Consider the following 288358-nt stretch of genomic DNA (forward strand, 5'->3'; position numbering starts at 1 on the left):
TGTGGTGACTGGCTGCCAAGACCCCCCCCCCCTGTTGGAACTTTATTTTGGGATACCAGTTTGACAGTATCCTGCTGCTGCGCGCTGTCTTGCGTGGCTTTGTTGCTGGCAGCAAGTTAGCGTGAGAAGTGGATGTGCCTAAGCAGGGGCGGAGTTGGGGAGTTTGTTTGTTTTTCTTATAGTAATGTCCAACCTGTTCACAATTTCAGTTGTCAACACAAGTAACAATGAGGGGAGATGCCCTCATGATACGGCATGCACTTCCAGGCTTGGGAAAGGAGGGATGAGAGAGGTTGCCTCGGTCTGGCCTCTGGTGGGGCCCAGTTGGGCCATTAACATCTTATGCCAGAGGGTATAAAAGGTTTAGCTTGGAATGTGAGGGACCTCAATGACAGGTAAAATACACTGGCCAGGAAATGGAGGAGTTACAGTATAGGCTCCACATATTGTGCATATGCCTGGGAAATTTTGAACTGGATAGCGCTGTCAGTTCCCCTAAACGTTTTGCAAATTAAGATGGATGATGAGGGCAGAATGGCACTTATACAAGTTTTCATCGAGGGCAGAGAAGTGTGCATAATCAACACTTAACCATGATTTCACCACCTTTTTCCATTGATTATACTCTAGGCTTGGTCCTTACAGAGGAAGCACCTGGATATGGGGCGTAGATTTTAACTTCACCTTGGACCCCGCCCTGGATAGGTCAGACAAATGTTTCCAAAACCAGCCCCACCTGCTAAAGCACTGAATACCCTCTTGGGAGCTTTCCAGCTGACAAACATCTGTCGGGTACTACATGGGGAAGCCCGGGACTGCTCTCACTATTCTGCACCACATTCAGTACACACCCAACTCGACTATGTGTTCGCAAAACATCAGAGAGTTTACGGAAGCCACATTCATGGCTTGTGTCCTGTCTGATCCGGCCTCACTTCTCATCACATAGCAGAATGTGCCGCCCAGGCTGCCGATTCCAACCTGGAAACTGAGGGATAAAGCACTACAGGATGAGATATTCAGGGAACATATGCGAGAGACGATAAAGCAGTACTTTGAGAACAACACCTGCAGTGTACCTGCTGCAAGCACACTATGGGAGGCATTCAAAACCATAGTCAGAGGGGAGGCTATGAGTAAAATGGGCAGCCTACAAAAGAATATAGTGGTCGACTAGTGCAGAGCAGAATGAGAGCTGGAAGAAGCAGAACTGGAAAACATGAGCGGGGAGGCTGCGATCCAAGACTTGCCAGTGTTAAGACAGCAAACTGGGAAAGATTAGGAAGGTTCAACTACACTAAATATACTGAAAAGCTACATGAAGGAGGAGATAGACATGGCAAACTGCTGGCCTGGCTTTGTCAGAGTGATGCGTATAATTGGATACTCCCGGATTTTTTGATATCGGGGGGGTGACACTATCGAATGGGAGACTGATATGTCGAGAGGAGAGAGGAGAGAGATAGGTCAACTACCCCTTCTTTTTGTCCCTAAATTGCAACAGGTCAGAAAAAAGACAATCTGAGAAATTCACAAATTGTTATGACCCCCACTCTTTTATAGAAAAAATATCATCTTCATTTATTTTACTGCATTTTATGCAACATTAAAAACTTTCAAAACAATCTATTAATATACACCTAATTACATATATTACTCAACTTGTGCACTCGCACTTACACTCTACTGGTGTCTGTGCACCATAGTATTGGCAACAGGTGCCACAGGAGAAAGAAGGAAGAGATCCAACCACAAATATACAAAACGAAAAAGGGAATACAGTCTGAAATACTGTTCATCTGGGCTGTTACTCTGCTTATTCAAGGTGGACTAAGCCTCCACTGCAAAAAAGTACACCTTAGCGAATAAATTCGACCCCTCGTGATGTTTAAAGTAGATTCAAAGGAAACTGGTAACAGTTTCCACAATTCTAGCCGACATATGTTTTGGCCAACAGTCCTCCTACAGTTCACCCTCATGGTGCTGTATGGTCTGGTTAGTTAAGGCCGTCTTCAGGACAACAAGATCATTTCATATGTAATATATACTTCCCCAGTTTCACAGTTGATTACAAAAGAATCAGTATTAGACTAGGATTGCTTCGGGACATGAAGAAAAATTGGGTGCCGTCTGGCTGCTCATTCGGTATTGGTTTAGACTGAAATCATCATTTTTTCATGCCTTTAAATTGGCAGATCAGGATCGATGATGTTGGAATTATTTAGTCGTGCCGCCCTCTGTATTTAACAGTCGGGATTATTTCTTGTCTAATTGTTAATAGTCGATGTAATTTACCATCCCAGAGTTGTTATCTCAAGTTCTTTTACTGCTCGCGGACGCGGTCAGAGCACCGTCAGAGTGATACCAAGCGAGAAATTATTTGCTCCATCAAAGATGAATGAGGGGTCACCCAGAGAACACAAGGTGGAATCAATAGCACCTTCATCGGTATTCAGAAGAAGCCCCCATCCAAGACTCCGACATTGAAGAAGCGTTGTCCGTGATTAAAATGCCCCATCGAAGTAAAGGAGCTGAGGAAGAACTTGATGCCCGATCACAGTGGAGGAGCTACAGGTGGTAATTAGAACATTGCCTGCAGGCAAAACCCCTAGGGTGGATGGTCTACCAAGCAAATTCTACAAGGAATTTGCAGGGAAATTATCCCTGAAGCTTTGACAGATGCTGCTGGAGGCAGACGAGGTAGGCATGCTCCCCTTGAGCCTGAGGGAATCTAATAGTAATTATACCCATACTAAAGCCAAATAAACCCCATATGGAGTGCAGCTCCTATATACCCCTGTCCATGGTAAATCAGGATAGCAAAATACTCACTGTGCTACTGGCGAATAGACTGAAGGGAGTAATCGGAGGTCTGATAGAGCAAGACCAAACTGGCTACGTTCCAGGAGGAACACCTCCTGGAATTTGCAGCGTCTGCACCACATTATTGATCGGACCAGATCCATGAAGGAACTTCATGCAGTGGCATCATTAGACGCCATGAAAGCGTTTGATTCGGTCAGATGGGACTGGCTGTATGCCACTCTTCAACGTTTTTTGGCATTGGACAGGGATAACTGACGTGGGTTAAATTGGTATATTCGGCTCCCAGGGCCAAACTCAAGATGGGCCGCCATATATCGGAAGGATGGGAACTGGACAAGGGCACCAGGAAAGGGTGCTCTTTTTCTCCAATGCTTTTTATTCTTGTGTTGGAACAGTGTTCCTTAGAAATGCATACGCAGAAGCAGGTATAGGACTAGACGGAGTGACGCGTGTGGTCTCCATGTATGCTAAATATATTGTGCCTGTTTCCATTAGCAGGACTGGGGCAGTGGGGCGGAACAGCTTCCAACACTGGAATTAAGATGGTCTGTTGATACTCTAAGATATCGGGCATAGACGTCCATCACAATATCAGAACAGAGCTCAAACACAATATGCAAAGCGCCTTGGACGGGCTATCAAAATCACTAGACTTTTGGGTCTGGTTGCACTTGTCGATAATGGGCAGAGTTGCCCTTCTAAAGATGGTGGTCCTCCCTCGGTTACTATTCTGTTTGATACACGTTCCATATAACATCCCCAACATTTCTTTCGGGAATTAGACTGTAGAGGAGGTCTCAAGCACAATTCGCACTCCAAACGTCCATTTTGAAGTACCAGGAACGTTCACGCCGAAACATGTGATGTATGATGAGCAAATAAACCAGCAGAGAGCTGCAGTTGGGCTCTGTCCAGTACCTATTAGAATAACAGCACCTATTGAAGTACCAACACCTAAGAAAACCAGGACAGTGAGGTACCCATTGAGAAAACCATATCGACAAATGAGACAGAATGGTGATTGTCAAAATGCAATACCTGAAGAAGCCAAAAAAGTACTAAAGGAAGACAAATGATGACATCATAGTAACCCAGATTCACTCACATATAGAAGATATGACAAGCTGTGAATGATGAAAAGAGACGAAACACCATGGATAAATGACATCCTGAATTTAAAGTGAAATAATCGATGTCAAATGTCAGAAACGTATGCCATGAACGTGATGAGGATATGCAGCCAGTCAAAATGTGTACATATGCAAGGAACCGCAAGAAGCAAGAATTCATAAGGCTTGCTTAAGCTTAGTAGTAAGATAGATTGCGGCAAGCGCCGCCTATACATATCAACCTCAAAGGAGCACTTTATACAAGTGTACTTCCACTATGCAGAAGAGCAGAATCAACCAAAGGTTATTAAAGGTCTCAAGAGGAGAGCCTCGCAGCAAGCAAATCAAGAATTAAAGACAGAAAGAAACTCAGACAAAGGCAAGTCATGCCAGCTGAAATAGACCCACAGTGGATACAATTAATGAGGAGGAGAACAGAGTATCCTATTCTGAAAGGTCAAGATAAGCCACAGATGGCAGATGGCTGGCAAAATTAAATCAAATACACAAATTGCATGGAGAATAAGACAATTTCACGGTGTCAAAATCCTGTGACCGAGCAAGCAGAAGGGATGAAACTTTCACACCTACGCATGGACTTGTGCCAAGCCCAGACGCCTTAACTTTTCCAGACCAAGAAGCAGTCTCGAGGCCAAAATACAAAGAAATATTTGACACATGACCACTGAAGTGATGACTGATTGTTGCAATAATTGGAGGGAGGCTGGGGGTGCAGACGAACTCCCTGCACCTGGCCGGCCATTCCGCACGCTGCCAGGCTAGTGGAAAAGTATGAGTGAGGTTGATGCCAACCCAATCACAGTGGACCAAGTTATCTAGGGTCCTATTGTTAGCAGAACCAATGAAACATCATACTTTTAGTGAAGTCTACAAGTACCCATTTTGAAGGAAGGGCTTAGATACCCCGCCCCACCTGACACTGCTTATCCAATCCCCTCACTTCGTTACCATATACAGATATAGCACCTATATTAAAGTTACCTTCCTAGAACCAATAGAATTGCATGTCAGATTTTAAGCGTTACGCGTCAGCGATGACGAGATTTTAGTATAAATGATGTGTTTTTTATGAAATTAATTGGCGTTGAAGCAAGAAGGAAGATCATAAACTCCCCTTTTTTTGTACTTGTCATTAAACGGACTCCCTTTGCCAAACTATCGAGTTGTCATTTTTTGATTTGATGCAAGAGTATTAATCTGCATCCCCATCCATTACGAGGGTAATCTGCATCCCCATCCTGCTAACGATCCTAAAGTGCTGTTGGGGCACCCCCAGCTCTATGGGCTGGCTGGGGTCCTACTGCACAAGACACTATCCTTAGGGGTTTCCTGTGGAAGGGAGGCAGGCACAGGATCGCTTTCAGCACACTTCAAATGACTCACAAGGCTGGAAGGGTAAAAGTGCCACAGTTTGAATTGTACTTTTTACCCGGACAGCTGCAGTTTGTAGTTGGCTGGCTGGCAGATGAAACATTGTTATACATTACACTTTTAAAACTTACCGTATCGAGTATCCACAGGTACTGGGATGGCGATGGCATTATCACTGTGGGATATCTGCTCCATGAAGGGAGATTGGCTGAATTTGAGACACTCGTTGAGCAATTTGACCTACATAACGGGCAATTCCTGTTAGATATAACATGATACGGACACTAGAACAAAAGTTGTGTCTAGACTCATTGAGCTGCTCCTGAGCAGTTGGGGTTCTTCAGACCTGGGAGTGCGGAATAAATGGGAGACAGACCTGGGAAGGCCTTTCTTGGATATGCAATTGACTACAGTAATGCTATATCCGAGGCAGGTCTCCAGAAATGCCATGCTAAAACTCATGCAGTTATATGTGACTCATAGAGCATATATGATGCTGTAAAGACTGGAGGGTGGTATCTGTACTTCTACCCTCTATATGGCAGAGTAGAAGCACAGAACACCCCAGCCAAGATTCTCTGTAGGGTAGCTATGGACAAGCAATCAAGGCTTAAGCTCTCAGAAGGTGATGCAGGCTGGTTCTTAAGTACAGTGTAATCCCCAAACCCCTACAAAGGAATGTCCACACACTATGTTATGTGATAACACAGTTCTTTATATAAATAAGGTTCAGAATATCTACACAATCAATAACACACCTTGTGCTTTGGCAATACTAATATAATAAATATGTACAATGTCTTTGTAGTACCACAGTTAACTCTTGACTCCTATAAAATGCACCAACTGCTGACAGTTTCAATGGTATACAAATTAAATAGTGAAGGGAATCAACAATAGACATAGGGAGGAAGAAAGGTTGGGTTAAACAATTGCAGAATACTGGGTCCCTACCACCAGACACAGTACTTTATGAGGATCCCCCACCTTGGCAACCTGTAAATAAAGTGTATCAACCAATCCCAGTCCATATATGTTTAAAATAGTCTTGCTTCCTTCTAAAAATGTTCCACTACCCCAATGTACCTGAGTTTAGCAGAGTTCTTCGATGGGTCGTCAAGGGATCCCTCTTGAGTGGACTCCCTTTAAGGCAGGTGCAACGGGCCATCGAGATTCCTTGAAGAAAAGTTGAACAATGTCGTCAAGGCAGCAGCTTCGGCCTTTGCGATGTTCTTCAATGATCGATCATAGACGTCCTTCGCAGATGAGGTGTGCGGTGCCCTTTGATGGCGGGAGTTTGTTGGCACAAAAAGTACTTGATGAAGAACGTAGGCCTGGCAGCAGGCGTTGGGGGTCGACATTGGCGTTGATGATTTGGACTCGCCCACAGCTGGCTTTCAGATATTCGTTGGCGTCTTTGTGGACTTCGGGTGGTGGGAAACCCACGGGCAGATTCTCCTCAGTTCGTCGACGACCTCGACTTTCTCCAGCGGGACAAACCGGTCAACGGTGATGGCAAGGGAGTCCTTAATGTCAAAGTGTCTCAGGGAATGGAACGTTGCGGGTCCGGTCGACAAGGTTACAAAGGTCCACCGAACCTTGATCGACGGTAATGGTCGTCAACGGCCTCCACGTCTTGGTGCTTATTTCAGTGTTTCCCGGCAGACCCCGTCTCCGGTCGACAGCTGTTTCGGACTGACTTCCTGGGCACCTTGATGAAGATCAGCTTCTAAACGATGTCCCCTCGTAGTTCCGGGAGAGGTCTCCTAAACAAGTCCTCTCTAGGATCAGTTCTTGACAGACACAGCAGCTTTCAGATTGGCAAAGGAAAGCAGCAGCAAGTCTTCTTCTTCCAGTGGGCCTCAAGGATAAGCAGCTTCAAGTTTCAACTTCAGCTTCTGACCAATTCTGGTAAGTGAGAGGTCCCCAGATATACTGTTCTGTCTCTCATTCACACTGCTGAACCAAGCTCAGGCAGCCAATCATTCAGAAGGGCATTCATGCATGCAGCATCCAATCAGGCTCAGAGTGCATTCAGGCCATTCACTTCCACACAGACACCCATAACAAGGAATTTGGATTGGGACAAGCACCCAGCCTTTCAGCACACCACACTGCATTCATGTCAGCTTATGGGAGGGCTGTCGCATTCTTTGTGTCACACACACACACAGATACCCGACACCCATAACATGAAGTGTATATTGGTCATACTTCATTCACACAGGTGGTGGTGTTGCTTTTATTTTTAACACTAGATTTGTATCTACTGTGATGCCTCTGTCAGTAAAATACAAAATTGAGGCACTTTTGGTGCGCAAGGTTGTCTCTGCCTCTAGGACTCTACATTTTCTGGTTGTTTATCGCCCCCCAGGTTCTGACCCTACTTTTACTGAAATGTTTACTGACCTTGTAACTTCAGTTCAGCTTCAATACACTAATTTGATTGTTGCTTGTGATTTTAACTCTAGGTGTAATGACCATTCTGACCATGCTGCTGCCAAGTTCATTGTTGCTATGGATTTATCATTGGTGCAACATGTTACTGAGCCCACTCATATCCTGGGCAATCGCCAGGATTTGGTGTTTACAAAGTATAATACGGTTGTAGTCTCTTCTGCCCATAAGATCATCTGGTCTGATCATTTTGTTACTCCTTTTGTTTATGATTTTATTGATTGCCCTCCCATATCCTGTAATCAGAAAGTGAGGAAGCGCAACTGGATCTTGGTTGTTCCTTCTCTTTTGGCAGCCCATATCAATGAGCGCTGCCTGGTGGTTCTTTGCCTGGATCTCTGTTCTCTCTACAAGATATTTACCTCTGTGGCGAATTTACTGGCTCCTCTTATTAATATTCGGGTACGTGGTCGGCCTTCTGAATCCTGGTTTAAGGATGATCTTAAACTTCTTCGTCTTAAACTCAGGCAAACGGAACAGAAATTGTACTCTTCCTACTCTCCTGGTGATAGGGCTGTATTCTGTGCCATTAGCTCCAGTTATCATCTTGCCATTAAACAGGATAAACAATAGTTCTTTATCTATCAAATTGAGAATTCCATTAATCAGCCCAACAAATTGGTCAAGGTTGTCCGTTCTCTGTCTGCTAAGGTGTCTCCTGCTGATTCTACTCCACCTTCCCAAGAGCTTTGTGATTCACTTGCTGATTTCTCTGTTTTTAAAATAGTTGATATTCGTGATCATATTTCGTCTGTTCGTAACCCTAGTAAGGGGATTCCTTCTACGTCATCTGCTCATGCCCTGTTATCTGGGCCCTTGCCTGAGTCTGTCACTCTTTGGGACTCCTTTCCTTCCTTTTCTGATGGTGATATTATTTCGGAGGTGGAGAGAATGAAATCGGCTACACCTACTGATGGCATCTCACTGAAAATAGTAAAAGCGATTTTGTCTCTGATTATCTCTAATGTTACCATTGCTATTAATCATTCCTGTTCTACAAGGACTATTCCTACCGCACTTAAATGTGCTACAGTGATTCCTTTGCCCAAGAAACCTTCTCTTGATCCTTTGGTTCCTGCCAATTTTCATCTAATATCGCTTCTCCCGTTCTTTATGAAGCTGTTGGAATCACTGGTTGCCCGTTTGATTCGACAGTTCTGTGAAGATACGTCTTTGTTTGATGCCTTTCAGTTGGGATTTAGACCTGGTGAGGTACCGAGATTGTCCTGTTCTCGGTGCTGGATGATCTGACGCTGATTTCAGATCAGGGTGGAGTGGTGGCACTGATCCTGTTGGATCTTTCCGCCGCTTTTGATACTGTTGACCACTCCATCCTGATCAGCCGTCTCTCTGCTGCTGGGGTCTCTGGTCCTGTTCTCTCATGATTTCATTCCTTTCTTTCTGACCAACTGCAGCTGCAATCTCTGCAGCCTTTTCTTTCTGCTGTTTCTGCATTGGTGTGTGGGGTTCCTCAGGGTTCTGCTCTTTCTCCCACCCTGTTCAATATTTACATCGAGCCTCTGGTCGCTCTTATCTGCTCCCATGGCTTCAGGTGCTACTCTTATGCCGATGATACTCAGATTTTAGTTCGGCTGGACCTTCTCCATCTTGCCCATGCCACTCAGCTGAGAGATTGCCTGCAGGCCGTGGGGAGCTGGATAAGCGACAATTGACTTAAACTGAATGGGGATAAGTCTGAGGTCATGGTTTGTCAGCTCTGTTCCTGTCATGTCTCCCTGGACCACGTGTTTGTGGCCTTCCTCCTTTGGTTCTTTTCCTGCTGCTGTCCCTATTTTTAAGAATCTTGATGTTAAACTGTCTGCCTCTCTGTCTATGTCTTCTCAGATCAGCTCAGTCTGTCGGGCTGGTCATTTTCAGCTGAAGATCCTTAGAAAGTTATTGGAGTTTATTTCTTCTCATATTCGCTCTCTGTTGGATGCAGCCCTTTGTCCTTAGCCAGATTAATTATTGTGATTTCTTTTATCTTGCGCAACCTGACTATCTGGTACAATGTCTTCAAATTTTACAGAATTCAGCTACCCTGCTTGCTACCGGCTCCTCCTTCAGGGTTCACATCTCCCCGGTTCTGAGTGCTCTGCATTGGCTGCCAGTTGTCAAACAAGTACACTTTAAATCTATGTGTCTTGCGCACAGGGCCTTTCACGGGGTAGGACCTGAGTATTTGCAGCTGAAGTTCTGGCCTTATGTCCCCATTCATTTGTTGCATTCTAAGGATCGCCTCCTTCTCGCTGTGGCTAGATTTCATCATGTCAGAATTGGCGGCAGCTCATTTTCTGTGAGGGCTGCCATGCTGTGGAAAGCTCTGCCTATTGCGCTTCACTCTACGTCTGCTCACTTGCAATTCAAGGGCCTTAAAAACTTTACTCTTCTAATTTTTCTGGTCAACTATAGTACCATGTTCAGTCTATTAGTGCCAGGTTGCATTTTGGTGTCAGTTGTGCTGTACTTGGGTACAAAATGGATAACATAACTTAACAAATGTTCCTTTCGTTTCCTATATTCATCTGTCACCTCTCCTCTCACATCTCTCACTGTCTCTCATCCAACAGACACTAGAAGGTACTTTATTGTCTTATGTTTAATACTTCAAAAACCAAAGTAATTTTATGTATTTAATTGTTTTTTATTAAAGCGCCTTATTGCAAGCACAATAAGCATCTGTGGGGTGCATTTAAGGCCATAAGCAGTAATCTCCTTCAACCGAAAAAACACATTTAAACAGTGCCACAGAAATGGTTGTGCTTTTGTCTTCCTGGCACACGTGTGGTGAGCATTGAACACTGCCACCCAAAAGAATGGCTCTGCCTCTGTTTTACTTTCATTTGAATCATAAGAAAATTACCTGCATTCAGAATGGCACTACATTTGCTGTTCTGTCACCTGAATGTTAAAGTTGCGCACAGCATTCAAGACGGCCCTGCATTTGTTCTTCTTTCATATAAAACACCACAAAGTTATGTGTTCCATTGAAACATAGCCCTCCATGCTTATTCCATATGAATGTCAAAAAGTTAGGCAATACATCCCAAGAACTGCATCGTCTGGCTGATAATTCCATGAGGGGCAAGGAGTTCTACATTTCACGAGACCCTTATTTTGTTTCCCTTTGATGTGAACCGTCATGAGCAAATTATTGCAAAAGAAAGAAATAGCATGGCTTTTTCTCTTTTCCGTGTCAATATCAAAGAAATCCTGTGCAGTCTCCCTTTATGTTTATGAACCAACACAACATGCAAAACCCCCCCAAAAGACTTACTAAAAAAACAATCCCGTGGTCTGCAGAAACGCATTTGCAACTTGAAATGAACATCTTGCAAATGTGTGAATCTGGTCTTTGGAAAATAAGGAAAAATGTTGTTTAAAAGTCAATGTCAAATCACAGCTATTTGGTTGCACAGAGATATCATTTAATATGTGGGTGGGAGTTTGGCTACATAATGTACATTATATATGTCCCCATAAAGTTTGCTTACCTTGGAAAAGTCTCAGAAACCAGTATAACTGTTTTTTTTTTTGGCTCAGGCACAGAATTCAATGGCAGGCCCTGCCGCCCATGGAAAAGTCGCATCCAAAAACGAACCGGCCCACAATGGCATGTGAAGTGGCCGAGAGTGTGAGGATTCACTGCCCTGCTAGACTAGCAGGCAGTCCTCAAAGAAGGAACAAAGGAAGCCAGTATGGCCTGTGCGTGACTGAGAGGTGCGATTTCCTCCAGCACCCACTCTGAAGGGGGAACTGTCAAACTTCAAAGGGCATCATAAAAGTCCTCTGTTGCAAGCCAAGCCAGGCGGAGACAGTTGCTTTGGGGGTCTGCAGCACCACCCACACATCTGACAAATCCTCCCCATTGACATTAAAGGACTTCTGTATTTTAAGAAATGTTTACCAGCACCCTGAATAAGTCGAAATTTGGTATTATGCTAGTTGTCCATTTGATTTTTAGATGAACGTAAAGAGACCAAGTACATTTTCTAGCACCTGCTGAACTGAAATGGCCATGAAAGACGCATTTCGGGTTGAATTATAAATGGGACAGATATGAAACTAGGTGGATATATGCAAAATGCAGTTAGGAATATGTGTAGTCATTGACAGAATTTTAAGTATTATGCATTTCATAAAAAGGGCAAAAATGTGCCAAAGGGCAATGCAACCTTGCACAGAGAGACGGCGATCAGATTGTCTAATTCCCTGTGACCTATTGAATCCACATATCTAATTTGTATGGCAGTGGATAGTATAAGTTTGAAGTTTTGATCTATAAATAATATTTGTTAAAAAGTAGAATTGAGAGACAAAGAAAGGTCATAAATGCAACCACACAAATGATGTAATTTCCCCTGAACCAATCAGCCCAGTGGGAGGAGAGAGGACTGGTAGGCTGTCCTATCCCTGGATAGGGGTAATTGCAGAGTACTTCCCCCCAAATTGTAAATTAGGTGATGCTATTTTGGATATATAAGGGAGAGACAGAGAAACACAAGGGATTCTGATTCAGAACCAGATCCAGACATCCATCCAGGCAGATCCATCCATCCATCCAGATCCAGGCACACTTAAGAATCCAGAGAGAAAGGAGAGGAGGCAGCTGACCCCGTCCATGAGAGTGCAGTGACCAGACCTTGCCTAGCTGACCCCATCTAGGAGAGCGCAGTGGCCAGACCTTGCCTAGTTGTCCAGAATCCCACTCAGGAGAGCCCAGTGACCAGATCCCTTGGCATCACTGTCCAGAGTGACCAGATCCCTTGGCCTAGATGATCAGAGTGACCAGAGACATTGCTGGCTTTCCAGAATCCCAGACTCAAGCTTACATTGTAAGTAACACATAACCCCAGTACCCAAACTGCACATCCCGCTCTTTTGAATCTTGCATCCCATTTGAAAAATCACATTCAAAGTCCCAAATTGCCAGTATGATCCATTCCCCTTTCCATAGAAGAATCTGTATTAGCCTGTGTCTGTAGCATGTTCCTTTTATAGTTCTTTTCATTATCTGTTGTAAGTCCTTAGTACCATTTTGAAGTAAATTAAGTAATTACCCTATAAGGAAATACACAGTGCAACCTGGTTAAAATTCAGAATTAACCCCCTTGCGTTCAGTGTCTTTCTTTAAATAACTATAGACATTAAAATATAGCCTAAATAGAATTAGTCTCTGTGTAGAAAAAAACAATTTGCCCGTATATTGTGTCCCTCCATACGAATTCCGATTTGCATCTGCCCTATAGAAAAACCCAAATGGTAGTCCCATTGCCCAACTGTTTGATTTTGCTTTATTTTTCATTGAACCATAAAATTAATACATTCAAATTGATACACACTGGCCTGGTTCCTCGTCTACTGTGACACAGGGTGTTACTGAAGGTGGGAGTGAGACAGGTTGGGGGCCTACTCAAATAAAGTACTAGTGGTTTATTAGAGATAAAAAGCGTGTTTATTGTGCGCCACATTCATTGTCAGTGGAAGGACTCCCCGGCTTGAGTGTGCCGTGTTATTAAACCATTACACTTCACAGCACAACGTGATGGCATTTTATCTGTTGATGAAGCACAACAGTTTGATGCTTCAATCCTAATTTAGAAGGTAAAGAGGGGCCTGGAGTGGGAGGGATTGAGGAATGCATGTTGAGGGTATGATTGGAAGGTGGGGCGAGGGCTGGATTGGGGGAAATGCATTTTGGGATATGTCTGCAAATGTGTGGGGGCCGGTGTGTGAAGGCTGAGGAATGCATGGTGATGGTAGGTTTGTAATCTTGGGAGGGGTGGTAGGTTAGGTGGGCGGCCATGAGTGGGTGAGGTGGAAGGGGGTGGTGCAGCCTAGGGGTAATGGGTGTGGAAGCCTGGTTGGAGCAAAGGGGGAGGAGAGATACTGGGGGACTGTGAGTAGTGAACAGTTGCTAACCTATAATTAGACATGCATCGAAAATGATTTGCCTCCCATTATCCACCATAGCTTCACTTTCCCTATTCCTCCCCCTGCCCTAGCTAAAGGCCTGCAGACTCTGGGTCACCTTTCATACCAAGCATAACCTAACCTCCTTGACATTTGGTAAAACCATCACTTTCTGACTTAGGGCACTTCTAAAACCCTTATCCCAACCCCTGTATGACACAGCCTCATCTATTCTTTCAGCCTGCTCCCTGACCTCCCTCCCTACACTTTGCTACTCACAGCATTTCCTGTTCTTCCCCTAGTGATGCTCACCGACTCCACACAGGATGGCCTGCACTACAGATCTCTTTTCATATTTCTCCTCCTGGTCTTTAAATCTGTCTTTGAACTAGCCACTCCTTAGCTTGCTATTTCTATCTTCCACTAAACATCTTACTACTCAAATCACACCAGGCAATCGCTCTGTTCCTTGTCTTCCATGCGCTGCATCTCGCTTTGGCTCCTTTATTCCCCTCACGCCCACTTTGTGCAGAAATAACTTTCCATGTATATAAACATATTGCTACTGCCCTTTTCTTCAAATTGATTGTTAAACACTATCTCCTGTCCCTGGGAAGTGTCAATACCTGTGCCCTCCAAATCATCCCACTACATTGATCGTCTCTTCCTCCCAGCTGTAATCACTGTAAATAGTTGTACAAAATGCACCGTAAACACTGTAAATATTTGTACATGCTCAGAGCTAGAAATTGAACATGTACTCTGGGATCTCTGCTCTTATCACTTTTCACAACGCTCGCCCTACCAAAAAAGTCAGTAAATCTCAAGACATATATACAAATTTGGACAGCTTGGCAACAGCATGTAAGGTGTTGGATTTTTCAGCATGGAGCTCATAGGGTAAACATTCAGGCCAGATTCTCAAAATGTGTTCTGGTGCATGCGAGGAGATGCCTTGAATTACATGGGTTCTCCCGTCTACAGGGCCTGGCATCCCAGCCTCCATTTCATCTACCAGCCCATCCTTCCCTGCTTCTCAGTCCAGCTTTATCCCAGGAATCAGTTAATCATCTCCAGCTGACGACCTAGTGGTTGAATTAAGGGGACTGTTTGCACGGGGCATCCCAGACAGATGTAGCCTCCATGATTCAGAGGTCTATGCGTCCTTTCACTCTAGCCTCATAGATACATCATTGGGTCTCCTTAAAGTGTGGTGTTTGGACAGAAAATATCAACAAATCTCGATTGACCTGTGGGAGGTTCTTCAGTTTCACAGTTATGGCTTTACACAGAGTACCGCCATTCACATGTTTTAATCCCAGTGGGTTGCTATCCAGGCCTTTGAAGAACCAGTGGTATCTTTGGCAGACTTGGGTTACTTCTTCAAATGCCTCTTTCAAAGCTTGGGACGCCAATGGCCTCCTACCAGATTTTTCCTAGCTACCTGGGAGCTCATTCTTGTTCTATGCCAACTGCAGAGAATGCCATTTGAACCCCTTGTAGACGTGGATTTCAGGTTCCTTTTCTAGAAGGGTTTTCTCCTGTTAACTTTTACTTCAACTAGGCATATAGGTGAACTGGAGGCTCTCCTGGTAAAGGAGTCCTACATCCCATTCACCTCTGAGATGATTATTCTTCAGATAGATCCATTCTTCGTGCCTTAAATTGCTTCCTCTTTCCATCAGAACAAGGACATTGTCTTAACAACATTTTTTCCTTCTCCACAAATCCCAGAGGTGGAGGGTCTACATACCCTTCATCTGGTCAGGACTCTCCGTAATAATGTGGATCACAGTGAGTCCTTTCTACAGTCTGGCCCGCGGTTCATCGTATATGGTAGTTCCCCCAAGGGAAAGACATTGGCTCCCTCCACCCTCAGCAAATGGGTACAGTTGGCCATTATGACTGCTTACTCAGGGGCAGATGTTCCACTCCCGCTCCTCCTTCTGGGCCTTTCTGTGAGAGGGTTTGCTGCTTTGTTGCCCGGATAACAGGGTGTTTCCCTTGGGGACATCTTCAATGCTTACACTTTCACCACTCTGCATACTTTTATGAGACATTACTGCTTGTCCTTGGGTGGTGACCTGTGTACGGACATTAAACACCCTTGACATTTAGTCTTCTGTTTCACTTGTCTTTTGTTCAACGAAGGCAGTTGGAGCAGGAGTACTGCTTGCTACATCTTCTATCTGTGTGGTCTGTAACAAGGAGGGTGTGCTAAGGGTAATGTCCGGATTATGAATGTTAATCTTCAGTACCCCAGTCCTCCTGACTCGTCATAGTACTTACATCTTGTCACCCTTTCCTGGTTCTACCTGGGGCTGCCCTTAGCCTTGAAAACACAGGTGGATTGTCACGGTTTATTGAACGGTCACTCTCAACTCAGGGAGTTCCCCCTCAATCAAGGTGTTGCACAACAAAATGCTTAGCAGATTCAAACTTGGTAAGGTTTCCAACCTGTATAAAACCACTCCGCTTGTACCCGCTGTGTCACTAATAAGCCAGGAACCAGGCCAGTGAATAGAAATAATAATATATTTTTATTTACATTTACACAATTAATAATAGCTTCACCACAAACACCAGCCAACAACTCTGTAGCACAAAACAATAATCAAATATGGAATGTATTTGCATTTATAGACTGACATGCATTTCCTAATAAACTTTCAATTGCAACACCAACACAGATTGAATTTCGAATCAGAGCACACGTGGGATCTCTCTGCACATTAACACATAGGGAAACTTTTAAAAAACACAGCCATAGGCTTATCTATCACAATACTCTTTCCTCTCAGCACCCCTCCCCCAGGCATCAGTTATGTGACGCCTTTGGTTTGAAGGCAAGGTACAGGGAGTGGGAATATATTCGAATTTTGTTTCGCTTTTATTTTAAAATTTAAGGTTTGGGAAAATGTATTTTGTAATACACGTTCAATGAAATGCAGGGCTTTGGGATTCTGGTTTTGAAATAAAAGGGAACATTTGTTTTGGAACACCTTACATTCAAAGGAAATGCAGGGATTTTGGGGATTCTTATTTTGAAATCAAAGACACCCCTCTTCTGTGAGGAAACCAGGGGTTACAGGAAAATAGGGTCACCCAATTATTTTATCGGCTATAGTAGCTACAACACAGAGAATGAGATTTGTTCATTTCAAATGTTAACGAGAATCATCTTTTCTCTAGGGTAATTAATAGCATTAATTTAGAAAAAATATGTTAAGGGTCTACACAGTTTTGCGCCTCTCACCCACAATTAATGGAAAGGAATAGGGCAGCTAGTTCCCCACACAATGGATAGTTTAGGGAGATATCGTCTTACTTTAGAGATCTCTGTTCTTAGCTCAGGAGGCTAGCCAGAATTAGGACCCTCTTTTGGTAACAGGTAGGCAGCTCGCTCCTGAGGCCTCTCTCAGATAAGGCTCCCAGTTTTCCAAGCAGAAGTCACCAGCAAATGTCTAGGGGTTCCCTTTTTTCTCTCTCTGTCCTTTTGTCCTTCTATCGTTCTCTCTCTCTCTCTCTCTCTCTCTCTCTCTCTCTCTCTCTCTGTCTCTCTCTCTCTCTCTCTCTCTCTCTATTTCTCTCTCTCTCTTGGATTTGCTCTCTCTATCTACTGTTTTGGTCATCCTTTTGGTCTTCCGTGGTTCTCCCTTTGTAAATAGGAAACTGCTATTATATAGTACTCATGACACACCCACATTATGAATATTCCCACGCTTTGGTTTGGACATTCATTTTCCTTTCCCTCCCTACAATCTGGCCCCAGCCAATAGGGAAATGGGTTTAGGAGGTCTGGATTATGGATAATGAGGGGAGGAGAGAAATGCATCATTTCAAAAGGACCTTTGAGTTACATTTTTGTTTTCTCAGAAAGTCACCACATGCCAACTTTCTGCATTTTTCAGATAACTAACACAAAGTATATATTTTTGGATTCTACAATTTATGACAGATCGGGACACCAATTTGATTATGGAACGACCTTCCAGAGGGATCCTTAATGTTGTGCCATTTATTCATGAGATGAAATAGTTATTAACATCAAACTTCACAAAACACACATTCATTTAACTTTCTATCAGCTCCACAAGTCTTGGATTTCTCTGATTTATAAGAGTGTCCCAAACCTATTTTCATCTCTAACTCAAATTACACACATTGCATTTTGTCAATATTTACATAGAACTGACAGACTTTTGGAGATCTACGAAATGAGTCCCGAATGAGCACATTACGATGCACGGTTCTCCTATTACTAATGAAAATTACTCCCATATTAGTTGAATGGCAAGACATTATTATAGAAGCCTCCAGTTTCACATTCAGATCACCCCCTAACTGTTTTATTTTCTCCAAAGTCACATGACTTGGACATCTGTTTATACGCAGTCTTTGAAGTTCCATTAGGATTCTGTGAGAGGCAGTTCATTGGGGTCATGGCTGCCTTATCTGACCCTTCCATAATTTTGATCTAAAAACTGTTGAAATTTTGGGGATTTAACTGAAACAGACCTGTTTTTCTGGTGGGCCTCAACCAAAATTCCCTGAGGTCAGAAATCCAGTTAAACAGCCCGGCAGTTTAGTGAGGGAAGCTGCGGCAGCAAGCTATATGGATAATTCTGAGAAAAATAGCATTTTAACTTGAAACTATTTGTTTTACATGAAACATTTTACATTGCCTCTGCGCCTTTTGTCCATGTGTAAGATATTTCTTTAATATAACAGTTGAAAAGACATAGTCCCTACTGTGTTGTTCACACATATGCCGCAGTTTAAACTGGAAACCAATGTCTGTTTTAAAACTCCAAATAAGCTTTTCCATTTAATGTCAGTTTCTTTGTTGGACAGTAAGTGTTTTTATTTGTGTCAATGAAATGTCACTTTGCTTCACTAAGATTTCCAGATCACAGGGCCTCATTACAGGCCTGGCGGTAACTGTGCCTGTAAAACCAGCAGTTTGCTGTCAGACCCGTAATGAATTACCGGCACCTGTCTTCCCGTGGCACCGGGCTATTCGGAGTCTGGCGGCCGGGAAGTCTGGCACCGGTAATTTTGTAATTCCCCATTCCCTTTGAGTCCCATAGTTAATAACGGTGCCGGTGCTTCCGTGAAACTCGGCGGGCGGGTTCTGTTCCGCCTGTCAGATCTGGTCATGGCGGTCGGAACGGCACCCACCCGCAGAGTCATACTGTGCTGGTCCGGAAACACCAGTGTTTCCGGACCAGCACAGTTGTAATGAGGCCCACAGTCTTGTATTGCATAATTTCAATGTAACATACTGCTATGCTTCTTTCTCAGCCAAATTGTGCCTTTTCCCATTCTATGGAGTCAAGATTTGCAGCAACACATGTCTTTTGGAATGCCTTGGGCACATTCAGCAGTTTTCAGTTTTAAGGCACACTCTCCTTCAGCTGAAAGCCTTTCCATTTTGGTAAAGTTCAGGGGGCCTATTTTCGTTCATTCACTAGGCCTCATGATATGATATGATGATAGGTTATTTATAACGCGCTTAATACCCATAGGTTTCTAAGTGCGGACCCGGGGATCGAAACTGTGTTCCTCCGTGTCGTCTGAGCTATCCTCCCAAGACCATGTTGGAAGACAACATTTTGAACTGCCCTTCATGTTCCAGTGGGTCTCGCCCATCAGCTAGCTTTACTCTCACAATAGGGGCCTTGCATGGCCTTTACATTTCTGTCACTCTGGGGCTGAATTGGCACCCCACAGGATTATGAGGAGGGGTTTATTTCCCCTGTTGGTGCCAGGCATTCCTCATCTGACCCGCACCAAACTAATTTTCACATCACTGCTCCTCCTGCACCAGCGCTCACCACATCAAACCACCACACTACACACGGGCCTGAACACAACCACAATGCAGAATTCGGAAATATAATGAATATATGAATACATTTTTATATAAATAGATAACGAATATAAATACATCCAAAACCTCTTCAACACTGCAGCTCACTATGGTGAATTTTGATGGTTTCCTCTCAAGGGTGCCAACACCATGGCGATCAGGCGGTTCATTTGCTCCTTAGTTGTCTTCGAACATGAAAGTTAATGTCAGCCACTGTGTAAGTGTATAGGGTTTCTCATTACAGTTTTTTCTGGACTCTTTTCCAAATCTTAGGGTTTGGGGGATGGGTATATGCCCCCTTTGCGATTCAGGTATGGAAACAGTTACTAATTTCCTTTTTATTTGTGTAAAATTGAAAGATCTGAGAAGACAATACCTAAAACCGTTAATTAGGGAGGCCAGTTTACGATCCACCACTGAAGCAATGAAATTCTGTACAGATTCAACTGCATGGTATATTGTATTCGCAGTAGCCTGTTATGCTCATCGGGCCTGGTTACTTAGAATGAAAAATATTTGGAGAGAGGAAGGAGGATGGAAGTAAATAAAACCTTTGTCCGTATGTTGGTTGAGAATTGTGCTGGTTGTTCATCTGTTATGCAATTATTAGAGGCTGTGTGCTAGCTCCCCACTTGCTATGGACTGGTAAAGCTTTGCTCCATTTTAACCTGTTTTATCTGTTTAGATTTTTATAAGGGATGAGTTTCTGGAATAGATTTAATGTCAAATTATTGTTTTCTTTTACCCTTTTATGTTTTGAGAATGAAACATGTCTTTGCAAGTGTATTTTTAATGTGTTTGGTACTTTATAGTTTTATACCAAATAAAGTATTTAAATGAAATGAAACTTGTACAAATCATGCAGAAATCAGCGGGGGATAGGACTCGGGTATCTGTGGCCTTTCCAAAATTTCCAACATCTGGTGCAGGCAAGGAGACTGTCAATGCCCCGTCACAGAGCGGGCAAACCCTCGGTGGGTACTTCTCACTCTTTGCCCGTCTACCTCAGGGGCATCATGATGACAAAAATGTTCTTGCCTCTGACTGTTTCTACGATGCGTCATTTCATGCACTAACCGAAATGAGACTATTAGAGGAAGGGACTCATCCTACAGTAGCGCACACATTATAGAGATATTGGAAGTACTCAAATAAAACGCCTTGGCCCTGATTTTTACTGCATCTGCACATTCTGACTAGTCTACCAATTGCAAAACACGTGTTCTCTCAATTCGCACCCTCACTCCTGATGCTGTGAAATCGGTGCAAATCATCAAATTGTGCCCAGTCTTGCTATACCATCAAAATGTCACAGTCCAGTGGTTTAGATGGGAGAGGAGCATAAGGAAGGCATGTAATTGCGAGCAACATTACAGCAGTGACTCCTGACATTGCACATCCTTCCGTTGTAAATATTTTCAGTGCATGTGTCTTATATACCATATATAGCCATCGTGTGCACGCAGTGAAAGGCCGGCCCCCTAGGAGTTAGTCCATTCAGGCAGTGACTGAGTGCTGAGGTGAATTAGAGTGGCAGAAAAAAGTTAACCAACCAGTCCGGGTCTTCACATGGACAATACCTCTGGCTCAGTACGAGAACACAAGATGTTTTGCAGGAAGGAGTTAGCTACATAATGTCACAAAAAGCTTTCGGTAGCTGTTACCCAAGCCATCTTCCTATGCATGGCAGTCCTAATTGGCTACAACCCTCTGTCTTTGTTGGCGTTGCTTGTCTACAAGCAGAACTCTCTTGAAATTGTTGATGAAAAGACATTTGTTTCTGTTTGATCTCATGACCGTCTATTATTTGCTCAGCAAATCAACCAAGAGAAACGTACACAATTTATGAGAACCAGCCTAGTCTTTAAATATTAGCAAAGTACATACTGAACACTTAACTCCTTCTCAAAGAGAGCTGCAGAGCAAACAAAATGTCCGACCGTATAATCATTACACACAAGGGACAACAATGTGCTAACCTGAGATGCAGCTGACATGATCTGAGGTCCTCAATGTGGCTAAATTAATGCAGCTGCTAGAAACAGCTCAAACTGAGAATGAGGAGGAAAAGATAGAGAAGGAACTTGACTTGTGGTTCCCCTCAAATTTCCACAGGTACATTTGGATGATTGAAGGGGACAGAGGACAAGTCATGCTTTGATCTCCCTGTGAGATTTATGTTAATGTTAATGTTAAAGGACATTTGTACCGTGCACTATCACCACCGGAGTGGCCCCCTGGCGCTCTGGCGGCTGTGAAAGAGGAGGGGAAGTTGAGTTAGTGGGAGGAAGCAGGAAAAGTGCAACAAAGCATTATCAAAGTAGAAAAAGCCTAAAAATCCTTCCTGCACCTGAATCCTACAGAAGACGTTGAATATTGAGTTGTAACTCCTAAGGAAAATGCATTCCCAAGCACAAGCTCAAATGTAGGAAGCTTTATGGAGGGCTATATAGGTTAGGGATAAGAGATGGGGTCTCTGGCTGGGCACAGTTCATCGAACCGTGCAGTAGGAGATTTCTGGGAGTTAATGCTGATGTCTTAAGAGATGGCCATGTGTCTCATCCCCTCAATGTTTGACACCCACAATTTTCCAATTTATTTATGCCTGGAGCCCGACATTGGTAACTTACGCATTCAACAATGTTTGTACCACGCAACCTGCCTAGTGACCACTCTTTTCTAGCAGCAGTCGGATATAATGACTTCCGGGTAGCTCGTGTTAACATTCTGTGTCTACACCTTATTACTGTAGATGTGAATTTCCCAGAAGAAGGGTTTGGCCAACAGTTATAGCACAATTTCCATCCTTTAATGTACACAATATACTGTCATCATTGTTGCCCCTATAGAATGAGCTGTAAACTCTAGAAAACCTAAGAATCAAAATCATCAATCAGCTTTTTATGGAATGGGGGACACTACACCAAAAAGGGTTTCTCTGAAGAATTTACTATGGCATTGGGTTTCAATCCATTATGAACTTTAATATTTAGGGACTGATTCTTGAAGACTTTTTTATTTCCAAAATTCAGGGAATGCAATATCTGGAGTTTGCTCCATTGTGCACTAGGCAATATTCACAAAAACAAGTTGTGTGTAAGTAACAACAATCCTTAAAATCAGTAATAAAGGTATTTATTTATAATATTTTACAGTTTCAGTGTTGGAAATATCCATATTTAGACTGAGAGTGAATGGAAAATGCTTGTCAGATCTTCAAAATGGGTCGCCTCTCAGAACATTCAAATATACAGTTGCAGGGATCAAAATAAAGATTGGATAAGCATGAGCTAGAAGCAGCTCCTGGGTATCCAGCATTAACCAGTGATCAGGTGCTACCACTGGGGAATGCAGAACTATTACTTAGCTTTCCACAAATCTAACTTCCACATAAGATGCCAACATATCATTTTTTCCTTTATTTAATATCACCCCCTAAATGTCATATAGCTGTCCTAATGTTTATTTATAGATTGTCCCAAATGCACAGAGTTAAATACACAAAGGTGTGTTTGTTCGGCATCATTTAGCATGGGGACCCAAAAGTAGCTCCTGGTAGCTGTTGGTGTCAAACTAACCAGGCTCTGCTAGAGTACACGCAGGAGCTAAATAGCTCCCAGCTCCCCTCAGTTTTTAACCCTGCACTTGATCTCACAACACTTGCCTGCTGGGTACAGGATGTGGACATTGGACTCAAGCGGGTATCCCCACTGCTAATCAGGGGGCTTCTCTACATCACACTGCGACAAACCACTCAGAGAGCGGTTTCAGAGGTTACACTTGCCTAGCGACACCAGGACTTACATGTCACCTTTTGCAGAAGAACTGAAACAAGTGCATCTCAGGTGCGATGAAACAATGAAGGAGACAAGTACATGTCACTCAGGATAAGACACCTCCACTGTGATAGTAAAAGGTGTCCCTCACTGCTAGAATAAACCAAGTGCATGTTACAAAGGAGGGACCACCTGCTCTGCAATGCTGGAAGGTAGCACTCAATCCAAGTGTGAAACACCTGCACCTCAGGCAGGATAGGACAACACTAATGAAATGTGACCAACACTTCTGAAATGTGACCAACACTTTGGCCCAGAGAGAAAGGTTTCACACAACTGACTGCACAGTTTACTGCGGTACTGAAAGGTTTTACCCACTGCAGGACTGACTGGAACTCCCAGGAGAAGCCACCACCACTTCAATACTAAAATATCCCCTTCATTACAGAACCGAGAGAAGTGACTCGCACCCAGGAAATGACACGAGTGCATTTCACACAGAGACCCCACCAGGGGAGTTGCTAGGTCTGGAAAAGACCTGGGGCTAAGCTGATGTCGGAACTGTTGGGACTGGGGGCTAGCTAGTCTTTTGGCTGTAGCTCCTGAGATTCTATCTGGGGCTACAACCAAAAGATCACTGGCTATAGCCCCCTGAGCCCCCCCCCCAGCAACGCCCCTGGACCCCACTGCAGAAAGGTAGCTTGCACCACAGAACTGAAACTAGTGCACCTCCTACAGGCCACCATCACAGCAATACTGAAATGTGACCCTCACTGCTGGACTGAAGCAGGTCCACCTCGCATAGACAGTAGCACAGTCCCATTTAGCCATTACTGGAGGTATGCACGAGTGCGCCTGATATAGGACAGGATACAACCACCTCAAACCTGAAATATGTCACGCGCTACAGGACATAACCAAGTGCACCACCCACAGGACTGCACCCCAAAAAAAGCCACACTAATACCAGTTTTGTGTTATACTAATTTGTGTTACATAACACAATGCCCATATAGCAGAATGTGACCTTGGCTGCAGGACTGAAACACTTGCACCTCACACTGGAAGGAGCACAAACACTGCAACGGTAGAGGCTGGACCTCGGCTACACTACTGAGAGGTGATCCCCACTGCAGGACTGAGATGCCGCCACCACTGCAGCGTTTAAACTGACTATCAGTGCAGGACTTACAAAAGTGGGCCTCACACAAGGCGGGACACCAGCGCTGAAAGACTGCAAGGCTGAAACAGGAACACCAACATAGGACAGCAAACTCTAATATGTAAAGAGGCCCTCTCTGCATTACTGACAGTAGCACAAATGCAGCTCAGGCAGGACCCTACCACTGCAACACAGAAATGTCACCATTGTTGCCCCTATAATAGAAGCAGCCCTTCAAACCTGCCAGTGTCACTCAACGCAGGGCCAACATGTGTACATATTTTAGAGGAAAACACACTACAACACTGAACACTGCCTCTCCCTGCAGGATGGATACAAGCGCTTCTTCCATAGAATCCTACATCTGCAAAGTTACCAACACTGCGATACTAAAACTACAGCACTGCATGGGATACAGAACCCTACTGCTGCAAAGCTGAAAGGTGCAGCTCAGTTCAAGACCAAAATAAGTGCAGCTCACTTGCAGTTGTAGCCGATGGCTCAAATGGGGCCCTGCTAAAAGGGGCTGCATGCTTGTCCTATATGGGAAACCCTAGAAATAAAGACAGGCAGTGTTTAATAAAATACTTATCCAGCCCCATGCTAAATGCTGAAAAGAGAAAAGGAAAAGAACACAGAACTCCCCTGCCCAAGAATGGGCCAGGCAGAGGAGGAACCTAGGAAGTTTGAAATAGTGACAGGTAGAAGCAAGAAGAAAAGCAGAGGAGGGGAAAGACAAAAGATAAACCCGATGGGGGGCCACGGCCTCAAGCGGCCCCCCATGGCACCGAGCTGCATGAGGGCGGTGACCCAGCTTGATAACCGTGGGCCCAAGCTTGTGCCAAGAGAAACCTCAATACCCACAGGGCGGTGGTGCCAGTCGGCCCAACAGAGGCCAGACCGGATGGGCCCATTAAGATCAAGGAAGCTCACAGGTCTCCCTCCTTTGAAAAGTGACTAACGTCCTTCCATACTACTCCGGTTAATAATATTATCTAAGACCAGGGCCATCTTAAGCACTTTTGGGGCCTTGGGCACGGACAACATTGGGGTTCCTCCACCAAACCAAAGGAATAAAGTGATCAAGAATATCTGCCCCCTACCCCCGCAATCACAACCCATAGGTTGATATGCTACTTCACAGCATTAAAAATAAGGATGTTTACTCCCTTTAAGTCCCCTTACCCTCTTCATTCTTGCTCTAATCAGACTGATAAACAAGTACCGTTTGATGGCCAACATTATCAGTCTACGAAGAGGTTACTTCTAGTCTAGCATAGATACAGGAGACTTTTTAACAATAGAATCCAGGAAGGTACACAGCCTGTAGTATTAATGCAGGACTGTATGTAAGCCAGAATAGACCGATAACTCACATTTGTTGCCTTACAAATTGTAAACGTGCTCAAGCATGGATAGAGCAGACCAATTGGTAGGAAGGAGAAATCTACACACGCCATAGTATGGATAGTGGATGCAGATTAGAAGCTACCAGGAAGGTGTCAGTATGCAGAAAGACAGACTGAGATTGTAAGCGAGACATGGTTTCCAAATAGTGTTGCCATTAGAGATCAAAAGAATAAAGTGACTGTGGTGTGCAATATATCAATGCTCACTATTATAGTGGAAGCAACACTATAGCCAGTGTAACCATGAGGGAGACTGTTTTCCTTCTCAGGGTATGATCTTCAAATCTCTCTGAAGGGCTGACAATGGTTGAGGGAGTGGCAATGTCGAGAGGCTAGGCAATACAAGATTAAATTAGATGCCCAGCATTACTCAAACTGGTTAAGGGGTGAATCTGGGATTTGTGCCAACTCTGCAATTTCTGCATTTGAACACTTTCATAACCAGTTTTTACCATGAACAAAAATAATGTAATTTTATAAAACTGACTTGGAAAGTGCACACAGCGCATTACCAAACATGACAATTTAAAAAAACAAAATATTATAGAAGGGTGTAGCACAGAATGATTCTAGCTTCACTCTCTCCATTATCAAGAGACGTATATAAGGGCATGCATACCAATCAATGTGATTTAACAGATTTAATGTGTGTTGGTCTTTTGTATTTTAAAGCTTTAAATACTTCCAAAACACTGGCTTGTCAAATTGTCATTTATACACGTGCAGAAAAACCTTTGAGGTTTACAAAAATGCAAAGCGTTTTTTTCTGTCAAACGAGCAGACTATAAAATATGCTTGCCCGAGTCCTTCACTATCTAGTCCGCTCCCTTCTGTCTACCACCCCTTCCACTCAAATGGCCTACATAAGAAGAAAGATCAAGTTAATGGGCTAAACGATGCCACCAGCATGCGAGGAGGCAAACTTCACAGAAGACAGTACAATAATGTACGAGATGTAAGATGATTGATCAGGATCACTTTAGTGTCTGCTGGCAAAGCCAGGATACAAGCATGAATGCTTTGGTTCCAAATTCTGATACTTATTCATCTCTTGGACTACCAGTTTATGCTAGGTTTTACAACAAGCCATCTGAACAAACCAATTTCTAGACCTTCATCATAAGGATGACATGCTTGTGTTCATAGCAATCCCTATCTGGTGCAGGTATATTGCTGATAATAGCACATGTTGTCTTGCAAGACCAAGTACATATGCAGGCAGGTTTATAAACTTCAGACATAGGAAAGGCTCAGCCAGCCTTACAGTAATGTGCTATTCGAATCTTGCATAGGAACACATATCACTGCAATGAGTACTTAAACACAGAGCTAACTTCATAACCATTCTGGCACTCAATTTACGAGTATGCATTTCAAATTTGGCTATTGCACATGATCAACATAATTCCTACAGGAAGGAACGAATGCTACAGGAGTTGTGCCGCAAGGAACACACAAACTATATATACCACAGTGAACACAGAATGCATTACATGATGAATTGATCGAGGCAGAATGTACTTGCCAAAACTGACAGGCAATAGGTCTAGAGCCTCAGCACCATGCATTACAATAGTCTGATGTGTGCTATTTAAGCCTGGTGAACAAAGGAATCTTACTTCTTTAGATCAGGCAGCCTTGTAGGGCCCCCTCCAAGGTGGGGGCCCTGGGCAAGTGCCTCTTTTGCCCTCCCATAAAAACGTCTCTGTCTAAGACGTGACCTTTGAGCTTTCAAAAAGAATGCAAAGGCCACTGCACATAGTGCTCACACGTGGTGCTGGGCTGCCATCTAGACCCAAGGGTTAAAGAATATGTGCAACAGTGGAAACCTCGTAAACACGTTCTCCGCTCTCGTTCACAAATCGCTGGTGCGACAGGAACGCACCTTTTCCTCATCCAAAGAGGAACTTAATGGAGAAATGGTTCTGAAATATGTAGTGGAGATGCGTGAAGCTTTGTAAAAGGGTTAACTTGCATTGAAAGCACTTGCTCATCAAACTTGCCTATAAACATGGAGGGTCCCATTCCCTGTAAAATATCTCTTTGGGTTGATCATCTGCTGCAGATAATGCTTTTTCCTGGTAATCCTCCATGTCTATGGCTGTACGGCTCCTCCTGTCTTCTTTCTTTGGTGATTATTGAAGCCTCTGCGGCTATAGAAATAGAAAGGGGTCTCTTTCTTTCTGGATGAGATAGGGGCAAAGGGCTTTATTACCTCCTCACCCATCTTCCCCGTTACAGTCCTTAGGAAATGAGAGCATCTGACACTGGCACCTACTGCTACTCATAAATCAGCATACAAGAAGTAACTTTCTCTATTGCATGTTTTAGCCCGAATTCCCTTGTTATAATTAATGTACTTTCTGTCTGTAGACCAGAGGTCTGGTCTTCAAACTGTGGGGCTGGTCCACCTATGGGGGCCCAAAGGATGCCCAGGGGCGAACAAGGCTCTTCAAAAAGGGATTACAGTGAGTGATTAAAATAGGAAATATAGCAGATATGGCATCTGCGGGTGGGGGTGGGGCCAGAAAATATATTTTTACTCAAGGGAGATCAGCATAAAAAGTCTGAATGCCATTGATGTAGACGAAGTTGCCTGGATCCTGAGTCTGTGTTTTTGTCTTTCTCACTATGTCAGGTATTTTATTTGTATTTATTTTATTTGTGTTGCGTTCCTGGCCCTGGGGCATCTGGGCACATGTCTAACATAGGTACATAGCATTGCATAGGGAAAGAGTCTGTGTGTTTGCCAGCCCATCGCAGCACCACGTGAGCATGAATTTAGCGTGATTGTGCTTATGCTTGGGACCGTGATAGGTGACATGTGGGCAGGCTGTCTCGTATTCCATGTATATGTTTCTTCTTCTGTCAATGAATGCGGAAACGGCTGGGCAGGTGGGCAGTTTAGTGATTACGTTTCTCCCCTTGGCAGCAGTAACTGCGTGGCGGGCCCTCTGTATCTGGGGCTACTCTGCGTTGGCCTGAGCCGCGATGCTATCTGGTTAGGGGATTGCAGCCATTCACTCTCTCTAGCACTTTGTCTTATCTGACAATTGCCGACTTTAATCGAGACGTGAGAGCGCTGTCATCGTATTGGCTCAACTTCAGAGCTGTGTCATGTTAGCGTAGAGTGGCCTCTGGAATGTATGTGATCAAGTACCCCCTAACATACATTATAAGGATGTTCCAAATCAAAGAGGAGTTCCGTCACCAAATAGAGTTCCTTTATAAGGTCACAGAACTCCAAGGAGACTTGCAATATCCTTTTAAGTACAATAGGGAGTATAGTATTCCTTATAATACATGGCCACGCCCCTTCATCCACTTTAACATCTGCCATTTTCCTTCATTTATTGTACAAGATGTTTTCATTTGCTGATCCATATAATCAATACAACATCTTTGAACTTTAAAAACCTAACATGCAGCCTGAAGGGTGTTGCAGAAAAATGGTTTAAGCAGCTAAAAAAACTGCATGAAAAACGTTTTAATGTTTTATTTTAAAATTCTCACGTGTTAAACTTCGGCTGTGAACAAATTAAACATTCTACCATAAGCAGTTCCTTGTCAATTAATGACTATAAAGTAACACAGAATACTACTTTACAGGCAAAGCATTTGAAAAGCGTTACGGCTTTAAGTGCAGCAGTGACAGCTAGAATTCTGCTCTGCCTGCTCAAGCAGCAGGCATTGTGATGGTCACAACGGAAGTGTAATATCCAATTACAGCGCAGTTGTGATGTCATTCTTTCATTTCAGGTCAGCTGTGATGTCACAACCAGCCTGTAATAAGAACATTATTTCCAGTTCTTAATACAGATATTGCAGGCTGTCATGTATTCTAAGATGATATAGGAAAGAGCACCGCAAGTAGGAGATGATCCATTCCGGTGATGCAGGGCCCGTTCGGGAAGAGGTCCGGGACCTTCCACCTCCTTCCGATGTGACTTCCTCAAGCTTAATCTAACCACCCTTGAGGAAGATCGCATCCTGCAACCTGCAACTAATTGGAGTGGAGGTTTGTCACCCTCACAGACCAGTCCTCTGCCCTGGTACTTGCATTTGAGACTGACACTGTTAATGAACCAGATGCTCTTGTGAACGGGGTGGTATGTGCAAGGGGAAGAATTGACGACAGCCCTCCAGAATATCCGAGTGAACCGTAGGTTCCTGTTCTGGAAGATGACATCTTTGAGAAGCGATACGACTCCATGGACCATGAAATCCTGCATCTTGATGAAGAGGTTAAGGATTTGCTCTTTAAATAGCTGAATGATGTGGCTAAACTGGCCCTAACTTGTGAAATGTTACCATGTAGATGACTTTGCCCTATAACCTTTTGGCTCAAAGGTTTTTCCCTTCGGAAGACACCTCTTCCCAGGATCCAGCTGACAAGAAAGTGGAAGTAGTCATTAAATGATGCCTTTTCAGCTATGAATTCTTTAAATAGAGCAGGGAGGTATACAGCTTTCATGGTGGAGCCAATGATCAGGGGTTTTGGTCATCTCTATGATGTAGTATAACCACATAGTTCGGTAATCCTATCCCGGCCATGATGGACCAGGCCAGACTTTTCTTACCTTTGATAGTGTTTGTTCCCAACTGGATAAAGTCCTGGAAGAACAGGTCTGTCACACCATTTGGGAGGCTTTGGTCTCAGCGTTATGCTGATTAGTCCCAGATGTTGGTCAATATCAAGGCGGGTCTGGCGATGATTGGAGAGGGGCAGCCTGTCTTGGGACGGTCCAGTACTGGATGCAGGACATCTGTATGTGCCTAAACAGCAATTAGGTAGAGGTCCTGCTTCTTAACATTTACAGACGTGCTGCCCTTTCATTGGCTCATCATCTTGACTTAGCACCAATTCCAGTGAAGTCAGACATCTGGGTGTCATTTTCAACAGTCGGCTATCCTTTTCTTCTCCGTTTGAGGCAGTGATTACATCTGCTCATTTTCCTGTTTACTACCAGCAGGGGCAGTATTCTACTAGGTTTGCAGCTCCATACTGTATTGCTCAGGTAGTGGTTATGTCCAGGATCCAATGCATTAAGTACCTTTAGTTGGGAATAGAAAAAAAACTAGTGGCTAAACTAGAAGCTGTTAAAAACTGGGCTATGCACCCCATTTTCTGCTTGAGGAAGATGCTCATATCACGCATGTCTTGGAGCCCTAGGATTGTTGAACATGGAGATTTAGATTCAGGCTAGCTAGGGCACTCGCCATCATTCGGATTGGGGTTTTCGCTAATTATTTGATAGACCTGAGTATCGTCCCACTTTCCTAGTTCTTTGTGCCAGCTCTCTTTCACTGTTGTCATTAAGTAAGCCTCAAGGAGTTCACATTGGTGGAAATTCCTTTAATAATCTTGGCTGGCATCCTTGGCACACTCTTCCAGTTTAGACTCGATATTGTAAATCTTTGGATGTTTTCAATGTGAAGTGACATTGTTTGTGTTATGTTATGTTATCGACACTTGTAAAGTGCATCGGTCACCCAAAGGCATCATGCCGCAATACCCTAAGCAATGTACCCACTGGCTGAGTACCCACAAGAATCTAAAAATGAAATGTTTTCAAGGCCGCTAGAAAGAAAAATAGAATTAAATAGCACGCAGATGAAGAGGAAGAGAATTCCAAGCCCGTCCCGCAGCCACCGAGAAAGCACGGCCTCTGAACCGAGAGAGCCTACAGCTAGGAACTTAGAAAGTCAAAGAATCTGGGAGCGCAGTGCTCTCAGGGCAACATAAAGGCAAAACTTCACCTGAAGGTATTCTGCCCCTTTTTTGTAAAAGGGTCTGTGTACCAAGCACAGAGACTTAAACCTCACATGTTGCTCAACAGGGAACCAGTGGAGTTGCCGAAGAATGGGAGTCACATTGGCGCCATGGCGGGGGCGAAGAGCCGTTCTAGCAGCCATGTCTTGCCGCAGCTGGAGACAGTGGAGCATTGCAGTGCAGCCAAATAAAGCGCATTACAATAATCATTTCCACTGATTACCACAGAGGAGACTACAGAGGCTTGAAATGTAACCAAAATAAAAGGCAAAACCTTGTGTAGTGTCCACAGCTTGAAATGACCCTTTTGACAAATGGCTGACACCTGATCCGACATGGATAAAGAAAACATAATCTTGATGCCTAGGTCTTTGCCCGATAAAATAGGTGTAGGAAAAGGGCCCAAACTAGCGGGTCAGAACTCTGATGTCCAGAACAAAGAAGGATTAGAGGTACCAACCACCAGCACCTCTGTCTTCTCCCCATTCATTTTAAGCCAGTTTATGGCCATCCATCCACCCACGGCCTCCAAGCAATTCCTCAGCCGAACCGCTGTATCAGGCTGAGACAGATCAAGCTGCAGAATAATCTGTGTGTCGTCAGCGTAGGAGTAGCACAGGAAACCATGTGCATGGATGATGCCAAGAAGCGACTGGATGTTAATGTTGAACATAGTGGGAGACAACGAGGAGCCCTGAGTTACTCCACATGGCAGAGGTACAGGTTGGAACTGAAAAGGTGGCAGAGAAACAGATTGTGAGCATCCCGCCAAAAAAGAAGCAAACCAGGCCAAAACCTGACCAGATAAGCCAGGGGAAGAGAGGCGGGAGACCAGTGTGGGGTGGTCCACGGTGTCAAATGCCACCAAAGGTTCTAATAGAATAAGGGCACCCCGCCCCCGGTTCACTAACCACTGCAAATCATCAACTACTGACACCAAGACAGATTCAGTAGCTCGGCCTGGGTGAAAACCAGATTGACAGGAATTGAAGAAGGTCGATAGTTCAAGAAAAGAGCCTAGAAGAGTAGAGACCAGAGACTTGAGTAGTTTCAAAAGAAATGGGAGCAGGGAAATAGGATGGAAGTTAGTAAGGATCAATGGATCCAAAGATGTTTTTTTTAAGAAGGGGGTTTATAAGGGCATGTTTTAGATCATCAGGGATAACCCATGATGAAAGTGATTTGTTGACTGCCTTGCCCAACCACGGGATGATTACACTTGACACATCTTTCAATATAGAAAGAGGGATAGGGTCAGAGGGTGATGCCGATTTTAGCCTTTTAATAGCAGCTAAAATGTCCTGAGCGATAAAGTGGGAGTTTTTGCTCAAAAGGTCAACAAGTGAAGTCTAGTTATTTGCCTTGGTTGGCTTTGATTATTTGCAATGTTATCTGTTTGTATTTTAGCATTTTATGTTCAGCAACCTTCAAGCTGGTTTCGTACTGGTGTAATGTTGCAATTAATACATTATTTTATAGCTACTACTATTGTATTTGACATTTGGTGGTTGTTGCTTACCCAGAATGGAGGACTTATTAGAAATGTCTGCGTAAAACTGAAAGATCATTTTATTTATTTGTAATTATTGTATATTTATAAGGCGCCTATACACAAGTGCTTCAAGGTGCCACAAGGCAAATAAATAGGGTGGAGGAACAAGGAGATAAAAAACTATACGGTTTCTATTAGGCCTTGTGACATTTGGATCGTCAAGGGGTGACAGCTATCACTGTCAATGGTGGCTCCAGGGGTGGACAGAAATAAACACCGAAGGTCCCTTGCTGCTGTTTATCAAAGTCAGTATGGTTAAATTATTCAAAAAAAGTACCAAACTCTGGTATCATACACTTTAGTGGAATTCTCTGAAAACAAAAAGGGCAAGTTTCTAGAAAATTATTTGAAATGTTTATTTCTTAAACAGAAAAATCCTAATAACACAAAAATTGTAATAACAAAGAAGTGTGACAAAAATTAAAACACTCAGAATTATAATTCACAGTAGGAAATTTGATTTAGTTTAAAGAACAAAAAACAATCATTTATTCTTTTTGAAAACTGAGAAAAAAAAAAAAATTAATAAGTTGTTCCTTTTATAAGATCACAAAAAACGAAATAAAGAAGGAATGGAGTACTAGTGGAGGAAGAATGTGTAAACAGTTCTTAAGGTAAAAAAAAAATATTCTTCCTTTTCTTCACAGAGCAACAGTGTCCACTCTAAATCTAACTCCAATATTCCTTATGACAGGTCTGCCTACGTGTAGGTGTCAAAAAAATGTTTCAAAAAAATTCAAAATTGACATCATCACAACAACGTTTCGGCTGAAATGCCGCCTGTCTGGCCTTAATTTCTTTGCATAGTTGAAAGTTGCCTTCCTCAGGGCGAAAGAACCTCACAACAGTTTAACCCTGTGGGGAAGCAGACATGAAAGAAAATGAAATTAAATTTAAAAGCATGATGAGAGCGAACTCCAAAATTTAAGTAAAATTGCCCTTGTTGTTTAAAAGAGAATGAATCAAGAAAACAATTACCTGAATTTTACGGGCTGTGGGTAAGTTAGAAATACAGGCGTGAAAAAGGGCTCAAGGGCCCAAGACAGTAATGCCTGAAAAGCGGAACCAATAGGACCCTTGGTGTAACTGCATCGAGTTAGGACTCACATTGGAGAAAACAACAACTGAAATGGAAAGAGGAACTTATCAGAAGAAATTTATTTGAAAAAAGGGAACAAATTAAAAATTTTCGAAATCAGCAGGGGATTGGAAAGGTATATACTCACATATGGATTAAATCCTGTAGCTCAATAGCATGCACAGATGAAAGGTGCAATCTGTGGAGTATAGAGTGCGATGAGCACGTGCTTCGAGTAACCTAGTGTGGTCCCTTGTCACTGGCATAAATGGTGTACAGCCTCTGAGTGAAAAAAATAATAATAATATATACACAGAGGAGACCCCGAAGCTTAGAGGAATGGACGAATGTATGCAATGAACACTAAACGTGTTTAAAAAAATGAACACTAAACGTGTTTACAAAAAGGAAAACCGCAAGTGACTGCGTCTTACCTATGTCGGCTTGACCAGAATAGAATAAAATAAAATGCAGACGAACGAGGGGAACAGCCATTCTTGGACACCTCTCGCGACTATCTGCACAGCGAGCATGAATGCTCATATAACCTAAAGGGGGGGGCCGCGGGAAAACAAACTCGCCATTTCATTGGGCCTCAAGCCGAAGTGTGTGAATAGGCTGAGAGCTGCCCCGCCTACATGTCACTCACTTGGCTGAATACAAGAGAGCGCCATGACGACGGCCTCTGTAACATCAACTGAGAAAGCCGGCCCCAGCGTGGAGCACTGCCGCGCCGAAACGCAGACAGAAGCCCGCAAAGGAAACGCCCGATTGGGGAGCAGGACACATCACGCTGGAAGAAGGCAGCCACCCGCGAGACAAAACCCAGGCGCATGTCAACCGAAAAGACACCCAGCCACAAACGTCCGAAAGCGCGAAGGGAACGCAAGACAGTAAGTATTTTCGAAAGCTGCAAAGCACTGTCGTTCCACAGGTGTGGCTGGACATACTTGAGCTGAGTCCAGTCAGAAAGAAAAAGAGTGATAAATCAAGGAACGGATCAATTAATGTGACATTTGAGAACAAAAAAGGGGGGCAAAAAGGCGCTGAAAGAGAGGGAAGCCCAAACATGTTAGATTGGACTGAAATCCTCATTGAGTCCATTAATGTGGGTAGAGAGACGATGGATCCAGCGAGCCTCCTTCTGTAGGAGGCAGTGGGTTGTGTTGGGCATATTTTTTACCACATCCAGAATCCACCATAATATGTCATTAGCGGAGTGCTGTAGCTCAATGTAGTGACTTACTAGAGGTGCAGTAAGTATTTTGCACCTAATTCTCGATCGATGTTCAGATATTCTAATATGCACCGGTCGGGAAGTTTGACCAACATACCGAAGGCCACACGGACATTGAATACAGTATACCACGTGTGTGGTTTTACAGTTTGTCATAGTAGTGAATGTCCATGTTTTTGGCCCAATTTTAAACTCCTTCATTTTCCTGGTAAATTGACAGACAGAGCAAGATCCACAAGGGAAATGCCCTGTGGTAGTCCTCAGATCCCAGAGTCCTATTCTAGGGGCGGCTTTCTTAAGGGAAGAATGCACAAGTTTGTCAGGAATATTGCTACCCCTCTTGAAAGCGAAGCGGGGAGGAGGTGTGTCTGGCAAATTTATTTTGACAATGGGCCAGTATTTCGAGATGAGTTTTTTGATCTCGAAGGTCTGAGGCCCATGGGTCAATACACATGTCAACTGTGGATTGTTCTTATCCAGTACTAAATTGGGATTTTGTTTGGGCGTGAGCAAATTGTCACGGTCAGTAAAACGGGCCCTTTTGTACGCTTGTGTAATTAATCGTTTAGGATAACCTCTATCTCTAAGGAGCTTATCTGCTTGTTCATAAAAATCAGATAACTCGGAACAGTTTCGCCGAATCCGGAGAAACTGACCATAGGGTAGATTATCCCTAATATGTCGAGGGTGATTACTGGAGTAATGTAGAAGAGTGTTCCGGGCTGTAGTTTTACGGAAAAGCGAACACTTCAATTTTCCAAATTCATCTTTAATTATTAAGTCTAGAAAGGGAATCTGGATATTGCTAGACTCTATGGTGAACTTGATATTGGGATCAACATTATTCAACCAATTAAAAAAGAGTGTTAGCTCGGCTTTGGTGCCTGTCCAAATAAATATGATGTCATCAATATATCTCTTCCATTTGGTTATAGAATAGCGGAAGGGATTGGTGGAAGATAGAATGTAACGAGTTTCAAATTTGAACATAAAAAGAATCGCTAAGCTCGGCGCAAATGCAGCCCCCATAGCGGTACCCTTTACTTGTAAGAAAAACTGGCCATTGAATTCAAAATAATTTTTGTTGAGAGCTATGGCCAAAAGTTCCAAGATGAAATTGTGTGGAACGCGATCCTGGCGATCATATTCCTGGAGAACTTCTCGCATGCATTCCATCGCTTGATCTTGTGGAATGCTGGTATAAAGGGATTGGATATCCATTGTCACCAGTAGTTGGGTAGTGTTATCAAATTCAAGATTTTCAAAAATAGTGATAGTGTCAGTCGTATCTCTGAGGTATGTCTCAGTTCTTACGCTAATAGGTTTCAGAAATACGTCAATGAATTTGCACAGTGGTTCTAAAATCGAACCACAGCCTGAAACTATTGGTCTTCCGGGTGGATTTGCCTGATTTTTGTGTATCTTGGGTAAAGAATACATAGTCGGGATACGGTTTTGACTGGTAATAAGAAATTTAGATTCTTTTTCCGTAATCCATTTGCGATCTAAAGCAAATTGTACTACGCTTTCAATTTCCGTACGAATGTCTCGGGTGGGATCCTTCCTGAGTTTCTTGTAGCTGACATCATCTTGTAATAACGTGTCCATCATGTTGATATATTGAGCCTTAGACATAACTACAATTCCCCCTCCCTTGTCTGCAGGTTTTATGACGATGGAGGGGTTATTGGATAATTCAGTGAGAGCAGAGTTTTCTAATTTGGAGAGATTATGTCTAAGAGATTTCTGTTTTGTGTTGCTTTTAAGTTTGTCTAAATCTCGAAGGACACATTTTTCAAAGGTCAAAATTTCTTTTGTGACTTCATTATCTTGAGGCTTGAAAATTGAAGGGGCTCGTAAGCCGGTATCTAATTCCTGCTCATTACCTCCATGTTCATTAAAAAAAACTTTGAGGCGCAATGTTCTGAGGAACCGGCGAACCTCAAGTTCTGTTTCAAACCAGTCCGTTTTTTGTGAAGGCACAAATGAAAGCCCTTTCGAGAGAACTTTAATCTGAGGAAATGTAAGATCAATTTTAGCAAGATTAAAAATAGGTATGTCGCTTTGTTCAGCTACTTGTGCGGACGGCGCCGTCCGCGAAATTGGCGGCACGGTTGTTGATACGGGGGAAACCATGGTTGCCCCCAAAAAGGCCCTCCGGGGCCACCTCTGCCTAAAAAAGGCTGCAGGGGTAAAAAAGGTTGTTGGGATGGGTGATTTCCAAAAGCTTGTGGTAATTGCCGGTCTTGTCTGGCCTGGCCGTCAGAGCTACTACTGCTAGAATTTGAAAATGACACCCACCTACGTCTGCCTTTATTTCGTGATTGGGAGGTTGACTGTGTTTTGGCGGCTTCAATGTATTCGTCTGTAATGTATGGGAATATTTTATCCACTTTAAATTCCTGTATGTCAAACTGAAGTTTTTTTGTTTTCTTGCTTAGAAAAGTCAACTTAAAGTCGTCAAAGAGTTTATTAGTTTTCACTAATTGTTCACGAGCGTTAGAAATAGTGATGTTTTCTAAAAAGAATTTCTCTTCCTTTTCAAGCTCCTTCTGTATTTCGGCCCCAAGACGCTGGGCAGTTGTTATGGTGAGGACCATGAGGTCCCTACTGCATTTAATGGCAATGTGGCTAAAGGTGGTAGTGTATTCTTTGTCTGTTTGTCCAGGGGTGGACAGGACTTGTGAGGGCTGCCACCCCTCCAGGCTTGTCATGGAGGGGGCCCAAAGGCAGTGCTAGCAGGGCGGGTGCTAGGGTAGACAGGACGAGGGGGACCTGGTGTCTTATAATATTCATAAGGGACTAGGCTACTAATCACAGCAAGCAGACGGGGGCATTAGCAGGGGAGGGGGAAGGAAGTAGAGTAGAGCAGGGTCTTGAGCAGCTTCCGGGACTTAAGTGTGCTTAAGGAGATCCGTCTCGATTCTGAGAGAGGCATTGAGGCCATTCCAGAGGGAGGCTCCTGCCAAAGATAGAGATGTATCCCCCACTCTCTGCCTGGAGAAACATTGGATCTTTACAGAGTTGGAGCTAGAGAATCGAAGAGCTCTAACTGGGAGGTATTTAGGGGGAGAAAGTTGGATATAGAAGGGTCCCAGGCCCCAGAGAAAGTTGTGGATGAGGCAGAGGGTATTTCATTTGATCCTTGCAGCCACCTGGAGACAGTGGTGGGATATTAGGGCTGGAGAGATGTGGCCCCTGGGCTTGGGGCCAAGGATAAGTCTTGTTTGCATGGCTTGTCAGTGGTAAATCCACTGAGATACCACTGAACGGAATTACTGCTACCGGCACTTGGTCCAGCGATATTACTGCTGGATTACAAATGGCGGTAGCTGTTGTTAGTCCCTATTAATTGGAGTCCGTAGGACTCCATGGGGATTTCAGCAGTATCACCGCTGGCGGTAATACCACCGATTTGGCCAAATTTAGGCAATAAGATGCAAGAATTACCACCAGCTTTATGCTAGTGGTTTTTCATCCACCTTAGCCCCAAACCCGTAGTAGGGCGGTGCAGCAATGCAGCGGTATATAGTATAAGTGCCATATTACTAGCCATTTTTATTGCACCTCCCAACTCGTAATGAGGCCCTGTCTTTTTGGCAGTCTATTTCAACAGCATCCCTGTCACTTTCCATGACCAATGGGCTGTTACAAATACAGAACCACCTATTCAGTGGTAAAGATGGTAAAGCCAGGCATAATGGTCTATGGGTTATCCTAACACTTCTTTTTAACGCTTTGGGCGATGTTGTTCTGTAGGTTTAGTGGGGGGCAAGGAATGGATGTGCCATTTCTGCTTGTTATTCACACTCACTGATGTAATTTGGGGGGGGACAAGGGGTTGCAGCTGCGTCCCCTGGTCACTCCCCCTGTGACCCCTGCCACTACCTCTGTGACCACTGCTGAAGGAGTGCAGAGGCAGGGCTCCTGCGCGCAAGCACAGAAACCAGGAAGCGCTCTGTGCTTCCAGGTTTCTGTTCTTGTGTGCAGGATCAGAGAGGTCTTCAGAAGCAGTAGCAGCAGAAGCAGAATCCGGACCAGAGGTAAGTGAAATGAAAATGTAATGTTGTGTGTGTATGTTGTGTGTATGCCATTTGAACGTCATGCCACCGTAAGAAATGGCTAGACTTGCTATACCAAAATACCAGTCTAGACACGTAACAACACTTATCATGCTTGCTTTAAAAACATGATAAAGCAAGCATGAGTGTTATTACATGACTAGACTGTCATTTTGATGCAATAAGTCTAGCCATTTCTTACTATTGCATGCCATTTCTTATTGCCTATCTATAATACAGCAGGCATGATAAGCATTATATGACTAGACTGGCATTTTGTTGGAGCCAGCCAAGCTATAATATCTTACTATGGATGTCATTTTTTTACCCATCATCTATGATGAAGCGAACATGATAAGTGTTCTGGACTGTAGTGTATTGGAGCAGCCAGTTGAAACATGTTTTCTTATTGTGACATGGCATTTTAATGGCAAAGATAACAGGAGTATGTTCTTACATGCAGGTACTGGTATATATTAGCAGAGCCAGTCTAGAAATATTTTCTTATGGTATTATTACTGGCATTATGCGCGCAACATGAGTATGTTCTTACATGGGAATACTGTCATAAATAGGTGCTCTCAGCATGGAAATGTATGGGCACAGGCAATGTGAAAATGTTTTTATACTGGCATATTTTGTGGGGAACGGCACCAAAAAATGCACTGGGAAATACTCTTGTGCACTGTTGTTGACTTGCATCTATAGGATTTCTTTAATGAATTTACCCTACAAACCTTGTCAGTCTAGAAATCCAATTTGAGACCGCAAACGCATTTTGGTGGCCGTGGGCCAACCGTCTCATGCACGATACGACAGAATATAGGTTTTCGAGTTTTCCAATGAACGGCCATTTTGATGTAACAAGAATCGCCATTTTGTTTTCTAACCATTGCTCATTGCTTTCTGTTCCTATTGCTTCGCAGTATATTTTCCGCTTACACTGCTCGACGGTGGAACATTGTTGTCTGTATATGAAAAGGACAAGGCCACAGGGCCGAGAGGATAACAAGAGTTTCGCTGAAACACAAACGTAGGCAGCGCCAGGAAGAATGCCCGGCTCCCTCCTTAATGTAGCCTTGAAGCAGAGCCGCAGGGCATTTAATCATTTCACAGCTGCCAGCCAGTCTTGTTATATGGTAGAATATGTTAAGGCTTGAATTATGCTTTTCTAACGGCCCCCCTTTGCTGAGCCCGCTAAGAGCATGTCGGCTCCCAGGACACGAATAGCACCTGATAGATAGCAAGGTCCGGAATGCAACTCCCCCATGTATGTAGTTCGCTTCCAAGAACAGAAGCGCCGTGTTCTATTCAATAACCGAAAGATGCCTACGCACTCACAAATTGCAAATTGTTACTAGAATAGATGTTTGAAGGTGTCATAGTGGTCGGAGATGTCCATCATCACACCAAGTTCAAAGAAACCCAATGAAGAGGGGTGTTATACATGTCATAGCTGATTGTTTGATATGCATTTAGTATATATGTAACTGATGTACGTAATTCACTCCCTTGCATCCCTCGAGGTCTAGAGATACACGTTGCAGGGCGTGAGACCGAGTTGGCCAACTGAGACTTTTGCTTTGCAATAAAACCCTAGCTCTGGGAATACAACCTCGTGTCTGGCGTCTCTATCGTGTCTGGTGACCCGCCTTGCTTCCATAGACGTCAGGGGCCCCTTTCAACCTGATTGCAAACTGTCTGGTTTTTTAACCAATCGTTCACAGATAGTTTGCTGTATAATGCACCATTTTAACCAATTATTTAAAAGAAATTCTCGGGAGGGGAACTCCCCGGACTTCATTGGTTCAGGCTCCCTTGCTAAACTTTGTCACTCTTGCAAATGTGTGGCAAATATTTACGGCCCACCACTTACAAAATTCACTAGCCGCCAGTGGCAGTGTGAAAACAAACATACTGTGGGTTCTTACAACCCGCTTCATTTTTGGAAGTCACGCTGTGAAGTTTGAATTTCTCTAATGTGTTATATTCACAAAGGCAACACTGAAGAGTAGTATTTGTCTGTATAAGCTAGGCAGAGTGGATTCTTCAGATGAGCTACATATTTAGAGTCAACTTGCTTTTGTTAATTACCCGAGGCCTATGATTTTATGCAAAAATACTCACCGTTTTCAAGTTACAAAGTTACATTTCCATATACAAGTAAAATAGTATTGTATCATATTTGTATGTATAGCACTTCATGTCTGACTCCTGATATCTCCTGCTTTAAAGCGCTGCAAAAATAGGTGTTATTATTATGAAATGTAATACTACTTAGTCTTAGTGTATCAACCTTAGAAGGATGAAGGACTGGTTCAGCCCTGCTGAAATATAAACATGGAAAGTGCAGGCTGGCACTTGTCAAAGATGAGCTTTTAACTTGCTGAGCTATCCAATTACAACACATAATGCTGTTAAATCAATTGTGCAGCTAAAAACATTTATCAGGATATCTACCATCACCCTCTCCTGTTCCCATCAGGACTTTTTAAAAGAAAATATAACACCACTTTTATCAGGTTTACTAGTGGACCATAACATTACAGTATTTAGCATTTGATGAAATGTAAGCTTTTTTATGTTTTACACCCGTCATTCACTTCAGGTTATGACATCAGGGTTAAAAGTAATTTTGTGTGATGTCACTGGGGTCAAAGGTCAAATAAATCCCTTACTGTGATGGTATTGGGTGTGTGATGTCACTTCCGCTACCTCTGGCATTTTGGTGAGTTGACGTCCCTTTTCCCACTAAACCCCAAAAATAATTTGGTTTTTGGCCAGAAAAACAGTTCCACTCTGACATAAAAAGAATGGTCCTTCTGGAATCCACCTGTTTTTAGCACCTGCCAAAAGCAGGCAGACTGCGTCGGGTTGTATTGTAAATGTATCCAGCATTTGGTAATGGCAGGAGCGATTAACACGTTTTCCCAAAGTGATTGCGAGGAAAAAAGTGTTCAACGGGAAAATACAGGTTCAACACATTGGGCATCATTACATGTTTGCCGGTCCGGTTACTATGGTACCGGTAAGCATGCCGGTACTGTAGTTACCGGACCGGCAAACTAAGAGGTCTACACGCGGGTGCCTGTCAGCCCGGCAGGTCCAACCTGCCAGGCGGAATGGCACCCGTGAGCAGACCTACCCGGTAGCACAGGCACCGTTATTAATGGTGCCGGTGCTACTGGCCTCCCCATTTCCTATGGGGGTTCAATGGGAAGGGGAGTAATAAAAACTGGCAATGGGCAATTACCGGGTCCGGCGGGGCCGGAATGCCCCAGTAATTGCCCATTGCTGGGTGCTGGTAAAAAAATTACTCCGGCTGCAGCCGTGCTGGTAATTACCGGCACGGCTACCACCATAGTCATAATGAGGCCCATTGATTTGTCCTAGATCCTGGACAATTTTTTAAAATGAGTCCTTCTGTCTCGATTCTGTTGTCCGTGGGGAACCTATGCTGTTATGGAGGTGGCGTGGGACCTCTCTTTAGAAGTGGAGTGTGACTCCTTTCTTCTCTTCACTTTGTATAAATGCATTTTTCATGTTTGGTATGTCGGTGTCTGCCAGGAAACAGGTGTGCTGCCGAAGTGTCTCAAAGTGATCCAACTCTGAAACTTGCAGCTCCTACCGTGACTCAAAGTGACTCCAACTCTGAAACTTGCAGCTTCTACAGTGACTCAAAGTGACTCCAACTCCGAAACTTGTAGCTCCTACCACGTATCCTCCCAACAAAATATTGTCACCCTGGAGATTTCCTGCATCAGCACCATCTAAATTATGACAGATTACTGGAGAAATTGGTATTTTACAAACAAATAAGTGTTTAAGTCTCTGCTGGATGGCAACATTTACATAGTTGTGTGGATTATATCTACTTTGCATTTTGTGTTGCTTGTGTGGCAGCATGGGACACTGCTGAGAATGGGACACTGCTGAGAAGAGATTGGCACCAATCAGGAGTAGTTGAGTATTGTGCCAAGTGTTATTCTTAGCACATTGTCCAGGTGCTAAACATGCAGTCCTATTTTAAAGATCATGCTAATAGAGAATTGGACAATGGAAAGTATTATCTGCGCCAAAGGAAACAGTGTTTAGTGTATTGGTGGCTGCCGCGTGATAATAGAAACTGTGGTCATACCCTTCTCCACTAAAGTGGAAGCAAAGAAGAATGTGTTTGTGTAGTCCATGCGCAGCCTAATAGTTAGTTAAATAATCAACTACTATACTTCGTTGTATTTACGCTGTTATTCATTCTCAAGTTTCCGAAACCATAATGAGTGGAATCTTTTTTGGTATACAAATCACTTTTATAACAATAAACAAACCACTCATTTTAGTTCCTGTGGCATTGCATGAAGTGATCATAAATACTGGTCAACAGTGAATCGCAAAAAGTAATTCAAAATGTTAAGTAACCGCCCTAGGCCATGACATAAAGGAAACCATAAATTTGGTCTATGTTGGCCCTAGGGCATTGTGCCTAGAGAGCAGGAACTTGATCCATCTGAAGTCAAGCCAACACGTGTTTGAACCCATAAAGTCTTTCTCAAGGCTAATTATAGGCTCATATATCAAGTGTTCTGAGGCACGTCTACAGAAATAATGTTTGAGAAGTTATTCACTCCTCAAAATGAGTAACCTTGATCTTTAAAGGTTTTCAAAGAATAGATTAGAAAATTGTCAGGTACATTATTTTTAACAGAGATTGATAATGAAGAGAAAAGGCGGGAGAGATGAGGGAAAGGTAAGGGGAAAGGAGCAAAACATATTAAATTAATTATTGATACATTTCAAAGTATATTTCCAGTTTAATACATTTTTACACCAAACACTCAAAAAGTCTTACGTAATATATCCTTTTAATGAATACAAGCCCAAATCGTACAGCATTAACATTTGCCTTATATTTCCATCCCATTAATTAGTCTGAAAAAGGGAAATGTTGATTTAATATAATTTGCTATGATAAAGTGTTATCTACTTAATTTTGCCCGCCAAAACAATGAGGCTCAGTAATTTTGATATTCCTTTCCCCTTTTGCACTTATGTATCCTAAAAGTGTTCCAAGATATATTCACTAGAAGAAGAAATAGAAAGTGCCAAATATAACTGGTTTGTTTTGATTAAAAAGTATTTAGGGGACTAGTCCAGAAAACGTAAGTTATGATAGGATTTACCTTAATAATAGGCGGGATACTTTCAATCCCTGCTGTGTTCAGCATTCGTTGGCATGCTGTGTGTGTTCCTTGTGCCATTCCCAAGGTTTCACACTTGTGTTGATGCATCATCTTGGACTCCAGTAAAGTAGATGCAGTGTTACAATGGCCTGCCCCTTGCACAGTGAAAGAGGTACAAATACGTGTGGCCTTTTACAATGTGTATATATTATTTCCTCAGGGCTCTCCTCTACTACCTTGCATGGCACGAAGTTAGAAAATGAAATATAACTTTTGTTTGAACAGGACACTATTATCTAGTCTGCATAAAGACTTTACTTCCGCTCCATCTAACAACACCCAGCTCTTAGAAATCCTTTGGTGGTAGAAACAGATGCTTAAGTCACAGTAATTGGAGGAATCTCAATACAGAGGCATTATAGGCCTGATTTACCAAAAACCTTTAACATGGGAAGGTCCTATTGAAAACATTTGTGTAAATCAGGCCCTCTGCCTCTGAAGAGCTGCATTAAGTGGCCTTTTTCAGAAGCACTTACTGTTTCTGAACAACATTGCACAGTAAATAATCATAAATTGCTGGTAATTAAATGAAATGAGGCTGTGGTGACACTTCTTAGAAGGTTCAGAAAACAAGCATGGGAGGGATCATAAAAACATGGATCTTCAAAGAACTACAAAATATGCAAAGCAGCATCAACTGAGATGAATGTTTTTTCCAATGTCATGTTTTGTATTAATGTAGGGATGGGGTAGGCACTTTAAGGAAGTTGCCCTTTCTCTGTAATCAATTTGGGGTAAATTCAGCCACAGGACATTGGTGAACTGCCCCTGGCCAAGCAGGGCCCAAAAATGCAGAAATATGAAAAGGAAACTGTTGAATGGCAGAGAAGCATTTCATTCTCAACTACCAAATATCCAAATGCGGATTTCAGGAAAATACAAATTAATTGGGACCTGCAGTCGAATAGTTAGGCTGAAAAAGCCTGAGGCTTACTTCCAACTACATGGGCCCAGTGCCTGAATGTGCAGCTTTGCTAAAACCGAGCTTATATTCGCCCTACATTTACAAGACACATCTGGGAATGATTTTGAAGCTCACAGAGCCCCGAAAGGGATGGTGTGCAGGGGAAGAGGTTTTAGTGATGTTAGATGTTCACTACTGAGTAAATAAAACTGCAGATAATGGATTGTGACCTTTGTAGAATTCTCATAATTAAATTCCATTCATGGTGACGTTCTGGGCTAATGCCAATTGACCCAGAACGTCACCCAGACCCAGAAACACTCGCATAAGCCTATGATGCTGCCATCAAAGCAGCTATCAATTCCATTGCCCCTCTCAAACCCTGCAAATCCAAACCCACTACCCACTCCAACTCATGGTTCACCCAGGCCCTCCTTACTCTCCGCAGTGAGAAAAAGGCGGCACTCACACAGTGGCAAACGTCCCACACTGACAAAGATAAGATGATCTTTAAAGCTCAATCCATTAAATACAAAAAGGCAACCCAAGCAAAGGCCAAATCTTTTGAATCCAGAATATCGGAAGCTCATATCCAGCACCAAAGAAATCTTCGCAATTTTTAGGGAACTCGAGACACCCACTCCCGCCCCCCAGAATTTCACCAAAGACAAAACCTGGTGTGATGACATACAAAAGGCCATGCAAACCAAGTTAAGCCTCCTCAAAAACAAAATACTAGCCACCAAGCAAGCCCTACCTAATAAACACATCCCTGTCCCACCACCTGCCCCGGACCCCCCCCAACCTTTCTCCTTCAAACCCATTCAGGAAAAAGACATCATCAACATAATGAGGAACATCAAACCCTCAAACTGCAAAGGGGATACATGCCCGGCCCCCCTTATCAAAGACTGCACTGAAGTGCTAGCGCCCTCCCTGCCTCCTTCACCACAGGGAAAGTTCCCACCTCCCTCAAGGAAGCCTGGGTCTGCCCTCTCCTAAAAAAAACAACACTCAACCCCACTTCCCCCAACAACTATAGACCTATCACCACTGTCCGTTCCTCCTCAAAATATTGGACAAAGCAGCCTACCTGCAGGTTCAACACTTCATTGAAGAAAACAAACTCCTTGGACTCCGCCAATCTGGTTTCTGCCCCAGACACGGGACTGAAACCGCCCTTCTTGACCTGAAAAACCAGATGGATGATGCTAGAGACACGGGTAAACCAGCACTTCTCCTACTCCTTGACTTATCCGCTGCCTTTGACCTCATAGATCATGACGTCCTATGCCACCACCTTTCTGCCACAGCCAAATTCTCCCCAGAGGCCACAGCATGGATCACCTCCTTCCTACAAGACAGAACCATGCAAGTATTCTCCGACTTAGCCGCCGCCTCACCAACCATCATACTCTGTGGTGTGCCCCAAGGCTCTTGCCTCTCCCCCACCCTCTACAACATTTTCACACGACCCCTCTTCCTCATATTCGACGCTATGGGCATATCCTATACCAACTAGGCGGACGATACACAGATCCTCCTCGCCCTCTCTGGTAACTATGACACCGACTCCCTGACCCTCAAAAACCTCTACAACACCATCCAAGCCTGGATGGCAGACAATGGACTATGCCTCAACTCCGACAAGACCGAACTCCTCCTGGGAGGTTCCCCCGACATGCTCAAAAATCTAGATTCACAATTCAGCCACTTCACCATCGACACCATCAAAATTCCTGTCTCAGATTCTGTCAAAACTCTTGGAGTTGTGGGGCGCTGTTGAGCAGCCTGCAAGATGGCTGCCTAGTGTAAGAGCTCCGTGCCTAGCCGCCTCTTATCCGTTGACATCTGCGGTTCTGCTTTGGATCCTGTGTACCTGCTACGATCCCTGCACTGTGGCCATCGAGCTCTATCCGCACGTTGAGTTCTGGGAGAAATCGGACTCTCGGAACGAGAGATTCTTGTCCCGCCGTGCCTCGCCGCCATTGGGCCTTCGCTGGGCCCTGCTCTCATCGTGACCTGACCGGGTGCCTCCCGCCGGACTCGCTGCTGGCTGCTCTACCCCTGGCACCCTGGAGCACACACTACACGCGTGGGCCGGCTCGCTCCTGCCCCGGTCATACCGGACAATCCTTTCCACTGGGGGCCTAGGCCGCAGACGACCGAGGCATGCCGGCGCCCCATCAGCGGCTGCGGGGGGCCTGGGCTGGGCTGCCTGGCGCGAGCCGGCGGGGACAGCTGTCGTGCCCTCACGGGATCTCTTCAATACCCGACTCACTGCCTGAACCGACCGAGCTTTATCGTGCCCGCGGCGGCCCGGTATGCCGCCGGAGCCCGATCCCTTCATCTTGCTACCTCCCCCCCTCTGGTTCCGGCCATGTCGAGTCGCTCCAAAGGATCTGCTAAAGGGGGTGCCATGGACAAATTCACTAAGACGGTCCTTCGACCGGAGGTGGGCCACACGTTGCCTCCGCAGGAAGAACTTGACAACGACCCTAATCCGGGGGTGGCGGCGCCGGACCTCACCGCCATGATGGAATCGATGGCTAAGAACTTTGCCTCCTTTCATGAGAAGCTTGACGATATCAATGCGAATGTCGCCTCGCTCAAGACCCGGGTAGATCAGGCTGGATCTAGAATCACTGAAGCCAAAAACCGGATCTCCACTAATGAAGATGCGATACACGTTCTTCAGGACACAGTGGCCATCTTATCACGCAACATGAAGAATGTTAAAGCAAAATGCGATAACTTGGAGTCCCGCTCCCGCAGAAACAACCTTCGCATCATTGGGGTCCCTGAAACTGCCCTGAAGGGGCGCATGGAAGATGCAGTCGAACAACTAATCAAGGACTTGCTGGGGGACCCGGACCTTTCCCCTTATTTCACGGTGGAGCGGGCTCACCGGGCCCTTGCCCCGCGACCCCGACCTGGCGACATCCCCAGACCCATTATAGCCAAGATTCTTAATTATCGTGACAGGGACCTCATCCTTCGCCTGTCGCAGGAGAATGGGGAGCTGCGACTGGAGTCTCACGTCATCAGGATCTTCCCAGACTTTTCGGTGGCAGTGTAGCAGGAGAGACGCCAATTCCTTGGCGTCAAGAAAATTCTCAGGGAACGCAATGTACCGTATGCCATCTTATTCCCGGCTCGTCTCAAACTCACTCATAAGGGCAAACTGTACTTTTTCACAGTCCCAGACGAGGCGGTGAAATTCATTGAGATGCAAATACCGCTTCAGGGCTCTGAAGAAGGCTGAGTGGATGCTAATCAACTGTGAATGACACGGACTGTGGACACTTATTGAACTTTTTGCACTGTGTTACTGGTAAGGCTGCTCTGTTTATTGTGACGCTCTGCCCCTGCAGTCCTGCAGTCAGAGCTCCACAGAGCTGGTTTCACATTGTTCAGTTGTCCTACCTCAATTTCTGTCTTCCTATTGTTCAGGTCCTTAATCTCTCAGTTAAATACCCCGTTCCCCGCATTTGAGATGCGGGGATGTACGATATTCGACTGTCGAAACTGTTTTGGTTTTTTTTCGGAACCGTAGGGGCTCGTGTGCGGTCCCCGAATACCCGCTTCGCGGGGGGGCCTGCGCCGCGAGTCCGCCACCACTGTTCGTATTTTGCAACTGAGCCATTTGGTTCCAAGCATGCTGGTGCACGGCAACGGCTCACCCCATTGCGATTGCACTGTTTTTTTCTCAATTTGTTGGTGTTTGTTGGCCCTGTTAGGGGTGGGCGATGTTTACACTGCTGATCCATGGTTAGTGGTGAGGGTGGGGGGTGGGAAAGGGGTTGTTTTACAAAAAGGCACACGAGGTTTCACGGCGCGCATGCTGAAGGGCCACATGCCCACTTGCTGTTCCAACTCTGGGAGCTCATACCATCACGGGAGCTGGGATGTTCACTGATTTATGGGTACTGTGTCTGTAGATACCTACTTCTGAAATGGCTACTGTCATAATGTCCTGGAACATTCGGGGGCTGAGCAACCACACTAAGGCCCGCAAGATCGTTGCATATGCTAACAGACACAATTGCAAGATATTGCTTCTACAAGAGACACACTCCGATGGCCTCATTCCGAGAGCTGTTGCCCCATCATGGGGTTCTGCCAGGTTCTTTACCTCTTACTCCACACAATCTAGGGGCGTTCTCACAATGATCCACAAATCAATCAAGTTTGTGCTGCATAAAAGCTATGTTGATCCTGAGGGTCGTTATGTTATAATACACTGCACACTGGTCAATAAAGAGTACTTGCTGGTTAACACTTACTGGCCCTCATTACAAATCAGGCTAAGGGTTTAACGGCGCTGTCGGCGCCGTTAACCCTTAACGCCTGATTAAGAGGTCCCGGGTTTTAATGCCTGCTTTTTGCAGGCGTTAAAACCCATGCCGCAAAGTGACCTTGGTGCTAAGTACGGTGCCGCAATTTGCGGCACCGTACTTAGCGCCTTTCCCCATTCCCATTATGCCCTATGGGGCAAAAATGGGAATGGGGAAGGGCAAATGGTGAATGGGGAATTACCGCCCCACTCACCTTGGAATGGGGCGGGAATTCCGCCATCCACCATGGCGGAATCGTAACCTTAGCGGCATGGACTATGGTGCTAATAGCACCATGGTCGTCCGCCAAGGTTGTAATGAGGGCCACTGTCCCAATGTGGATTCTCCAGAATTCTTTGACACTGTAACTGCCATACTGCTGGTCTTTGTGGGGGTGCAGATCATATGGGGGGGGAGGACCTGAACCTTATACTGGACACTGCCCTGGACAGAACTGCCACTACACCCAGAGCTCTGTCTGGCGCGGCACGCAGGCTGCATGGCCACATGCAGTCGCTCAACATTTGTGACGCCTGGAGAACACTTCACCCCCAGCAGCGGGACTACACATATTACTCTTCTGCACACGATAGTTCGTCCAGGATAGATCTGTTTTTGGTCTCGAGAGAGGTCATGGGTAGGGTGGAGGATACACGCATTTTGCCCCGCACATTCTCTGATCATGCTCCAATCATACTGTCCTTGGGGCTGGGAATTCCCATCGCAACACTCTGCACCTGGCGCTTTAAGTCCGAAGCTCTAAAAGACATTGGGCCTCATTACGACCCAGGCGGTAATCTGCCGACATTACCGCCATGGCGTAATGAGCATTTACGCCGTGGGCCGATGGCGTAAAGAGCACCACATTACGACCCATCGCGCACGAGCATTACGCCATGGCGGTAATGTAAATAACGCCATGGCGGAAAGGGCCCCTACCGGCATCGTAGGGCGAGCAAGGTGCACTTCCGCCACCGTAAGTAGCGGCCACCGTAATTAGCGGTGGCCGCAATTAGCGGTCAACGTAAAAAGCAGAACCGGAAATAGCGTCATCGCGGCGGAACGGGAAACAGCATGTCGGCCATCTTTAAAAACACAATCCATTGCCATCCTTCCGAACAACACCAGATCCAACCCTGACACCTGTCCCAACCCATCACCCACCCATTCAACCACCCAAAAATGCCTAAAGTTGTTAAGAAGGCATGTGACCGCCAGCGCCAGGAAAGATTTACCCGGGAGGAACTCTGCATGCTTGTGGAGACCCTGCAAGACAATGCAGCTGTCGTTTCTCGCCGGAAATGACCAGGCCGGCGATAGCAAAAAAGAAGGCCATATGGGCCCTGGTGGCCGAGCGCGTCAGCGCGGTGGGGACCGTACCCCGCACCCCACAGCAGTGCAGGAAGCGTTGGGATGACCTTCGCTTACGGGTCAGAGCCGTCATCTCTGCGAACCGCAACCTTGCCCTGGGTACCGGTGGAGGTTCGGAATCCCCACTGAAACTCCAACCGTGGTAGGAAATATGTGCAACCACGATTGGCATGGAAGGCATTGAAGGCGTCGGAGGGATGGAAAGGGGAGTTTCGACGTCAGGCGATGAAGGTAGGTGCCTCAAACAAGACATGTCATAGTCACTGCAGTCCATTCATGTGTAGCACAATGTTGCCCTAGAGTGTAAATGCAACACATTAGCTGGACACTGCCCACAGCCACATGCGAGCTCCACCCTGTATACACTGCTGGCACCCACATACCTCCATCCACATTCCACACAAAAAGGAGACAACCTGCATGGCCCTGCCTGAAATCTGCCTCATCTACTGACCAGAATCATGTCAATCATTGTCATTCCAAAGTCCGCAGACCCATCAATAACGCCCTCCCTCCTTTGCTCCACCACAGGCACAGAATCACACCCCGAGGACCAGGACACCCCTGCGACGAAAAGAGCCAAGAAGGCCAAGAATACCATTCCCGCACCCTCAACCTCAGCTGCAGTGAGGCAGACCCCACAACAAGCAGAATCCACTGCAAGCAAACCGGAAGGCCCACCGGCAAGCACCCCAGTAGGCAGCAGGCCAGCAGCAGCAGCACCACCTGTACCAACATTGCCTGCCACAGAAGGCATCGGGTCTGCGGCCAGCAGCAACATGGGTGAAACAGCTGCAATTTCTGCATTTTCAGACTCTGACATTGAGGAGCACGAAGTCAGAAGCCCCACTGACCTTCTACATTCCCCCTGTTTGTCAAATGCCAGCCCCCATGAGGATCACACACAGGGGCACACAGAGGAAGAGGAGTGGCCTTATACCCCATGCCCAGTTCTCAGTCCACAGGAGGGGAGCAGCCCCTCTATCACACCACCAGCACTGGGCATGGCCCAGCAGGGGCAGCAGTCCCTCGAGGACATCATACAACGGCAGCAACATCTGTCCACGATGCTGACTAAGCATGCTGCGGAATGTGTGGGGGCTAGGGCAACCATTGAACAGGCCACGGAGACCCTAAGGGCCGAAATTGCGCAGAACACTGAGGGATGCTATGCAGGCCATGTCAAGGGACATTTGTGGCGAACTTGCCGGGTTGGGTCGTGTGCTCACTGAGCTCTCCCACACCCTACAGGACGTGCATGCACGGGAGCAGGCAGGGACATCCTCCGCTGCCAGTTCTGCACAGAGCAGCCCCGTCCGACGTTCCGGACGGAACCTGCGCTCCACAGCCAGGGGTGCCCCGGGGGCCGGGAGAGGGGGCTCGTAACAGCTTACATGGGGTGTGTTGGGGTGTGCAGGGGGGAGGGGGGAGGTGGGAGGGGGTGTGTTGGGGTGTGCAGGGGGAGGGGGGAGGTAGGAGGGGGTGTGTTGGGGTGTGCAGGGGGGAGGAGGGAGGTGGAAGGGGGTGTGTTGGAGTGTGCAGGGGGGAGGCGGGAGGTGGGAGGGGGTGTGTCATGACAATTTATGATTGAAATACACTTTTTCCTTTTCCGAAATGAAATGTGTGGACATTTTCATTGCATATGTGTGCTTTATTGGTGTACAGTCCACAGTGTGCATGTCCCAGAGACACACAGTGCCCCAAGTGCAGTCTCCATGTGATACACACCAGCCGTGTTTGCTAGAAGCAGTGGTTGATGATATTTTGATGCATTTCACGCCCCTCCTGTGCATTGCCTCCTCCATGAGGTGCCGCCCCATCTGCACCCTCCTCATCCTCATCGTCAGGTGGTTGCAGTTCTGCATCAGGGGGCTGGGGCACATTCCATCTGACGCACATATTGTGTAGCATGACACATGCCATGACGATCTTTGCCACCTTCTCATGGCGGTACAGGAGTGCCCCACCAGACCTGCTGAGGCATCGGAACCGTGCCTTCAATAGGCCGAATGTCTGCTCTATGACCACACGGGTACGTGTATGTGCACGGTTGAAGTCCTCCTCGTGCTGGTTCTGCGGGTTCCGGACTGGTGTAAGGAGCCACCTCTTCAGGGGATAGCCTGCATCACCTGTATGTAGGCGAGAATGTATGTGTCAGTCATGACGTCTGATCAAGAACATGATGTGCCACCATGGCTTGCATCCAACTGTTACTTTGGCTCACTTCTACATGCACTAATTGATTCACACAATGCAACCAGTATATGCTCATGGCTCTCATGGCCTGTTTTGCATGCCATCACCCAATGTATGCAGAGGGGTGGAGTGCATTGTGAGTGCCCATTCACTGTGTCCGTTCATGCCGTTTGGTTAGTTGGCCTGGCACATGTCCTGTGATGGCAATGCGCACATCATTGCAACATTGCTGTGGGCCTCATCATGACCCCAGTGAGCAATGCTGATGTAGACAGGGACATTTTGGGGGCCCTGCTGTCTGTGTAATGGTGTGTTGATGTTTCTGTCCGTCATGTGCCTCCTTCGTGGGCAGTTATGGGGACAGGCCTATCGGTTGATGGTGTTTGGTGACGTGCATGTAGGTGCATTTCATTGTTGACTAAGTGGTCTGAATTGGTAGAATGCACTTGCAGATGGTTGTGTCATGGTTGGGACACAACCTCATTCACATGGTAGGGCTGCATACATTGGGTATTGGCTTTACTGGTGTTGGGTGGAGTTTGGGTTGCTTTAGGGTATCATCTGTCTCCGTTCTCTCTGCTACTCACAGCCAATTGGAGTATGCATCATTCCCCCCCCCTTTCAGCCAGGTGGAGTATGCATGAGTCCACCCCCCTTCAGCCAGGTGGAGTATGCATCATTCCCCCCCCCTTTCAGCCAGGTGGAGTATGCATCATTCCCCCCCTTTCAGCCAGGTGGAGTATGCATCATTCCCCCCCCCTTTCAGCCAGGTGGAGTATGCATCATTCCCCCCCCTTTCAGCCAGGTGGAGTATGCATCATTCCTCCCCCCCTTTCAGCCAGGTGGAGTATGCATTGGTACGTCATTCACCTACCCACTTCACATTTCCATGGTCATGACATTGGACTCACCGAGTAGCCAGGATCTTGGGCCTGCATGTTGCTCCATGTAGCGTGGTATTGTGGAGTTCCTCAGGACCATAGAATCATGGGTTGATCCGGGGAATCGGGCACAACAATGTGTGATGATCTTGTTGGAGTCACAGACCATTTGCACGTTGATTGAGTGGAACTGTTTCCGGTTGCGGTACGGTACCTCCATGGCACGTGGAACCACCAATTCCACAAGAGTGCAGTCGATGGCACCAATGCAACCAGGTATGCCGGCTGGTGCATGGAAACCCACTTTGGTGTTTGCAATCTCCTGGACAGTCCGTGGTAATGAGATGTGGTCGTCTGTGTGCTTGAGGAGGGCACCGAGCACTTGGATGAGTGTTCGTGAGAATAATGGTTGTGAAATGCAATGCAAGTGCCCCACTGTGTGCTGGTAGGTGCCTGTGGCCAGGAAGTGGAGTACAGACACTACCTTCAGTCGGGGTGGGATGGCGGTTGGAGTTTCTATCATGCTGACGATGTTGTTGTGTGTCATATCTACGATGGCGGTGATGGTGTCCCGGTCCAAACGGTACAGGGTGTGGATCTGCTCAGCAGTGAGGTTGAATGGATTGGCTCTGATGCATGGGATTGGGGGCTGCCTGCGTGGTGGCACTGGCTATGCTGGTGGGGCTTGCTGGGCCTGCCTTGCCCTCCTTCTCCTCCTGTGTCTCCTCTGTGCTGCCTGTTGTTGTTGTTGCTGTTGTAGCACTTGCATTGCTATCAGGTCCTCCAGCCCCAACATTGCTAGTCGTATTGGTATCATTGTGGAGTGTGTCTGGGTGTGGGAAGGGGTGGGGTGTGCTCTTTTTGTACTTCCTGAGTCTGTATTGCCTTCACCTGTGCTGTTTCTGTGCACCTGTGGCAGCTGCATTCACTTTACATGGCCATTTACGTTTGGTTCGCGATGGCGTAATTAGCACCATGGCAGTAAGGTACTTAACGGGTTGGGTGATGGCGTTAGGTGCATATCCGCTTGGGTCGGCATTCGCGTACCTTTCCGCCATGGCGCTAAGTACGGTGTGGGAGGTCGCGTGCGCGCGCCCTTGGCGCAGTTAGCGGCAGCGTTAACTACGATGCCGCTAATGGCATCGTAGTTAACGGTCACGTGTCATGATCGGACCTAGCAGAAAACGATGGCGGTAACCATTTACCGCCATCGTTTTTCACTTAGCGCCAGGGTCGTAATGAGGACCATTGTGTTTAAATCTGAGATTCTAGCGGACATTGAGTCCTTCTTTGAGCTTAACTCTCTTCAAGACACTACCGCCGCGGTCAGATGGGATGCTTTTAAGGCTTACATTAGGGGTATGTCTATTTCCCGGGAGGCAGGGGTGTTGAAAGCTATTAGAGCCGCCCTTGGGCAATCTGAGGCCAAACTGAAAAGGTTGGAGCAATGTTGCTCCTCTGGGTCTGACCCCACCACTCTGGCCCAGATCACTGACAAGCTCCAGGTGTTTAACACTCTAGCAACCAGCGAAGTTCATTATTTCAGCTGCCCGCAGGCCGCTAGGAGATATGGGGAGGGGGACAGACCCGGTAAGACACTTGCAACACTTGTGAGGGGGGAACTGGGCCGCACGCAGATCACTTACATAATAGATCAGAACGGTGACGCTCAATGGGCGGACCATCGAATACTGGATATATTTACCGAGTTCTATAGATCCCTTTATTCCCAGCCCGTAGAGCACACTGAACAACATATGCGAGAACTCCTTGACCAGATCCTCACCACAGAAATTTCTCCACAGACCCGGGACCAGCTGGATACCCCGTTCACAATAGATGAGATAGTATCGGCTATCTCAGACTTGCCTATAGGCAAGGCGCCGGGACCTGACGGCCTCACGGTGGACTTCTATCGAGAGCACGTGGCTATTCTGGCCCCCCGGCTGTTGGAGGTATGGAATGAGGCACTCCGAGCTGCTATCCTTCCCCCCTCCATGTGGGAAGCGGCCATCACGGTACTGCTCAAACCAGGTAAACCTGAGGACGGGTGCGGGTCCTTTAGACCTCTCTCCCTCATGAACCTAGACACAAAGATCTTTGCTAAGATCATTGCTAACCGCTTTCTGCCCATTATGACGCACTTGGTACAAGAGGACCAAGCAGGCTTTGTCCCCGGCAGGTCCACCTCCCATAACATCAGGATATTATTCAATGTCATGTCCCGTATAGACCAAGACGTCCAGGCCGTAGCGGTTATGCTGGACGCTCAGAAGGCCTTCGACAATATATGTGGCTGGTCCTCGAAACCATGGGCATCGGCCCTAACATGATAGGGTTCATTAAACTATTGTACACTTCCCCCGTTGTGCGGGTACGAGTCAACTCACTAACATCCAAGATGTTCACTCTATTCAGAGGCACCAGACAGGGCTGCCTCTTCTCCCCGATCCTTTTCGCATTGGTGATAGAACCGATGGCGGACTTAGGCGTAAAGGAGTACGATTGGTTGACGATCCGGAAATAATATCTCTATATGCTGACAATGTCCTACTATACGTCAGAGATCCCACAACCCATCTGGATCCCATACTGAGAGACATCACCCGGATCGGAACCCACTCCGGATTTACGATCAACTATTCCAAATCGGAGATTTTTCCGCTCACTAAGGCTAACCTGCAGCCCACCACCGAGTATCCCCTGCACTGGGCCCCTGAGGGTGTGAGATACCTTGGGGTGCAGATGTCCCTCACTAAGCCCACCTTGCTTGCCGATAACTACTCAGCTGTAGCACGAACAGTTGAGACCAAAATTTCACGATGGCGCACTCTCCCGTTGTCCGTCGCTGGTCGTCTATCCCTTATTAAAATGATCTTGCTCCCCAAGCTCTTATACACCTTTTGCAACGTTCCTATATGGCCCGGGAGGGCTTACTTCACTAAATTGCATACGCTCTGCGCACAATTTCTCTGGCACTCCGGTGCGGTGCGCAAGAAGTGGACTGACATGGCACTTTCACACAAACGGGGTGATATTGCTGCTCCGGACCTAGAACTATATTGGATCGCGGCCCAGGCCCAGCATGCTACTCATTGGTACCCGGGTTCCCCAGTGCACCCACATGTCAAACTGGAACGGCTTGCCTCCGCTGGTATCAACTTGATGTCCCTGATACTACATCAACGCTACACATCTGAATCCCCCGTTGACCCCATTGCTGCGACTCTGTATGCCTGGTCACGTCTGCTACACTCGACAAGTGGGCCCTCCCCATATTACAAATGGCTTCCCGTGTGGGCCTTTCCGGGCTTGGAGCCCACGCTTGATACTGCTTTGGCCCGACACTGGGGTGCACTGGGGTATCGGGCCCTGTCCGACTTCTATCCCGAGGGCAAATTCATAGGCCCCCAAAGCTGGAGACCGGGGCACATCAGTTCCCCCCTAGAGACTCTCCAATACTACAGGCTTCGCGCCGCGTTCCGCAGCATGTGGCCCTCCTTTTCGGATGAGCCCCCAGACAACCCGGCAATAGCCTACATCGCCAACTCGGGCGGTGCTCGTGGCGTCGTCTCTTCACTGTATCAAATCCTACAAGACATCATCCCCATTCCGACTCTTGGGGCACGCGACGGATGGTCGGCTGAACTGGGTCTAGAAATATCTGATGAATTGTGGGAGGATGTGTGCTGCCACACACAAAAAGTGTCCCTCAATTTCCGTTTTCATGCCATGCAATACAAGCTCCTCAATAGGCTTTAATATACACCACGCAGGACATCGGGGTTTGCTCGCTCTGAGGTACAACTCTGCCCGCACTGTAGGGCGGTGGATGCTGATCACTTGCATATGTTCTGGACCTGTAACAAATTGTCCGGTTTCTGGGACAGTGTCCTTCATACACTAAGTGCGGTAACTGAAACTGTAATTGATCCTGATCCCTTGGCAGTTCTGTTTGGGGTCTGGGGGTCTGACGAAACTAAGCGCTTGAAAAAGTTTTTGAATATAAGCTGCATGATTGCCAAAAAATGTATACTTCAGAACTGGAAGCGCTCCTCCCCACCGGCCGCTCAGAAATGGCTGGGTATGCTCACATGGTCGCGGAACTGTGAGGAGGAATACCTGACAATGCTGCCTGCCCAATCTCGCCCCAGAAACATCTGGAGCGAATTTAATACATATCTCAACAATCAAAGTGAGAACACGCCCGGTTCTGGCTTGTCTCCGGTCTCTATCCATGCACCATGATTTTTGCTGTGTACTTCTATATTTTTGATGCTCTATATCCACTGTTGGAATTGTATTCTGTAACCATTACGATGCTTTATGCTATGCTTGATTTAATTGTTTGTTGTCTTGACGTATGTGACTTGTGAACATCTGCTGACAAAAATAAAAGTTTTAAAAAAAAGAACTCTTGGAGTCTACCTGGATTCCAGCCTATCCATGGACAGACAAGTCAATGCAATAGCCTCCGCAGCTGCACATCATGCTAAACTTATCAACGCAGTCAGACCCTTTCTCTCCAAAGAGAACTGCACCAACATAGCCAGAGCCATCACGGGCGCTCTAGGCTAGACTATTGCAATGTACTATTTTTAGGAACCTCCAATAAAAACCTAGAGAGACTACAAGTCATACAAAACAATGCTCTCCGGGCAGCCCAGGGCATTGCCAAAAGAGAACACATCTCTGAGGCCAGGAAAAAAGCCCACTGGCTCCCAATAAAGGAAAGGATCATCTTTAAAGCTCTGACACTGACCCACAAATGCATTCACCTCACTGCTGCTGCCTATCTCTCAAAAAGAATCCACCCTGTCTCCACTACCATGCCAACTAGATCACCGTATACCAACATGCTCTCTGTGCCACTTGTAAAAAAGCCAGAACGGGCGGATCCAGTTTCCCCTATCTCGCACCCATTCACTGGAATGCCTTACCCCCACGATCCGAGATGAGGCCTCCCTCACCACCTTCCGCAAAGCTATGAAAACTATCCTCTTCACATAAGGCCTCGCACACTAGCATGAATACTCACCACATGACCCAATGCATAAGTTGTAACACAATGACCAAGTGCAATGGCTGTAACAACAGTATGATGTTCTGTAGTATTCACAATGTATCAACGACCGCCACTATGTCTGTACCTGTGTAACTCAGTTTCTTGCAAGTAACAGTGCCTCAATGCCCTTGGGCTACTTGCGCGCTATATAAATACATAAATAAATAAATAAATAAATAAATAAATAAATAAACATGTTACAGGAGAATGTTACATGAGTCAGGGGGCAGAGTTATCCCCTCTGCTAACAGAAGATAATGACACAGATGGTCAACAGCCCTGGGAGAAAGAACATAAGTGTTTTATTGCAGACCAAGCCAACAGCAAGCAGATTGCTAAGTATACATCTAAGTTTTGGGAACAGGAACATGTTATTTAATTGAAGTTGAAAGTATGCATTTAATTACATACCACATAGAATGATATGGGAAATCATACATTGTCCATTATTCCGGGAACTATGACACCTACGGAGATGGCTCAAATATTCCCAAAAAGCTTATGAAAAGCCGCATCTGATGATACAACTCACCTACAAATGCAACCTTGATGATCAGAGTTATAAGCTAAAATGGAAATGCAGCACACCAAATTAGATTACAGATCAAAAAACCAGGTACCTTGTAGCCAATGGAACCAGACACTTGTCTGTGAAATCTCACGATTCTAATTATTATCCTACTTCAATAAATCACATAAATCTGCCATTCACACCTCCAACGACTTGTCGATGTGAGGCACAGTGCATTGAGACCAACATGATCAGACCAATCCAGAAATATACAGTTTGAGACACCTTTCTGTAATATGGAGAAAAGTGTTATGTTGAGGATTTTGATCTCATATTTGAAGTTTTTCAGAAATGCAATTTCAAATGGGTGGAGCCATAACTCCCAGAAATGGAGCCTAGTAACTAATGAAATCAATCAGTGGGAAGGAGCTCGACCTTGTGCAGGAGGAAAAACAATAGATGTCCAATCAGAATAGTTAGCAAATCTGCCGACACATCCTAGTTTTGAGATTTTGGGTGTGATTAGAAGTTTTTAGAAGTAGACACACAATGGAAAAAGGGTAGAACCAAAAGTGAAAAGGACACAGCAGGACGTGGATTAGACAAGGAGAAAGGTGGACTAAAATCTGGAGAGAATCAGGAGAGACAAACAAAGGGATTGATGCTGGAGGCCATCCATAACTGAGTCTTGAGTCTGACCAGGTCCCTGTTTGTCCTATGATTTGAACCAGTATCCCTGATGACTACCTGCTGACTGCTTCAGTGTCAAAACTAAGAGACATTATAGTGAGTGAACATGTTCATACAAAAAAAGTATTGGTTGGGATTTGTTTCAATTAATACCTTCCCTTTATTATTGATTGGGCGGGCATACAGAAGTAGATCCCGAGCATTTTTTTATTAATTAATAATTTTGATCAAGTCCCACATAGTGAAAGAATGTGGGTGCAAGCTTGTGGAAATTCAAAATCTCTGATCCCTCTCCCAGCACTGATAAAGATATAGGGGGTCATTACTGTTGTGTAGCGCTATGTTGTGTGTGATGTGCAAATGTAAAGGGGGGAGTTGTGTTGTGTATGGCTTGCCTGTGCAGAAGGAATGTTGTGATGTCATGTGGAGTGTTTATGCTTGAGTGTTGGAATGTACGTGTGAATGTTCTAACCTCGTCAGTTGGTCATCCCTCTGCCTGGGTGATGGGCCGCCAGTGTTTCTATGTCCTTTGTGTAACTTAAATGTAATTTAAGAAACATTTGCGGCCCATCACCCAGGCAGAGGGATAACCAACTAACTGACCAGGTTGGAACATTCACACGTACATTCCAACACTCAGGCATAAACACTCCACATGACATCACAACATTCCTTCTGCACAGGCAAGCCATACACAACATTAGTACCCGGCATGTGCGGCTGAACAGGAACACTGTGTGGTGATTGGCTCATTTGCGAGCCATACCACACGGTATTCCCGTCCACGCTGTGAGTGCCGGTTACTCTGTTCCTGGCGAGGGGCGTGGCAGCCCCTCAGCCAATGAGGAGGCTCGGAACGGGGCAATCCCTGCTCCGAGCCTCCCCATGGCTGGAGGCTTCCTTCGTCCCCCGCTGGGGACGCAGGTAAGATTTTTTTTTTTCCCAGCCTTTTCTCCCTCCTCCCTCGCCCCTCCCCACCCCACTTACCTTCTATCCCGCAGTCTCTGGCGGGGGACGATGGAAACCTCCAGCCGTGTGGAGACTCGGAGCAGGGCCATCCCTGCTCCAAGCCTCCACACGGCTGGAGGCTTCCATCGTCCCCCGCCGGAGACCGCGGTACATTTTTTTTCTTTTCTTCCTCCCCATTCCCTCCCTTCCGCCCTCCCGACCCCACTTACCTTCTTTTTTCTTCTGGTCTTGGAAGCGAAGGTGCTGGGAATATTTCTGTTCCCAGCGCGTCCGCTCCCGATGGCCGCCATGGAAAGGGAAAATGGACTAGGACATTTTCTTTTGCCGTTTTTTTTTTCTGTTCCGAAACGTGTTTCGGAACAGAAAAAAAAGCAATTAGTACCCCGATCTAACGGGCCGGGGTACTAATGGCAATAAGCCACTCAGTGGCGGGCCAATACCACCCCGAGGTAATGCCCCTGGGGCACCGTTAAGGCCCTCGCCTCGCTGGGCATTACCTGGGGCAGTATTGGCCTGCCACCTCATGGCTTATTGCCACAATAACATCTTTTCCGGTGTGTAATTAACGTGCTGGTATTACTGAATACCGGCAGGTTTCTTCACCGGCAAAGTACAAGTTTGACATTAGGCTGGAGGTATTACCTCCTGCTAAGAGCGGGAGGCAATTGTGACACCATACTGGAAAAAATAGCCGGTATTACTGGCACTGGTATTACCAGTGCCGGTAATACTGGCAAATCCCCCACAGAGTCCTATGGGACTCCATTTACCACCCTTCCAAGTACTCATTATCAGCGATAATTCCACCAGACTGAGTGCTGGTAACAGTATTATTATTTGCTGGTATCCTGGCAAAGTTGTAATGGCCCCATAGTCTTTTCAAGTAATTGGGTATTGTTGCATTATTTTTGTCAACCGCAAAAATCCCCTAAAGGGAAGGGGAGGAAGGAGTGCATTTAAAAAACGATTGTGCAATACTCTCGGAACTCTGCATAAAAGCCAGGGGTTGGGGGGAATCAAATAATAATGTCAATCTCTGGGGATGTGCTGGGCAGAAAAGCCTCTTCCAGGTTAAACAAAGTGAACTAACTGATTTAAAAGCACACTCTTTACTGAGAGTGAGGAAGAGACTCCAAACTGAAGAGAGATTTTTCAGTGCATTGTGGTAAAGAAAAAGGAAGTGTGTGGAGAAATATATTTTGTTAAAACATGGTTGGCCCGAGAACATTGTTAGAAATAGAAAGCGCTCAGGGTTGTGAACCATTAATGGTGCTGCTCATGTCAATTCTTTTGCCCAATAGCAGAATGCTACATTTGGTTTAAATCAGATCACATACAGGTTATATGGGTAAGTAAAATTGTCCTGGTATGACCAGGTTGCTGCATAGTTCTTTACATTAGGAGTCTTGAGAGCAACCCTTTTGAAGTGTTTATTTGACCTATGCTTCTCTTTATATGTTAACAGGGAAGAATTTGAGATCAGAAATGAAAACTGTATATGTGTATTTAATACCAAAAGTGAATAGCGTTCAACTTCTTTGTATTGAAATTTTGTCCAAAGGAAAGGCTGCGGGACACAGAGTAAGGTAACGTGCATTGTGATCATTTTGTGCAATATTGATTTTGTCTATGGATTGATAAATATAGATTCTTTCTACACCGGCCAGAGTCTTGGCTTACCTATTGCAAGGGGGTGAGGGATAATAGTGATGTGATATTTATCAAGGGCAGAGCTAGTCCAAACTTGGAAACTGGTGTGGCGCTTTTGATTGAGGAAAGGGAAGGAATTCCCTGCATTAACGGTTGCCCCGTCAATGTATTCAGCATCACGGGGCAGCTATATTTAATCTTATACTGAATCTGACCTAATCATCAATGTTGGGAACACTTTCATCGAGGCAAAAACTCATACCTTTGTATTATAAAAGGAAGAACTGAAACTAGCTATGTTTTATGAAAGCATTGTACTTCCTGGAAAAGGCTTGGTTTGTCATTTTGCCAATGTGCCCTTTTGACTGGCCAAAAGGCTGTACACATGGTTCACTAGCCTTACTCCTCCAGTGACCTGCAATGCAAAGCGAACAGTAAATGATGTGAATTTGTGTATGTTCTGTGCCAGGATCAAATCTTCTTGTACCATGCCAGCAGGCCTCTTATGCCAGCTACCCACTGTGTCTAGGCCGTGGCAAATCATTTCTCTGAACTTTATAGTGAAACTGTTTGTGTCTGATGGCCATACAACCTGATAGGTAGTGGTGGATTTAATATAAATTAATAAATAACTTTCGGATGGTATCTTGGAAGAAATGTTTGTGCAGTGTGGTTTGTTTAACTAACTAATGTGGTCACAGTTTTCATCAAAACATCGGTTACGCAGTATGTGGGGCTTAACACATCAGTTTCAGCAAAACCCAATTGTGAATCTAAGTTTGGAGCAGTTGGAATAATTAGGCTACATGGATTTCTTTAGCAAATTTTGCTTACAGCAGTTTGTTGCACAACCCTATTAAATTCTGACTACTCTTGGTGACCATCTGAAAATGCTTCTGACAGCTCTTCCTTTATCATCGTTCAAAGTCAGTCTTACCCATTTGAAGTTAGTACATGACACAATGCAGAAAGAATTTGGACAATTATGACAGATGAAACAGTTGTTAGGATCCAAGGGAGAAGAGGAAGGTAGACGTGGAGGTCAAGAAGAAGTGGAGTGCAGAGATGTTGGAAGCTCTGTCCCAGATGGAAATTAGGTGGAAACAATGGAAGACGCCAAGGGGGAAACAGTCCTTGGGAGTTTGATCCCCTCCTCCTTTAACTCTGTTGCACTTAGCTTGCAGGCTCTCTGTTGCACAGAGAAAGCAAGACAATAAGTTGCATAAAGCAAAACTGAGAGGTAATTATTTTCTTGATTGCAAGTATATTTTCTCGCTTTTAAATGTCCTCTATAAATCGCTTTTAACTCCTGCCCCCTCATTGTTTGTGCAACTCAGGTTGAACCCTTGTCATTGAGGTTGCAACCCACATATTATACATGTGTGCCAATTCAACCTTTATAACACCTTGGCCCTCATTACAACACCAGCGCTAAACCATGGCGCTATTAGCACCATGGTTGTTGCCGGTGTTGTAACGAGTCCGCCATGGGGAAATGGGGAAATACCGCCCCATTCCAAGGTTGGTGGGGCGGTATTTCCCCATTTCCCCATGGCCCTTCCCCATTCCCATTTTTGCCCCATAGGGCTCAATGGGAATGGGGAAGGCGGCAATTACGGTACCGTAAATTGCGGTACCGTAATTGCCTGCGAGGTCCCTTTGCGGGTCCCTACTTTAACGGCTGGTGTAGACCAGCCGTTAAGGTCGGGTCCCGCAAAGGGACCTCGTAGTAAGGCGCTAAGTGTTTAACGGCGCTACACCCTTTTACGGCGCCGTTAACCACTTAGCGCCAGGGTCGTAATGAGGCCCCTTGTCTGCTGCCCATCAAATGCATTTCACATGTATACAGTTCATGGTTAAAAACACGTTACAAACACTTCAATGTTTTGGTGAGTGTTGTGGAAAATGAAATGAGCACCAACTCCAGTGGGAATTATGTTCTCAGTGTTTCAAGCACACAACTCTTTTAACACAGATGTGACAAATTGTTCAGATATCAAGATCTGTGATTATTCACGTGCTCCAAAAATGCTCTTTGATTTAATGCACAGCAGCCAGGACAGCTCTTTGTATGTTTTTAATTGGTTATTTATAAAGCGCTTAATATCCAGAGGTTTCTGCGCCGAACAGTGGATCGAACCTGGGTTGCTGAGCGTCGTTTTGCTATGTAGTTGAGCGTGTTGCCCCTGAGCTACTATCCACCCGCGACAAACGTGTAGTCATGTATGTGAAGGATTTATGCAAACCTAGATGGAAGTCAGCAGAGCGCTATACATAAGGAATGCACCCAGTGGGTTACATGCAGGGTTTGTGGGTAGTGGAGCAGCTGGAATGGGTAGGCAGAGAAGGGGAGCACGGTGCTGGTGGGAGAAATAGAGAAGGGGAGCACGGTGCTGGGGGGAGAAATAGAGTCGAGAGGTTGGTCAGCAATTGGTGCTATTTATGCACTTTTTCTTTCTCGCAGTGTATATTGAAAGAGTAAAAAGAGGAGTGCACCAGACCGTCCATCTTGGAATAATAACATACCAGAAAATAATTGATATGCTTATTCTAGCTTTTGATATGTAACAAGAAAGGGCTTCCCGTACTACGCATCACCTGGTTGCAAACAGAGCGAGACAGCATAGGGACGAACGATAAGATCGAATGGAAATGGGTATCATGGCCACCATTTTAAACAAGAGCAATTCTTGTGTTCATTTTAAGCATGAGATTCTTCCGTGCCACGCCAAAAATGGGTTGCCTAGGGAGCCTGCATCCTCAGGAGCTTTTAATGAAATTATATAGTTCCTGGAGCGTCCATGCATTGCTGTTTCTCTGCTTTTTCACTGTTTTTTTTTTTTTTACGTTTAGTCACGTTCCAATTTAAAACTATGGGCCTCATTACAACTCAGGCGGTAAGGGGTTTACGGCACCATAAACAGCGCCGACCCTTACCGCCTGAGTACGAGGTCCCTTAGCGCCATGGCGGATTTAACACCTGCTTTTAGCAGGTGTTAATATCCATGGCGCTAAGGGACCATGGGCCTCATTACGACCCAGGCGGTAAGGGGTTTACGCCAGCGTTAGCTGCGCCGACCCCTTACCGCCAATTACGAGGTCCCTTAGCGCCATGGAGCTTTTAACACCCGCTTTTAGCGGGTGTTAAAATCCATGGCGCTAAGGGACCATGGAGTTAATTAAGCCACCGTAATTTACGGTGGCGTAATTAACGCCTTCCCCACTCCCATTATGCCCTATGGGGCAAAAATGGGAATGGGGAAGGGTAAATGGGGATTGGGGACTTACCGCCCCGCCGACCTCGGAATGGGGCGGTAAGTCCGCCTACCACCATGGCGTAAACGTAGTTTACGCCATGGTGGTAAAGTCACGGCCCAGGCGGTAACTTACCGCCTGGGTCGTAATGAGGCCCTACATCTCCCAACATTCTAATCGCAGGATGATTAGAGTGCTTTCTCCAGGTAAGGAGGACCCAGGAGCTTTGTCCATCTAAGGAGAACTCTGTTCTGAGCAGGGTTTGATCATTTGCAGTGCTGAGCGCAAGAGCAAGGAGTGAGTAGATAAGGACTCTAAGGGCCTCATTACACAGTAGGCGGTAACCGTGGTGTTATTAGCGCCATGGTTTCCGCCGGTATTTTACCATGTCCGCCTTGGTGGATGGCGGAATTACCGCCCTACTCCAAGGTGAGCGGGGGCGGTAATTCCCCATTCACCAAGGCACTGCCCCATTCCCATTTTTGCCCCCATAGGGCTCAATGGGAATGGGGAAGGTGCTAATTACGGTACCGCAAATTGCGGTACCGTAATTAGCTCCAAGGTCCCTTTGCGGCACCCCACTTTAATGGCTGGTAGAACCAGCCGTTAAGGTCGGGTCCCGCAAAGGGAACTCGTAGTAAGGCGGTAAGGGTTTACCGATACCGGTGCCCTTACCGGTACCCGTAAACCCTTACCGCCTACTGTGTAATGAGGCCCTAAGTCTGGGTAGATGCAGTGGTCCAAGTGGGCGGGAGCGGTGCTCCTGAACTTTTTTTAAATTACGTTTCATACTTTTATTCTCAAAAGAAACCGCTCCGGAATGGTTTCGTTTAAAAATAAAAAGGGTAGGAAGAAGTTGAAATGTGCACGTTAGTGCACTGCATAGAACATTCCCTTAAACAGCAGGTGCGTTTGTTTGGGCATTTGGTTTTGCAGTGGGAGGGGGTGCAGCGATGGGAGTTCTGGGAAGCGGGGGCAGGCCAGCAGGGAACATAGTTCCACTACTTCTCTTTGTACACTTCGACCACTGGGTAGATGTTAAAATATCCTGCGTTAACAGGAAAACCTTTGTACACGTGTTATTTACGTGTCTCCGGGCTATCTGGAAGAGAAAGTGATGCTTCTCCATTGAATTCAATCATGAAAACTCGCCGAACACACTAGACGGTCTAGGAATAACGATAAGACAGAATGAGAACCCCTTTAATGGAGAGGTTTATTATGAGCAGTATGTTGATACAGTAGTGTTATTCCCATAATGTAAGTCTTTCTTATCATGCCTAGTGAGCCTTCATCCACAGGAGCTTTGATACATTCTATAGTTCCTACAGCATCCAGGCATCGCTGTTACACTGCTTTTTCATTGTTTTTAGCAAGTTCAGTGTGATTAGAGTGCATTCTACATCTAAGGAGAAGGCTATTTGGAGCACAGTTTGGCCATTCGCCATGCTGTGTGCAAGAGCAAAGAGTAGGGAAGGACTCTAACTGATAAGGCCTAGGTTGATGGTAAAATATCTCGTGCTAAAAGGAAAACCTTTATAGAAATGTTATTTGCATGTTTTTAGGCTCTGTGAAAGTGAGAAATGATGCCTGTTGCCTCCCCATTGAATTCAATCATGAAACTTCGCTGAGTGCATTAGAAAAAAGATGAGACCCCCTACAAAGTAGGGTGAGTAGCAACTATTGTACATCTTTATGCTTGCTGATATTTTTATCCAAATATGGGTGACTATAGCCAATGGGCCTCATTCCAAGTATGGCGGTAAGGGATACCGGTCACCGTTAACGAGACCGGTGCCGGTAATCCCTTACCGCCACATTCCGAGTTCCCTTTCCGCCCTTGTCCTTAACGCCTGCTTTTAGCAGGCGTTAGGAACGAGGGCGCAAAGGGGCTTTTAAGCCAATAACGGTGGCCGTAAAGTACGGTCACCGTTATTTGCAATTTCCCCATTCCCATTGAGCCCTATGGGGGCTCATTTGGGAATGGGGAAGAGCCCTGGAGAATGGGAAATTACCGCCCTGGTCAACTCGGAATAGGGCAGTAATTTCCCATTCCACCAGGGCGGTGCCAGTACGGGTCCGGCGCCGACCAAGGCGCTAATAGAGCCATTGGTTAGCGCCAGACTCGGAATGAGGCCCAATGTTTTTTTCTTCTGCCAGATCTATAATTCAGAGGTTTTTGAGTAACCTGCTCTACATTTGGAGACTGCATTGTGCTTACAGTTTGAAATCATCAGGAATGTATCTCCTCTAGGTATGTAACACTTTAGTCCCTCCATTTGACAATTGCACAACAATTGCTTGACCAGTTTATGAAGTATTTTTGAGTCAAACATGTTTTTCTTAATTTTGTAGACTATATTGAAGAAATAAGGCTACTTGTCTGCCAGTCAGGTCATCCCTGCAGGAAAATCAAATGAACATTTCTCAGCGAGTATCACTAGAAACTTTATCCCCTGAAGACTGTCCAGCATATAGACCCATATGGAGAGAAACATATGTATTTAGGGATAGTCTAGCAGTACACATGTCTGTTTAGGTAGAGGATAATTGGCACAACATATGTGGAGTTCCACCCAGAGAGACTGGACACAAAATAATGTTTGCTGATCACTGTGTATTTATTCACATGGCAAATTGAAAGAAAAGAAAAAAGATAAAAATGTGTGTGTAGAGTGGTTTCTCTTATTCAAAGAACAGATACACCACTGGCTACCCAACTTCCCTACACACGGGTAGTGGAGTGAATACTCCTATGAGTGATATTTAATTACACTCAGCTGAATTGAGGACAGTCACATCGGTATCAAAAACACATATTTTAATTCGCATACGCATATTTAAAAAGGACCATGTGTGAACTAAACACTTCAATGGTCGGACTAAAATGAAAAAGACATCAGCGTTTTTTCGGCATACTGAAAGGTACAAGTACAAATGGACATCACATACGTCACATACAACTGGTTATGACAACTATCGTTTTTGACATAAATCAATTCAAATTAATGTGATGTTAGTACCATAGGTGACATTCGTTGGCATGAAATCATTATTTTTAATCATGGCCCATCGTCTACACCAATTTGTGTTTCTGAGGGTGGAGAACACAGAGACCGAATCGATCTTGATATTGACTGTATCGTCAACCCCCTTTTTCCGGACTCTATCAATCTTTATACAAACAATCAGTTGAGCAGTAAGCACTGGACCATGTGCTCTGCTCGTTGTACCTACAAATAAGACAAAAACTAAGTTAAAAACACTGATAACCGTAATTATTTGGATGGACAGCACTAGGGGTGGACACTCAACTGACCTGCTACTTGTGTAGCTTCCTTTAAGTGTGGGAGTCAAATAATCTTGTTTGGTATCGAATTTGTCCACCTCTGGATAAATCTCAACTGAAAAACAACGCAAGAGCAAGAGAGCTGTGTTTACTCTTTCGTTGTTTTTCATCTCTCATTTATTACATTTTAAAGTATATCGTACCCATGTGAGCATTAATGGGTATACCTTTCATTAAATTGAGGTATCTTATATTTCTTGGTGCATTGTCGCCATAGAGTGTTTTTTCAAGCCCGACCCGGGCCAAATTGCATCACCCATTTGTTCACCTCGCCTTCTCAGTGGATCTACAACAAGATGAAAGGGAGGGAGAAAGACGAAGAGAAAATGTAATTCTAGCAGAGTTGCCCTGCAAATGTGTGTGACGTAGTTGGTCAATCACTGTCTCAACACTTACTGGCTGCGTTCGCGGTATCTTGATGTAATGCCGCCAGTGAGCCTTTGTTTCCAGCTGCAGAAAATAGCTGCTGGGCGATGGAGTACCGTTCTGTAAACAAAACGTGTATGTATCCCTGCGGTCAAAGTTTTCTGTTTCTTGGCATCTCGCGCTTTATAAAAAATGCACGTAGGGCTTAACGTTATCCAAAAGTGCCGTTATCCGCAGGCGCTGCTAATACAATGTCTCGAGCACCTGCCTTATGATTTGCAGTACACGTACGGCCGCCATGTTGGATTGCTATGATCTTATACGACTTCCTAACGTGAGCGTCTGCGTGTGTACGTACTTCACCGCCATTTTGGATAGGGATCCGGTCTATGTCAAAAGAAATCTAATTAGAAGTGTCCTTCTATATTAGGCATTCTCAGACAGGATTGCTATCTGATGTATTATGTTTTTTGTCTATATTTAAAATACATGGCCAGTAATGTTATTTGTTGGCACGATATAAAATAAATTAAGCAATTGTCACTTCCCGTGATGCAAGGTTTATCAGATGATAATCATTTGCACCTGTTTGTATATAACGTATGTATTCGCACGTCATAGCCTTTTAGTGAATACTCTTGGTCTTAATTCATTGGACTGACCATGTACACAAGACCCTGACATTGTTTCTTGAACCACGGGGAGTGAAAAACTGTCCCTTCTCATGGTGCAAGACTAAAAAAGATCTAATGTTAACTAGTATTGTCGCCCCTATTTGTATACGCCCGTTCGCACATCCATTTGGTATGAATACATTAGTGTTCATTCCTTAAACAGAGACGCGATCGAATGCCTGACATCCCATCAGCACATATGACTCCTGATATTATAGTGGGTCCGTGTATATATTTCAATGGATAGGCAGTCTAAAGATGTTGTGTCTGCCTAAGTTCCTATTGCTTATCCTGACCCAACTAGATGATCAGTGGTAGAGACCGTGATGCCCATCACAGGCACAGATTTATAAGTATAGGTTATAGATTACAGGTAAACAGCTTAATGTAAAGAGATTCCATTCTACTGCCAAATTGAAGCCATTTTTAACCGTATCAAGATTGTAAATCCACTTTTGTTCTTCTTTTTTGAGGGCCAGATCTCTATCACCCCCACGTGGATGTGCCCTCACTGTTTAAATCATGAACCAATGCATATCGTTATGTGAATGTTTTTTTGTCTCAAAGTGGGCTACCAGTGGATTATCTGCCGTATGATTCCTTATTGCAGATCGATGCTCACAAATGCGAATCTTAACCATCATTTTTGTCTTTCCAATATAGAGAAGACCGCCTGGGCACTTAATGCCGTATACGACCCACTTGGTTAAGCAATTTGAGAAGGTGTTCAACTTCCAATTGCGTCCATTCAGGTCTATGTTTTTGATGCTGCTAGTCAAATGACATACCGAGCACTGACCACATTTAAAGTGCCCACATACCGGGGGAAGCTGCCATAGTTGGTTCTGATCTGAAGTTGGCTTTTTATCTACCGGATATGTGTGTACTAACTTGTCACGCAAGTTCGGCATTCGGTTGAATGCAAATCTTGGTGTGATTGGTTTAAAGTCATCTGTTTGTATAATTCTCCGGTTTTTTAGAATGGTCTTTTTAAGATCATTACTCAGAGGTGAAAAGGTGGAGATACATGTCATTCTGTCACCTTGTGACTTATCGTGTTTTGTCAAGCAGATTTCTCTATTGATGTTTCATGCACTTTTCATAGACTGTTTAATTGTTTTTTGAAGGATATCGGCGCATTTTGAGTTTTTTGCTCCGTTCGATGCTATTATTCTTAAAGTCATCAATATTACTACAATTTCAGCGAATCCTAAGAAACTGCCTGTATGGTAAATTTTGTCGCATACAGAGAGGATGGAAACTACTGTATAATAGAAGTGTGTTCTTATCAGTGGGCTTCTTGTAGAGTGTCGCTCCCAGCGTGTTATTTGGTTTTTTGAAGATCACTAGATCCAGAAAGGCTATCTTTTCTTGGTTAAAGGACATGGTGAATTTTATGGGGGGAGCTTGTTGAGTCAACCATGTCAGAAAAGTGATCAATTCATCTTCTTGCCCATTCCATACCATGAAGATGTCATCTATATAGCCATGCCATGTAGAGATTTTGTCCCAAAAGGGATTAGTGGCGGCATAAATGACAGATTCCTCATAGTTATCCATGAATAGATTGGCCAAATCAGGGGCAAATGTCACACCCATGCTAGTTCCTTGTATTTGTTGATAATACGTTTTTTTCACATAGGAAAAAGTAATTTGTCAAGGCCAATCTGATACACTCAGTGATAAGGTTAGAGGGTACTGTACAGTCTGCTCTTTTCTCAAGGTATTGGTGCATGACTTCTAAACACTCAGTCTGTGGAATGTTGGTATATATATCGATTCCACATCCAGTGTAGCTAGAATATTGTTGTCTCTCATTGTTATTTGGTCAGTTACGCATATAATAGCAGTAGTATCTTGGATATATGACCGCTTGATGGCTACAATAGGTCTTAGAAAAGTGTCCGCATAAATGGAGAGTGGTTACAATAATGAACCAATAGCTGACACTATAGGTCTTCCAGGAGGGGTAAGGGCATTTTTCTGTATTTTTGGGAGTGCATAGAAAGCAGGTGTCATGGGATTTGGTTTGGCTAGAAATGCTAGCTCATCTTTGCATATCCATTTTTGGCTGAATGCGTGTTTCATTAAACTGTCTATTTTCTCCGTCAGTGCTAGAGTGGGATTCCCTGGGAGTTTTTTGTAAAATTTCATATCCCCCAGTTGCTTGTTTACGTCTTGGCTGTATGCTATAGTATCCCAAAGGACAACTCCTCCACCTTTATCCGCGGGTTTGATCTTGAAAGATGGGTTGTCTTCGAGTTGTTTAAGAGCTGTTCTTTCTGTTTTGGTCAAATTATCCCTCTGAGTTTTTGTTTTAAATAGATTTTGTATTTCTCTCTGAATCTTATTTTCGAATGTTAATATCTCTGGAGACACCATCATTGATGATGGTAAAAAAAATAGGATGGCAGTTTAAGTCCAGATGTATTTTCATGCATTTTTGCATTATGCACTTTTTGCATTACCGAAAAAATACTTAATGGTCTAAAGAAATGGTTTAATTCAATTTCAGTGTTGAATTGATTAGCAATGTTGGTAGGGACAAACAAAAGACCTTTACTTAAAACACTGATTTCTGTGGGATTTAGTGTATATGAGCTCAAATTAAAAAGAGGAATCACAAACTCGTCTGTGAGGGTTGCCACTGGCGGGATTGCATGTTGTGGTTGCCCCGCTGTTTGGTCCTGCCTCGTCTCTCCTGCCCTCAGAAAAAATGTTGGGGTTGTTGCCCCCTTTGTGCCATACCTCCTCCACTAGTGGAGGATTGCCCCATTGTAGAGTCTGAATCACTACTGTTCGAGGAGTTGGAGAACGTGACATATTTGTTTCGGGTCTGTTCTTTTGAGGGCCTCTAAAGTTGTTTGGGTTGGCATTCTGTTGTTGAAAAAACCCTTGAAGTAAATATGGATATGTCACTTCCTCCTTGTAGTTGAAAATATCTTTCTTTAGTTTCCAGATCTTTTTCTCTAAAATAAAGCTCTTGATTTTTTTCATTTCTTCCTCTATTTTTTCCAGTAGGATTTTCGTCTCAGGGATGACAGATTCCTCCTGGATTTTCTTTTCTAGTGTCAGAAGTTCTTCTTTCTGTTTGTTGGCCTCTTCTTCAGCCGTCTCTATCACCAAGATAACCCAATCACAGGAGCATTTGTTAGCGACCCCACTAAAGTTACCCATAAACTTAGGGTTATCTAAAAAGACACGGGGATGTTTTTGACCTGTAACCCTTCCGAAATCACACTGGCCTTCAGGCATTCAACCATTAACTGGCCGTGTGATTCCGTTCTTATTCGTTTTTGCTTTTTTTGAGTTAGAAGATCTAAGTCATTGGGATTGCTCGGCTCGGCGGAGGCGTTATAGTAGAAGCCACTACTGGTGGGCCCAAAATGGATGGTAATTCAAGACATTTTTTATATAATTCGTTGGAGAACGAGATGTAATTAACATTCTCCATTTTTAAACTGGTGCTCTGCCAACCAAAGGGGTTGTCCGATCAACATTGCAGAAATAAATAAATTAATCGGGTCCATGGACCTGACAAACATTGACCAAATAAATAAATAAAGCGGACCCTGGCGGAGGACTGTTACTGCCTCTGGTGCTCCCTGGAAGAGGGCACCAGAGGCAGTTAAAGGCCACGGCCCGGTTTATTTATTTATTTGGTCAATGTTGCAGGGTTCATACCACCTCCAAGGCATGTGAACAAAAAAATGGATGATTGAGGGACAAGTCAATATTTTATTTTAGTTCTGTCTTTTCTTATATAACAAAATTGTTTTAAGCTTATTTTATTTTCAACAAACTTCAAAAACTGCAACAGAAACAATGATAATTTGTCATTGATATTTTGGGGGAGGACCTTCATCCATGACACTTTGGTAGCAGACATACATCGAGTGACTGAATGCACACTGTGGACACATTGATCATTGAAATGTTTTGTGTTCTACAATGGTCTTGTCTGCTGTTGCTGACATGGAATGTACATGTTCCCATTTAGAACTGATTGTAAACTTATGGCTTTTTGGTTTCATTTCCTGCTGTAAAATGCACCATTTCAGCCCCATATTTGGAAAACAAATCTTGAGGGGGGATCCCCCCAAACCCTCCGTAGATTGTTATATTTCAGAGAAATATCAACACATACACACTGGAAGAAGTCACAAGAAACTAACCTTTGATCACTCCCCCTGACACCAAAAGCCATGTTTGGGACTGCATGGCTATGCCTGTGATGCTATTGTGTCAAAGGTCACATACCATCGCTTTTGAATATACTGCTTTGGGTGAGGTTGTTGACTTTTGGCTCGCCGGCCCACCGGGTGACAAAAAGTTAATGCTTCGGGCCCACATTCAAAAAGGTTGGACAAGCCTGCTTTAAATACTTCCAAAACAATGGCTTGTGACATTTTCATCTTTTACCAAAAAGCAAACCGTTTTTTGTGTGAAACATGCAGACCTTAAAATATGCTTGCCTGAGGCCTGCAACATATGGTCCGCTCTCTTCCGTCTACCAACCCTTCCACCCAAATGGCCTAAATAAGAAGAAAGATCAAGTAATGGGCTAAATGATACCAGCAGCATGCAAGAAGGCAAACCTCACAGAAGACAGCACAGTAATGTAAGATATATTGGATTATTTGACCAGGATCCCTTTTATCGTCTGCTGGCAAATCCAGGATACAAACATGAACGCTGTTGTTCCACAGTCTTGAATTTGGATACTTATTCACCTCTTGAACTAACAGTTAATGCCATCGTTGGAGGCGATTGCCTAGTTTTACAACACCCCATCTGAACAAACCAATTTCTAGACCTTCACCATACGGATGATATGTTAGTTTTTATAGCAACCCCTATCTGGTACAGGTACATTGCTGATAATAGCAGATGTTGTTCTGCAAAACCAAGTACATATGCAGGCAGGTTTATAAACTTCAGACATAGGAAAGGCTCAGCCAGCCTTACTGGAATGTGATATTCTAGTTTTGCACATGAACACATATCTCTGCAAAGGATACTTCACACAATGAGCTAACTTTGGAACCATTGTGGCACTCAATTAGTCAATATGCATTTCACCATTGCCTATTGCACATGATCAGCATAATTCCCACAGAAGGAAATAATGCTACAGAGTTGTGCCAAAGGGAACACACACACTATGTATACCACAGTGAACACAGAAAGTGATACATGATGACTTGATCAAGGCAGAATGCACTTGCCAAAACAGAAAGCCAATGGGTTTAGAGGCTCAGCAGCACCCCATAAACAGAGGCGCAGACAGGGTAGGGCCTGAGCGGGCAAGGCCCACCCAAAATCTGTAAATTCCCACTGAGCAGCGCTGTGGAGGCATTTACAGATGTTCATGTCACTGCTGTGGGTGCAACTACATTACCTTCAGGCCCCACTTGTTAGGCAATCCTGGCTATGCCTCTGCCCATAAAATATCCTGACGTGTGCTATTTAAGACTGGCATAGCTCTCAACTCACACGCTTTTGGCGGGTGTCACCCGTCATGTAAAAGGCTGACTCACCTGCCAAGCCTCCAGCACTCCAATTCATTTCAATGGGCGTCTCACCCGCCAAAAACAAAATCGGGTGATTTCACCCGCCTTTGCAACACAAATGGTTGAGAGCTATGAGACTGGTGAAAAATTGAATCTTACTTCTTCAGATCAGCTAGCCTTATGGGGCCCCCTCCAAGGTGGGGGCCTTGGGCAAGTACCCCTTTTGCCCTCCCATAAAAGCGTCTCTGTGTGCAAAGCATTCGGCCTTGTCTCAGAATCGGTACTGTATTTCATGGACTTGGGCTCCCGCTGGTGTGGCATTTTCCTTGTCTCTGCCATTTTCCACCCACTTATGAGATGGTTTGCCTACTCCACCCATGCATCTGAAATGTGCCCGCACTCTCTCATAACCTTTAAATACATTCCACTTCCAAAATATCCATGTTAAAGGTGAAAAGTTATTTACCGCTGTCAATTGGCTCTTGTCATCTATTAATCTCTTGTCTAAATAGTCCAGGGTGTGAAAACGGTAAGAATGAAGGGCTGGGAGACCGCAAGCAAGAATGCGCCCGTTCCCAGCCCAGGGAGGGCCTGGAACGTGAAGGCAGCGCGCCATGTCTGACTCACAAGCCTGCGCACTGTTACCGCGAGAAGCAAAGCACATGGGAGGGGACGGGGCTCCCATTGGGCAAATATTGCTCGAGTCAGAGTTCAAATATCGGCTGGCATATAAATAAATCCTTTCTGGGAAATGTGCGAGGATTTGATTTACTTTTTGCCACCGTGCACGAACTTTGAGAGCTGCCATGGGGTGCAAGTTACTGAGCATTTTTCTCATTGCGCTTATTTCAGAGCAGCACAAAGCGGTGGCAGGAGACGGCGCACAGGGTAAGTGCTTTTCTTTGATGCATAGAAGTGTGAACGTTTGACAAAGTACAGTTAGTTGGATGAACTATTGGGTCTGATTCATGCAATTTTTAGCAAAAAGCTAACAAACACCCATGGCCAAGAGGCCAAGATTCACAGAGCGGTGCGAAGTGTATTATTGCTGCAAAAATGCACTTTGCACCGCTCTGTGGATCGGGGTGTTTTCTGGCAGTGCAAAGTCACTTCCGTGTTAAATACCAGGAATCAGGCATAGTGACAGATTGAGCATAGCACTTCATTACGGTGCAGACAAAATGGCGTCACTGGATGTACCACTATTCTTAACACACCGCCCCGTTGCAGGGGCGAAGTTTGAGAAAATACCTTTGTCACTTGACTGGAAGTGTTTCCTGCAGAAAAGTGTGCATTTACCACCGGCGGTGAATCCATCCAGAGTAAAACCTCCAAGCTACAATGTGGTCTAATGCGAAATAACACGCTGCTACCCCCCTCATAATTGGGCAGATTTATGAGTGAAGGTAATGTAATTGAGTCTAGATCTGCCAAACTAGTAACGAGGCTCATAGTGAGATGTATAGCGTTTGAGTGTGACATAGTTTGCAATAGGCCCTCCTTGCTTTCGAGATCCGCCAGAGCGCCAAGAGACCCCGCGAGTGGCAACAGTGTACAGTACAAGACCCCCATAACATTAAGATTAACTATGCAGTAATCAAGCAATCGCAGATAAATCATGGACAGCACCCAGCTATTTTGTGAAACATGCTAGGGGAATGCTTTCTGCAGAGGATCTGCCATGTCCTTTGCTGTGCTATTATTTCACATGTGCTAACATAGTAGCGGAATGGCCTCTTGGCACTGTGAGCCCGAGCAGACATACCAGTACGGGCAAGGGACTACTTACGGGACATGTCATAACTTCAGCTGTTTACAGAAAAGGCAGCAGTCAGCAATGAATAACAAGTAGCTTAGCAGGGAAATCCAGAGTATGGCAGCTGCCTCTGAGACAGCTCTGCCTCCTGTTGTAACACAACAATACTAGAGGACCAATGCAGTTTAAAAAAAAGCGCATCTGAAATGGTGCAGACTGGACTCGATTTCACATGTATTTCAAGGAGGATGGGCAGGTACAGTGGAGACATTTATGCAAGGTCGAATGGATAATATTGCCTTGTACTCTCTCCAGACAGAGATAAGATGCCTTAAGATTGGCATAATGTGGAATCGCGGTGATGTCTCTGTTCATAGCAATGAGGCTTACATGCATTGCTGGCGTCTTAAAATGTATTTCTGAGATCCAATGTAAAATATATTACCATGGCCAAGAGGCCAAGCCTTAGTGCTTAAATGTTCTGATAGTTTAGAGGGAAAAGGTAAATAATAGGAAAGAGTTTCTTTAGAGAGACAGTGGTGCTAACTCGCTGCTCTGTGATGTATGTCTGTGTATATCATGTTGAAAGTTCTGTTATGCGATCGGCCATTTTGTAGAAGACAGAGCCGCTCTTTAAGTCAAGGCAATGTGGAGAAAGTTGCCGGTAAGCACTCATTTTTTCCACCCTAACTAGTACATGGATATTTTTCAGCCTATTTTCACACACACGCACTTCCTGCATCTGCATGTGGGAAAGGTTCAGTTCAAGCAGGTGCACTAGAGTGAAACCCTCCATGACAGTTGCATTGTGACGGTTAACCAAACTGGTGGCCTCCTTGAAAGGTCGTAGTGCAGAGCAGACATTAGAAAGGAGCTGCTACTGATACAATACAAAAAAGCCCCATTTAGACTTTGCTGTGAGTATTATAGTAATTGTATGGCATTGCACTGCTCAAGTAGACCGTCCAATATATGCAAAGTAGAATTTCAATGCGTGACCACAGTGGTCTTCAGGTTGTGTAGTGGCAACTTGTGGTTGACCTGCATGGTAAACCCAGAAGGATGTGAGATGATCTTCTGGACCACATAGACCGTTACTTTTACAGGCTGGCATTTGCTGATAAAGCTTGTGACCATGAGGTGAAGGGCGTGCACAAAGCAGGATTCATGCGTGGTCTTGCCAATTCTGAAGACAGCACGGGCATTGCTGCAACAATGCCTGCATGCTAATTACAAGGACTTAGCCACTGTGCCTTCTGGCGAACCAGAAGGAGGATTCAGACAACAATGGGTCATGGTATATATACGTTTGTTCAAATAAAAGGAAAAATCCCTAATCGGCCCTATCGCTATGAGGGAAATTCCCTGCCTTCCAAAACAAAAACTAAGGGTGCTCATCGTAGTCCAAAATACAGAGCCCAGAGTCGAAATTCCATAGATCTGGACTGGCCCTACCACTTTAGAGAAACCTAGCTGAAAAGAAAAGAAGGTCCTTGTAGAACAACCTGGGCATGTGCTTCTGCCTGGCCTGGTTCTTGGAGAGCTTATCTCTGTCTCAAAGAGTATCTTTTATACAGTTCTTGTGTTCCCTCTCTCTGGTAAAGGAAATTCCTCTTTCTTTATATTCTTCATTGTTTGCGCTGGTTAATCCCCCCTGGATCAATTCATCTTTTACAAGTAGTAACAATAGCTCCAGAATTACTTTTGCAGGGATTCTCCTTTCTGCGTAGGATTATTGCCTTCCCATTCAAGCATTTTTTTATTTCCTGACTTCACCAGACTGGATACAAATCACATATATATATAACTTTGAATCCCTGGTCCACAGGATGTTTGTCCGTATAAGTCTCACTTTTTCATACTGAAGACGGCCTCCCCAGCCTTCATAATATTTGTGTTTCTTTCACTCTCTTTACATTGGGCCGCTTGCCCGTTACATGCTTTCAGGCTTTCACACTCTTGGTGACTTCTCGGACCTTCATGTGCATTATCCGAAACACTCTCATTCCAGTTTCCCAGTGTTTTGTACCAGGAAGGGTTTTGGCAGTCTCTGACCACACAGCTTATCACCTTCACTGGCATTCTCACTGCGGGAGTATTCGACTCCCTGTTTTTGCTAGTCTTACCTTGACCGGTACTCATGTGGAGCTCGGAAACTCAGGCACCTTGCTTGTTTCTGGTTTCGGTGTCAGTTGCTAAGTGCCCGGCCCACCACTGAGCTCAAGTAGTCGCGCCACCGGTAAATACATTTTGCCTTCCGTCCATGCTCCTTTTGTGAACGCAGCCTAAAGCTTGGTCAGCGTACCCGCTTCATAACCTGCAGCTAGCAGGCTTTGCTCCGGCTACACCAACGCTAACTCTGCTGCTGTACGTAGCTCCGCCCCTTCAGTACGTGTTCGCAAAGGCTCGCCTCTGCGTACCGTGGATTCTCCTCCCTGCGTATTAGTCGCGCACGGCTTCCCCAGTCTACCTCCATCACAGTTCTTATTCTGTGTATGTACGTCATCACGATCGAAAAAGGTGTGTCCTTCTTCCTTTATGGCGACCATCAGATAAAAGCCAGCATTACTTGAAGCCAAAAAGGTGGAAGGAGTGTTGCTGGTACTTGTAGTAAAAATCTCAGAACACTTGGTTCTTTCCTGTTCCTTGTATGTGGAAAATGTACTCCTTTCTGGGAGGTCCTCATTGGATTGGTAGTCTTTGTCCCTTAGAGGGGAGTCACTCCCAGTGAGGTACCACTTGCCCCGATCCCTCAGGAGGGTCTTGCTGAGCGGGCTCACCCCCCTAGCCTCAAGGGACAAATTGTCCAGATTCATCACAGCCTCCACCTCCTTCACCTTCTTCCAGAAATCAACTGTTGTGTGGCTTCGGCCCTGAAATCCTTTCATGTACATGTTTACCAGGTTCTGAAATGCACACCTGCTTCCCCTTTGCATTACTTGTGTAACACCCGAAGCAATGAAATAGATCAAATATTCTGCAAACTAGTGGTGGTAAACTGCTTGCCTGATGGTTGTGCCTCAGAGCTTTTCATTTTTTCCAATGTATGTGCATACAGGTTTATAATTGATGTGCGACCCAAGTTGGTCCCTGCCTGTCCTCTACAAAACATTTTCTGGCAGAGTGTTTGAAGTGCTATGCACAACATCGATCATTCGATGTGGACAATTGATGCACATTGCTCAATCATATCGATTTTTAATTATAAATCATTTGCAAATATCCATCGCTTCCTAAATAATATGCAGGTAGTCATCGTTTCGTTTAGATATGAACATTTAATGGAACATTATCATCAGCAGCCAATCAATATTCAGTACAGAATGTTTCATACAAAGCAGAGTTACAATCACAATTTCAACTCTTAGTGACGACTTGCAAGTTCTTTTATGCTGTCTGATGCGTTTCAAGTTTAAACAACTCTTCTTCAGGGACTGTCCTCTACATTAAAATACACACACAAATTCACAAATTAGTATCCTTTGCACTGAATTCCTAACACTTCATCTCATGATAAATGAAGTCAAAACCTTAAAAGATAGTTTAAGTATACTATCCAACCAACCATGCACCACAAAGTGGTGTCCAGAATTAACTATCATTCCCATGTGCTCTGTGTGAAGAACAGTCAAGAGTCCCCATGTTTCTATTCTTTTTAAGATAAAACCTCAGAGTGCACACTGCATGATCAGATGAATATTCTCTTAACCACCTACCACATCGCTCTAACCGAAGATCTAAGCATCCTGTATTTCATAGATAAACATCCACACCTAAATCCACATATATGAAAACAACTGAGTCAATATTTTAACAATGTCTTTATGTGCAATTCTTTTGGACTTTAACATACATAAACTCAACTGTCTTCTCACCACCGGTGCACAGTCTGTATCAACCATCCCTCTTCTAGAATTACACAACAGGCCACTAAATATAGCACTTCATGTCGCATTGGTAAAACTACTATAGAAATAAAGAAAATACTCACATAGGTAGTTCCCTAACCTTGCATGTCAGAATCTACCAGAAAGAAAATGGTATTCTTAGTTTTTATAAAAGAATGTACTTAAAATTCTTTGTCATTTTATCATGACACCACATATTAAGGCAAATGGAGGGACTTTTACCATCATACGTGTCATTGAAAACAAAAACAATCCTCTTTACAAATGATACTCTGACAACACAGTGTTCTCTATTACCAAATGTATATAAAAAATAATCCCAATGTAATACCAATTCCAGAAAATAAATATTTAAAATTAACCTCACTCATCATGTAACCACTTCAGTAAGCACTAGCTCAAATTATAATAGTTCATCACACTTCCGATAAATTTAACAACCCCGTTTTTGAGTGGCCAGATTTGGTTGCTGTTTATTCTATGTGTTGTACTGCCACACAGGCTAGCAGAGGTGGGAAAAGCTTTTGTCTCATGATCTTCACGTGCCAAAGATATCTGCCAATACCCTTTCATTAAGTTGGGTGTGGAGAGGTAGATGGCTAGTGTGATGAATACCTAGATGTCACTTCTCCCGAGGGGTAGCCCCTTCCCAGGAGGCCATAGCGGTGAGGCCGCTACCCGATAGAACCCCTGGGCTGATGCACAGTGGGGTGATTTCATGGGGAGAGACTCTGGAGACAAGGGGGAACATCTCGGGAGAACGTGGTATGCCCGTCCATATTCCATAAGCCCCAATCCAACATCACACACTTCCATGTATGTTAATAAACCTGAAGACATAACAACTACTGGGACGAAGGGGAGTAGGGACTACCTAATAGAGACATACTTACACAAAATGAGGATGCGTAGGAGGTGCAGAACGATGAAGAGCACCAGTGAGAACTTGAATGAGCATTCCAGTTATCTTTGCCCATTCATCATAAAAAGGAAAGAAGGACTTTCAAAGTTGTTGAGCCATCCCTTGAGGAGGCGCGAGTGGGCAAGCCATCCGGTGGAAGAGGCTGGTGGTTGGGTCGCTGGAGAGAAGGTAAAGGCCTTGTAGGACTGACTCGAAAGCTGGTGAAGCAGAGGTGCAGGTGTGTGAGGAAGCTGTACCATGCGGTCGATTGAAGATGCACATCCTGCGAGGAACCACAGCTGCGGAGCCTCTGCAGCATGCTAAAAACCAAAGCAGAAGAAGAGAACGCCACAAGACTAACCAGATGCCTCACTAAAAAATCCAACTTCTGGTTCAACGAGGAACTAATCGCCCTTAGAAGGAAAAAACGCTCTCTCGAGCATGCCCATAATAAACATCCCTCCCCGGACTCAGCCAAAGCATTCAAAGACGCAAATACCCTCTACAAATCAGCTATCATCACCCATAAAGCAAACGCCTACAATGCTCGTATTAGCAATGCAGCATCAGACTCCAAAGAGCTCTTCTCTATCCTTAGAGAACTTGAAAATCCACTTCCGACCGACACACCCACAAACACAAGCAAAGAATGGTGTACCACCATACAAGATGCTCTTGCCTCCAAAATCACTATGCTGCAAAATAAAATCAATTCCAAAAAAACACTCCTAGCAACCAAAAACTCCCCCACCCCTTATCCCTGTACCTTTTCCAGCGACAACTCCAACCCCCCCTTTCAATTCACACCAGTCACCCACGATCTTGTGCTCGACACAGTCTCCAAACTAAAAGCATCCAACTGCAAAGGAGACACTGTCCCAGCCAAATTAGTCAAAGCCTGTGCACCCACCCTGACCCCCCTCATCACTAAATTTGTCAATGCCTCATTCAACTCCAATACAGTTCCGACCTGCATTAAAGAAGCCTGGGTTACCCCGCTTCGAAAAAAAACAAATCTAGACCCCACCATTCAAACTAATTATCGCCCCATAACCACGGTCCCATTTTTATTCAAAATCATCGACAAACTGGCCTACAACCAAATTCAAACCCACTTAGAATCTAACCAGCTCCTCGGTACCAGACAATCAGGTTTCAGGCCCAACCACAGCACTGAAACAGCTCTCTTGGACCTCAAAATCCAGATGGATGCCATCAGAGATTCAGGGAAACTTTGCATTCTCCTGCTGTTGGACCTCTCAGCCGCGTTTGACCTGGTGGACCACGACAAACTCTGCAACTCACTTTCCCGCGAGTTTAATTTCTCTAGGGCAGCCACTGCTTGGGTGAAATCCTTCTTAACCGACCGCACCTCCAGAGTGTCCATAGGCAAAGAAGCAGCCAACCCCATCCCAGTCCCCATAGGAGTGCCCCAAGGCTCTTGCCTTTCTCCCACGCTGTACAACGCATATACCAAACTCCTGTTCTCAGCACTTGACGATATGGGTGTCATATACACAAATTTTGCAGATGACACCCAGATCCTTATACCTCTTACAGGCAACTATGACCAGGACACATTAACAATCAATAAAATTTACGTCATCATACAAAACTGGATGGCACTAAACAGCCTATGTCTTAACGATGAGAAGACAGAAGTCCTCATCGTAGGATCTCCAGCCAAAATAGCAACCCTTCAGCCAGAATATTCAACCATCAATATCGACGGTACCAATATTCCAGTGTTGAAGCAAGTAAAAACACTGGGCGTGTACATCGATGCCAGCCTGACCATGACTAAACATATCAATGTACTTTCCTCCTCCACGGCCTACACCTCCAAATTAATTGCGCTCAGCCAACAATTTCTGACCCCAGCAAATTGCCTCACCCTAGCCAGAGCACTGGTCCTATAGAAATTGGACTACTGTAATGTATTACTACTGGACACCTCCAACACCAACCTAGCCAAAATGCAACTTTTGCAAAATAAAGTCCTGAGGGCAGCTCTAGGCATAAAAAAATCAGACCATATATCCAAGACTAGGAAAGTGTTACGCTCACCTGACTCCCACGGAGGCGCTGGCCTGGTTTGCGCTGCTGTGACCTCTTCTAAGGTGATGCGCAGGGTTCGGAAGACGGACTGGACCGGGCCCCCAAATCTGGCTTGTCTGGCTCACAGAAGTATCCTTCTGTAGGCGAAAATAGGGGATTAACTGTCTGCGGGGTAATGCAATCGGCCTCCCACTGTCCCCTCTCACCCTCCTTGAAACCCTTCTGTGATTTCTCGTAGCGTCTCACCTTAGGGTCTGGAAAGACGAGCTATCCATCCTGCTTCTGATGCAGGGGCGCGTTGGTATCCAGTTCCTTCACTGGATTTTCGGATTGGTGAGAACCAAACTTGCTTGGCTTCCAGGTAAGTTTATTTTGATAAGAGGTTCCCCTTGTGTCCATGCATTAATGTACTAATGCAAGTGTCTTCTTCCCCATAGGGGCCGGGGTACGGAATGCCGGGGAACAGGCACCGACCCGAGATGAGAGGTAAAATCCTTGTAGAAATCAGGTAAATCTTAAATGAGCGTTTTTTGGTAATGTCTTTTCATTCGCTCAATAACGCTGATGTCTCTTTTTCCCCTTAGGGGCCGGGGTCCGGAAATGCCAGGATGCGGCGCGGACCCGAAATGAAGAGGCAATGAATCAACAGGTAAGTCTTAACATGGAGATTTATCTTTCCTTATTCCCTTCTCTCTCTCACCTTTTGTTCTGGTGTTTTTCTACCTAGGCGCTGGGGAGCGACTGCGAATCCGGATGATCGCTGCTGAACATGGAGGCGCCCTGTGAAGGTGAGTGGAATGCGGCGCTGCAGCGATCGACGCGATGAGCTTTTAAATTAAAGTCTTCCTTTTCAGGATTGTCGGCGAGATGTCTCCGGGATGCGGATTTAGCAGGTAAGGACTTTTCCTTCTTCTGTTCTCTTCTTCTCTTCCTTTGCAGGTGATCCAGGATGCTGGCAGGCGTGGCAGAAGTCGGGATGCAGGAGCAGACACGGTGAGCGTCCAGCTGCTAGATGCAGAACAACGCGAAGCACATGTGGCTGTTCGGGTGGGGTTTAAATAGCCTTGGAAGAAGTTCCAGGTATGTATCCTTCCTCCAATCAGGTATGTATCCTTCCCCAACCACGCCCGGATGGTAAATGAGTCCCACAGGTAAAGTAGTTCCTTTCAGGCCTCAAGGAGGCCGGGATCCTGCAGCATGGTCTGCATCAGGTAAGTGCACCCAAGCACTTCCATAATGATCCTGGCGCCTATGGCGCCAGAACTGATGTCTTTTATGAGCCTGGCGCCATAGGTGCCAGGACACTGTCCAAAGGGCCCCTATGTGGGGTTGCTGGGTCCTTCCTTGGGGACTGGATGCCCGCTTTCGGGGACGCCGGGCTTGAACCGGCTCCCCGGGAGCGGGCATCATGACAGAAAGATGCCCACTGGCTCCCCATCAAAGCCCGAATTATCTTCAAAACATTATGCATCACCCACAAATGCCTTACCAGAAAAGGACCTATCAACCTCAATAACATGCTGCATCCCAAATCTGACATGAGATTACTTAGATCCAATGACAAACTCCTCCTGGACCCCCCCCCCCCGATTCAAAACCACAAGAGCAGGGGGCAGCAGCTTCACCACTTTAGCCCCCAAACACTGGAACACCCTACCCATCAACATCAAAAAAGCATCCTCCTTCACGGTCTTTAAGAAACAGTTAAAAACCTGGTTATTCAACCAATATTAGCACCCAAAGATAGGACCCCGTCCATCGTATACTGTTGTGAATATTTAGTCCACTGTATATTGTTGTGAATATTTTGTAATTTATATCATGTAATGCAACTAATGTAATGTTTGAATTCTACTAATTACTAAGCTGTCTTATAACCACGCCGTGACACCCGAGGGTCTGGGCGTGTAACAAATAAATAAAATAAAATAAAAAAAATAAAGAGGATGTGGAGGAGATCCCAAAAGGTATCTGGGTTGCCAGGACAATGGGTGGGGGCTTAAGAGTCAAACAAAGAAGACTCAGAAGAGAGCAGACAAGAACCCACAGAGGGACAAGAAGGAAACCCCTGGGGGAGAAGTGAACACTGAGAGAGAAAGACTGATCTGGTACCTGCACCCATGGGGGATAAGAAGTACACATTGTCTACTTCTTGGCAGTACCTGACAGACTAGAGACACAGATCTGGGACTCGCACACACAAAAGAAGAGCTTTACAAATCATCTTCTTCTTGACAGTACTTGGCAGGATAGTGAACCATGTCTGCCCAACGAGCTGAATAGAGAAATACAGGTCTCGGATCCACTATCTGAAAAGGCAAAAGAGAGTGACCCTCTTCCTCATGGCTGTACTTGGCAAGCCAGAAGACCAAGTGCGCGATACTGGGGAAACCTGGGTCAGGGATCGTACTTGAAAATGAACTGTTGAGAAAGACCCCTGGGTACCGCTGAGTGTGAAGTGATTGTGAAATCAAGATACCAGGAGATTGGAGTCATTCTCCTGTTAGTGCAACATCTACAGGAAATAGAACAATCTAACCAAGAGGTCAACGAAAGGAGTCATCTCCCTGGCTGTGTGTTAGAAACAGTGAAAGCCATAGACCAGGGGAACAGAGTCATTCTGCAGGGCGTTGAATCGACAAAAATAATCAAACTACAGCATATTGTGATCCAGGGGAAGGAAGTAATTCCCCGGGGGCTGAGAACATTTCTGATCCAGAGTGTTACAAGTTTGACAATCCTTTTTCTGAAAAGTATTGGGACCACGGGAAGGGAGTCATTACCCTCGGTTACGAACTTGCAAACCAGAAATGTACTAGCCAGTTGAGAAGGAAGTCATTCTCCAGGACCATTCTCTTGGTCCCAGAAAATTGATGCAACCTTCTAGGCTAGTTATAAGTGTAAGGAACAGAGTTAGAGATTTTAACACAAAACAGTGAGCTCTTTAGTTTGCAAGGACATTCAGACCGACCATTAGTATTTTAGTTGAGGCAAGGAAACCCCCATAGAAGTAGGGAAAGTTAGGTTCTCTCTTTATTTTCTTGGTAAATAAAGTCTATAGAAACCACCATGCCACCTGTGTGTTAGTCTCCTCCTTCTGCACTCTTACATCGGCCATACTCGCTCAACCATTTTGACAATGTGTGGCATAGGATAAGTATACTATCTGGAGATCTCCTTTACTTTTTGAATCAATGCAGTCCACGAATGTCCATGACGCATTTGAATTGATCACTAGGACAATCAGTGAAGAGCAATGATTATGCAATAGCTCGATAACAGAAACATGGGCATCCCACCTGTAAAAGGGCATTTCACATGTGGAAATGGCGCGTGATGCGCTCTACCAACTAAAACCACAGAAGTTGATATTGGAATCACAGAACCCTGGAGGCAAACTGGATTTACAAATTGCAACTCACAATTGGTGATTTATGTCATTTTATGTCCTTGCCAGAAAGTATATATAGGCAAAACAGAAACAAAAATCAAAACCAGAATTATAGAACACAAAAGCTGCATTACGAACAGGGTGTTGAATGCACCATTAGTGGCACATTGGATAGAGGCAATACACACAGCAGATGAAATTAAAGGGACAGCCCTGTATCAACTTAAAGCAAGTAATGACAAGAATAATGATAAAAAGAAATTGACACTCAAAGAACAGAAATTATCTTTTTAACCAAAAGTGTAGAAAGAGGCTTAAATGAGCATATCAATTGGTTAGCACTATAGATGAGCTCAAGTGGGAGTTGGGTTTGCCCTGGATTAACAACAAAAGAACCCAGGCACTTCAATTTGAGACATTACTCACCTTGCGGGTCTGTAGCATGTGCATTGTTTTTTGTCATTTCGGAAATGAAGTTAAGCAAAATGAGAATGAAAATGCCAATAGGTCAAAAGTTTCTTTATGCACAGTATTTGTAATCATCGACAAAGAGGTAAGATATGCAACTCCAGAAATAGGAGGCAATGGCTCCACAATATATTTGCTGGCTAAACGGAGCTCAACATTGGACTGTTGAAGGGAATAGAAAGAGGACAAACAATAACAACAAAGCTCTAGCCCACTGTTCCCACTTAAAAGCAATGAACATAAGCATATGACTACAAAAAGGATTGTCAAAAGCCAATGAGCCTTGACATATTAAGGGAATGATGGTCCGTATAACCGGGTTAGTCTAAGAGTACTGACAACTTCAGGACTGGAAAGATACTCAACGCTCGAGATTTGGACCCCTTTCAAGATGTCAGGTATTACGAACAACGTCTAGCATAAGCTATTAAGAGCATCTTGAGTGAATAGCAATAAAAGCACCCTAATTAGATTGCAAATGCATTTGGATGACCAGAGGTTGTATTATGCTCTATAGAAACCGAGGCAGTGATACCGGGAGAATTGCATCATGGAACGGGCATCGCAAGCGGAAATCCGACACAGTGGAGTGCATCGGCACCTCCAAGAATTACATAACCAGAGAAGCACAGGGTAAGGCTAGTTGCTTGCCAAAGTCTGGATTTAGATGTTGGCTTATACTTAGAAGAGGTTACTCGACCGCAAACACCGAGCGAAACTTGCCAGTACCTTTTTAACCATTTGTAAGACCCATTGTTTTGATCCACTCATTAAAGAAACTGGTACCTTGGGATCGGTTGTTCCATGAGACATGGGCTACCGGAGATAATCTTGACGCTGTAGTATGCATCTTCCACTACTAGGAACCCTACGACCATAGACCAAATAAGGTAAGGCTAATATGTTGTCCTAACTTCACATAACTGTCTGACATGCCGATCCGCGTCACTTAGCTTGTCAAGAGGATATGTGACACATAACATAGAAGGATTCATATTGGCCGTTCTAATGTTTATTTACCATTAGGTTTGTCCAATCATCTTGAAAGACAAAGGTTTTGAAAACACACACACATTTTTGTGCACTTGACATAGCCGCAAAACGTAAGCATCCAGCTGCAACATAAGTGACATAGGTAACAGCTGTTTTTCTTAACTGTCTTCTTCACCAGTGTTCCATAGAAAATAGGAAACTATAGTGTTCGGCCTTTGGTATGCAGTCGAATATAGCCAAGTTAAAAAAAAAACAACACGACTTGAATGATTTAAATTACTGTTGAGACTGGCGGCATATCACTCAATAATGGTAATAGTGAGAGCTGGAGATAGAGTGAGAGGAGACCAAATTTGTGTACATTGCACTAGCTGTTGACAGAGCTAGACAGCCGTAAATATAGCAGAATATGGATTTGCAACTAAAATGTTATGTATTTGTATTTGTATTTGTATTTTATTGAAATTATATAGCCCTTTACTCCAAAGTGCTTTACATAAGAACAAGTGAACATACAGCAAGCATAAGATGACAATTGAACCACAACCAGATTACAGCATAAAGAACAATTTACGTTATTGTAAACAATAAGTACTGAAAACTTGAAAGCATAATAATAATGCAATAGATTTATAGAGTGATACGTACATTGTCATTTCAGAAGCATATGTTGGGAGGACTGCCACAGACTATGCCTGGATCATACTAAGACAAGTGATTGATGAACTGTAGCGGAATATATTAACTTGACCAAGAAGGAATGAAACATGTTGGATGAATGAGGTATAGAGAATGTGAATGAGTGTATTGATTTTTATAATTTCCTGTACAAAATTGTATAATGTACGGTATGCATCAAGTTATTTGACGCACTGTCAAGCACAAAGCACTTTAGCATTTCTTTGTGCAATATTGTTATGTATATTTCCCTTTTTTGGCATTTGATTTAAGACAGAATTTAATTAAATCAAAGATGATAATTTTGTATAGCATGTTTTTAAGTGTGTTTTTAGGAATGCCAGAATATAATAGAAACAAAGAAGGCATGAACCCCAATTAAGCTTCCGAAATGATCTGACACAGTGACATTGTAGCTAGTTTAAGGTTATTAATCTGCAGAGGGGTTGTTTAACTGGGCATGATACGTTTCCTTAGAGTCGCCGTGTGTTTTGTGGATGGCTCGATAATCCCACTCTCCAGCATTCCCCAATTTGGGTTTGGACCTCCTTCCTTGTGGCAGCCAATAAGGTTGGATCCAAACAGATTTTACGTGCAGTATTTTAATATGATAAACAAACCAGCTAACTCTATCAGGCTTATCCATGAACACATTTGTAAACTTTGTTAGATAGTCCAGAATACGATTACAGTAGCTTGAGTATCCTTTAAAGCATCTGGAATCATCTTCAACCGATGAGTGTTTAATCTGGCTTCAAGGTGAACCTCAGCACTGACGTCAAGGCCAACTCAATAGGATCCTTCTGAATTTTGAGTTGGTTTATGTGATAGGCTTGAGATGTTCTTTGGCTATCCCTGTTACACTCAGTTATTGAGATCGCTCAGCACTTCTGTGACATGAAAGGTTTGTGCCATCTCACCATGAGTTTTCTTCTCAATGGTAGGTAACAGAAACAACACCTGCTGTCCCAATTTGAACTCTTCAGGCGGGCTGTCATGCAACTGCTTTTGCTTGTCTTGCCTCCATTCCCTGGGAGCCTGCACAAACAAAGTAGTACCCTGCCCTGGTTCTGTCTGGCTTTCCCATTCATCCGACATCATACCATAGGCATTGCAAGGCTCTCCTCCACGAACCAGTTAAAATGGGGAGAATCCCATAGAAGCCTGGGGAGTTTTGCTTAATGGAAGCAGGGCCCAAGGTAGAAACTTGGCCCAATTATTGGTATCTTCATTCGTTCACCACCTTCAGTCTGAGGTTCTTCAATGTCTGTTTAAAGAGCTCAACTAAACTATCCACCTACTGTCTGTAGGAAGAATGTCTGTGATAGTCAGGGGCACAACCTAATTAATTTCAATAGTACATGATTGACATGACACGTTCTGCCCTTGAAAATAAATTGATCACAGTTACTGTTAATATATCATCAATGATATAAATTGACCCTCTCTGTAATTACGCCATGCTGAACATTAGGGGCACACAGGTAGGTTGGCATTTCTCTCTATGAGATATCAATTTCAATTTAGATCTAGATCTAATTTACAGTCTACCACGAATTATAGACGTTTGGATAACAAGTGTGAGATGCCAGTGGCCACGCTCTCTGGGCTTTCACACTGCACTTTGGCTGTACACTGATGCACTTTGGTTGATTTTCTAAGTACCAAATTATGCTAACCATTTAGCTCATGTGTCTCGCTCTTTTTTTGTTCTGTTATTCCTACTACCCTTTTATGCTTCCCTTATCAATGAAACAATTGTCAGGTATGTAAATATTTTCTCATACTAATTATATATGTTGAAACTGAATTGTACTCAATATGCCAATACTTTTTGAATTTCTGTTACAATATGATTTATGTTGGAATCTATTCCTTTTTTCTGTCACTGTTTCACTTTGGGGATGAATGAGCCAGCCTTGAAAGTGACTCCCTGTCGAAACACGTGTCGACTGACATCCTTCTATATTGAAGCTATTAAAACAATTACAACATACGAATACGAATTGCATTTATATCATCGATGATATATTAATAGTAACTGTGACCAATTTATTTTCAAGGGCAGAGCGTGTCATGCCAATCATGTACTATTGAAATTGTGTTTCTCTAGGTACGTATGGGTGTGCTCCCGTCCTGATTTTGGCATTGCAGCTGACCCCAAACCACTGGTATAGTGAGCACAGCGCACAATATAGGACCCATTACCCATACCTTTATATTTAGTGAAAAAGTTGGTGGATTCAAATCTTAAACCCTGTGTGTTATTAATAGTAACTGTGACAAATTTATTTTCAAGGGCAGAGCGTGTCATGCCAATCATGTACTATTGAAATTGTGTTTCTGTAGGTACGTATGGGTGTGCTCCCTTCCTGATTTTGGCATTGCAGCCGACCCCAAACCACTGGTATAGTGAGCACAGCGCACAATATAGGACCCATTACCCATACCTTTATATTTAGTGAAAAAGTTGGTGGATTCAAATCTTAAACCCTGTGTGCTCTTTATCGCTATCTGTTTAAATCATCAATGTTGTTTAGTAGATTTCGGCAGCTATCATACACATCCCTCCAACTCATCCACTAGAGTTGGATCGTATAAATGAACAATTAGGTGAATGGGACGGTGATTGCACAAAAAAATTATGAGTATGGTACAACTGTGGGATATATTGACCCACTCAGCTGTGCTTTACCCCATCACTTTTCTGCATTGGTGCAAGAAACAGCAAAATGGCTGTACTGGCTCCTGTGTGCGCCAGGATCTCAAAATTGTGTTTTTACAACAACCATCAAAAAAAGAAAATGGCCGCATCACCTTGTCACACACATTTCCCGCGGGGTGGAACAGAGTACACACTGCAGGAATGTGCCAGTGTGCTCTGCAACTTTTAACATGGAATTAAGTAAATAGGCAGCATTGCCTTGCTGAAAACCCCAAAATTCCTTTTTCGGAATGAAACATTTTTATTCACCCTTTAAAAATGCTGTTTTAAGGCTAAAATCCTCAATTTACTATGAAACGGCTGTGACTGAAAAGGTACTGCCATGCCCAGGAGAAGTCATTGTGCATTAGCAAAACTGGGCCTAGTTCCTGAATGACAGGCCCAGTCATCTTAGCTTGGGAAGAAATCAACAAAGATCTTGTTTTTACTCGCACTTGAAAGCAGACGTATTTCTCCACAATGTATCAAACAGTAGCTGTCTTCAAAAGAATTTCAACTATCAGAGCCTGGTCAGTTTCATGTATCAGTGTTCAGATAAAACTCATGCTTCCAGGAAAATGCCTTTGGCTGCAAGGCAGTATTGCAAAGGCAGATGGGGCTGCCAAACCGAATTTAATGAAAGAAATGCTAGCAGTTTTCAATACGTGTAAAATGGGCTTTTTCAAAACTGAAGGAGGAAAATGCCCATTGAAAAAGTAAACTGTTAAAGGAAAGAGGTTTGTGGCTGGTGATAAATACACACATAGGCTATTTTTATTCCACAGGTTTTAATTCAAGACTAAGAATGAGAAAACAAAGATTAAAACATATAGGCTGAGTTTGCAAGCTACAAAAAAAAACAGTTATTCAAGTTCCTGCCCTGTAACTTCCCCTAGGAATGGAGGCACACCATAAACTTCCAGGACAAAGAAAATTTACAAGCTCGTCGGACATTCGTCTGTGCTCCTTGCTGGAACAATGCTGTTCCCAGGGAAGGAAGCCAGGGATGTGAGAGACCATATACTTCTATCGGGCTGAGGAAACCCCCCATTCTTGCTTGAAAGGAAATTCCAGTTGGTGTCAGCTTTAAAGAAAAAAATGACAAACAGTGACTCACAATTGTTCTAAAGACTATTTTATAAAGAACTTTAAAAAGACTTATATTTCAGTTGCCAAAATTGGTAAAAATGTGGAATTTTTACAGTGTAAAAGTGAAAGTGGGGGCTGTATTTTGAAACTTAGTAGAATGTATTGACACTCTGGACAGAAACAGTGATATATGTTGAATTACAAGAAAAGTATCAATATTGCAGACCTACATTTCTGTACATACATTCCTCATGACAATCTCCACCCATGTATAAAGTTGCAGAATTTTGAGTAATATGTATCACATTGAAAAGTCAGAGGGGCGAAACCAAGCCTCACAGACTGGGGTTTGGATTGAAATGTGAGAAAAGAAATATGTAACCTGCGTATCTGATTTACCGAAAGGTTGCAATTATGTAAATATGTGTTTGTGGCAAATTTAGATTTTAGTTCCAGTAACTCTGGGAGGTTTCTGGACACTGTAAAAATCACCCTATAAGCATAACATCATTTTTCTGAGATCCAACCGGCGAAAAGCTTGGTAGAGACTTCTATGCTCGCCCAATCCTATTGTTAGAGGTGTGTGTAGTAAAGCCTGCCCCTGTCATATACTGTGATGATGTCACCTGGGATTATAAATAAGAGCCCCTGACAACACACAGGAGACACACTGATTCCGTACCGATTCCCGATTTCCTGCCCGGCGTCCTGTCCTGTCCTGTCCCTGTCTTCATCTTACATTTATCCATCTAGACTCCAGATCCCAACTGCAAGACCAAAACCTTGCTGATCCTGCTTCAGTTAGGCCTCAATTTTAAAAATCCCAATAACAAAGGGAAGCTGTGGTGTTTTGGGATGCATCCTGAATTAACCTGGCTTGCTGTTCACTAAATTCATGTCTGCTGCAAACCTGCCATCCAGCTGATTCATAGTATCCAGTGACCAGAGGTGCCAGTCCAGTGCCAGTCCAGTGCCCTCCGGTGACCAAACTGCCCAGCTGTCTTGCCAGGTGCTTTGTCATGTAGTGACCAGAACTCTTGGTGGTCCAATATCCTAAAATAAAGTAGACTGTAAGTATCATCCCTACCCCATAGAAATCCATAGTCTACATATCCTGCTTTTTCTATATCCCATCTCTAAATCATCCTATACTTATCCTGATAACTTGTAATATTGTCAAAATCATTCTTGCCACCCTGTCATTGATTTATTGTGATAGCGCCAACATCTTTGATAATTTTGTCTTGTAAAATCCTAAGCTATCAATCCTATTTCGAGTGATCGGACTGGTTTTGCCAGGGCGGGCACTGGGAAACTAGGGTTGATTCTGCAGATCAACCCTGGAACTTACTGTGTCTCAATCTGGTAGTCTAGCCTGAATGTTTTCACGTAGAGTAAAACTGTTCTTTGTCAAAACTGATTTCTTTGCCTTTTCGTGCCTTCATTTTCTCAAACGCACCTCACTAGATCTTACATCACTCCCTCAATTTACCAGCTAGAGACCTCATTTCACCTCCATATTGTACCCATGATCCATAGCTACATCCCAACTAAACACCTCCAGAATTCCGCCCGTTTTTATCAAAAAACCGTCTGGTGAATTTCAGGCGGGAATTGACATTTCTGAAATGTTTTTTACACATGTTATTTTGATTATAAATTATTTTAAACCTTCCATTCAATTTTGAATTGTATGCTTTTGCTCAATCTATTGCTTATGATTGCTAGTATCTTTCCAGTGTTGCTCCAGTAAAGAATTGTACTTAAGGATTTTTGCACACATTAATTGTTTTGTTCAGCCATTTCGGAGTGTCTTTTTAACATTGCAAGGGTTTCAAGTCAGTTTTTCTATCTTGTTTTAAGGGGGAAGGTTAGATTTGAATTATGTTTCCAGACTCACATTCCTAACTGCCTGCTGCTTCCTTATATCCATTCAGAAGTGATTATTTGTGGGTTGAGGGAATTTTGCAGAGGGAAATCCTAACTTGAGTGCTATCTTTCCGAAAATCCAAAAAGTGTTACTAAAGGGTTGAATTAAGTGCATTGCCTACCTTCCTATTTGTTATTGTCACTACACTGGTGATTGCTGCCCCATATATTAAAAGTGTGTGATTTTCTTTAATTTCTAAATGAATAAATATTACCTTTACCAACCAGCCTGGTTCCTGGTCCATCGTGGGGCATTTGAAAAGGAGGTGTGATGTGAGTGGTATTCCTCTCAAATATTGAACCTATAAATATATATATATATATAATATATATATTATATATATGACAAAATAAGCATTTCAGTTGTGCGCTGCATACTAGGCTGAGACCAGGGTGTATTGCCTGATTGAAATCCTTAACAAAACATCACAAATGACAATAACAATCACAGTAAATCATAAGTGTAGAAATATCATCATATTTTTTATTCGATATGCGAACAGCCGACACGTGTTTCGACACACTGGTCATTCTCAAGGCTGTAATTAACAGAAAATATATACAGCATCACCATAGTAATATAAATGTGCAAAAGCAATGAACACAAAGATGATGATTCGATCATCCAATCAGTCATATAAAGACAACAACAAAAAAACATTATAAATGAAGAACAAGAAAATATTTTCAATCAATGGTTTGATAAACAAATTCAAAAAACATACCACAGTTCAGATTTGAGGGCAGGGTAGTCAATCAAATAGAAAATCCATAAAGTTAAAAAAAAGAGGAGAAGAAACATCATACAGACATGATAAGAAAATAATCACGCCTATTCAAGATAATTTGCCAAAAAACATCAGTAAAGTTGAATTACTTTGTTTCGAAATATGTGATCCATATCACCTGCACCTTCATGAACTAATACAGTGATTAGAAGTAAGGTATTGCAAAGAAGATTTGCATGTAGTTTGGTTAAAGGGCCCAAATAGGGCCTACACCAAGGTTCACCAAGAGACTAGACACGAAAGATTTTAGAAGATTATATATGCAATTAGTGTGTTGCAGGTACAGAAGAGAACATCAAATGATTCATTGTTAGACATTAAATCACCCAGTGATACAGTCAAATAAATGGAATACATTATATAGTGTATCCTAAAAATCCAAAACCAATAATAGGTATGAGACCAAGCTTACCCTGAATCTCGATCACAGCCGCAATTAATCTGTAACACGAGTGCCAACGAGCAAAATGTCACTTTAAAATTCTACAAATTGTATCAAATTGATCCAATAACTATCATAGAAAGAGTCACAAAAAGAGTATTAAGCAATAAATACCTTGAAAGATTCAAATATCTCAGAGCAATAAACGTGTCCTCAACAAATATGCTGACAAAATCCAGAGATCCAAAGTGCTCAATTGATAAGGGTGCACTATAAGGTAAGTTATAAGATCCAGTAAATACAAATATTCATTATTTGTGGAGGGGTTTCAAATAGATAGATTGAAAATACTGGAACATCCCTACCTGAGGCCCGATTCAAAATAATGTGTACATTTTGTACAGCATGGATTCCGGAAATAGGATGACCCGTTGAAGGCTCAAATTTGAGTTGCAGTAATAAGTATGCACAATCTTTAATCATGAAATAGATCGATAATAACATAGATTTAATGTAATGTCACGCGCGACTGTGTCTCTGTAATAATTGCTGAAGACTCTGGTCAAGAAGCACACAAACAGTGTGTAGGTAATGTGGACTTACCCTAAATGGGAACACCAAAGATACCGAGGGCCACGTCAGTCCTGAACTGAAAGTCAAGCGTTCACTGCTTAGTGCCGGCGAGTATCCATATTGGCCCGCAAAACATCATGGAAATTACATGTCGTCCTGACGTCACGCGTATCAGCGCGTGATGTCAGGGTAAACAGATGGCCGGAGTGAGAGTAAGAAAATCTTGTACAAGTGTCATAGAACGCATACATTGATCAAAAGGGTCATCAAGGTAACAATGTAGGATAGAGACAATAATATAAAAGATAATGGATAAAAACTGTACTAGTATATGTTCCCGAACAGTAAAGTTACACTAGGATAAGTGAATAAATTATGAGTACAGACGTCCTGACGTCACACGTATTAACGCGTGATGTTAGAGTAAACAAATGGGCCGAGTGAATATTAGAGAATTCTCATACAACATTAAAGGGCTCATAATTTTATGAATAAAGTATCAAAATAGTCATATAGGGGAAAGAAGTGGGGGCGTGGCCTGGAGCGCCAGCGATGCGGCTGCTTCCTTGAGGGCCTCCATCTGAGACCCGCGGCATTCAGCATTTAATCAATCCCTGGCGATCGGATCGAATCGACTGATGGAGTTATGGCGAGCTGATATACTGGGGCACCCGCCGATGTGCAGCAAGGCTCCACTATTCCCCGATTGAGTACTGAAATGGATCGAATTCTCCCGCGCTCGTGGTCCGGCAGCGACGCTTCCAAGATGGCGGACGGGACCTGCTGAGGGAGCGGAGGAGGAGCTGAGAGGAGAGATTTCTCGCTCCGTCACCCGCGGCATGCTCCTGTGGCTTCCAAAGTGCTGACGGGGACGGCGCCGTGAAAACGGAGAGCTCCCCTCTCCGTGGGTGAGCAACGAGGTGCACCGGAGCTGGACCCGGAGACTGCAGCACCCGAAAACGGCAACAAAAGAGAGGTGAGCCCAACCCTCATAAGCATCGGCCCTGAGGAGTTAGCGAAGCGCTCGGCCCCCGAGGCACTTACTAACTAAAGGCTCCGGAGCCTCGCTCTGACGCGGCCCAACGGGGGCGAGTCACTTGAGCCCCTGACAAGTGGCGGTACTCCGGCTCCCCCTCCCCCAACACCACCCCAGCTACGGCAGAGGGACCCAGACATGGGGAAGGAGCGAGCCCCGTTCCACAGCCATAGGAGCCTGAACCTGGACCCCCGCTGACTCAGCCACCTGACAAATTCCTGGGGTGCCCCTGCCCACCGTCACCCTGATACCCCGGATCATAGCCCTGCTGTAAAGGCTAAAGCATCATTTCCCTGGCGGGCAGTCTCACTGCTTCTTTCTTGCCAATCACACCCAAAGCCGGGTAGCTACTGAACTGAATCCATCAGGCTATCATTCCTGATGACCAAGAAGTTCCCAAAGCAGGCTCTACCATCGACAAATCCTTTCCTTCATGTGCCCCCAAACAAAGAGATCACCGAATCCCGACTGCCCACCGCGGCCCAACCAGAAGAGGAACCCCAGGGTCACTGTACTAGCAAGTTGTCAAAGCTTGCAAAACAACCAAAACCTCGGACATTTCCACCATGCTCCTAGCAGCGGATAAGGCAAAGAAACCGGACCTCCCCCCTAAACTCACCCCACAGAAGGCCCCTGAAGAACAAAGTAAGCTGGCCACCAAAGATGACATCTTGGCCTTCATGCGGGACATCAAAGCTGAGTTTAGGTCCTGCATGACCGAGTTCACTACACGTCTAGAACAGACAGACCAACGGCTCACAGAAGCCGAACAGAGAGTGGGAGAAGTCGAGGACTTGACCGAGAGCCATGATGCAACGCTAATAGAAATGCAACGCGAGATCCAAGCGCTCCAGACTAGAAGCGAAGTGCTCAAATTTAAGCAGGAGGACCTGGAGAATAGGGCACGATGGAACAACCTGCGCATTCGAGGGGTCCCGTCGTCTATCCAAGACAGAGAGTTACCGGAATACATAAGCAATTTTTTCCAGGCCCTCCTCCCACTCACGGACAAAGCCCAGCTCCTCCTTGACCGAACCCACAGATTGCGCCCAAGTGGAGGAGTAGACTCAGACAGCCCCCCGTACGTAATCACTAGGGTCCATTTCTACGCCACCAAAGAGGCCATCTCGGCGATAAGCCGCACCAAGGACGAGCTCTCATTCATGGATACCCCACTTCAGATATTCCAGGATCTCTCCCTGATGACACTACAGAAAAGAAGAGCTCTCAAGCCCTTGACCCTCTTCCTCCAAAGCCAGCAGATCCGCTACCGATGGCTGTTCCCTTCCACTCTTCAATTCACATACCAGGGAACCCTGCGCAAAATCAGCCATCTTGAGGATGCAGAATCCACTCTCCGGAGGCCTCGCTCTCTTCCAGTCCACATCTCCCGCCAGAAGAACCGGACCAATCACCCCAAAGACAGCAGCAGCAATCCTGGTCTAAAGCACAGAGACGCCGGAAGATGCGATGATCCAGTCATATCCTTCTATCGTGAAATAGCCGATCCCAGATCCAAAGCGGAACACAACAATGCCGCGGGCCCCAAGCGGTCCACACCCCACTCCGAGGAGTATGTCACCAACCCACCCTTGGAGGCGAACCAAGTCCAATGGTTCTACCCCTGCCTCGTTGGCTGGGAAATCGGTTTTGGCCCCGTTGGCAGTGGAGGAGGCCGCACAGAAAACCCCGGGCCCCCACACACATTCATGTTCACCCTCCCGTTCAAGTTTTCCCTCCCGCTGGAGAGGTCATAAAACACGACCACTAGAGAACCGCATTGTCACCAAGCTCTAGATAATGCCTGAAACTCATAGCTCTCCCCCCGAACCCTCCCCAGCCATCGAGGAAAATCCACAAAGCCCCTCAATCACACCTGAAAGTGAAGTTCCTGACCCTCAACGTCAGAGGCTTAAACGGGCCGCAGAAGAGGAAATCCATGCTACAGTGTCTACAGAATGAAGAGGCGTCGGTCGTATTCCTTCAAGAAACCCACCTGATCCCAGCAGATTTCATTAGGCTCCACGACAGACAATTCCCGTTACAATTTCTGGCATCGAACGGCACCAAGAAAGGTGGAGCAGCGTTACTCATCGCTAAGACACTTAGAACACAAATCTTAGACACTTTGCTTTCCCCAGACGGCTGCTTCGTAACAATTAAATGCCGGATCTACGGCCAGCTGTACTCCCTCATTTCGATCTACGCCCCGAATGATAAACAGGAAGAGTTCTACTCAGCCTTGGAAGGTGCCCTCCGGCCATTCGTTGAAGGACAGACAATAATAGGGGGAGACTTCAATGGAGCCCCTGATCCAATCAAAGATAAGTCTCACCCCCCAGCTTGTAAAGACTATAGTGTGGCAACAGCTCTGCTCAAACTATTCCGAACCTCAGATGTGGTCGATACCTGGAGAGTCCTACATCCGGAAGTCTGCGACTATTATGTACACAGAACTTTCTCCCGCATCGACCTGCTGCTGGCTTCCCCCCAAGTAATGGCTTACACCGATGAGGTAACCATAGGTCCCAGAATCCTATCGGACCATGCCCCTGTCATGCTAACATTGAGAGCCCATGACCCAGATCCACTCCCAAAATGCAAGTGGTCCCAATATAACCCGATCTTGAATGACATATCGTGGTACGTGGTAGCGAAAGACATCAAAGACTTCTTCAAGGAAAATAAGAGCAAAGACACCTCACCAGCCAATACGTGGGATGCAATGAAAGCGGGTGTGAGAGGGGTCCTTATCTCCCAAGGTGCGGCCTATCACAAAAAGAAGCGACAGTCTCGCCAGATCTTACAGGAGGAAGTAGATAAAAGCGGAAGCTGTACGTAAAGCAAAAAACTGGATGCCCCGAACCCATCGGGCCCTGCAGATAGCTCGGAAGAAGCTAGAAGCACATTATGCTGAAGACACAGCCCAGGTTCTCGCCAGAACTAAGCAGCGCTACTACACCAAAGGAAACAAGGCCAACAAATTCCTGGTGGAAAAGCTGGTGAAGACCAGAAAGAGAAACTCCATCCTGGGCCTCTGTGATTCCCAGGGCAGAGTCCAGTTCACAGAGGGAGACAAGCAACGCATTGCAGTAGCTCACCTCACAGACACAATGACAGCTTCCCCGAGATCACCCGAAGAGCAGCTTTACCTGCGAGACGCAGCGCTTCCCCCAGATCGCCCCTACGGTACGAGACGAGCTAGAGATCCCGATCACGAGTGAAGAGGTCGACAAATTCATCAAGAGTCTCAAACCAAGGGCCCCGGGTCCAGATGGATTCTCGACCCGCTTTTACAAAGTCTTCCGCTCGCAGCTGGTGACCCCCTTGATATCGCTCTTTAACTCTTTCGCCGCTTCGGGGTCAATTACCCCATCAATGCAGGAATCGATCACTGTCCTCGCCCTGAAGCCGGGAAAAGACCCCAGAGACATCACGGCGTATAGACACATCTCCCTACTAAAACTGGACGCTAACATTTACTCAAAAGTCTTGGCTAACCGATTAGCGGGAGTGCTCCCGGACATTATCGACCCAGACCAGACAGGATTCGTACTGAACAGATCCGCTGCAGACAATGTCCGCAGGGTCCTAAATCTGGTCGAAGTCACTCAGCGAGATGCGCAAAAACTGGCGTTGCTAGCTTTAGATGCGACTAAGGCCTTTGACAAAGTGGACTGGTCATTCCTCCGACTCACCCTAGAGTCCTTTCACTTCGGACCCGCATTCCAGAAACTCGTCTTGGCGAACTACCAATCACCGAAGACCTTGCTCCGCGTTAACGGCTCCCTATCTAACCCGATCCCTTTATCATGCGGCACCAGGCAAGGATGTCCCTTATCTCCCCTGCTCTTCGCCCTGGTCATGGAGCCACTGGCCCAACGGATCTGACTGAACCCCAGAATCAAAGGCCTCCAAGTAGGCCCCACTCAACATAAAATAGCACAGTATGCGGATGATGTGTTAACCATATTGGACACCACCCAATCGCTGAGGTCCTACCTGGCAGAAATTCATCGCTTTGGTAAAGTTTCAGGATTCACGATAAACTTCGCGAAATCATCGGCTCTGGGGGTGAGACTGGAGCAGGAAGATAAGGATTCCTTCAGAGCCCTCTGCCCGATCCAACTTAGCGAAAAGTCCATCCCCTACCTAAGAGTACAGATCACAGCCCGACCGGAAGATACCTACCAAGCGAATTTTTGGTATACCGTCATTTCATCGCCGCACTTTTCATCGCATGGTTTTTTGCAGCGATTTTTTTTTTCATAAAAAAAAACATCACATTTTTTTGGGGGGTACATTTTTTTAAAAAATGGGTTTGGGTGTTCGGGATGTAAAAAAAAAAAAAAGAAAGGGGTTTAGGGGGGTTACCCCCACAAAAAAAACCTGCGATTAAAAGTGCGGCGATGAAATCACGAAGAACCGAATTTTCAGCCGCTATTCAAGACCTTGGAGGAAGACCTCACTCGCTGGCTCTCACAGGAGATCTCGCTATTGGGCCGTATAGCGGCATGTAAAATGAACCTCCTTCCACAACTGCTTTACACTTGCTCGGCCATTCCAGTTTTGATCCCCCAAACCCCACTCTTGCACCTCCAGAGGACGGTACTACGCTTCATCTGGAAAGGTAAAAAGTCAAGGATCACGCTCAGGACGATGCTGACCAGTCCGAACTTAAGAGCCCTAGGGGTCCCAGACCTCCAGAAATACCAGATTGCGGCCCAGCTAGCTCACACTGAAGGCTGGACGATAAGTTCAAACAGACCTAGATGGGTCGAGATTGAACAATCCCGCTTACCCCTCCCCCTCCGCTTCCTCTTGCATCTTCCCCCGTCCTCCGGAGAACGTGGCCGACCATCCTATCTTCCACTAAGCAGACTTTAAAAGCCTGGGAATGGACACGTAAACAGAGAGGAATCCCCAGAGACCTAGGCCCAGCTTCTCCGGTATTTCATAACCCAGCGTTCTCCCCGGGAACCCATCGAGCGAACTTTAAGAACTGGATCGCTGGCGGCCTCAGCTCCCTAAGCCAGCTTTTGAGGGGAATCGGCCACTCACCTTTGAACAATGCAAACACACCTTTGGCCTGGCGGAAACAGACAGATTCACATATGCACAACTACGGCATTGGTGTTCCCATCCAGCAACATGCGAGGCAGCAACACGAGACCTTGACCCTACAGAGCTGACAATCGCAGATCCCTGACACCGAGGGCGAATCTCAGCGATGTACAAGCTGTTGCAGACAAATGTTCTCATCGCTAAAGCAACCTACATGAACCAATGGGAAACAGACCTAGGACACTCGATAGAAGACCAGGACTGGTCAGACATTTGGTCTCGCACGCATGCCTCTTTCTTCTGCATTACTAATCATGAGTGTGCCCATAAACTACTCCTAAAATGGTACTACCCGCCGCTCAGACTGCATCATTTCAACCCAGCCTTGGACCCTCGATGTTGGCGTCGATGCGGCCTCCAGGGATCGTTCATTCATATGTGGTGGTCTTGCCCAGTGGTTGAAAATTTCTGGGCCCAATGCATCGCCACCATAGCAGACATAACTGAGATAATGCTGCCCTTGGAGCCAGAACCAATTCTATTAGGAGCCCTGATCCCAGGCATATACCCAAGATCGGGCAGAAGAGCCACCCTCCTTACTCACCTGCTCCTGGCTGCTAAAATCACGGTGGCACAAACCTGGAAATCGCCGGAAGGACCCCTAATGATCCTATGGTGGCTGAAACTCTGGGACATTTTTGTCACAGAAAAGATCACGGCGGCAAACAGAGGCCTCCTTCACCGCTTCACGAACATTTGGTCCCCAGTAATAGACTATGACCAGAGCTATGGAGCTCCAACCTTTAAGCCACGAGCGGTAGCAAACGCTCTAATGACTGGGAGCATGGAGATGATACAACGGACAGAAGAACAAGATTTGGACGTTAACTGAGGGAGAACGGGAATGGGGTGGTAAGGGAGGAGATGATCAATGAGCTGTATAGATTGTCATGAAAGAGTATGTTGTAATCTACTTTTCTCTGGTGTGCCGATCAAAAATAAACATGTTTAAAAAAAACAAAATAGTCATATAGGTAGACAGAATTAATTAATTAATGAAGGAGAAGTATGATTCGAACAGTATGGTAGCACTGAAAATGAGTAGATGTACAAAAAATGCAAAAAGAGATAAAACCACAGATGGAATCAATGCATGACATTAAGGAAGCAAAATTAACAGGATACAAATATATAGATGCCTCCTAAAATGTCAGAGGGTCAAATATAAAAATTGTTGCAGTAGAACAATAAATCAGTTTGAAACAACATAGGTCACAGTAGGTACAATAATTCCCAAGAAAGAAAGCTAGTCATTTGGTGGAGAGAGGTGAGGATCAAATTCCCCTTGAAACATATAAGTATGAAAAATATTATAGGAAGACATTCATTTCATGATCAGTGTTGAGGCCACAAGTAGTAGATTACAAAAACAGATTATTTTGGCCTCCGCTTGTCTTAACTTCAATTGAAGATTGCCGCCTCTTTTCCCCCTTGTCACTTTCATTGGTCCAATAAATCTCAAATCAGCTTGATTATCAAGCTGATGTTCAAGTTGCTAATGGAAGGATAGAGGTGTTTTTTTAGTTCCGATAGTCTGAGACTGGCAAAGTGCTCTCTAATCCTAACTCTCAATTGGTGAATGGTACTGCCAATATATGATTTGCCAAAAATGCAAATTATGGCATAAACCACAAAACATGTCTTACAATTGATAAAATAACAAATTCGGATTTCAATTCCAAAGTTATCGAAAAAAGAAGTAGAATTATCACGTGCATACTGACATTGATTACAGTTTCCACACTTGAAGAAACCCCTGGGTTTCTGTAACCAATTGGTGATAGGCCTGGAATCCTGGCTCTGCAGGTATGACAGACTTACTTTATGTTTGATAATAGGTGCTTTAGTAAAGGTGAACTTAGGTTTTACTGATAAATATGGTAAAAGGTCTTTGTCAAGCCTTAAAGTGTGGTGAGTCCCTGGACCTATTTTGGTCTACCAAGAGATCAGATTGACTTTTAACAGCAAATTTGGGTCATGCTTTATTGATGATGTTGGATTGATAACCTCGGTTCAGAAAGCATTGATTCAAAGTATTACACTCCATAATGTAGTCTGCTGGGCGACTGCAATTTCTCCTTGCCCTATGGAACTCACCAGCTGGTATATTTTCTATAGTAGCTCGTTGGTGATGACTCAGAGCAGAGAGAACAGAGTTGACCTCTGTAGGTTTTCGATATGTTTTAGTATGGATAATACCATCATCGATGAATATATGTAAATCGAGAAAATCAATTTCTGAGGGATTAGAGTTGCCAGTGAGTTGAATACCAAAGGCGTTAGTATTGATGTATTGCAAGAAACATGGCAAAGGTTCTTGTGACCTTTCCAAATGATGAAGATGTCATCAATGAAGTGTTGCCAAACAATTACATTGGATTTCAACAAATCATGAGTAAAAATATGTTTTTCTTCGTATTGTGACATAAAGAGGTTGGCCAAAGTGGGGACACATTTGGCGCCCATAGCTACCCCTTTGAGTTGTAAGTAATATTGTTCATTAAAAATGCAAACATTGTTAGATAGTACAAATCTCTGAAAATTCTTTAACATTTCTTCATGCTGCAGATAAGAGGCTGAAGGTGAAGTCCATGGTTTGTGTAGCAAGATCATGATCAATAACCTCGATAGTAGCTAATAAACAGTCAGGTTACCATGTGATGGTTTTCAAAAACTGAAGTATGTGGGTACTGTCTCTGATATATGATTTCATTTTGAGAACAAAGGGTTTCAAAGCCTCATCAAGATATTTCGATAGTCCTTCGGCAGCCCAATTAATGGCACCCATAATTGGTCTAACATTAGGAAGACAGGAATAAGGCTTGTGTATTTTAGGTAAGAAATAAAGGGTAGGCAAAATTGGTTCAGTAATGAGAAGAAATCGTTTTTCATCATCAGTCAAATACCCTTTAGTAAACCATTCATCGATCAGAATTATTACATCAGCTACTACACGTTTAGTTGGATTAGCTTTCAATGCCTTGTAACACTCAGGAGTATTTAGGTGTTTAAACCCCATAGTTATATAGTCATGAGTATTTAAAATCACGTTTACCCTCTTATCTGCTTCATTAATGACTATCTTCTCATCTTTAGCAAGGTCTACTAAGGCTTTAGATTCATTAGTAGTGAGATTAGATCTCTTGTTGGTCTTTTTGTGAGAATCAAGATAACCATGAATGTCATTGATCAAAGCTTTATGAATCGTTTCAATCACATTTCAGTTTTAAGCTGCAGAGTAAACTTAGAAGTTGGTTTTAATTCTTTCAGTTCTAAATGTCTTGCTTTGATTTGCAGATCAGTGCATATGTCTTCTGGCGTTGTGTTGGTCTCTTGGTTGAGAGAAACTACAGTCTCAATATTGGCACTATCCCATCAACCCAAAAAATAGGACAAATCCTCCCTCTACTAAAGAAACCCACTCTGGATCTTGCCAACCCAAGTAACCATCACCCCACCACCCATATTCCCTTCTTAAGTAAGATCATGGATAAAGTGGTAGCTGTGCAACTGTAGCAACACACCGACACCAACAATCTCCTCCAAACCTTCATGCACTGATGCAGCACAGAGACGGCAACCATACAGGTGGTCGACAATGCCACCTAGTTCTACTCGACCTCCGCTTTCAAAACAGTAGACGACCAGGCACTCACAGACACCCTAAATTGGTACATGGGGATCGGCAACCTTGTGCTACTCTGGTATCGAGTCAATCTATACATGGTGCCGCTGGGAGCTCTCCTAGCAACACACAACATCCACATCCACCAATATGCTGATGACACAATGCTAAACCTCAAGATCAACTCATCAGGGGGATCATCATGTGCGAAACCTGCCTCTCGCTGATCCAGTCTTGGATGTCCAGTGCATACTTCAATCTCAGTGCCTCCATGACCGAATTCCTACTCCTCACCAACAACACCGAACACACAGACATACAGACCTGGCTACCAACCATGAATGCTTTAGGCTTCACACCTGAGCTCACCTCCTGTGGCAAGTCCCTCGGCTTCCTCGTCGAGAAACACATCGCCTTCAAGACACATATAGCTAAGAAAACTCAGGCAGCTTGGTATCAGTTCTACCTCTTATATAAAATCAAGCCCTTCCTCCCTCCTGACAGCTTTAGATCCACTGTTCAAGCACTGGTCCTATCCCACCTGGATGGGGGCAGTACCCTCCTCAAAGGCCTACCTCGTGCCCCTCCCTTTGTCCCCTGTTCAGTGTCCTAAATGCTGCTGCAAGACCTCATCAAGGGTCTAAACAGACACAACCACATTACCCCGGCCCTCATCAACCTTTCACTGGCTCCCACTGCACACACAAATCACCATGAAGTCTTGCTGCATCATCTATAAGGCAGTCACCCTCAAGTCACACAGCCACCTCTCGGAGAAAATCAGCAACCCTGGCGGACAGCACACCACCAGGAGCCAAGACACCTGCAGACTTGAAATCCACTGCAGCAAAAAGGACAAGAAAACAATCCTTCTCTGGCTACACCCCAAGACTATGGAACCTAGTCCTCATCAGCATTACTCGCCCTCATGCTACTACAATTCAGAAAAGAACTCAAGACCAACATCTTCAAAGAGTCTCTCCTTAACACCTGGGCAATCATGTCACCCCAATGCATGCTGACTCCCTAGAAGCTGTTTGGCCCTCTCCTCCCAGCCACCCTGTACATCTGTACCCCTCCTCTGTGCCCCTCCATATCCTACACCCATCTGTATATCTGCTCTGTTCTTAGCTCTGAAAAGCGTTCCGTTATGCATCTGTACTCTTGTATGTCTCTGTAAATTGATGGGCCTAGAACAGTTGCTGTGGTACCGCTGTCTCTGGAGGAGGATGTTACCTACCCTTACAAAAGAGATCAAAGAAGATATATGGTTATTTAGGTCCCTGCCCTGTTATTTGGTAGGCTTGGCTTGTCTGGCCAGATAACACACCACCTTCCATGTATGAAATGAGTCACAGGAGCTGACATATTTGTGATATCAAATTGAATGTGGCTGCAATGATCATGAGTATTACCATGTACTGTGCCTTAACCAAGGCTTAGTTTATCTTTAGAGTTTACCCTGCCACCAGTGTACCATACAACGCATGGTGTTATTTTAGAGAAATATTAGATATGCTTAAATCCATACATTAAGACAATATATGTGTAATATATGATGTGTTCTCAGATGATGGTCGATGTGCACTACCAGCGAAGATGAGAAAGGAGTGTGGTTACAATGGCATTTCCGCTGCCGACTGCAGAAGTAGAGGGTGCTGCTTTGATTCAAGTACTCCTGAAACCCTGTGGTGCTTTCATCCACTTACACATGATGGTAAGCAATAGTAAGGACATCTTGTAATCCACATATGCTTCATCAGGACAGAAGTGGTTCAGTTTGTCACCTAAAGCCCCTCTGTCCATTTGGAGTGGGGAGGTCAAAAATATTCACACCCACTCTATTGAAAACAATCAGTTATATTTGCATTTGTATTTTATATTTATTGATATGATATGATAGTTTATTTATGTAGCACCTATACACAGTGTGTTTCAAAGAGCTTCAAGGCAAGGGATGGAACAAGGGAAAAATACAATGGGTATAACTATGGCGGTAGGTAACAACGATGCCGGTAGCGCTACTGGCACCGTTGCTACCGTACCCCCATATTACGAGCTGTGCTTACGGGTGCCTGTCAGCCCGCCAGGTCTGACCTGGCGGGCAGAGCGGCACCCGCGAGCACAGCAAGTCAGATGCACCAGCACCCTTGTAAACAGTGCCGGTGCATCCAACGTCCCCATTCCCATTGAGCCCTATAGGGCTCAATGGGAATGGGGATGTACTGGTTCCGGCACCTGCAAAAGGGCAATTACCAGGTCCCTGGTAATTGCCCATTTGCGGGTGCCGGACCCGGTTGGGAGTTTGGAGGTAGCCTACCTCCAACCTCGTAATGAAGCCCAATGACTTTCTTACAAATGAATAATTAAGAAAGTGAAAGAAACTATCGTACTTGGCAAGAGCTAAGACACATATAATTAAGGGAGGGGGTGGGAAGGAAATGGGAACAGACAAGTGACTACCGTACTAGGCCTGACAACATTTCTGGTAGAGCCAGAGATTTGCAAGAGGTGAGGGAGAAGGGGGGAGAGGAACAGAACAAGCGACTATCGTACTAGGCCTGACGACATTTCAGATAGTGCTGGACGAGGTGTGGGGGGAGGATAAAAACATGTAAGTGAAGGGGGAGGAGACAAACATTGTTGCTATCATACTAGGTCAAGGACAATTCTGATAGAGTAAGTGCATAGAAAAGAGGTAAGGGGAGGGGGAGGAGAGATGGAGAAGGGAGAAAGGGAGAGGAGGAGAGAGCAGAGAATAAAACTGTGAAAAATAGTGGAGAAGCAAGAAGTGAGAGTGAATACAGTTGTAGAAGTCAGTAATAACACATAATGTTGCAAGAGAACCGAAAATGTAAACCAGGATTCAGGATGACGATGGGCACAGCATGATTCGGGCCACCATGAGTATGAGATGCATGTGAGGTCCAGCATGAGAATTGAGTGGGGTGAAGCACCAAGAGTCAATGAGTCCATAAAGTCAAATCCAAGCATAGGCAACAGGACAGTAATGGTGAAAACCATAATGCATCAAGACAAACTCCTGCAGTGGATATATGTAACGGGGGTAGGAGAGAGGGCTAAGGGCAACATGAGGGGTGGTGGGGGCACAACTGACATCACAGACTACCAGAAGGGAGGTGGGGGCACAACGGACATCAACAGGCAACCAGAGGGGGGGCACAATGGACTTCAAGGGCAACCAGAGGGGGAGGTGGGGGCACAACAGACATCAACAGGCAACCAGAGGGGCAGGTGGGGACACAACGGACATCACAGGCAACCAGAGGGCAGGTGGGGGCACAACGGACATCAACAGGCAACCAGAGTGGGAGGTGGGGGCACAACGGACATCAACAGGCAACCAGAGGGGGGGGGGCACAATGGACTTCAAGGACAACCAGAGAGAAGGTGTGGGCACAACAGACATCAACAGGCAACCAGATGAGGAGGTGGGGGCACAACAGACATCAAAGGCAACCAGAAGGGGAGGGGTGGTGGCACAACGGACATCACAGGCATGACAGTTGGGTGTAATTTTGAGCAGAGACGTTGTATATGAGTAACAAAAAATGTAAGCAGAGGCAGTGACTGGTTAGGGTGCTCAAACAATAGAAAATGCATAGTTGGGTTACAGTAACCCATGAATGAGGGATAGAGTGGTGGGATATAGACTCAGGACGATGACAAGGTGGCTCAAGGTGTCATGCATGGAACTGGGAAACTTGGCAGCAGGGGGGGGGGTTGGGTGGCCTTCACACCCACGTCGGCTGCTGCGCGTCCATGGCAGAGGGAAGAGGGTTGTAGCAGATGGCCGGCCTCCGGGGCTCTGATATCAAGGTGTTAGGAGCTTAGCCCTTGGTAGAGATCTTGGGCGCCCAAGGACAAAGGCTGAGTCCCTGGGCCAGGGCACTTTAGGGGGATGGGGCCATTGCTGTGGTGTGTAGGTTCTTCTGCCATGATCAGGTGGGGGGTGTGTGCTTAGGCTCGATTTGTGATGGGTGCGAACCAGGAACACCCCAGCTGGCCTCGGGGAGCCTTGGCCAGGACCCGGGACTCATCCGACTGCCTTCCTATATGCCTGGATGTCGAGCTGCTGTTTAGTGGTACTCTCATTCTGTTCTGGCCCTCTGGGGCTGGTGGGTTAAGGCCCTGTCCGCTGGGATGCCAACCCATGGGACCCCAAACTGTCCTGTGATGCCCTGGTACCTTTCCTCTAGTACTCCCACTGGACCACAGGGCCCACCTGGGCCTCAGATGCTGTCCTCGACCTGCACTCAGGTCCATTGGGCATCACCTGCACTGGGGCACTCTGGCCTCCTCAGTGGGTTGGCTCGCCGCCTTCCAGGGGCACCGGTCCTGGTGCAGAGGAGGCGTCCACTGCCTGCACCACACGTCTGCAACACAGGAAGTCACTTCCCATTTATTATTAAGCTCCCACAAAGTAGGGGCTTATGGAGCCCGGCTTGAGACAAATGCAGGAGTCAGCCGGGGCAGCCGCCACTCGGGTCATCTGGGCTGACCGCCCGGTCCAGATGACCGGTCAGGCCCAATCGAAGGACCAGATGGCCCCGGACAGTCCGCCGCCACCAGATGGCTGGGCGGCATGAGCTTGTGCCTACATTAAGGCCACGGTCCAGGGCTTAAGCTGCCACCTTTGCACCCAGAGGACGGGGCGTAAGCCGCCACCTTCACTCCATGGAGCCAGAGCTTAAGCAGCCATCTACAACCAAGGCCCATCCTCTCTTCCCTGCCTCCCACTGGCTGAGTCCTGCAATTCTTCTGCCAGCTCGGCCAAGTCCATCTCGTCTGCTCGGCTGACCGGAAAAGGAGAAGAGCGCTCCCTGGGCCCACCTACAACCTTGCAGGTGAACCCAGGGTGGGTGGGAGGTTTCCCATGCGCATTGCAGCACAGCAGGAAGGATGGAGACCCTTATGGCACGACCAGTGCAGTGGCGCTCTTAACAAAATCTCGGCTCGGGGGTGGGGGTGCGTGGCTTGGAGCCGTGTTAAGAAGCATGGCTCCGTAGTAGCTCCCAACACCGAGCTTGTCACTGACCAAAATACCTTGGCATTTCTTACTGAATGATTCCAGTAGTCTGCGCCCAGTAAGAGGAGGATGCGAGGCACGTTGGGGCAGAATTGAAGCTTCCCTAACAGACCCACACTGTTATCCGGTCCTCGGAGGGCTCAACGGTCTGCAAAACTGCGGGCGCACTGACTTCGCGTCTGCAGCTAACAATGCAGATACAAGGTACACAGGGAAAGTGAAGGGAAGGCGCCCAAGAGGCACATAGCCCACTCCGGAGCTAAAGCCATGGCTCCTCATTAGGAGGTTGGCGTTATGGGTTTGGTGCCGGTAAACCCATTCCGCCCTATTACGAGGTCTCCTCGCGGGACCTGCAATGGGCACCTGGTAAAACCAGGCATCCTTACCGGGTCCCGCGAGGAGACAGGGAGCTAACAACGGGCTAGTCGTAATGGGCCCGTTATTAGCTCTCTCTCCCATTCCCACTGAGCCCTATGGGGGCTCGAATGGGAATGGGGATGGACCGGGTTCAGATTCCTCGGATGAGGAAATACCGGGTCCACCAAGGTTGGCATGGCCCGGTAAGTCCTCATTTGAGGAACCCGGGCCCGGTATGCGGTAAGGAGGCAACCATGCCGCTAAATGTGGCATGGTTACTTCCAACCTCCTAATGAGGGCCAAGGTCCCGTGGACACCGCAGCGATACATGTAGCGGGAAGGAATGAACCCCTCAGCCTGGCGGATACAACGCGGGACGAAGCAGGAGCCAACCATTGCGACTGGTGCAGTGGACCTCCTGCATCAGACAACCATCCGCTACATTATCCCCCGCGGTGCAGCCGCCGGCAAGATTCCTCGCAGAACAGCGCGGGCAGGGTCCCCCAGTAAGGTGAGAACTTGGTGGGCCGTAAACCATTACTGCAGTCCCCGGCAGCTCAAACTGCACCGCTGGCCCTCCGTGCTGGAGTGGGACCTACCCAGAACACGCTTGAGCTGTGGGAGCCGTTGAATCCCCAATGGGAACAGCACTGCCAGCACCGCCAGCACCACTGGTGAAACCCATCGGGGGTGCGCATCATCAAAGCCGGCAAAAAGTCTGTTTCAGCTTCTGTGCCATCGGCAAGCCAATCAAGGAACACAGCAAATGGAACTGATACCTCCCCCACAAACCCTCTGATCTGAGGATAAACAGCACAGGAGAGGCACTGCACACCCTCTCCCGCAACTTTTTCCCAGGCGCAGGGTATGTTCTAAATTACTGCGCTGGATCTGCTAGATCTGCTGGATCCTAGTGAGGGGCCAAGGTGCAGCACTACCACCCAGGATGCAGGGGGCCTTCCCTCCACCCTAAAACAGTGCTGACTACCACACACCAACTCTGGTGGCAGGAGGATATGAAGTCCCAAAACTGCTGAATGGCTGGTGAGCCAGCTAGCCAAGACCCCGTCAAGAGCCATGGGTGCAAAAATATCCAACTGCACACCAGTCAACGCATCTCCCAATAGCTTCTTGCCAGCATCTGAAGTGTTTAGACAGTGGTGAAATCAAGGATCAACGCTTAATATACAAGCACATACTGGAACTCTACCATCTTGCCCACCACGTGGATTCAACCTCTGGCCCAGAGCCACACTGAGGCGCCCTCCATAGGCCAGTGAACCCAAAACAACCTGAGTAACCGACAGGTTCCACAGAGCTCTACAACCAGACTGATCCTTAACAGCTCTAGGCTCCGCCGTCATTCCACCTCAAGTGCCACACAGTAGCACAGTGTTGTTGCTCACTACGCTGCAGAAGGGCCATTGAATTGAAGCCCTGAGGGGAAACAATGGCAAAAAGTACCAAGAGCTCAAAGCAGGCTGACATCTCCACGATGTTGGGACAGCCCAACCTCAACAAGGCAAAAAAGGGGATCTAGCCGAGGCACAGCTTGCTGGTACTAAATCAGATCTCCATGACTTATTGGCAGCAATGACACAGAAATACCAGAGGAGGAGGAGGGGGAGGAGGTAAGGCTAAAAATGACTACCCTGGACAAATGAATCAAGGAGGTGGAGAATAGAACAGCGGAGCTGGAGAACAACCTCTGCGAACAAGCATTTGAGATCGGAGAGGGGTCAGATAGAATTTCGGCTCTGAAAGCCTGGTGTGAGTCACTGGAACAAAAAAAGGAAGATGCAGAGAAATGCTCGAGACGGAACAACATCCAACTTCGGGGCATTCCCACCTCAGTCACGGACGCAGAACTGGAAAACCTCACGAAAGACGTATTCCAATTCATTCTAACCCTTCCAGATAGTGCCCCTCAGGAGATTGATAGAGTACGACGGACAAAATCCAAATAAGTGTTTTCTGCTTCCCCAGATGTGCTAGCAAGGGTGCATTTCTATAATGTGAAGGAGGAAATAATTCAGGAGGCTAGAAATTCTAAACAAATCCAATTCAGGGACGCAACTATACTACTCTACCAGGACCTGGCAAACAGCATACTTCTGAAGAGGAAGGCCCTGAAACACCTGACAGAATGTCTGAGAGACAGGAAGATTCCACACCGCTGGGGCTTTCCCACCTCGCTAAACTTCACCTGGGAGGGTAAGCAATAGCAAGTTCATAACCCAAAGGAAGCAGAAAAGTTTCTGAATCCAGAAGAGGAGTGCGAGGTCACCAAGAATGGAGCAGCAAGCCAGGAATCCACAGGTAGAGCTTCCACAACAGATTGGTCCCTTGTGGAACAAAAGCACAGGATCCAGGGCCACCCCAAAAGAATAAGAAACCGGCCAAAGGCTGAGCAGGGGGGCGCCATCCCCAACTATAGCACACAGCGCATCGTGTCTTCCGGGATCGAATCTGGAAAAGGGGCCACAAGGACTACTCAGCAATAGACTTGGCACTGCCTCTTGAACAATTGCTCAGCATGTGCTGCTACCTCATCTCGTCCTGGAGAGTGAAAGTTAAGTTCAAACATATGAGATGCATTATGTTATGCCAAGGTTACACTCAGGTCCGTTGGCCCCACACTGGGTCGGTGGTGGGTCGGAGCCGGATACCCCGTTGAATAAGGGCTGGTCTCAACACTGCAAGTTATGGGCAGTAGATGGGGGGGTTGGAGGGGGTTTTAAAATGGTAAAGAGTGTAGAGGTGCACAAACACAACAAAACATCAACAATACAAGGGAACACTGGAGCATACATCGGGGGCAAGCTGTGGGATTTCACGGGAGACACTGAGGGAGGGCCCTCCAGGGAGCAAAACATAGAATGGGGTCCATGGCTGTCAGTGACTTCAATTCAGCACTCCAACTAAGTCAATGCCTAGTCTGGGATGCCCAATGGAAGCCCTTATTTATATATTTGTATGTCAAAGTTCTTAAATCTGGATGATGAACCCTTATATAACGCCCCTCTCTATGGATCTCCCCGACCTCACTGAGCCAAGAGGTAGGTTTGCTTTGCAAATTAAAAGGTTTATTTGAATAATTAAACAATATATATATCACACTTTTATGAATAAAATAATATTTGAATAGCACACTTATGAATATGGGCGGTAATCAACAATGGGTAATATTACAAAATTAACAATCTCTTTAATCACTTAGGAGCATGGAAATGAAGGATACTGTAGCAGAGAATACTTATGTGATTCAAGGAAATGCAATAATGGGAAAGAATGCAACACAGAAATAGACTTGATATGATTTCAATCAAAAGATAATATGGTCACTTTTTCCCCTGTGACTACTCACTCCCCCCACTATGCAATATGAAGAGATGGGAAGGAGGGTACACAGGTTTCAAGAATACAATCAGTAATACAGTTCAATTCCAGTTGTTTTAGATTTGTTGGAAAGCTGAGGATTTTAGCTTTAAAATGACAGTTAAATTACGCTTCTAGGACGTGTGGTTCAAAAGATACGGATGTTTTTGTGGAGGTAGATTTTCAGAACTAAAGTCAAGATTTCAGAATGACAGATGGCGCTTTACAGATTTGAAATCAACAGGATGAACACAGGATTCTATAATGCAGTTCTGGATAGGTTGAAATGAATGCAAGAGGATTACTTTAAAGTAAGAGATTGGTTCTGTACAGTTCTAGACTAGATACTCACTCCTAGTTTTGGAATGGAATGGAAATGGGCCTCGTCACCGATCTGCTCAGGTTTGGACTTCACTCGCCACCGGACGGTCTCAGGCACTGGTTCTGCTCACAGCACGGCCTCTGGCCTGGGTCTGATGGTTCTGGATACAGAACTGCTCTCTCTGGGTCTGGATATGGGTTCTAGCACAGGGTTCCTAGCTAGAACAGCAAAACAGCTCAGCCAGGCTGTTGGATTTTGAGATGCCCCATGGAAGATTAGTGGTTAGAATCAGGTTGCAAAAGTTCTGAGGCCTGCTGAGAAGGATTCAGCTTGTGAATTGGGCCTTTGCTTCAAAGTTCTGGATTCTGGATTCTGGAGCTTGGTTCTAGAGTCTGGTCTCTGGCTCTATCTGGATTCTGGAGTCTTCCCGGCAGAGTGCTTTGCAAGGAATCGGTTGAAGAGTGGAAAGAGTGTGTCCTATCTGTCCTAAGCAGTCTCTTTTTATGTGTTTTCAAAGTGGGTGTGGAGGCTGATTCTACATGCCCAACACTCTAAGGATTTGAAAGGTCAGAGAATTTTCTGGGTTCTGACTGGAGGAAGGACCAGCGTGTCATGAGGTGTCATCATGATGCTGTGTTTATGGCTTAGCTGACATCCCTCCCCTCTGCTTTTCCATAGAAAATCAATTTTTCATAAGAAAAACATATTTCCCAGATACACAAGTTGTTGAGAATACATGTACACATCACAGATTACTTAAGGTACGTTCTTGTCCAACCCTGATTTTCCTAAGAGCTTTAGTTCAGAAATGACAACTTATTCGCAATTTTGGTTGGTTTGCCAAGATTGGTTCTGCACCAAATTTTACACAGACATACACACCCTCTCTGAGCATATTACTGTACGTTTTTATGTTTCTAGCATAAACACTGTATCTGCAATATTAATAAATCCCGGGGTTTGGTCTCAGAACATGAGTGAATTTTCGATATTAACCGTCTCAAAGTTTAACATTTTGGTCAGCTTGGTAAAATTTGTTATACACAATTTTATAAAACATACATTTGCTTTCAATTCAATACACACCTCAGTTTGGTCCACCCCCCCAGAGCTGGGTGAGTCAGATGGTCACATGGCCTGCCTTCCTGCTAGAGCAGTTGTTGACCAGGCACACCCAAATCAGCGTATGCTTTTCAGCTGAAAGAATCCATTGTCTTCTTTCCAGGCAGCAGAGCATCAGTCCAGAGTGCCACTCCCCAGTTCCTGTTCACACCATCTTGTCAATCTCCTGGATTGGGGCAGGGGAAGTCTCCTTTGTCTAGAGATAAGGTGTGAAGGGTTCCCATGGACAGAAGGAAGCTTCTTTTGTCCAGGGGGGAGGTGTGGAACACTTTTTAACTCTACAACCAATGTCTACAAATTGCCTCTTCTTCCAATATAACTCACATTTTTAATACATACATTAAACAATTGCTTCCTTCAAGTCATTTCAGAATATAGTTTTACATTGTCTCTACCCATTAGGCTTCTGATAGCCAGTATTTCTTTGGCATAGTTTGGTTTCAGTTGTTCATTTTTACAAAGAATTGTTTTAAAACGCTGGCTTCTGGTAGTGGTGAGTACCAGTATTGCACCCATGTTTGACAGCTGTCTATCTTTAAAAGGGGATTTAGCTTGATAGCATATGATTCTTGCTGACATTGTATTGATGTGGATTCTTGCAGTAGAATAATGTGGAACACCCAACAAGAAGGTTGGATCTTTTTGGTGATTTGTGAGCCATGATTTTAGCACATTTTTGACTATCAAGAACGGATTCCGCACAGCTCTGTGTTGCTTTTGGCAATCAGCATTGCTTTTTCCAAGTGGTTTCAGGCTACTGTGTGGGTAGCCCAATTGTGGTTTTTGGCAGTGGTCTCCTGTGCTCACTAATATAGGCAAAAGTGGATGGCAGCCTATCTTTCAGATTTTTACTGCACATTTTTGGCTGGTATTGAGCGAGCAGCATGTTTTCCAGTGGCCATTTTGATGTTTCTGCTGGCAGCAATGCCTAGTGATGTTGCAGGGCTTGGATGCGTGGGTTAATACATCCCACACGGCAGCTGCGTCAGATCGAGAGATTAAATTAATAACATGCAATGTCCAGGGCCTTAATTTCCCGGGCAAGAGGAAGTCGGTGGAGCGCCACCTAGCCCAGCTGGCTGCAGATATGGTTTGCCTACAGGAGACTCACCACCTAGAGGCAGACAAGAAATGAATCAACTTCAATAGATTTAAGAAGTGATATTTCACCGTAGCGGGTGAGAAAAAGAGGGGTGGCCCTCCTGTTGAGTGAGAATTTTCCCCTAACCCGGGTCACTGTAGAATGGGATCCCCTGGGTAGATTTTTGCTGGTAACGGGTATCTCGTGGAACAGCTACTAACTATTGCCTCCATTTACTGCCCGAATACAGCTCAAGACCTGGTCCTTCAAAACATATTACCTTCCATTCTAGCATTCACTGAAGGCCACCTTATCATTAGGGGAGATTTCATCTCAGTCCCAGACCCACAAATTGACAAACCACTACCTCCAACGAGAGGGGACTTTTCCCAGGCCATATGGCTCACAGAATTTCTTAGGGAATCACAGACAGTAGTCATGTGGAGACTCGCTAAAATGGGGGCACAGGACTTCACCTTCTAGTCTCATGTGCACAAAAGCTCCCCTAGGATTGGCCTAATTCTGATGCCCAGCGTCCTTTTCCCCTGTCTGGAGAAGGTGCAAATTCTCGCAAGAGCTCTTTCAGACCACGTTCTGTTCATGGTGGACTTGCGTATCCAGGGTCTTCCTAATCCCCCACCCCCAAAGATACTGGAAACCTAGGGACTCAATCCTGCTGGATCCTGCCACCAAGAGCGAGATAGCTGAGACCGCTGTACACTATTTCAGGGAAAATGGAACAGGGCACTGCCCACTTGCTACAGTCTGGGATGCTTTGAAGCCAGTAATCTGTGTGGCCCTAATCAGCGCTGCAGCAGTGCAACGACGGAGTGGTCAACTCCACCAGTGTAAACTAGAAGAGAGAGTAGAGGAGCTGGAGAAGAAGTTCAAAAAGCACCAGTCCACCAATGGGGGGAGGTTCCTCAAAAATGCTAACACCACTCTAGAGATGCACTTAGCCGGCAAATCAATGAGGGCCTTAGCATTTACGAAACATTACTACTACATTAATGGCAATAAGGCAAACCGTCTGCTGGCCTACAAATTGTAAAAAAGTCCACAAGAGAAATAATATTCTAAAACTCAAAGGGGTGGATGGGATGGTTTGTTACGCGGAGAAGGAGAAGATGGAGATTATGGTAGGTCATCATGAGAAATTATGTTGGTTCCCCCTACGAAGCCTAATTCTCGAACAAGATACCTGAACTTGATCCAGAAGGGCTTCCCCCTCACTCAATTGGATGCCCTAGAGGGCTAGATCACAACAGAGGAAACGGCAGGGGCAATATTTCTCTGAAAAGTGGGACCCACTTGGACTTTAGCTGGGCTGGAGGATGGTCAACCCACATGCAAGGTAGGTGCCCAAGGGAGGGGGCAGCACCCCTTGCTGTCCTGGCGCTCTGTCTGGGGAGTGAAAGAGCTTTTCCATTCAGGGAGGGACCAGGTCCCAGCTGGGGCACCCCAGGTCTGCCGCACGCCGGGTCCACTGCTGGGCAAGTGGATCGTTGACCCACATGCAATGCAGGCATCCAAGGGAGGGGGCAGCACCCGGCCATCCTGGAGCTCTGGCCAGGGAGCGATAGAGCTTTTCCCTCCAGGGAAGTACTTGGACCCTGCGGGGGTTCCCTGGGTTCGCTGCTGGGCAGGCAGACAGTCGACCCGCATGCAAGGCTGGTGCTCAAGTTAGGGGGGCAGCACCCCCAGCTATCCTGGAGCTCTGGCCATTGCATGTTAGAGCTTTTCAATACAGGGAGGGAAGGGGACCCAATCCAGGGAGCACTGGGTCTGCCACTGGGCAGGCAGATTGCCAAACCACATGCGAGGCAGGCGCCCAAGGGAGGGATCTGCACATGGCCGTCCTGGAGCTATGGTCGGACTGCATTAGAGCTTTTCCCTCCAGGGAGGGACCTGGACCCTGCCGGGGTGCCCTAGGCCTGCTGTTAGGCAGACAGATGGTGGACCTACATGGGAGGCAGGTTCCCAGGGGTGGGGGAAGAACCTTTGGCTGTCCTGATCTCTGGCAAAGGAGCAATAGAGCTTTTCCCTCCAGGGAGGGACCGAGCTGCACCGGGGAACCCCGGGTTTGCTGCTGGGCAGGTGGACAGTTTACCCACATGCAAGGCAGGCTCCCAAGGGAGGGGCAGCACTTGGCTGTCCTGGAGCTCCTGCCGGGCCATGTTAGAGCTTTTCCCTTCAGTGAGGGACCGGGACCCCAATGGGGTGCCCCGCGTCTGCTGCTGGGAAGGCAGATGCTGGACCTATGGCGAGGCAGGTGCCCATGGGTGGGGTGAAGAACCCCCAGCCGTTGTGGATCTCTGCCCAATGTGCATTAAAGCTTTTCCATCCAAGGAGGGAGGGGCACCCTGCCGGGGCTCCCCAAGACTGCCACTGGGCAGTGGGACGGTCGACCAATGTGAGAGCCAGCTGCCCAAGTGAGGGCCCAGCACCCCCAGCTATCCGGGAGCTCTCGCTGGGCACTTTAGAGATTTTACCTCAAGGGAGGGATGGAAATCCCGCCAGGGCGCCCGGGTCAGCTGCTGGGCAGGGCGACAGTCGACCCACGTGTGACACAGGAACCCATCGGAGGTGGCAGCCTCCCTGGCCTTTCTGGAGCTCTGGCTGGGGAGCAATAGATTTCTCTCCCTTGGTCGGCTTGGGGGTGCAGTGGTTTCGTCACAGAGTCGTGGTTGGGCAGCGAGAACCAAGTGGAGTGCTGTCAGGACCCATACACACTGTCTACAGTAAGCAGTAGGTAGGTGACTAAGCTTTCCTGTAATCTGTGCACCTTGGGTGACAGAGGGAGAGGTCTGGGCAAAAGTGTCCAGCCTCCTTATAGACCCAACTGGAGCAGAATTCCAAATTGGAGCCCAGATGTTCAGGATCAGAGAGAGGCCATCTGGTAGTGTAATGCATTCCAATGGGCACAGACGAGAGGGCCCCTGGCTCCCTGGTAAAGGAACTGCAGGCCCCCTTGGACTTCAGCTGGCGCATAGCTGCCAAGTTTCACAGCTCCATGAGGAATCTTTGAGCCAGCCCTGTTTTTTTTTTTTTTGGCACTGGATTCTGAGACTTGTAGGCCCACGCTTGCAAGAGGAAAAATGAAACTACAAGTTCCAACATGAAATAGGAAAGAAAAACAAGGACTGGCTAGAGGTGTCACACATGGAACTGGGAAACCTGGCACGGATATATTAGTCTGATGTCCCCAGATACTAAATTAATGTTTTTAAAGCTGAGCACCGATGACAAGATGGTGGGGACACCAAGTGCAATACAGTTACCCAATCTTTTGCCTCCTGCCTGATTTGCCCCGTTTTAGCTCTTGGGTCCTCTGTGCATGATGTAAGGAGTCAGAAATGAGAGCAGGACAGAAGGATGTCATGTTTTAACAAGTGATTTAGTGAAAGAAAATGGGTTGGGGAAAAAAAAACCTCTTTGGCCCTATGCTAATGAGGAGTTTCCCTGCCTATGAACTAAAAACTAAATATTTGTCTGTGTCAGGAAGTCGATAACTAAGTGTCCTTGTGTACAAATCATCCTAACCTGACCCTCACACTATGAACAAAACACATAGGGTGCAAGGAAACGCCTCTGACGTGATATGAGCAAAACATGTTCAAAACCAAAAGTATCAAAAATGGTTCCAATGAACATTTTCTCCAAGGTAAAGATCCTTGGACCCAGAGGTTGGTCCCCTTCCCCTGGATTCTTGATAGGATGGCAAAAAGTGTCTCTTGTAAATTAACCGTTCCTTTGTTGAACTCACAAAGTTCTTGTTTAAAGAGAGAGTTCTGTAACAATCTTTCTGTAGTGTTTCTTGTAACTTAATAGATCACCTGGTGTACTCCTATGCCAGGAATCGTTATACAGTTTTATCTACCTAGTGTATTCGCCTGTCAGGACTTCTTTCAATGTTTTCTGGGTCACCTGGTATACTGCCATGCCAGATATCTTTATTCAACTCTACAGTTCTTTGCCATATTACAACAGCACATACCGTGATGACTTGGTATCATTTGCTCAGTTCAAACTTCTTTCCCACATTGGCATTTCATTTATTTGTACTTTATTGGAGTTCACCTTTATGCTTTGCCTTGTCTGCATTCAAACGTTCTTCTTATTATTGGCTAACTCCTTCCCCAACACGCATCTCATGCATCTATATTTGTTTGAGGTTTGTTTTTGTACTTTGTCCTGATTGCATTTAAATGTGCTTCGGATATTTTCTACCCCAGAAATCGCATATTGTTAAAGTACTTGTTGGGGCACTTGTCAATGTCCTGGGCCCCTAACCGCTTTGGGCAGCCTCAATGCTGGTGTCCAGTGTCTCTGACTTTGCTTGCGCCTTAGCATTATGGCTCCCTCAGCCGCTTTCCACTTCGGAGTGTATGCTTCCCCAGCATCCTATGTGACTCTGTGGTCACATGCCAGATGTCTTGCTCTGTCCGGACTGGGGAACGCTGCTTCTGTGAACGGCTCACCCACCAGGAGCTCCTACTCGGCTCCTTGCATCTCCACTGCTCTTCCTGTTTGCATGCGGCTTCTCTCTCCTTGTTCTGGCGGCTTTCCAGCATTCCGCATTCGTGAGCCCCAGCATGAGGTTTGACGTCCTCTCCTGCACTCCTTCCGACAGTGTGGTTGCCATTTTTAAATGTCCCGCGCACTGAGGGAAAACAACTAGTTTCCAAGATGTACATCGAGCTCCTGTCATTTTGCACAAACTCCTCATCTTCCTCCTCGTCTCAGTACCTGAGTGGTTATGGGAGTTGAAGTCCATGGATGGCATGTGTCTTTCAGCTCTAAGATGTGTTTTCTGAAAGGCTTCATCTGAAGACACAATAGAATCAAAAGGTGTTGTATGTGGGTTGTGGGTGTTTGGGTTAGACTTGGGAGCCTGGCCAGAATAACAATAGGCCATTAAAAACTGTGGTGTTAGAGGAGCCTTCTCATGGTAAAGAGAGGAATGCCATGTTTTATCCTATGGAGTCAAAGCATTGCACCGGTAGTTGTCTACTCCCATGTGATCCTCTCTCATAGATCCACTCCCAGGGTAAGGATCAGATAGCGACTGACGTCCCCTGGCCACATGGGAGGAGGTCACCACTGTGGAATCTGTGATGACATTATTGGATCAACACATTGGGCCTCATTACGACCATGGCGGTAAGTACCGAACATTACCGCCATGGCGTAATCAACGTTTACGCCGTGGGTCGATGGCGTAAAGTGCGGCATATTCCGACCCATCGGGCACGTGCATTACGCCATGGCGTTAATGTAAAGTACGGCATGGCGTAAATGGGCCAGAAACGGCCCTTACCGCCATCGCACGCCGCGCAAGGAGCACTACCGCCACACACACCATAGCGGCGACCGCAATTAGCGGTCACCGTAATTAGCGGTCAGCGTAATTAGCGGTCACCGTAAATAGGCGGAACCGGAAATAGCGTCATCGCGGCGGAACGGGAAACTGCACGACGGCCATCTTGAAAAACACAATCCATTGCCATCCTCCACAACCATACCTGATCCAACCCTGACACCTATCCACACTCATCACCCACCCAATTAGCCAAGTAAAAATGCCCAAAGTTGTTAAAAAAGCATGTGACCGGCAGCGCCAAGACCGTTTCTCAAAGGAGGAACTAACCATGCTCGCAGAGACCCTGCAAGAAAATGCTGCAGCTGTATTCTCCGCGCAGATGACAAGGCCGGCAATAGCAAAAAAAAAGGCCATATGGGCCCTAGTGGCACAGCGTGTGAGTGCAGTGGGGACCGTACCCCGCACATCCCAGCAGTGCAGAAAGCGCTGGGACGACTTGAGGCTCCGTGTCCGAAGCATCCTCTCAGCCAACCGCAACCTAGCCACGTCAACTGGGGGTGGATCGGATTCGCCCATTAAGCTGCAAGCATGGGAGGAAATATGTGCATCCACCATCGGGATGGAGAGCATCCAAGGTGTCGGAGGGATGGAGAGAGGAGCGCCGACCTCAGGAGATGCAGGTAGGTGGCCAGAGCAAGCCATGCAAAACTCAACAAAGTCCTATCATGTGAAGTACCATGTAGCCCCATAGCGCATATGCAACACATCGGCAGGTGAATGTCCACAGACACATCCAGACTCCACCCTGTACACATGCAGCATGCACAACCTAACTGCTGGCACACACATACCACCATGCTACCTCCACACAAAAGGCACAAAACCTGTATGCCCCTGCCTGAAATGTGCTGCATGTACCCACTGTATAGATGTCATCCCTCACAATGCACGGCCAATGTCCGCGTACCCATCAATAACACTTTCCCTCCTTTGCTCCACCACAGGATCTGACACAGACCTCCAGGAAGAGGACAACACTGCATCCACATCCACCAAGAGGGCCAGGCCACAGGCATCCACCCCAGCCATCCGAAAGGAAACACACCACCAGCCGCAAACCCTGCCTGGGGAAGAGGACAGGCAAATGCCAGCCCCCACAACAGCAGACACAGACCCAGCAGCAGCACCGCACATGTCACTACTCGTGCCCACTGAAGGGACAGGCTCTGCTGCAAGCAGCACCCTGGGAGAAATCGCTGCCATAGCGGCAACCTCCGACAGTGAGGCAGGCAGCATCGAGCTCATCGATGAGGAAATGCCCACTGCCCAGCCACATTCCCCCTGCATATCCCTAAGCCCCCTGCAGGCGGATGCCACACAGGGGCAGTCGGAGGCCGAGGATTGGCCGGCCACCCCATCCCCCCAGCCTGAGGTGAGCAGCCCAATGCACATGCAAATGCCACTTGGCATGGCCCAGCAGAACCAGCAGACACGTGAGGAAATGGTTACCCGCCAGCAGCAGCTATCCGCCCTCCTCAACGAACATGTTGCACAGTGTGGGGTGCAAAGGGATGGCATGGAGGGTTTGGCAGACCGAGTCACAGCTGCCATAGAGTCCTCCACAAAGGACATATACACGGAACTTGCGGCTGTGTGCAATGTCCTCACAGAACTTGTCCAGACCATCAGGGACATGCGTCCAGATGTGCAGGCCGGACCATCCTCATCAGCCAGCTCGGCACAGAGCAGCCCCATCCGCAGATCAGGGCGCAATCTACGCAGCACGGGCAGGGGTGCCCCGGGGGCCAGGGGAGGGGAATCACATTAGTGGCTTGACAGTCGAGCAGGACTATTGCACACCCTGCTGCACAGACACTACCGCACCTTCGTAGGGATTCCAGGGTGGAGGGGCGAGGGGGTGTGTTGGGGTGTTCAGGGGGGAGGGGGAGGGGGTGTGTTGGGGTGTTCAGGGTGGAGGGGGAGGGGGTGTGTTGGGGTGTTCAGGGTGGAGCGGGGAGGGGGTGTGTTGGGGTTTTCAGGGTGGAGGGGGGAGGGGGTGTGTTGGGGTGTTCAGGGGGGAGGGGGTGTGTCACGACGTTTCATTGTTTGAATACACATTTTTCTTTCACAAAATGAAATGTGTGGACATTTTCATTGCATATGTGTGCTTTATTGGTGTACAGTCCACAGTGTGCATGTCCCAGAGACACACAGTGCCCCAAGTGCAGTCTCCATGTGATTCACACCAGCCGTGTGTGCTAGAAGCAGTGGTCGATGATACTTTGGCGCATTGCACGCCCCTCCTGTGCGTCGCCTCCTCCATGGGGTGGTGCCCCATCTGCACCCTCCTCATCCTCATCGTCAGGTGGTTGCAGTCCTGCGTCATGGGGCAGGGGCACATTCCGTCTGACGCACATATTGTGTAGCATGACACATGCCATGACGATCTTTGCAACCTTCTCATGGTGGTACAGGAGTGCCACTCCAGACCTGCTGAGGCTTCGGAATCGTGCCTTCAATAGGCCGAATGTTTGCTCTATGACAACACGAATACGTGTATGTGCACGGTTGAAGTCCTCCTCGTGCTGGTTCTGCGGGTTCCGGACTGGTGTAAGGAGCCACCTCTTCAGGGGATAGCCTGCATCACCTGTATGTAGGCGAGAATGTATGTGTCAGTCATGTCGTCTGATCAAGAACATGATGTGCCACCATGGCCTGCATCCAACTGTTACTTCGGCTCACTTCTACATGCACTAATTGATTCACACAATGCAACCAGTATATGCTCATGGCTCCCCTTGCCTGTTTTGCATGCCATCACCCAATGTATGCAGAGGGGTTGAGTGCATTGTGAGTGCCCATCCTCTGTCTCCGTTCTCTGTGTTGCTCACAGCCAGGTGGAGTATGCATCATTCCCCCCCCCTTCAGCCAGGTGGAGTATGCATCATTCCCCCCCCCTTCAGCCAGGTGGAGTATGCATCATTCCCCCCCCCTTCAGCCAGGTGTAGTATGCATCATCCCCCCCCCCCTTCAGCCAGGTGGAGTATGCATAATTCCCCCCCCTTCAGCCAGGTGGAGTATGCATCGGTACGTCATTCACCTGCCCACTTCCATGACATTGGACTCACCGAGTAGCCAGGATCTTGGGCCTGCATGTCGCTCCATGTAGCGTGGTATTGTGGAGTTCCTCAGGACCATAGAATCATGGGTTGATCCGGGGAATTGGGCACAACAATGTGTGATGATCTTGTTGGAGTCACAGACCATTTGCACGTTGATTGAGTGGAACTGTTTCCGGTTGCGGTACGGTACCTCCATGGCACGTGGAACCACCAATTCCACATGGGTGCAGTCGATGGCACCAATGCAACCGGGTATGCCGGCTAGTGCATGGAAACCCACTTTGGTGTTTGCAATGTCCTGGGCAGTCCGTGGTAATGAGATGTGGTCGTCTGTGTGCTTGAGGAGGGCATCGAGCACTTGGATGAGGGTTCGTGAGAATAATGGTTGTGAAATGCCATGCAAGTGCCCCACTGTGTGCTGGTAGGTGCCTGTGGCCAGGAAGTGGAGTACAGACACTACCTTCAGTAGGGGTGGGATGGCGGTTTGAGTTTCTATCATGCTGACGATGTCGTTGTGTATCATGTGTACGATGGCGGTGATGGTGTCCCGGTCCATACGGTACAGGGTGTGGATCTGCTCAGCAGTGAGGTTGAATGGATTGGCTCTGATGCGTGGGATTGGGGGCTGCCTGCGTGGTGGCACTGGCTGTGCTGGTGGGGCTTGCTGGGCCTGCCTTGCCCTCCTTCTCCTCCTGCGTCTCCTCTGTGCAGCCTGTTGTTGTTGTTGTTGTTGTTGTAGTAGCACTTGCATTGCTATCAGGTTCTCCAGCCCCAACATTGCTAGTCGTATTGGTATCATTGTGGAGTGTGACTGGGTGTGGGAAGGGGTGGGGTGTGCTCTTTTTGTACTTCCTGAGTCTGTATTGCCTTCACCTGTGCTGTTTCTGTGCACCTGTGGCAGCTGCATTCACTTTACATGGCCCTTTACGGTTGGTTCGCGATGGCGTACTTAGCACCATGGCGGTAAGGTACTTAACGGGCTGGGTGATGGCGTTAGGTGCATGTCCGCTTGGGTCAGCATTTGCGTACCTTTCCGCCATGGCGCTAAGTACGGTGTGGCCGGCCGCATGCGCACACCCTTAGCGCAGTTAGCGGTAGCGTTAACTACGATGCCGCTAATGGCATCGTAGTTAACGGTCACGGGTCATGATCGGACCTGGCGGAAAACGATGGCGGTAACCATTTACCGCCATCGTTTTTCACTTAGCGCCAGGGTCGTAATGAGGCCCATTGGCTTGATTGTAGCTCCAAGAGTTAGGGTAAATCATCCTAACTTCGGGGTTGACTGATGCAGGTAGGTCAGGAGGAACAGACCTGTTAAACCTAAGGAGACAATGGGCCTCATTACGAGGTTGGAGGTAGTCATGGCGCTATAAGCGCCATGACTACCTCCAATACCGGTACCGTTTCTGGTCCCGTTCAATGGGGACTTACCGGTCTATTCCGACCTTTGCAGGACTGGTAAATCCCCATTGAAAAGGCCATTCCCCATTCCCATTTCAGCCCCCATAGGGCTCAATGGGAAGGTGCTAATAACGGTACAGCAAATTGGGACCTCGTAGTAGGGCGGTAAGGGATTACCCGCACCGGTGCCCTTACCAGTGCCGTAATCCCTTACCGCCCACCTCGTAATGAGGCCCAATCTCTCCAGACTTTACCTGGAATATATGTAAGTCTCAGCGAGTGGTATAAAGATGAATTAATCTTTTGTAACACACGTAATCTCAGTGCCAGACTGGGATTCAAACCTGTGTTGCTCTGCTTTATCTTGCTTCCAAGACAAACACTTTGTCTCTGTGCTATCCTCCCGGCTTGGGCGAGGAGGATATCTCAGGGACAAGGTGTTTGTCTTGAGAGCAAGACAATAGAGAGCAACAAAGGTTCAAATCCTGATACCCTGCTTGGAGACTAGTCTCCGATTCTAAGCGTTATAAAAGATGAATTACATTTTTCATGTGACTGATTGTGCTGATTGTATTATCAGGTGGAGTATGTGTCTAGGAAGTGAAAATATAGACTGCTTTTGAAGACATTCTTTCCCAGGTAGGATGGACAGATTCTCTATGGAGCTAACACTTGTGTCTCTTAAACAGTCAGTGATAAAATAGGTCTTCTTGTGGGGTCCTCTGCCTCCTTTGTGTCATATTGTGTGGGTATCCAGGGCTTCCAAGACCCCGTCCTCACCATGTCTAGCATCACAAAGTTTGTGGTGGCACCCACTCCCCTTGGCGGCCACACACGTGGATGGTGGGGTCAACAAGGTCAGGCAAGGGACATACCCACTTTAATTCGAGCTCATCTCAGAGAAGTTTTTAAATAATCTACCTTTGTTTGTAAGCAGCCCTCTCTATGCACTACCCTAAATGTATAGGGCTGGAGTGAGAGTAACAACTCATAAACCTGGGATTGTTGCCTTTAGTTCTTGCATGCCACATGGGAGCTGCATCACTTGTAGCTAGTGTACCTTTTCTCCCTGGCAAATGATACCTAAGGCTGTTGGTAGCTGATTTGATGGCCATATACTACAATTCATGCAGGGTGTAATTCTGTTCAATGGGGAAGTGCTTCCTATCAATGAAGAGATGCAGTTGGTGTCCTCCATGGCATACTTGTAAGAGGTCAGTTTCAAGTAATCGGGTATAATGAGGAGGGGGCAGATTTCCCTGCTCTACTGATGCCACCTGAAATCAGTCCATTGGATTCAATCGAGTTTGGATGGCTTGAGTCGGCCCATAAGGGGTTCTGCCAGCATTGAGACGCAGCGTCTGTAGTATCCTACAAACGCCAAGAAGGTTTGCAGTTTCATGTTGCTGTTAGTTAGAGGAATCTTTCATACGGCCTCTATCTTGGTATCCTGTGTCTGCACCATTCCACTGCTGACTTTGAAGCAAAGATATCTCACGGTGGTAAGAGCAAGACAACATTATTCAGGCACCTGTCAACACAGCCTTCTGATGACTGTGTAACCAGGTAAAGACTCAGCATGTGTACTTCCCAGGATTGAATGCATCAGGGACTGAAATCAAAGCGGCGTTGAGTGCTAGTTAGCTCCTGGCTTGGGTAATGGAGCACCTGATAACGTCTCTCTCCTTTTGTTGTAAGCTCTAACATCAGTACCTGCATGGGCGTAGGACATGGGGGGGAGGGGGATGGGAGCGACAAACCCCCCACAATTTTAAGTGGGGGGATCTAATAGCTTTTATCCCCCCTAGATTATTTGTGTCCCTGCAGTGCAGCGTGTAAAATACGACGTGTCATGTCAGCTTGAAAAGTAGTCTGGAGCAGAATTTTTGCAGGTCACTGGCTCCCGCAGTCATTAAGAGAACAATGCAGGGTCATTTGCTGGAACAGATCTAGATGCACATGCATAGCCTATTTCTTTGCATTGTGTCCTTTTTTTAGGCCTATCGCATACGTGTGTATAAAACAAAACGCATTCGCATCGTTGCAGAAATGCTCCATCAAAATGTCGACCGAATGCTGTTTTTGAATAGGCTCATAGCGTGCTGCATACACCGTAATATTGTGTCTTGATCAAACATGTTCACGATTGTACACATGTGCTAGAACGAATTTAGACATCTGTGCACATCCCTATTTGTGTCAAATAATGTTTGATCACCAGTTAATGAGTGATGCTTTAAAAGGGTCTCATACTCTCAATAATGAAAGTGTGCCCCATCCCCTGCCAAAGAGGAACATCACATTCGCATATTTGCCAACATTCTGTGACCAAAAAGAGGTAGGATCAAGTTTGAAAAGTAATAATTCCCATAACAATGACATCACAGAAAAATAAAGAACATACAAACAGCACAACATGGAAAGATGTTGAAATGTTAAAAATGTATAATTCTGAATGGTAACACCAAATTGTCGGCAAATGCTGTGTGATGGTGTTACACTCTGCCACTTGCTTTCACTGGTGGTTCACCTAAGGGTTGCCCCAGCAAGAGTGCAGGACAGAGTCAAGTAGCTGTCAGGTCAGTGAATTGGTCTGAGTGCAAAGTAATCACCTACCAGTCCACTGTATAGACAGACTAATTAATGTGTTGCATGCTTACAAGAGTCACATAAATGACTTGCCACTGTAAAAAGCAGTAGGATCTGTCACTGAAATCTGGAGGCGGCAGGACTGCTTTAAAATCTGCAACCTACTGCCTAAATATGTAGGATGGCAAGAATACATTCGGAAGGGCTCTTTGTTCGTTCCTTACTGATGGGCAGCCAGGGCTCACATTTAAGCTCCAAGCATTGGCCAACACGGGCTTGCAAGGCCGCACAAAAAAATAGAGGCCATTCACGGATACAGTGGAGGCTCAAGGGTGCACAATGGGAGCCGGTATATATTGACATGTACATGCAGTTTCTATACAAATGCCACAACGCTGTTTAATATATTATGTATTGGCTTTTCAAAGGGGAAGGGCGTGACGATTATTTTTGCTGCTTACACTAGTGCCCCTAAACCATCAGGTTACTTTGAGATTGTTTCTAGTTTATTTCCTCAGAGTTGGATCACGCTGACTGCACCTGACACGTTTCTCTGCAAAAAAACATTACAAATTCTATGTATCTATAACTGCTTCCCAAAATGAGACCCGTACCCCCAGCTGGAGGTGACATCTATTGCTGTGACACTTTGTCCCTCTTCCTCTCACTCAACATGCTTAGCATACATGGAGCAACAAGAAACTCTGTTAGAGTGTTTATGATTGAGGCATTTCGTTATGGTGTACACTGCCAACGGAGTCACTTCTAGGTGGATTTTTGGTGGATGTATGCCACGCGGGCCGCAGACACATTTTACACCATAACCTATTCCTTTAAAAAAACACTAGAATGATCTATAAAGGGCACATAAAGTGCCAGTTCTGGTTTAGATAAAGCCACTGACTTAGGGATGTTTACTACAAAGCCCTGTGTGGTTCATAACTAAATTGGAGCTGTGAACATACTACTGGTGTAATACAAATGTCTTATCCAGGGATGCCTTCAGCCACTATATTAGCACTATGCATTCCCTTCACTGAAGTCCTGCTAATAACCAGCAATGGCAAGTGTTTGCTTGTATATACGTATTGGACATTTGCCAGGCATGGTAATTAAATGTCCAGGTACTTGCACCATTTTTCAGCTGCTACCATCAGTGGGTACCTAATATCACTGTGGCGGTGCTTGGCAGTGCCTTTTCCATGCCTACATTAAAGCCCAAACAGTTGGCGTTGCCAACACTTGTTTTAAAATAGGGATGCAACTGCATTTTCGGTACCCACCACCAGCTAAATAATGAGTTGTAGATAAGTTTTAATAGAGGCCACCATAAGCCATCTGGGTGACCCAGAAAAAAATAAAGCAGAGCCTCGAGATTCACAACAGAACTGGTTCCGCTATTGATGTAAATCCAGTGAATACCCTGGTGCCGAGGTATGATTGCAGCCCATAGAGGCTGTAAAGGGGCGCACTCATGTTCCATCACTGAGGGTTCAAGTGGAATAGGATAGGATGGGTTGGCGAAACTCCATAACGCATCTGCACTTAAAGCGCAGGTGAGAGTATTATAAAAGATCTCTCTAAAGGTCCATCGCTGGGAGACCTGGAGAAACACAAGAAGTGAAACGGATCATCAGACCAACTCTCTAGTTTTATACATTGATAATGTATGTGATTTAATACGTACTGCTATTTCAGTTTTGTGAAAGGGGTGTTCTTTGACTAAAACACAATAAATAAATAAAGTCAAAATCCCCACGCCCCCCCCCCGCAGATTTTATGGGTCTCCTACGCCCCTGAGTACCTGCTCTATATTCAGTATGTGTTGCAATTGCCCTCTATGCCCACTAGGTGGCAGAGGAGCAGGATGCCAATGAGGCTGTGAGCAGAGAACAGGGGCCTGCGCTAATCTGCCTATTGCAAGAGTTCTTATTGGATGACTGAAGAGAGCTCTGCATCTTGCCATCTGGAAGTCCCTCCCTTCACCATACCATGCCTCTTGAATGGGACTAACCTCCCAAGAAATAAGCAGTGATGTTTTGTTGTGTGGCTAAATTAATGCCAGTGCCCTGCAGGACCCATCATTAATTTAGCACACAAGGCTACTATTGGATCTATTCCCCTCCCCTGAATTCCCACTCACTTTGATCTCACCCACCGAATCCCATCCGTCGAATGGCTCTCCCGCTTGTCCTTTCCCCAACTTGACTTCCTGACTTGTCTTTCTCCATCCTCCCCTGCTTCCTCCGGCCTGTCTTGCTAATGCGGGCTCAGCCACCCATGCTTCTATCCATCCTCTTCTTCGCTCCCCAGCCGTAACTTCCTTGTTCGCTCCCTCACTCTCCCCACCACTGTCCCTGTTAATGCGGGGCTCAGCCATCCATGCCCCCTTACATCCTTATCCCGCATTGCTCAGCCACACCTCCCATGGTCATTCCCTCATCCCCATCTTGTGTCCCCCACCAATGTCACAGTCAATCTGTGGCTTGGTCCCACATTCCTTCTCCTACCACCTCATCCAGCCCACCACATGCCTCCTAACCCGACTCACCACTCCATCCCACGTCCACCCATGCCCCGTCCGGCTCAGCTATCCTTTCCTCCTCCTTCCTCTTCGTTCCAGCGTATGGCAAGGCATGAAAGTGGACCCTGCTTTCTATGACTCTGTTTTGCCTGCCAACCTTTGCATGGCCCAACGGGGTTGCAGGCTGGGAAACAGCAAGTCTAAATGTGCACGGTTTGCGCCTGTGCCTCCCTGCATATTCATGATCATTGGGGGAATTTCAAACAAAGCTCCTGTGCGCATGTGTAGGAACAATGAAGCCACCTGTCCTTCCTGGTTCCTGTTCCTTTGCGTGGGAGCCAGAGGACCTTTGTTAATTGAGGTGGTGTAACATCAAGGAGCAGCATCCGGACCGGGGCTGCAGGTAAGCGTGTATTTTCTACGTATGACTATGTATGCAATGCATATGTGAAAGGGTGAGTGTATGTTGTATGGCTGTTTGCGTGAATGAGCGAGCAAATGCTCTGTGAATGTGTGTTTGCACAAGTAAGTGAATGTGCGTATGCTTGTTTTGGGTTTGTGCCAGACCAGAGAGTTGATTTGGGTGGGTAACACGGTGAGCATGGGGTCCTCGTCTGGATAAAACTGGGTGACTTAGGGTGAAACCCCAAGTTCCTAAACATACAAAAAGTGCTTAGGGAGGTACTGTGTGTAGAAGTACTGTAGCATGAAATGTATTACTCGGCATCTATGATAAAGCAATCATGATAAGTGTTATTACGTGACTAGACTGGCATTTTAGAGCAGCCAGACTATCTATAATTTCTTACTGTAGTATGACATTTCTTGTGGGCATTTATGATAAAGTAAACATAATTGCTATTGCATGGCTTAACTGTCATTTTGGTGCAGCCATTTGGGTGTGTTTTCATATGTGTCATGGCGTTTTTATTGGCAAAGCCAACAGGAGTTTGTTTGTACTTGAGGATAATGCCGTATATTGACAAGACTCGTGTGAACATGTTTCCTTATAGTATAATTACTGGCATTATGTACAAATCAAAAAGGAGTGTGTTCTTATATGGAAATACTGTCATATATTGGTGCAGCCAGCATGGAAATGTACGCGCACAGCAAGCTTGAAACATGATTTTATACCATCATATATTGTGGGCAGTGAATGTTTTCATGAGTTACCCTACAATACAAATTGCAAATTGTCAGGCTTTTTGCCCTATTTTTCACTTAGTGTACTATAAAATGCACCATTTTAACCCATTACTCAAAAAATGCTCTGGAGGGAACCCCTCAACCCCCACCTGGTTGGTTAACTTCCCTTGCTATGCTCATTCGTTCGGGCATACTTGTGGGAAATGCATATCTTTCTTGTAACTCGTTTTCATCTGTGCATCAATTGTATCACTGTAGTCTCCTGTTCGCCTCCCCCAGCAATATCACAGCTATACATTGTTAATGGGTGTTGGAAGTCATAATTGTGTGTATACCCTGGAACAATCAACATGGACATTCTAATCTGCCTCCTCTCAGACACCCACACGAGGGTGTCAGGTGTTGATGCAACTCAGTGTCGTCGCTAGGGTAGGGCCAAGGGTGGCACTGGCCTCCCCTGCAAAATGTTGTGTGCCCCTCCCTCCACATGTGAAGACCTGCCCTGGTACTGTTGCCAAGTCATCTGTTGACTTTGCAGTAAAGCCCATTACATCTTGCAGCTGAACAGAGCTCCTTCACTGGCCTGCATGCAGCCCATTTCTTCAGCATGACTTTAATGCCCTGAAATTACTCTTTTCTCTTATGTCTTATCTGATGGGTTCTGTATTCCATCTGAGAGACTCATAACAGCTGGTTTACCTAAAACGTGGGTCTACACTTAGAAGATATTTAAAGTTACACAAGAAAACTTCCTTTTTCAAAGTTAGTAATCATGGGGGTAATTCATAGAATTTAGCGAACAAGTGGCACACGCGGCTGGCGCACAGTGTGCGCGTGCGATTGTCTGCGCCAGCCGTGTGCGCTAAAATCCATTTCCGCGCACAGTGTATTCATGGATTTTAGCTACCAAAACCAGCCGTGGCGCACAGTGGCGCAGTGACCCTGCAGAAGCGCCAGTTACGCCCCCAAGAACGCTCCTAACACAGGGAAAAGCCAGCAAAATCCCCAATCCAGCGCAAAGGGCTGTGCTAACCCTGTACCAGTATACATGGCCGCCACAGAGCACACAGCAAGCGGGGAATGCGTATTACTGGGGTGCGCGGGAAGTTTCACACGCGATTGGCTCTGTGCAGTGGGGTACATGTATTACTGGGGTTTGCGGGAAGTTTCACACGCGAAAGGGCCCTGTGCGAGTGGGGTACGTGTATTACTGGGGTTTGCAGGAAGTTTCACACGCGATTGGCCCTGTGCGAGTGGGGTACGTGTATTACTGGGGTGCGCAGGAAGTTTTACACGTGAAGGGCCCTGGGCGAGTGGGGTACGTGTATTACTGGGGTGTGTGGGAAGTTTCACACGCGATTGGCCCTGTGCGAGTGGGGTATGTCTATTACTGGGGTGCGCGGGAAGTTTCACACGTGATTGGCCCTGTGCGAGTGGGGTACGTGTATTACTGGGGTTCACGGGAAGTTTTACACGCGAAGAGCCCTGTGCGAGTGGGGACGTGTATTACTGGGGTTCGTGGGAAGTTTCACACGCGAAGGGCCCTGTGTGAGTGGAGTACGTGTATTACTGGGGTTCACGGGAAGTTTCACACGCGAAGGGCCCTGTGCGAGTGGGGTACGTGTATTACTGGGGTTCACGGGAAGTTTCACACGCGAAGGGCCCTGTGCCAGTGGGTACGTGTATTACTGGGGTTCGCGGGAAGTTTCACACACGATTGGCCCTGTGCAAGTGAGGTACGTGTATTACTGGGGTGTGCGGGAAGTTTCACACGCGATTGGCCCTGTGCGAATGGGGTATGTGTATTACTGGGGTTCGTGGGAAGTTTTACACACAAAAGGGCCCTGTGCCAGTGGGGTACGTGTATTACTGGGGTTCGCGGGAAGTTTTACACGCGAAAGGGCCCTGTGCGAGTGGGGTACGTGTATTACTGGAGTTCGCGGGAAGTTTCACATGCGATTGGCCCTCTGCGAGTGGGGTACGTATATTACTGGGGTGTGCGGGAAGTTTCACACGCGATTGGCCCTGTGCAAGTGGGGTACGTGTATTACTGGGGTGCGCGGGAAGTTTCACATGCGATTGGCCCTGTGCGAGTGGGGTACGTGTATTACTGGGGTTCGGGGGAAGTTTTACACGCGATTGGCCCTGTGCGAGTGGGGTAAATGTACTACTGGGGTTCGTGGGAAGTTTTACACGCGAAAGGGCCCTGTGCGAGTGGGGTACATGTATTACTGGGGTTCGCGGGAAGTTGTACACGCGAAAGGGCCCTGTGCGAGTGGGGTGCGTGTATTACTGGGGTTCGCAGGAAGTTTCACACGCTATTGGCCCTGTGCGAGTGGGGTACGTGTATTACTGGGGTTCACAGGAGGTTTTACACGCGATTCCGCTGTCAGAGCAGGTACGTGTATCTAGTGGGGTGCATGGGGAGTCCACACGTGAAATGGCAGGTGTTCCCTCCACCCCATTCACGGCCCCTGCAGGCAACGCACAACACAGGGGACTACCCTGCACCCCTGGCCATGCCCCCCAGCCAGCACACATGTGACCTTCCACTAGTGATCACCAACTCATGTCCCCCTGCACCCCTTCCCCCATCAGTCAGGGGCACCTGCCAGCAGGCCCCCACTCATGTCCCACACATGTCCCCCAGCACCCCCACCCCCCTGCAGTGAGGGGCACATGCCAGCAGGCCCTCACTCATGTCCCCCAGCACCCCCACCCCACAGTAGTGAGGGGCACCTGCCAGCAGGCCCCCTCTCATGTCCCCCACGACCCCCACCCCCCAGCAGTGAGGGGCACCTGCCAGCAGGCCCCCGCTCATCTCCCACTCATGTCCCCCAGCACCCCCACCCCCCAGCAGTGAGGGGCACCTGCCAGCAGGCCCCCACTCATGTCCCCCAGCACCCCCACCCCCCAGCAGTGAGGGGCACCTGCCAGTAGGCCCCAACTCATGGTCCCCAGCACCCCCACCCCCCAGCAGTGAGGGGCACCTGCCAGCAGGCCCCGACTCATGTCCCCCTGCACCCCAACCCCCATCAGAGAGGGGCACCTGCCAGCAGGCCCCCACTCATGTCCCACTCATGTCCCCCTGCAACCCCACCCCCCAGCAGTGAGGGGCACCTGCCAGCAGGCCTACCACTCATGTCCCACTCATGTCCCCCTGCGCCCCCACACCCCAGCTGTGAGGGGCACCTGCCAGCAGGCCCAGGCCATAGGCACCAGGCTCATAGATTAAAACTTACCTGATGCAGACCATGCTTCAAACTTACCTGATGCAGACCATGCTGCAAGAGCTCCAAGCCAAAAGAGGCTTGGAAGGGACTACTTTACTTAGGGACTATTTCTTACTCGGGTGGGGCTGGGGAGGAATACTTACCTGGGACTACTTGGAGGCTATTTAAACCACGCCCGAAGAGCAGCACACGCTTCGCGTTATTCTGCATCCAGCAGCGTAACGCTCACTGTGCCTGCAAGTCTGCATCCAGCCTTCTGCCACGCCCACCTCGAGTTTGGAGCTCCTAGAAAAAGGGAGAAAGAAGGGGAAAAGGTTAGAACAAGAGCAATACCTTTAATCCTTACCTGAATTCCCGATCCATCGCGCCTTCGAACTGGAAGAAAGAAGTTATTGTATGCGCGTCGCCTCGCCTGCTGCAGCGCCGCGCTGAACTCACCGGCCTTCGCAGCATCTTCATATTCCACCGCATCCTCCTGCATGTTCCTGCCGCATTCCGGCGCCTAAGGAGAAGACAAGAACAGCAAGGTGAGCCAAGGGAATACACAGAGGAATATTAGTTACCCCCCATAGACTTACCTGATTTTACCACCGGGGGTACTATTCCTCTTCACGGGTCGGCGCAGCTTCCACTGCATCAAGGGGAAAGAAAAGGACAGCAAGGTGAAACAAAGGGACTAACAAGGGGAATCCTCCTCACCACAATAGACTTACCTGATTTTACCGCCGGAGGTATTATTCCCCAAGACTTCATACTTTCTCTCAGGGCCTGAATAAGGGAGAAAGCAACAGGTTACATATTGACATTATTTTATCGAACTGTGTTGGAAAATACAAATCCTTACCAGAATACTACTGGTTGCCACAAGGAACTCTTCATTAGGGTCAAGCTGCAACCTGCAAGGAATCGGACAAGAGTGAAAGTCAGGCATTTGAACTCTTACGAACTTTATACTTACGGCGTATTGCCAGGAATCTCTGAGTCAATATTGTTCTGGAACTCACCAATTCCTTCGAGCCAGAGAAGCAACTGGTTATCAACGCGCCCCTGCGCTCAATGCAGGATGGAGAGCTCATCTTTTCTAACCATCAGGTGAGACTATAAGAGGGGACATCAAAGGCGATCTGTGGGGAGAACAGCGGGGGTGGGGGGATTTACGCTCAACTCCACGGGTGGTTAATTCCCTTTCTCCATTTGCAGAAGAATATTCCTATGGGCCAAGCAAACGAAGCTAGGTGGGCCAGTCCAGTCCGTCATCTCGGCCCTGCGCGTCACATTGGTGGAGACCGCAGCTGTCAAGTTCCGATCGACGCCTCTGTGGGAGCCAGGTGAGCGTAACAGCAGGCCCCCACTCATGTCCCCCTGTGCCCCCCCAGCAGTGAGGGGCACCTGCCAGCAGGCCCCCAATCATGTCCCACACATGTCCCCCAGCACCCCCTGCCCCCAGCAGTGAGGGGCACCTGCCAGCAGGCCCCCACTCATGTCCCCCTGCTCCCCCAGCCCCCAGCAGTGAGGGGCACCTGCCAGCAGGCCCCCACTCATGTCCCACTCATGTCCCCCTGCACCTTCACCCCCCAGCAGTGAGGGGCACCTGCCAGCAGGCCCCCACTCATGTCCCACTCATGTCCCCCTGCACCCCACCCCCCAGCAGTGAGGGGCACCTGCCAGCAGGCCCCCACTCATGTCCCCTGCACCCCCACCCCCCAGCAGTGAGGGGCACCTGCCAGCAGGCCCCCATTCATGTCCCACCCATGTCCCCCAGCACTCCCACCCCCCAGCAGTGAGGGGCACCTGCCAGCAGGCCCCCACTCATGTCCCACTCATGTCCCCCTGCGCCCCCACCCCCCAGCCGTGAGGGGCACATGACAGCAGGCCCCCACTCATGTCCCCCTGCACCTCCACCCCCAGCAGTGAGGGGCACCTGCCAGCAGGCCCCCACTCATGTCCTACACATGTCCCCCCACCCACCCAGCAATGACATGCCCATCTCATGACACAAACCAAAAGTCAACTATGTACATCAACACATGTCCGTCACACACACACACACACACACACACACACACAGGTTGCCATTGATTGAGTAAACCCACATGTCAACATGCATGAACCCAATGAGTGAATCCCGCACATTGAAGTAAAAGATCAAAATGTATTAACATGAAAACCAATTGAAAGTACTTAAAGCATAAAATAATGGCAAACATGAAATGAAATGCATGTCCAAATAAAAAATAAAAAAATCCTCAAAAAAATCCAAGTCCAAAAGAAAAATGGCCAAACCTCTCTGTCCACCAAACCAAATACAAATGAAACGCAAAAAGGTAAATCCATTGATCCATGTTGAAATGAAATTAAAATGTCCAAATAAATCCAACGTCCAACTATGTACAATACAATTTTCAAGGGTCCATGAGCCCAACGAAAAAAATGAAACCTATCTAATAATCTACCTAACAAAAAAACTATTTACAAAAGTGTGGGGCATAGTCCAAAAGCCCCAAAATAAAAAAAATAAAAGGAAACCTAACACTATAAACTATTTACAATGGCGCCGGGCAAGTCCTGCGGCTCACTCACTGATGTTTTCGGCCAGGGCATCATCGAACTCCATGTCTATTTGCTGGAGGTGGGCCTCTGTCCTGGCCCCGAGGTCTCGCAGGGAGGCACTCGTGGCCTGTTCCAACTCCCTGTGAGTCGCCTCGAGGCACTCTGCCGGCATCAACGCCCGACGCATGGAGAACTCCGCCCTGACCATGGTGAGCCGCGCCTCTTCCGCCTGCCGCCGCTCCGCACCTATACGGTGGCCCAACCGCAGCCACACGGAAGACACATCCATTCCAGGGTCCTCCTGACCTCTGGCCGATGCCTGCCCCCCTGATGTCGATGGCCCGAGCCATCATTGCTCCCACCTAGAGCCTGCTCCTGCTGCTGCTGCTGTCCATGTGCCCTGTCCAATGATGCCTGCACATCCTCCATCAGCTGGTCTCCAGTTGTGGTGTCCACCCCTGCTGGACCGCTGACTCCCGACTGTGGCAGGTATGGGATCTCCACCAAGCTGGCTGTTTTGGTCAGGCCAGGTCCACAGGGGCCCCTGGTGGAATCTGGGCCGGAAGACGGCAGGGAGAACGACTGGCGTATAGTCTCCACAGAGGAGGAGAGGTCCGCCAGAGTGCCCGTCACATGTAGGATCCCACCAACCAGGGCCGCTCCCAACAGTGCCACGTCGCGACGCTGCTCTTCGTGATGGCATGCATTCTCTGCCCAGGAAGAACGCACATCATCACGAATGTCACGCGTGCGCAATGCGACACAAATCGGGATGGTCGGAGCCCATACGTTCATGGGACCCCTCGTCCACAGGTAGTGGAGAGGCAGATGACATGGCACTCTCCCCTACCTGCGGACAGGCCTGGGACGGGGCCTCCCTGCTGGTGCTGGCCCTGGACTGCACCACTTGCACCAGTGGTACTACCCCCACCAGGCCACATGTGCGGCTCTTTAGCGGTCTACTCCTCCTCTGTGGAGACCACCAACCTGGATGTCTCTGTTCCGTCTTCCGCCATTGCAAGCCCCTGTGGGGGGCTCACCCGGCCCTTCCGCCACAGCCGTACTAGCAGACGCGGCACCAGCTCCCTCGCTCCCGGATGATGGCAAGTCCAGGGAGTGTGGCTGGGCCTTGCATCGCCGCCCAGTGGAGGCATCCCTGCCGCTTGGCTCCACAGCGCCGTCTCCGCCCTCTTCTTCACTTAACGCTGCGTAGAGGGAGACATAGAACACAAGCATCAGGGTACAGTACAATATTCCCCTAGACAGGAAGCAATAACACATGAGTGGCAGTGTCTAACGTCACTTCCATCCTATCCCTCCACAACACATGGGTGAATGCATGCAACACACATGCATAAACAGGCATGGCGCCTGCAATCAACATCAGCATCCATGTACAAGGGCCTCTATTAATCAAAATGTTGCCTTCAAACTCACATGCATCCTGGCTCACACTGATCCCATGCACACACATCACCGGAGGGTCATGCATCATGCCTTGTACACCACAGACACAGTGGATAGACACAGTGCATACAACGGTGACCGCACTGCATGAGTGAATCTACACATCATCACAGACCTGTGTCATGAATCCATGGCGTATCGAAGTCACAGACACACTTCTCAGACACACACACATGTGCACCATACATGTACATGACAGCAGCACCCATCCCTCACACCCCCACCATGTGCAAGAACAGACACTGGCATGCTTTCATATGTGCATTTGCCATACAGCTCCCCATGTAGCATTGGAACTCATGCACCAACCATGTGGTTCGCACATTACTCGTCTCACATGCATGACCATGATGTCCCTGCACACACACATCCATACATGGCCCATGTCACACATACAGGCAAGTATCAGACTACCAGCACACTGCAACATGCCCTGTCTCGCACACCAATCTTGGCCACTTACCGCTGAACTCCAGATGGGTCTTCCTCTGAAGGATCTGGCGTGAAGCGCTGGGCATACGTGTTCCAGGACCCTCATCTGGATGTCACTCATGCTGACCCGGCCCCCCCTCTGTGAGGCGCCGGGCCTTGGGGAGGGTCCTGGACCTGAAGTCCACCCAGCGCTTGTTGACGTGCTTGATGTCGTGGGTTGCCACCCCCTCCGCGTTGATGGCAACCACTACGTCGTCCCAGATCCTCTCCCGTTCTTCCTTGTTGGTGCGTGATGTTCCGAAGAGGGCATCATAATGCCCCAGGACATGCTCCACCAGGACACCAACTTCCTTCACACTGAAGCTGGTGGCCCTCTGCCTCTCTGGCTGGGGGTCGCCAGTGGTCTCAGTTGGTGTTTGCCCCAACATGGCGACCCCCGAGGCAGGCGTGGGTGTGCAACTGGGTCCTGGGGCTGGGCTGTGGAGCGATGGTATCCCAGTCGGGAGTCTTCTGTTCCAGCAGGGGTGGACACAGCAACTGGAACCCTGGCTGACATGCAGGCACCAAATAGCAGGGCACGTGGGCAGCAGGCAGTCAGGCAGCAGCAGATTGCAGGTGGGAGCGTGCTTGGGGCTCTGGGGGGCAGTAATTCGGCCTTCTGGGCAGAAGCGTGGTCTTTCGTGTGTTTTCGCGTGGCCAGCTTGATACGGAGTGATTTGGCACGTGAATAAATTGCATGTCAGCGTGTAATTGGAGGAAAGGCCCTTAGCGCGTGAGCACGTCAGCACATGTACGCGTTTTCATTGGACCAAAGGCCCTTAGTGCGTAAGCGCTTCTCTGATGTTACGAAAAACTGCACGTCCGTGTGTGAATGCGTAGAATCCAAGGAAAGGGCCTACGCGTAAGTGACGTGACGCGCGCGGGCGTTTCCCTCAGCACGGGTTAAAGGTGAGCGGGGCCAGCAGTTCGCTTTAGACCGAAGTGTGTAGCTGCTTCTGTTGTTTCGCGTGCCATCACATCTTCACAGCGATCGAGGACGTATCTCTTCTTTTGCCGGGGGTATTGGCAATGTTTGTTTTTCAGTATCACGCTAGTCAGATGGTAAGTCGCGCACGCTATTTTTCCCACTGCGGGTGCCCCTGTGTATCTCATCCGTTTTCGAGGTCATAGAAGCCTGCGTGTCCCACGCGTATGCATTTTTTGTGTTACTGGGTGCCACCGCGTACTGCGGGAGGTTGATTCCACGCACGTAAGCTGCAGGGTTGCGTGCATGGTTTTACTGCAGTTTTGGGGTGCCTGAGCGTAGCGTGACCTGTCACTACATCACTGGGGTCACATACAGCCTTGCAGGTGCAGGGGGCTGTTAACATCTTGCATCCCACCCCCTTCACCCCAATTGCCCAGGTTAATTGTGGTGTACACCTCCCATTGGCACTACTCCATCTGTGCCGGCACTACTCTATCTGTGCCATAGTTGGAAGGCCACCAAAGGTGAGGGGCGCCTCAGCTGGGCGTACTCCTCGTGGCGGGCGTGGTCAGGGACGTGGCCGGGGTGACCAGGGAGTAGGGGGAGTCCAGGGTGTCCAGGGTGGCTGCAGAGGGGGAAGAGGCAGGGGTGCGCCACTTGAGCACGATGTTGTGCCATGTGTCGGTGCAGTCATGCCACCACCCCTTGTGGTTCTGGGAGATGCAGCTTCTGCATCTGGCACTGGCGCCCGTGTGACCGGGCAGTCCATTTCATCGACTGCCACGGGCCCAAGGGTGGTGGTAGCTGCAGGTGCAACTGTGGACACCACCACCCAGGCTCAGGGTCTGCCAGCGCAGGCTGCGTTGGCAATTGAAGAGCCCTTGGAAGATTTCCAACAGGCCCAAAAGGAAACCATAGGGGCACGCAAGGCTGCCCTGACCAAGACATGTGTCCCTGGGGCAGTAATGTCATCTGCTGCCCCGAACAGCTGGGTGTTGTCAAGTGTAGGGGCAGATGCAGCCAACAACACCCTGGTTGTGAGTCTGCCAACCAGGACAGTCGCGATCAATGACCCTGACACAGCGGATGTTGCTGCGCAGGGTCCATTAGAGGGTACCCAGCTGCCACTGACACAAGTCAGCCCTTTAGTCTTCCCGTCACCTACCACTCCCGTGGCTCAATCCACTGGTCCCACTGGCCATACTGATCAGGGCGGCATCAGCGAGCCAGGGTCTGCACCACAATCCAAGAGGAGGAAGGTTGCACCTGCAGCACAGGCTGGGACCCCACACACAGCCACGACCTCCTGCACGTCGAGGAAGAAGCCTTTCTGCAACCAGAAACTGGACTAGTTCGTGTACTATGTGCGGGACCACAGCAGTGACATGCTAGTGGGTGCTAATTGTCAGACTACGGCTGCCAACCGTGATACCCACTGGAAGCAAGCTGCGGAACATGTGAGTGCATTCGGCCATGAGGTACGCACGGCGCAAGAGTGCAAAAAGCGTTGGAATGACCTCAAACGCAGCGCTAAGTCTAAGCGTGCCTCAAATTACAACTTGACTCTGGTGACTGGCGGTGGGCCAGCACCGGAGGAGGAAGACCTCACTCTGCATGAGTCACTCGTTGCAGAGTTCATACCATCAGAATCGGTCGAAGGAGTGGGAGAGATGTAGCGTTGGGTGAGCTTCTTCTCAGCCCAAGAACTATGCATAGCATGACTGACGTGCATGTGTACTCTGCCTGCAAGGGGGTACCCAATGTAGGCATGCTCCCTTGCCCCTCAACCCCATGCTCTGCACCCCAATTCCACCTTAGCACTGGTCTGCTACAATATTGCCGTTGGGTACTTCCCTGTTCATGCCTTCTGTGTTCATGCTAACATCCAGCGGCCAATCTGCCAGACATATCCTTTGTGGTACATCCTTAGTACTTGATGCAGGGTGTCTCACTTGGACTGTGCAGAGGTCACATTCCCCGCAGGGACATGAGTGCCCATTCATGCACCATGTGCATTCCACGCATGCCCATATGTGTCCATGACTGGATGATGACTCTAATACAAGTCCAGGATGACCTAAATTGCATGGCATTTCATCTGCATTCCCATGTCAACTGTGGCTCAGTACTGCGTTGCACACATGTTTAGGGTCTGATAATCTGTGAAAGTCACAGGCCTCATCCTGTGTAATGGCCAATGACTCTGTCCAACTGGTGTAGTGTCTTCTTCACACGTGGGTGGACTCCAGAGGTTTCATCATGTGTCCTGCTTACTGTCCCATCATCATTTGCATTGTTGTCACTTGACTCACATGAAGCTGTTGATGCTAGTCAACACTGTCTGTCAATACACAGGTCTATGCTCAGCCTTTTGATACCATGCTAGGCATCCCTGCTTTTGCACTTGGGTGGAGGGGTGCTTTGCTTGTAGATATGCTACCCATTGAATGCACATTGCACGTGATGCCTGAAGTTGATCTTGCACTGCCTTCATATTTTCTGACACACACCATGGAGTCCTTGTACATGTAGGTAGTAAGTAACATACATATTTGCTGCACTGCATAGACCCACTTCAGTGCAAACTGCCACCTTTCAACAGGTCTAATCACAGAAGCAATTTCAAGTTGACCCAGCATGCATGCCAGGTTCTATTTTGTGTGTCACATGTCTGCCTGATGTGTTTGTTGTCGGTGTGTGTGTGTGTGTGTGTGTGTTGTTTGCTTCTAACATGTGTAGTGACCTTTTTTCTCTCTATTTTTCAGATGATGACGCAATTGAGCCAGAGGATGGTGTTGTCATGCCAGGCACAGGGTTGTTATCACTACATTGACCCAGCACAAGTGGGGTAGTGGGGTGGTAGGCCACGAAAACCCCCAAGTGCTACAGTCCATCTTGTCTCTGGCTGCCTATGAGTCCAGCCCTGAAGAGCACTCTGACGACCATGTCGAGCTGGATGAGCATCAGGTCCATATGTCAGGGGTGAGTGATTCTGATGTGGACACTCCTCTGTCTGTGACACCTGCACTGAGGGGTCAGACAGTCTTGGAACCTCTGCCCGTGGTGGATCGGGATGTAGGGTCACCCTCCACACCAGTCACTGATGTGCCTGGGACATCACGTCGACGGGGGCATGTAGTCGTGCAGCCGCGGGCGGTGCCAACACAACGAGGACACCCGGTCATTGGGTCCCACAGGGGTCAAGCCCAGCAACGTGGTTGCCGCGCACAACCACAGTATACTGAGTGGGAGCAAGACATGACTGCCAATTCTGAATGGCAGGGGGCAGCAATGGAGAACATTGCTGAGAGCATGGAGAGAGTAGCCCAATCTGTGCTCCCCCCTGCTTGGCAGGTGCTTCTCCAGCAGCAGGCGGCACGGTCCACGGCCCGCTCGCTCAGGCTGGGCATGGCGGCCTCAGACAGGGCACGCCAGGCTGAAATGTCTCTGCGTCAAGCAATTGCTGCTCACACAGAGGCACACATGAAGGCCCTGAGGGAGGAGCATGCTTCCCTCAGATCCACTCTGGGTGTCCTGATGTCCCAGAGGGAGCGGGCAGAGGAGAGGTTTGCACAGCTTGAGCGTACCATCTCGGCTGAGCTACATGCTTGCCGGGAGGTGCAGCAGTTGTCAAGCCAGGCCTTGCAGGAGGAACTCTGTGTTACACGTGCTACCTTGCAAGAGGAAGCACGTGTATCACAGGAGGTTCTGCATGCAGACCTACATGTCATCACCACACAGAACCAGGCTCACCCGTCAGGCAGACCTGCTGCCGATGAGGGGCAAGCTGGGGCTAGGCGTGGTCATGCGCCTGTGCCACGTCCTCCTTTACAGGAAGAGCCAGACTCGGACGACAATCTATCTCCCATATAGGTCGGGCTGTGCAGTCGTTGAGCCCATGGAGGTTTTTTTTTTCCTCAGCATCATCACATGTGGGTGTTGAGCAGCACCCTGTACCTCCCCCCTCCTGGGTGCCTCCCTCTGCCCCTGGGTCGTATGTGGCCATTTTTGATTTTTCTTTTAGTTTAGTTAGTTAAGTTTCTGTTTGATAGTTAGTTTAAATAGGTAAAGTAAGTTTTTCATAGTTGGTGTAATTAGTTAATATAGTTTAAAATTGCTAGTCTATTGTGCTTTCATGTGACGGTGTGGTGCTTTGTGGCTTTTGAAAGCATCCACTGTCTGTTCCAGCTGGGCCCTTCAAGCTTTTCTTGTGTATGTGTTTGCTGCTTGGGGTCCTTGACTCACATATGCCACTCCTGCTTCCCTTATCCATGGGCTCGCAAGGATGGTTCGGTGTAACAGCCTATTACACAAGGGCAATGGACTGTCATATCTGTGGCATGTCTGCTGCTGTGGAACTTGTGTTAACACCCCTAGTGGGGATGATTGGGGTGTAATTGTCCACTGTTCTTCTTTTACTATATGGGGTGTTTAATGATTCATGTGTACATTCATTGCTCATGCATTGTGTAGTATGTTTCTTATCTTTAATGAACATGTGCTTGTTTCAAAGTTGTGTACATTCATTGCTCATGCATTGTGTAGTATGTTTCTTATCTTTAATGAACATGTGCTTGTTTCAAAGTTGTTGCACACTGTTGCTGTGAAAGACGGACTGATGGTGTGATTTCTGATGTACGTCTCTGACATGGTCCAGTCATGTAATGCCTGAAGAGACACACACAGATGAATATTAAGCATTAATCATGTGTTTCATGCACTTTCTGCAGGGGGATGAGCCTCAAAACCACCTTTGCCAGCAGACATGGGCCATTGGACGTCTGGATTCAGGACACGTTTGATGCTGCCGACATGCGCATGTGTGCACAGGCAGAGGCACAGGGATTGCGATCATACATCCGAAATCGATGACGTGTTTCAAGGGACTCCAGGCAAGGTGAGCAGCACAGGGGGGTCACAACACAGCAAGCCTTCCACCTGGCCAGTTGAACATGCATGCTTAGTAGCAGCACTGACGGTGAACTTGGACAAATATTGGTGTAGAAGCGCACAATACAGCTCATATGTGTTAGTGGACTGATGGCTAGTTGATGTGAAAGTTGTCTGGGGCACCTGCAGGGGCATTGGCACATACCCTCCGGTCCACCATGGTCCATTAAGGCACTTGTATTAGCCATGTAGCATTCCGAGACATGGAATGAAGCAGCTCACAGGGACAGACAGCAAGGGACAGACAGCAAGGGACAGACTCGGGTGCAGTGCATTTCATTTCCAAGTAGAAATTGATGCATGCACTGGCTACTTTATTTTTGTCGTGGTGGTACAGGACTTGGCCTGAAGTCAGACCTTGCTATATGCGTCTGTCTGCTTACACAGGGAACATTGCATGTTGTGTGAATCATGACACATTGGTGTTCCATTTGCCACGCTGCCACCAGTGCCTGACTTACTGCATTGACTGTGTATGAACCATCAGAGGGGTAATGTTATGTATGGGTATGAAGCATCCACACAAGTTTGTCTGTTTGTAGTGTATTTTGTTACTTTGGGGCATATTTGGTAGTGTGTTTGTGTGTTTTGAGCAGGCACAGATTATTAACTGTGTCTCTCTTTGCAGCATTGAAATTCTCCTGTTACCGGACCTGAGAGTGCGCAGGCAGGAGGCCAGCACTCACCCCAGAGATAAGTTTCTCTTTGACTTACATTTGAGTAATTTGGTGCTATGTGCATGTGAACAAGTTTGATCTAATTGTGTATGTGTTAATGTGTGTACTACATTTTGGTGCATTGCCTACTTTCCCGTGTCAATCCTACTCCCCTCTCCTGCCCCTCATTCCGGTTATCCAGTATGCCAATGCCTGTCCTGACTGCATATCCCTGATCCTCCTTCCCCACCAGGGTCTGAGAGGCCTGTGTGAGTTAGACCTTGCAGGCACCCAGACCACGGTGGTGGTGGTTGTTTTGTGCCACTCCTGCGCCTGTACACGGGAGCTATGACAGTAGACATCCGTTTGTGGTGCATCATTCTATGTTATGTGCCGCACATGGTTCAGATCCTGTTGTGACATTGTTTTACTGTGCTACCTTGGTTGTTATCATCATTGTGGTTGTACTTGGCCTTTGTGGTGTACTGCTACTTCAAGTCATCTACTGGAGGCTGTTCTGGTTTGTTTTACTGCCTGCAGGCTATTTGCTTGGCTTCTGTATTGTCCTGCTTTGAGTTCTGTTGGATTTTGTGCTTTTGCAAATTGAGGTGGACTCTGAGGGTCCTGGCAACCTTTTACACACAAGGTGTGGCCAGGTGAAATTCAAGGATGTCGGATGAATAACCCAGATGCAGTTGTTCAGTGGGTCGTGGTGATTTGTGAGGCAGCGGGGTGTTTTGTTGTTGATAGTTGCCTTGCCCTGCAGGTTGATGGGCACCCTGAAATTGTAATTGTGCTTTCCTATTTACTTGATGTATTCTGCTGATCAATGCCTGTTCATGTGTTGTGTTTACCTTTCAGGTGTGAGGGGATAGTTGTGATCTGACATGCTGGGGTATACACATGATGAATGTTCACATGTGATGTGTAGAGGACACTGATGGTCACTTGATTTCACATGCATATGTTGAGTGCATGTCCCTACTGACCCACACACTCGCACTATGATCCACTACATGTACAACCACCCTTCCATGTCCACGTGTACACTCTGTTTGCCTTCTGGTGCCCACTGTGTCCCTGCAGCACATGTTCCTGTACATGCCTATTTTGTTTTTTTTATGTAGTTTGTCGCTTAGATGTGATGCTCAGGGTGTGCATCACACACAATGACTGTTCACTGTGCTGTGTGCTGAGCAGTGTGTTGTAGGATGTGGACACGGCACACAGCTGCAGTGTTGATTTTGCAATGCACATTGTGCATGTGGACAGGCATTCATTGTTATGTTTGAAATACAACTTTTGGAATGCATTTGTGTATGACTTATTTTGGGTGGGAGGTTGTTGGTCAGTCATTTCATCTGATTCCATGTCAGGCATCATTGTCTGATGCCCATTTACATTTTTCACATGGCAATGTGTACCTTTTTGGTACTGTGTTGCTGTATGGCTATTGCTTGCCATGTCATGTTGTGGTTTTGGAGGATTTGAGTGACATACCAGTGATAGTCATGTCCTGTTTTGCAGGTCTGTGTGATTAATACCTTGCATGTGTGCCTTTTAGTCATACATGATTGCTTGTGTTTAAGTAGCTAGAGATGCACACAATGTGGCACTTCCATGGCAACAATCTCAGGGTGGCAAGGTTATGACAGTTGACTGTCTCTTTGTCATCATTAATTGTCATCTGGTATGTGCCAGGCCTGTGTGCACTCCGCAGGGTTGGGAGTTTAGGTGAAAAATGGGCCACAAGTTGGGTCTGGGCTTCCTCGCCACGTGCCCTATCCCCTCCCATGGGCAGCGCCTGTGTCTGTGGTTGGGGATGTGGGGGCACCACCATGTCCACCGGTACGCCCTGCCATGTTGCAACATTGTGCAGGACACATGCTGGCACAATGATCCTGCACACTACTGGGGGTGCATAGAGTAGCTGCCCGCCAGAGCGGTCAAGGGAGCGGAAGTGTGACTGTGCGCTCCACTATGGCCCTGGTGCAATATGGGCCGCGTTGTATCTTACCTGGGGTGGTGTGGTTCCGGATTGGCGTCATCATGTGGTTGCTCAGAGGGTATGCACTTTCCCCTGGAGAGGTGATAATGGTTGTGATTATTGGGGTTTGTGTATTTGTGTGTGTGTGTGTGACATGCATGCATGTGCACGGGCATTTGTACTCACCTAGGAGCCATGTGTCGCCATGCTGCCCAGCTTCCAGGGCCCGGCTCAGGGCGGACATTCTGTATATGAAACTGTCATGGGTGGAGCCAGGGTAGTTTGCATAGACAGAGGTGATGATTCCCTTTGCATCGCATACCACCTGTACATTGATGGAATGCCAGTTCTTGCGGTTTTCGGTAGATGTGCTCAATGGCCCTAGGTGGACGTAGGGCCACATCGGTGCAATCTATAGCACCAAGCACTTTGGGGAAGTGTGCCACCCTGTAAAAGTCCTGGACAACGGCCTGCCTTTCTGCGGGTGTTCTGGGCATGTATATGTGCCTGCGGACTGAGGGGCGCGCTGTCATGATTGCCAATACCTGGTGTAGGCAGCGTGACTGCGTGGCCTGTGAGACCCCCCCCCCACTATGGCGTTAGTCCGTTGAAAAGACCCAGTGGCCAAAAAATGCAGGACATTGAGCTCCTTCTCCAAGGGGCTCAATGCTTGGGAACAGAGGGTGGGGGATGTTAGGTCATCTTCCCACTCCCTGACCAGGTCTAGGATGATATGGGGTGGAAACCTATACCTGCCATAGACCTGGTCGTCAGGCATCCCAAAAAGGCTTGTCGGTGATGAAAAAAAGTGTGCCTTGGCTATTCTCCTCCTCCTGCGGTGTCCCACGATCAGTGCTGCGACAAATGGGGCATTCATCGTAGCTGTATAGACGTGTTTGTTGTTTGTGCGCACTTTTATGCTGTGCACAGGGACACTTCCGCCTGCCTTCGTGTGGCGGACGCGTTGACGCCTGTGCGCGTCTTTTGCCGTGCGCGGGTTTCCCATGTTCGAATCCATGAATACGGGTTGTTCGTGTGCGTGTGGTCGTTCCGTGTAGTTCCCTACAGTACTTCCCCAGTTACGCCTTCTTTTTCACGTGTTATTCCCCATTCCGCGTGTTACGCCCACTGTCCCGCCCACTTTTGTTGTGTGCGCTGCACTATGTGCGTTTTCGCTGTGCGCTTAGCGCATGCTGTTTGGAGACGTGTGCGCCAGCGTGCGCCATGCACGGATTTGGCACACAACTAGTGGGAAAGTAGTGCAGCGCCTTCCTTGAATCGCACATGTGCGCTTGCTTTCTCCAGCTTGTGCCTCCTTGCGCCTACTTGCGCTGGGATTTTCGGCACACGTTTGTTCCATGAATCGGCCCGCAAGTCTACTACTTTAACATGGAAAAATCGAATTACTTCATAGGGATAGTTGAATGTTCTTAAAAGTTGCACAACAAGCGTGAAATGTGTGACAAATAATCTTTATCCTAGTGACTTTACTACAAATCCTTTGTTATTCATTATCAAAGTGGTACAGTTGTGTTAAAGGAAGGCTTTTTTCAGGCTTGCATTATTTTGCATTCTGTGACTTATAGTTTTCCTTTCAAGATGCGGAAAGTAAAACTACAATATTCTTTTGGTTTGACTTGTTTCACTAAGGGTTTACATATTCTAAGGTGACTTTAATTTTAGATATGTATATTTTGCAAGTAAACTATCAGAACTGTCACGGTTCCAGTGGTCAGGCATGAGAAGGCCACCCAGTCCTGTTTTCACCCTCTGTCCTTTATTTGTTTCTATCCCATACAAAATGTAGGAAAACTACACGTCTCACAATTACAAGCATAAGCAGTACTAGGTCGCCTTCTCACGCATGGCCATGGGAAACTTGAGCACTCTGCTCTATCCGGCAGTATTATTATGTAGACTTTGAAATCCAAAATAGACATATTTGTTGCAAGTTGAGCTTGGAGGTTATGTGTTCAAATGCCGAAACCTTAGATTGGGTTAAAATCCCAGTTTTACTGTTTAACCAAAGTGTGTGATCCTGGGCAAATTTGATGTGTGCATGATCTGAAAAGAACGGATTCTCTGTGGTGGGCAAGTTTTATACATTTTGTGAGTTGTTTGGAGCAGTGGTTAATGTGCACTCCAGGTCAACTTAAATTGTTTGTGATTATTGTGTCTGTGCTTGTGGTGTCTAAGGAGTGTGTGGAGCTGTATTGGTGTATCTGTGGTAGGTTAATTTGCTAATTAGGGGGAGGATGCCAGGTATGGGGCTTGTGTTCTGGCCTCTGTCTGCGCTATGACGGTGGGGAAGCACAATGACCAGTATGGGGCCTGGGCCCTGGGTAATGGGGGGGCAAATAGACCAGTTATGGAGCCTGGGATCTGGTGGTGAGGATGCAGAATGCCAGGTATGGGGCCTGGGCTCTGGATTTTAGGGGGAAAGAGGGAAAGGATGCCGGGGATGGGGTCTGGGCTCTCGGGAGGCAGTGTGCCAGGCATGGAGCCTGGGCTCTGCATGGTGGGGGTAGAAGGATGCCAGGTAAGGGGCCTGAGCTCGGGCAGTAGGGAGGCAGGATGGCAGGTACGGTACTTTGGTTCTGGTGGTGGAGAGGCAGGATGCCAGGCATGGGGCCTGGGCTCTGCATGGTGGTGGTAGAAGGATGTCGGGTAAGGGGTCTGAGGTCTGGCAGTAGGGAGGCAGGATGCCGGGTATGGTTCTTGTGTTCTGGTGGTGGGGAGGCAGGAAGCCAAGTATGGGGCCTGGGCTCTGGTGGATGTTAGGAAAGATTTCATAATTGTATGTAATTTTCCCTCCATGTGGCAACCCCCAAACTTTTTGCTGTTTTACACCCTGATCTAGACTTTGCCAGAGAATCGCAGCCTTCCGCCGCACTCCTCTGGGCTTTCGCTCAATTCTTATGGGGAAACTGACATGCCCTTAAGACAGTCAGTACTGGGAGACTTCGTTTCCCTTAGTCCTTTCCTCATGTTGCAGCTTTTGTGCAACATGAAACAAGAGTGCACCGTAACTTACATTACCGCGCTCTTGGGTCTCTAGTCATTCCAAAGGCCCTAGAAACTCTCGCTGGACTTATTATGAACGGTGCAGGTATGTCACGGACAGGACTGGTGGCAGCTATCATATTCTTTTGTGTTTTTAACCCTTTTTTGCCATGTTATACACGCTTGCCGCGTTTGGCATGAATAGGTGGACTGGCTCCCAAAATGGCCATGCCACGAGGTTCTTTGTCCTGTCCGCTGACCGTCTTGCCCCTTCACCTTCCCCCAGGTCGAGCCGACCCGGGGCAGTCCTTATTTGGTCATGCACTTTCCCACGAAACCCCAAAGCTTTCGCGGGCTTCTGCATGCCTTGTCTGTGCCTCCAGGATGTGGGCTGGGATGTCTGTTCCCCATACACATCTTGGGTGCCAGAGAGTCTGGAGTGTCCTGAATGCCTGGGATCATTGTGGTCTGTGATAGGTCCACGTATGGTGTGAGTGTTTGTGAGCAGATCTCCCATTGGGTCCTCTCCGTTTTGGCGCAAAGGGAACTTTGGTTAAGAGGAGGCTGAAAACACCACTACCATGTCGATCTCCTGAGATCACACCGAACAAGGGAAAAGGAGCCAAGTATCCTGCAACAAGAAGCTGAGTCGAGGAACCACTGGTGACCCGCTGACGGTTTGGCACCCTGAACTGCTGTCGTCCTGCGAGACCCCTCTGCATCTGATCGTCCTAGAAGGTCTGCTTAGGCGCTTCGACCCATTGGAAAAGTGGGATCAACTATTCCTGGCACCTTCATCAAACCCTGCAAGTAAGCCTCTTCGGAAGTGTCCCTGGGCCAACCAGTGGGTTGACCAGTTTACGCAGGACGCTTTGCTCTGTCACCGCCACGTTTCGGGGAAGCCCTCGAAACTTTGTTTACTGCTTGCTCTGCGTCCACGGCACCCTCATACCGAATTTCATACACTTGGCATTCCCAGGTCTGAAGTGAGACGAGTGCTCCCGGACCAGAGTAAACGCGGTTGCCGTGTTGCCCAGCTGCGGTAACCACCTGTGCATGTTCGCTGCCTTTGGGACAGCCTCGACCCTGCATCCTGCTAAAACAGAGTCTACACGGTTTCGAGACATCCTGATCATCGCAGCTGAACCTGCCAGCAACGTGAACTAAACTGGAGAAGTCTGGGTCTGCCTGCGTCGGGGACCGGTGAGTAGTCCATACCCCAACCGGTGGCCCCTCGCGCAGGAGTCCGTTTCTTTTCTACCACTGTTGCGAAATAGCGACTCTATCCACACTCTCACCCTGCCTCTGCCCACAAGTGAAGGCCTTGCTTGAGTAGTGGGGACTTGTTCTGCATCGCTTCATCCACCTTCCTGAACTGCCTGATATCCTTGAAAAGGCCCTCTTTTGTCCATTGGCACCAGCGCGTGCAGGTACTTTTGAGCATAAGGCTCCTCTCTTCGTAGGGCTCGGACTTCCTCCTAGATAGGTGTATTTCAGATGTTGAACTGGGTCTAATGATTACTTGCACTGCCTGTTTTCCTCCCCATCTAGGTGGTCTACACACTACATGCTCCTAACTCCTTAGACCCCTTGGTCTTGTATATATATTGTATTGATTGTGATGTGTTGGTTTACTGTAGTATTATTGTGAATCTTTGCTATGGTCGATGTTACAAAGGCCTTGTAATAAATGTGTCTATATTTTTAATATAACACCTGTCTGGAGTAATGTGTAAGTGTCCTTGCTTTGTGTGCTCATTGTTGGCTTTCAGTCACCCTCACCCCTCTTGAGACTAAGGGCCTCATTACACGGTAGGCAGTAAGGGTTTACCGGTACTGGTAAGGGCACTGGTACCGGTAAACCCTTACTGCCTTACTACGAGTTCTCTTTGTGGGACCCGACCTTAACGGCTGGTTTTACCAGCCGTTAAAGTAGGGTGCCGCAAAGGGACCTCGGTGCTAATTACGTTACCGCAATTTGCGGTACCGTAATTAGCTCCTTCCCCATTCCCATTATGCCCTATGGGGGCAAAAAAGGGAATGGGGAAGTGCCTTGGTGAATGGGGAATTACCACCCCCGCTCACCTTGGAGTAGGGTGGGAATTTCGCCATCCACCAAGGCAGACACGGTAAAATACCGGCGGCAACCATGGGGCGAATAGCACCATGGTTACCGCCTACCGTGTAATGAGGCCCTTAGTCTTGACTGCCGCCATTGCTACCCTGATTGGTCTGGCTTGTCCAGGGGTTACCCTGTTCCAAGAAACTAGGCTGGCCTTCTGAACCTCTGCCCCTTCAGGTCAGAGTTCAGAAATCCATTTTAACAGGGGAGGGGAGGCAGGATGCCAGGAATAGGACCTGGGTTCTGGGTGGTGGCGGGGAAGGATGCCAGGTGTGGGTCCCACGTCAGTTTGGGAAAGCATACTAATTGCCCTTTTATAGGAGGCCCTTCTACTTTTGCCTGTGGCCTCTTCTGTGCCGCCCTCTAAATTTGATTCTTGGAGACGCCACTGGTGAGATTTAGATGAATTTTATTTTACTGTAGTTACATTATTATGCTTAACTGAGTGCTTTGTGAGGTCCCGTTTCAATGTCTTCCGTGCTCTCCAGGCCGGCATTCTGTATGATGCTCTTGACCTTCTCGTCCCATGACCACAGCTCCAGGCATAGTGGTGAGCCACCACCTGTAGCAGAGACCTCCTTCTGATGTTTTTCATCTTTTCCCTGCACCCCCTCTCCCCTCTTCAGGTAATTTCAGTACTTCTTGATGTCCTCCACACTGCAGGGGGTCAGTGCCACACTGCTAATTCTCATTCATCTGAAGTGCAGTGCATTCTTGGCCTTGGGGCACCCAAAGAGAAGGGCTTCTTCTTTAACAATGCCATCCAAATGGTTTGTGCGTTTGTAGTCCGAGAATTTCTTTTGTGCCTTTTTTCTTATATGGTGGCTCCCAATGTGAAGGACTTGAGGAGGCTGGTGACAAGGCAGTCTGGGTGTGGGGCACAGTTATTAGACTGCAGTTCCTGGGGATGGCACCATGAAGGGAGGGCAGCAAATTATCTTGCAGGTCACAAGTGGCTGGGCAAGATTGGATACCAAATGGTGGCAACCATTGAGGGAAGAGCAGCACGATGGCCACAAATGCAACAGGACAGGGTGTCGGGGTTTTTAGGACACAGCTGTAGATAAACAGTACAGGTGGCATTTCTAGGATGGTTGCAAGTTCTCTGGGTGCTGTTGGGGCTGCTTGGATGGACTTGCTCCTGGCACTCTAAGGTTCTTGCAGTGTCTGCGGGGTTCAGGGCCTTATGGAAATTAATCCACAGCTGTGACACCAGTGATTATGAATGCGGACAATTGGTGCACACACACACCACACCACAGCAGAGTGTGCAGGTGCCTTGAACACATTGGCACATAAACGTGATAGGTATGATGTTTCCTCTGATGTGGACACATGTCAATGAGAATGTGCTGGGAAATGCCAGATGTGCTGGAAGCAGTATCAGACACTTTCCAGCTACCATTGCAGTATCCTTGGAATAAGGGCCTTAGTAATCACATCCGTTTCAGTAAGGTTACCTGATGACTCCATGTCAGCCCGCTCCAGTACTGGCCTTTGTTTTCACTGTACTTGTATTTTAGTCGTGTTTCTTCAATTGAAGTGAACAAAGACTACAGCTCCAAGAATGTACATGGTGGAGCAATGGAAGCCCATAACTGGGGCTTTGTGTCACCGAGGACATGAAGTCATCTGGTTGTCTTGGTTTTACGGACTTATGTAGTTCTTTGCACGGAATAATGATGCTCACTTTTCAGCAATCCTTGTGGACACCTATTTTAGTACTGATTTTAATTTTTAGAAGGTGCCGTTCTGCTATTTACTTTAATTTTGACTGTATGTGTGTTGAGCATTGTGTTCACATTGTCCATCCGAAAACCTTTACATACTATACACATAAAATAAATTGCTCGCTGCTAAACCTTTATTAGTTTGGGCTATTGCGACACCTATATGACATAACTATTGCATTAGAGTACAGCTAGGGAGATATGGCAAATGAGGAGGGAAACACAGCTTGTAGGTGTTGTAGGTGTTGATTGGTTATTTTCCCACCCATTTACTGCCTTTCGGCCATGCTAATTGTTAGGGGGAATTCTCATATATGTGCGAATTTCCCTTACCTTTTGAGACCCCCAGCAACTTTGCTGGATTTCTAGGACGTTCATGTTTACCGGGAAGGAGTGTGAGTCTTTTCTTCCCACTCTTTCATGTATTTTGATGTGTTCTACTTTTGTGTTCTTTGGATATGGAGTTTTAGACAACTCCATAGGCATCATCTTTTTCTTGTGTGTCACACAGCACCTTCAGTGCAGTGGCACATGGATGTCTTCATACTTCCCAAGGTTTAAATACCTTCTCTGGGACTGACTACTGTCTCCCAGTGCATGTAAAGTTAAATTGACTTTGCTAGTCTTTTTAAATTGCTAGACCCAGCACACACTGCCTTCCAGCAGAGCGCTGGAGGGAATACCTAGTATTCCCAATGCCTAGAAAACGCATGTAGCTCTCAAAGCTACACTTTCCTTTCAGAATGGCGCCAGTGGTATTACCATGAATTCTCCAACCGCAACCCGTTTAAATACTCCGGTAGCTAAAATCCACCGGAGCCATGTTTTTCAAGATGGCGTCTGAGCCCCCTCTGTAAAAACAGGTTCCGATAGACTTTTTTCACCATTTCTTTTTTAAAAGTTCCTTCTAGTGTTTGTCTTGGTGCACCAAACCAGGTTTGGTCCCTTTGTTCATTTGCCTTTGGCGGGCTTCAGTACTGAAGCCCTGCCTCTGGCACCTGACTGTCTGGGGTGGACAGGATGTGCGGGAGGTGCCTGAAACTCCCTGTGCTTAGTCTCCTAGGAGACCTAAATGCACGCTGGCGTGATTGGCTGGCTAAATGTCTGGCAAGGACAGCCACCCTGCTGGGTGAGTGGCCGCCAGGCTGGAATTAATGGGAGCAAACTATTTAAAAGCAGGTCTCTGGGAATTGGAAGGCAGATTCGACCACTGAAACGAAAGAACACAAAGACGAGCTGAAGGAAGATGACTGCTGCAACTCCTGGACTGTTGGTTTTCCCAGTGAAGCCCTGCTGCAGGTCCGAATAGCCTGAAACTCCCTTGACAGAGAAGCCCCTTCAAGGACGACTTCTTCCCTTGAGCTGGTGGGAACAACCAACTCGCAAGCCACCTGGAAACCATCTCCATACTGTTCGAATTTTCTCCAGAGTGCTGTAGAAAACCGGATAGCCAGTGAGAAGGATACCAGTTTGTGGACTTTAAGGCACTCACACATTAAACTGAAGTTTTGCCAAGCTTGTGGATCCTTCCCCATGCAGTACAGGAACCTCCCAACTTCCCTCTTTTCCCTACGCCTGAAGCCCGGACCTGCGAGATCGGCAGGAGCTGCCACAAACAATTGCCTCAGCTACAGCTTTTCTTCATTACAAAGGTACTGTGCAAACGCGGTTGAGAAATCCTCTCTGCCGTGGTGAAAGTTTGTGAAACTTTCCCAACTTTGGAGTCTTGTTTGCTCCTAATCCGACATATAACTCTTTTTCATGCAAACTACTTCTAAGAACATTGGCAAAGACTTAACCGTTTACTACCAGAACTGTGCTATCCTATCCAAGACACAGATCCATTGACTTTGGCCCAGGCCTATTGAATTGAATTGCCTCTTGTAGTGAAGTGAAACTATTTGCCTGCCTGAGAAAGTATTTGTGTTTGATTCTTATAACCTGTGTCTATTTACCCCACTTTTAAAGTTATTGAAGTGCCATTTTGCTCCCACTTCAGGGGAGCCTAACTGCTCACTTCCCTCTTGACATAAGCCTGGCTGCTTAGCCCTGCTACTACAAAACTGTATACCAAAGGTAAGACTGTGCTTATGCCTGTAGTCTTAATTGTTTGTAGTGTTCCCAAAGGGTACTGCATGTAATTCTGCCTAACATTGGTGGCAAGTGGTGAGGATAAAGGATAGTTGATACATTGAGAGTGCTGCTCTTACTGTTGTTCAAATAACGTTCACAAGGCTAAGCACCGCTAGAAAAGCAATTGTTTTATCATGCCCGATATGGATCACTACAGAGAGGAGTACCTAGTCATTATAACAGTTGATCAACTAAAGGAAATGTGTAAAACTAGGAACCTCACTGTTAAAGGTAAAAATAATGGCTTGATATAAAGATTGTTGGTATTTCAAAATCTGAGAAATAGGTCTGCTATACCTAATTCTGTAGAACATGTGGAAAATTATGATGAGGATGATAATGTTTCAGAGTCCAACTCAGACGTTATTAATGAGTTAGAAGAGGCAGAGGAGTCTCAAGATGTAGGCCCTACTGCATCTCTACCTGCACTTAGGCCTCAACCTTTAGCCACAGGGACCCTACCAGGTCCAGTCCTGAGTCCAGAGTGTGTTTCTCTTGAGAAGATGAGACTTGAGTTAGAATTCAAAAGGCTCCAAGCACAAACTGAAAGTAAACATCAAGAACTTAAACTAAGGGAAATGGAATTACAACATGCTCTTGAAATGAAGACATTTTCTCTTGAGAATGGTTCTCTCCCAGAGTCTTCTAGGTCTTCCAGTCCTAAGAGGCCTCACATGCCCAAAGATGCAGTAAGTATATATGAGGTTAAGCTTGATATTTTGGATTGGTTGGCTGCTTTTGTTTATGACTATTGGATTCAGGAAATTACAGGGAATCAGCTGATTCCTTGGCTTTTGTCTAGGCTACCCCAAGTTGCAACTGATGCTGTAATGCAGGCGGGGGAAATGGACAGGATGGAGTATGAAAATGTGAAACTAGCTTTGGGAAAACCTCTTCCCAGTATCTTAAGAGGTTTAGAAACCTCAAAAAGCATGATGGTACCTCTTGGGCAACCTGGGTGTGTGAATGTTTGAAAAACTTAGATGGTTGGGTTAAGGGTTACAGAGTTAACACTTATGAAGGTATGAGAAATCTGTTCATGTTAGTCTATCGATGGTGCCTGCTCTCCTGCGCTCAGATAGCACTTGGCTGATTCCAAGGAAATTGATCCAAAGAAGTTAGCAAAAGCTGCTGACTTGTGGGTTGTCAACAGGGCTACTCACAAGGATTCTGGGGCTACTCTGAAAAAGGATGATGGAAAGCAGCACAAGAAAGATAACAAAGAGAATTCCAATAACTCCACTCCAAAAGAGGGCCACAAACATAAGGGTAAGCCCCCTGGGAAACCGAATCAGGCTAGTGAAACCTCTGGTGCTAAACCAGATGGAGGTCAGGCCAAACTCCCATTTATCAAAACCTTTGGAAAGTGTTTTGCTTGTGGGTCAACTGATCATGTGAAAGGGGATCCCAAATGTAAGGGTAAATCTTCAGGAATCCACACTGTCTCCTTAGCCTTCTCCCCAGAGGAAAAAGTACAAATGGCAAGTGGAAACACTGGCTGAGACTTTCATGGGTTCCTCAGCCAGTGTTTCTTTAGTGTCCCTGGGTCTGTGGGAACAATAGAACTTAGATGTCTATAATTCCATCCCAGACAATACCAAAGAATATTACAAAGACAGTGTACTTGTGAATGGTCTGGAGACCCCTGCCATCAGAGATACTGTAGTGGATTAATCTTGTTTCAAGGTTGAGGATGTTGCGAAGGCACCCAAATACCTCCATAAGCTTGCTGGAGGCCCTGTCCAAATGCTTCCACAGTCACCAGCTCTCATCCAGTGCAATGACATAACTGTCGATACCTGTTAGTGTGCAGAGTGAAGTACCTGGGAGAGTGCTGTTGGGGAATGTTAGGGAGAATTCTCACACACATGCTAAATACCCTCTACCTTAGACCCCTCCAGCTCTTTTGCTATATTCTGGGACTTTGAACTTTTCATTTTCACAGTGTTTTACTTTTGTATTCTTTGGATATGGAGTTTTAAAACAACTCCATAGTCATCTTTTTCTGTGTGTCACACAGCACCTTCAGTGCAGTGGCACAGGGATGTCTTTCAGACTTCCCAAGGTTTAAATACCTTCTCTGGGACTGACTGTCTCACAGAACATGTAAAGTTAAAATTTACTTTACTAGTCTCTTTAAATGTACAGACCCAGCACACACTATCTTCCTATAGCGTGCTGGAGGGGTTGTCTAGCATCCCCTGAGTCAAAACACTCATGTAACAGTTACCCTTTCCTACTTGAAATGGCTGGTGGCAGTGGTTTAGATCAAACTACCATGATTTTCCCAACCACGAACAAAGGTAGCTAAAAATCGGGTCATCCATGTTTTTCAATGTGGCACCCAAGACCTAGCTGTAAAAACAGACTCCGGTCAACTTTTTTCGCCATTTCCTTTTGGAAAGGTACTTCTTGTGTTTATCTCTGCATGCCAAACCAGGTTGGTCCCTTTGTTCGTTAGCCTTTGGCGGGCTTCAGAGCTGAAGCCCTCCTCTGGCGCCTGAGTGTCTGGGGTAGACAGGATGTGAGGGAGGTGCCCGAAACTTCCTGTGCTTAGTCTCCTAGGAGACCTGAATGCACTCTAGCGTGATTGGCCGGCTGGCTGTCCAGCAAGAACAGCCACCCTGATGTGTGAGTGACACCCAGGCTGGATTGAATGGGGGAAAACTGTTTAAAAACAGGTCTCTGGGATTGGAATGCAGAGTCTACCAGTGGAGCAAAAGAACCGAAGACGAGCTGAAGGAAGACGGCTGCTGCAACTCCTGGACGACGGTGAAGCCCTGCTGCAGGTCCGAAATGCCTGAAACTCCATCGACAGAGAAGCCCTTCAAGGTTAACTTCTTCCCTTGAGTTTGGTGGGAACAACCAACTCGCAAGCCTCCTGGACACGGTCCCCTCCTGGTTGAATTTTCTGCAGAGTGCTTTAGAAAACCAGATAGCCAGTGGGAAGGATACAGTTTGTGGTCTTTAAGGCACTCACACCTTAAACCAATGTTTTTCCAAGCTTGTGGGCTCTTACCTGAACAGTGCAGGTACCTCCTGACATCCTCGTTCTTGTCCCCACGACTGAAGCTCAGGAACAGCGAGATCTGCTCGAACTGCCAGGAACAACTGCCTCAGCTACAGCTCTTCTTCACTTTAAAGGTACTGTGAAAACGCGGTCCGAAAATCTTTTCGGCCATGGTGAAAGTGTGTGAAACTTTTCCAACTTCGAAGGCTTGTCCTTCGCTAAACCAACATCTAACATTTCGTCTAACGAAATTATTCTAAGATCCGTGGCAAAAACTTAAAGGGATGGTCTAGTAAAAAATGTTATTTAAAAAATAGATAGGCAACATAAAAAAAAAATACTAGCATTCTCTGTTTTAAAACTTCCTATGTAAAATTTTGAGCTATTCAAGCTCGAAATTCGCAAAAGCAAGCACATGGGCGCATCCATTTTGTGAAATGGAGGCCCTCCTGTGCTGGCTTTTGCTTTTGCGGCACTAATGAAGGAAAAGCCAGCCAGCTGTAGTAATCAAAGGCTACCTCTGGGTGGCTTTCCCTTCATTAGTGCTGTAGGCGGAGGACGGGAACCGGAGACCAGAGCAGGAAAGCTGCAGCTGAATCTCGGTAAGTGCTATTTATTTATTTTTAAAAAATAAGCACTAGCTGCGGTTTTTTTTCTAAGTTTTCCGGGCTGGAGGAGCCCGGAAAAATTAGAAATAAAACCGCAGCTTTAAAAACGCTGTATTTATGTTTGCGGTCGCTTTTGAAGCGACCGCAAACATAAATACAACATTATTGTGTTGGAAAACGCTGCGGTTTTTCTTTCCAAGTTTCTCAGGCTCCTCCGGCTCAGAGGAGCCTGAGAAACTCGGAAAGAAAAACCACAGCGTTTTCCAACACAACCGCGTTGTTTCTGCCTGAATCTGCTTTCCCATTTGGGGCTCTCGGGCTCCCCGGGAGCCCGAGAACCCCAAATGGGAAAGCAGATTCAGGCAGAAACAACGCGGCATTGCGGAAAACAACTGCGTTGTTTCTCCCCTGGGAGCACCGGAGACCCAAAGTGATAGCCACAGCAGGCAGAAACACACGCGGTTGTGTTGGAAAACGCTGCGGTTTTTCTTTCCAAGTTTCTCAGGCTCTTAAAACGGAGAATGCTAGTATTTTTTTTTTATGTTGCCTATCTATTTTTTAAATAACATTTTTTACTAGACCATCCCTTTAACCGTTTACCACCAGAACTAGTCTCCTATACAAAGACTCTGAACCATTGACTTTGGCCCAGGCCTATGAACTAAATTGCTGGTTGTAGGTAACTGAAACCCTTTGCCCTGCCTATGAATATTTGTGCTTAATTTTTTATAACCTTGTCCTTTTACCCCTTTTAAAAGTAACTGAAGTGCCATTTTGCTCCCACTAACTTATTTGTTGTGTATTTAAAGTATATAAGTATGTGATATTGAGCTGCTCTTGCTAGTGCAATGGTTTCCAAATGACTGTGTAAATAAATGTAGATTCTTTTACCAAGAAACCTTAAGTGTTTATTTGAATCACTGAATTTGTTGGTCCTTTGTGTAACTTGTTCTACTGCACACTTTACTCTTGAGATAAGTCTGGCTCCACATCCACTGTTACCACATTACTGTGTAGTACAGGCTTTTACTAAAGGTGAAATTGTACTGACACTTGTAGTCTTAATTGCATGTACTGTTCCCCAAGGGTACTGCATGTGATTCTACCTTACAGGGAATGACTTAAAAACTCTTGGAGTTGTATCAAACACCCCTAGGCCTCCCAGCAAAAGGAAACAGGAACAGACAAGGAAGGCCAGAGAGAGTACCTTCAAAGGATCTCTAGGGGACATTATAGAGGAAACTATATTCCCCAGTGCACAGGACCTACTGACTGTTATTTCAAAGAAAAAGGAGGAAAAAGGGAAACCTAAAAACTCCATGAAAAAGCCAGAAAGCACTCCTGTACTACTTACAAGGACATCCCAGAGAGGACTGTCCAAATTCACACCTGTGACTGATCCAGCAGCTGAAGCTGAGTGTGAGGAACAACCAGGACTGGTTGAATCAGCTGCTGAAGATTCAGAGCTGGAAGAAGACCTTCCCCCTGTTGGAGATCTAGATCCTACAGACCATCCTGAGCTGCAGTCTTTACTGGCAGAAGGTGGCCCCTGTAGGGCAGACTTCAGCAGAGGTCCAAGAGTGTCCTATTCTTGAAGGCTTTCGCCAACAGGCAGCTTCCCAGCTGGAAGGGCAAGAGCCAGGGAAGCATAGTTGTACTGGGAAGCTGGCCTCATCTACAGTGAACCAACTGAGTCTATTCCCGGGGACTACAGGAGACTTGTAGTGCCTCTAGAGACTAGACATTAGTTCCTACAGTTACCTCACGAGATTCCTTTGGCTGGTCACTTGAGTTTCAAGAAGACTAAGGAAAGACTTTCTCTTTATTTCTACTGGCCTATTGGGGTCTGATGTAGATATGTTCTGTAGGAGCTGTCACACTTTTCAGACATCTGGCAAGAGTGGATCCAAGAATATGGCACCCTTGGTGCCTCTGCCAGTGGTGGGAGTCCCTTTTGAGAGGGTAGGAATCAACATTTTTGGTCTGTCAGACCCTCCAACTTCTTCAGGCAACAGGTTTATCCTGGTTGTAGTAGACCATTCTACTAGATACCATGAAGCAATAAGTATGAGGGCTGTTACAGCTCAGGCTGTTGCTAAGGCCCTACTTGGTATTTATACCAGGGTAGGTTTTCCTAAGGAAGTCATCTGGCGGGGGATCCAATTTTATGTCCCACTACATGCAGGCCATGTGGAAAAACTGTGGAGTGATTTACAAGTTCTCAACTGCCTACCATCCCCAGACAAATGGGTTGGTAGAGAGGTTTAACCATACTATGAAGAGCATGATAGGTGCTTTAGAGGAACCCCTTAGAAGAAGGTGGGACCTTCTACTGCCATGCCTCCTATTTGCATATAGAGAAGTTCCTCAGGAGGGAGTTGGATTTAGTCCCTTTGAGCTTCTCTATGGCCATCCAGTTAGAGGTCCCTTGGCCCTAATTAAGGAGGGGTTGGAGAGTGCTCCTTCCCCCAAGCCAATGAGAGTCACTGACTGTGATAGGTCTCTGTAGGAGACTGTCACACATGATGGTAGAAGCATGAGATAACTTAAAAGCTGGACAGGCTCTGGTGCAGCATTGGCATGACCAGAAGGCCAACATGGTTGAGTTTACTCAAGACCAGCAAGTTTGAGGTATGGTACCTACAAGGCAGAGGGCCTTACAGGACAAATGGATAGGACCCTTCAATGTTGTGGGGAAACCTGGAGAGGTCAACTATATGGTGGAATTAGGCAGTCCTAAGGAGGCTCCCAGAGTCTTTCCCACCAACCGTCTAAAAGCTTATGTCTCAAGACCAGAAGTAGGAGCTTTGCTTCTAGCTTCAGCCCAAGAAGAGGAGAGTGAACCTCTACCTGACCTACTCAGAAGACAGCCTTTACATGAGAAGATAGGAGTCAATCTCTCTTTTAATCCGACACTGGAACAACAGGAGGTGTGAAAGCTTCTGTTAAATCAGTTTTCCTCCCTGTTTTCACTATCACCAGGCTTGACCCCTTGGGGCCAGCCTGATATTCTCACTGGTGACTGTTTACCTGTTAAAAGCAGAGGTTACAGGATGTCAGATCATGTAAGAACCCACATAAAGCAAGAGGTCACAAGATGCTTTATCTTGGGGTAGTATAGCCATCTACCAGTCCATGGTCTAGTCCATTTGTACTAGTGCCAAAGGCAGGATCCAAAGAGTTGAGATTATGTGTGGACTATAGAGCTCTTAATGCAGTCCCAAAGATTGATGCATTCATCTTGGGGTACCTTTAAAACCCATTTTTACAAAACTAAACCCTTTTCCTTTAGAAGAAAAAAAGAAAAAGGCATTAAATGCTTTTTCCCCGATGCTTTTATTCCTCTGGTATGGCATTCAATGCTATTTCATTGGATGCAATGACCAAATACCCTCCCAAGACACATACATTCAACATATTCAAGTACAAATGTATAATGCAGGGTTAGTTTAAAGTGCCATTTGTGCAAATACAGTACATTTTCAACAGTTCATACATGCTACTCCATGGGGACGCAGGGATTTTTTTCATACTTCATTTGAAATTTAAAAAAAACAAACACCACTTGGTTTGTTGTTGGATCGCTGAACAGCCATTATATTTTGTTGCAAAACTCTCAAATATTTTCAAAAACTGGAAAAGAATGTCCCCAAACTTCCCTCCGGTTTATTATTTCTAAATATCATGTTCTCTATCAAAAGGATGTATTTTTCATGAATTGCGACTCAGCGTTATTTTTTTTTTTCCCTACCACCCTGCTATATCCGCCCATCGCATCGCAATCTCTTGTTTCACCTCTAGGCCGTGTAATTTGGGTCTCAACGATCCTACCGATGACTATGCACTCACCCTCGCTAACGCCATGGAAGCCTTAGGCTTCACCCGTTGGATCACACACCCTACACATGAGAGGCTGCACACGAGACTGGCAGACACCAACTGTAACAATCAATGCAGGCCTGCCTGGATTAAATGGTGGGGTGGGGGATGCCTGGGTCTCGGTGTGTGGCGATGTGCATGTGGGTAGCTGATCAGCTTTGGTAACATAGCTCCACCCTACCCTCAGTCATAACTCTGGGGGTAGATGAGTTGGAAAGGCAAATACTGCTCTGGTTGAGTGATCATATTTGCAATTATTCCTAATCCTGCTGAAACTATTTTCTGATTGTTGGCCTGTTCAAGGAATGCTATTTGGACACCCATGCTCTAGTTTGATGGCATTTCCTGCTGTCCTTTTTTTTAATGTCATTATTGATTTGTAATGGGCAGCAATGTCGATGTTGTTGTTAAAGCTCTGGGGTGCTTTTCAGCAATAAAAGTTCCCTCCCCTCACTCGACCAAGTAGCCTAAGCTACTAGGGAATAGCCAAAAAACGAATTATGTACATTAGTTGAACTGCATGTGCAAGCATTCCCCAGAGCTCCCACCCAGCATAGACTTTACAAGCCTCTGCAACTCACAACCCCTCCCAAAAAGGCCTTGGTTGACTTTACATTTTGAGGAGCTATAAAGTGAATGTGTGTGATTCAAAAGGGATCCAGGTGACGCTGAAACTCATCCGCCTCATTCACATACTGAAAGCTTTGACTTGGCTACTTCTGCCAGCATGTGAGCTGTGTGTGTTGTGTAGATAAAGGGCAATGGCCAACTAAAATCGGGTATCAACTGAGACAACCTGAACCCATTGAAACATTCTAGACTGCTCTGGATTCTTAATGACTGGACTAAAACATCCTCACCCCATTACCCTAGCTGCAGTTTACCATAAAGATTCAATATGTGTAATTTGAATGAGTATGTAGATCGGATGAGGTATAGAATGGATGAACATGTTAAGCGGATGAGCGTGTAGAGTGTTTGGGTATGTAGATCGGACGAGCGTGTACGGCAGATGAGGGCATAAATACAGAGAAGCAAATGTAGAACTGATGATTGTACAGAACGTATGAGCATGTAGAGAGGAGGAGCGTGTAGAGAGGAGATGAATTTATAGAACAGGATTACTGCGTATTAGCGAATGACTCTAAGGGGCTGATGAGTGCATATTAATGTTGAATGCGTGGAAAGCACGAGTACGGGGAGCGGGTGAGTACGGGGAGCGGGTGAGTACGGGGAGCGGGTGAGTGCGCAATACAGGCGCAGACAGGAGTGCATGCGTGGGGCAGTCAGGAGCGCGCGGGGCGGACTGGAATGCATGAGTGCGTCGAGCAGACCTGAGTGTGTAGCGCTGTCGGGGACGCATGGAATGAATAAAAGTCTGTAGAACGGACTGGAGCGCATAGAACTGCGCGACGTACATAGTATGGTCTGGAATGCAGGAACGTTTAAAAGAGCATGTAACCCATCATATCACACCCCACGCTTACTCTCTTCTTTACACCACCACTCAACTAGAACACAGAGATACTATGACACCATTCGGTATAACTGTTCTCATACCAACACCTCCCGCTCACTCCCCATCACTCTAAGTAAACATTGCTGGTTACACACTCCTCCAGCCAGGCGTTCTCCTCAGGCCTAACGCAGCCACAGTCGGTCTGGATAAATCCTGCCAGAACAAACACATACCCCAGACCTCAACCACCACACCTACCGCTAAGAAGCAGCTACCTCACGTATACCGCACCAGCTGCACACATACCCGGTGCGCACACATGCCGTTAACTCTCCCTACTCTCTCTACTGACCTGAACTTTGGTTCCCAAGGGCGTTCAACCTACCAGCGCCTTCAGACCATACCAACGGTATATAAGGCACTATATAAGTGCAAAATAACATAACATAACATAACATGCCCATCCTTTACCAAGGACAGATGAACTGGTGGACAAACTTGGTTCAGCCAAGTACCTCAGTACATTTTATCTCACGTCAGGCTATTGGCAAATAGCCCTGACAGACCATGCCAAGGAGAAAACTGCTTTCTCCACCCCAGCAGGCGTCTACCGGTTTAAGGTAATGCCTTTTGGACACAAGGGGCCTCATTAGGACTCCGGCGCTAAACCATGGGGCTATTAGCACCATGGTCCATGCTGGAGTCCGCCATGGCGGAATGGAGAATTACCACCCCATTCCGAGGTTGGTGGGGCGGTAATTCCCCATGCCGCCATGGCCCTTCCCCATTCCCATTTTTGCCCCATAGGGCTCAATGGGAATGGGGAAGGCGCTAATTACGGTACCGTAATTAGCACCAATGTCCCTTTGCGGGTCCCTACTTTAACGGCTGGTGTAGACCAGCCGTTAAGGTCGGGTTCCGCAAAGGGACCTCGTAATTAGGCGCTAGGTGTTTAACGGTGCTGCAGCCTTTTACGGTGCTGTTAAACACTTAATGCCAGGGTCATAATGAGGCCCAAGGAGTATTTGGCGATCAACTGTGTTGAAGGCAGTTGAGAGGTATAAGAGCGCTAGGAGACACAAGTCCCCATTGTCGGTAATTCTGAGTGTATTGTCCACCACTTGGATGGTTGCAGTCTCAATTCTGGTGTGTATTTTATTTATTTATTTTATTGTGCATTCGTAAACCGCTTATACATCAAGTAAATTATGTTTCAAAGAGCCCACAGGGCAATATGGAGGGAACATGGGAACGAAAGGCAAATATATTAATGAAGAGAAAAAGAGAGTTGGTCCTACTAGGACTTGTGAGTATTCAGAACAAGTGCAGAGGGAGAGAACGGACGAGGGAGGGGGGGTAAGTGCTAGGAGTTCCATGGAGGGAAGTGCTAGGGAGTAAGTTGCAAGCAGCTGTCAAGTGCCTGGCAGAGATCACTTGGTAAGAGTGGTCAACTGCCAATACAATAAGATCCGGTTTGTTAGACAGCACAGGCTAGTGGGCATCCAAAAGCAAGTTCTGGGAGTTAGCGGAGGTTGGAAGCGATTTTTGGCAGGGGGTTTAGACCAGGACCCAGAAGGACGCATAAGGGTCCTGGTCACCAAACTCAGCGATTGTGGGATTTAGCAGGTGAGGGAAAGGGGGAAGGAGGAGGAGAAAGGGAAAGTCTTGAGAAGCCTCTGGAATTTGAGGCGATCCAGCTCAAGACTTTGAGGAAGGGAGAGGCCACCAGCTTACTGTTTAGCGAAGCGCTTGACATGCAGAGAGTTGGTGCCGGAGGACCGTAAAGATCTGGAGTGAGAGAATTTGATGAGAGCCAGTTGTAGATAGAGTGGTTCCCGGCCCGAGACAGCCTTATGGATGATGCAGAGGGATTTGAATATGATCCTTGCAGAAACTGGGAGCCAGTGGAGAGATTTCAGGGTTGGAGAGATGTGGTCCTTGGGTTTGAGGCCAAGGATAAGTATTGCAGCCCTATTCTGCATAAGATGGAGGGGACGTAGAGAGCAAGAGGGCAGATTAAGGAAGAGGCTGTTGCAATAATCCAGCCTAGACAGTAACAGAGCTCTAGGGACATTGTGCTTCTGGGGAAAGTGAGGAAAAGATGGATTCCTTGAAGAGGTGGAGTTGAAAGTGGGCTTTCTTGGCAAGGTTATGGATGTGAGGGAGGAAGGAAAGAGGGGAGTCAAAGATGACTCCAAGGTTTCTGGCTTCAGATGAAGGAGAAGTGGGAGAACCCATAGAGGGTGGCCAGAGTGAAGGGAAGAAAGACGGAGCAGGAGTCCCAATGGGAAGGATCTCAGCCTTGCTGGCATTGAGGCAGAGATCATTGGAGGCACACCAGGACTGGATGGCAGATAGGCCATCAGGAATGATGGAGGAAGTAAGGAGAGGATCAGAGCGAAGTTTGAAGAAGAATTTTGTCATCTGCATAGCACTTGAAGTAAGGGGAGAACATGGAAATTAGGTGTACAAGAGGAGCAAGATGGATGTTAAAGAGCCAGGGAGAAAGGTTGGAGCCCTGGGGAATGCCACAGGTGGAGACAGGAGGGAGAGAAGAGCCCAGGATATCCTGGGAAGGACGGTTTGTGAGGAAGGAGGTCAGCCAGTCCGGTGCCCGCTCCGTGATACCAAGGGTATCGTGGAGCCGTTTTATGAGGATGGAGTGGTTGACCGTATCAAATGCATAGGAGAGATCAAGTAGAAGGAGAACAGCTGGAGAGTTAGTGTCAAGATGCAAGCAGTTCTTCACGGGTGTTCAGTAGAGCAGTTTCCATGCCTCTCATGCTTTTAATCAAGATTGATGGTTGTGTAGGCAACCAACAAGCTCAGTATTCTGTCAGTTGGGGAAGACCAGCTTCTCCAAGAGTTTTCCGAGGAAGGGGGTGATAGAGATGGGGCAGTAGTCAACCGGACACGAGGGGTCGGCAAAAGGTTTTTTCAGGAGGGGGTGCCCAGGAGAGTGCTTGAGGGAAGAGGGGAAAGTCCCAGTAGCAAGAGAATGATTGCAGAAATCAGCAAGTGCAGAGGCAAGAGAGCCGATATCGTCCTTAATAGTTCTGGAAGAACAGGGGGAGTCAAGTTTGGAGGAGACCTGCATAGAGTGGGCAACTCTAGTGACCTCATCAGATGTGATATGAGAGAAGGAGGAGAGAAAGGCAGAGGGAGGATGGGAGGCCATAGCTGGCAGGTGGATGGGAGGAGGAAAAGGAAAAGAGAGTGCTCAGGATGTCCTGGTTTTTTAAGTGAAGTGTGTGGCCAATGTATTGCAGAAGGTCTGAGAGGGAAGAGGTGAGGCGAAGTGGAGACTTCAGAAGGGTTGGCTAGTTCCTTGCAGATTTTAAAGAGATTTTAAAGAGTTCAGCTGTGTTGTTGGATGCACCAGAGATGCAAGCCTGGATGTGGGCCATTTTCTTGGAACAAATGAAGAGTCTATATTGCCTTTGGAGAAGGCGACAGGCCAATTTGTCGGAGGCTGAGCCTGAGGTCTACCACTTCCGTTCCGCAGCTCTGCACTTTTGTTTCAGGGTGGCAAGTTCAGAATCGAACCAGGTGTTACACTTAGTGGCATGTTTCAGGTGGATGCTCATGACTTGGGCAAGAATGTTGAGAGTGTTAGTGATGGCAAGATGGAGGTTGCTGAGAATGGAGGCAGAGATAGAGTCTGCAGTGGGAGGAGAGGGGGGTGAAGGTGGATGCGAAGGCAGCATCTGACACTCATTTTATCAGGCGGATGTCCGTGATTGAGGTTGGCAGAACTGGGGGGAGAGGTGTGATCAGACAACAGATAGGACCCAGGGGACAGGAGAGGAGAGATTGGTCTGACCACGAGAGTGGGGTGGTAAGTGAGCAGAGAGAAAAAGGTCTGTGTGGATCAAGGCATTGAGAGTGTCCAGCTGAGTGGGTAGGACCAGAGGGGAGAATGGAGAGGGAGAGCGAAGTGCAGAGGCCACGGAATAGTGTGGATGCCATGATTGAGGAATCAAAGTGGATGTTGAAGTCACCCAGGAAAAGGAGTTCAGAGGTAGATGTGAGGACAGAGAAGGAGAAATCAGCCCATTCTGAGAGGAACACGGTGACGGAGCCAGGTGGCCTGTAGATAGTGGCAATGGTCAGGTAGGAAGTGGGAGAGATGACCAGCTTGGAGACCAGGCTTTCGAAGCAGGAGTATGGCTGGTGGGGTATGAGGGAAGAAGGGACCCACTCAGGGAAGATCAGGGCAACCCAACCACCAGCACGGTTAGGACGAGGTTTGGAGATTTTCTTGTAGCCATCAGCGAGAAGGGAGTCAAAAGCAGTGACTTAGCTGGAATTTAACCACATCTTGGTAAGAGCGAGGATATCGAGGTCAAGATCTTCAAGGAGGAGGCAGATGCCGGCAGAGTGTTTGATAGCACGATGTTTCATTAAGCGTGGCTGTTAGGCAGATTTATATGCAGTACCCTTTGGGAGCACCACACACAATTAGGACTACAAGTGACAGTACAAATTCACCTTTGGTACAAGCCTGTACTACACAGTAAAGTGGTAGCGATGGCTGAGCAGCCAGACTTATCTCAAGAGTAAAGTGAGAAGTATCAATAGATACACAAAGGACAGCAATTACTATGATTCAAACAAACACTGACTCAAGGTTTGTGAGTAAAAGAATATATATTTATTCACACATCAATTATTAAACATTTCACTATTATCAAGCAGTTGAAAAATCACGATTCTAATACACTACACCGCACCCAATAGATTCTGGACAAGTTAGGCTCAAAATGAAGTGTGAGCAAAATGGCACTCCAGCAATTTAAAAGGGAGGGAAAGACAAAGTTGGACAGAAATTCAGCGACACCAACAAGTAAGTAAGTAGGGCAATCTAGAAAAAGGAACTACAGTGAGGAAATCAAATTAAAGGGACCTGGCCCAAAGTCAATGGACCAAACTCTTTGCAGAGGATCACACAGTTCAGGGTAGTTTGCGGTTAAGTCTTTGCCAAGAATTCAGAACAAAGTTGGTCGGACGAAAAGTTACTTTAAAGAATGGTGAAGGACAAGCCCTTGGATTGCCGAAAGATTTCACACACTTTCACTGCGGCTGGACGAAGCGAACAACCGGGTTAGCACAGTACCTTTAGAGCAGAAGAATGCTGTAACTGCGGCAGACGTTCCTGGCAGGTCCTGCAGGTTCACGGTTCCTGAAGCGACTGTCAGACTGACAAGAAGGAGGAAGACTGGAGGGTCCTGCACTGCCCAGGGAAGAAACCACCAATGGAGCAAAGAGACGGATAAAAGGTGCACTCCTTAAAACCCAAGCAGGGTCTGTTCCGCCTGGCTATCCGGTTCACTGTAGCTCTGTACAGCAAATTCGACCAGAGGATGGAGGCCTGGCTTGCTGTTTGCTGAGCTGGTTGTTCCCACCAGCTCAAGGGGAGAAGATTCCTTGCAGATCTTCCCTGTTGTAGAAGTTTGAAGATTCGGACCCGCAGCAAGGCTTCACGGGGAGGTTCAGTCGTGGTAGAGTTCCTCTTCTGTCAGCTTCTCGTCGGCTCTCTCGATCCAGCGACTCTGCCTTCTCAGCCCAAAAGACCTGCTTTTTATACAGTTTTCCCCCGCTCACACAGCCTGGCTGTCTATCACACAGCTGGGTGGCTGTCTCGCTGGGACAGTCACCACAGCCAATCATATCAGAGTGCGACATGGGTCTCCAAGGAGACCCTGTGCAGGGAGTCCTAAACCCATCCCTCACATCCTGTCCCCCTTAGACATACAGGCGCCTAAGAAGGGCTTCTGTGCAGAAGCCTGCGAAAGGACGGCGAACAAAGGAACCAAACCTGGTTTGGCGCGCAGAGTAAAACACAAGAAAGACTTTTACATAAAGAAATGGTGAATAAACCCAGCTGGAACCGTATAAAAACGTATATGGTCCAGCGGGTTTTAGTTCTAGGCTACCAAGATAGCCTAAAACAATACCAGGGCTATTTAAGATAACCGCGGTAGGAAAAATAGGGTAGTTACCACTGCCACCAGCCAAGTCTTAATGAAAAGGGGACGAAACAATGTTCCAAGAGAAACAGACAAAAAGGGATAAGTATTAACCCTTTCCAGAACCCTATGTAAGATAGTTTGTACTGGGTCAGTAACACACAGTAAAAAGATGATGCCTATGGAGTAGGTGAGGCTCCACAGTCTATGAACACAAGACAATGTTCACCACACACAGCAAAACACATTTAAGACTGGGAAAAAAAGGCTCACACTCTTACCAGGTGAAAACATAAATCCTAGAAATCCAGCAAAGCTGCTGAGGGACTCGATAGGTAAGGGAAATTAGCCATTCTGGAGAATTCTCCTTAACAGTAGCTAAATGCAGCAGGTCATTGCCTTTGAAGTTTTTCCGAAGAAGGGTGCAGTGGCGTGGTACACCAGTCAGAGGAGGGGGGAACTGGGAGAGAGGAAGAAGGAGTAACCTGTGTAGGCAGGAAGTTGAAGATGGACGGCAAGTTCCAGTCAAAAAGGAGGTTGTTGTGTTGAGTACCCTGAGCCATGATAGTGTAATTGTGATAGACATTATTGATACACCTGGATGATGAGAAGCCCACCAAGTCTACTTCCCATTGCGTGCCACCATTAATGGGTGAACATGTGAGAGGAGAGAGAGCAGAGATAAGATGAGAAGTCCAAAGATGTGGAGAGGGGACAGAAAAGAGGATATCAGTGAAAAGCTGTCTGGAAGTTGTGCTGACGTAGGTGTCTGCAATGGGTAGACCGGGTTAGTGGTCAGGATGTCTTTTTCAAATCTTTGCCTTTCAGACTTCGTGAGAAAAGGAGGATAGGTGATGGTATAGCAGTTAGAATAGATTGGGGAGATGGTGAGTGCGATAGGGGTGGCAGAGAGATAAGGATGGATGATAGAGGAGAGACTGCACAGCACAAACGCAAACTCGCCAGGCAGCCTAGTAGCCAAAAAGTGAGAAAAAAGATGCAATAGAAACACATGAGTGCCAACAATGAGGGTGTAGAGTTGTTACAAGCACACCAGTATTCGAATTTACCAAAAGCACAGAAATGTGATGTAAAATGGGGGTGAAGAGTTGTTAAAAACATACCCGATTCGAAGTAACCAAAAGGCACAGAAAAACAATGAAAAATGGGGGTGAAGAGTTGTTAAAAACACACCAGGATTTGAATCTACCAAATAGAAATCCAATGTAAAATTGGGGTGAAGAGTTGTTAAAAAACACACGAGGATTCGAATTTACCAAAAAGCACAGAAAAGCAAATGCAAAATGGTGGTGAGGAGTAGTTAAAAACACACCAGGAATCACATTTACCAAAAAGCATAGACATGTATTAAGGAGAAGGGATATAGTAAGGCATAGAAAGGCAGAATGACATAGGCATAGGCTCAACAGTTGTGTGAGTTAGTGAAAATGCATAACAATGTCCAGAACATGACTCACAGGCATTCTTGGTGGGAGAACAAAGCTCCTGAGGCAGAGGTTCGTGGGGTAGCTGTTCCATGAGGCTGAGAGGTGGTGGAGTGTGAGGTGCTGCGGGGGACTAAATGGGGAGCCTCCGAGGCCCCTACAGGCTCAGAAAGGAGCCTTACTTTGGGGCCTTAACAAAGGGGCCGGCTTTTGCCTGCTGGCGCTCAAGATTGGTACTTTAAAAGTAAGGCTGCCCAATCAAAGAGGCGGCTTGCCAGGTTATGCATGAACTCCTCTGCATGAGGAGGCAGTGGCCATCTTGAAGCAAATTTGGCAAAAAGAACTCAGATAGCCAACTGGCTACAACAAAGGTTAAACAGCTTAACAAATACTGCCCCACATGTGTGCTTCCCCTGAGCAGGATGATGAGGCTCGTCCAATCAATTACAGCTGGTACGGAGCACTCACCACACAGAATTCAAATTTAGCCCACATTCGTATAAGAAAGACCTTCAGGGCTTACCTTGCCAGTTGAAAGGGCAGCGCTGCTCCTGCAGTGTCAGGTGATGGTCAGGGAATGGGAACTGACCCACAGGGCTTCCTTCTTGTCTGCCTTTGGGAGATGTAATCAAGTCATCAAGTCACACTATACAGAAGAGGAATAAACTGCTATTATAATGAACCTAATAAGTTGGGCTTAGTAGTCTTTGATGGAACAACAATCTCTTGAAAGCCTGAGAAAGTATTACAAATCATTGCTAATTAAAGTTCCAGAGGATGTAAGAGATTATGGTTCAGGTGATACAATTTTTGAAAATATCTAAGGAGAGAGTTCTAATCAGCCTGATGTGTCTCTAAGGGGGGAATATAATGGGAAACAGTATCAAGTGAATTAAAAGAGTGAAAAAACAGGGTGTTTGAGTATTAAAATACACATTTTGAAGAGTTTTGATGAGGCGGCACCGCCATAGGCGAGGTAGCTACTACAAAGATATCCCACAATAGTGATAGGATAATGAAGTGGGGTTTGACATTAATCCAACTACTGTCTACTCTGCCAAGCTTTGGCTAAAGGGAAGAGGGGCACAAGATTATAAGAAAAGACAATCACAGAGAGTGATATCCCCCAGGGCACTGAGGAGCAAGAAAAGAGAAGTGCTTTAATCAATTTAGCAATTGAGGATTACCTCTTCACAGAATCTATAGTTAGCAGCGTTATTGAAGAGATGGATGTGTTAGGAAATCTATGGTGACCTTTGCCTCTGCAATTTTGATTGATATGATCAGACCTTTTTGTGGATAACCTTGAGATAATCTGGTACTCATTGTTCAATTGCCTCCCATCATAATGATCTCAGGAGAATAGCTCAGGGGCCAGGTGCTCACCCTGGAAATAAGACGACACGGAGCAACACAGGTTCGATCCCCGGTTCCGCGCTTAGAATCCTCTGGGTATTAAGTGCGTTATAAATAACCTATTGTATCATCATATCATATCCTCAAGTGAACATCATGTATAACCTTTATGCAGAAATCGCTCATGCCTGTTACACATATAACAATATATAAGAGTAACCATACTGCAGTAGTAAAGCATTCTTGATCTCAAAATAAGACCACTGAAGGAGAAACTGTGCTAGCCTAACTCATTAGTTAAAATGACATATCAAAACCCAAACATTTGTATCTTCTAAAAAATAAGATAAGATTTAATAATTGATTGATTAAAAAACAAACCAAAACCCTGCTCTGTCAAATTGGTCCAATAGTTTTGTACGAGGATACCAGGCGCAATCGATGGAGTTAGCAGTTGCTATTACAGTTTCTTCAGTAGCAGCAGTTTTCAGTAATAAAAGTGCCTCTCTCGTCCTATAAATCTCAACAGCAAACAATATCAGGAAAATACACTTTTTCCTTATCTTAACATACCATTCACAGTAAAACATCAAGATCAATTCATGTTCAATAGTTTCAGTGCAATATAGGCATTTATCTGTGTACGATGAGTTCCATTTGGTTGTAAATGCGGACAGTGGTAAAATATTTATTCTAAACTTCATAAAAAGGACTCTTTTTTTATTTTTTTTATACTTGTTTTAATTGAAAATCAATTTTGTCAAGAGTTGACAATTTATCATTTTCTGTAGTCTGATAAAAACTTTTAAAAGAAAAAAGTTGAGGTCCTAAGGAGGGGGCGGATGATAAAATGAAGAAAAAAATGAAAAACGTGAAGTACTCCACGTAACTGGTTAGCTTCTTTGGATGATCAAAACCCCATTGGGTCTCCTTTCTTTTCCAAATGCGATTTCTGCTAAGTTTCGAAAACTCCACCCCCCCCCCCCAACTGTATCTTCTACGGTATTTCATCTCCATTTTCAGTATGAGTTTATAGTCTATAGTTTTAAACTCTCGAAAAATGTTGTAACAGCGATCACCCACGTTGTTATTTCTCCACTCAGGAGGTGTGACCACCATTCATTTTCATCATAAAAGTGAAGATCATAGAGAATGTGACCAAAGTAAGTCTTTCGTTGTTGATCAAGGGCGCAACAGTTTAATAATAGGTGTCGTAAGTTTTCGATTGACTCCTTATCTTGACCGACGCGGCAGAGATTTTCACTTTGTTTGCTCCTTATGGCTGCTACCACTTTAGTCATTAATAGATTCAATCTTATTCTCATAAAGTTTTCCCTCAGTTTTTTGTTGGGAAATGTTTGCATGTAATTAGGAGGTTGATTTACTTTATTTATCAGCAGAGGTATATTCTTTGTCAGTTTATTTCGATCAGCTTGATCTTGTGTTAATATCCAGTCCTGGAATAATAGCTTTTTAAAATTTTTGTCGGATTTTTTAGAAGGTCCTCCTCTGTGCAGTTGATTTGGCCAAGTCTTGTCTGAATATCCTTGACCCATCTTGATATGATCTTGGTGCTGTTTTCCTGGAGTTCCTTATTTATTAGGCCGAATAAATGGGGGCTTGCAAGGTCGATTATCTTCCTATATAGCATGATTCTGTTGCGAGTCACTATCGATGAGATGGATTGTAGACTTAGCTCCCTCCGGATCGATGCTATTGATGTTGATTGCGGGAGTGACAAGGCCCTTCGCCAAAACTTTCCTTCTAACTTGTCCCACAAAGTTTCTGGAAGATTTGGCATTGCTTCCAAGCCATATGTTAAGCTTGGTATAATCTTGGCCTTATAGAAGTTTAGAACTGGTATAAATAAGAATCTCCCATATTTCCTATTTACAGCTTTCATCTGTGCAATCAAGGATTTCAATTTTTCTTGGAGGGCTTCTTGCATGGGTAAGTCCTTTCTGTTTGAACTGAGAGTCACGCCAAGGTATTTAAAACTGGTGACTATGGGCCTCATTACACGGTAGGCAGTAAGGGTTTACCGGTACCGGTATTTTACTGGTACCGGTAAACCCTTACAGCCTTACTACGAGGTCCCTTTGCGGGTTGGAGAATTTAACGCCTGCTTTTTGCAGGCGTTAAAAACCAACCTGCAAAGGGACCAGGGAGCTAATTACGGTACCGCAATTTGTGGTGCCGTAATTAGCACCTTCCCCATTCTCATTATGCCCTATGGGGCAAAAATGGGAATGGGGAAGGGCAATGGGGGAAGGGGGAATAACCGCCCCACCAACCTTGGAATAGGCCGGTAATTCCCCTTTCCACCAAGGCGGTGCCGGTATTTTACCGGCATGGACCAAGGTGCTAATAGCACGCTGTCCGTGTAATGAGGCCCTCTGTCTAGTTTTTTCCCCTCGATGCACCACTTCGAGTTTTCATTTTTCTTTTTTGCAGGTTCGAAAGACATTATCTTAGTTTTGGAATTATTTCCAAGTCGTTCGTTTTAATATACGAGGCCAAGTTATCCAATTTTCTCTGAAGGCCTATCTGAGTCTGATCGATAATGATATTTCATCTGCATGAATTAGTTGCGGTAAAGGTTCACCCCCGAAGGTCGGGGGGAATGCTGGGACTTCAAATTCACTGATCTTGTAATCGGCAATGTAGGCGTTGTATAACACCGGACTCTTTTCTTCGGGTCTACTAACCAAGTAAAATATTTTTCACAGCCTCAGATTGCTTGGAAGGGCAGATAGTGCAAGGTCAGGAAGCCATATATAGAAACCCTGTATCATAATTACTTTTTTAAAGAATTACGCAGACCTTCACAATCAGTTAGGTTCTTCTTCTAGAGCCCTGGTAACTGGAAACATACAGGGCAGATTTAATCAACTCAGTGTCTTTGCAGGTTGGTTTTTCTGAAGATTCGACCAACACCCATGCCAGTTGTTAATTATAAAACTGTCCTCCATTGTACTGAGGCACAGCCAACAAAAGATAGGCTTGATGTTTGCCTCATAACTAAGTGGGCTGAAACCGAGATCATGATACAAGGGGACCGTGAGAGCTCTACTGGCTAGTCCTAGCATATTCTTAATAAAGCAGTTTTCCTCAATCTGGGTATTTGAATCATGGCTACAGAGCTCAGTCCTGGATACCGCAGCGCTGCGTGCCTGTGCTTTAAGGACCTCCATTTCTGGGACTATACCTGTGACTGCATGGGTTACCTGGCCACCCATCTGATCTCGGGCCCAAGCCCTGCCAGTTGCACGCTTGCGCTGCCTCCCTGGCAACCCCTGCACCTGGGAACTGTTTTCTGTATCCCTGCAGTCCCCAAACCAGCACTTATGTCTGCACTCACCCTGCACTTGCCACCAGCTGAACGTTCTTTATTTATTTTATGGTATTATTTATTATCCCATGTACTGCACATTCTCCCCCCCACCACCCGCACTTTTCTTCCCCCTTCCCTTGGGTGATCTGAATGACACCTGGCCTAGTAGGATCGTTGTCTGTCTTCCCTCTGTTCCCCCTCCCTTGCCTCGTCGTGCCTTGAAACACTTGTGTATAGGCGCGTTATCAATGCCATATCATATCATACCTACATATGTGTTCAAAACATTCAAGAAAGCTCCAACCTATTGCGAAAAATGCATTTAATACGTACCATTTGTTCTCCCTATGAACCATTTGACATCATTCTCTGGCCAAGATAGTCAAACTGGGTGTCTTGTTTGATACACTATTTTTATTTTTTTATTTAAAGTGGACCTTCAACGTTTTGATGAGTTACAAGCCATCATTACAGTTTACTATTGGATTGTGCTCAGTGCAAAAACTCTTTAAGGTATCAAGTTGTTTATTTTCACCAGATATGGATTGAGAGAGCAACACCTCGTCATCAGCATATAACAGAATAGCTCCTCTATTATCTGCGATCATCATCGGCAGTGGCCTGTCCAGACTCTTTTGACTGGGGTGGACCCAGTGGGGCACTGACTTATGCAGGGGTGGCATGAAGAACGAGCGTGCGCACGCACACACACTCACACACGCACGTCTGAGTAGCATTAATTTACTATTTGTCTCCACTGCCCATATCTACTTCAACTACTAACATTGGGTTCTTACATTCCTGTGTTTAAAGTTTAATGATCATAGTTTAGGATAGTGGGGTGGCCAATAAGATTCCAGGGGCAGCATGTGTCACCCCAGGCCACTCCTGGATATGCCACTGTTCATCGGAGCATCACAGTCAAGTTCTTGAGCAAGGTGGGAGTTTGTTTATGTAGCTTGAGAACAGGGTGGGTGTAAGCATGCATCCCCGTCTCACGCCCGTCCTTGTATCAAGCTCTTTAGTGCATTGTCCCCCTGTATCATAGCTCACTCTGGCAGGATTACTATTGTGTAGTAACTTTATCGTTTCTAGGAGAGCAGGTGGAATTTCATCCTTTAGGAGAATTTGCCACAACGTGTTCCTGTTTACCCATTCAAACGCTGGTTTTAAGTCAACGAAGACCAAACATGACGTAATTTTCCTTTGGATGACACATTTTTGAATCAATAGACAGAGAAGACAACAATGCTCAGTTGTGGCTTTGTTCGCTCTGAAACACCATGGGACATTTGAGATAAATCTCATCAGCTCAGTCATTGAAGGAAGTGAGGGGTATCTTGCCCTGTTCCTTAGCCAGAAAATCAATGAGCGATAGTGAACTCTAATTCTCCAGCAGCTTGCAATCTCCCCCTTAAAAATTGGTGCTTTATCTAAAGACCTCCTACAGCTGGGCAGAACATATGATGTATTAATGTGTTTAAATAAGTATGTAAAGAGGTACCCAGACCCTCATTGAATACAAAATCCATTGGCTGTTCATCTGGGCCATGTGCGTTCCCTGTTTTTTGTGTCAATAAAGCAATAGACACCTCGGCTTCATTACAAACCAGAGGAATGGTTTTGCTGTGTCTTGGAATGAGAGAACCATGTCTCAGGAGAGATAGTAGCAGGGGTCTGTTGGGGTTCTTCTGCTCGCGACCTTCACCTGCTATAACACAGAAAAACGATTGGTCTCTTTTCTGGGTAGGAGACATTAACGATGACCATTCTAATCTAATCACATGGTATTTTTTTTTTGCTTTTAATGATTTGCTTGTACTCGTTTTTCAATTTTGAAACACAGCCGGGTCGCATGCTACCGTGCCTCCATTACTGCTTTTTTTTTGCGCTTCATGGAAACTTCGGCTTTTGGCATGATGGCTCTTTTTGGTTCTGCTAAGGAATGTGGCAAAAGTGACTATTGCCTTTTGTATGGACGTGTACGTCCGTGCCATATTTATTATTCTAGAATGTATGTATTCTTGGTAGTCTTCTTGCACTGGAACAATGCTCTTATACAGAGGTTGTTGAGTTGTTTCAAGATCGACCATACTCCATTTTAGCCTCCTATAACACAGAAGCCCCACACATTCCTGACAATCAACATCATCACATTTGGGCAGTAGTCCGGCTACATTGCATGAAGCCAGAGCTACCTGCAATGGGGAAAAAGGCTACAGACCACTCAGTAGTCGCTTCTAGGCTCATTGGGGGTAAACAGATCAATTATTTGTGGGAAGCTCTTGCGGATGGCCATGTAGTTTTACAGTTTTAGGGGCTCATTACGGGTTTGCCGACAATCCGGCAGGAATTCTGGCTTGTTACCGGCAAACCCGCCTTACCTTCACTGGCGCTTGATATCCCGGTATTACCAGTGTATTAAGGGTGCAGTCAAAGGCGGTAAGTTACCATTCCATAGGACTCCATGGAATGAGTTTGCTGCATTCATTGGCACCGGTATTACCGGTGCCGCTGATTGTGGCCATTATTTACCAGTAGGGGCCTGAACTACCAGCAGGTCAGGCCTGCCGGTGGATCAGAGCCCCTACCGGCAAACTCAGAGTGTGCCGGTCTGGTAAAAATGCCAGATCCAGCATAACCATCACATTTTCTGGAATTTTTACCGGACTGGCGCACTCGTAATGCGCCCCCTATTTAGTCTTGGGGCCTCATTACATGGAAGGCTGTGAGCCATAGCGCTATTAGCGCCATGGCTCATGCCAGTAAAATACCGGCACCGCCTTGGCGGAAAGGGGATTTACCGCCCCATTCCAAGGTTGGAGGGGCGGTAAATCCCCCTTCCGCCATTGCCCTTCCCCATTCCCATTTCTGCCCCATAGGGCTCTATGGGAATGGGGAAGGCGCTAATTACGGCACCGCAATTTTGCGGTGCCGTAATTAGATCCGAGGTCTCTTAGCGGGTTGGTTTTTAACGCCTGCAAAAAGCAGGCGTTAAAGCACCAACCCGCTAAGGGACCTCGTAGTAAGGCGGTAATGGTTAACGGTCACCGTTACCATTAACGGTGGCCGTTAACCATTACCGCCTTCCGTGTAATGAGGCCCTTGGTCACTAGACTGATCTGGATGGGTTGGATGGTAGAGCTCTGCTTCTGGTTGGGAGATATTAACAAACCATTATAAACATTCTGTAGGCCTTTTCGTAGAACAATATTCGATCCACTTCGGGGGGAGAGTTCTATAATAAATCATGAGAAAGTCCTGCACAAACCTGGGATGGGCCATAGTAACATTTATGATATCATACAGTGGGCCTCATTACGACTGTGGCAGCCACGATATGAACCGTGCCGGTAAGGGACCAGCACCGTTCATACCGAGCCCCCACATTACGAGTTCTGCAGCGGGTCCCACTTTGTACGTCGGGTCAGACCAGACGTGCAGAAGCGGTACCCGCTAGCAGAACAGGATGCTAAAAACGGACCCATCATTAACGGGTCCGTTGTTAGCATCCTCCGCATTCCCATTGAGCCCGATGGGGGCTCAAATGGGAATGGTGACGTACCGGGTCCAGGTCCCGCGAATTCGAATTACCAGGCCTGCAAAGGTCGGAATGGCCCGGTAATTCCCATTTTGCGGGACCCGGACCCGAGTTTGGGGGTAGCCATGCTGCTAAAAACAGCATGGCTACGTCCAAACTCGTAATGAGGCCGGTCAATAAAGCATGCCACTTTTAAATTTGTGTAGTCCCTGCGTGACTAAAGTTTTAAAGTGCAATGTTTTGGAGCAGTAACCACTTGATGCCATCGTTTGCTTTCAGGAAACATGGCTAATCGATAATGTCACGTTACCAAACATGTCTACTGTACCTTAGAAAGCAACCCCTGGTAAAGTGGAACATGTCAAAGGGGGTCTTTAAATCGATGCTATTTAAAGTACTCCTTCACTGAAATACCACTTTGTAGTGTGAATATATTGGTGATTACTTCATTCAATGTGCACAGGAAGCATAGTTTTTTTAAATATATGTTTACATTCTGCCAACGGGTATATGAACACTATGGGCCTCATTACGACCTCGGCGGTAGCCATGCGGCTACTGGCAGCATGGCTGCCGCCGATATCGCGTCCGGGTCCGGGTCCTCAGAATGAGGAATTACCGGGCCATTCCGAGTTCGGAAGGCCCGGTAATTCCTCCCTCCAAGGACCAGGACCCGGTCCTTCCCCATTCCCATTTCAGCCCCCATAGGGCTGAATGGGAATGGGAGAGGGAACAAACAAAGGGCCATTACGAGTTGGCCCGTTGTTTGCTCCTTCTTCCCCTCGCGGGACCTCGTAATGAGGCGGTACGGGGTAAACAGCGCCAGCACCTTTTACGGCACCTTTTGCCCCATACCGCCAGGGTCGTAATGAGGCCCTATGCCTCTTATTATCAAAGACCTTTCTCAAACTACAAGAATAGTTTACAGAGGGCCTTATATTGCATCAGTACCCATCGCTGGTTATTATAAAAATATACCAAATGCACCGATTGGTGCGTTTGCAACCCTTACCACACGGTAAGCCTGAACACGTTGTCGCGCATCCCTCACGCCAAACTTTGTTTTTTATCCCTCAGGCCACCATTGAAAGGGAAGCAATTTTTTGTTTACTTTTTATTTTTCCATATACTTGAATGGCCGCCATGGAATGAGAGAAGAGACTACATGTAGTCCCTTATCCCCTTCCACAGCGGCCATTTTCTTTGTTTACTATGACCACCACGGATAGGGAGAACGGACTACATTTCCCAGCCCGCGGAGGACATTTTTTTTTTTCAGCTGAAAAAATTCCTAGTTTGCCAGTAGGGGCAGTGAACTACCGACAGGCATGACGTGCTGGGAGTTCAGGCCCCTACCGGCAAATAATTGCAGTAATCCCATTCCATGGAGTCCTTTTGGACTCCATGGAATGGGAACTTACCGCGGCCAGCACCCGTAATATCCCTGTAACACCGGGGATATCGGGTGCCGGTAACGGTAAGACGGGTTTTCCGGTAAACTGCCTGTAGCACAGGCGGGTTACCAGCAAACCCGCAATGACCCTCATAGTCTCTGTTAATCATTCTACATCCTATGTGACTTAACTTGACCTATTATTTCATGTAACATTAGTTTCTGCCATGAATAAAAAAGTGCGGAAGAAGTACAGAGAGCGGATTCCTCCAAAACATGCTTCATTGCATGACCGGTATGATTCTCACTGTAGAGAAACAGAGGCCTTCTTAACAAGGAAATGCAGATTTTTATATGTAAATTGCACAAAATAAATTGAAATTCTCACAAACATTCAAGACAAATGTATACAAACTAGATATAATTTAAAAACCAGATTCCAGAAAGCAGAACTGGAAAAAGATTTCATATGCATCTAAAACAGTGGACAGTGCAGGATGAGTGGTAAGGTGATTTCTGCGGTTCTTCAGTCCAGGATGGGAGAGATGGTTTGGCTGTTCAGATTGCTCAGAGATGCCTTGTGTCACACTATCCTGCAACCCTGCACTCTCTGAAACGCAAATGCAGGGTTTCTGAATGGAAGTGGCAGGACTCAGGTTCACCCTCTGATGGACTGGCCTGCCGCCTGCTCCAAAGGCAATACCGCTTTTCTATCCGCTCCAAGAAGAGGGCCCACATCGAAGCCCTCATCTCTGGAGCCACTAACAACACGGCTGAACTTCTCAAAATCTGCAAGGAACTTGCCAATCCAACTACAGTCTCCACCTCTCTCCTTCCTTCCCAGGCTCTCTGCACTGCTTTAGCCTCCCATTTCACATATAAAATTTAAGACATTCTGTCCTTACTCTCCACCACTCCTGCCCCACCCCCTGCCTCCATTGGCTCCCTTCCCTCCTGCCCATAGCACCTGATGAGGTCTCTAAAGTTGTCCGCTCTATGAAGGTCTAATCCAAACAGGTCCCCTGCTCTTCTAGAACCATTAAGGACAACATCTTCTCTCTCACCTCGACTCTTGCCGACTTCTGTAACCCCTATGTCAGCAATGGCTTTTTCCTTCTATCGCATAAGCACTCCCTTGTGCACCCTCTCCTAAAAAAGCCATCTGCTGGCTCATCCGCCTGGCTAACTATTGCCCTATCGCCAACACCCCCTTCCTTGGTAAACTGTTGGAAAAGTTGGACCACCCCCAATTGACCCTTCATACTAAACTTATTGGCTTCCTCCGGGCATCCAGAGGCACAAACTGCTCGCCTGAACACGCGTGAAGACATGCTTTCTAATCAGGACTCTAACTCTCGTGCTGTTCTCATTCTCCTCAATCTCTCCTCTGCCTTTGACATGGTCAAATGTGCTATCCTTATAAAACGGTTTTCTGATACCCTTGGCATCATGGACCAGGCACTGAACTGGCTACCCTCTTTCCTCACTAACCACCTTTCCCAGTTGCAACTGGACCCTTTCTTCTCCACCACCTCATTCTCTACCTGCAGTGTCCCCCAGGGGTCTATCCTATCACCATTGCACTTCAATATCTATCTCGCCCCTCTTACTCACCTTATCTCCTCCTTCTCTCCTCATTTCCAGTGTTATGCTGATGACACACAGCTTTCCTTCAAACCTCCCTTCACTACCTCCTCTTCCGCCTCGCTCATCCCTGATTGTCTGACCACCATCCAGGCATGATGTGCGGCCAACGATCTCTGTCTTAATGCCAGTAAGTCAGAGATCCTTCTCAATGGGATACCTGCGCCCTGTTTCCCTCCTACCCTCTGGCTGCCCTCCTTGGGCCCTCTACCCTCACCATCCAGTGAGGCCAAAAACCTTGTGGTCATGTTCAACTCGCTCTCCCCTTCATCCCTCACATCTTGGGCCTTGCCAAGAAGGCCCACTTCCATATTCACCTCTTTAGAGACATGCTCCCTTTCCTCAGCTTCCCCCAGAAGCTCAACATATCCAGAGCTCTGGTCCTCTCTAGACTGGAAACTGCAACAGCCTCTTACTCAATCTCCCCCTTTCCTCCCTACACCCCCTTCAGCCATCCAGAATAGGGCTGTTAGACTTATCCTTGGCCTCAAGCCCAGAGGTCAGACCTCTCCAGCCCTAAAATCTCTCCACTGGGTCCCAGTGGCCTCAAGGATCAGATTCAAGACACTCTGCATTGTCCACAAGGCTTTCTGGGGCCTGGGACCACGCTATCTCCTACTTTCCCCCCCTTAAATACTTCCTTGCTAGAGCCCTCTGCTCCTCTAACTCCAACTCTCTGCTTGTCAAACTCTTCTCCTAGCAGAGAGTGAGGGGCAGGTCGCTCTCTTCAGCGGGTGCCTGTCTTTGAAACAGCCTTCTACCCCCCTCAGACTTGAGCCAGAACTCCTTACGTTCCGGAAACTACTCAAAGCTCTGCTTTTCTCTACCTCTTTTCCTATTTTCCTTTCCAGCTAATAACCCCACTGCCACTGAGACCAGCGGCCTCGTCCTTCATGAATCTCACAGGTTACCAGACCCGCTACCCAGTCAACAACAGCACCCCCCTCAGAACTCCCCTTGAAGGCCCCCTGCCTGGCAGCTGTGCATCCCACCCTTGGTATTCCCCAGCCCTAGCACTTAGCCCTTGACTCCCCCTCTCACAAGCACTTGTCCATACCTTGCTCCCCCTTCCCTATCTCCTGCACGTCTCCTCACTGCACTTGCATGTCTGAATGTCACAAGGCCTAGGAGGACCATGGCTGTATATTTACTGTTTTTACCACTGTTATTTACTCCGCTTGCTCCCCCTATCTTAACTTGTGGCACCTGGAAACACCATTCTGCTGTATTGGTGCCTAACAAATGCTCAATTAATAAATACAATATCCTGTCGTCTCCAGTCATTGGGTGCCTCCCGGAATGAAGGCCCAGCACCTAGGAAGGAGCTCAGGTATACCGTGTTTCCTCCCAATTTTATTCTCTTCTTATTTGTAGCACGTCTTCTATAGTCTGGGTTTACCTTTCACCAACATGGTCTGCACTTTCATTAAAATGTGATTACGAGGCCAGCGTAGATTTGAGAAAAAACACTCCTTCCACGAAAGCATGTGGTGAGAAAGCTACATTCCATATAGGCACTAAGTTGCTTCTACCTTCCTTCTGTCCTCTATCTCCTTAATCTTTCTTCTACTTTTTACATGGTCAATAATGCCATCCTGATCAAGTGCCTCTGTGATAACTCGGGTATCACTGATCAGGCCCATGCCTGGCTGACCTCCGTTCTCACTGATCGACCCTCTCAGGTCGTATTGGGGTCCTTCCTCTCTTCTATCTCTGTTTCTCTACCTGTGGAGTTCCGCCGGGGTCTAACAGCTGTCCCTGGCTGTTCAACCAATACCTGGATCCTCTCGCTCACTGCACAGCTGCTCTGTGCTCCAACTTTCAGTGTTATGCGGTTGACACCCAGCTCTTTTTCATTCTCCACTCGGCCATCTCTACTCCTTCTCTCATTCCTGACTGTCTGCAATTCAGGAGTGGTGTGCCGCTAATGATCTCTGCCTCAATGCAGCAGAACTCCAGCTCCTTCCTTTACTCTCTCTCTGGTCACCCACTCTGGGTCCACTTCCTTCTCCTACCTGTGAGGCTAAAAACCTTGGGGTCATCTTCAACTCCATGCTCTCCTTCTCTCCTCACATTTCTGACGTCTCTACGAAGTCGAACTATCAGCTGCACCTCCTCAGGGGTATTCCTTCCTTTTAAACTTTCCCCAGAAGCTCACTGTCTCCAGAACTCTGGTCCTCTGAAGGCTGGACTACTGCAACAGCCTCTTTCTAAATTGTCCTGCCTCTACTCTCCACCCTCTACAACGTATCCAGAACAGGACTGCAAGACTCATCCTTGTCCTCAAGCCCAGGGATCGTATCTCTACAGCTCTGAAATCTCTTCATTGGCTTCCAGTGATAGCAAGGATCAAGTTCAAGACACTCTGCACTGTCCACAAGGCTTTCTTGGGCCTGGGTCTGCACTACCTCCAACTCTCTCTTCCTAAGTATCTCCCTTCTCAAGCTCTCTGCTCATCCACCTCCAACTCTGAGGGTCAACCGCTTTTCCAAGAAGAGAGTTGGGGGCAGATCTCTTTCTTCGGCGGGGGCCTCCCTCTGGAACAGCCTCCCTGTCTCTTTCAAGCTTGGGCAGAACCATCTTCAGTTCCGGAAGCAACTCAAGACCTTCTTCTTCGCTTCTGCCTTCTCTCTTCCTCTCCCCTGCTGATGACCCATCTGTTCCATGCTGGTCACCTGGCCACCCTGTGAATTTAGGACCAGGTCCCTGTCTGTCCAGTTGTCCCTCGCATTGCCTCTTGGTCCCCCTAACACTTGTGGTCTGAATCTGTAACCCTACAGTCCACACACTCTCTGCACTTATTAGCCACCCGCTGGCTGCACTCTGTTACCTGCACTTCTCCTTCTCCCCTCGCTGTGCTTGCGCGATCCGAATGACACAAGGCCTAGTGCGATTGCTGTTTTGTCCTCGTTTTGATTCCCCCTCCTTGTCTTGTCGTACCTAGAAACACTTGTGTACAGGCGCGTTATAAATGCCATATCATATTTTCTTCAGACTTTCCCAGTATATGCACTGCAAACTTTGCCAAGAAATTTTCTGGGTAGGTGCTGCATCTAGAACATTGATTGGGAAGCAAGTGGGCAGTTGGAATCATGCAGTAATTCAGAAATAACCCATGTCTAGGGCTCTAATATCTTTAAAAGCAGATGGGGATGCGCATTCTGAATGTAGGTAAACTCATGGGCCAATCGCCGTGAATGGTACAAGGTATTTATACACTTAATTGTGCAGTATTTACCACTTGATTTGTTTACAAAATACTGCTTGAGCTAAATTCCTCCAAAGTCATTGTATAGGAAATATAAAAAAACAGGTCAATGTATACAATACAACCGGTTTTTTTAAATATTCTCTTGCGTGTTGATGCACGATGCAATGCATGGAGAAAGGTTTTCTCGTAGTCTCAGATTGGATAGTCTCCTCAATGACCAAAATCTACCGATTGATACTAATTGCAACCAGGACTTTAAGTGGGCAGGAGCTAGCCGAGGCACTGCCCCAGCAGTCTCCAAACACTGCCCCCCAAGCCGGGACACTGCTGCAGCTCCCTCATTCTCCCACTAATGAGCACCTTCTCTAGTGCGTTAATTCAGAACATGAAAGTGCACTCCAGTAGACTTACTGGCGTTTGGGAATTGCAATGCACTCAGCAATTGATTTACAAGCTTTGAGATGAACACATTTAGGGAAATGAGATGTAAACCTCTGTTGAAGCAGAACAACCAAAGCATCAGAGCCAAAATCAGATGCTGTGCAAATTAGTGTATAAGGTTTGTAGTTTTGAGACATTTTTCTTTTAGGCTGAGTGATGTGACAAATTAAACCAGCACCAAGCCCAGTGTGCATTGCATGCTCAGAAGGGTTGCATGCTTGTATCTGTGGTCACTCTTAGTTACTGAAATGTTCTTTGGTTTTATGCAAAGCAGCCAGCAACCCACTTTGATGCTCTGTGCTCTACGCCCCTCCCTTATAGGTAACTTATTTACAGAAAAAGGTGAATTGCGTATATTTATTGAGACAGTCATGTATTTATAGACAGCTTTATATTTACAAGCCAGACAGAATTATTCATTTTTTTACGCTATATATAGTGAATGCAAACAAGACCATCCGAGACAAAGCCGAGTGCCCCAAAATACATATTTGCAGGCTCTCGAGATGTATTCTTGGCATCAGAATGCCCTCTTCTGGTCTGCTTACCTACCCTGTAGGCCACACCCAGAACGTTTGCCACTCCCTCTTGTTAGAGCCTCCCCTCGCCTGACTTCAGCATTTGGTAAATCAGGACACAAATTGAAAATGGCATTGAACTCGTGTCATGGCCGGGTCGGCTAGCTATTGCCCACACGCACGCGAACAACACGTATTCATGGAAGAGTGTTTGACTCCTTCTGACTTGTTATCACTGAAGTTGCATATATGAAGAGAATGAAAACACGCCATATTATGCTTTTTCTTTTTCAGAATGTTGGTGAGTCCAAATGTGTACCCAAAATCCTGCACAGAGGAAAACACAGACATTAATGGCAATACTGCAATAAGACGGAGCCTCAAACCTCTGGGGTTCTGAAAAGACATACTCAGCTGGAAAATGAGACAATCTACACCACTCCAGCTCTACAAAAAGCCCCAGAGATTTTTTTTTATTTTTTTATCCTGTCTCTTATAGGACGATCACTCCAGTTTGGACCCATGTGTGGTTGCCGCACCTGGTCTGGATTCATTACCATCTTGAAGTCCAGCTGCTTTATAACTTCTGCTAAGCTTTTTTTTCAATTTCCAAATGTATGTGCCCCTAATAAAGGAAGCAAACTTGTCATCGTTTTAGAATCCTATATTATTTTTTTGTCTGTTCCAATGATTGCTGATAAAAACGTCGTCAATGACCAAAGATTGGTGTTTCTTTTGTGAGAGTTAGGGCCTCATTACGAGTTTCCACGTATCCCGTGGGTTCTATTCCGGTGGGATACAAGGAAATGGACCTGTTATCAACATCTGATTTCCCGGTATTACCAGGTGCTGGCAATGGCAGTAAATCCCGAATCCATGGAGAGCTGCATGACTCCATGGATGGGCTTACCGGTATTTCCGACACCGGTATTAGCGGTGCTGGAAATACCAGCTGTTTTTTGCCTGGCAAACTTGTAGTTTTACGGTGTGGAAAAGTGGCACCACTTTTACCAGCACTTTTCCTGCACTGCAAAACTTGTAATGAGAGCCGAATGTACTAAGGTACAGTTTCGTGATCTAAGTGATGCGTAAGTGCATTCAGATACAAACAGAACAGAAATGTATCTTTTCTAATAAGGCTATCTGTTTCTATTGTTTAAATGAATTGTAAAGCTGCATTATGAGCACTCACTGTCCCTATTGATAATTCACAAAGGGCATTTCAAATGTATCACCATCTCCTAACCATGGATTTGTAAAATTTGCATTGGAAAATGTGAGGGATTCACAGAGGAAAGGCAAAGAAATGCAAATAGTAATGAGCGATACATATTTTTGTTTTAAACTAGCGGGTCCTGCCGTAACGTATGCCATTCTAGCAGATGTTAAAGGTTAATATCGGTCGGTAATTCATAGCTTCAATTCTGTTCCCCTTTATAATTATCGGAATTATCACTGATCACTTCCAGGAAGGGGGCGTAGATCCCTGTAGGTCCCTGTGACTTATAAATTCTCATTGAAAAGACTAACCGTACAGGCAACTGTCTTCTTTGAATTTGAAAGGCATATTTGTTTCAGATAGAATGTGAGGTATGCGCAGTATAAAAACAGTATCAAAGTGCCACCGATTACACAGGCCTCTATGATATGTCTTTGTAGACGCGTAATTGTCAACCTCGTTCCACTGCAGCGTCCCTGTGATGGCATAAGAATGCATAGTAGCATAATTACAGGACCTACTTTCCGTTTTAGCTTGTGAGGGGGCATTTGTCATACAGCATTTTGCTGCAAAGTTGAGCCTGGAGCTTTTGTGCCCTGTGTGAAGAGAAGCAGGGGTGGAAAGAGGCAACTTGGATTTATTCCCATTGTTTGCAATAGAGGAAGGTGAAGGTGGCCACGTAGAACCGTGCACATTCTGTTTGTTAAAATGATAGCTATTGTTGAAGTGGAAGGGAACACAGAGGTGCACTCTGCCATTTGGACAACAGAGGCCAACCTAACACTGATGAATTGCATCAGCTTAGTATGGAAACATACCTAAGCATTTTATATATATAAATAGAAATTTGTGAATCAGCAAACATGCTTGGAAAAATGAGGTAATAGGTCTAAAGATTACAAGTGCCCCAGAAAATTTACCAACAAAAGTCACATTTTTGTGTGAGCAGTGTGGCCCATTTGGTATTTATCCCCAAAAGCAAGGGACACATATTGGACAAGCTTAACATAGCTTTAAATGTATTTAGTACAGTCAAAAAAGCTTGGGCAGACCAGGCTAGACTGTGCCTGAGGTTTGTAGAAATGTATATGCTTGGTCTTATTGTTTGGATGGTGATATGCTGAGTGTTCAAGTGTATGATAGGCTATGCCCTGCGCCTACTTCATAACATTCCAAAAATTAAATACACAATGATGACAATGCACATGCCCAACTAATACCACAGCAAAGGTTATGAATATCACAATGGTTTAGGGTTAACAGTGTTATAATAGAACAGATTCCTGCCCTGGCCAACATGTGGCACACATGTCACCATTTGACATCACAGGAAGTGGCATCCTATGCTTTCATACTCAACTCAAATGACACTTTGCACAACACTTCTGCCATTCTAGTTCTGTTCTTCTTCTGGCAACTGGTAGTAATTGCTGTCTATTGGACTATTGTATTTAACCAGTACAATTATCTTGGTTTTCCACTGAACATTTACACTCCAATATCCTAGAAATCATTTGCCTCCACTCATCCTGTTGAAGTCTTCTGTAAAATGTGTTGGTGGATTGGGGATTTTGGTGCTCTCCCATGTCATTGCCTGGCATCCTTTGTTTGTTTCTTGAGTTTAGATATAGGCATAGCAGATTTCCTTCATAGACAGGATCTGTTTTTTTTCTTTTCCCTTTCATTCTGGGATAGTCCAGGTCAGTTGAAGATCTTTGGCTCTGGTTCACTCTCCTCATGGCCTGGGCACTTCTTAGGCTTTGGTTAAGGTACGTTATATGTCTCACATACGTAAGGGGGCTGTTTGGGCTTCTCAGTTGTTTATAGCTGAATAGCATTCTCTCTATGAAACAGTCCCTTTTTCTACTCTCTACATTCCCTGCATGGTCAGCTCTGCTGTCCTTAAAATGTTCCCATTTGGACATGTGGTTCTGCAATAAATCAAATTTTGAAGGGGCAAAAACAGAACTGTTATTCCTTTCAGGAATGTTCTGACAACATCACTTGCAGCTTCCTATACCCTTTATTAAGGACAGTCATCAGGGAGAGGGATGGAGGGGTATCACCTAGATGACTTCTTGCTAACCCTCATGCCTCTAAACCCCGTCACAGAGCTGCCTTTAAGCCCATCCATCCAGTGTAGTGCTGATGATGGACTTATGTTGTGCTTTCTCCATTGAAGGAGGGTTCTTAAGTGTAGAGGTCAGAGACAGTAACTGTTTTGTTTTGTTTTGGAAGGGCTTGCCTATCTCATAGAGTAAAAGTAGGATGCAGAGTAATGGCAACAATTACTGGTAAGTATTCTAGGCATGTACTGTCAAGGGAAAAAACAGGTGCACTTTCACAGTGTGCCAGCATATGTCAACTGGAACACGTTCACAGTATGCTAGCATATGCCAACTGGCACACTGATGTCAACTGGTATACTTTCACATTATGCTAGCATACGTCAACTGGCACACTTTCACAGTATGCTAGCATGTCAACCAACAACTGACACACTTTCACAGAATGCTAGCATATGTCAACACTGAGACACTTTCACAGAATGCTAGCATATGTCAACTGGCACACTTTCACGGTATGCTAGCATGTCAACCAGCAACTGGCACACTTTCACAGAATGCTAGCATATGTCAACTGGCACACTTTCACAGTGTGCTTGCAGATGTCAATTGTTTTCCGATAGGCGTACACTATGAGTCCCTTGTTACTGCCAATTTCCCTCACCGATAAAGCGACGTAATAGCCTCCCAGAGTCGTGTCAACACAACACTGTAAAATAGGCCTAGACTTGCCAATATGCTGCATAACAAAATAATCCAGTCAGGTTTTCAGGACATCCACAATCAATATGTGTGAACTAAATGTACATTTGGTGAATTGATTTGGAAATTAACTGTTTTGACCATTCTAGCTGTTTTCGAGTATTTGTATATCAACAATAACCGCCTCACTTCAAACACACATTTCCAAATAAAATACCGAGTACATTAATTCAGAAAATAATTTCCAATTGGTTTACAATAAATGCATATAAAATCAATGTATTCGTCAGATCAGATAACATGATTATAGATGTAGCCGTTTGCACCAGAAATATCCCCAACAGCAAATACATTTCTTTGAAATACATTTTTAAGCTGGACTTGTGACAGATGAAACCTCGACAACCCTTGTGAACATGGCCCACAAAATCTATATAATGTGCAGCTAATGCACAAAAGTGAAACACGAAGGGGGTAATTCATGGAATAAATGTGCGCCAAAATCAGTGGTGCAAGCAGATGCAAGCGTGAAAAAGCCATCGCACGCGTGCGAATCATGGAAGGACCTGCACGTGTAATTTCCGGGATGTGCGCCAAATCTGTGCGTGGTGCACACCGGCGCACGTGTCATTTCCACATCCCGAACGCCGTGCGTGACGCGCACAGCAAAAGCGCACACATCAAAAAGGGGGTGGAACAAGGGGTGTAACACGTGGAATGGGGAACAACGGATGAAAATAAGGGCGTAACAGGGGAAGTACTGCTGGGAAGTACACGGAATGCCCACACGCACGCGAACAACACGTATTCATGGAATCGAATAGGGAAAACCTGCGCATGCCAAAACACACGCACAAGCACAATTATGTCCGCCACACGAAAGCAGGCGGAGGCACCCTTGCGCAGCATAAACGTGCGCGCAAGCAACAAACAAGCATATAGAGCTACGGTGAATGTCCCGTTCCTCGCAGCAGTGATCGTGGGACACCACAGGAGGAGGAGAATAGCCAGGACACTGCATTTTATTGCCCAGGGCCAGCCTTTTTGGGATGCCTGATGACCAGGTCTATGGTAGGTATAGGTTTCCACCTCATATTCTAGAGCTGGTCAGGGAGTGGGAGGATGACCTCACATGGCCCCCCCTGTGTTCCCAAGCATTGAGCCCCTTGGAGAAGGTGCTCAATGTACTGCATTTTTTGGCCACTGGGTCATTTCAGCGGACAACTGCCATAGTGGGGGGGGTCTCACAGGCCATGCAGTCACGCTGCCTACACCAGGTGTTGGCAATGATCACTGCGCGCCCCTCAGTCCGCAGGCACATATACATGCCCAGAACACCTGCAGAAAGGCAGGCTGTGGTCCTGGACTTCTACAGGGTGGCACACTTCCCCCAAAGTGCTCAGTGCCATAGATTGCACCCATGTGGCCCTACGTCCACCTAGGGCCACAGAGCAAATCTATCGAAACCGCAAGCACTGGCATTCCATCAATGTGCAGGTGGTATGTGATGCCAAGGGGATCATCACCTCTGTATATGCAAACTTCCCTGGGTACAACCATGATAGTTTCATATTCAGAATGTCCGCCCTGAGTCGGGTCCTGGAAGCTGGGAAGCATGGCGACACATGGCTCCTAGGTGAGTACAAATGCCTGTCACACACAGACAAATACAAAAGCCCCACTAATGACAACTATTATCACCTTACCAGGGGACAGTGCCTACCCTCTGAGCACCTACATGATAACGCCCATATGGAACCCCACCACAACACTCCACTGTACCTAACAACTTGAAACACTCAAGGGTTCTCCCTCTTCTAAAAAAACAATCCCTTGACCCAGCCATTCCCACTAACTACAGGCCTATCACCACGGTCCACTTCCTGCTAAAAATCCTTGATAGAGTTGCCTACCTGCAAATTCAGGAATACTTAGAGTCCAATCAATTGCTAGGTTTGCGTCATTCCGTCTTTCAACCTCAACATGGAACAGAAACTGCCCTTCTTGACCTCAAAAGGCAGATTGATGACATCAAAGACAAAGGTAAGTCCGCCATCCTACTCCTTCTAGACCTCTCAGCAGCCTTCGACCTGGTCGACCACAAAAAATACTCTGCAACCACCTCTCATCTGCTGCCCACTTCTCCCCTTCTGCTATCATGTGGATATAATCCTTCTTAGCCAACAGAACCATGAGGGTCTTTTCATCTGCGGCTGCAGCAGACCCCATCCCCATTACCTGCGGTGTCCCACAAGGATCTTGTGTCTCCCCACCCTATATAACATCTTTACAAAGCCTCTCTTTGACAAAATGGACCATCTGGGTGTCACCTACACTAACTACGCGGATGACGCCCAGATACTCCTCACCATCACTGGCAACTACAATGTCAACGTCACAGGATTAACAAACTCTTCTTGATCATTTAGGAATGGATGGCCACACATGGCCTCTGCCTGAATGATGAGAAGACTGAGCTCCTCCTAGTCGGATCCCGCAATAACCTACAGAAACTCAGCCCTGACTACACTAACATCATCATCGATGGTAACACCATCCCCTTCGTTAAAAACGTGAAAACCCTAGGCTTTTATCTTGACACCAATACCAACCTCTCTAAACAAGTCAACATGACCGCCTCAACCGCCGCCTACACGGGAAACTAATTAGGGCCTGCAGACCTTTTCTATCCACTAACAGCTGCCTCATACTGGCCAGGGCTCTCATACAATCGAAGCTTGACTATTGCAATAGCCTTTACCTAGGTAGGAGCGATAATCAGTAAACTTCAGGTTCTCCAAAACAATGCGCTGCGAGCAGCACTAAACATTTCCAGGCGAGAGCACATCTCTCACATCAGAATATCTTGCAAATGGCTCTCCAAAAATTGACTTAAAAATTCTCTGCCTCACCTACAAAGCCTTAAACCACCTAGCCCCCTCCTATCTCACTAACAAATTCACTTTGAAGCCAAACACCACAATCACTAGATCCCCCAATACTCTCTGCCTTACAGTGCCCAGATTCACCACTAAAAGAGCCGGTGGCTCGAGTTTCACAGTCCTCGCCCCTCAACTTTGGAATACCTTGCCGTTGAACATCAAATCGACCAAATCCTTCCAACTGTTCAGGAAATTAGTCATTGGCTGGCTACTGGATAAAACCAATCCCAAGTCAAACTAAGCACATTACAAACTGTATATACTGTACATGCCATACAAATGTTTAACTGAATGCCTTAACTACCATTGATTGTATATATTGTATATTACTTCTACAATTGTATAATTGCAAAGTTTATATATAATGTACTTCTGTAACCTGTCCTTAAGCGCCCTTTTATTCCTGGGTCTGGAGCGCTGTATAAATAAACAAAACAAACCACCCCAGGTAAGATAAAACGCAGCCCATATTGCAACTAGGGCCATGGTGGAGCGCACATTCGGAGTGCTCAAGTCACGCTTTCGCTGTTACGCTCACCTGACTCCCAAGCAGGCGCTGGCCTGGTTCGCGCTGCTGTGACCTCTTCTAAGGTGATGCTCAGGGTTCGGAAGACAGACTGGACCGGGCCCCCAAATCTGGCTTGTCTGGCTTGCAGAAGTATCCTTCGTAGGGTCTGGAAGGACGAGCTCTCCATCCTGCTTCTGATGCAGGGGCGCGTTGGTATCCGGTTACTTCACTGGATTTTCGGATTGGTGAGAACCAAACTTGCTTGGCTTCCAGGTAAGTTTTTTGATAAGAGGTTCCCCTTGTGTCCATGCATTAATGTACTAATGCTAGTGTCTTTTTCCCCATAGGGGCCGGGGTACGGAATGCCGGGGAACAGGCACCGACCCGAGATGAGAGGTGAAATCCTTGCAGAAATCAGGTAAGTCTTTAATGAGCGTTTTTTGGTATGTCTTTTCATTCGCTCATTAACGCTGATGTCTCTTTTTCCCCTTAGGGGCCAGGGTCCGGAAATGCCAGGATGCGGCGCGGACCCGAAATGAAGAGGGAATGAATCAACAGGTAAGTCTTAACATGGAGATTTAGCTTTCCTTATTCCCTTCTCTCTCTCACCTTTTGTTCTGGTCTTTTTCTCCCTAAGCGCTGGGGTGTGACTGCGAATCTGGATGATCGCTGCTGAACATGGAGGCGCCCTGTAAAGGTGAGTGGAATGCGGCGCTGCAGCGATCGACGCGATGAGCTTTTAAATTAAAGTTTTCCTTTTCAGGATTGTCGGCGAGATGTCTCCGGGATGCGGATTTAGCAGGTAAGGACTTTTCCTTCTTCTGTTCTCTTCTTCTCTTCCTTTGCAGGTGATCCAGGATGCTGGCAGGCGTGGCAGAAGTCAGGATGCAGGAGCAGACACGGTGAGCATCCAGCTGCTAGATGCAGAACAACGCGAAGCACGTGTGGCTGTTCGGGTGGGGTTTAAATAGCCTTGGAAGAAGTTCCAGGTATGTATCCTTCCTCCAATCAGGTATGTATCCTTCCCCGACCATGCCTGGATGGTAAATTAGTCCGACAGGTAAAGTAGTTCCTTTCAGGCCTCAAGGAGGCCGGGATACTGCAGCATGGTCTGCATCAGGTAAGTGCACCCAAGCACTCCCATAATGAGCCTGGCGCCTATGGCGCCAGGACTGATGTCTTTTATGAGCCTGGCGCCATAGGCGCCAGGACACTGTCCAAAGGGCCCCTATATGGGGTTGCTGGGTCCTTCCTTGGGGACTGGATGTCCGCTTTCGGGGACGCAGGGCTTGAACCGGCTCCCCGGGAGCAGGTATCGTGACATTCGCTCCCATGACCGCTCTGGTGGCCAGCTACTATATGCACCCCCAGTAGTGTGCAGGATCATTGTGGCAGCATGTGTCCTGCACAACGTTGCAACACGGCATGGCGTACCGGTGGACATGGTGGTGCCCCCACATCCCCAATGACACGCACGGCCGCTGCGCATGGGAGGGGAAAGGGCATGTGGCGAGGCAGCCCGTACCCAGCTTGTGGCCACATTTTTCACCTAAACTCCAACCCCTGCGGAGTGCACACAGGCCTGGCATATACCAGGTCACCATCGATGATGACAAAGGGACAGTCAACTGTCACTACCTTACCACCCTGAGAATGTGTCCACGGAAGTGCCACATTGTGTGCATTGTGAAAACATCCAACCATATGCACAACACATGACACAATAGTCATGAAGTGCCATGTGAGAAATGTAAGTAGTCACCAGACAATTGCACCTCACATGGAATCGGAAGAAAGGAGTGACCAAAACCTCACACCCTGAAAACGGTGCCACAAATGCATGCCACCAATCATAAAAGCAACAAAAGTCTGAATACCTTTCGCCATGCACACTGGACAATAGCAAATGGCCATATCAAACACTGCACACTGCACAGCAGAGTGAGTGTGCATTGCATTCATGAAAACCCCTCTACATCATTTTAAAAAATGGCTCACAACCAAATATCACACTTTCATGCAGATCCACGAATAATGACTCGGAAGTGAACATGGATTGACGTGACACAACATGCATGAGAAGGCAATCTGGGTGCAATGTATCTGGGGGTGGTGTTGCCTAAGTGTATTCGTCCATATGGACATGTCTAGAATACATGCATGTGAAATGAAGTGAATGTCAGTGTCCCGTACACAGCACATATGAACATAGCACCAAGGACCTCCCTGTGTCTCAAACCACACCCATCCCTTAACACGTCAAAATAAATCACTACATTGCATCAGCCATTGACCAGCAGAACATATGTACAGAGTACACCACATCGGCAATGGCAGACAGTGACCCATCACTGAATAATAGAAATTGATGAAATTACCAAAACACAAACTTCATCAAAGTGCATCAATGAGGGAGTGAATAAGGGAGAAGAACAGTACATTCCTACATGTCCTTCAAACAGTCCACATTTTGAGAATGAACTGGAAAAGCAAAGTACATATAATAAATGCCTGAACCAATAAGGGAGAGCCTAGGGACGGATTGTAGGATGACATAACTAGCATCAACATTCCCATGCCTGACGGGAATAGTCGCAGTGCAGGAGTCACATAAGGAGGGGAGTGACGGAAGAGGGTGGAAGAGGTGAGGAGAGTAACAAAACAAGTGACAAACTATGGTAGGTCTACACAGATTCAACATAGTGCTGGGGAGGCGGAAAAGAAAGACAGAAGGGAAAGGGGGAAGAGATGACCTGTAATCAGTGGTGGAGGGACTAATGATCAAATAAACTGTCAAAATAATACTTAAAATGGTGAAGGTGGGGCGTGGAAGGACGGAGGCTGAAGGGAAAATGTCTGCAAAGAACAAGCACCTATGTATCACCATGCTAAATGGCAATTGGGCTAGTGGTTGAAAATGTCAGCCAGAGTATAAGAATGAGGCCAAAGGGGAGTGGGGAGGGAGAGGTAGGTGAGAAGGGAGGGGGGCCAAGCTCAAAATGACCAATGGGGGATATGGTGAAAGAAATCGCACACAGGGGGCAGAGGGAAACCTGCCGGTAAGGAGAGTAATAATAAAATAATAATAATAATAATAATTTGGCATTTATATAGCGCTACAAACCCTCAGGTATCTGAGCGCTGCTTATTATTACCCACGGTGTGTGGTGCTCATTTATCGACCTCGGAAGGATGAAACGCTGAGTTTGGCGCTGCCGGGATTCGAACCTGCATTCGAAGGCTCTGCACTGACGTCAAAGCAAGTGCTCTACTCGCTGTGCCACTTGACCCTAGTAGGGGATGTGATGATGAAGGAGGGGAGACAGAGGGACACTGACAGGGGCAGGGGAGGCAGGGGGGTCTTCAAGTGACTGAGAAGGCATGTGGACAGGTCTAGACAGGAGCACCTTAGTGGGCTTTTGATAGTGGTGGCAGGCTCAAGCATCCTGATTGGCCGGATTGTCACAAGGGCCAAGTGCAAACAGTGGGAGGGGGGATCAGGTCCATGACACAAACTGATAATTAAAATGACAAACAATATAGTCATAACTCAGATGTCACATCCAAATACCAGCCAGGGCTAGTAAATGTCCAAAGTGGTGCTAGCAAGGAATGGGTGGTGGTTGAAATGCATGGTGACAGGGGTAACTCAGCATGCAGCCTTCATGTGGCATATCAAAATCACTGTGGGAAAACTGTCCCAATTCCACATTCTCAGCACATGGACCCCTCCCACCATCAGTGTGTTGTATGCAGACAAAGGGTGCCAGGTACAGCAGGAAGTGCATCAACATACACATTCAATACATAACAAACATCTCAAGCAACATGATGAAATGCACAGTCAGCTTAATACTCACCAAAGTGAAGTGCAGACATGCATTGGAGAACCCATCTGGAATAGCCACTAGGGGTGTACACACAAGTAGAACTGCAAGCTTGCCACAGATATGACAGAAGCCCAATGCCCATGTGTGATATGCTGTTACAACGAGCCATCCTTGCGAGCCCATGAAAAAGGGAAGCAGGAGTAGCATATGTGTCAGGACCCCAAGCAAAACACATACACAAGACAAGCCTGAATGGGCCCAGCAGGAACATACAGTGAATGCCTTCTGATACCACAAAGCACCACACTGTCACATGTATGCACAATAGACAAAATAAAATTGAAAAAAAATTGAATTCTAAAGAAAATACAAATCAATTCAAATAATGTATTGAAAGAAATAAAATGAAAAGAGTAACAAATGAAACAAAAGCAAAATCAATAAAATAGAAGAAAACCTGAAAAAAAACATAACAAAAAAAACGAAGTGAAATAATTGAAAAATAACAGCAAAATAACGGAAAATTTAAATGTAAATGAAAAGATAACATACTTACCAAAAACCATACAAATTTGATGATAAATCAGAGATATTTCCAGATCAAAAACTGCTAGAAAAAAAGATTTAAAAATATTTGCAGGAAAAAATTTTAAAAAAATTGCCATATATGTCCCGGGGATGGAGGGGCACCCAGGAGGGGGGAGGTACAGGGTGCACCTCTACACCCACATGTGTAGATGTCGAGGTAAAAAAAAAAAAACTCACTGGGCTCAGCACCTGCATGGCCCGAATCTATGTGGGAGATAGGTTGTCATCGTCACCCTCTGGATCTGAATCAGAAGGTGTAGGTGGTGCAGTTCACTCACCACACCTTGCCCCTCAACAGCAGCAAGTATGCGGGTCTGGTAAACCAGGTTCTGGCGGGCAATGAGACTGAGGCCAGCATGCATTACCTCACGTGTCACACATTCTTCCACCTGCAGGGACTGACGTGTGAGACGGAGTTCTGCTTGCATGGCCTCACATGACAAACAGAGTGACTCCCGGCTTGCACGGAGTTCAGCCGAGATGGTTCTTTCAAGCTGTTCAAACCTGTCTTCTGTCCGCCTACTCTGATCCATCATGAGGTCAGCTAGAGTAGATCGGAGGGCTTGTTGTTCCACCCTCAGGGCCTCACGGTGTGCCTCTGCTTGAGCATTAAGTGTTTCATGCAGCGCCGCCATTACAGCCCGGCACGCCCTGTCATACGCCGTCATGCCCAGCCTGAGTGAGCGGCACATGGACTGCGTAGCCCGCTGATGGAGCACCATTTGCCTAACAGAAGGGAGGATCGAATGGACAACACTTTCCATACCTTGAGCAATCATCTCAACTGCTCCCCCCTGTTGCTGTGCTATGGCAATCATGGAACGCTCCCACTCAGTTGACCCCAGTGCCACATGGCCACCGCGTCGCCGGACACCACACCTGCTGGGCCCAAGGAGATGCAGTCCTTGCTGGGTTGGAGCTGCCTGCAGCTGCAGGACTGCATCCCTCTGTCGACCTGATGCCCCAGGAACATGGCCAACTGGTGTCGAGTGTGACCGTGCACCCCTAACCACCACAGGTGGACATTCCAACCCTGCCTGGCCCCCTACTGCAGGTGTTGCAGACAGAAGACCATCCGACACAGGATCACCTACCGGTGAGGACACGTCATGATGCAGATCCGGCTCAACACAGTGGTCAGAGGATACATCAGAGCCTGACTCAGAGTCAGCTCTGGACACGACGGCCTGGAGCACCTGTGGGTTCTCATGGGCTGCCACCCACGACCACCACTGTTGCCTGGTTGGTCATGTGAACTGACCACCGTGTCTGGTATGACATCTTCATCCTCTGCCGCAAGTGCGTCATCACCTGCAACATAAAAAAAGAAAAACAAGAACACGCACGTCAGTAGCACATACCACACACATACAGTTCACAACATTTAGTATTTAGTATTTATTTATTTATAAAGCGCAGCCAGGCCCGGGGGCATAAGGGCGCGTAAATTAGATCCGGTTACATTTACAATTAACACATTCAACAAAGGTTACGTTACAGTTACAGATAGGTACAAACATAGTATTGCAAGTGCGTAGATATACATTAAATTACAAGGTGTGTCAGCGAAGGTCAAGAGGTTAGGCTCTCATAGAGTCCAAATGATGAAGCCAGCACTTAATGTTGTGTTTGAACAGGTTGAATGAGGATTCTGCTCGCAAGGAAGCAGGGGTAGTGTTCCATAACTTGGAAGCTTGTACAGGGAAGCTAGCTCCACCCGAGCTACATTGATTGACAAATAATGAAACAGCCATGTCACAGGCAAATTAAATCCCAACATGCATCCAGTAGCATTGCAATACAGGGCCATTCCAAAAGCAGTAAAGGATGTGTGCAAAATGTGAATGCAACACATGTATTGCATGTTGCACATCACCTGCATCACACACAACCTCTAGAGGGCATACATACAATTAAAAAATGAGAGATGGTAACAAATAGTCGGCACCTAGCATAAGCATGTATTACCACACAGATAGACACAGCAAGAAATGTAACCGAACACACCATGATACGAGTAACATGCATGTTCATGTGCAGCACTCAACTACAAACTATGCACAGTACATGTGTCATAGGAGGCATCTACACTAGTGCAAATCCAAACTGTGATGGGAGGGCATGGTTACATACATGTCAGGTCAACATCACACAGCACCATCATGATTGCACACGTACACAAGTGGCTCAGAGCGCAAACAAGCAAAGGGAGGGGAACAAGGGAGAAAAGAAGTTCAAAACAACTATCATACTGGGCACAGTGACATACAGAACATGCTAGTGCATGGAGAAGGGATAAAGGGCTGAAGACCCAGGAAGGGGGAGAAGGGGAACGTGCCAAACAGAACAGACCAAAGAAGGCAAATGATGTGCAATGATAGAATGTCCATTCAAATAGTGCAGCCAGCAAGTGGCAAGTGCAAGATGATTTGGACAGTGCAAATCTGATGAGTGCAGACAAAGAGTGCTGGACTGTATGGGGACAAGCACTGGACCCATTGATATGGGAGGCCTGTAGGCAGTGCAGCAGGGAGGCAGGGTAAGCAGGTACCTGATCCGATGGACAGAGTGTGCGCAGGGGCACAGTGCCAACAGAGGAAACTGTTCAGCTGGGTAGAAGAGTGGCTAATAATGCAGGAGCAAGAAGGAAGGTGTTGAGGTGCTACCAAAAGCAGATATATCTCCCCTCAAGATTCAACATGGCCAGTTGGCAGTTCAAAAGTGAGCTCCTAGCTGTACACACAGATCTGCTCCTACCTCATTTATTAAATTAACGACTGAGCTTGAGGGAGTGTGGGGTAGAGGAGCAAAGTACTCAAGGGCCACACACCTTGGATCATCCCCTTGGATCATCCCCACCGGCTGAGTAACACAGGGAAGTGCGCACCTTCTCCCCCACCCACTCCCAGCCCAGCGTGAACGTGGCGGAAAATCAGCGAATAATTGCAGAATCCTTATCGAGCATCCGCAACGTGAAACCTGCAGCTTCTTATCTACAAAAGGTTGCTGCCTTTATTTCTCAAGCATTGAATGCCATTTGGCCTCTGCTTGATACACGAGGCACTCTGCCATTCCAAGATGGCCACCTCGAATGCCTCCACCTCTTCCACCTATTTGAGTCCGTACCTACCAGCCCTGATTGGCCCCATCTGGTGCTAAAAGACCAATCAGGGAACCGGGTAGGCGTGAGCCGGCCTCCGTGTGAAGGCATCGTGTAAAGGCTCAGGTGCTGACTGAGCTGACCGAGCTGCAGGCTGCACCTAGACATTATACCCCACCACCATTTGTCCTGCTCACCGTTTACTGCTGAACTTACCCTGACTGCCTTCTGCACCTGCCCGGCGCAGCACAGCATACTTCATCTCACAGAGGTAACTTTCTTGTGAACACCGATAACCTGTTATTGCTAACTCCTAAATGTGACAGTGCCTTCTGTTAACAACACTTGATAACTGTTCCCAAGCTACCTGCTGCATTACCCTCTGTCAGAGACACCTACTATACGGCCCCACAGCTGCACAAGTCTTTGCATTCATCTGCTACTATTCCACACCGGACAGCGGCATTTAGTTATCTAAATGTATACTGCATCATTGAAAGTTGCATGTAGCCTTCCGTGATGGCTGCATTTAGTTATCTAAATGTACCCTACTGCATCTTTGAAAGTTGCATCTAGCCTGCCCTGACAGCCGTTTTCAGCCTGCCTGATAGTCGCATTTAGCCTGCCACTACACAGTATTTTCAAGCTGCATTTAGCCTGCCTTGATAGCTGCATTTAGTTATTTAAATGTACACTGCATTTTTGAAAGTTGCATCTAGCCTGCCTTGATAGCAGCATTTAGTTATTTAAATGCACACTGCATCTTTGAAAGTTTCATCTAGCCTGCCTTGATAGCTGCATTTAGTTATTTAATGTACACTGCATCTTTGAAAGTTTCATCTAGCCTGCCTTGATAGCTGCATTTAGTTATTTAAATGTACACTGCATCTTTGAAAGTTGCATCTAGTCTGCCTTGATAGCGGCATTTAGTTATTTAAATGTACACTGCATCTTTGAAAGTTGCATCCAGCCTGCCTTGATAGCTGCATTTAGTTATTTAAATGTACACTGCATCTTTGAAAGTTGCATCCAGCCTGCCTTGATAGCTGCATTTAGTTATTTAAATGTACACTGCATCTTTGAAAGTTGCATCTAGTCTGCCTTGATAGCGGCATTTAGTTATTTAAATGTACACTGCATCTTTGAAAGTTGCATCCAGCCTGCCTTGATAGCGGCATTTAGTTATTTAAATGTACACTGCATCTTTGAAAGTTGCATCCAGCCTGCCTTGATAGTTGCATTTAGTTATTTAAATGTACACTGCATCTTTGAAAGTTGCATTTAGCCTGCCTTGATAACTGTATTCAGCCTGCCCCTAAATCTTGATACTAACGTGTTTACAATCCGTCACATGTAGCTCCACTCGTTGGACTTATTTAACCTGTGCACCTTAGCACCATACCATACATATCACGTGAACTATCAGGCCACGACATGCGGTCGCTGCCCTGTGCCAGCCTCTACCACATAGCCGTCTTAGGATTCTTATCCTTTACTGTAGGCACTCCCACTGCCAGCATTTCCAAGACACTCAACACTCACATCCACGATTTCCACTCCACCAGTCCCTCTACCATGCTCCATTGCATTGGCCCTCCCACTAATCCGTACCTCAATGACCCAGCTCTGTAGCTTAAGCACTTTGCCACTAAACCTACACCTAATCTTCCATGTACAATACAATCCAGGAACTCCAGACTTAAATCTAGACTGCCCCGACCACCATGCACTCAGCGCAGCCACACTGCCCTTTTACAGCCCATCCCACCATCGTTACCTAACCCCTCCCCTTCCACCACACCTATCTCATCACTCAAGGGACCCCTCATCAATGCCAGATCACTCACGGCTCACGCCCTTGACATCTCAGACCTAATCACTGCCCAAAACCTTGACTTCCTAGCCATTACGGAAACTTGGTTACATGATGCCTCTGGCCCACTTCTCGCCCTATCCCTACCAAAGGGCTACGCCATTATTAGAAATGATCGACATTCCAACTTGTCTAAAGGAGGAGGAGTCGCTTTCATACATAGTGACAAGATCACCATGAGAACTATCGCCAATGCCCAATTCAGCTCTGCAGAATCCCTATCAGTGAAACTATCCCTCTCACCCACTAACACAGCAACACTCCACCTTATATATAGACCTCCAGGACCACTTGGTTCAATCACTGAAGATGTTACATCTACATTGTCCACCACCACGAAGCCTAACTCCCAGGTACTGCTTTCGGTGACCTCAACCTCGGCCTCTCCGTTCCTAAGGACCATATGGCCACCGAAGTCGCCACTACCCTCGCCAACCTAGGTTTCCAGCAGCGCATTCGCGATCCTACCCACAACAATGGCAGAACGCTCGATTGGATAGCAGACTTCAACTGCAACACCACTGTCAGCTCCAACACTACTTGTGCCTGGTCTGACCATCACGTCATTACCTTCCTCGTGCCAGCCACCAGCCCCCAGCCCATACCTACTATAGCCCCCGCTATACCCACTAGAAATAAAAAGGACATTATCAGAGAGAAATTGCTTCCACTCATCCTTCCCATCTTAAACACTTGTGCCGCGCAGCACAAGGACCCTAGCGTCTTAGTAGACACCTTCAACAGCACTCTGCTCAAAGCCATTGAGACCTAGCCCCGTTAAAAATGTGCAAAGCCAAACAACATTCCCACCTGAACTCTTGGTTCACCCCGCAACTTAACGTTCTGCGCAAAGAAAAGCGTAAGGCCGAAGCTCTTTGGAAAAGTCATCCTAGAACGACCAACAAAGATTCCCTCCTGATCACCTCTCTTAACTATAAGGAAGCCATCCTTCAAGCCAAAAAAGAGACGTATAACCTACGCATAACGCAAGCAGAATCCAACACAAAAGAATTATTCAAAATTCTCAAAGAATTAGAATCCCCTTCACCTGCCCCCGACTCATGCATTAAAGACAGCACCTGGTGCAACAACATACAAAATGCACTTCTCAACAAAATAACCACTCTGCAATCTAAAATTAACGCTAAACAAAACTCTCTCCACACTCCCCTCTTAAGCAAAACCTTGCCACCTAAAATAACCACCTTAGACTCTCCCTTGCCTTTCAACTTCTCGCCACTCACCACCCTTGAGGTTGAAAAAATCATCTGTAATCTAAAACCCTCCAATTGCCAAGGGGACTCCTGTCCAGCTCCGATCATTAAGGAATCGGCCCACGACCTTGCTCCTTACATAACAACCTTTATCAACTCTTCATTTCAATCGCGAGTGGTCCCCAACAATTTGAAGGATGCTTGGGTCATCCCTCTTCGAAAATAAACAACCTTAGATCCCGAGGTCCCAACCAACTATAGGCCCATCACCACTGTCCTCTTTCTCCTAAAAATATTAGACAGAGCAGCATACCTACAGATACAGAACTATCTGGAAACCAACAATCTTCTAGGCACTAGACAATCCGGCTTCAGACCTAAGCATGGTACTGAGACAGCCCTTTTAGTCCTCAAAACACAAATTGAGGACCTAAAAGACAAAGGTAAACTAGCCCTGCTACTACTATTAGACTTATCCGCTGACTTCGACTTGGTCAACCACCAAATCCTCTGTCATCATCTGAAAACTGCAGCCCACTTCTCTGACAATGCCACTAATTGGATTAAATCATTCCTGGACAACAGACATATGAGAGTATTCTCCCCAACATCCTTCAGCCGACCCTGCGCCAGTCCCTTGCGGGGTCCCTCAAGGATCGTGCGTATCCCCTACCCTCTACAACATTTTCACTAAACCTCTGTTTGATGTGCTTGACTATCGGGGTGTCACCTACACTTATTATGCTGATGACACTCAGATACTCATCCTCATAACGGGTGATTACACGGTAGACTCAAAATCATTAAATTACATCTACCATGTCATTCAAGCCTGGATGGCACAACATGAGCTCTGTCTTAATGACGACAAGACAGAGCTCCTCATCCTAGGTACACAGCAAAGACTCAACAAGTTGAACCCAATGTTCAGCTCCTTCAATATCGACGGAAACTCCACAAAAGTCTCCAAAGATACTAAAACCCTCGGAATCTACCTTGATTCCACTCTCTCCCTCCACAGACAAACAAATGCAGTTGCAGCCGCCTCTGCCTACACATGCAAGTTGATCACAGCATGTCGCCCTTTCCTCTCTACTCAAAACTGCATAATCCTTGCCAGGACTTTAATCATGTCCAAACTTGACTACTGCAACATATTGTACCAAGGAACTAACCAATGTAACCTTGACAAACTCCAGATCATACAAAATAACACCATCAGAGCAGCCCTCAACATCCCCAGATTAGCTCACATCTCTGAAACTAGGAAGAACCTTCATTGGCTGTCAGTCTCCCAAAGGATTTCACTAAAATGTCTTGCCCTGACTTACAAAAGCATGAATAACCAGGCACCTATCTACCTATTCTCACGGTTCACTCAATATACTCCACCTCGGTCACTAAGGTCTGCCATTAGCCAGAGCCTACTGATCCCTAGATACACGCTCCAAACAGCTGAAGGGGTTAGCTTCCCAGTTCTGGAAGCCAAACTGTGGAACTCTATGCCTCTCACCATCAGAAACCTGCCCTCCTTGAGCCTATTCAAACACAAAGCTAAACTCTGGCTAGTCACTTCAGACGAACAATTGACACTCTGAAAACTTGATTACTTTGTATTGCTTGCCTAACCTGTAATGCAATCATACTCCACTGTTTAATTTAAATGTTCTTTGTAATGTAACCACTGTTTGAAGATAGGCGCCCGGTAGCCTCTGGGCCTGGTTTGTGCTATACAAATAAAATAAATACAAATACAAATACAAAGGTGGAGGAATTGGTAGAGGGATTGTCAAAGATATTTTCTTCCCAGTCCCAAAGAAACCTTTTGCACAATGCAGAGGGTCTGAAGTAACATCCTTGCATCCACTATTATCCAGTGAAGGGGTCACGTAGCTGGAATGATGTGATCCCAGGGCTTGTGGCCAAGGACAAGTCTTGCAGTCCTGTACCGGATTAGTGGTGGAGGCCGGTCGATTATTGAATGAGACTGTCACAGTACCCCAACCTTGGATGAACCAGAGCTTGACAGACTGTGAGCATGTAGGAGAATGTTAGGGAGGGCACAGTTCCCTTGAGGTGGTGGAGCAATAAGTTAATCCATTCCAAGATACATCACAAATGTGTGTGTAAAAGGGATGTGTTGAGTCAAAGGTGACCCAGAGGTTCATGGCCTTGCAGGTGGAGCCAGGAGGAGGGCCAAGTGGGGCTGGCCAGAGATTGATTGCAAAGGATGGGAAAGGTGTATCAATGAGGAGGATGTCAGTCTTGCTGGCATTCAGACAGAGACCGTTGGTAGTACACCAAATGCAAATGGCAATGAGGCTATCTGAAATAAGGGAAGGACAAGAGGTGGCCAAGGGCAGCCATGAAATGAGTTTTTTTATCATCAGTTTAGCACCAGAACTTGTACAAAAAAATGATAATGCAGTAGTTAAGAGCTGCCAGGTGCTCTTTGTGAATTGAGGCCGAACGTTCAGACCCTGGTGAACAACACAGGTGGAGAGGGAGATTGAACATATGTAAGAGCCAACTTGTACCTGGGCATGTCACACATGCCAAACACACATGTCATTGAGTTGCACGCATCAATACTCACCAGATGATGCATCATAGTCCATCCTCTCTCCCACTCCAGGGATTTGTTCCTCCGGGATGAAATCTGAAGCGATCTCCTCATGCTGAGTGAGTTCATCTTCCATCAGTCACGACAGACATGGAGTAATTCGAGGCACGCTTTTGCTTAGCACTGCGTTTGAGGTCATTCCAGCGCTTTTAGCAGTCCTGAGCTGTGCGCAGTGGAATCCCATGGATGTCACACCATCCGCAACATGCTTCCAGTGGACCCAACGCTGGTGATGTGTTGTATGACTGTGGGCCCACAAGCATATCGCGTTGGTGTTCTGACACGTAGCCCACAAGGAAGTCCAGTTCCTGATTGCAGAAAGGCTTCTTCCTTGACGTGCCAGAGGCCAGAGCTGTGTCTGGGGTCCCAGCCTCTTGTGCAGGAGCACGCTTCCTCCTTTTGGATGGTGGTACTGACCCTCAGGGGGCAATGTAGCCCTGATCAGTGGGGGCAGTGGCGCTGGTGGACTGGACCAAAGCAGTGGGTGTTGGTATGAGGATAGAAGGTCTTGCTTGGGTCTGAGCCACTGCCGGGGTAGTGTTGGCTGCATCTGCACATGCAGTTACCACCGACCGGCTGCTTGGGGCAGCAGATGTCAGTACTGCCCCAGATATGTGTGCCACAGTCACAGCCACAGTGGACGCACATGAGCCCACCTTCGGGACAAGACAGAAATCGTCCTGGGAGTCCTCCTCACACAACGAAACACACGTTGATTGACCCAGAGCCTGGGTGGAGGTGTCCAGGAGTGTGTAGGTTGGACATATGTCTTTGTAGGCCCATGTATGGATGTGTATGTACAGGGACATGAGCCTGCCGCATGTGAGTCCTGTCATGTGTGAGACACATCAATGGTGTATGTGTTCAAATGCATGCTGGCCGAATGCATGTATGGGTGCACACATGTTTAAATCTCTGTGTATGTTCTGTGGCATGGTTGTGGTGTCACACATGGATGCTGGTTCCACCTGCATGTATCTGCACTATGTACATGTGCACGTGTGTGTATTTGACAAGTATGCAACTGTGATACACCATGGATGCATGTGACACTGACATGTAGGAGGCTAATTGGCAGATGTGACATGGATGGCGATGATATCACTGCGACAGGTGGTGGAGATGTACAGATGCATGTATGTCTGGTGGCGTGTGTGCATGTGTTCTGCACTCCCCGTGTTGCATGTGACGTCAGGCTAACCTTCGGCTGCTCATGCTGTTGTATATGTATGGATGATGCTGCCTGCTGCAACATTCCTGTTGATTTGCTCATGTGTGTGAGTTGAAATGATATGTGTGTTGGGGAGTGTAATGCCATGTGTGAAGTTTGACACTGCCACTCATGTGCCACTGTCATGTGTGTATCAGACCATTGTACAGTGCCCTGATGCCTGTGTTCTATCTCTCCCTGTCTGCAGCGTCAACTGATGAGGAAGGCGGAGACGGTGCTGTGGAGCAAAGCGGCAGGGATCGCACCGCCAGCCGGAGATGCAAGGCCCGGCTCCCCTCCCAGGTTGTCAACTCGTCAGGGAGTGAGGAGTCTGGTGCCGCGTCCGTGGCCGCAGCTGCCGAGGGTAGGTCCAAGAGGCGGAGGTCGGAGGTGGACTCCTCGGCAGCTGAGACCCAACAGGGTCCGATGGAGGAAGATGGCACGGAGTCATCCAGGTTGGTGGTGGGTTTTGTTGAGGAGGCCGTGGAAGGGACACACACGGGGTCTGGAGGAGGGGATTCCATTGGTGCAGCTCAGGGGCAGGGACAGGAGGCAGCACAGGCCGCCGTGGAGGTGCCTGTGTGTAATCCTGTCCCTTATCCTGTGACTGCATCATCCCGCACCAGCAGGGATGCCTTTGTCCAGACTCGTTCGCAGGGAGGGGATGCATGAACAACAACTGGCCTTCCTCTCCCTGCAGACGTGGCAATCCGGAACCGTGTTGAGCCTTTCCTGGCTGGGGTGGCGTTGCATCAACGGGGCATCCGAGATGACCTGCAGGGTTTTCGTGAAGACTCTGCACATTATCTGGGATGAATCTTTGACCGCGTTGACCTACTAGGACGGGTCACCAGTGCTGGAATCCTCCGTCTGCTGGACCTTGTACCGACCCCCTCCTCAACTGAACCCCCTATTCGCCAGTCATCCTTCGTGCCATCTTCCGGCCCAAGTAACACCTGGGTACCGTGTGGAGCTGCCTCTGACCCAGCGGCCAGGCTGGTGGAGGACACATCCCTGCCACAGTCGGGAGTCGGAGGTCCAGCAGGGGTGGCCACCCCAACAACTGGACCCCAGCAGGAGGAGGACATGCAGGCATCAAGAGCCAGGGCACATGCACGGCAGCAGCAGGCTCAAGGTTGGACCGATGATGGCGCGGGGCCATCAACATCAGAGGCACAGGCATCGGCCAGAGGGCAGGAGGACCCTGGATTGGGAGTGTCTTCCGTGTGGCAGCGGTTGGGCCAGCAAATAGATGCGGAGCGGCGGCGGGCGGAAGAGGCACGGCTCACTATGGTCAGGGCGGAGAACTCCATGCGCAGGGCACTGAGGCGGGCTGAGTGCCTCGAGGAAATTCGCTGGGAGTTGGAGGTGGACATGGCATTAACCCTGCAAAACCTCGGGGCCGTGGAACAGGCCCGCCTACAGGACGTAGAACGGGAGTTTTATGACGCCCTGGCCCGCAAAATAAACAAGTGAGCCATAGGACTTGCCCCCTGCCATTGTATTGAGTTAATTAGTGTTAGGTTTCCTTTTTATTTTTCTTTCATTTGGGGCGCATGGACTATGCCCCACATTTTTGTATATAGTTGTTTATTAGGTAGGGTTTTTTGTAGGATTAATTTGGGTTGTTGGGCTCATGGACCCTGGATTTGGAAATTGTATATAGTTGAAGACTGGATTGGACTTCTTTTTTTTCATTTTTTACCATGTAGGAATGGATTTATTTTTTCATTTGGATCTTGTTTGATGGACGAACCCTTTGGAGACATCTTCATTTGGATTTATTTTGTTGCAGCATTCATACATTTTATTTCATTAATTTTGGACATGCAGCCTTTTGTTTATTATTTGTATTATTGTGTGAGTTTCTTTCTTTTATTTATTTATTTTTTTAATACATTTTGGTTTAATACTTCTTTTGTGTGGTATTCTCTCATTGGTTTCATGCATGTCACGATGTGGGTTTTCTCAATCACTTGCACCCAGTGTGTGTGTGTGACAGACATGTTTTGATGTGCATACTTGCCATTTGGGATGTATCATGTATTGGTGGATTTCAATGTGGGGTGGATGGTATACTTGGTTGGGTGGTTGGACTGGGGTGGCGTGGGGTGGGATTTGGACGCCATAAGGGCCATGTGTGTGGATCGTGATGACGTGTTGGGGGGACATGAGTCGGGGCCTGCTGGCAGATGCCCGTGAATGCTGGATGGGCGGGGGTGCAGGGGGACATGAGTCGGGGCCCGTTGGCAGGTGCCTGTCAATGCTGGGTGGGTGGTGGATTGCGGGGGGACATGTGTCTGGGCTCACAAGTGTGCTCCCAAGTGCATGGTGCCATTTGGGTTGACTGCAGGGTATGGTGAGGGTTGTAGGGTAGTCCCCTGTGGTGTGGGCTGCCTGCAGGGCATGGGGAGAGGGGAAACCGCACACCCGGGATGGCACACAATGCCAAATCGTGGGTAAAAATCCCAGTGCAACCCTCCGAATACACGTATCCCTCTCGCGCTAGCGAAATCACGTGTGAAACTCCCCGCGTACTCCACAAATACACGTACCCCGCTCACACAGGGCCTATCGCGTGTGACACTCCCCACGTACGCCACAAATACACGTACCCCTCTCGCACAGGGCCTATCGCGTGTGAAACTCCCCACGTACCCCACAAATACATGTACCCCACTCGCACAGGGCCTATCGCGTGTGAAACTCCCCGTGTACCCCACACATACACGTACCCCACTCGCACAGGGCCTATCGCGTGTGAAACTCCCTGCGTACCCCACAAATACACGTACCCTGCTCGCACATGGCCTATCGCGTGTGAAACTCCCCTTATACCCCTCAGAATACACGTACCCCGCTCGCACAGGGCCTATCACGTGTGAAACTCCCTGCGTACCCCACAAATACATGTACCCCACTCGCACAGGGCCTATCGCGTGTGAAACTTCCTGGGCACCCCTCAGAATACACGTACCCCTCTTGCGCTACCGAAATCGCGTGGGAATTGTCCCCCCTGTGGTGTGGGCTGCCTGTGGGGCATACACTGGGGTGATGGGCTGCCTGTGGGGCATGCACTGGGTGGATGGGCTGCCTGTGGGGTATGGAGAGGGTGGATGGGCTGCATGCATGTATTCTGAGGGGTGCGCGGGGAGTTTTACACGTATTTTTGTGGTTGGGGGGCTGTATGCAGGTCCACTGGCCTTTGCGCCATGTACTGGATTTGTGCGCTGCTCATAGAGCACGGGGCAGGTTGGGGGCGTAACTGATTCTGCTGCAGGGTCGCTGCGCCACTCTGCACCACGGCTGGTCATGGATGTTAAAATCCATGAATACCATGTGCGCTGAAATGGGTTTTGGAGCACGCGGCTGGCGCAGACTGCCGCACACGCACACTGTGCGCCACTTATGCGCCTGAATTCTATGAATTACCCCCCCCAAATGTATTAATTGGCCTATTCTATTCTGATCATTCAATATGCACTGGTTCAATCACGTTGAGGTGATTAAATACATGTGTCTGGAACCTTAACCTGATGTGACTCCCATGATGTCACAAGCAGAATAGAACTCAATCACACTTTCCTTTCAATGCTTCATTTTCTGCATCGCCATCTTCACACCCGTTGATATGGACACATATTCATCAACAGCAGCAACTGATTCTGCTGAGCCCACGGTTATATATCTGACATTAACTACGATGAAAACCTGGAATCTGGTAATATTATCCCCATATATATGGTGGCCATACATATGGCCCCTGGGAAAATTCCGTGGTGACTTTATATGTGGTGACCATATATATGGGGTCATGGGGAGCGGGAATTGCGGGACATGTCCCCCTGCTCCCCTTGAAAAAATAAATGGGTTTTGGGGGTTCCAGGGCAGTCCCCTGCATGTTCAATGTGATTATTTTCCTTCAAACCATGGTCATTTTTTGGCGACATTTTTGTCAGACGACATTGTTATGGTGGCATTATCAAATGGAACCGAAAACTTCCGTTAAGCACTCCATTCAACAACATACCCTTTTCTAACTCATAACTTTGCTTACTCTCCCTATCAGACAAACCATCTGTCATGTCGTACACTGTTCCTGACACAGAGCCGTTCAGTAAACGCCTTTAGACTCTACAGCCATGAAGCTTCGTGACAGTAGCTCCACATGAGAAGCCAAGGACGCAGACGGGCCATCCCGCAAGGGGTGTCACTAGCGTTGGGTTACTATACCAGCGGGGGTTTTCAAAAGTGGGCATGTTTAAGTGTAAAGTTCTCCTGTCCAGGCACATTAGTACCTGTGAACTCTAGCTTAGAAGGGAGCCATGTTTATCACCATTGGGCAGGGAGGATAGCTCAGAGGCAATGCGCTCGCCTTGGAAGCAAGATGACTCGGGGCAGCACAGGTTCGATCCCCAGGTCTGCGCTTAGAAACCTCTGGGTGGTAAGTGCGGTATAAATAACCAATCACAATTCCAATTGGTTTACATGTAGAACGGGGCACTGCAGTTACTGGTTTAAGAGATGTACATCTCGCCGTAAACATAATGCCCAGTTAAAGCAGTATGATGGCAATCCTGGCCTTGTGAATTATTTGTGCTAGAACCTATGCAGGCTTGATGCAAGGCTACCCATTTCAATTAATATCTGTATTGTGGGCTGCCACTCCCCTAGCTTACAATGTGGTGAGGACCTGAAGAGAGCTTTATAAATAATGATTACGGGGCGATGATATCACTGGAGCTTGGTTAAGTACGCCACACTGTCCCTTGCAAAAACTGCTTGTGAGACAGGAAACACACGAATCGGACTACATGTAAGCAACATGGGTCACAGCGAAAACATGTCAGGCAAATCATTCTGATGATGGATGAGAAACTGAGGAATTACACGTTTGGATTGCAGTTCACTGCAAAATAGGAAGAAAGAGCTGCTGTAACGCACCAGGAAAAGCAGAGAAGACACAGAAAATGCCCAGCAGGTTTTTCCGAGGAAAATGGAAAAGGGGCGGTGGTGTGTGTCAGGGATGTAGCTGGGCTTGTGAGTCTTTGGCGCAGGGCGTGTCTTCTCGCCTTAAATTCGCATTCGACGGTCATTGAGCTTTACACATTATTGTTCTTGTTTAATATGAGTCATACACACTTTGTTACATGTAATGTTATGTCTTTTATAAAAATGCATGCATGCATTGCGGAAATAGTACTTATTTATAGTGGGGATGCTATTTTAATATTTTTATGGCTAACATAGAAGATAGAAGGATGCACAGCTAACCAAAACGCCACATGGCAATGTCTCCTCCCAACAGGTTTTTTCAGAAAGGCCTATATGGCTTGGCCAAGGCAATCCACATGTTAGGCTTCAGACCCGTCATAAAAGATGTTGTCTGTCCATAAAATAGGTGTTCAGATGTCAAGCTCTTTCGAACTTGTTTTGATTCATGTTTAATGAAAAAGGTTAAAGTTGTGTATTGCACACAATATTGTCTGTCATTTGTATAGATCATAGTCAAATGATTAATAGACACAAGCCATTGGATTGTGAATAAACCATGTTCAATGGGTTTCCACTGGATCCAGTTGCAAACATGAATTACTATCTAGAATGTTCCATTGGTGATTTTATTTTATCGGATTTTATCAGATGCAGGGACTACCACCCTTTCAGATGCTGAAAAATTGGGCTTTGTTTGAGGGAGCAGTACGAACGTTTCCAAGCAAAATATACATCAATCTCCAAATATATGTGATGAAGTCTGGGAAAAAGATTTGTAACATACATGTTTTATACAATTATTCACTATTCCTCAAGGTGGAGGGTCAGATCCGGCTAATACAAATACCTGCCTTTTAATTCCAGGCAGCTGTGCATTCCACAGATCCATGCATTCAGCTATATCATGCTTCGCTTATTATATAAAAGAGAGGCAGAGGCGTCATGTCCTGGAGTTGCACACACATTAAATACAGGAAATGTTTTCAGAAATATGACAAAATCACCATAAGTAAAAAAAGTTTACAAATTAAAAATCAGCTACAAAAATGTAGCATGGCTGATAAAAGCAAATATGCACAGCACAAAAGAGCATTTCTTTAGATGCTACTCAAAACTAAGTTGCATATTACACAGCTTAGGCCAGCAACATGGTTGGACTCACTCAGTTGTGCGTTTTAATAGGAATAAATAATTGAAATCATAAAAAAATGCAAATAAATCTATCAAGCATGGAGGTGATGACTCATATTGATCTTTGTAATATGGAACTAGTAAATGCATCCAGACTCCACCACCCTTGGTTTTTGCCAATGTTAAACGTTATATCAAACTCTGAACACCCACAAGTAGGTCACCTGTAGGTCACGTCATACACTGAGTTTGGCAAAAAGAGTTTTAAACAAGTGGGGTACCACACATCCCCAATACTACCCCTGAGCACCTGAAAGGCCTATGGTCTACCTTTAGAATATCTAGTTATCAATGCTTAGTAAGCTTATGTGTATGATAAACATTATTCTCTTGTAAAGATAATATAAATATATACAATTTTTGCGCACTGGCGCATATAAACACATTATTATAAATGTTAATATGGTGTCAGGAGGCAGGTTCTGGTGTATGGTAGGCAGCCTCTCCCTTTTGCTTTTATATTTCTCCAAGACGGTATTTAGCTGATATGGGGATAGTACTAACTTAGATACATGGATTTTGAATCCTTTCATAGATGGCAGCGGCTGTGCACGTTAGCAATCCCAGCCTCTTGCGATCACATGATCGTTAAAACGAAAGCAAGGGGGAGGAGCCTAATACCAATGCCGGTCCTGCGCCTGTTTTTATAAATGGAAGGTGTTCTCACGTATTAAGGAATAAAAGCCTGAGGAAGCTTGGTACACAAGCGGAACGCGTGGTGGTTTCCACCCTGGTGGGGTGAGTGTCTTTTAACCTGTTTGTCAGCAAGGGAGGCAGGAGAGATGCCTACCCTCTTTAAGCCATCAGGCAGTGTTGGTTGCACGAGATTTTTTGTAATGAAATAAAAATACTTTTTTGAGCAAACGGCTTGATCTTGTGTGCAGGGATTATTGTGCTACATGTTGGTGTTGAGGGTTTTTTGAAGTGCTACAACCTTTCTCCAGATGTGTGTTTTTTTATATATATATATATATATATAAGTAAAATAGTATAGTCAAACAATGTACAGCTCCTAATATTAGCAATAAAATTGTTGAGTAGATATCCAGAATCCTACTCTTGTATTTACTTTGCAAATGTTAAAGCTAGCTACAACCAATTAACAATCTGTGTGTAAATTGTGGCAGACAAACAATACTCACAATCATGGTGCTGTAGGGACTGGTGAGCCAGGGGACAAGTACAATTATACAGACCACCTCCAGAATTACCCATTAGGTGGAAAGGTTTAGAAATTCTGTCAAACATTCATAGCCTTTACGTGCAGTTAACTAAGAACAAACTAATCAACATTCATGGATTCAAGTCACTGCTAAAGCATGTTCAATCCTCCTGCTAGGATGCCTCTCATCCTTCCTCTATGCTTTAATGCATCCACTTATCCTGGCCGAAGAAGTAGAAGGGCAGCACAGGCTAGCTTTCTGGAATTGTGCCAAAACTCAGTACATTACTAAACTCAGTGTGTCACAAGCAACGGGAACGTTGGCAGCCGTAACTAAGACAAATGCATCACAGTGTCTCTTAATTGTGCAACCATGAAAAAGAAAAATATATATTGCCCAAAATGGGAAAACATGGATTATGTCAGCCAGTTATGTCAGGATTATGCAAGACAATATTTCAATTGTCAAAAAATGTCAAATTGGAAAAATCAGCCAAGTGCCACGTTTTGAGCTCCATGAGCAGTTTACTGACTCGGGGTGAAGGCAACTTAAATCAGTTTGCTTATTGTTTCCATTACAGTTCAGCTGTGTCATGTAGTTTTGCCTCCAAATTATTGAAGGAAGCATCACAAATCAGAATTCGGAAAAATTGGCAAAGTGTCAATTTCTAGGCCAATAGACTAGAAGTAAAGTCATGGCATAGCCATCAATTTAGCTGTTTGCTCTATTCCCCAGACAGCATGTGGTGTGGGATCAGCCGGTCCTCCAAGCTGTGTCCCCATATGGTTGGGGAGTGATATGACATCCAGCTGCTTCTGAGAAATAGGTTGCTTGCTGTTTTATACAGCAGGTTTATAAAGGATTAGGGAGCCCTTTTCATCTCATTTTTCGCACAACTGTTTCCCTGTTTGCCGATCCAGTCTTAACAAAAGAGTGTCATTCATTTAATGAGTTGGACTGACCGTCCTGTTATTTTCCTTTATAAAACGTCCGGCCCTTTGGGAATTAACAGTTAAGTTAATGTGTCTTGAATTTAAGTCAATGCTACTTTGTTAGCTGTACTCATTTGAACTGGCACCTTGCCCAGAAACCTAGTCATATTGTCAGGTTCCATTTCTCAATTACAATCATGGAATCTGCCAATGGTTTACATAATCAACTTCACTTTTGGACATGTACAACCCTTAATTATAAATGCAACCTTATAGCCACTGCTTTTCATGACTGACAGCGTATGAGTGAGAATCTCCTCTTTGCATGAAACCACATTTCAATATGTTGGATTTCCCAGTTTTTGAGTAACATAGATCTTGTTTAAAATAAGAATTATTTAAACAGATAAGTTACTAGACACTCTCGTTTCAGCCGAGCACAAAGTATTGTCTTGACAAAATTATTTGTATTCTAATGCAAGACAGAAATTTCATTTTTGTAGTTCTTATCATTTTATCGCAAACATTACACAGTGGTCATAACAGAGTGGACAATAACACCAAAAAACACAGAAAATATTAAATAAATATACAAAGGGTAGTGGGGTAACAGGTTAAAATGGCTAGGGATGGGGGTGTGGTGGCGTTATAAGGGTGGACAATCTGGGGGTTAAGCCCGGCGCGCAAAGGGCATCGATACGGAGGATTACGACAGCTGTTGAGCTGTGGCTGCGACCCCACTCACCTGCCCTCTGACAAACTGTTGGTCCCTCGAGGATTTGAGGTGCTGAGGGGTACGCGGTCTGCTGCCTGTTACCTGCCTGCAGTGGAGAAGGAGAAGGAAGGTGTCCAGGAGCGTGCGCCGTAGCGCTGTTTGGCCCCGCCCCCTGCCCGCCTCTCACCACGCCCACAGGAAGTACTTTAACTTTACTTCCCAGCCACCCTTGCGGCGCTAAGCCCGGCGCGCAAAGGGCATCGATACAGAGGATTACGACAGATGTTGAGCTGTTTGGCTGCTTGCTCTGACTCTGCAGAGATTACTAAATAGTCTGGCCGAAAGTCCAGGAAGCCACAGTGACGGAGTACAACGGAGAGCTCCCGGATACCATGAAGTCAACTCCAATATCAAGAGATCCACAAGGGACCGGATTAAGAACACGCCTGCAGGTAAGACAAAGATTTGCTTCACTCCCGGAGGTGAATGGGAGTCCGGAGGAAACCTTGAGAACTACTACCTTAAAACAAAGTCGCCTCCCATTTTGTACGAAAAAACGGAAAAGCTTATCAATGGGAGCTAGTCAGCTGGAGTTGGTAACAACTAATCAACCACAGTTAGCAGAAGGAGTGGATAACTTATGGTTGGCGCCAAATTCTCCTGAGCTACCAATGGCTTGTACTATACCGACTGCAAGAGAAAGCTTCAAATTGTCCACAGCTCCGCTACCAACTGTATTAGCTAACATGGAGCTAGAGGATGGATGCAAGGAAAAAGTATCAGAACAACCCACTAATGATCCTAATGAAATACCCCAAAGGGAGGATCCTACCCTAGTGCTGAAAACAGGTGTACGTTTCAAAATGCCCAGCCTAGTGTCGGGGAACACACCTGAGGAGCCTTATAATACCCGAAGGAATCTGCAATCTGAGAATAAGGACATTTCTTCATGCCCTGTAATGGGGGTGTCATATGAATTGCATTCACGAACAGCATTCACCAAATAAGAATGAAAGGGAAAAAGTGGAAATTCCACATTTGACTTCACCACCCTATGAGGTGGGGGGGTGACCCTAGCCAACTTTTATCGGAGGAAAGACCATCTATGAGCCTAAACGAATCATTAAAGTCATCGATAAGAGAATCCAGCTATGCTATGGACAGCACTACAAAGGAACATCAATTAGCGGAAGTATCATGTGAACAAGGAGACCTATGGGACGTAATTGAATTGGGTCAAATGGAAGAAGACCTAATGGGGTCCCTTGGCCTGAAAGAGAGACTCGATGATGAAATACCAGCAAAGATAGTACAAGATACTATAGATATTTTTCTACCATATCGGGAAGATGAGACAAACCCACGGAAAAAAACAAAGCCTACTGGAGAATGAGGTACCATCAAAGCTAATCCAAGATAATACAGATATTTTCCAATGCTATCGGGAAGAGAAGAACAGTCTCCTAAAGAAGAGAAGTCCACTGGCTGAAAACGCCATAAAGGAAAAAGGAAGTCAATCAGAAAACTGACTCACCGAAGCAAATAATAAGTATGAAGTTTAGCATACTCGACCGCACAGGGAGCGGGCCAGTCCCTTAGGGAAAATAAATACCAATGAAACTTCAGATATTGCATCACCAAGTTTGAGTAACTTATGTCTTGCAAACAAAATCATGCATGATATCTCCATATTGACTGATAAAATCGAAAGAGAAAAAAGAAGGAGCTTCTGTTTGATAAATGAGAAAATGGCCGCTCTGGACAAAGATCGAGCGAAAGAAAGCTCTTCTTTCTTAGTTGATGACCCGTTTGAATCGCCATTTAAATATGGGGGACCCAAGGCATTAAGGATGGAGAGCCTAATGCCAGTCTCAGTGAAAGAAAACCTAATTCTATCGGGAGATGTATTGGAAGATCCATCGACAAAATCACCAGTAAGAAAGGAACAAATAGAAAAGATCGGAATCAGCGATCTAATTTTGAAGGACGCAAATGAACTCCCAGGAGAGGGATGGATAAACCAAATCTTAGGGATAATAACCGAGGCCTGTAAGTTAGAAAGATAAAAAGACATGGAGCACATTGAAAAAGTGATGATGGCCTCACTTTCCATTACAATGGCCCCCTTCTTAAAACTCTATGAGGCAATTAAAGACTCTGTCCAAGAGGTGAGCTTTAGTAACGTACGAATAAAAGAATAATATGCTCAAATGACTTTGTCTTTGCAGAGCCTAACCCAACGAATAAATAAGGAAGCAGAATTAACCCAAACTTGGCAAACTCGATTGAGTGATTTAGCTAAGTGAGATGCGACTGATAAATCATTGTTGATGGAAGCTGTCAAAGAGGATTGTAAATGGATGAGAAGCTTCCACAAAGAAAAGAGTCAAAGGAAAGAGAGTATCGATAACGTTACTAAACCCAAAGAAGGTAATGGCCCTATGAAACTAAAACAGGGTATAATTGCCCCTTCTAAACAAAAGGAACAACAACTGGACGATGTGATACTGATCCCATTGGGAGGGAAGGAAAAGGATACAGGAAATCCACCTAATCAATTGACATCAGCTCATTCGGAACCATCCCCCTTTGCAATCTTTTCAGGGATTACATCGAAAGATTCGATACAGCAAAAGGGAAAGGAGGGCACAAAAATGACAAATGATAAGGGGAAAAAAACCAAGAATGAACCCCTTAAACGTAAAGTAAATGGCTCAAGAGCATTTCTGAGAAATTTAAGAACTCCTCCTAGAAGAGAAATCCCTCAGTGTGCTAAGAAATCGAGAAGAGAATTGAATATGAAAGATCTAGATTGTATAGAGACTAGGGGGACAACGGAATCAGGAAATGCACTAACAGAAGAAGATCAGGAACAAAATGGTGATCTCAGTGATCTGATTGAGCTGGTAGAAAACAACAGTAAGGATGAAGATTGGGGTAGCATCAGCGTATCAGAATGGAAAACTATTGATAACTGGGAAACAATTGATCCAAATGAAAACTCTAAGGAAGACAAGAATTTAAAGCCTGATAGAAAAATCAATCAAGAAAAGAGCGTTGAGACTGGAAGGCGAAACGAACGCTCGGAAAAGAAATGGAATTCAAATCTTGAGCACACTAAATTTAAAACGCTGGAACAAAGAAGAAAAGAATTGGAGATCAAAGGGGTTAAGGATCGAAAAACGCAGGATAGCCCCCGAGTGACACAATTAAACGAAAGAGGAAAGAAAGATCAGAACAGAGTTGAGAAAAGGGAACCGAAATTGGCACCATCATCCCGAAAGAAGCAAAGAAAAAGGGATTTGTCACTGTCACCGTCACCATCACCCCCAAAGAAATCCATTCTATTTAAAGGTTGCTATTTAAAACTAGAAACAGCAGTAAATGGCCCAAGAAGGGTGATATTAAATAGGAATTATGTTATGGAGCTCTGCAACCAAGTCCTACCACCAAGGATAATATCAACTGAGGATATACAAATATTTGAATTCCCAAAGGAACAGAGGATGGTCCAAGGGGTTTCCTACTGGTGGACCTGGATGATGATACCAGGCAAAAAAAAGAAAACGCCCCAATGGAGGAAAGAAAGGATATAAAAGATGATCATTCAGAAAGAACAAGAGATACAGATGCTGGAAAAAAGGTATGAAAAAAATAAACCAGACGTTGCAATATGGAAGAAAAAGAATGAAAAAAGTAAAAAAGAGGAAGAAAAACAAAAAGAAAGCCCTGTCCCGATCAAAAAAAGAAAAGATACGCTGAAAGCCCTGAGGTTCACGGTGGATAATTCGGAAAATCCAAAAATGACAAAGAACAACCCAATTAAAGCAGACATCCAGGCAGAGGATTGGTCATGGATGGCAAAAGCCCTAGACTCAAAGAAGAAGCAATAGAGTAAGGAGATTGAGCAAAATTTGATCCTCTGTGCTTCATGGAACACAAGAGGTTTTAAACATTTGCTCTCCAAGGATAGCTGCTTCTTGGCAAAATATGATCTTATCTCAATACAGGAGATATGGTTACGTGAACCACCAGTATGTGAGGGCTATGAAATTTACATCAATCCGGCTAGAAAGGGGCCCATGGGAAGACCATTTGGAGGGCTCATGATACTGAAGAAATTGGAATGCCCACTAAAAGTAGTAGAACATCTGACACTGAATCCATATGTGCAAATTCTGAAAGTAAGATCTGAAGCGGATGACTTGAAAGGACCAAAACAAATGATTTTGATTAACATCTACTGGAGTGAGAACATATCGGGACAGGCGCTCTTTCTGAAATCTATCATGGATGTAATTGATAAATCCATGACGGAAGAAAATGACCAATCGATCTTACTAAATGGCGATTTAAACATCAAACTGTTGGATAAAAATGGAAAAATCAAAGCTATAGAACATCTATTAGGAAAAGAAAAAACATGGATGAAGGAAATGAGAATCCGTGAGATGAAGATGCTAAATGGCCAGACAAAGGGAGATCTGCAGGGGGCCAATACCTGGCACAGTGGGAAATTTGGAGCCTGTCTTGATTACTGCTTTGTTGGAGGGAATACGCTGGATAGAATAAAGTCATTTACAATAGCAAAACAAACTAACAGTGATCATTGTTTGTTAACGATAGAACTTGTGTGGAAAATACGAACTAATAGAGAGACTAAAAGAACGATGGAAACTGAGGTCTCATGGGGAAGAAATCGTTTGCGTATAAAAACACAGGCCATACCAAAACTGGTGCAAAGATATAAAGATGCTACAACCGAAAATGAAGATCTGGTGGAATATAAATGGCTCTTAGAAGCCTACGAGAGCAAGTACAAGGGTCCCCAAAGCATCTATACTAAGAAAAAACATGCTTATGATGAACAACTAGTGGCAAGGAGGAAACAATATAGATCAGAACAGAGACTCTTAAAAAAGAACACCAGCACACAGAGAGAATATCTTTTGAAGAAAAGTCAACAAACCTATAAAAACTGGTTGAGACAAACTCGCTACTTAAGAACCCAAAGGGATGCTGAAAAAATGTTAGCCGCAATAACTACTAACAATGCTAGAAGTACGTGGGACTTAATAAATGCCAGGGATCTTAATCTATCGGCCATAGATGTGAATCAAGTCTCAGAAGGAAAATGGTTTCAGCACTACTGCTTTATATGAAGGCGAAACCCACCAAAATACTATAGAAGATAGTCCTGATTCTACACCTTGGGCTCTGGAATTCGATAAAGATGATATTCAAATGCTGATAAACAAACTCAGTACTTCCATAGCGGCAGGTATCTCAAATAAACTATTGAAAGAAAATTGTGTGAACTGGACTGAGCTAATATACGACCTATTCCAACAAATCATGAAAACAAAACAAATTCCAGCCACTTGGACGGAGGCTTATATTGTGCCAGTATATAAAAAGGGTGACCGGGGAAACCCGAGAAACTACAGGCCAATAGTGCTTCTAGATTCTATTGGCAAGTTATTCGCATCCCTCTTACTAAGATATCTAAAAAAATGGGCGTCCGAGGCAGAAATCTTGGACGAAAGACAGACAGCCTTTGTGAGTGGAGTTGGCACCGCCCTGAAATTATTTTTGATCAATCTGCTGAAGGCAAATACGTTGGCTGGGAAAAAAAAAACTTTACCTAGCATTTATTGACCTCGAACAAGCGTTTGATGGAATCAATAGAGAACATCTGTGGTCAAAAATGAGGAACTGGGGATGTCCAAAAGACCTGTTGGAAGCCGTTAGAACATTATATACTGGCACCTCAATCAAAGTCCAAATTACAAAGAATGGGGGACTTTCTAGGAGGATCAATACCAGCAGAGGAATCAAACAGGGCTGTGCGGTAGCTCCCTTCCTTTTTGTGCTATACATGGCCGATATGAAGACAGCCCAAGAAAAGATTTGAGCATTCCCGCCGAGGATAAATGGGAAAGAAATACTGTGGATGCTATATGCAGATGACGCAGTATTTCTAGATCAAAAACCCAATAGGACTACAAAGACGAATTGGGCCTTCAATAAATATCTAAAAGAAAATAGCATGAAGATGAACGTGAAGAAATCTATGATCTTAACCATGAAATCAAGTAAGGGAAGAAAATTGGCTGGAAAAACTGTGACATGGTCATTAGATAATGAAAAACTGGAAGAAGTGGAATCGACACTATACTTGGGGATAATGATCAATAAAAACAGCAATGAACAGGCACAGTATACCCTAATTCGGGAAAAATTAGTGGCTCTGACAAAAGAAGGGATTTGTATACACCGTAAATATGGGAAGTACTCCTTAACCCCAATTGTAACCTTCTTTAAGCAGAAAGTTGTGGCGGTCATTACTTACGGTGCAGAGGCCCTATTATCCCTAAAATGGGAAGTCTGGAATCTGTGTGAGGCGTACTTTTGGTGTAAGATTTTGCGCTTACCTACCTCATTACCTGTGGAACTCATTAGAACAGAGCTTAGACTCCAATCGGTGGCCTCAGTTGCACTCTGGAAATCTCTATCACTGTACAGAAAGTGCATACTGGACAAACCACCAAAACCATTTGAAATCTTAATACAGAGGGATACAGTAAATGAAGATGAGATCCTCAAAAACTGGAAAGGAAGATGTAAAGCTTCCATGGACCAAATAAACATCTCGGATAATACTCTAAAGAACAACTCTGATAAGGCAAAAAGGTCTATCCGGGATAAGGATTGGGAGGAAACCCAGGAATTAAGATTGAAAAGAAGATTATGCTACAACATTGTCTGGGAAAAAAAGGCCTAAATAAATTACATCCGTATCTGAGGAAGTTCCCATCTCAGCACTATCGGGACTTGCTGCTGCGCTGCAGATTAAACATCTGGCACTGCCGAGAACTAAAATGGTTAAGAAGACAAATGGAAAAATCAGCAGCATATTGCAGATTCTGTAAATCTAAGGATCAACTAGAAACGATCAGGCACGTCATGTTAAACTGCCCTGCACTAAAGCCAAAAAGAGAGAACTATATGGGCAGTTATGTAAGAAATATCAACTGGGAGACGGAAGAAGATTATTGGGAGTGTCTCCTAACTGTTGATAAGACTGGAAAAACTCTCGATGCATTAAAATTCGTCGAAGCATTGAAACTGAATCAAGAAGAAGATGATTTTGGATTTTGAAAGAAATTGAGTAATAGATTGGAGTAATTATCCAATCAATTAGCTTGGTAAAACAAATTTAGGGAACAGAATGTTGTAACAACGGGAATGGCAACTAAGGGCATACGCTACTGGACTGGATTGTAGCGTCTAACGGGGATTTTAAGGGAGAAGGATTTTAGGAATGGATTATGGAAGTAATGTTTAAGGTTTAACTGAGATTAACCAATAAAACAAAAAAAAACAATCTGGGGGTTTGTGTGGGACCCGCCAAATAAAAATAAATAAATAAATCAGTGTTTTTGGGCGTTTTCCCATGATGAAATGTACCACTCTGTAATTGTGGTTGAGAAAAATCACACATAACCGCATTAAACATATGGATTCTTTATCATGCAACTTGAACAGGCTTAATCATGGTTTGTATATGTTATATTGCTATTGCTGAACAAAAGCAGTCAATAGTCCGGTTCCAGCCTTGAATGAGAACTGTTAAAATCCCAGGTATACTCATGCATTTTATGACAAAAGGGACACCAGGAATTGATAAAGATAGGGAAAGAAAGTTACAAAATTCATAGACACATGTCTGCCAACTATGAAATGTCTAAAACAGCACAAGTGCCGAATTAAACAGTAAAGTCATTCACTTCCAAACACAAGTGTACTTCCTACTGTAAATAGACATATAAAATAACCAATGATACTAACAACTATAAATGATATTGTTATATACAAACGTTGCATGCATCAATGACTCTGGAGCCAGGTCTCAGATGTAAGATGTTGTATTCTGGATTCTCAGATCATGCAATTAATGTACTGGTAAAGAGGTACTGATAGAGCATAGGTGTAGCATCCGCCGGTCCATCCATCCACTCGCCCCCTTAGCTTTAACTGCTGCACTCAGAGCCTTCTCTCCTCTCCCATGCCAGGGCTCCCCATGTGACATTACTTAACGAATGCTCAGTGTCCGGACAGAAAGGAATACAACACACCTCCCCCACCTTATAATGACCAGAGAGAGACAGAGCTCACTGGCCAAAGGCTTGAGATGTTCAAGGATTGGTCTGTAGATTGGTAACTTCTGGATGGCAGATCATGAAAATGACCGCCTAGAGCAAAGAGTAAAGTAGTGTAGAAGATACCATGGGTACAGGGCACTGCAGGACGTTCAAACACATGGCATGCATCCTGGACATAGACATTTGCACAAGGAGGGATGTCCAACACATCCAAAAAATAGCATCGTGCAACATGGGTATAGTCAAAGTAAATCAGTACGTACTGTGGCTAACCGAGTACATCTGACACAATGTAGGATTATGAGAACATACAACGTGCACATGCACCCACACACAGCTCTTGTGAACAAAATTACAAAGTACACAAATGGTCCGCTCACAGCATATTCCCAGCACTATATAATGGACATAGGTTACCTACCTGGCTCTGGGTGTTTATCTGTTGCCATAGTTTTCATTGCCCTGGTGACCTCATCATGTGTGATGAGTCCTTCCAACTGTGCACCTTTCTCTTTGGAGACCTCAGGAGGAGTGATATGGTGTAGGAAGCCGATGGTTTCTTCCCACAAGGACAGCCCTTTCGAGGTAAACAATTCTTTAAAGAACGACACAGATGTGGTTACAATTTCATCATCAACGATAATAATTTTCTCAGAATTAACATTAAGAGCATTGACTTTAGTTCTAACAGTCCTGACATTTAAGTAACCCACTAATGATTTGCCTCTTGTGTCCTGACCATGATGGTATTTTGCACGTTTATTCCACACTAAAACGTGCAATTCTAGCAGTAAGAAGGGTGTATACTCATGTGTGACTCCCTGTAATTCACTCACCATATCAACTTGCACATAGGTTGTATATGCTTTCAACAAGTGACCATTAGACCTCTATAAGAAGGTCAGATTTGTGGCTTCTTTTTTCTTCTTAGAGGCTGTTTTTGATATATGTACACCCCAGGGATAAGCTTTGTAAGCATCCTAATTTATTTGTGGTGAAATGCCTGCAGAGCTAATAGATGCATGAATTTCATGAAACTGTAATAATAGCCTTTTTAATTTCATCATCATGTAGAACTGAGGTTAGCAGGTGCCAGCCTCCACATGCTAATTTTGAAATATCTACATCGAAAACAATCCTGTCTAGAGCGTGATTGCATAAGGATCAGACACTATAAATGACCGTGTGATTGAACGAAGCACGTTTATATATTTTGTTTATAAAACAATCGTATTCATGTTTTCAACATCAAGTGTAGGGAGGATAGCTCAGGAGCAAGGCGCTCACCTTGGAAGCAAGACGACGTGGAACAACACAGGTTCAATCTTCGGGTCTGCACTTAGGAACATCAAGGTATTAAGTGTGTTATAAATAACCAATTATAATTACAGCACTGCCATCACCTTTACAACACTATCAACCAGGCTACCAATCTACCAATCTAGATCACCCATCCCACTCTTCTACACAAGAATGTAAACTATTCAGGCATTCCTCCACCTAGCCCATATCTTCTGAAATGAATAGGGGCATACCTGGGAACCGTACACTGCTCTTCAACCTACATCCAAACATCAAGATCAGAAACCCATTTAGAATATTTTGACATTTCGGCATATCCCCACAGCCTGGCAGTGTTAAGTTTGGAAATCATCATAACAGTGGGCAGAAAAAGCTTTGTGTAACAATTGAAGGAGGAGTCACCCTATATACCCACTAGCATCAAATTCTGATCATTTGGTATTGCACTGCCCATCACCCTTGTCAATTTATCAAGAATCCTATTCCAATAGCGTTGTATATTAGGGCATTGCCAAATAGGGCGGACAAAGTTGCCCTCTGTGGTTGTACAGCACAGGCATTATTTGTGGCTTGCTCTGCCACATTTAAAAAACATTGTCCGCGTATAATATATTATATGCAAAATCTTCAATTGTACCAATCGCAGTTTAAGTGCAATTGCCACTCTACGTGGAAACATGATCGCCTCAGTCCATTCTTCTGCAACCAGGGGGACCATGTCTATGTCCAAGTTAGTTCTAAGATGTAGGAGATGTGAACAAAGTGATGGCCTGATATAAGTAGAGGTCGCTTTGGAGTCTATTTTGTCAGGAAGGAGATTAATCTCCCGGGTTGAAGAGGATGGAACATCATAGAAGTCCGTAATGTGGCACTGCAGGGCATGGGTAAACTGACCATAGTCATGGAATTCGGTTGTAGGCAAGTCGTGTTTCATTTGTAGGTCCGGAAAAGAGAGCACTTTCCCATTTTCCCCCACATCCCTCCAGAACAGTAATATTCCTTCGAGTCCACAGTTTCAACACGCCCATCTTACATATTGCAGAGAGTTCCATTTTACGCCACAATGGTTGTGAAATCGAGACTCTACCCTCCCACCACATGTTTCTCATAACTTCTCTCCTGATTCTAACTACTTCCTGTGTTGGCGTAAGCCGTGTATGTGTCCCCCTCCCTCCACATAGGATTTGTAGTGGTGTGGCCCCATTCATCCAAGTGGATTCTGCCCTAATATGGGATAGTTAAGGGTCACCATGCAGCCTTTCATTAGCTCTCACCAGTTGACCTGCCCAGTAATATTTCCTGAGATTAGGTAAACCAATCCCTCCTTCCCAGACGGGTTTTTGCAGCATCAACACAGCGATTCGGGGTTGCGTGCATTGCCAGAGCAGGTCCCTCAAAGGACTCTCAAAACAGTATCCACTCGACCGAATTCCGTCTTAGGTATAGCCCCGGGGGGTTTTTGTAGGATGCCCTTGTACCTAGGGATCATCAGCATTTTTTACAGAGTGGTCCTCCCTAACAGTGTAATCAGTGGTGATTTCCAAAGTTTAACATCTTGTTGGAATGATCCATTCCAAATTGTGTCAGAGAAACATTTTATGAGCCCTACACCCTCCTAGCCCCAAATATTTAAACATGTCATGGACTATTTGATATTCATAATTTGGGGGAATCACCTGGTCGTCTCCCTGAACTGGAAACAGTATTGATTTTTGTCAATTCACTGTGAGTCCGCTAAAAACTCTGTTTCACTCCTCCTGCAGGAGTGAACAGGGTCCCCCCAAAAAATGGGGAGATCATCAGCGTATAACGCCAGTCTATTTTCACAACCTGCAGGATATGCTGAGACCGACCACCTGGGGTTGGATCTCAACCAGATTGTCAAAGGCTCAATGGCCAGTGTAAACAAGAGAGGAGAGAGGGAGCGCCCCGCGCTGGTCCCCCTTTCCAGAGAACATTATTTGGAGGTTATCCCATTGACACTGACCTCTGCCACCGGTTTCTCCTGTAGCAGTCTGATCCAGCACAGGAGTTCAGTTCCAAAACCCATTCCTCTCATTACCTCCCACTGGGATTCCCATAATATTGAGTCAAAGGCTTTCTCAAAACCGATCAAAAGGATTAAGAAAGGGCATTGAAGGAGATGGGCACAATCCAGTGCTACATGGATCTGTCTAATGTTCATGTATGTAGATCTATCAGGAAAGAACTTACCTTGTTCAGGAGGAATTACTGAGGGAATGACTTGTAGCAGCCAGTTGGCCAGGACCTTGGCCAGGACCTTACCTTCGCTGTTAATGAGTGAAATGGGCCTATAAGAAGAGTGTTCAGTAGGGGGTTTATCCTTCTTGGGGATAATCCCCTTTGTAGCCCATCTAAAGTCTGGGGGTAGTTCGCCTAACTCATTGCTCTTTTGAAAAAGGTCAAGCATAGGCTTTGTAATTTTATTGCCGAGCTACTTCCAGACATCAACCTGGAATCCATTCAGTCCCAGCACTTTCCCAGGGTGAAGGTCCGAAATCGCTGGTGCGGGCTCCTCCTCTGTAATATCACGGTCTAAGTCAAGTCATTGCTGTTCTAGTGATTCAGGGCAGCATGAGACCGTCCCGAATGGCTGAGTCGCCCGGAACATGAGATCTATGTGGTAACCTATATAATGATCCGTAATACTGTGCAAATGTGTCCGCTTTCTCATTATGGTCTGCTACTCAACCCCCCCTTTACTTCCTCTAGCTCTCTAACAAATCGCAGATCCTCATCCCATCTCTCCAGCCATGCTATCATTTACCCAGCATTGTCCCCAACTTCATAAATGCAGCTAATCTTTGCCCAATGTTCTTGCCATGCAGTGTCAAGAGCGAGGGTGTGATATTTGTTTCTGGACTTCAGAAGCAGCATATGTGTTGTACCAGAGTTTGTGGAGAGAAACTCTCCTTCCAGTCGCATAAGGTCATCTTGTGTTTCTTCCATGTCTCTCAGACAGTTATTCTGTTGCGCCGCAAGCTGCAAGATTAACTCACCATGTAATACAGCTTTACAGCCCTCCCATAGTGCTGCTGCATCATCAACTGATGGCATGTTAATAGCAAAGTCTTCATCTGTTTGAGTTGTTAATTTTGGGGAACCCCAAGTAATAAATATAAAGACACCAGATAGTCTGTGTCCCAGGGTTAGTGCCTCTTATCACAATTAATTTTGTTTTCAATCAAATCAATTTATTTAAGAATTTCAGCCACCACAGGAGTAGTTCCGTGCATTTGCCACAATTACAGCTTAATATTGTAAACACAGAAAGAATTGACAGCCAGGAGACCAAAAGAACAATGATTGGTGTATGCTTAATAACATTCTTGTCCCCCTGCCCCCACGAGCAATTGCATGCATAATCAGACATGCACAAAATAACAACGCTCATATATTGGAAAACCAGTGTAGGGATGGGAGTTTACATGTGATCCCTGGAACTTGCTCTGCATATTCCAGAAATGGGGACCAAAGGCTGTTGAATTTCTCCTTTAACCCAGATGCAAAGCTGTGATTTCTTTTCGGCCACCATCATCTCCCAACATTTAATCCACCACATCGTGATCATGGGCCCATGAGGGTTTTTCCAAGGGCTAGCCAAGGAAATGTGTGCGGCAGTTAGAAGGTGGGTGGTTAGTGGGTGGTGGGTGGGTTAGTGGGTGGTGAGTGGTTAGTGTCGCTATTGAGTCCGACATCGGGTACACTCAGTCCCGTGTCATCCAGTAGTACAATTCCGGGTGTCCCATGGGATGGCCAACCCAGTAATGATTCTCACTTGTGCCAATACCTCCTTCCAAAAAAGCTAGGATTTGTCACATGACCATAGTAAGAGGAGGAGAAGAGAGTCCACTGCTGAACAACCTCTGCAGTGTAGTGAAGAGTAGGAGGGCTTATTTGTGTGTAGCTTCTCTGGGGTGGCATGCCATCTGTAACAAACCCACACTACACATTCTTTGTTTGTTACGCATCTGGAGCTCCCAAACATTTGTGTCCAAATATGGCTCCAAATATGGCTCCAGCTATCTGCATCTAACTCTTTCCCCAAATTTCGGAATTTTACTTGAGGGAGTGTTTGATGCTAATGTTAGTTATAATGCCGTGGGCTTCCAACCCCCAATGCGTTCTTGCGTCAGGTGACCAGCCCAGTGTCTCAATTGGGCATATTGAAATCGTTCGGACTCTTTTATATGAAATTTAGTCTTGCACTCTTCAAAAGATAAGGGATTCTCATTAACATAAAGGGTATGTAGAGGCGCCAAGCCATCTTCCTTCCAGTTCCTAAATCTAAATGTATCACACCCCGAGAAAAAGTCTGGATTATTCTATACTGGGAAGAAAGGAACTAAAGTGGATCTAATTCCCCATATGCGTGCCACCCTTTGCCAGTAGTAAATTGAGTTTTAGGTGTAAGTTAATCGTTTTTGTCTCGGGGGTCGTTGGGTCATTTTTAAGTGTGGGAGGTGTGGAAGAGGCATTGAAAACCAGGCTTCTTCCATCTGCTTATATTTGAGTGCTTCCTCCGTTACATGCCGGACAAACAAGTGGGATAACAGCACTGCAATATTATACCTAAAAACGTCTGCGACCCACAGCACCTCGTTTTTTACACACTTAAGCATAACCCTCCTCGAGATACTGTTTTTTTTCTTACCCCATATGAAAGCCATGATTCTCCTTTGAAGTTTTCCCAGTTCTAGATTGGGGATCTTAAGGTGAGGCTTTGGTAACGGAATCTGGGGATTAGGTTCATTTTAATTGACGTGACCCTTCCAAACCAAGATATTTCCTGTTGATGGCAGTGATCTAAATCCTCGTATAGGACTTTAAATAATAGTGGGAAATTACAGCGATACGTGCACGAGATCTTGTTCCGCATCTGGACCCTTAGATAATTCATATCAGACTTAACCCAAACAATTGGATTAATCTTTTCTAATTCTCTCTGGCATTGTTTTGTGATCAAAACCCCTAATGCACTTGATTTAGTATAATTAACCACAAAACCTGAGGCCTGGCCAAATTGTTCAATATCCTCCATCAGGGCTTTAAGCGAGGCATCAACCCTCCTTATCGTAAGCATAAAGCTGTCAGCGTATAACAATATTTTAAAGGTTTTACCTTTGACCTGAATCCCCTGTATTTTTTTATTCGATCGGATTCTTGTAGCAAACATTTCCGTTTCCAGAGTTCGGGAAAAAACCAGGGGAGAGATGGGACAGCCCTGTCTTTCCTTGCGATATTCTTATCTTTGGTGTCAATGCTCAGTTAATTCTTATTACCGTAGAGGTCTGTTGGCGAGAATCCACCCCTTGAAGGTAGGACCTAGAACACAGTGGGTGAGCACCTTCGCAATATAGCGCCAGTCAACCATGTCGAATGCTTCATGAGCATCAAGTGGACTAACACCTGATCCTATATTCGTGGTGGTGAAAATTTCAATCAGATTCAATACCGTCTTGATATTATCATGGGTGTTCCTATTGGCCACGAACCCAGTTTGGTCTGGATCCCAACAAATCCTTAGTATTCCCATCAATCTGCGGGAAAGGATTTTCGTGAATATTTTTGCATTATTATTCATATTAGTAATGGGTCTGCAAGCATCACACTCTGTATGGCCTTTTCCTGGCTTAAGACTGAGGACTGTGAGCGATTCTTCCATTGAAGAGGTAAAACAGCCTGTGATTTCAAAGGAATGAGACAAGTTTGTAATGTGGGGAACCAAAGTCTGTGAGTATTCTTTGTAAATTAAGGCCGTGAAGCCGTCTGGGCCTGGGGCAGTGTCATTTACGGTTTGATTGCCTCCTCCATCTCTGTCGGGGCAATGGGGTCCTCAAGGGAGTCCATCAGCACTGAGGGAAGATAAGGGTACGTCAAACCAGCCAAGTAGTCTGTGACGATCGTTGTTTTTGGAAGAATGCAACATATATTTCATTACTACTCATGCATTATACCTAATATCTCTTGTTCCCCGTAATGCACTATCCCGACTGACCCTTTAAGTGCTTGAATATTATTTTTAGAGTGGATTTTTTTCACTTTATAAACCAATAAGCGGTTCACTTAATTGCCATGGGCATAGTAATATTGTGGCAATAAGCCCCGAGATGGTGGGCCAATACCGTCTAAGGTAATGCCCCCGGGGCCCATAGTTACAGGCCTGGGCGCAGCGACGGTCCAGGGGGCATTACCGTGGCCGATATTGGCCCGCTGTCGAGGGGCTTACTGCCATTAGTATTCCGCGGTCTGCAGGCTCAGGAAACTAGTTTTCCCGAGTTTGCAGCTCCGGAACACTGGCGGCTGACAAAATCTTTTCAAGCAGCATTTCTTTTGCCGTTTTAAAAGGTTATGTTGCAGTACGCATTAGTTCCCAGGAGCACTAGAATGCACGTACTGCTTCATTAGTACGGAGCAACAGGACGCCATTTTGGTCCAACTTGCTCCGTACTAATGAATGGGAGAAAAATAAAAATAAAAAAAGGCCACTTTGGAAAAGGGAGAAGGGGCTACGCGTGGTCCCTTCTCCCTTTCCAAGGTCGCCTTGAGAACAAAAAAAAGAGTGTACCCAGGGCGGAATGCACGTAAGTGCGTCCACAGGATTACACTGTGGTAAGTCTCGGAAACGAGCCAATCCACATGCAGTGTATCTCATGGATTCGCTGTGCCGGGTACCAATGTTCAGTTCTGGCCAGTGCTGGTGCAGATTTGTTACCCAGATGTAAATCCAATTGGGATCTGGCTCCTTTCAGCTTCCGACAAACCTTCCCTGATTGTTTGGATTTGTTCTCCTTTTCCAATTCCTTAACCGCATCTTCTAATTGGGTTTGGTGCAGTTTATTGGTTCTAGTCTAGGACGCCATGCAGGCCATGATCTCCCACTAAGTACTGCTTTCATTGCATTCCAAGCTGTGGAGAAAGAGTAAGTTGGGGTTATGTTTTCTTTGAATTAGCTAAATCTCTTCAGATAGGCTTGTATAGTTTCCATAGTTGTTTAGGGGGTTCCAGCATATTGAGTACCCGGATATGCACCATCACCGAGGCGTGGTCCGAGATGATATGCAGTGCGATTTATACTTCTTCAAGACATGGAAATAATATGCCCGACAGAAGAAGCAGATCTATCTGGGAAAGACCCCTGTGGACATGAGAATAAATAGTAAAGTTACAAACTCCTTCGTTTGATAATCTCCAAACATCTACTACCCGCAGTTTGCTCAGAAATCTCGTTTCTTTCTTGGGTTTCCAATAGTCAGCTCTGGTTGAGGGGAGGGCATTATCAGTATCTGGATATGGCATCAAGTCATAATGTCCTCCAATCATTATCTGACTCTCACTAAAAGAAACTATTTATGGAGTGATTGGTTTTGCGCTTTTGGGCCCATAAATAGAGATACAAGTGTACATTTGCCCAAACATCAGCCCCTTTACCAGTATGAACCTACCCTGCGGATCCCTTTCTCACTGAAATCTCCTCAATTCTTTACTCCCTGCTCAGCAACAATGCAACCTCCCTTTTCTTCTCCCCACAAGTGGCAACAGATCTCCACTTGTATCTTTTATGCAGGAGTCACCCTTCAATCCCAGCCAATAAACGTGTCTCCTTGAAGCAAACTATATCGGCGGATAATTCTGGGTTAGGCCGTGCACATTCCAGGTGATCATATGTAGTTCCTTTACATTCTCCTAAGCCATTGAATTGTTTAAAGTTTGCCTGCTTGCTTAGTTGCTGTGCTCCTAGCACAGATAGCACAGGGGGCTCAGCGCTCACCCCCGATATCCTCCTGGTCCAGTGGGGGGTAGCCCTGATCTTTCCTAAGTGGATTCCTGCCTCTATCATTCCCACTCAGACCTACTCCTCTTTTGAATACCTTGTCTGTAGGCTCTCTCTCTCTCCTACCCATTCTCTTACTGTGGCTACCATCTACCGGCCACCTGGTCAATTCACCTAATTTCTCTCTGAGTGGGCGGACCTCTCCTCCTCCCTACTTGCCTCTACCACTCAACTCCTCCTCCTTGGTGACCTCAATATCCATTTAGACTCTCTTTTTTCCTCCTTTGTACTCTTCTGTGACCTCTGCGACCGCCTCTCCCTGTCCATCCTCCACTCTGGCCCGACTCTCTCTGCAGGGCACACACGTGATGTCTTGATCTCCTCTGACCTCCCCGTCTCCATCCCTCTGACCACTCCTCTCTCCTGGAGCGATCACTCCCTCCTCTCCTCTCAACTCTCCCTCTCTTCCCCCCAAGCCAAGCCGACCCCAACACTGCACCTACCTTCTCAGACATCCGGCCCATGAAACGTGTGTAAGTTGAGGCTTTCGCCGCCACCTTCTCTCCCCCCCTCCACCTCTGGCTGTCTCACATCCTCACACAGCCCTGTCTCTGCTCTACTCTTACATTTCTGATATTCTTGATGCTCTTGCCCCTGTCATGAGGATCTGTTTGAAAGTTAAGTGCAATTCCTGGTATGACGCCGACCTAGCTACACTTAATCGTATGTGTAGGGCAACTGAGAGGAAATGGAGGGCTTCTTGTTCATCCTGTGACAAACTGGCCTGTTACCTGCTCCAAAGGCAATACCGACTCTCTGCCCTCACCAATAAGAGAGTCCAGATTCAAGCTTGTGTCTCTGCGGCATCTAACAACTCGGCCGAACTCTTTAAAATCTGCAAGGAGCTCGCCAACCCTGCAGCAGTCTGTACCTCTCCTGTTGCCTCCAAGGCTCTTTGCAATGCCCTTGCCTCTCACTTCATCCCAAAAACCCAGGACATCCTGTCCACCCTCTCCACCTCTCCCCCTCCTCTCCCCTCTCCATCTGTGATTGATGACCCTCCTTCAGCCACCCCCATCCTTCTTCTCGTCCTTTCCTCTTTCTCCCCTGATGAGGTCACTAGACAAGTCAGATCTATGAAAGCCTTGTCCACTAAAACCATCAAGGACCACATTGACAGCCTTGCTCCGGCCCTTGCTGATTTGTGCAACCACTCCTTTGCCTCATGATCCTTCCCCTCCCCTCTGAAGCACTCCCTTGTGCATCCTCTTCTCAAGAAACCCACAGCTGATCCTTCTTGTCCGGCTAACTATCGCCCACTGGAAAAATTGGCCATCTCTCAGCTGAACCTTCATTCCAATTCTGTTGGCTGTCTCCATGACCACCAGTCTGGCTTCAGAGCTGCCAGAAGCAGAGAAACTGCTCTCCTGAACATCTGTGAAGATCTGCTCTCCAACCTTGACTCTAATATTCCCTCTATCCTCATCCTCCTCGATCTCTCTTCTAGCTTCGACACGATCAACTATAGCATCCTACTCAACTGTCTCTCTGATAACCTGGGTATCACTGATCAGGCTCTGGCCGGGCTGACCTCTTTCCTCTCTGATCGACCCTCCCAGGACCAAATTGGGTCCTTCCTATCAGCTATCTTCCTCTCTACCTGTGGTGTCTTCCCCAGGGGTCTAACCTCTAGCCCTGGCATTTCAACCAATACCTGGCAATTATCGACCACTGAATTGCCATTTTCTGCTCAGATTTCCTGTGCTATGCTGACAACACTCATTTTCTGGCTGCCCTCGGCCACATCCTCTCCCTCTCTCATCTCTGATTGCCTAACTGCTATTCAAGATTGGTGTGCCGACAATGATCTTTATCTGAATGCCAGCAAGACGGAGATCCTCCTCATCGGCACAACTTCACCAGCCTTTCCCCTCACTCTCTGGCCGGCCTCCTTTGGCCCTCCTCCTACTCCTACCTGCGGGGCTGAGAACCTCAGGGTCATCTTTGACTCCACACTTTCCTTCTCCGCCCACATCTATAATGTCTCCAAAAAGTCAAACTTCCTACTGCACCTCCTCAGAGCTACTCCTCCTTTCTTCTCCTTTCCCCAGAAGCTCATGGTCTCTCAAGCTCTGGTTCTCTCTAGATTGGACTATTGTAGCAGCCTCTTTCTAAATCTACCTGCCTCTACTCTTCGCCCTCTTCAGCTAATCCAAAACAGGGCTGAGAGACTTGTCCTTGGCCTCAAGCCCTGGGATCGTATCTCTCCAGCTCTGAAATCTCTCAATTGGCTCCCAGTGGATGCAAGGATTAAATTCTAAACCCTCTGCATTGTCCACTAGGCTTTCTGGGGCCTGGGTCCAAAATACCTTCAGCCATCCCTCCGCAAATACCTCCCCTCTTGAGCTGTTCGCTCCTCTACCTCTAACTCCCTCAGGGTCAGCCATTTTTCAAAGAAGCGAACTTGGGGTAGATCTCTGTCTTCAGCTGGGGCCTCCCTCTGGAACAGCCTCCCTGCCACTCAAACTTGAGAAGAACCATCTCCGGTACCCGAAGCACCTCAAGACCTTCCTCTTTGCTTCTGCCTTCGCTCCCGCTCTCCCCTGCTGATCTGTTCTCTCTTGGCACCGTGCACCTGGCCACCCTCTGTCCTCTGGGCCCAGGTACCTGCTCACCTGCCACCCTCCTGCACTGCCTCCAGGCCACCCCTTGCACTGGGGGTCTGTATCTGTACCCATACAGCCCCACTCACATTTTTCTTCCTGCATTTATCAGACCTACCCTGTCTACTCTGTCTGCTGCCTTAAACCCAGAACTTGCCAATTGATTGCTGGCTGAACTACCACTGTTTGTTGCTTTTATTATTATTATTTTTGTATCGGTTTCTCCTTTCCTCTGCACTCTTCACTTCTCCCCCCTTCCAATCACTTTTACCTTCCCCCTCTCCGATGCACTTGCGCATTCTCAATGTCACTGGGCCTAGTAAGATTGTTGTTTTGTTCTCCCCTGTTTCCCCTCCCTTGCCTTGTCGCGCTCTGAAACACTTGTGTACGAGCGCGATAGAAATAAAATATCAATATCAATGATATGTGTGTGCAGCCTGCTATGACAGGTTCCAATCCCTGTAGGGTCAACTCAGCCTTTCATCCATTGGAGGTTGATAAATTGAGTACAACTCTGTGGGACAATAATGTCTTCTATTATTTCAGCACTCTGAGACCTATGGGTGTGTAGCGCTATACAATAAAGACTTTATTATTCAAGAAAGCTGTAAGATTAATTTGTGCCAACTCATTGACTCGGGGGCAGACAAGTGTTGAGAAATTCTGTAACATTTCCCCTCCCCAGTCTTACCCCTCCCCACCACCCATTTCCCCGAAACCCATTCTTGTGAGTGAGAATTAGAGTTTGCTCCAAGGGCCTTCAACGAGAACCCAACAAAAAATCCCAACTCTTGCAATTGAAATACAAACTTTTGATCTCAATCAATTCACCCAATATATAATGTAAATGCACCTCAAACATAGTTTCCTCAACAATGAACGGGCCAAACAACCACAGCCACCTGCCCAGCATCAAAATCCTCCTGAACGACGCAGGATTAAGCAGGCATTCAGCTTCCTTCATCAAACCAATATTTCAGATCTTGCCATCTGTAGAGAAGAGTAAGGTTGTGGGAAACCCCCATCTGTATGAAATCTTTCTTTCCCACAGCCATTCAGTCATAGGATGCAAATCCCGTCTTTTCGCCAAAGTTGTTGCTGCAAGGTCTTGGCATAGAGAGATGGAGGCATCCCTAAATTGCATTCTAGGTGATTCCCTTGCCGTCTTCAAGGACTGTTCTTAGACAGTATAATAGTGGACTCTGGCTAATACATCCAGAGGGTCAATCTGTAGCTTCCTCTGATATGTCCGGTGAACCCTGTCCAACTCTATATCCATGGCATCTGGGAGGGCAAGCACGAAACAGAAAAAGTCCCACACAAACTCTATTAGGACCTCTTCGATGAAAGCTGAAGCGATGTCACAAGGCAGATATTATTAGATCGTGAACGGTTCACTGCATCCTCCTGTTTACCTTCCAAGGCCTCACATCAGGCTTCAAGAACTTAAATGCTGTTGGAGCACTGACCGACATTGTATCTCTGATCACATATGGTAATTTCCATCTCTGCGGTTCTCTCCTTTACCTTCCCCACTTGTTTATCCAGGGTGGTGATTTTTTGTACAAGCTCTGCTGTACCTTTCTGGTATCCCTTCTTGATTTCAGCAAGAAGATCCTGCAGGTCTGACTTCATGCCAATAGCAAGGAGGGTTGACAGCTTCACAAGGAGTCAGTAGCACGCACCATTATATAAACCTGTTCACCTCTTTTGAGTTTATCAGCAGTATTTTCTAGGAGGGAGGCAATGTCCGACTGTTTGGACCCTTTTGATGCTTTTGCCAGTTTGGATTCCTGGGACGTAGGTTCTTGTGCTGTGCATTAAGTCCTTCCAAGGAGGCAGGAAGGAGATAAGGAGTCAGGGCACGTGGCCAGCACCAGAGCTGGACGACAGCAGCCCGGGATGATGAGTGGGAGCCCAGCAATGGTCTACTTGGGGACAGCCACCACTGAACTAATTGTAGAGTAGCCACTCGAAGCTCAGCATGGAGCAATGCGCTCAATTAGGGATGTCCAAGTCCCAACGTGGATGCCAGGTTCACAGCTGAAAACCTGCTTGAAATTCATACCCTGCTGATACAACTTCATCCGCTACGGTACTCAAGCTTCCCCCACACTGTCCTGCACTCTAGAGTAGCATAGTGATCATATAAGGGGATTTTAGGGCAAAGTTGTTGGATCCTGGCTGCCACTACCACGGAGCCATCCACCACGCTCCAGCTCCAAGCCACACCCCGCCGCTTATGTCAATTAATAACGACGAGTGAACCGAAATAAAAATGTAGCCAAAGTCCATCTGTGCATCTCGCTGTGTAGGACAAAAAAGTCATCTAAAGTTGACATGGATGCCTGCTCCCATGAGTGAAAGGAAAACCATCTAGTCGGGCCATGGATCAACCTCCAAATGTCATCCAAGCCCCTAGCCGAAGCAAAGGTACATAATTTACTGCTAGCGTCTGGGTTTCTGCCGCAGAAGTGAGTGGTCTAGTGTAATGCATATGCTTTAAATATTGATAAACGTTGCACATGAAACAATCTGCTTCCCTATGTCATTGCTTGCCAGGCACGCTGCAACCCCCTCACTTTTGACCTATATTACCTAAAGGCTGCGATTTTCTTTGCTTGACTGAAACTGGAAAAATCCCCCTCAGTCTACCCGCACACAGATAAGGACTGCCATGACCTCGGGAAGCCTCCAATCACTGGACTCTGCCCGTCTCAGCTCTGCATTCAGAAAGGTCTCTGCATGTCTCTCCCAGGAGGTTCCTGAATATCTAACCAGTAACACCCACTCTAATCCTTTGTATGACCTCTCGCTCCCACTCAAAAAGAAACTTCCTCTCATCTAGATCTTACCCACATCACCCGACCTGCTCAGTGTTTTTCCCTATTGAAAATAACTATCCTATTGTACAACAAGTGTTACATCTCTTCCTTTCACCTCCACAATGGCCCTTTTCAGCAGAGTGGAATTTCATGTTTACACCACTCTTTATGAATCTGGCTTGCATATTTATTTTCTATTGAAAGAGAGCCCCCTGCATTTCAATTCTGGATTCATGTTATTTGGATCCAGACTAATTTGCACTCAATGTTAAAGGACATGGGATTCAGTTTGTTAATTGGGATTGTATGAAGTTAGTATGTTAATGCATGTTAGTTATTAAGTTTGGTGAAAATTCAGTCAAATGAAATACTATCCTGAAGTGAAACAATTTTTAAAACATGCTGTGCATTTCTGTAAAGAGTGGTATTTCCATTATGTGCGCCGGCCGCATTTGCCACCTTTGCCTTGCATATGTTAATATTTCTGTGTTTCTATATAAAGCTCATGCTAACATTACATGTGCATACTAAGCTAATAAACCCCTGTAACTCACAGCCCCCAGCTATTCAGAACCCCCCAGCTATTCCTACAGGTATAATGCTCATCATATCAAACAACACACTTTGGAAATACCCTCTAGTTTTGAAAAAAAAGGGAGAGGGCAATTTATTTTATAATAAACTGTAATGTATTACTCAATTGCTCGTACAATTACAAGGAATCAACTGTTCATTTCACCAGGTGTAAAAAAACAGAATGGAGCATTAATTTAATAGAACACATTTTGCTCACACATAGTAATAGGTGCCAGTGCATAACCCTGAAAGGATATTCCTATATTAACCACACTCACCTCTTTCATACAACATATTTACAAAAACCTTATTCGACCAGATGGGGACAGTGTCCAGGTGGCTTGCGAGTTAGTTGTTCCCACCAAACTTAAGGGAAGAAGTGAACCTTGAAGGGCTTCTCTGTCGATGCAGTTTCAGGCTATTCGGACCTGCAGCAGGTCTTCACCGGTCATCCAGGAGTTGCAGCAGTCCTCTTCCTTCAGCTCGTCTTCGGTTCTTTCGCTCCAGTGGTCGACTCTGCTTTCCAAGTCCCAGAGACCTGCTTTTAAACAGTTTTCCCCCATTCATTCCAGCCTGGCTGTCACTCACACAGTATGCACTCTGGCATGATTGGACAGCAAGCCGGCCAATCATGCCAGAGTGCATTCAGGTCTCGTAGGAGACTAAGCACAGAAGCCCAACAAAGGCCAACGAACAAAGGGACCAAACCTGGTTTGGCGCGCAGAGACAAACACAAGAAGGACCTTTCCTAAAAGAAATCGCAAAAAAAGTTGACCAGAGACAGGTCAGGGGCGCCATATAAAAAAACATGTCTGATCCGATTTTTAGCTACCGTTGTTCGCGGTCGCGATAAATCATGGTAGTTTAATCTAAACCACTGCCACCAGCCATTTAAAGTAGGAAAGGGTAACATTTGACTGTTACATGGGCGTTTTGACTCACGGGAAGCTAGGCAACCCCTCCAGCACTTTATAGGAAGATAGTGTGTGCTGGGTCTGTAAATTTAAAGAGACTAGTAAAGTCAATTTAACTTTACATGCTCTGGGAGACAGTAGTCAGTCCTAGAGAAGGTATGTAAACCTTGGGAAGTCTGAAAGACATCCCTGAGTCACTGCATTGAATGTGCTGTGTGACACACAGAAAAAGATGATGCCTATGGAGTTGTGTTAAAACTCCATAACCAAAGAACACAAAAGTAAAACACACATCAAAATACATGAAAGAGTGGGAAAAAAGGCTCACACTCTTCCCAAGTAAAAAAAAATCAAATTCTAGAAATCCAGCAAAGATGCTGGGGGTCTCAAAATGTAAGGGAAATTAGCACATTTTGAGAACTCCCCCTAACACCCTACTCTGCACCACAAGCAGAGCGGGTCCTGCAGATCAGCACTGCACAAGTACACTATGCTTTTGGAATGGAGTTTGGAATGGTTACCAGCTTACCCCTTTGTAAATGGAATCAATCGCATCATTGTATGTACTAATACAAATTAAAGAAAACAGGGCTTTGCACCTTTCACAGATAGCAATTCCTTACAGTGTGTGTGTGTGCGCATATATTGTCAGCTTGTGAATCTGTTGCATAGACAAAGAGCGTTGCTGGAAGTAGGGTAGAAAGGGTTGCTGTGTTTTCTTTTTTTATTTAAAGGTCATAACACAATCAGTTCCAGATTTTCTGCAGTTTTAGGCTTTGTGAATAAGGCGTAAAGTAGACGGAGCAAATCTGAGATGCTCGGGGTATCATCAGATTTGTTACAGTGCAAATCTTTGTGAATTGGGCCCTTCATGTTTACTCTGTGGTTATTTGGCTTCCAAGCGGTGTACCAGAGCGAGAATACAACCACTGTATAATAGTAGGAAGGCAGATATGGTGATATGCCTTTTAACCATACTGCCTATGTTTGGTGTGTGAAAGGAGAAGCCACAAAGGGGTATTAGCAACCATTACTAAAGGAATTATTATAAATAATAATACCAGAAAAAAAGCAAAAACAACATGTGCTTCTTGTATTACATTAACAATCTATATTACTGCATTAGAGAAAAACTATGCAGATGAATTGAATATCACTTTGTGCATGAAAAACGAGCATAAATAGTGGGGTTCCAGGGGAACGTGAAGCGTTTCCCCCTGGGGTGATTTTTGGCACTGCACAGGCCAGCAAGCTAGCATGCGAATAGAGTGCCCTCCAGGGTACTTAAGGGGGCAGGGAAGGTTCGTGAGCGGTATGAGAGTGGAGGTGAGGCTGGGGCCTAGTTAGTTATGGCGGGCTGGTAGATATAGTGTCAGGAATTATATTTTGCGCAATTAAGTTGGAATTTTGCATAGCCGGGTGTACCGTAGATAAGGTACCCCCTCTTACCGCTGATTTACTGGCAGCTTATCAGGAGGCTTCATAAGTCGTGGGCCTTGGTGGGAGAAAGCTGTTGCTGGGTTTTGGTGTCAGCTGCCAGGTCCGTGGGTGGGCTGAGACGCGGAGCATTCTGCCTCCGGGGGTCCGGGCCGTTTTCATCATGGCTCTTTGGCAGGGCCAGAGGAGCATTAGGGGGCTCAGTTAGGCTCTGGTGGCGCCGGCCGGTGGCAGGGAGGGGCGGCTGGCTGCTGGCTGGTAGGGTGGGTAGTTCCATCAAGACCGCTGCACCGTGGGAAAGTCTGCTTCGTGCGCGGTAGCAGGTTGCAGCCAGAGGGGGCAGGGCTTTACCAATTAAAGGGGACACACCATGCACGTGTAGGAAGGATTGGGAGCCTTTCAGTGAAAAGGCTGCTAGTGCGCTGTTATGCATGCGCCGCTAGGTGGCGGTAGAACTTTTAGCTTGTGTCAAGAGGGTTCTGTTAACACGGTCGCTCCCCTCTTCCTGTATTTGCTCCATTATAGCCAGTAGTTGGGCTGTTTCTTGCCCCTGGCAGGTTGGGGCTGCCTTTTAGGGGGCAGTTAAATATTTTCAAACCTGCAGTTAGGGAATTTAGGTCTGAGTTAGGTGAGGAAAGGGGATATTACCCTGCTTGCTTCACCGGGTAGAGGTAAGGAGGTAAGCGGGGACAGCAAATAAACATCAGCGGTTAACAGAGCAGAGAACATTATTGTGGTGGGTCAGGTCATTTTGGCAGTTGGCCAGTTTCAATTGTGAAGATTGGTTGGTTTTATTTCCAGGGGCCATTGTTGGGCTATTATTGGCACAAGGTTTTACCAGGTTGCCCAGCGCTTTAAAGTGGGAAAGGCTCTGGGTTACTTAGGTAATTCAGCGGGGTGTTGCGCAAGTGCGCAGTAGCACTGCTTAAGCAGGATGGTGGGGCAGGGTGCAAAAAAGAAGGGACTGGTGGATGCCAAGACCCTGAGGGAAGCCTTAGAGATCATTAGCAGGGCTTCGAAAGCCCAGCTTGAGGGGGCTGTGGGTGAGGTTACGAGTGAAGGGGAGGAAGGTGGAGGAAGGCTGCAGCGGAGAGCAGCGGCAGATGGGGCTCTTGCGGCAGTGGTGGCTTGTAGCCCCGCGGCAGGCAGAGGGGAGATATGGCAATCCAGGGGTAGAAAGATGAGGAGGGAGATTGACAGGAGAGCGTCCAGGGGAGGAATGCGGTTGGTAGAGGTGGTAGATGGGTGTTTGGGGGAGAATGAACAGGTGGTTGAAGGGGACATTAGGAGTGTCCAGAAAGGTGTAGGTCGAGCGGGGCATGAAGGTGGAGGTGACAGGGTGCAGAGAGGGGAGGCAGGACAGAGGGGAAACGGGGGAAATACCTGCAGAACAGTGCAGGTGGGAGGAGGAGAGAGCGGTCCCCATCAATTGGTGAGGTTAGGGAGGGGCGCGGAACGGCCCCCCAGGCTAGGAGGATTGCGGGCGGAGGGCACAGAGCAGCCCCTGCTGTTGCAGAGAAGGAATATGGAGAGGGTTTAGGAACGGTCCCTCCTTTAACTACGCGAGGACAGGCTAGAGGGCATAGCACGGCCCCTTGCGAGGAAGATCACAGGGTGGTGGAGAGGACCCCTTGCCCAAGAGAAGAGGAACAGGAAGGGGTTTCTGCGGCCCCACCAAGAAGACGCCGAAGGAGTGCCGGGGCGGACGCCCCGGACTCACAAGAGCAGGGTCTACCAGACCCGAGCATGTGCTCGCAACAGCAATGGTATTTCATGGGTGATGATGAAGGGATGGAAGAACATGTGGGGCAGTGGGAGGATGAAGGATATAGGTCGGTGAGGAGGAGGGGGAGGGTGAGAAGGTGCCTTAGGTGGGATTGTGAACGACAGGAGCAGGGGGGTTGTGGGACAAGAGGTCGGGGAATAATTGGCTGGGTGAGACTGCTGGCAGGTTTTGTCCCCGCAGCAGGAGCCCATTAAGGAAGGAGACGAGGAGCATCAGAGTGGAGGCCAGGCTGCAGACGGGAGACGGCAGGGCGTTAAGAGGTGAGCAGAAAGGGGACTGGTCAACTGCATGGCAGAGGGGGGACACGAGAACGGGGGGAAGAAGGGAAGGGCCAGGATTGCAAGGGGTGAGGAGAGAGATTGGGGTACAGGCTATTGGAGCCTGGGTTGGAGAAAGGGAAAATTGCTCAATGGAGGTACATACAGACAAGGTGATTGAGCCATTAGCGCTCGAGGTACAGGCTTCAAAAGAAAAAGAGGTAGAGGTGAAGGGCAAGGAGAAAAAGCTACCATACATGGGCATCACAAAATCTTTGGGAGAACATTTGATGACAACAACGAAGGATAAGATACAGGCAGGGGAATTTGTGGATGTGTTTAAGTTGCTTCATAGGGAAGGGAATTTGTGGATGTGTTTAAGTTGCTTCATAGGGAAGTGAGAGCAAAAGAGGGTTCTAAGGAGGAGGAGAGGGAGCTGGCCTCGCGCCCAAGGGTACCGGTGACAGTCAAAAATTTGACACCAGCATTAATTATCTAAGCGAGTGCTTATTGTGAGAAATTTCCAAAGAGATGTGTGGCTTTGCTAAAGTACATGGATGTGATTAGAAAGGCATTTATGAGTTTTGGGGGCTTTGTGTGGGTGCGTTACGATGAAGAATTTAGGGCAAGGATGGCAGAGGACAGCCAGGCAGTTTGGGATGAAATAGATATGGATCTCTGGCAGCAGTGGCTGGCACAGACGAGGCCTGCCCCGACCTTTCACATAGCAAGTGAGTTGCCTGTGCCTTTCCGGCCCTTTCTTGGTCACCGCGCCCACGAGCGGGTGGCGGGAGGAGGCAGAGGGCAACCCTCAGCAGCATGCTGGGCCTTTAATAAGGACGGCTGCACAAGGAATGTGTGTAGGTTCAGACATGAATGTAGTAAGTGTGCAGGGAAGCACTGACTTACTCAGTGTTTCCAACAAGGAGACAGGGTGAGAGGATCCGACAGAGGGATTATGGGGAAAGGCTTTTACTCCATACTCTAAATTGGAGGTGTTGGAGAAGTGGTTGGAATTTTATCCGGATAGGAAGGGCATAGATTTTGGGAGACGGGTTTCGTCATGGTTTCAGGGTGGGTTACCAGAGGCCAAGGGTGCGTTGTTGGGCGGAGAATTTGAAGTCCGCCAAGGAAAATGTGGAGGTGGTGAGGGAGAAATTGGGCAAGGAGATAGCGGTGGTGAGGGTGGTAGGGCGATTTGAGGATCTGCCAGGGGATTTAGTGGTATCCCCACTGGGTGTTGTACCCAAGAAAGTCATAGGGGAATTTAGATTGATACACCACTTGTCATGGCCTGAGGGCATGCCTGTCAACGATTTTATTGCTCTAGAAGAGTGTGGGGTTGTATACGCAAGTGAGGATCAGGCAGTGGGTTTGGTGAGGAAAGTGGGCCGTGGGGCCTTCATGGCCAAGTGTGACATTAAGGCGGCTTTCATGTTGTTGCCAGTGCATCCGGAGGATTTTTGGCTGCTGGGAATGCAATTTGAAGACCGCATCTACATTGAAAAAGCCTTGCCGATGGGGTGCGCAATTTCCTGCGCCTTGTTTGAGTATTTCAGTTCCTTTTTGCAGTGGGTTTTTTCAAATAGTTCTGGTTTGGAAGGTGTACTGCATTACCTAGATGGTTTTCTGTTCTTTAGTGGGGCAGACAGAGAGAGGGAGTTCGACGAGATGCTAAAGATGTTTCAGGACCTGATGGGAGAGTTGGGGGTGCCTTTAGCAGAATACAAAATGGAGGGACTGGCAGTGGTGTTAACCTTTTTAGGGATTGAATTGGACTCATTAGCCATGACCTCACGCTTGCCGCAGAACAAGGTGAGCAAACTGGTAGGATTTCTGGAGAAAGCGGTGGGGGCCCGGACGCCGGACGATGACGCTAGTGGAAATGCAGAGATTGGTGGGGCATTTGAATTTTGCATGCAAGGTGGTGGCCCCAGGACGGACTTTTTGTAGAAACATGGCAGTCGCGGTCTATGGCGGGAGAGAAGTGCCCACATCATCGGCTAATGGTGTCAGGTGCAGTTCGGGAAGACTGTAGGGTCTGGCTGCGTTTTCTGGAGAGTTTTAACAGGGTGTCCATGTGGCTGCAAGGGGATCCCGTGTCATGGGAAGTGCAGATATTTTCAGATGCAGCAAGGGCGGGAAGGTTTGGAGTGTTTTGGGGAGGTAAATGGTGTGCGGAGAAGTGGCCATTGTGTTGGTTGAAGGAAGGGAGGAGCATAGCATTTCTAGATTTTTTTCCTTTGTTGGTTACGATGGAGTTGTGGGGGAAGGAGTTGAAGAACAGGAAAGTACATTTCAACATTGACAACGAATGCGTGGTTCATGTAGTGAACAGGCAGTCGGCAAGGGATCAGAGGGTGGCGAGATTGATGAGAGATTCCGTTCTGCGTTGCATGGAATGGAATGTGGTGTTTAAGGCAACACATGTGCCGGGGAAGGATAATGGCATCACTGATGCATTTTCTCGTTTTCAATGGCAGAGATTCTGTGGATTGGCTCCAGGTGCAGAACAGGAGGGGCAGCGGATTCCGGAGGAGCGTGGAAGATAGGAATCTGAGAACTCTTTCTTTGGTGGAGGGTTCGATTGCCCCTGCATCTAGGGAGGCATACAGGAGAGCATGGAAGGATTTCATAAAATGGGGAGCTCGTAGTTGCTCGTAGTTGGAAGGGCAGGGGGGATGCGGAAGAGCGGAGAAGGGATGATGTCACTAACTTCCTCTTGAGGTGCATGGATAAGGGTTGCTCTAAGGCAACTATATCGGGGAAGATGGTGGGGATTGCTTTTTATGGGAAATGGTTTTGGGGATTTCAGCCGAGCGGTGGAGAAATGGCGATGATGGAAGGATGGGCAAGGGAGAGTCAGAGGGAGAAGGACAAGAGGAGGCCGGTATCGGCGGATCTACTAGCCAGGCTGTGTCGGGCTGTGGGGGAGGTTTGCTGGTCGGCTTGGGAAGGAGAGTTGTTTTCTACTTGCTTTACATGGCTGTTCTTTGGGGCCTTTAGGGTTTCTGAGCTGGTGGGAGGAAAGAGTGGCCTAAGTGGTCTGCGTTGAGAAGAGGTTTATTTTATGGAGTTAGGGTTAGACATCAGGATTAAGAGGTCTAAGACGGATCAAAAAGGAGAGGGCTGTTGGGTTTTGGGGGTGCTACGGAAGGTGTTGGTAGCAGTAGGGATAAAGGGGGAGGAGTTTGGAACTCATTCATTTAGAATTGGTGCAGAATATGAAGGTAGTAGATTTTGCTTATACGAAGATAAGGTGAAAAGTTTGGGATGGTGTAGGTCCGGGAAATACAAAGGGTACGTTAGGGACTTGGGTAAAGGGGCTGGTTAAAATAGGGTTTGGGGAGAAGTAGAGGGTTGAATATGGTGGGGGGGTTGTGATTGGAAAGTGATGTGGTAATTTCTTTTTCAGATGCTGCGCGGAGGCCGGGGGAAATGCCGCAGATTTGGATTGTGGGCCTCTCTACTGTTAAGTGGGCGGGGAAGGAGGCGGAGAAAAGAGTTTTTGGCAGGCAATTGGGTTGCAGCTACAAAGTGGCATTGGTAAGTTGGTCCAGTTTAGGGGGGCTTCGCTGGGATCAGCTGCTACCTATGTTGGCGGGGCTGAAGGAACGCTATGGGTCCCCAGAGGGGGTGATCATTCATGCAGGGGAAAATGACCTTGTAAGAGATACAGGTGTGGCTTTTCTTAGAAAAATTAAAAGGGATTTGGTATGGGTCCGGGAAATGTGGCCCCAAGCATGTGTAGTTTGGACTAAGTTGTTGCCGCTGAGAGTTTGGAGGGGAGCAAGAAGTGAGGGAGCAATAGAGCGGGCAAGGAAGAGAATAAATAGAGAGATGGGATCATTTTGTGCCTCTGCGGCGGTGAAGGTTTTAGAACACAAAGAAATAGTTCATGAAGGTTTCAAGATCTTCAGAGAGGATGGCGTCCACTTGTCAATTTACGGGAATAGTTATTATCTGGCAGATCTGACCTTGCAGGTGGAAGTAGAAAGAAGTGGTAGGGGTAGGGCAGAAAGAACACCTCAGTGGAGGGTTTTTCTGTTGCCAGAGGCATGGCCCCTTTAGATGTTGGGGGTGTGAAGCACAATGGGGGAATAGCGCAGGAAAGGACAGGGGGTGGTGCTGTTTGCACAAACGGGCTATCCCGGGGGAACAGGTATTGAACCTGGAGAGGCATGGCCCCGGGGAGAAAGCGGGACGCCTTGAGAAGGTGGTAAGGAGACGGTAGGGACCAAGAGATAGTTAGGGAGGAAGTGGAACTATTTAATTATGTATTTGTTGGGGAAAAATGAAAGTGCTGAATTACTAAATTGGTTGTTAAATCATTTTGTTAGTCTGTAAGGTCATGGGAGCCAGCCAGGTCAGCGGTTATTTGTGAGCTTTGGCCTGTGACATTAAAGTGACCTTTTCCACTGCAAGCGAGTCTGGGTGTTTTTGTGCAGTAAGCCAAAATGGGGGCACTGGGGGGAACGCAAAGCGTTTCCCCACGGGGTGATATTTGGTGCTGCACAGGCCAGCGAGCTGGCCTGCGAATAGAGCGCCCGCCCGAGCACTTAAGGGGGCAGGGAAGGTTCAGGAGCAGGCAATGGTTGTGAGGTGTGATTGTCCCTGCCCTCCCACCCTCTTTTTTCTCTGGCAGGCAAATGGTTTTGATTTCTAAGGGGGGGTGGGCTCCTTTTAATTCAGAGTTTCTTTACGGTTTTTCCCCCTTTAATATTTTCATGGGTTTTAGTCTCTGTTCAAGGGCCTTATTGGGATTTTGGGCAGTTTTTGTGTGACAGGCTGGGGCATTAGTTGGGGAAGTTGTGATGTAAAATTTCTGTTGCTGATGTGCCAGGTCAGACTCGCTGCAGGTCATAGGAAGGTGGAGTTTGGTGTAGAGGGTAGTTCTATGGTATTTGAAGTTGTTTGGTTGTCGGGGGCATGGCCCCTTTAGAAGTGGGGGGAGTGAAGCACAATGGGGGAATAACGCGGGAAAGGATGGGGGTGGTGCTGTTTGCACAAACCGGCTACCCCGGGGGAACAGGTATTGAACCTGGAGAGGCATGGCCCCGGGGAGAAAGCAGGACGCCTTGAGAAGATGGTAAGGAGACGGTAGGGACCAAGGGATAGTTAGGGAGGAAGTGGAACTATTTAATTATTTATTTGTTGGGGAAAAATTAAAGTGTTGAATTATTAAATTGTAGTCGCCACCCATGACCCCTGTTTGAAAAAAACATTGGTTTACACTAAAAGCAGGCACTGGTATGGAAAGTGTATTTAACTGCAAGAATGTGTCACGCGAGTATGAAATGCAGTTTTCTCTGTGATCTACACCCCACATTACCGCCTGTCTTCATGACCTCCCAAATGTGTAACCTTAGACGTCTTTACTTCTAATTGTATCCATATCTGTGTGCCCTTTTGCTGTAGACCCTTGTTGTACAGTGCTCTGTTGCTTCACAGCTAGGTTTGTGCTACATAAATACCAGCAGCACACTCTGCAGTCTGTTTTCTATGTCTATCAGTCCAGAGGTCTTGTGTGGAGCACCCACAAAAAAAACGAAAGCTTCTTTAAAGGATCCGCATCATCTATGAAAGCACCAATACACCCTGCATAAGGGTTTCTGGGAATTGCTGCAGACTCTGAAAGACACAGTCATTCTGGGTCAAAGCCACTCAACCGTCATGTGTACTGCTTTCCTGACGGCCACCTGGACATTTGTTCAAAGCAGCTCTTGCGACTTTAGAAGTTCTTTGCACACGAGGCTGTTCCACATATGGTGATATCTTACGAACATTTAGCTGTACCCCTCGACAGCTTGAACAGATCAGCATTAACCGTGAACGAGATACATTTGCGGCACGAGGCTCCAAAAATAGAGTGCCAGCTTGCATTTTCAGGCGCAAGTCTCATGAGAGACAACATGAAAAAAAAACATTTGTAGACATGGCCCTATCCAATATCATTTACTGCACACAGTGCAACCTGCTAATCAGTCTCTCGTTATAGATACGGTGGCCACAGCAAAAATGTGATACTTTAAATGCCTTCCATCTTTAATTTACCACATCATAGTGGTTTGGGTTCACGTGGGAGTTTTACTGCATGGGTGCCTATAAAGTACTGCATGTGCTAAACAATAATTTGATATTGATATATCACTTTTATGCAAAGCGCTTTACATACATTATTGTTACCCAATCGAAATCTGTACTCACTTTTTTGGCCTCGGAAGGATGAAATGGTGAGTTGATTTTGCTGGGATTTGAACCTGTGAACTGCAGATAAAACACAGATCACAGCAACTTAACCCGCTGAGCTAGCTTACCAGCTATTGGGGTAGTTTACCCCCATATCGCAGTTGTCTATGTATTCCATGCTGTAAATATTTCATGTGATCAAAACTCACAATTTGGTGGAATTTTACAATTATGAGTTATTTAAAAAAATACACCTGTTTACCATTGCCACCACACTAATAATTAGGCCCTCAGTGGAACATAACATGCAATGAATTGGCCCATTCCATCGTGGCTTTCCGCCCCCTTATTGGTCCATAGCATCATGGCCTTTTGATAGAGGAAGTTGGTGTAGATCCCAAAAGGTTCAGCTGGTTGATGGACTTCCACTGCAATACTGACCCCAGTTTCACGTGGGTAGGTCCTGTGTCAGTCTATCACTCTGCACATGATCACCCCATCTACTAATCCTTCCACGCACACAAACTTGCCATGCTCCCACTCACAAAGCCATGCAGTTCCCAACAACCCCAGCATGTGCATATACTCACCCATTCATTCACTAAATAGCATACACCAACTCACCATACGCCCACACTCACTAACTAGCATCCATCCACAATTTCAAGTCTAAATAAAGTAGCTTGCATGAAAGAACTCTTGGGTCCATCCCATCATCCTCTATCCCAACCACTCATCCAATCACTCTCCATCCATCTATCCATCCATCCATTCATACATCCACCTCTGTGAAACTGATTAATTCACACTAACACACAACGGTTCTCTGCCTCTCTCTCTCTGTCTCTCTCTCACTCACAAACACGCACTGTGACGAAATGACTACAACAGTCCTATATGTTGTATGACTGAACTGTAGGCACAGTCTGTATCAAATCGAACCGCTGTGCACCAGTGGAAATAAATGTTGGGATTCCCAAGGAGTGCAGTGGCATAATGCTGGTGACACACCCACAAAGTAGATTACAGATGCTGGTGTTGGGAGAGCTATGGATAGCTGGAACTGGCCCTAGGTCTGAACTGTAGGCACAGTCTGTATCAGGTCCAACCGTTGCGCACCAGTGTGATGAAATGACTACCGCTCTGCGGGAGTACAGAGATGAGTAGTGGCTAGGCCCACTACTCAGCCCCACACTCCTACTAAACCAGCAACATGTCCTCATAAACCACGTTGACTCCCATCAATCCGATTTTTCTGTTATGAATTATCGGCATGAACCAGTCCCTAATACATTTGGTTCCACATCTACTCCAATTCAATTTGAACTTGGAGCGATCAATAAAGATTCTGGGATTTCTCTTTGATGGAGGTCACTGAAACATGATTCCCCAATTATGACATTGCATTAGGGTCTCCATCACTTTCAGGACGGCCGCTGCAGGAGTAAGACGGCGCAGGCAGTAAAGTTGGTGTAGCTGGGTAGAGCATTTATAAGGCACACTGCTCGCCTCAGTGGAGGCATTGAAGCTCTCATGCATCCAGATTGTCTACTGGCGTGCAGGTGTTAAAATGACCATGGAAATAGATGTTGGGATTCCCAAGGAGTGCACTGGCATAATGGCGGTGACACACTCGGAAAGTAGATTACAGGTGTTGGGAGAGCTTTGGACAGCTGGAACTGGTCACAGGTCTGGCAGAACCCATCCTGGTGAGCCTGTCCACCACGCAGAAGAAAGTACAACCCTCCCATGGACCCGATGCAAGCGGGGGGAGGTGTGTTTGGGCCCCCTTTCCACTGGCAGAAACTAACCCTGGAGGTTAGTGCACATACATTCCACCTGTTAACTGGGCGGGCAGTCCATCTGGGCCATGCTCTTCCAAATAGCTGTATGAGATACAGAACACCTGCTAACCATGCATAGCGCACTGGTCAAGGAGTTATCCAAATGTACCAATATGGTAGTGGCAGCCCTGCTTTTTAATCTCGATTTAAGACTGTGAGTACTGAGCACCTTATCCCCGTCCTGTGTTCTGCCAAATAATGGTTGATGCACACCATTCCCCGCAGGTCTCTGTAACAGCAGTGTGTCTGCTCTACAGGGGAGTTGCTAATTCTGGAAAAGACCTGGGGCTAAGCTGATGTCGGAATTGTTGGGACTGGGGACTAGCTAGTCTTTTGGCTGTAGCTCCTGAGATTCTATCCGGGGCTACAACCAAAAGATCAGGGGCTATATCCCCCTTCGCCCCCCCTAGCAACGCCCCTGCTGCTCTGCACTAACCTCCAATCCTGATTGGGCAGTGCTCACTATCGGGCAACAGTGATTGGATGTATTGCAACTGCTGGCTGCTCACATTCACTTCTGTTCAATTTAAACTTTCTTGACATTGTTCCCCTCCGCTTCAAAATACAGTATTTGTAATGATTTGATTGCAATAAAGTGTGGTGTGCATCGTCACTCAATATTTCACAGTTGGATGCCTTCTGGAAAATATCCAGCCTCTAATTGCTCGAGCCTAAATCTGCCATAGAGTTTGATCCAAGCGAGTCGAGTGTCTTCTTTCATTGTGATTAGCAGCCTAGATCTGCCACCGAATTCCTGTTATTGACACTCGTTGTTGCTCCCAGTTACAGGGATCAGCCAATTATCCATCTCGTGGTCATGGGAACAAGAGGGGATGCTGTAATTCTCCATCTTGGAGGGCCACCCAGGCCCTTTGTCTCAGAGGTCTGAGCAGTGCAGAAAGTTGTTTCCCAGTAAATGATCAGCAGGCTTGATTACCCAAATGCCCCCTCGAATGACAACAACCTCATCAGCCAGAGGGCGGAACTCAAACAGGCAATACATCGGGGATCACGCTATGCTAGCGAACACCAAAAACCTTTAGAAACATCATGGCGATTTTCAATAAATAACAGTCCCCAGGGGTGGGGTGGACTGGCCCATAGGGAACTCGGGAGATTTCCCGGTGGGCCTCTGCACCCTGGGCCTCTTGTGTGTGGTATTTCAAATGTCCCCATAGGAAAAGGGTTGGGCTTGCTGAAAATGGGTAAAGTGGGACCACTTTGAAAATTATTTTCAGGGATTCTTTTCCTTCCCAGTCCAGCCCTGCTGTGGGGAACACCTGTGCCCTCCCCACCCGTCAGGACCTATGTAGCGAGCCTAGACTGACACAACAGATGCCTTCACATGGATCTGTCTTTAACATTATTTTTCAAGCATGAGAAACTGTTCATTCATCGCAGACAGGAGTTAACGTGGAAAGCGTGAGCTTCATAGGAAGTCGACACAGTGTTTTGAAGCAGGTTAATACTGCACAAGCACTACACACGCAATCGGCGCAATGCTGCGTTTCCTGCTCCTCTCCCCTGTCTCCTCCCAGCTCTTCTTTTCCCACCTGGAACTGCAACGTTGCTGCTACGCAACCTACTTACATTACACAATCTGCTACCTCAGCAGTTTCAGCTGCATTTATCAATGCGGGCACTGGCAGCCTGATTATAAATAGACCCGCTTGCTAAAGAATATTGTCGCTCTTTTCTGCTGTAAACTGCACCGACTGGATGCAGACTTCATTTGTGTTTGCATTCGTGTTTATTTGGTGATTTGGGAAATTTGACTTCTCCCAGAAATGCCATGCATAGGACCGCAGCTGCAGAATGGCGCCTTTGCAGAGTTACAATGAATGAGTAGGTGTAAGCCAGACCTTTGGTAAGGCAGTCAGTTGAGAGGGGAATCAGAGGGGTTAAAAGTGCCCCCTTCCACAGATGAGAGCCAAGTTGGTCTTCCACAGATGAGAGCCAAGCTTGAGTCTGGTCTTGGAGCTGTATTTCTTTGCTGGCCAGTGGGGGTCATTCCAGTGATGGAGGCAGTATTGTGAAGGAGTGGAAGCAGGATGTAAACAGAGAATGAGGCTTAAGAAAACATTGACATCAAGAGAGAGTAAAGGGAGTTAAACAGTCAGCAAGGTAGTGAGCACGAGGCTGCGGCTATTTATTTTTTGCAGATGAGAAGCCTTCTGAAGAGGGACTCACTTTGCCTTGAAAGCTGTCCGGTTTGGTGGTGGTGTAATGAGGTGGGTTAGTAAAAGCTGTCCGGTGTGGTGGTGGTGCATTGAGGTGGGTTAGTAAAAGCTGTCCGGTGTGGGGATGGTGCATTGAGGTGGGATAGTGAAAGCTGTCCAGTTTGGTGGTGGTTCATTGAGGTGGGCTAGTGAAAGCTGTCCGGTGTGGTGGTGGTGCATTGAGGTGGGTTAGTGAAAGCTGTCCGGTGTGGTGGTGGTGCATTGAGGTGGGATAGGATCTAGTAAGTCGTGAGAAAAATGACTTCTGGTTTGGATAATGGTGGCATGACCAAGCCCTCTGCTACAGGACATTAGATGAGAAAGACTCTTTTCTTAGAGTTACTGGTCATGGACAGCTTGCTATGGTGTGAGAAGGGAGGGGATCGGTACAATTTGAGGTAATATGAGTCATGAGCAGTGGTGAGGGCATGGAAATAGTCCCTGTATGCCATAGGTAGAGATGGGGATTGTGCTTTCCACCAGAAGCATGGAAGGAAATGTGTGGTTATCTTCAGCTGTTGGATGACTTTGGAGATGTAGTGATGGGATAGGAAGATTACAACGCAGAAGAATTGTTCGAATTCAAATTCGTCAAATAATTTTTTTACAAATTTGGCCACAAATGTGTGGGGTGTGGTAATCATGATAATAAACATAGGGGCGGTCATGAGGGGTTTGCCAGGGTGTCCCCCCGCATAAATTTGCGGCCAAATCGAATTAGAGAATAAAGAAATTCGACAAAATCATATTCGACAAACTCTTTTAATGTAATCACATAGCAGCATAGTGATCCATGAATGACGGCAGGAGTGGATGAAAGTGAAGGCTGGATAGTGAGTGTCGAATGGGGGTAGCCAATGGGGAGGGAGATCTAAGAGAGGTCCTGACTTGGTCAAGGATGAGAACCATGAGCTCAGGTATAAATGTGTGTTTGGTGATAGTTGAAGGAGGTGGAAGGGAGAAGGGGGAGTGATTTAGTGAAGTGAATGACTGAGTGATCAGAGGGTGTAGAATCAGCAAGGAGAACAGCGTTAGTGAGACGTGCAGCTGGGTGAGCATGACAGAGCTCGGCCAGACCCGGATCAAAACTTAGGCTCTGGCCTCAGGTTCTTTTTGAGTCAGTGCCTGTCTAAAGCAGTGGCAGCCACGCACTCCACCTGCTGCCTGCCTATTCCAGAATTATTGTTTAAAAAAAAAATAAAAAAAAAAATAAAGTGCTCCTGATGTGCCTGAGGCATATTTAGGAGTGTGGCCGTGTGAATTCCTGTCCTGTCCCTACATCACTCATTGATTGGCAATGGTGGAACAGGAGCATTTCACTTCTGTGTATGGCATGAATTTGAAGCACGCAGGGTAGTTGTCATTCCTCCAGCACAGTCACCCCTTCCTTCCCCGAGAGTCACCATCTCCCATTCTCTCCACCCCTGAACCAACCCAAAATTACTGATGCTGTCCCTAAACCCTTCCCAACCAGCACTGCATTCCCCTTTTCTGTCCTCAAGGTCAGAGAAGACGAGGTTGAGTGTACATGGTAGCCAGTAGATGGGTAGAATTTTGGGGAGGGGGTTGCAATGATAAGGTGAACGGAAATGTGTTCTCAAGTGGGAAAAAGAAGCAACGTCTTTAGGGAAGGCAGACAGAGGGGCATTGTCATGAGGGAGCTTCATGTTTCACTTATAGCCACTCACAGAGAATTTCCCAGAGTTTTAATTGATTGCTTCAAATTTAATCGGACTGGGGTTGTAAACACATCTAGCACGGACTGAATTGTACTGATAGTTAGCACTATAAAGAAACAGGATGAGAAGCTACCAGAACAGGATAGAAAGTTCAGAGATAACTGAGCAAGTGTGATGCTAATACAAAATTAGAAACAGTAAGTGAAAAAAGACCATGTACAAGATACTGATAATAGAGCAAAATAATGAACAAACTGAAAAAGAGAAAGCCTTCTACAAAAAGAAGAAACATACAGGTACCTCTACCGTGAATATTGTCAGGAACAGAACTCTCAGAACCAGCCTAATCAGAGGCAGAGAGGTAATTGCAACTCTGGGTGTACATTTGTAAGATTTTCAGACACCTCTAACTCTTCCTTGTGAGTAATCCTAAAGAACCACAGATAGATGTGGATTAATCTGCTTACCCCCCAGTGGTGATGTCCGCATCAGGCAGTTTATCCATGGTCAAAAGCAAGCCCCACAAACTTGGTAGCACCAATCTTGATTTTTCAAAACACAATTACATCAACACCTTTAAGGGCATGCTGCAGCACTTTGAAGCATTTGCTTGTGCTAGATGGAATTACCACAAACATACTTCAGACCCAATAATCGGACAGACTCTAAGGAGATGGTAAAATACTGCTTTAATCTCAGGAAGTAAAGCAGGGCACATTTACACTCATCAATTTGACTCAAGCAGGAACACACAGTTTTTTTTCCATCATGCATAGTTTATATAATACTAGATGTGTCATCTATGACATCATCCTTCATGGCTAACTTCAAAAACCTATTGGGGGTGGGATTGGATTAGGAGATTATGTCTACATATATAACATGTGCCTGTTAATCCCTCATTGGTGGTCTCTTGTCTGTGAGACCCACCCCGAGCTACTTCTAATCACGTGATATATGTCACTCATTATAGCAGAAAATGCGGCAGCAGACTAATACTTTGCACCATTAAACAAAAAGGTGCATGGCAGGATATTCTAATTGGTTGGAAATCCAATTCCAGCCTTGGACATCAGCGTGTTAGCAGCACATACATAGAAAGGAAACCCAGGTGGTTGGAGATACGTCAGCTCTTCCTTTGTTTCCCAAATAGGCCATATTCTTTCATTGGTGGGCCTCATGCCAGTGTCTTCTGCCTGAAGGTTGTCCTTGCCAGTCTGCAAGGGTGTGTAGGTATACTGCTATCTAAGCTCCAAACCTTAGAATAGCCCTTGTTTGTGATCTCATCATCACGTGTTGTAAGACCAGGAATTTGTCCATATCAACTTTGCTTTTAACCTCATTTTATTCCATTTCTACTGGGTGCAGTTCTCCTTCTGTCCTTTAGAGACTTGCTCATTCTAACCCATATTGATTTTATGGATTTTAATCATTCAATATTTGGCATCAGAAAATGTTTTCGTTCCTCCTAATGTTTAGAAAATATGTTCTTGCTCATGGTCTGCTTGATCTGCTCATAGACATCCTTTGTAATTTTCCTTCATCTCTCAAAATAGTATCCTTGGTTCAACAGTAATGTGCTCCCATATTTCGCAAGGAAAACAGCTTTTGCAACACCTCTCCACGTTTAAGATCCTGGGCTTGCATTATTGAGGTAACTGGGTTGATTGACATAAGTTGTAGTCCATCTATTTCTGATGATAGTCCTAAACGTTGAATACAAGCAAGCGTCTATGTCTTCTTACTACCATGCGTTTCAGCATATTTACAGTTATTGACCAGGGGGCCCCATTCTTCTTCTTTATATACACAAATACTGCATCACAGAGTACGTGTTTCTCTTCGTACTTCATGTACATTGTTATCCTTAAGCATTTTCATATAATTACAGCATAGAGTCATAGATCTTCTTTTGGTCATTCTTTTGCTGTTATTAGACTTTGTTAGATGTACCTTCATGTCACGCATCATTTCATAAGTTTCCTCCACTGTTTCAGCATGCAGATATCTTCTGAATGGATGCTTGAGTGCATATCGTTTCTCATGCAGTCAACTTGGTATGGACATCTCGCGTAAACTTGTACATGGGTTCCCAATTATAGCTCCTCGTTTGTTACTCCAATAGGGTGTGGGTGAGGTGGCATTAACTAGTCAGAATGCGTCCACTTACTCCTCTACAAGAGCTTAGTTCAGTCTCCACAAAAAGAGAAGATCCCTTTAGCACAGAGGGTGAGTTAAGACTTGTTATGACCAGTATGAATAAAACACGATTTTGTGATAACACCAGTGAGATTCCCTCTGATAACACAGGGATGAGACCTCCATTCCTTTTCTATCCTTCAAATAACTCCACACTGCCACAAATAATGAACGTTTAGGACTGTGTTCTGTTAAGTATACAAGAAGCTCTTACAAAGTGCAACTATACTGTGGAGAATCTCACTATGGGGGTACACGCATAGGACTCAATAGATTAAAAGCAGATCTGACAATGCGGGTAAAGCCAGGCGATAAAGGGGAAGGCATTATACCAATAGGCACTAAGTATCATGGCTCAGAAGCTAGGTGTCTCCTTAAGAATACTACACGCATAATTCTGCAACAACCTCAGAAACAAGCTGAAACAGAATATTGCTACCTTAGCTATTGAAGAAACACAGAATGGCTGGCTGAGCAGATCTGAATGGCTGCAATTATGTAACTACGGCTCCAAATCCCGACCTTTTATATTCCCCCATGCATACATAAAAACATTGACAAACCACTGTGCATACCAATAGAATCAATCAGCCATACAATCTGCTCTGTAGCACCTTTCCACTTATGTCAACTATTTTCTCAAACCTTTTAGGATAGAAACGCCCTCCGACATCACTCTACCAACATGATTAATCTGGTGAAGGCACACAGCATCGCTGAAAAAATTAGCTGGTCATCTTTCACAATGAAATGAACATTCCACAAGAGGCCAGATAAAGAGCTAGGGAGGATTTACCTAGACACTTACCTGCTTCCCAAAACTTCCTTTATAATGGCATGTGCATACACAACCCTCACAGAAAGGTATTCCATTTCAAAGGATGATGTTTCATACAAATGAAAGGAATGGAAATGGGTGACAAGTATTCCCCTGATTTGGCAAATTTGTAATTGGCCAGTTTTGGAAATCTGTACATCATTGATGAAACTAACCCACTGAAGTCCAATAAAAAATGATACTTTCGTTATATTGGCACGGCATGGGGACACAACGAGTTTCGGTTAGGTTAACCAGTGGCTGAAGGCAAAAATGTGTAACCTCTATTATACAGACTTCCATTCCTGTATTCATACATTACAGTCAACAGTGCCAAAATATACAACGAGTTATTCATGAAACCAACTTGCAAGAATACAAAACTCAACCTTAACAAATAACATCCATGATGCTTAACATCAAACTTCTGTGTGGACAATTTATCAGAAAAGGAGAAATTGGATGCAAAGAGAAGGCTTTGAGATACATGCTATAGATTCACAGTCCAGACTTAGTGTGGACGTTTATCCACCTGGAATTGTGAAATAGACTACAAGAAGAGCAGGGAACATTCTCTGTGAATTACGAGAAAACTGAAAGAACCCCAACATAGAAAAGGGTGTGCCACCACATTCACTCCTGTTTACAACATAATACAAAAGCATTGTCAAAACCTTGGCACCTAGTTGCTGCTGGTCAAGACCCAACCAGATGGAGGTAATGCTCGACTCGCAGGCATCCACTAAGCCAACTTAGCTCCTCTGAACGCCATCTTGCATGCTGCAGCACATCTCCTCACAGGAAATTCGATCACACAAACCAATCCCCAAGCAGCTTTACTAGATACCGCACAAGCACGCATAGTGTTCAAGCAACCTGCATCACCTTTCTTTGTACATTGTAACCAGATATGTGGCTGAGGCATCAGGGAGCACACAACCCTTAACTACATGTAGAGCACAGCCAGGTCAAGCAGCAACAACTAGGATACAACCCAACATGCAGAATGTTGTGCATTGCTGACCTTGTCCTGGTGACTATGATCATGATGCCGATAGACCCTTAGTCCTAGGTGGATGGGGCATACTACTGAGTTCCCCTATGCACTTTGACCTTCTTACACTCCTTTTCACCCCAACCACCTTCCATTTCCTTCAGGACCTCATCATAGCATTGGCGGTATCCCTGCGGTAATTGCACCAGGATATCGTCAATGCAAATATGGTTGATGCAACTCGGTCCAGCACTATTAGCGTCAGATCACAAGGTGTGGTAAGGCTGTAATTCCCCATTTTGTTAAAAGTCTATAGGACACTATGGAGCTTTTCGGCACTATTTCCGCCGCCGGTAATAGTGCCCAAAATGGTCAGAAAGGCAGGAGGTAAATCTCCAGCTTCCAGTCCTAACTGACACTTGCCACTCTGCCCAACCCGTGATGACGCTTGTCCTTCCTACACCCCCTTTCCCTTTCCCTCTCTTTGCATTCCAGAGAACATTCATAAAGGTAGGACAGTTTTCATAATCAGGCATTGTTTCTCACGCATAAGTAATTTTTTCACACTTTTAAGGAAGTGAATGGTCAGCAGAGCCATAACATACGCGTTTATATAATAAGGCTGTGTGTGTAGGAAAAATGCAAATATATACGAATTAATACATAAAGAATGTTAATGGGAAATGTAATTGTACGAGAATGTCAATGTGAGTGTAACCAGCATGCTGATTCAAGAAAGACTAGGCGTTTATATTGAAATGTGTGCCTGTACGTGGAATGGAGAAGAGAATCAGGGCAACCAAAAATGTATTTACTCACACGTTTGTGTTGTGTTTTAAAAACAAATTATTTCGAGATGTGCTTACACTAATAAAATACAATAAGTCAAACAGATGAAGCTACTTCAAACAAATGTTGTTAGAAGAGTAAATAGCGTAATTGTATTAGAGGTACACGTATGGTTTGGTTATCTCCTGAAGATTGGAAAATGACCATGGGTGTCTGAATTTGTCTTGCTCTACAAAGTCAGCTATTACGTTAATTGGGGAAGACTGAAATCCTCCCTAGTGAAGTCATCGAATCTTCCACTTGTTGGGTGTCCTGACCCACGTTTGAGCTATCATGCTGCAACATTTGGTGCTGTGGGCTTAGAAAATCCAAGATGGCCAAAAAGCCCACAAGTGCGCCAGAATCCAGGAGAACCACGCAGTTTGTGCGCACACCAAAATGGTTACCTCACTTGTCACCCACCAGTGTAAAGAAAGATCTTTGTTAACAAAATCCACTGTTATTGATGTCAAAAAGTTGCTGAAATCGTGGCTCACCGGACCACTTTAAAGATTCAACCCTTTTGTGGGGTTCCACATAACCATTTTACTGTAAGGAGCCCCATCAAAACAATGTTAAGCAAGGATTTACTACCATGTAAGAACCATTCCTGATTGGAATGCATTAATCCAAGAAAAATCCCAAAAATGGTTGCATTACCAGTACTCACCACTATCAGAAAGCCGGCGTTTTAAAACAACACCAGACTTTGTGTAAAACTGAATAAATGAACCCAAAGCAGGCCAAAGAAAGACTTACTGAGAGGTGGATACAATGTAAAGTTATATTCTGAAGTGACTTGAAGGTTTATAACAAGACTGGCTGAGCTCTGCAGGTCTGCAGCGGCTTAAACTGAAACTGGATTTAAAATTACCAAAAATCGAAATGTGTAAATAAACTGAGGGACAGACTTGTGACTGCCACATAGTTTGTCACTGTTAAAATGTCATAGTTTTGAACTTAGAATCAGCATTCTAGCTGCATATGTAAAAATTGTCTTGACTTAAACTGGGGAACAAAAAGTGACATTTTATCTGAAACCTGGCTTAATGAAACTGAATTCTGCCCACCAGCTACCCCCGACAGGAGTTGAGACTTGCACAACAGCTGTGTTCCCAGGCCTAGCTGCCTTTTGCTGTTCCCACCAAATGGGATATGACACTTCTCTGATTGAATTACCTGGGCTCTGCAGGAAATTGAACAAAGCCCTGTCCTGACTCAGGCAAATGTTTTATTATGGGGGTCGTAAAAGTGGCTTCCTCCTGGAAGGAAAGGGGAGGAGCACTGCCTGTGAGAGCAAGCTGGCTTGGCAGAACTGGAAAAACCAGAAATTCAACCTTGTGCTGGGGGAAACCACACCCCTTTGGGGCCAGAACATAAATCTAAAAAGATGGATAATTCATAGAGCGGACTTGTGAAAATTTTATAAGTGATATCATTATTCTTGTGATTTTTCTGTGCACATTTGAAGACGTGGTAGGACCCGGTGGTATGTTCAGGGGGGTTTTAGCGGAAAAGAGGATATTACTCTAAATGTATGTATGTTAAAAATCTGACACTCCACCACCTAATGCCCACACACCATGGGCACATCTGTGTAAATGCAATATTGGTAACCCGACCAAAAGGTGAAATATGTTGCCATTTTTGAACCCAAGCTCCTAGGAAGAGCAGATTTGGGACAGAGACTACCTCATGTGATAGGTAATATGTACATGCAATGACAAACCACTATGCATTTGAGAAATGTGCATTTTTAATCAAATATAGATTTGTGGGCAAACTGACCAGGGGAGGATCCTCTGACCCATAAAACCTACAGCATCACTCTGACTCACAGTTCCTTCCCCAATCATGGGAGAGGGGAGAATTGGGCCAATGACAAGTTGAAAGAGGGGCTGGCTAGTGATGCTGCACACACACCCACTTTCAAAACACATAAAAGCAGACAGTCCGGACAGATAGAGACATTCAATTCCATTTGCTGCGGAGCATGCTGATCGACGACTTCACATCCAGAGATCCAGACTTCAAATCCATCAATCTCCAGAACCTGTAGCAGTACCTAGAAAGCAGAGCAGTATCCAGAATCCAGAGAGGCTAGACCAGCAGAGCAGAGCTGACCCAGACCGCTGTTAGCAGAACCAGAGAGCTGACCCAGATCACTGTGAAGAGACCCAGACCAGACCGGAGTCCAGTCCAAAACCTGACCAGATCCGTGGCGAGGCCTAATTCAAAAATATATTGTGAGTACCTAGCAGAACTGTGCAGAACCAATCTCTTAGTTAAAATAATATAATTCAATCTATTTTAATCTAACCAGAACTGCCTAAAAGCTGTCACCTGTCATTTTCTATCTGCAACCTGTAACCTGTCGCTTTGAACTTTTAAAATTTCAAATCAAAAAACTACCTTTATTTAATCGTCCGTATCTCTGGAACCGTTTGGGCTAGGAACTTGGTTTAACTTTCCTCTGAAAGCTTAGAATCTCATACTTTTGCCGTAATCACGATTCTCGCACTCGCGAATTTTACCCCGATTTGCGATTTGGTTAAAAATCCAGCCACGTGTGAAAACAGCAGCTTCCTTGCTTTCCTTGCTAAAAATTTGTTTGCCTCTTAAGAACCATCCCTGAATCATTGCTAGAGTGAGCCTGGACTAATATTAACTAGATGCCACTCACCCTGAACCTCTAGAGGGAATTAAAAGCATTTTAGCATATTTTTCACTTCATTGCCAGCACATATAAAAGCATTTTAGCATATTTTTCACTTCATTGCCAGCACATATAAAAGCATTTTGGGCCTGTGTTTCAAACTTCTGTAGTCTAAGCTTGCTGGGGTGAACTGAATTACATTTGATTGCATTCCTAAGAACTGTGTCATCTTCATCTCCTTACAGTGCATAAAAGGGGGGTGAATTGTCCAAGAAAGTGATTACATTGTTTTGTTGAAATCATATTGAGTATTTCTGTACTGCAATTTCATTCCACCTTGCATCCATTTGAAACCAGAAAAGTATTGTTGCTATCTTATCCATCTTATAACCACTCATCATTGATTATAAAGAAGTGTGCTAGCGCCGGACTATCCATTATTGATTACTGCTCAGATTAAGTGTGATATTCAATTATTAATTTATTATAAAGTGTGATATATATATCTATTGTTTAAATTATCAAATAAACCTTTTAAACTTGCAAAACAGAACTACTTCTTGGCTCAGTGGGGTCAGGGGGATTCCAAGAGAGGGGTGTTATATAGGGGTAGTCATCCAGAACGCATGAACTGGACGTAAAGATATATCAATAAGGGTTTCCATTCAGTATCCCAGACTAGGCATTGACTTAGCTGTAGTGTTGAATTGAATCCTCTTACAAATTGGGGGCTCAGGCCGGACGTTTGGGTTAGATCTATCACTTGTGCAGATTAATACAGCGTGCCAGCTGACCAGATACACATATCCGGTCAGATCACCACGCTGTGTTACGCTGTAAAGCACTCCTCAAAGGAACGCTCTAAGGAAAAGGTCTGTTTTGCAAAAATAAAATATAAACTTCTGTAAGTCAGGACAGAGACCAATCTCTAGAATGGCGACCTTAGTAGACATGAAAATAGCCAGAGAGCACTTCTTACATAAGTTATTTGTGAGAGGTGAGTGGACTCACCAGGACCGCATGGTCTGGTTGCAGGCCATCACGCAACAGGTCACTGAAACAGGGTCAGATATATGGAGAGATCAGGGTCCCTTACATGTGGCCCTGAGTGAACTATACATGGCTCCTAAAGCTAAGGATGAACAAGACAAGATGGTTAGGATAGCGGCATACCTGTACCTATATATGGGAGACATGCAGGATAAATGTACTGAAAGCCAAGATCTGGCGAATAAGCGACAGATGGCGTTAGAGAAGGTCCAATCTGACCTGGTCTCTTCTGAGCAGAGGCTGCAGGGGAGCCAGGAGTCAGAAAATTATAGTAGGCAGTATATCCTTAAAATAAAAGAGGACATGGATATACTGCAACAGGAAAAGACAGACCAGGATACCAGAATTCTGGCTTTGCAGAAGGAACGCCAAGACAGTTTGAACTCCCTACTGGAGAGCCAGAAAAAGCTGGAGCAACAGATCAATTTCAACAGGGCATGCACAGAGCAGGTAGCCACCCTGCAAATCTAACTAGACAGAGAGAAAGAGGAGAGCAATAAACTGATCCTGAAAGACCTGGATACCCAGGCAGAGTTTGATCAGGAGCGCCAGAAAGCTGGTGCCTTCCGAAGGCAAAGGGACGACCTGGCGTCACAAATTCAAGCTCTTGGTCAGGAAAGGGACACCTTAGGCCAGGAAGTCTGCCACTTAAGAAGAAAAATGGAAGAAAATCACCTGGCCCACCAGGGAATGGGTGACCACCAAAAAGAACACCAGGACTTGCTAGAGCACACCAGGAGGATGGAGGATGCTCTGGCAAGACAGGGGCAGGCCAATAGGGACACAGCTCAGGAGGTAACCCACCTGCAGCAAAGACTGGCCCAGTGCTCCAGGACCAATCAGGAAACGCAGAGAGAGAATGAGGCTCTCTGCCAGCACAATGATAGGCTCCAACAACAGGTAGCGATGCAGGAGAGACTGATAGAGTCTAGTAAGGCCTTAACTGAGGAACTGAAGGCGCAGGCTCTTGCATTGCAACAGGGAGCAGGGGCGGATAGAGACCAGGTTCGCTGGGAAAGGGAAACTCCTGAGCATAACCTCAGGAGCCCTAGTACCAGAGGCCTTTATCTCTCTCAGGCCCTGGACTCTGCCACCCCCATTTCCCCTGGCGCACATGAGCACCGGGCCACAGGGATGGCAGATTACTATCCAGCCAAAAGCAGGGGGCTCATAGGCCAGTACCTCCCAGGAATGGATGGGCGGGCATCCGGGTATGGGCACCCAAGCACAGTGCAATTTAGTGGGGAACCCCAGGAGAGTAGACCCATTAAGGGCATCCTGAAAACCTCTGCCCAGTTAGGTCAGTGGGGGGGTACCCATCAAATCCTGGCAGCAAGGAGGAATCTGAAGACTCCTCTGAACGGCGCAGGACACAGGAGACCAGGTCCCCAAATTCTGCCAGCCACTCCCAGGCTCGCAGAATCCGGGAAAACCTGGAAGAGCAGACAGGAACCTCTGGGAGCAGTGCCTCTGAGTCAGAGGATGATGGACCAGGGTTACCCGAACCAAAAAGGCCAATAAGGCAAAAAGGACCTTGCTTAAGGACCCATTGAAACAGATTAAGGCAATCAGGAGTGTCATCACGCCTTATCATAAGAACGCCAAGTACTCTGTTTGGGAACACTTGGAGCTCTATGAGCAAATGATGGAGACTTTTCATTTGAAGGACAGCCAAAGCTGTATCCAATATGTAAAGTGGACCTTCTCACCAGAATACTCCAGTTTCTTTGCGGGGCTGGAGGACCAAAATCATTTAAGATGGTCCACCTATAAGGCGGCCATCTTGAAACATTTTTCTGTTCACAGAAATCCTCAAGAGGCTCGCAAGGCAGCCTACAATTTGCAATGTGGGGAGGATCAGGCCCCACAAGAATTTGTGCAAGAACTGAAACGTACCTTTGCGCAGACCACCAGACGGGTGCGCACAGACAGCAGAGAATTTGTTAATACTTTTTTCCATGCCTTGCCCAAATACATAATGACCCAGCTCGTGAGAGATTTTCATGAGAAAAGATCTTTAGAATGGGTCATTGAACAAGCCACCCGCATCTACGAGGTGCAGAAACCGGTGGAAAACAAAAACCAGCCCAAAAACCCCAAAACCAACAGCACCCCTGCTGCTGCCAAGGTGGCAGAGGTAAAGGTTGCCCCCGTTTTGGATTTGGAGATGGGGGGGCCTAAAAACCTACCTGCACCTAATAATGCTAGGCCCAGAAGGTCCTCAAGCCAGTCACAGACAGGGAGCCAAGGAGGCAGCCCCACAAATGGGGTCCCTCGCTCTCCTGATTATGTAAGTCCCTGTTACAAGGGAAACAGACCAATCCTGGGTTATGTGTGGACTCCTCCAGCCCAAGGGGGGGGATCCAGCCAAGCACCTGACCCAGGGAACCTCCCTCCTAACTTCCCCCAGGAGGGCAGAAATTCTCCAAATCCTGGGCAGAACTTTTTCCCCAGGTATCCACCCAATTTCCAGCCTCAAAATCATCCATCCTTCTTTCCCCAATTCCCTGAGCCCAGACAACCTAATCCGGGAGAGGGGAGGCCAAGGGTGGAGGGGTACCAAAATCTTCCCAACCCGGGGTACTACCAGAGAAGGGATAGCTACCCTTCCCGGGATCAGCCCAGGGGAGAAAATAGAGCCCCGTATCAGCCTGAGCGGGTTTCCCAGTTAGAGCGCCAGGTCCAAAATATGGCACGGGATCTGGGTCACATACTGAGGGCTCAACAGAACCCTCAGATGAGCGTGCCACCGCAGAATGCCCCAAACTCTGGACCTGGTACTCCAGAACAATGACGGGGGCAGCACCCCGATAACACACCGGTTCCTAGGGAGGAGGCACAAGGGCAAGGGGGGTGTAATGCCTTGGAGGAAGCTTCCTTCCCAACTTGTAAACAGCCCCTGGAAAACCAGGAACCGGAAACAAAATCTCCTGCCCCTGAAAGCCCGCCTCCCAAGGAGCAGAGGGGGGTAGGAGAAACAAAGGACCCAAACAGACCCACTTTCTGGAGGAGGTACAGGTCGTCCAATTTGAGGGAGAGGGATCCTCAGAGGATCCTGGGGAAAGGACCTTCTCCTTCAGAGATGGGGGAACTCCTCCCAAGGAAAAATGGGTCCCAAGGGATGTCAATTCAGACTGGGGAGATATGGAGACAGAGCTACCGCCGCCCATCATCTCATCCCAGAACCCACAATACCAAAATCCCCTGGTTCAAACCCATCCTGATGACTGCCTCCAAAAAGGGGGGGGGCGGCCCAGAACCGGAACCAGGGGAACCCACAATGGCTCTGATCTCCAGTTGCCATCTTTTTCTTTCAGATTCCCAAGGCTCTCCACAGAATTCTGCCCAAATTTCTTCTCTTGCAATGTCCAAAACCAGAAAGTTAGCCCACCAGTTGTCCAGAAATGTGCATTATCTGTGCCCCCTTGAGGAGAAGGAGGGAAGATATTATGCCCCGGTACAAGTACAGGGGGAGGGTACGATTTCAGCGCTGGTGGACACGGGATCTCAAGCTACCCTTCTGTCCAGAAGGGCCTTTGATGAACTGAATGCAGGAAGGGGAGGGAATTACCAAATTCCTCTCATCTTACTTCCTGGACAACTCCAGAACTTTGACGGGAAGGAAATTCCCGTCGAGGGGACGGCAGATTTGGACATTAAAATTGGGCGACACAAGTTGAAACACCCGGTCATAGTTGTGACTCCAGAGGGCACCCCTTGTTTACTGGGGAATGACCTCCTGAGAAGGTTGTCACCCCTAATAGATTGCGTAAACAAGGTCCTCTGGACCCAGACTAGCCGACCCATAAAATTAAAACTGAGTGTCAACCATGTTAGTTTAAACGGCACATGCCACATAGTTGAACAAAAATCTCACCAAGTAGAATTCCACTTCCAGAATAACCAAATTCCAGACGTGACAGTAATAGCAGTAGGACAACAGACTGGTGATGGGGGGTCCTCTCTATTTCTGAAAATCAACCTTCCTTCCAGTCTAAAGTGGTATTCCACGCTGGAAGGAAACACTCTGAAATTCTATACTAATCCACAATCAGAAACTCCCCCTCCTATAGTCCAGAAAGATGTGAAATCAGCTCAGAGCCTGGCTGATATTCAGCAAATTGGAGAGCAGTTGTTCATCCCTGTTCAGTTAAATGATGGGAAGGACTCTGTTCTCGCTCGAGTGTGTCTGAACAACGGTAAGAGCTTCATCAGCGAAGCCATGTTCCGCCAACTCCCAAAAGATCCAGCCATTCCCACATTCCAACTGATAGACAAATGGGAAATGGGCCTGGAAGCACCCAATTCCAAACATCTCCTGCCAAGCAGGTGTATGCTCAAAATCTCCATTGGCAACAAGACCATAGTCCACAATTGTTGGGTTGTGCGAGACGTCACTGCCGCTTTTTACTTAGGCAGTGACATTCTCAATCGCTTTGCCATTAGTTTGGACCTAATAAACTTCAAAGCTTGGTCCCGATTAGTGGATAATCCCATGGGCTTTGATGATCCAGAAAAAGCATTTAGGTCAGCTCAATTGCTACCTTATGCAGTTGAAATTCAGATCAAAGAGGAAGTCACCATCCCAGAAAGGACCCGACAATTCTCCCTGGAAGTGAAAGCTAAAAGAGGACAACATTTGAAAAACCCTGATGCTTACATACATCTAAACGCTTCTCTCCAACAGCAAGAGTTGGGGGTAATCCCAACTCCATTAGTCAACATAGAAAAGACACCATTCTAATAGAGGTGGATAACAGCGACTTAAAGAGTATTACTCTAGCCGCAGGCACCATTATTGGAATGGCGGTTGATGACCGACATTTTTCCATCGATTTAGGTAATGAACTGTTAGGGCCAATCCCCAAGGACTGCTTTGACAGTGACAGTGATGACAATACAACACCAGACAGGATTTTTACCCGGCATGGGGGGAACTTCCTGGTGTACACTTCTTGCACTTATGGTAAGGAAGATGTGACTTGTGACTTCAGGAGGGATGAGGTGATTTTCCAGGTCCATGAGGGCTGCCTTTCCCACCTGAAGCCTCCAGTCCAAATCAGCACTCTGACCAGGGACTTCTCCACCCAGCTGGAGGAGGCCGCTGAGATAGCCAAACCAGAAGTCTTTCCAGGCTTCAGGCAGATGGTGAAAGAGAGAGTCAACCTAGCTGATGCCTGTGTGACTCTGGAACAAAAGCAAAAGTTGAAACAAGTTTTCTTGGATTTCCAAGATCTCTTTGCGGTAGACTCATATGACTGTGGCCGCACCGACATCCACACAACAACAATCCCCACAGACCCTGGCATGACTCCAGTGTTTGTGAAGCAATATCGTTTGCCTCTCGCATCCATGGAGTCCCCTACTGAAATAATTAAGAACCTTGAGTCCCGGGGAATAATCCGTCCAGTTCACAGCACCTTCAATAATCCGGTGCTGGGAATATTGAAGCCAATCGGCCAGTGGAGACTCTGCGCCGACCTCAGGGAGCTCAACAAACGGGTCCATACTTCCCGATGGCCTCTGCCCTACATTGACCAAGGGCTGGCCCAGATCCAGGGGTCACAGGTATTCACAGCAATAGACCTGACCAATGGATACTGGACTGTGCCTGTCAGTAGGGAGGACCAATACAAGCTGGCTTTTACCTTTGGGGGCCAGCAGTACACATGGACCCAGACTCCCTTCGGATACCTCAACTCCGGCAATGAATTCAACATTTTCCTACACAAGGCCATGTCCGACCTGGGTGCAAGGGGTAACCTGGCTTATGTAGATGATGTCCTCATCAAAAGTTCATCTGTGGAGGAACACATAGCAGAGATCCGTTATGTTCTGACGCAGTTGAGGGCCGCCAGAGCAAAACTTTCCTTTCAGAAAGCACAGTGGTGTAGAACCCGTGTTAATTTCTTGGGGCATGAGATTACTCCTCAGGGTCTCTGTCCCCAGGAAAAGAAAGTGGAAGCACTTCAGAAACTGAAAGACCCCACAACTCTGCGGGAACTAAGGAGCCTCCTTGGACTGACTAATTACAGCAGAAAGTTCATTGGGGGCTACGCAGAGATCACCAGACCCCTGATTCATCTCCTGAAGGGGGGGGTCAAGTGGGAATGGGGTCCAGAAAAAGCCGAGGCGGTAAAACAACTCAAGAGAAGCCTCTTACAAGCGCCTTGCCTAGCTTACCCTGTCAGAAACAAGGAGCTCTTCCTGGAGACGGGGTTCTCTAATACGTGCTTGACGGCAGTATTATACCAAAAGCATGACAAGGTCAATAAAGTAATCTCCTATGCGAGCAAAACTTTATCCTCTGTGGAGGAAAAATTCAACGGTTGTGAGAAGGCACTCCTGGCAATGGTGTGGGCATTGAAGAATTACCGCCCGTTTATCCATGGGGAACACATCATAGTGGAGACTCCACACCAGCCTCTGCAATATCTCCAAAGTGACAGAATCCGGGCCGGAAATGTGAGTAATTCCCGAATTACTTCCTGGATTCTGTCAATGCAAGGCTTTCCTGTGGAGGTCAGATATGGCCAAAACAAGAAGAGTCCCCTCGCGCAAGGTCTGGCTGACTTGCATGATTGTGCCAGAGAAAACTGTCTCGAGGACGAAAGTCTAAAAATCAAGGACAACATGGAGGCATACCTTAATTCCCCACACAAAGTCTTTGAAGAGGACAAGTGTGAGGGAATGCCCACTGTCTATGTGGATGGATGCTCGTACCATGTTGACAACGACGGGGAGAAAGAACTGGTGGCTGGCGTAGGGAATGCATGGGTGAAGGAGTTCCCAGAACCCTCCGCTGGATACAAAATTGGTCCCCGAAGTAGTCAGGTGGCAGCATTGATGGCTGTGCATCAGGCCATCCTCACTGCTGTCCAGCATCAACTCCACGAACTGGTCATAATCACAGATTCGGATTATGTACGGAACAGGTTCGTGGAGCACCTGGTTAATTGGAAAACCAGAGGCATGTTATGTGCTAATAACAAACCCTTGAAACATGGGAAGTTGATCCAAAACATTGATGATCTGGTCACCTCGAATGAGATGACCATCTATTGGAAAAAGATCAAGGGTCATTCCAAAGTAGAGGGACCAGACAAAACTGGAAATGACTTAGCTGATCAGCTGGCCAAAACCGGGGCCATCCAAGGGGATCTAATTGAGATTGAGTCCCTGTTGGGGGAAATCCAGGTCACTGCTATCACTAGGTCCCAGACAAATGCTCACAATGATCTGTCAACTGCCCAATGGAGCAAGGAGACCCCTGATGCTGATTTGATTACCGCCCAGAAGGGGGATCCAATAATTGGTAAATTTTACCAACACCTTGAGGACCCTGAGAACTTTCCCCTGATGGATACCGATTACATTGGGAAAGAGGACCTAAGAGTGTTGATGAAATGTCCAAAAATGTTCTGAATCCAAGACGATTTGCTGGTAAGGAAATCCAAAGCTGGCCACGATCAGTGGGTGGTTCCTACCTCATTCCGAAGCCTGATGTTAAGTCACGCCCATGATGCGGCCACCGCTGGCCATAGGGGGTTTCACACAACACTGGAAATCTTAAGAGAGGTTGCATACTGGCCACACATGGGGCAGGACCTTGACCAATACTTGAAGGGGTGTCTTGTGTGTGCACAATTTCAGCCATCATCCCTCATGCACCGTGCACCCCTCCAAAAGAGGGGGATGACACTGCCATGGTCAGATTTGCAAATTGACTTTGTAGGCCCTGTGATTCGCTCGTCTAGAGGAAACAAGTACATGTTGACCGTTACATACTTGTTTACCAAGTGGGTGGAATGTCTCCCAGCCCCAAACTGCAAGGCAGAAACAGCAGCTGCTCTGATGATTAACCACATCTTTTCCCGTTTTGGTCTACCTCAAAGGATTGAGTCAGACAGAGGTAGCCACTTCACCAGTGAAGTAATGACAAAGATGTGGGAGATACTGGGGGTAAAAAGGAAGCTACACATTGCTTACCTGCCAGCTTCTTCTGGGGCAGTAGAGAGATATAACCAAACCATTGTGAGCATCTTAAAAAAGTCTGTGGCAGATTCTGGGCCAAGTTGGGATATCTGATTACCTCTGGTCCTAATGGCCATCAGATCTACCCCTTCATCTGCAACCAAAATGTCACCATTTGAGTTGATGACTGGACGCAAAATGGTGCTTCCGCAGCATTTGCTCTACAGGACCCAAGAGCAGACACTAATAAATGCCTCCACAACTCATGAGTATGTGGAGAATTTAAGGAAACACCTTCAACATGCTTTTGCCTATGCTCAGCGGAATCTAGAAAGATCAGCTGAGAGTATGAAGACCCACTATGACCTGAAAACTTCCAGGAAGGAATATCAGGTGGGGGACCGGGTCTATTTATACAATTTCCAAAGGAACCAGGCCAAACAGCAAAAATTTTTGCCTACATGGAAGGGACCCTTTGAGATTATAGACAAAATCTCCCCTGTGGCCTACAAGATCCGCATCCCCAAAGGCGGTTTGGCAGAGGGGGAAGACAAGTGGGTCCACATTAACCAGTTGAAGTGTTGCCATCCCAGGCACACTCTGCAACAACTGGAGGAATCCTCTGGAATCCTAGAGGGTACTGTCTCAGATTAATTCAATTCCAACCCTAAAAGATCCTACATATAGCCTATCAAATTCTGTGTTTCTCAAGTTTATGTGTTCCTGTCTCTTAATTTAAAAAAAAAATGTGCATGTTCATATCGGTTGAGTTCTAAAATATATATGCCACCCCACTATTTCAATGGTGGGGGAGAAATGTCCATGAATAGGTATTGCCGCTCTTCCTTTGTCGTCCTAGGAGAAAGAAAACCTTGAGACTGGCCAAGGAGGAAGATCCGGAGACCGGGAGCAGAGACGCAAGGGGCCCAGGGTACCGCCCAATATTCTCATCAGGACCGGCGAGGATAACCGATCGATCAGTACCGGATGGAGGAAAAGATGCTGAACTGTGCCATTTGCAGAATTGGAAGAAGATTATGCGGACAGACCAGTGCGTGGGTCAAAACCCTTGTGCACCCGACTCCCCATCGACTCAAATTCAAAGGGCAGTCACGTGGGGGGATTTGTTGGGTGTCCTGACCCACGTTTGAGCTATCATGCTGCAACATTTGGTGCTGTGGGCTTAGAAAATCCAAGATGGCCAAAAAGCCCACAAGTGTGCCAGAATCCAGGAGAACCACACAGTTTGTGCGCACACCAAAATGGTTACCTCACTTGCCACCCACCAGTGTAAAGAAAGATCTTTGTTAACAAAATCCACTGTTATTGATGTCAAAAAGTTGCTGAAATCGTGGCTCACCGGACCACTTTAAAGATTCAACCCTTTTGTGGGGTTCCACATAACCATTTTACTGTAAGGAGCCCCATCAAAACAATGTTAAGCAAGGATTTACTACCATGTAAGAACCATTCCTGTTTGGAATGCATTAATCCAAGAAAAATCCCAAAAATGGTTGCATTACCAGTACTCACCACTATCAGAAAGCCGGCGTTTTAAAACAACACCAGACTTTGTGTAAAACTGAATAAATGAACCCAAAGCAGGCCAAAGAAAGACTTACTGAGAGGTGGATACAATGTAAAGTTATATTCTGAAGTGACTTGAAGGTTTATAACAAGACTGGCTGAGCTCTGCAGGTCTGCAGCGGCTTAAACTGAAACTGGATTTAAAATTACCAAAAATCGAAATGTGTAAATAAACTGAGGGACAGACTTGTGACTGCCACATAGTTTGTCACTGTTAAAATGTCATAGTTTTGAACTTAGAATCAGCATTCTAGCTGCATATGTAAAAATTGTCTTGACTTAAACTGGGGAACAAAAAGTGACATTTTATCTGAAACCTGGCTTAATGAAACTGAATTCTGCCCACCAGCTACCCCCGACAGGAGTTGAGACTTGCACAACAGCTGTGTTCCCAGGCCTAGCTGCCTTTTGCTGTTCCCACCAAATGGGATATGACACTTCTCTGATTGAATTACCTGGGCTCTGCAGGAAATTGAACAAAGCCCTGTCCTGACTCAAGCAAATGTTTTATTATGGGGGTCGTAAAAGTGGCTTCCTCCTGGAAGGAAAGGGGAGGAGCACTGCCTGTGAGAGCAAGCTGGCTTGGCAGAACTGGAAAAACCAGAAATTCAACCTTGTGCTGGGGGAAACCACACCCCTTTGGGGCCAGAACATAAATCTAAAAAGATGGATCATTCATAGAGCGGACTTGTGAAAATTTTATAAGTGATATCATTATTCTTGTGATTTTTCTGTGCACATTTGAAGACGTGGTAGGACCCGGTGGTATGTTCAGGGGGGTTTTAGCGGAAAAGAGGATATGACTCTAAATGTATGTATGTTAAAAATCTGACACTCCACCACCTAATGCCCACACACCATGGGCACATCTGTGTAAATGCGGGGAAAAATCCAATATTGGTAACCCGACCAAAAAGTGAAATATGTTGCCATTTTTGAACCCAAGCTCCTAGGAAGAGCAGATTTGGGACAGAGACTACCTCATGTGATAGGTAATATGTACATGCAATGACAAACCACTATGTATTTGAGAAATGTGCATTTTGAATCAAATATAGATTTGTGGGCAAACTGACCAGGGGAGGATCCTCTGACCCATAAAACCTACAGCATCACTCTGACTCACAGTTCCTTCCCCAATCATGGGAGAGGGGAGAATTGGGCCAATGACAAGTTGAAAGAGGGGCTGGCTAGTGATGCTGCACACACACCCACTTTCAAAACACATAAAAGCAGACAGTCAGGACAGATAGAGACATTCAATTCCATTTGCTGCGGAGCATGCTGATCGACGACTTCACATCCAGAGATCCAGACTTCAAATCCATCAATCTCCAGAACCTGTAGCAGTACCTAGAAAGCAGAGCAGTATCCAGAATCCAGAGAGGCTAGACCAGCAGAGCAGAGCTGACCCAGACCGCTGTTAGCAGAACCAGAGAGCTGACCCAGATCACTGTGAAGAGACCCAGACCAGACCGGAGTCCAGTCCAAAACCTGACCAGTTCCGTGGCGAGGCCTAATTCAAAAATATATTGTGAGTACCTAGCAGAACTGTGCAGAACCAATCTCTTAGTTAAAATAATATAATTCAATCTATTTTAATCTAACCAGAACTGCCTAAAAGCTGTCACCTGTCATTTTCTATCTGCAAGCTGTAACCTGTCGCTTTGAACTTTTAAAATTTCAAATCCAAAAAACTACCTTTATTTAATCGTCTGTATCTCTGGAACCGTTTGGGCTAGGAACTTGGTTTAACTTTCCTCTGAAAGCTTAGAATCTCAACTTTTCAATAAGCATTCCTACTCCTCATACTTTTGCCGTAATCACGATTCTCGCACTCGCGAATTTTACCCCGATTTGCGATTTGGTTAAAAATCCAGCCACGTGTGAAAACAGCAGCTTCCTGGCTTTCCTTGCTAAAAATTCGTTTGCCTCTTAAGAACCATCCCTGAATCATTGCTAGAGTGAGCCTGGACTAATATTAACTAGATACCACTCACCCTGAACTGTTGGGTGTCCTGACCCACGTTTGAGCTATCATGCACATTTGGTGCTGTGGGCTTAGAAAATCCAAGATGGCCAAAAAGCCCACAAGTGCGCCAGAATCCAGGAGAACCACGCAGTTTGTGCGCTGCGCACACCAAAATGGTTACCTAACTTGCCACCCACCAGTGTAAAGAAAGATCTTTGTTAACAAAATCCACTGTTACTGATGTCAAAAAGTTGCTGAAATCGTGACTCATTGGACCACTTTAAAGATTCAACCCTTTTGTGGGGTTCCACATAACCATCTTACTGTAAGGAGCCCCATCAAAACAATGTTAAGCAAGGATTTACTACCATGTAAGAACCATTCCTGTTTGGAATGCATTAATCCAAGAAAAATCCCAAAAATGGTTGCATTACCAGTACTCACCACTATCAGAAATCCGGCGTTTTAAAACAACACCAGATTTTTTTTTTTTGTGAGTAAAACTGAATAAATGAACCCAAAGCAGGCCAAAGAAAGACTTACTGAGAGATGGATACAATGTAAAGTTATATTCTGAAGTGACTTGAAGGTTTATAACAAGACTGGCTGAGCTGTGGATTTCAGCAGTTTAAGTAAATTTGGACTGAAAGACGCTAAAAATCTAAATGTTTAAAAGAAATGAGTGACGTACTTTGAGTGTCACATAGGTTGCAATTGTTTAAATGTCATAGTTTAAAGTTAGAATCAGCATTTTAGCTGCATATGTAAAAATTGGTAGTTTTATTTGAATGCAGAAAACTGGGTAACTAAAAGTGACATTAGCTGGGGCCTGGCTTAAGGAACTGAATTCTGCCCACCAGCTACCCCCGACAGGAGTTGAGACTTGCACAACAGCAGTTCCCAGGCCTAGCTGCCTTTTGCTGTTCCCGCCAAAAGGGATATGACACTTCTCTGATTGAATTACCAAGGGACTGCTAGAGACTAAACATAGGACCCAGGCAGAGGGTTTATTGAAGTGGCCATAAATGGCTTCCTCTTGAACAATGGGCCTTCCAGGGCCCAGGCAGATGGTTTATTGCAGGAGTCGTAAATGTGGCTTCCTCCTGGAAGGAAAGGGGAGGAGCACTGCATGTGAGAGCAAGCTGGCTTGGCAGAAACTGGGAAGGGGAGAAACTGGAGACAGAGGCTGAGCTTGAAGAAAGTGGAAAGACTGGTTTCTGTACCATGTGACTTGGGAAACCACACCCCTGTAGCCAGAATATGGTTTTAGAAAAAGATGAATAACTCATAGTACGGACTTATCATAATTATTTAAATGAAATCATAATTCTTGTGATTTTTCTGCCCACATTTTAAGAGGTTTTTAGAACCGGTGGCATGATCTGGGGGCAAACTAGCAGTTAAGAGGGTATTACTTAAAATGTCTGCATGTGAAAAGTCTGATACTTCATCAATTAATGCCTGCATGCCTTGCGCACATTTGGGTAAATTTGAGTAAGAATCTGATATTGGTAACCTGACCAAAAAGTGAAATATGTTGCCATTTCCCAATGCAAGCTCTCAGGAAGAGCAGATTTGAACAGGGTATATCTCATGTGATATGTGATGGGTGCATGTAATTTTAAACAAATGTGCAAATATGTCTTTTGGGTCAAAATATAGATTGTGTGTAATTTGACAGGGTTGGGTTCTCTGTATCATAAACAGACCTCATCATGATGACACTTCATTTCATTCCCCCAATCAAGGGGAAGAGGATGAAGTGGCCAAAGTGGAGAGGGGTAGGGCCTAGGAAGCTAGCCTTTCCACCCATTTTCAAAACAAATAAAATCAGACAGTCAGGACAGATAGGGACATTCTATTCCATCTGCTGCAGGACGCTCTGCCGGGAAAATCCATACTTTACCTCCATCAACCTCCAGAGAGCCAACATAGAGACTTCAATCTATCCACCTTCAGAGACCAAGACTTCACTTCAGAATTTGTAGCAGAGAGGTCAACTACAAGCTAAATCCCTCTTTTGCAGGCCTCAAATCATTGCCATTATCACAGCCAGGCGAGCTGTTTGAATTCTTTGCAAGAACTCTTGCCATTTGCCAGAGAGCAGTGTTGTATCCAGAGAGAGACCAGCTGAACCGGAGACCGCTGTATCCAGACCCACAGACCTGATCAGAACCAGAGACCCAGACCAGACCAGACCAGCGGAGTAGAGCTGACCCAGACGCTGTGCGCAGAGGCCGTCCGTGGCGAGTGAAGAAAACATGACCAGATCCGTGGCGAGGCCCATTTATTTCAAAAATATATTGTGAGTACCTAGCAGAACTGTGCAGAACCAATCTCTTAGTTAAAATAATATAATTCAATCTATTTTTATCTAAGTAGAACTGCCTCCTAACTGTCACCTGTCATTTGCAAAGCTGTCACCTGTCATTTTTTAGCTGCAAGTTTTTCAAATCCGAAAAACAACCTTCACAAAATTGTTCATAACTCTGTAACCGTTTGTGCTAGGAACTTGCATTAACTTTCCTCTGAAAGCTTAGAATCTTAGCTTTTCAACGAACCTAGAACCGCATTCCCATTCCATAGACTTTTGCTGCAATCACGAAAAACGCACTCGTGAATTTGCCGCGATTTGCAAATTTCTCCACGTTTGAAAACAGCAGTTTCCTTGCTTTCCTTGCTAAAAATTCGTTTGCCTCTTAAGAACCATCCCTGAATCATTGCTAGAGTGAGCCTGGACTAATATTAACTAGATACCACTCACCCTGAACCTCTAGAGGGAATTAAAAGCATTTTAGCATATTTTTCACTTCATTGCCAGCACATATAAAATCATTTTAGCATATTTTTCACTTCACTGCCAGCACATATAAAAGCATTTTGGGCCTGTGTTTCAAACTTCTGTAGTCTAAGCTTGCTGGGGTGAACTGAATTACATTTGATTGCATTTCTGAGAACTGTGTGCTTCCCTTCCATTTCCTTGCATTGCATAAAGGGGGGAGGGGATTGCCAGAGAAAAGTGATTACATTGTTTTGTTGAAATCATATTGAGTATTTTCTGTATTGCATTTTCATTCAACATTACATCCATCTGAACTTATATAAAGCATTCTCTACCACCTTATTCTTCTGTTCCTATTCACAAGTGTGCTAGTGCCAGACTATCCATTATTGATTACTGCTCAGATTAAGTGTGATATTCAATTATTAATTTATTATAAAGTGTGATATATATATATATATATATATATATATATTGTTTACATTATCAAATAAACCTTTAAACTTGCAAAACAGAACTACTTCTTGGCTCAGTGGGGTCAGGGGGATTCCAAGAGAGGGGTGTTATATAGGGGTAGTCATCCAGAACGCATGAACTGGACATAAAGATATATCAATAAGGGTTTCCATTCAGTATCCCAGACTAGGCATTGACTTAGCTGTAGTGTTGAATTGAATCCTCTTACAGAACCTCTAGAGGGAATTAAAAGCATTTTAGCATATTTTTCACTTCATTGCCAGCACATATAAAAGCATTTTAGCATATTTTTCACTTCATTGCCAGCACATATAAAAGCATTTTGTGCCTGTGTTTCAAACTTCTGTAGTCTAAGCTTGCTGGGGTGAACTGAATTACATTTGATTGCATTCCTAAGAACGGTGTCATCTTCATCTCCTTACAGTGCATAAAAGGGGGGGTGAATTGTCCAAGAAAGTGATTACATTGTTTTGTTGAAATCATATTGAGTATTTCTGTACTGCAATTTCATTCCACCTTGCATCCATTTGAAACCAGAAAAGTATTGTTGTTATCTTATCCATCTTATAACCACTCATCATTGATTATAAAGAAGTGTGCTAGTGCCGGACTATCCATTATTGATAACTGCTCAGATTAAGTGTGATATTCAATTATTAATTTATTATAAAGTGTGATATATATATCTATTGTTTAAATTATCAAATAAACCTTTTAAACTTGCAAAATAGAACTACTTCTTGGCTCAGTGGGGTCAGGGCGATTCCAAGAGAGGGGTGTTATATAGGGGTAGTCATCCAGAACGCATGAACTGGACGTAAAGATATATCAATAAGGGTTTCCATTCAGTATCCCAGACTAGGCATTGACTTAGCTGTAGTGTTGAATTGAATCCTCTTACACACTCATTCTGTCGAAGTCTATGTACTGAAAAGGTGTAAATGTCAGTAGATAAGGGGACCAGGTAACACATTCTTAGATTGCATAGCCCTTGAATGTACTTCTTTTCTGTGTTCACCATGCAGAGCCTTATATTAAAGATTTGGTGAACCAACCTCACTTGAAATTTGAACCGCGCGTCTTTTTTCTGATACATGTGCATTACTTGCGCTTTGTTTGTACCGCTGAAGCTGAGGCTGTCATCTGCTCAGATATAACAGATTTATTTTATATATGTTAACATTTTGTTGTGTTTGGGAGAAGATGAATAATGCTGCAGCTCAGTCTTTGGAGAGATGGCTCATTAACTATCCACCCAGTAAGGGTTGCCCCACATACACAACCCATTCCCCCATGTAAAAGGCTTTCCTTTACTGAGTATAGTGCACCCCATTCATTCATGGTTTTACTAGCCTCCTGTGTCATGATATTTTACAGTTACAGCACCCAAGTTCATCTAGAATGTGCCCATGGATTGCGGTGAAGGAGCAATTAGAAATAAATATTGTTTCGAGAATGGTATTTATTACATTGCTATTCTCACAGAATACCAGTAAGAATTGTGTAGAGGAGCAGCTGCATGTCTCTGCAGGAAACCCTGTCCCACTACTCCCCATAACTTGGAGACCTGAGATTGTGCCGTGTTTGACACCAGGAGTTGTGCCAATACCGCAGCATGTGTTCGAAAGAAGATACCCATTGAGACAACTGTAGGGAACTCCCTGAAGGAATATGAAAAAGAGCAAAGAAAGAAGCTAGTGAAGGAGCAATTCAAACTAGTTCAGCTCCAGATTTTTAGATGATCGGACATCCTCTGTCATTAGTTGGAAGATATCAGAGTTTCCTGTGGAAAGCGGCCGATAGAAATAATGGAGACGGTGGCCAGGTCCCTCATTGAACAAATCCCTGCACTGTTTCCCCGGGCGCTCTGTGGACAGAAGGAAAAGTGGTTGGATTGGAGGAGGAGTCGATACCGAGGGCCTCAAGTTGATTAACGAATGGTGAGTAGACTAAGGAGAATGGCAATGTAAAGGGACAGGATTGTGATCATTTTGAGTAGTAGAAAATAATTGTAGAGATAAGAGAGGCCGCCTAAGAGTCCTAATTCAAGGGA

At 46.1% G+C, this 288358-nt stretch overlaps 1 long non-coding RNA gene across 1 annotated transcript; it reads left to right on the forward strand.

The window, feature by feature from the left end:
* The first annotated feature begins 77276 nt into the window (after positions 1–77276).
* LOC138526536 (uncharacterized) lies at positions 77277–193094 on the forward strand. The gene is made up of 3 exons (XR_011283612.1): positions 77277–77473; positions 109559–109705; positions 192742–193094. It is a non-coding gene; the product is annotated as an uncharacterized lncRNA (long non-coding RNA).
* The last annotated feature ends 95264 nt before the right edge of the window (positions 193095–288358 follow it).

Source organism: Ambystoma mexicanum, chromosome 7p (assembly GCF_040938575.1).
Source record: "Ambystoma mexicanum isolate Mex_15411 chromosome 7p, UKY_AmexF1_1, whole genome shotgun sequence".
NCBI classification, from domain to species: domain Eukaryota; kingdom Metazoa; phylum Chordata; class Amphibia; order Caudata; family Ambystomatidae; genus Ambystoma; species Ambystoma mexicanum.